Raw genomic sequence first — 205,772 nt, forward strand, 5'->3', positions numbered from 1 at the left:
TCAAGGACAGAGGTTGCCATGGGCTTAAAAGAGACTGCAGGCCACCCTGCTTCAGAACAGGCTGGGGCAGTTCTTCCCTCCCCTGGGTTCCTGCATCAGTCATTCCCGCCCCCTCGGGTGTGAGACGGAGAGAGGCACACGCAGGCCGTGTTGACGCTGTGACGCTGGCGGGCAGAGGAGCCTCGTGGGCAGAGAGGCCCCTGATCTCGGGCAGCCCACTCCTTTCCCCCCTCCAGTGCAGCACCCTTCTGGCGGCCACTGTGGATGGTGGCTTCCCTTCACCTGTCACTGTGGCCTTGTGATCCTTCCTCCTTCTCAGAACTACTCCGCGCTAATCGTTCCTGACGTCAGGACAGACGCGTCGGCTCCATTCTAATGAAGATGCGTAGGTAAGACTGCGCCGGCAGCTGCTGTTTCCCACTTCATTGTCCCTGCGAGGGAGTGTGCTGTCCCCATGACAGAACGTCCCCAGAGTGAACCTCAGATCATTTCGGGAGGCAGACTGCGGGATCGGAGTCACCCTGTTTGGGTGGCCCGGCTTTTAAGAGGCCCTTCCTATACCTCCCAGCCCCTGCTGCTGTTGGACGGAGCTGGCAAAGGGCGGTAGGACTTGAAAACATGCTTAGCTTTCAGGCTCATACCGAGATCCTGCTTTTCCTGCACAGAGTGTGTGTCCCCTCTACTGTCACAGCGGGAGTGTGCTGAAGGCCGCGGCTCCTCAGATGGAGATTCCTGCCCACGGTGTCTCGGGCGAGGTGCAGCGTCACGGGTGATCATTTCATCCTGTTCTGTTGTCCCTGCCAGAGCAGAGCGTTGGAACCAGAGCACGGGCTCTGTAGAAACCGGGAGAGCGAAGCGGGGACTGGGTCTGTCTAGTAGAAGACACAGCCTTGGAAAACGCCCCGCGTAGACCACATGATTCAAACCCAAAGAAGAGAAACCAGGGCCGGAAGGAAACCCTGCTTTAAGCCCTAAAGCGCAGCGCTCCGGCCTTACCAGACACCGGGGGTCTTAGAACTAGACAGTGAGGGGTGAAAACAAAGCTGGCGTGGGTTTCTTTAAACCTGTTTATACCGTCCCGCGTGGTACCCGCTCAACTCTTGAACTGCATGAGGGGGGAAGCTCGTCTGAGGGGTCCTGTTGTGGCTCCGTGTGGACTAGTTGGGGTCACACCATGTGCTCTTGACCGCCTCCTGATAGCCATTGACCTCCAGTGTGTCACCCACCTCGGTGGGGACAAACGGGCGACATGAAATTCAGAGCATCCATTTCCATCTATTTGTGAGTGGGATGCTGATGTGACTAGACCTGATGAGGTGGCCGGCGACCCGTGTGTGTGCACTGCCCCAGCAGCCAGGAGGAGAGACAGCTGGCTCTTCCAGTTCGGGGGCAGGTGGGGAGGGGGCCCAAGCCTCTCTCAGGAACATTCTGGACTGAAAGTCGAGCTCCTAACTAGGATTGGCTCAGGCTCGTCCCGTGCACCTTCTTCATTGTCCACCTCAAAGGTTCTTCCCTTCTCACTGCTTCCTTTCCACCCAAGAGAGAAGCTTCATTTGTCAGAGATGTTTCCCCTGCTTTTCCCTGGGAACTGGCCTGGTCCCACCTCCGTGGGTAACCACAGTGGCTGTGAGCTTGAAGCCAGACGTTTACTTGCTGGGTCGCTTGAGCAAGGTCCTTAACCACTCTGGGCCTGTTTCCTCCTCAGTCAGTGAGAATGGCGACACCAGCTTCCCAGTGAGGGTGAACGAGAATCAAGGTCAGCACACGGAGCCCAGGGAGCAATAGCCACCCTCATCAATACTGTTAGCGTTGGCCTCTCCCCTCTGTCTGAGCGGGGTGTCCAGAGTTTCCGTTAGTGGTGACAGAGGGCAGGTTTATCCATCCTGCTGGCTCTCCTAGGTTGCGGCTAAAACACCGACAGGATGAAGGTCAGCTCTGGTCATCAGAGCTCCAACCACCAGCTTGTTCTGTGTGCTTCCCTCTCAGCTAAATGTTAATTGCTCAGGCACACACGGTTCCTTGGCTCGGATGCCTAGCCGTGGGTATATGGCTCAGCTGTCATCCAAAGCCCCTCCGGAAAAACAAAAAGGAGACCTTTGTGTGATTTCCCAGAGGGCCTCGGGGAAGCAGGGCTCCAGGAAGTCCTGCAGCCCTCGCAGGAGAAGCGAAGGTGTCCCTAAAGGGTATTTCAGCTGACTTTTGGTTGGTACCGAATCAGCAGATGCATTGAAAACTTAAGGTGAAAAAACACAAACTTAGGATAAAGATACCCTTCACTCACTTCCACCCCATAAATAAACACTGGCTCATGAGGTTACCAGGCTCCCGTAGGTAGGAATCTGCCTGGTGCACCGTCCAGGTACATAACAAGCCACCAGTAAGAATTACCTGGGAGAAGGGGTCAAGGTGAGTGACATCCCAGTTTCAGTAGAGGAAGGACAAACTCACCAGCTTGAGCAGAAGACACAGGGTTGAGGGAGGACGTTCGATGCAGTGGGACCAGAGTGGGCTCTGGAGCCTGCCTCTAGCAGATGCGATTAGCCTCTCTGCTTGTTTCCGCGTCTCCGCAGTGGTCATCGACGGGCTGTTGGGAGGGTTCATCAAGGTTATGCCTGTGAAGCACTTGAACGTAGAGCGGGAAAGAGTGCTTAATACCAGTGTCAGTTGGTGCTGGTCCTACACGAGCCTGTGGCGAAGGGGCTGCCTGGAGCCCCTGCGGGCGGGGGTTGGGGGCTTAGGGTAAAGGAGGGAAAGATGTGTCACATGAACGAGGGAGGGAACCGAGAGGGCAGCTGGGGCTTCGGAGACTGGTCTCTTGGCTGGATCATGGAGCTGGGCCTGAGCCCAGAGGGGCACGCGGTAGAGACCAGTGGCTGCTGCCGGCAGGGACGGGAGCGGCCTTGTTAGGCCAGAGAGCCTGCACACACTGCAGACCACGGGGCAGACCCCGGGGTCTGGCAGACCCGGAGGGGAGGCGGGTGGGTGGCAGCGACGGCTGTGTGTGCGTGTGAGGAAGGTCGGAGCACAAGGGACAGAGCGTGGACCCAGAGGAAGAGGGGCGGTGATCAGGTGGTATCGGCTGGGCCAGTGCGTGGGGACGGCAGAGGCCAGAAAACCTACAGTCACCGCTGGGGCCCGTGTATTCCATTCACTCACAAGTACTTACCAGGCACGTGTGTTCACGGTGCCTGGTTCTGTGCCAGTTTAACAGGGCGGTTACTGTTTGTGTGCAACGCGGGTCCCCAAGGGATGGCACCAGCCTCACAGGCTTGCTGGGGGGAGGGGTTTTCACATTCATGTCCCAGCTCGAGAGCCCCCGGGGTCCCAGCTGAGGAAGAAGCTGACATGGATGTCCGAGACCCCTTATTACCCTGAGTATAAAAATAGAACACGGCCACAGCACTGGAAACAGCAGGAATTAGGCGCGGGCTACAACACGGGGCACCAGGGAGAGACACGCTCCTCGCAGACTCCGCAGCTAGTTACGATTGTAAAAATTTTATTCTCTTTAATAACAATAATTATTCCACGAAAATTATACAAAGTACATTCAATGATTAAGAGTGGCGGGGACAGGAGGAGAGGAAGCCAGTTTGGCCTGGAAGCATCGTGAGTCAACTCCAACAAAGGAAGCCCAGCTGGGCTGGAGAACTCGGGGGTGGAGGTCCGATTGTAAAAAAAAACATGTGGATCATTAAAAAAAAAAAAAGCCACCCATAAGGAAGCAGGGTGAGCACACGTGTTCCTGGGGGAGGGTGGGGGCCCGCCGGCATGCTGCTGCGGGGGCGGGCACTCAGGCGGGCTCCGAGTGGGAGGGGGGCAGGCTTTTATGCTTGAAATACTGCACAACTTGTTGGGGCAGCTCCGCCAGCACAGCCTTGGCCAAGGTCTCTTTTGCTGCCTGCAGGGTGGAGGGTGGGGTTTAGAGAGGAGAGAACAGGGGTTACTGAGCAGAAGTTGGGAGGGGCACCATTCCCAGAGAGCTGCTCCTGGAGGTGTCCCTGGAGAACAGTGTCCGTCAGAAACCCATCCCCCCCCACACACACACGCACGCACGCCGTCCCTGTCCAGGTCCGAAAGCCACTGTTAGCAGTGCCCTCCTTTAGGCTAAGTGTAACCATTACCATGAGCACTTGAGGTGCCCGAGAGTAACGTTTTAGGAAGGATTTGCCTGTGGGGGGCTTTCCAGGACAAGAGCCGTTGGGAGGCAAGCTGCAGAGCCCACTCATCTGGCAGACATCCTGAGCACCTTCCCTCGGCTGGTGTAAACGAGCGGTGACTGTCTGGTTTGCTGCCGAACGCACAGGCCAGGCGCAGGGAGATGCTCGGTCAGTGTCAGCGGGAATGAAGGGTGGTCTGTGCCCTGCAGTTGGCCTCAGCTACTGCTCCAGAGGAAGGGACTGAACCATCTCAGGCAAACCAGAGGGGACTGGGCAGAGGTGTGTGGACCACTGGCTACAAAACAGTGGTCAGTTCTTGCTGAGACTTGCTGAGCTAGAGCACCTGGAGGGGCCCTCACGGCTGAGAGAACTGGGGCCCAAAGAGGTCAAGGACTTGTCCAAGGCCACACAGGGTGCCTCTGGTCAAAGAGAAGGCCCCAGGATCACAGTACGGGGTTGGCACCTGAGGCTGTGCTCCCCCCCGGGACTCTTCGTGGGCCACCCGGGGAGCAACTAGGAAGCCAGCCACAGCCTCCTTCAAGCAGACTCGGGGTCCCCTGCACGTAGGAACAGAGTCACCGGCAGGAGCCACTCCTCCCTGCAGAGGCCCTTAGGGAGAGGGCGGTCCTGGCTTTGCACCCGTGGAGTGAGGGGGCTGGGTGACATGTGATTATGAGGAAAGCCTGTCTCACCTCTAGGTTTCTGCTGTCATCCCTCTGCCCCCCAAAACCTGGGCCTGACAGATACCTGACTTCTGGTCAGCTAGAAGGCTGGCCTTCCGGGAACCCCTATCTGGATTGGGCACCACCTCTGTGTCCATCAGCTTGCTGGAGCAAGTGCTCACCCTGTCTCATGGTCTCTGGTCTGGGGCAGGGCCTGGCACGGCCCTGGGCACAGCGAAGGCCCTCGGGCAGTGCTCAGTCAATGCAGCTGAGGGCAGAGGAGCCCAGGACAGCGGACAGTCCCAAGACCTTCGTCCTTGGTTACTATCATGGCTCTCGGGGTCCTGTAAGGTCATGTCCCCGCCTGGGCCACACTCACATTGCGGAACTCTCGAAAGGGCACGAACTGCACGATGTCTCGGGCCGCCTCCTCCCCAGTGTGGGAGCGCAGCACACGGCTGTCCCCGTCCAGGAACTCCATGGCAGCGAAGTCGGCGTTGCCCACGCCCACGATGATGATGGACATGGGCAGCTTGGAAGCCTGCACCACGGCGTGCCGCGTCTCCTCCATGTCACTGATGACGCCGTCCGTGATGATGAGGAGGATGAAGTATTGCTGCAGGGAGGTCAGCGGGCACTCAGCAGGGCCCTGAGGCCCCTGGCCCCACTACCCCCTTCCTCCTCTTGCAAATCCTCCTTAAAGCCCTCTGACCCTGGGAGGAAGGTGACTCCTTCCCCAGCTGTAGCCAAATCCCAACCACCTCCCACAGCACCCTGGCCCCTGGGTGTACCCTGACCCGGCCTCAGCCAGAGCAGAAACTGCCCTGGCCCTCCCGCCCTGTGTGTCGGGAGCCTGGGAAGTAAGACCTGGCTCTGCCAGTCGAGGCACTGTGGGTCTCAGACCTTCATCTGCAAAGTGGCAGCAGCGTGTCCCCCGAGCACCCCAAAGAGAACATGCGTGCCCGGTGGCAGCGGCTCGTTCGCTAATGGATAGCTGCATTCCTAGTAGGCCGCCTGGTGGCCGGTGAGGAAGACCATGCTGGCTGAGAGCCCCTGGACAGAGGAGGCCCTCTGTCCGCCCGCACGCGGGTGCCTGTGCCCCTGCTCATCTCTCAAGCACAGCTGCACTGAGACATGTCTCGGGGACTCAGCAGGTCATCCCGGCCAGTGCTGCTGGGGCTGTGGGACTCGGGGAAGCAGACGCAGGTCACATGGCAGATGACACAGCACCGAGTCACCGTGGAAGGGGGCATTTTGCAGCGGCCTTTATTCTACACAGTGCCTAGGCGGCAGTCTCGGTCTGTGCCGGTGCATGTGAGCCGCCTGGACCGTTCACTGACCTCGTTATTAGCTCAGAGAGAAGATGGGAAGCTCAGGGCTTCGGGGACGACGCTCTGCAGCTGCACCTGAGTACCATCGTGCGGTTTCTTACATGTTTACTTTTATTGTTACTCCCCATGGCAAGGGATAATGATTCACTTACAGTGGGTTATAAAGTTTCTATATCAAATTATTTAAGTAAAAAAAAAATACTGAAAAATTAGCGTGGTTAATAGGTGGCTATAGTCTAGACTTCAAAGGCCGGGGTGAGTGGAGTCCCGGACAGCTCACCAAGCGACCTGTGACCTGTGGGTGGAGGCCCTGGGGCTCCAGGCTGGCTGAGGTGGGGGTCAGCTCTGTCCTTAGTACCCTCTGGCCCCTTTTGGGGGGAACTCGGTTCCCCCCATCCATGATTAGAAAAGCTCTTCTGCCCCCAATATTCCCTGTGTAGAGCTTTCGCCTCTCCCCTGACCCTTCTGGTTTTCAGGAGAGGAAAAGGGGGCCCAGACCAGTCAAGGTCATGGAGGGCAGGCCCAAGGCAGCCCCACACCAGCATTTGGCTACTTTCTCACCCGTTTGCTCCCTGAGGGACCTACAGAGGATACAAATCCAGCCTCTGAGGGAGCCTGGCTCTCCTGCTTGTCCCCCAAGCACAAACTGTGGAAGGAAGGAGGGGGGTGAGTCACATGGAGGCATGGACCCCATGATCCTAACCCCCCTCCTGGCAGCAGCAGGCTGGCTCCTGCGCTGTGCCTTTAAGAGATCAGTCCCTTGGCTGGGGATACCTGTTGCTATGGAGATGGCAGCCTGAATCCCTGCAGTGGAGGGCTGCTGCTGCCAGCCCCCCATCCCTGGGGTTGACCGTGACTCAAGGCCCTCATCCCCGCATCGCTCACCAGCATCCCAGCACCCCTTCCCTAAGCAGGGTGCTTCCATCGCACCACAAATATTCCAGAGCACCCAGGCTGGCAGGAAGGAGGGCACTGAGAGGCCTGGCGACGAGGGAGAGAATGGGTGGGACTGGCCTCCAAGCCCCTCCCAGCCCAGATGGTCTCCCCGCCCCTTGACCACTCCAGGCCCCTTGACTCTCCCCATTCCATCAGCCACATCTCCGCACTGCATTGCTCAGGCCTGAGCCCCCCTTGGAGCCCTGGAGCCTTCTTCTCCAGGGCAGTGGGCACCAACTAACAGGGTGACGACGTCCCTGTTGACACACAGCGACCACACGGGCCCTCCTTGTCACCCTCACCCTGTGATTCTTTTAGAGATGAGATGGGCTGAGCCGGGGTACATGACTTAACTTCAGGCCTCCCAGCCGGGATAGCCGTCTTGATTCTAAACCAAGTTGGCTGACTCCAAAGCTGATGCTCTCTCCACAACATCCTCCTCTGTGGCAGTTGCCTCTCCTGTAGTGGGGCCTGCACCCTCTAGGCCAGCACCCCAGTGTCGGGAGGCCAGAATGTCCAGGATAGCAGCCCAGGGCAAGGTCCAGAGCCACGGCACCAGACCTGAACCCTTGCTCCTGTGTGCCAACCAGCTAGCCGCGATGCCCACACTCATGTGTTTGGCTTCAGCTCGGCGTCATCAGTCTTGGCAATGGAAGTGCAGCTGACAAGTCCTGGGCTCCTCGCCCATTGTGGTACAGAGTCAGGGTTGTCCAGGAGTCCCTGAGGTTCATTACAGCCCCAGAGGTCCACAGCCCCACCCCCAGACAGTTCTGAAGGGACCTGGGAGGGGGCTGTGGAAGGGGAGGATGAAGGGCAGAATCGGGCAGGAGGAGGTGGGACGGGGCCCAGCTGCCCCGAGGACAGTCCTGTACTCTGCCCCAAGACTTCCCGCCTCCACATGAGCCCTTCCTGGTTTACTTCCTTCTGCCCGGCATCCCCCGCCCGGCCACGGCTCCACAACCCACCTGTGCATCTTGCCCCCATCCACCCCAAGCAGACGAGAAGGCTCTCCCCAGTGCTGAGCTCTGCTTCTACCACCAGACTGCCCATGGGGAGGGCTCCTCCTCGGGACAGTCCTCTCCCTGCAGCCCCCGCCCTGAGCACCCCTCAGCGTAGCCCCTTGCACCTGCTTCTCCATCTCCTGGGCCTGGCACCCCGTCTGTGCTCCAGAAACGTAGCGCATCACTATCAGGTCAAACCCCAAACCCAAACTCCTAACACACTTCAAGGATGGCCTTGCACCTTTTGCCTGGACCAGAGCTTCTTCAGCCTTCTGAGACTCTAAATAGCCACTAACCCATTTAATGTTGTGATTTGATTTCCAAGGAACTGACTTGACCGAAACAGTTCCAGGCAGAGTCTGAGGAGGCTGCACTCCCTGGCTCATTTCTGAGAAGTCGGTTGCTGAAGACCCCAGAACCAGGACCCGAAGGCAGGTCCCCAGGGTCCCGGCTGCCTCCCAGCTTCCCCTCCACTGGAACGCCAGACACCTAGGGGGCCAGCCGGGAATGGGCCATGACAAGAAGGCCTGACTTTGAGGGGCCGGAGCAGAGGGGAAGATGAAGGCCCCATGATAGGAACCCCCTGGCCCCCCAAGAACCTCCCAGTGCCCTTCAGTGGTTCCCCTGCCCTCTGAACACCCAGATTCCTCACTAGCTCCCATGGCCCTCTGGGGACTGGCTCACCTTTCAGCCTCGCCTGCCCCCAGCTCAGCCCTCTTACACCACACTCTTTCTTTCACTTAGGCCCACACACCATGCCTCCCTCCAGACCTTTGCAGACGCTGTTTCCTCTGCCTGGGACAGTCCACACACACATGCACACACGCATGTTCACACATGCACATGCACGCACCCAGCCTTTGCAAGCCCGACTCGGAAGCATCCTCCGACGCTCAGCTTGACCATCCCTTTTCCCAGAAGCCCTCCCTGGGCCGTCCGTCTGGGTGAGGTGCCACCTTTATGATGCTGGACTTTTGTCATCACAGTTTTAATCGCACCCCAGCTGCTGCTTCCTGGCCCGGCTCCCCCACTCGACTGCGGGCTCCGGGAGGACAGAGGCCTCATCCTGCACATCACACCCCCATCCCAGTGCCGCACGGAAATATTCTCAGGAAAGATGCGGCATGTGAATGAATGGAGAGTAGAGCCCTGCCTAGAGAGATGCCTCCTACCACCTGCTGTCTGTTTCCTGCCCGTGGGCGTGCATGCATGGGCATATGTCTGGGACCGGGAGGGTGAGGCCATGCCAGAGCGGCTGCATAAAAGCATCATTAATCCACCAGTCTAATCCACTGATCGTTTTCTTTTGCCTTGGGCCTGAACATACTCAACATCACCAAGTGCTGGCCCAAGAGGGGTCCCCAGAAGATGCGGCTGCCCACATTCGGTTGAACCCTCACCATGCTTCTCTTAGGCAAGGTCTTCCATCGCCTGCACTGTTCGGGTGAGGAATCACGTTCAGAGAGTTTAAGCAACCTGCCGTGGGTCACACAGCCATGACGTGGCGGAGCTGGGGTTTGGACCAGGTTTATGGGGTCCGGAGCTTGGGGTTGAACCCCCAGACAGCCCACCTCCTCCACATGTGGTGCAAGGGGAGACGTGGGAGAGAGTACAGGCAGGAGGTGGTACCCGGCAGTATCCGTTCTCGGACATCGTGTAAGTGGGGACCACAGAGACTCCCCGTCCCACTCCTGATACTGGGAGATGGCCCAAGCTGCGGGGGCGGGGGGTGACAGGAGGAAGCTGTCTCCCCAGGTTGGGAGGACCAGGTCTCGACGACGTGGCTGGAGTGTCAAGAGGATTAGGGCTGGTCAGGATTCAGACTTGCTCAGAGACAGGGCCACGGTCAGTCTTCCCTCTGGGGACCCTCAGCAGTCCCCCAGAACACAAAGACTCCTCCTTCCTGGGCTCGCCCAGGGCCCAGGCCCCCTGCACACCAAGGATCCAGTAGGCGGGGCCCGCGTCTCCCCAGGACGGTGTCTCCCTGCCAGGCCAAAGGGCCCCGGAGGGACCCTGGCTTCATTCCCGCTCCTGCCTCCTGTTTTTCGCCCAAGAATGCAGGTCTTTTTTCCATTGCTTTGAAAGCTGGCTCAGGCGATAACAGACTGGGAGGGACACCGGCCTGGCCGGTTGCAGGTGTCCTAACAATTCCAGCCAAACCCCCAGGAATTTTATAAAAAGCCACTCCCTGGCCTTTCGCAGACTGTGTCCCATTCAGGCTGCCCCAGATGCTCACAGCACCCCTGGGGCTTCCTTCTGCCCTTGCATGAAGGAAACAGGCTCCAAGCTGGGAGGGGGTTTGTCCCAGGCCCTCAGCTGCCACCGCAGGGCAGGGACTAGAGCAGATCACGTCCCCGCAGCAGGAAGGACCAGGACCGCCTTTCACCACAGCTGACCCTCACGCACCAACTTCCCTCCTGCCCGTCCCTGGCCTCTGCTGGGCGGGCCTCTTCTGGGAACTTGCTTCTCAGCACCACCCCCTCGAAGTAGATATGTTAATACTGTCTGTACACGTGACACAGCTGAGGCTCAGAGAGGTTAAGTGACTTCCCCACATCACACAGTGAAGAAGGGGTAAGGGCAGGATTCAAACGCTGGGAGCCTGACCCCAGGGTCCCCTTCCCCACAGGCCCTCTGCTGCCTCCCAATGACCAGACCATGTCCTGCTGTCCTGCCCTCCCCTGGTGTCCTTGCTCATAATCTCCCCCTCCCGTCTTTGCTGCCATCTGCCAACTGCCAACATTCACCTCTCTAGGGACCAAGTAGAGGTGCCAGCCTCCTGTGGGTGGTCCCAATGGGACCAGACCCCCTTCCCTTGGGGAGACTCACATTGCAGAGTCAGGGCGGGTGCTGGTGGTTGGTGTGGGGGGCATGGTGGCCCTTCAGTGACCCCCAACACTAGCATCAGGCCTGGGGCTGAAGGGCGGGAGAGGACCAGGGCTGCAGATGCCAAGGATGTGGCTTCGTGCCGAATGTTCCAGATGCACGCAGCAGCCCTGGCCAGTCCAGGCTCCAGCTGCAGCCGCATCACTGAACACCCAGCCAGCCAGACAGTTCCGCAGTCCTCAGCGTGAGGCAAGGGCTGCGCTACTGAAACTAGGGGCTCAGAGGGTCAGCGTTAGAGCTGCGGGGACCTGCCTCCTGGCTTCCACACGCACCCTCTGCCCCGGGGAGGCACCCCCACGGGTCACAGCCCCATTTCCTACCACAAACAAACGGAACTGCTGACTCTCCCTCAGCTCTATGCTCCAACAGGCCAGGACTAATCAGGCTGAGCTTGGTCCAACCCCCTATCATACCTGCAGGTAGACTGAGCCACAGAGAGGCATCTGGGATTTTAGAACAAAGGAAGGCAGAAGAGCCGGCTAGCCAGCCCCATGGGGGTGGGTGGGGGATGCGCTTCTGTCTGGCCCTCCCTCGTGCCAGGCAGGGAGGGCCTGGCCAGTGCCACCCCATCCTGCAGTGGCCGCCTACTCACCGTGGCTGTGGGCTGCTGCGTGGCCTGGGCTGCAAACCGGGCCACGTGGTTGATGATGGGGGAGAAGTTGGTGGGCCCGTAGAAGCGGATGTGGGGCAAGCAAGCCGAGTAAGCCTGGGCGATGCCATCCACGCCTGCCTCGGAGACAAGAGTCGAGATCAGCCTGGTCCTCCCGGACCCGAGCCCGCTGCCAACAAGTGTCATTGCAGGCTCACCCCAAATGCACCTGCCAGAAGCTCCCACAGAGCAGAGCCAGGGTGGTGCAGAGCCCTGAATAGAGTCAGACAGACCTGAGTTCAAATCCTGCCTTTCAACTTCTTAGCAGTGGGACCTGTTCCCTTGTCTGGTCACAGGTCTGACAATCTACTTTGGGGCAGGTGGCTGGAAAGGGTCCAGCAGGCTTGGAAAAGGGCCTTGGGAAGCCACCTGGAGTCCAGTCTGGACACGCTATGGCTTTTGCTCAGGCTTGTTAGGGGGACTGAGACGCTGGCACAGCCCCTGCGCACAGTAGGTGCTCTGTAAACAGCCGCCATTCCGAGCCTAAGAATATCCACCTGCCCCGTGGTCCTCTCCAGAAGGCCTCTGGCCGGAAATGAGATTGACTAATGTGAACTTGGACAAACATCTCTGGAGACCTGCTCCAAACCCGGCATGATTTCCCCAGCAGGTGTGCAGGGTCACATTTCTTGCCAACAGATGGCTTCTGAGTCACAGCATCGTCCCCAGGTCGGTGCCTTCCAAGTACAAACCAGGCCCCGCTTTGAGGGTCCTTGCGGAAGGTGGACGGCTCGCCCAAGCCCAAGCCTCTGCTGAAAGGTCCCATGGTGACAGGGACCACCCTCTTCCACACCCACCTGCAGCCCCTTTTCCTCTTCCAGCACTTTCTTAACCGACTCTGGGGCGCTCGGAAATCTTCTAAGGCTTTTTCAGGGAGGAGGGGGAGCAGAGACCACGCCCACGGCCTGCCCCTTCCGCCCCTCTCCCCCAGGCACCCTCAACCCTTGGATGCCACAGCTCTCAGTCAAAGGCAGAGTGGGCGGGGCGGGGCGGGGCGGGGCCCGGCGGGGCCCTCCCCGCAGAGCAGGCAGAAGTGAAAGGCAGGTGTGCCATTTTCCACCCTGGCCTCCTCCCGGTCTACGCAGGGCTTCCTGGCAGTCCTTCTCTTAATTATCACCTGACCCCAGCGGTGTGAGCTAAACAGGTGTCACATCTCCCCAGGGCAGATGTGAGGCTCAGAGAGGTGCAGTGATCTCTCCAAGGTCACACAGCCAGAAAAGGGCTGCCGCTAGCCCGGGATGCAGGACCACCTGACTCCAACCTCCAACCCTGCCCCTAGCTGTGGTGCTGAGGAAGCATGAGGAGGAGGGGAGAGGAGAAAGGTGCAGAAACCTGCACTCTTCCCTCCCTCCACCCAGGGAGCTGGCCTGGTGCAAACCCAGGGCAGGTGCAGGTACGCTCAACACTCACCTGAGCAGAAGGGGTTGGTGGGGTTGAAGTTGATGGCAAATTCGTGGGAGACCTGAAATGCAGAGAAAATGCTCAGCTGGCAGCCTCCTGGCCCCAAACCTGCTCCCAGGCCACCACCTGCCAAGCCCACGCTCCCTCTGGGGGCACCTGGCTCTTTACTCACATCCCCCCCGCAAGGTCAGGGCTATGGATACCCCACATCCACTTTTACCTCCACTGCTGAGTCTGACCCACACACAGAGGACCAACCGAGAGCCTTCCACATCAGCCCACTCTGTCCTCCAGGATCAGGGCTGCCTGTGGCTCCAAGCCCCACTCCGAGAGTCCCTGAGTGGGACAGAGATGCCCCTTGGTCACCAGCTCTCACTGTGGTCGGGGCTGTAACTGGAGTTCCCTTCATCAAAGGCTGACCTGCACAATCCCGGACACCACTGGACCCACAACAGTCCGGGAACCCACAGGGACCGATAACGAGCCCCCCTTCAAGGCTGCAGGTAGGACTGGGATGGTACAGAACCTGGGGCCTCAGGAGAGGCCGGAACTCAGCTGGGGGACCTCCTCACTCTCCCCCCCGCCCCCACAGCCAAACTCCCCACTCACGCCTCCTGTTCGTGCTTTGCAAGCATGTTCTCACTCCTTCCTCACAACAGCCAATGGGGGAAGGCCTATTATTACCCCATTTTTTAGATGATGAAACTGAGACACAGAACATACTAGAGTGTTCCCACAGTCTCACATTTACCGAAGGGCAGAGCTGGGAGGAGAACCGAGGTCAGACTGCCTCCTGAGCTCACGTTCCGTGAACCCACTACCTTAGAAAGTGTTCCTGCGCCCAAGGGTTTTAAGTCAGGAGGGTGGAGAGGCTCAGGCCACGGGAGAGCTTCAGTCTGGGTGCCAACAGTCCCAGACAGAGCTTTAGGTCTGAGGTGCTGGGAGGCTGGCATCCCCATCCCACAAATAAATAAACGGAGGCCCAGAGAGGGGGGCCCAAGTGCCAAGCCCACGCAGCAGAACAGGCCAGGGGACCAGGTCCCTCATGCATCAAAATAGGGTTGGACCCCAGACCTTGGGGAGCCCTCCTGGGCCAAGAGGGGAGGGACTGGGCTTGGGGAGTTCACCCTAGTGCTGCCCTGTGGGTGGCAGCTGGCCCGAGAAGACGCCCTCCCTGTACTAGGGAATGGGCGGTTCTGTTCTTTGTTCCTTCGGCCCTAAGTGCCTGGCATGGAGCCAGCCCCCTGATGCCTGTCTTGGGCCCTGTCCCTGCCCAGGGGCCCCCTTCACCCTGTCCCCAGTCTGGGTGGGCTCCAGGTGTAGGGGCCGAAGGTCCTCGTTGCCATGGCAACGTCATGAGCCTCTGTAGATTTTTAGAGGGGGCTTGTACGGAGGGGGTTGAGAGAGGAAAATGGTTGTCAGGGAAACAGGACTCCTATGGGCCAATCATTTCCTGCAAAATCAGATTTTAGGAGATTCTGGAGACCAAGGGGGAAAGCCCGCTCCCGATAGGGATGGATTATTATTTCCCCTTCTTGGCCACCCAGCCTCTTCGTTCCCCAATGCTCTCCTCTCTTTGGGGAGGGAGGGTCTGGCCTGGGCTCAAGTGCATGGGTCTGTGGGGGGCCACCCTCCACCCCGTGGCCTCTCTGGTTACCTACTCCAGCAGCCCCATTTCACAGGTGGTAAAACTGAGGTTCAGAGAAGGCTAAGGAATGCCTTGGTCACATGGGTGACCCACAGCAGAGCCAGGAGCAGATCTGGGGGACAGGCAGTGTCCACGCTGTCTGTGGACAGCCCCCTCTCGTGCTTGTGGCCTTGGTCTGCCTGGAAAACGCCACTAAACAGAACAGCTTCCTGGAGGCCACCCCAAGCCAATCAGGGGCCCCTGGGGACTGGCTGGCTGCAGGTCTTTGTGGGGCTCCCTGCGTGGCCTGTGACACTCAGGGGTCCCCATTCACCCGACCTGGCCCTGCCTGGCCCCTGCTCAGTGAGTTACTTAAGGCACTGCTCCCTGTGGTCCCAGCAGGGGCAGGACGCTAGAGGGAGGCTCTGAGGAAGCTGGCCTCAGAGGGACTGTCCCCCATAAGCCTCAGTTTCCTCATCTGTAAAGTGGGGAGAGTCATAAACTGTGTTCGTCTCCACCCCAGACCTTCCTCTGCCTGCTGTCTCTCTCTTCATCTGACTAAATCAGGCTCATTTTGAAGGCCATGCCCTCATGCTGTCCCCTGGGGACACACTATCTGTGTCCCTCGGCCACAGCCCAGGCAGAGCAGGGCTGAACTGAGGCCCCAGGAGCAGGAGGCTGGTTTCAGGGTCCTTCTGGCTCCTTCTAGCTTCCCACCCTCAGAAAACCAACACCTCTGGTTGCTCAGGCCACTGGGCCCCAAATTCACTGTGAACAGACATGCACACCAAGCACATGCCAAGGAACAAGGGACATGGCAAGAAGGAAGCCAGGTGGCCTCCCTCTGCACTGAGTCTCCGAAGAAAACAATAAACAAGTCACCCCCCACACACCGAAGTGACCAGAGTTCTGTGAGGACGGTGCTCCCTCCCTGGGCCCCACAGGGAGGAGGGTCCCCTGTGAGGCCCAGAGGTGGGTTGGAGGGGGGTGATGCTTCCCTGAGAAGCAGTGTGGGAAGTGAGTGAAAGGGAGCAACAGACTGGAGGAAGGCCACGTGCAAAGGCCCTGGGGTGGGAAGGAAGGAAAGACAGCTCCCACGGTGGGAGCGAGGTGAGTTAGAATAAGAGGCCGGGAGGGGCTGGGAGGGGCTGGGAGGGGTGGGGTCAGGCCAGGCATGGGAGGTGGCACCGAGTTATCTATCCTCTCCTAGCCTGGTTTCTGCATCCCTCCAGGCACTGCCGGGCACTCCAGCCTGGCCAAGCCCCAGTCTCCCCAGAGTTGTTGCCCTGTGGCATTTCCAAGGAGGCTTTTGCGCAAGAGAACATCTCGCTGAACCAGAGTTCTTTGAAAGCTGGCTGGTGTCCTAGCAACCGGCCCCTGCTGGGCCTGCCAGCACCAGCCCTCCCTGCCCCCTCTCCCTGTGGCACCGTTTTGGTCCTGCAGGACCACACGATGGCCAGCAGGTCCCACAGCCACTCAGAAATTCTAGGTTGAAACTCATCCTCCCTGGGGAGGCTGCAAGGGAAACGCTCACTTTGGAAACGGCATTCGGCACAGCAACACAGACAAGAGGGGGCGCCAGCTGAGACAGACACGCAGGGTGAGGGGCCCCTGCGCTCACTCCTCCAGGCTTCTCACGGGAGAGGCAGCCAATTCTGAGAATAAACCCCAGAGTCTATATGCGAGCTATAATCAAGGCCCCCATCGTAAACATGACCTTGGGCAGGTTACCTGAACTTCTGTCCTTTCAACTACCCTGACCCCAGCCAGTCCCCACTCGGCAGCCAGGGTGGCCCTTCAAAAATACCAGCTGAATTCTAACTCTCCAAGGGGACTGTGCAGCGGCCTCCATTGCTCCTGAATGTGCCTTTGAGGCCCCGTGTGGCTTGCCCCCTACCCCTCTAGGATCTTCCCGTCCTGCCCATCTTCCACGAGAGTCCATCTCGCCCACCATCCTTCTGCTTCTCCAACTGGCCCTGCTTCCTCTGCCTCCCAGACTTGGCACAAGCTGTTCTCTCTACCATGCTCCCTGCCCCATCGCCACCCCCAGTCACTCTGCGAATTCCTACTTTCCCTTCCCCTCTTGGCTTATACTATGCCTCCTCCAGGAAGCCTTCCCTGATACCCCCAGGCTGGGGTGGGGCCGTCCTCCGGACCGTGCTGCCCCATCTCAGCCCTGATGACCCTGCCTGTTGTGTTTAGGGTCACCAGACAGAATACAGATACCCAGTTAAATTTGAATTTCAGATGAACAATGGGTATTTTAGTATAAGTATATCCCAGGCAATACTTAGGACATACTTATCCTTAAAAATGTGTTCATCTAAGGCCCTGGTTGGTGTAGCTCAGTGGATTGAGCACAGGCCTGCAAACCAACAGATCGCAGTTTGATTCCCAGTCAGGGCACATGCCTGGGTTGCAGGCCAGTTCCCAGCAGGGGATGCACCAGAAGCAACCATGCATTGATATTGTTCTCCTTCCCTTCCCTTCCCTTCCCTTCTAAAGATAAATAAATAAAATAAAATAAATGTGTTTATCTGAAAGTCAGTGGGTGTCCTGTATTTTTATTTGCTAAGCCTGGTATCCTCCTGGTCTTCCCCACCTGACACGGGTACCAGGGGCTGGAACCGGTACCCAAGTCCCGCTCTGTGTGAAAGCTCCGGTGTCAGCGTGGGGTTCGGGTTGAGGAGTGTGTGGGTTTGGGAGAAACTCAGAGGAGGCGGGGCAACTGCGCCCCAGCACCAGACCTTCCCAAAGCAGATCTTGGAGAGAGACACACAGAAAGCCCATCCTGGCCAAGAGGAAACAGTCTGGCTTCACTCACCTTCCAGTCTGGGGGTAACTGGGCCCCGAACCCTAAAGCTGGAAACATCTTATCACTAATAAGAGAGAGGAGAGAAACCATTGTGAGACAACTGGACGGGGGCCTCCAGCCACCCACGCTCACCCTTCCCAAGCTCCCTACCCAGGGCTGGCCCCTCAGCCTCACGCACCCCCAAGGACAGAAAGAAAAAACTCGCCACCTCCAGGAAAGCTCTGTTCAAATGCCCTGCTGTCCCCAAACCCACCTCTAGGCACCCAGTGTGGCTTGAGCCCACCTACACTTGTGGCAGACACAGAGCTTCTGACCAGTGATGACCAGCGGGTCTGGGTCCAGCTTCTAGATCCTTCCCAAACTGGGACCTCATGCAGCCACCAAACCAGTCATGATGGGGGGACATATACTGGCTGGCTCAAGTTTCCTTTTATGGCTGGAAAAAATTCTCCTAAACTGGCTGGCGTTCAAGGCCCTTCATCACCCGGCCCTGGAGCCCAGTCCCATCTGTTTCCACCTGCCCTCCCTCCCACCCTATTCTCCCAGCCCTGGCCACAAGCCACTTGCCGTCCCCAAACACACAGGGCACCTTGACACCCCAGCTTCAATCCCGTACACCCCATCTCGAAATACCTCTCTGTGCCCTGTGGCAAACTCCTACTCATCCTACGAGGCCCAATTCAAACGGCCCCTCTTTCTGTGGGTTTCCCCGATTCCCCAGGGTCCCTCTCTTTGCTGCTGCCTCATACATGAACTGGTCTCTTGAAACTCCAGTGGTCTCTTCCCCATCTTCCCTGCTCACGTAGAAGTGTCCTAAAGCAGACACCACATCGTGGCCGAGTCAACTGGAGCCCGAACTGACCTTCAGAGCCTCTCCCCGGCTCACCTGTCGTAGTCCTGAATGATCTGCCCGACGGCCCAGATGGCCGACAGGTACTCGTTGGTGCCCATGGGGTTGATATAGTGCAAAGAGGAGGGGTCGAGGGGGTTCCCATTGGAGGCTGTGAAGTCTATCCCAACCTGCAGGGGTTGGGGGGAGAAAGACCACCCAGTGTGGTCAGAGACCTCAGCACCCTCCCTCACCTGCAGAGAGCAGCGAGGCTGCTGGGACGGCATCACCCCTCTGGTTCCAATGCCCCCCCAGGGCTCTCGGTGGCCTGAGCAGAAGTCTGTGACCCAGATGTGATACAGAGCCAGCTTACAGCCCCAAATTCCTTTCCCCGCTCACCGTCCCCATTCACACTCTTCTGCTCCCATTGCCAGGCCTCTATTCGTGAGGCCCCGTCTACCTAGGAGCAGACAGGCCATCTGTCTCCCCAGGGGACTCTCCTCCGTCCTTCAGGCCCGGTTCAGATGCTGTCTTCCCAGACACCCAGGCCCCACCCAAGCCACCCCCTCCTCGTCCCTCTGACCACTAAGGGGCCTGTGAGCCTGGGGCTGCCAGGTAGGGCAGTGCCTCCCTCCCCAGTCTGACCGGATGCTCACAGTAGGTAAGATGCAGGCCCCCGAGGGGCCAGGGCTGGGCACAGGGCAGCGGGCAGATGGGCCTTGGGGACTGGGGCTGACGGTGGCCAGGAAGCCAGCTCTTCCCGCTCTCCACCTGGAGAGAACCCCAGCCCACACCCTGGAGGGGTGGCGGAGGGGTGCGCAAAAGGTCCAGCAGGGCAGGGTCAGGAGGCCGGGGGGAGACAGGGCCCCCTCACAACTCAGTGGCTGTGGGGTGGGTCAGCGTCCCGAGGTCCGGGTGGCATGCCATAGTCTTCGAGGGAGCCCTGCAGGACCAGAGGCTAGAGTCCGGCACGCAGGAGGTGATCCTTTTGCTGAGTGAACTCGTGCGTGCAGGGGGACAGGACGACTCAGCCTCTCTGTGGGAGAGGGGGGCAGTGGTGACCCGTGCGTCAGAGGTCAGCAGGGCTAAGCCTCGGCCCTACAGAGTTCTGCAGCTGAGTGCTGGTCCTCGTGGGTCAGAGGTGGCTGGCGCAGGGGAGCCGTGAGGCAAGGTGGGGACGTGGCAGAACGTGGGACCCCAACAGGCTCTCCCCTTGGGCCTGAGGCTTCCCTTGGGGTGAGGAACAGAAGACGAGGTGACTGGGACGGAAGTCTGCCTGGCCCAGGCGCCGGGCCACCAGCAGAGGAACAAGTCCTCCTTCCGGCCGTACTCCCTGAGGTCGGCTCTGTGTGGGCACTGCGGGGCAAGCTGAGGTTGGAGCGCACATAGCAAAGCCCACCCTTAGGGCTCTCACAGCCCGGAGGGGGGGGACACACAAATGGGGTGATTTCAGAGTGGCGACTGCTGCAAAAATAATCAAATCGGAGAGGCGACCAGGAGAACGGGAGGCATTGGGAACGGCCTCCCTGACAAGGCGACCTCCGTGGCCCGGCCCACGGGATGGCAGGGCGGTAGCCGCCAGAGGGTTCCAGAGAAGAGTGTTCTAGGCAGAAGGAAGAGCAAAAGCCAAGGCCTGAGACAGAGCGGAGTTTGGTTTGTGGGGGGTACAGTGCGGATTGGTGTGGCAGGAGACAAGCGAGCAAGAAGTGGGGGAGCAGGTGAGGCAGGAAGACCCGCGGCCAGCGAGGAGGAAGCCGGCTTTTTCCTTCTGAAGGCCTGTAGCCAGCTCACAGGCCCTGTGAGCTGGGCAGCTGAGCCCCACCCACCCCTGCCAGACACACCCTCCCTCTGGCTCCAGCCCCAGCCCAAACCCTCCAAAGGATCCTCACTGGGGTCGGGGAGGGGGGCGCCTTACGGTGAACAGGAGCTGGCAGCCTCCCAGGATGTAGTCCAGGAAGGAGTAGTCCCGGTTTATCTGCAAGGAAGCAAGGAAGCGGGAGTCAGTGGGTCCCTGCCCTGTCCCTGAGGGCCAGCCCCCCACTTGGGCACACTCTCCACGGAGGACCTTTGGGGTGCTGTTGCTCTTTAACCTGAAACCTTAGCAGGGTCAGAGACCAAAAAAGGCAGGTGACAGAATCAGATCTGATAAAAACAAAACGTCAACCTCTCTAAAACAAAACGCTCACAGCATCAGTTCCTGTGGGTGGGACCCCCGTCTCCTGCCCCCCCCCCCGCCCCTGCAGATATAGACAGACAGATGTGTGATGATGGCAGGGGGGTCCCGGGACCCAGGGACCTACCAATTCAATCGACTACACCTACCAATCAACCACAGGAGTCTCAAGTCCTTATTCCGGCTACAAGCCTCTCCAGCTCTTGCCAACGTCCACCTTACAGGGGAAGGCCTTCCCCTATAAATTAATAAAACTGCTAAACCTTGTTTTGCTGCTCTTTGCCTCCTTTTGACAAAGGATGCTGGCCTTCCGCTTCTGGGACAGTTATAAGGGTCCCTTTCAACATAAGTGCGTTTAAGTACAAAATAAGAAACAAAAGTGACGGGGAGGAAGTGGAGCTGGTGACAAAAACGTAAGACGACAGGCGCCAAAAATCATGAAAGGGGCGTGGTGTGAGTGGCAGAAGTTTCAGAAACAGGGACCCCAAACCGTGATGCCTCAAGCTGACAGCCTGACTGTCACACAGCGTTTCTGTGTTGTGACCTTCCCCGTGAACGTTCTCGTAAACCCAGGCTCGACGGCACCGCCCCCAGAGGAGGACAAGGCTCGGGGCAGGGGCCCTCCAGCTGAGGCTCACGCAGAACCGTCGTTGTGGCCCGGGTGTCCTCTTTAACACTCTCCAATTCCAAAAGACACCTGGCTACCGGACAGCCAGAGTGCCTGGCCTCTGACCTCAGCCCAGCCATTGCTGGAGTGAACTTCACTGCCTTTCTGAGCCTCAGGGACCCCAGCGGTACCATGGGAGTCACAGTTACCTGAGCCCTCACTGACGTCACTGCCAGAAGACAAGGTGCCCTGGCCCGACACCCTTTGCCCCTTGGGTGCTAAACATATCACAGGCAAGCTGCCAGTACGGGAAGCAGCAACTCCCTAGTTACCCTCCCACTACCGGGAGCTCCGCAAGGTCATCTTGTGTCCTCCATGACCTCCGCACAGGGCCGTGATAGGAGACGACCCTCACTAACAGCTCCATTTCATTCTACAGACGAGGAAACTGAGGCCCACACAGGTGACGCTCTGAAGCCACAGAGCCAGGACCAGGATTGGCAAAACCAGGAGTGGAAAACAGGCCTTGCTGGCCCCACCTTGTGCCTCACCCACTCCCCACTGGCTCACCTTACAGGATCGTAGGATAATAACACCCGAGTTTTTATAGTTCTTCTTTTTCCTCTGCTTCTTGGGGTTGATGCACTCGAACTCCAGCTGGGCAACATGGGAGGAAGAGAAGCTCACCTCAGGGTCTGCATGAGGACTGGTGCTCCCCTGGACTCCAGAATCCTCTCCATAACATTGACTAGGGGCAGCATGCCTCCTCCAGGAAGCCCTCCTGGATGTCCACACCCAGAAATGGGTCTGAGACAACTCATCCATGTCATATCCACTCATGAACCCAGCACTGTCACCTGGGGCATGGTGTCTCGGGGTGAGTTGCATGGACACTCCTGAGTGCTCACTATGTATCATCTTTACCTGTATCATCTCATTTAATTCCCACTACACTCCTCCACCTACATTCAATAGATGGGGAAACGGAGGCCCAGAGAGACCGGATATCCCACCCAAGTTCACAGATTCAGAGAAATGAAATTTGAGCTCCAATCTGCCTCATTCAAAAACCTGTGTCCCTTCCCTGTCCCCTGCTGAGGTCTTGGGGTCACACACACGCACCCATCTTACCGGGACACCATCCCGAGCCTCACACATCTGTGACACCGAGGTCTGGAACTCGCCGATGAAGTCATGGCCCCCATCATTGTCATAGTCGTAGCACATGACCTGGGGTGGGGCCAGTGAGGTCACCCTAGAGCTGCCCCCCAAAGAGGAGCTCTCCAGCCCCTCAGCTCTCTGAGCAAACCCCCCACCTGCTTCTGGTGGTGCTGCCTCTGTCTCCCCCCAGCACCTGCCTCACTGGCCCGGGATAATGCTGTTAGCTCCTGAACCACCTCCTGTAAGAAGCCTTCCATGATTGCTGGAAAGTGTGCCACCCAGCAATGGAGGCTGTACCCTCGGGTGCAGGAAGCTCAACTACTCTCACAAGGTCACTCGGCTCCTTATCTGTCCTGGGTAGTGGCCCACCGGGCTTCATGGGCCATGGCCTGGAGCCTCCCCTAGACTTCCTTCCCTAAGATGGGTACAAAAAAATCCCAGCTTCATGTGCTCTCTAACTTAGCTGCTGACACTCACAGGAGGAAGGCAGGGATTCCCGGATCCAGTCTGCTGACAGGTAGACCGGAGCCCTAAGAGGGAAGCACCTGCCCAAAGTCTCACAGTGGCAGTAGGGGACACAGAACTGTCCCCAGGTTTCCTGGCACCCTGTCTGGGGGTCCTGGCCTGGCCTAGCTGCCTTGTCCCACCCCACCTGCTCCCAGACACACCCCTGAGGACTGAGGGCATCTGGAGGAGAGTGATCTTCATCTCCAGCACAGCGACACTCAGTCTTTCCCAGGGTTTCCACGTCCATCATCCTGCCCAGCAGCACCGCGGGCCTCGAGGAGACCGGACAGCCACTCTGCTTTACCGAAGGGGCTCTCGAAGCTGGCCTCCCTGCCCGGGCTACTCAGGCGGTCAGGCAGACCAGGGACAAGGCTCCTACACTCCCCCAGATGGGGTCCCTTTCTGCCTTAATTAAAATTAAGAGCTTTGCTAGGACTATTCCCATTGGAAGCCTAGGGTGGACGGGAAGGCTGAACTGGCAGGGTGGGGAGCAGGGCCCCCAGGGCCCCCTCACCTGGATGGGCTTCTCCATGTCCCCATCACACAGGGACACCAATGGCACAGTGAACGGTTTCCACACAGGGTCCAGCGTGTATTTGATCACCTGCAGGACAGTGAGGGGCATGGGACAGCTCATGCCATCACGATTTCACTCCGTGGCTGTGACCGCACAGCCCCATCCTGAGCCACTGGGGGCGGCTCGACTGCCAAACAACTGGCTTACAGACCCCCAGGCCCCCTGCACACCCACCTCAGTCCTGTGCACCAGCATCCACTTGCCATCATGTCCTGGCTTATAAAACTCGAGAAACGGGTCTGACTTCCCGAAGAGGTCCTGGGGGAGCGGGCAGGAGGGTGGAGGTGAGGGAGGCACGACACCAGACTCAGACGGGCTGGAGGTGTGGTCCACGGCCTCCCCAACCCCATGTCGGGGCGGGAGTGGTGGGCAGAGCCAGCCTCGCCCCTCTCCCTCAGCTGATGCGGGCTCAGTGAGCAGCCTGGAGCAGCTGTGCCCCCTGGGACCAGCTGCCCCCTGCCCCCCGAGAAACCTCCCCCGCCTGGGGTTACTGCAGCTTGTACCCTGAGAGCCTGAGGCCTGGAGCCTGCAGGAGCACAGTGTCAGCACCTTAGACCAGGCAGGACTTCAAAAGGGTGACTGTGCCCAGGGTGGGGGGAAGTCTCCAGCAGGACAGGGGAGCCCTAACTTATTTTGGTGGAAATCTGAAAAAATGGCAATTCTCCTGAGCACCTTATGAAAGGGATATGATGTCCTTTAAAAATCTGTTTCTTTGAGTTTGAAAACCGTGACACTCTAACTAAAGAGTCTTTAATTAACTGGGGAGACAGAGAATAAGTAAGTAAATAAGTAATGTATACAGGGCAGTAATTAGTATTAAGGGAACAAGTAAAGCAGGAGGGGCAGGAAATCAGGGAAAAGAACATTGCAGGCTGAGGGAACAGCATGTGCAAAGGTCCTGAGGCAGGAGGGTACCTGGTGCAATCCTGGGATGAGGAGGAGGCTGATTTGCCTGAGGCAGAATCAAGGGTGGGGACAGCGAAAGGGGTGAGGTCAGGGGCCTTGGGGCTGTCGCATAGCCCACAGGTTGCTGCATTTACACAAAGTGAGACAGGGAGTCCCAAGGAGTGGGTCTTGACAAGGAGCCATGTCTTGAATACTTCTAAATGATGGGAAACTCACTACCTCAATGATGAAAAGATCCTACATTGGGGTGGCCAGGACAGCCCTGTGCTATGGGCTTGTCCTTGGTGTGGGGTGAGGACAGTGGTGGCCAGAAGTTCCAAGGTTGGGCCACACAACCCTGAGTCGGGGAGGGACAGTGCTTCCTGGAGGAGAACCCCCTCTTGTGCCCACTTACCTTCTTGTCCAACTTCCTGCCCGCCAGACTCAGCGTGATGACCCGGTTGTCGGACAGCTCCTGGGCAGCAACCTGCAGGGCAGAGGAATGGGAGGGGTTGGGTCTGCCCTTTAGATTCCCCTGGCCCCTGCTAGGCCGAGTGGGCACAGGGGGCCTGGGAGTCCATTCTCCAGGGCTGGGAGGGACTAGGGGTGGGAGGGGGATAGTGCCAGGTGACCTTGAAGAAGTTTCTCCTCTTCCCCAAACTTCAGTTTCCATCTTCTGAAAAATGGGGTAACCCATCTGGATATGAGCAATCAAAAAGTGACGCCACGTGGATCAAGAGAAGGGGGGAGAGGAAATAAAGCAGGGACTAGACGTGAGGGGCGGTCTTGAGCCCTGGGGAGAGGTTCTGGGCCAGGGAACAGCCTCACAGGCCCCGCAGGCCCCCACTGCAGACCCGGAGAGCACAGTCACCTCCAAACACCAAGGTACCAGGAATTCCAGCAACTTCACTGTGCAGCTCAGGGAAACCGAGGCCCAGGGCAGGGGCAGAAGCCACCTGAGCTTCCTCTGCTGTCTCATCAGCTCACACTGTCCTCCATGTCTTCCCCATTGGCCACACAGCCCCCTGGCTCCAGCCAGCCAGTGACAGACCAGCTCGGTCTTCCTGGGACCGCCATCTGCCCGCTTCTGGTCTTTCTCTCTCCCTGTCCCCAAAGAGTGGCGGGGAAGGAAGGCCTTCTGGCCCACAGCAACACAGTGGGCTGGGCCCCCTCTTGGCTAGGGCTTCCCCTCCCCCACGCCTCTAGGCTGGCCTCACTGAACACACTGTTGGACCCCCAGAACCACAGACATGCTGGACGCCTGTCTCCTGTCCTCTCTACCAGTTGAGACGTGTGCACCACCCCTGTGGGTGGGACCTACTGTTGTACCCATTTCATGGAGGAAAGAACTGAGGCCCAGAGCGGGACAGGTGGAAATGATAGGAGTGACGGCCTGTCAGGCTGGGTGAGGTCTGTCTGCGTTGGCTTCCAAGTGGAGGAGAGCTGGCTTATGAAGGCCAGGTGATGGAGAGGTTCCAAACCCCAAGAGGTGGGGGCAGGTTGGGAGAGGACATTCCAGGGGGCCGAACGGTGGCTAAGGGCCTAGGGTATGTGCAAGGTGTGCTAAGAATTCAGTTGGCCTTGAACCCAGGGCGTGTGCATGAAGGGATAAAACAGCTGGGGCAGGAAAGCCAGGTGGGGACTGCCGGCTCCCTCACAGCCTTGAGGAAAGTTCTGGGTCAGGGGAAAGGCACCGTTTGAACACACACAGGTTGGGCCTTCCTCCCTCCAGTGAGGCCAGTGCCCCGAAGCACCCAGGCTGTCAAGGAGGAGGATGGAACAGAGTCTCACTAGCTGACCTGCCCTGGGGCACCTGCTCCCTGGGCTTCCGTGCCCTCGTCTGAAAAACTGGGTTTCTCAGCCTTCCTGGAACCTGAGGACCGAGGAGCTCACCCGTGCAAAGGGGCGTTCTGTGCATCTCAAGAATCACGGAGCCCCGCCAAGAATCACTGCGCAGCTCAGCAATCAGTGTGCATCGCAGCGGCGGCCTGCTCTGATGGGCAAGCGCTCCTGAGAGACCCCCCACAGAGGACAGGCAGGGTCCAGCACTCAGAGGACAGACTGGGAGGGCTCTGGCCTCCAGAGACAAGTAGGAACGCACCTGCCCCAGGAGTAAGAGGCGCTGGGGCTCACTAACCACCCCGTACCCCCAGCTTGGCGGCCCCCAAAGCATCCTAGTTTGGAGCCAGGCGCCGGTTGCTAAGAGACCTGTTGCTAAGTTGTAAGTTGGGTCTTTTTACTCCAAACAAAGCTGATGATTATCTGCCAGGGAAGGGCCCATTGATGGGGGAGAGCAGCGGGCAGAAGTGGAGGGGGTGCAGAGGGGGGCAGTACCGTAATCAAACCCTTCCCTGCGGGCTTGTCATTCATCAGCAGCAGAGGCCGAGTGATCTTCTTGCTGGAGACGATCTGAGGGAAGAGCAGCTCCGTGAGGGTGGGCGTGGAGGAAAAAGGCTCCAGAGACACCACCCACAGCACGCTGCTCCACGCCAGGCGCGGGCTAAGCCTCCCCCTGCCTGATCCTCATGGGAGGCAGATGGCCCCACTGGGCCCTGCTGAAACACAGAGAGGTCCGCCACTGGGACACAGCCCCGGCAGTCCCGCTCCCACTGACCTGGGTGCCCCACCCCCCCGGGAAAGGCCCTTGCAGGGCTCACATCCTGGAGACAGCTGTAGGGAGTCTGGCCCCTCACAGCCTCCCCCAAAGCCACCCGAAGACCCCGGCCTCCTCTGAGGGAGAGGCTCAGACCCTGAGTTCCCTGCGTACTTTCACTGATCTGCATAGGAAATACATTCACGCAGGCTTCAGTGAGCAATACGACACAGAAAGGAAGAGTGGGCCCCCCTTCAAAGTCACCTTCCCACCACGTCTGTACCCCCCATTCCCACAGCCGTCATGGGCCAGCCCGTCCTCTGTTTCTTGGGGGAAATGTCAGTGCTTCTTTGTGCCCATCGGAGCATGTTCCCACTCTCCCTATTCTGGTTTTTCTCGCCGGTCCTCTCCCTGCCCTTCCCCTCCTTCTCCGTCCCACTGGGGACGCAGCACCCGGCTCCCCGTCCTCTTGCGTGTGGGAACTCAACCAGTGAGCATGCCAGCAGGAGCTGGGAGAGCAGGGGGGAAAGAGGCCAGGCTGTGGTTTGGCAGAAGCTTTGTTCCTGGTCACTGGCCGCAGAGGCAGTCCAGAGGCCTCGTCAGCAGGGCCACAGCTCTGGCCAGGCCCTGCCAAAGCCACTTCCTGCCCTGCCCCTCCCTCCGGGGAAGGGGTGGCCAGCTCCAGGCTGGCGGCTGGCTGGCGTCAGATCCTGCTAGGTTTCCTTCCCTTGTCAGCTCCCTGTCCCTGGCCACTCAACCTCCTTAGGCTCTCTACTCAGTCACCCTTGGAAGGGGTGGCCAGGCGGGCCAGCGGGGACCCTGGACATATGCCATTTCTCACACAACTGTTGGACCCTTGCTTTTTTCATTGAACATCATCTCTCGGCAGGCCCCACTAGGACCTCGAAAAGCATTTCTCATTTTACTCCCTCACCATCCCTTACAGGGTGGGCAGTCATCAATATCCCCCAGTGAAATATGGGGAAACTGAGGCCCAGAAGGGGCTTGGGCTTGTCCAAGGGCCCACAGCCATACAGGATGATTGCGACCAGTGTCAGGGGCTTCTAACCCTGCCACCTCCCAACTCCCATACGCTCACCAAGGAAGGAGCTAGATGGGGAGATGTGGCCCAGAGAGGGAAAGGAAGTTGCCCAAGGTCACACACAGTGAGCCAGCCACGAAGTAGGACCACCACCGGCGTCTTGGTTGCAGGCAGGATCCTCCCACCCCAGGAAGTCAAGGCCACACTTGATTACTTCTCACAGCCAGCAGCTCTGACCACGTGACGCCCCCATTGCTGTGAGGCCGCCTTTGGCAGGCTCTGCCCGCTGGCGCCTGGGGTTGCCTGTCTTTGGGATGTCTCCTCGGGGGCAGCCAGGATCCCTGGGCCTGGGGAAAGCTGGCGGTAGCTTTCTCCAAGGGACTGCCCAGTCCTTGGGAGCAGGGTGATGCCCGGGGGCGGGGTCCTGCCTTGCCCCGCCCACCTGTAGGGGTCCTGGCTCACCACGCCCAGGCTGCAGGAGAACTGGCCCAGAAAATCGTGCTCGTCCAGCTGTGTGCTGGACTTGTCCTGGTCGAACAGGGCGAACTTGAGCTTCTGCACTTCCTCAAAGTGGTAGTCGAGGACAAACTTCTTGGAGAATGCCGGATTGAGGTTGTTGACGGCAGTTTCTGTCCGGTCGTACTAGCGAAGAGGCAGGGAAACCGCAGTCAGAGTCGGGCTGGCGCCCCCCTTCTCTGGCGGCCAGAAATCGCTCCGCCAGTTCGCTGAACACCGACTCTGAACCAGCCACTTAGCCGGTTACCTGGATGGCTGTCACAGTCACTGTCCTCCGCTCACAGAGGAGGGCACTGAAGCACAGAGAGGTTAAGTGACTCTCCCAAGGTGGAACAGCTGGAGGGGTAGGGCCAAGATCTGAACCCAGCTCTGACTCCAGCACCCACACTTTTAACCCTCTGACCCTGGCTTCATACACGGGGGTCAGGATGAGAGTTCGGGCCCTGTCCCTGCCTCGCTGACAGAGGACAAGTCCCTTTTTCCACCAGGGCCTCAGTTGCCACTTCTGTACAATGAAGGCATTTGCTCTGTGTGGTTTTTATTCTTTTTATTTTGGGAGAATCCTTTTTTAAAACATTTTACGTGGCAGCTGAGAGAGGAAACAGAAAGGAGGGGGGAGGAGCAGGTGAGGGCTTCCCGCCCTCCGGAGGTGGACGTTTGTACCTTGTACAGAATTCTGGAATGTCAGACCTGCACAGACCCGGAACTCTGCAGCCCCTGGAGCCCCACCCACTGTGGAAACCCACCGCTGTGGGTCAGTGGTGGGCTGGGACAGGATCCCCGCCTCCTGGCCTCTCCACACGGGGGCCCCAAACCACAGAGTCAGGGTGACTGTCTATTTTGGGGCCCAGGCTGTGTTGATTTTCCCTCCCACCCAAGTCCATTTCCAAGGCCTGGAGCCGCAGGGACAGGTCTCCCTCCAGGGCTATTTTCAGCCAGGGTGGCCTGCCTTGGTGGGAGGGAGGTGGTCAGGGAGCAGGGGGGCAGTGCCCAGAGTAGGGATGGGGGGCAGTGGAAGGGGGCTCCCTTCCCTGAAGGGCAGGCAGGGGTTCCAGAAACCTGGCAGAGGGCACGGGGTGCTCCAGACATGCCAGCCTCCGGCCTGGAGCACCTCCCCAGGAGTCCTTGACTGCCCCCACGTCCCACTCTCACTTTTGGTGGAATCACCAAAGCCCTAGGTGACACACAGAAGTCCCTCCCTGCCCTGGGCCCCAGGTGCCTCTCTGTAAAATGGGTCAACAATCTCAGCACCATTTCCTTGGCGTCATTGTAAGGAGCCAACGCCTGTGAGAAATCTTTGTAAACCACAGTCTGTTCAGTGGGATGTCCACTGTGGCCCACTGGATTACGATGACAGGCAGATACATACTTTGGGAAATCTACAAGCGTACAGAACTCCCTGGAAGGCCGGATGCCAAACTGCTGACAGCAGGTGCCCAAACATTCCAGTTTTTTGGAGGGTCTATCTGGCTTTTCTAAATTCACCCCAATGAATATAGACCCTTTGGGGGATAGGAACGAAGCAATTTTAAAACTGGAAAGTCTTAACCCCCTGGACTTTTCGATGTCCCCCCTCAAGCTCATCGCCCCCCAGTTCTCAGGCCAAAGTTTTCTAGTTCACAAGTCCGTGGCTACGGCCCCACCGAAACCCCCAGCTCTGGGCTCTCCAAGGTAGGTGGGGGGAGGGGAATCTTGATTGTACAGGTGAGACTGTCTCAGAGAGGGACAGCCACTTGCCCAAGGCCACACAGCAGGGAGGGACAGAACTGGGCCTTGGTCCAGCACCGAGACCGAAGCCTGGGCTCCCAGGTCCCTGTCTGTCCCCCTCTGACTGCGTCTGCTTAGGAGTGAGTAGGGACAGTTATTTAACAGCGGAAGCAACCATTTTGTAAAACTCTGAGGTTTTAACTGTATGTTATAATAATTTAAAATATGATATAAAGTGATAAATATAAAATTGCATATTTATATATCTAAATCTATGGGTTAGGATTATAAAATTTTAAACACAAATATATCATTCGTTTCAGTAATTGTAAGAGTAACAATTTTCTCTGTAGTCCCCAGCCCACGCTCCAGTTACCTCCAAGGGCCTGAAGGGGAGGCCCCGGGCCCCAGCGCTGCCCCTCACCGGCACCCAGCCACCCCACCCCCCGGAACCAGACACCCATGGAGGGACCTCACCTCAATCCACCTGCCATTGTTCTCTGTGAAGAGGACACAGAAGGGATCGGACTTGGAGGTGACATCCCGATCCAGCAGGTTCTGGCCACTCACGGACAGCTCCACCTTGCACACGCAGTACTGGGAGCCCACGGGGGCCGGCCCCCCTGCTGGGGCACCCCCGCCTGGTATGTAGGCCATGGGGGTTGGCGGTGGAGGCGGCAACAGTTCCTGGCAGTCTGTGGGGATAAGCATGGAGGTCAGAGAGAGGGGGCAGTCATATGCCGCACCATCTCACCTTCGGGATGTGGGTAGAGGGAGGAAAGATGGGACGGAGGGGGCTGGGGGAGCGGGGAATTACAAGGGCAAAAAGACTGGAGAAAGGAGAAGGCAGGAAATGCAGACACGAGGAGGCTCTGGTCCATGTGTTTAGTTTGTCTTTGAAGTGATTCTCTGCTTTGGTCCATCTTTACCTGTGAGCTACACACAGGTCAAAGTTGCCCCAGTCAGACCAGCAACAAATCACAGTGGACATGGGTGTCCCTGACCTTCATTTTGCCGGGAAAACCTGGGCTTCTCCTCAGCAGTTAACATGCTAGCGTCTTATGGCCACACTGGAGCTTATAATTATTCAAGTTTCCCTCATTGCTTTGGCCACTAGGAAGCTCACTGCTGGCAACTTATCCAAAACTTCACCTTTTTCATTGTCTGTCTTGTTCATCCTGTATCCCTGCCCTAAGCATGTAACTGGTACATAGGAGGCACTCAGGATATAGTTGAATAAAAAGAAGCATGACTGTAAAAATCAGTGAATGATAAACCCTCTATTTTGCTCAGACCCTGCCTGAATTTGGTCCTTATCCTCAACATAGAGTTTTCCCTTTCATGGGTACATAGCCTCCCCAAATTCCCTGTACCGGACCCTGTCAAGGCTAATCACCGGCATCGCTTACTTTAAGCAGCTCTGGTTTCCTCCAAGTGTTCATTTGGACCAAGTGCGGAGAAACCCATCTTGCTGCACAGGGCGGCGGCGCCGGCTCTCTCCGCCTTAGTTTGCTCATCTGCCCGTGAGCCATCTGCCCATCTGAGAGACTCCTGTGACCAGATCTTCTTATTTCCACCGGCCCATGTTGAGTGAGCCCATCACCAGGTGGACGAGTCCATCCCCAAACAGTTACAAAGGCCAGGTCCCACCTCCTCGACTAATATATTGTCCCCTCACCGTTGAGTGGGTAACTGAGGGAAGGGTGTTCTCTTTGGACGGTGGTGAATCCAAGTTACTGTGCTCCCGAGAGCCCTGACTGCGAACTGAGCATGTCACCTGCGCGGTCTCCAATCCTTATCCGCCACTATCATGGCCCCATTCTGCACCGGGGGACACCCCGGCACATTCATTACTATGGAGAGTGTACTGAGCATCTCTAGGTCCTGAGCACCGTGCCAGGGCTGGGCTCCTACAGCAAAAGGACTGTCCAGGCTTAGCTCAGACTGTCCCGTCTGGCCGAGAGAGTGGGTTGTCAGGCTAAACAGAAGCAGCAGGGAGGCCAGTAGGAAGGCGGCTGGCATCCAGGCCAGGAGGACTAAGCCACCGTGGCCGTGCTGTGCCGGGCCCCCTCTCCCTCCCTCCAAGCCTGGCCACTGGCCACTCCCTGAGTGCCAGCCTCTCCCAGAGAAGTCACGACCCCAGTCTGCAAGTAAGTGTGGGGCTGGCACCAGAGGCCCCTCGCCCCTCCAGACAGCAGCTCAGGGCATGCCTGGCGAGGAGGGGATCTGGACAGTGATGAAGCTGGTGCTCAGCCCCTCCCTCCTGCCGTCTGTCCCTAAAACCTCATTATAATCACAGGAGCCCAGAGCAGCAGGGCAGCAGGGCAGCACTGCAATTTGCCTGCAGAATTTATTATTGTCACGTAAAAATGAGTTTCCATGGAAGGGCTTGAGAGCGGCCTCCGTCTCACTGAGAGCAGCTGGGTGGCTGTGCCAAGTTGGGGCAGAGTGAATGTGACCCTCAGGAGGGTTGGGGACAGCAGTGTCCGAAATGGACATCTTGCCGTGTGGCTGAGAGAATGCCTGCTTATGCTCACAGCCACCCAGAGGTGGGGTGGGGCATGACAGTCGCCCCCATTTTGCAAATGAGGAAACTGAGGCCGAGGGAGTAGAAGTCACCTGTCCCAGGTGCCACGGCCAGGAAACAGCAGAGGCAGGGTGTGAATGGCGTCTCTGGACTCCCAGGGTGATTGATGCACAGCTTTCTGCCAGGCTGGGGGCGGGCAGGGGGTTGCTGCTGAGCATAGTGGGGACAGCTGGGGAGCCAGCCGGGCCAAAGGGAGCCTAGGCAAAGGGGGCCTCAGAGCCCCCAAGGTTACCAGTTTTTCTTGGTTCACCCTGTCTACACTCCTGCATCTCCCGTCATCACTGATAGGGTGGATGCAGCTCACCCACCTCCTCTCCACCTCACGGCCCCCTCATGCCACCTGGGATGTGCCCCCTGCTGCCAAGCAGGATGGGTCTGCTTTCATGGTCAGGTACACACACTCAGGTTCATATACTTCCTTATGCATGTACACAAGTATGGTCACTTGCACCCATACACACGTCCCCAGACCACAGATGCAAAGGCGTGCTCTCATGTGAACACTCCAGGCCACTTCTCCCTGCCCCCCACTCTCCCCTGGTCCAAGTTGCCATCAGCACTTGCCTGGGTCCCTGCGCTGTCCCCCCACCCATCCCTGGCTGGGGCCTGGCGGAGGGTGTGGGCCGGAGGGCCAGGGAGGTCGGGCTGCGCTGGGCTGCTCACAGCAGACTGCCACTCCACCTGGGCCGGCTCACAGGCCCCAACTACAGTGAGCGGTGGGTGGGCAGGGAAGGGGCGCTCCTCCCAGCTCAGGGCAGGTCCCCCAGCCCCAACTCACCCTCGGGCCGGAAGCCTCTGGATCCCCGAAATGGGGAGCACATGGTGTCCAGAGTTGGGGCGGGCCTGGTCGGAATGGGCCCCTCTGTGCCGGCCCAGCACCGAGCGGGTGGGCGGGCCGGACCCTGCGGCCTGACGCAATGGAAAAAGAAACCACAGCTCCGGCTGGGCCGGGCCCCCTCCCCTCCGACTCCAGCAAACAGGGCAGGCTGGCAAGGTGTCATTAAGGGAGGGATGGGCCTGCCATGGCATCTGGGCAAGATGAGAAGGCTCCTGGGTGCAGCGCCCACCCCGCAGCTAATTTGAGGTTTCGGGCTGGAGACGGGCACGGGAGCCGGGGCCCGCTTGCAGATGGTCCGGATGCACACAGGCCTTCTGGGGAGACCAGACCCACAGGGAAGGGGCTGGAGGGGAGGGAAGCGAAACTTGTAGCCTCTTTTACAGCTGGGTTAACTGAGGCAAGGAGAAGGGTGGAGCTTGGGGATTCTCTTCATTCACTGTTCATTCATTCAACAAACACTCCCGGGCACCCAGCAATGAATGGCAGTGAACAAGACACAGGGGCTTCGGCCTTGCCAGGGTCCAGGGTCCCAGCTTATAAGATATCTTGTCACTTAGGCAGGGCAGGTTCAGAGATGCTGGCCCTGAACCCCAGGTCTAGGATATTCTGATTTAGCCAGAAACCTAAGAACCCATCAGCCTTGACTTCTCTTTCCTCCCCCCCCCCCCCCCCCGCCAATATCCCACTACTGCTGCCTATCCCACCTCCAGGTTGCAGCCGGCAGTGTCCTCAGCTGTGTGCCCAGCCAGGCACCAGCCCAGGGCCCTGCCTGGCCTGACCCCACCTCAGGCCACCTTCCCCCTCGCTCCCTCTGTTCCGGCTGCACAGGCCAAATCCTCGGAGATGTGCAAAGTTTTACGGTTTGTGTAAAGGGGACAAAGAGTTTAAGCTGGTTGAAATCGGTGGCTCCAGGCTCCCCTTCTCAGGGAGATGGAGGTGCTGGACAGGGGGCCAGGGAGGGAGTGACAGACCCAGACCCACGACCACACTCCAAGGCGCTACATTCCTGGGCCACGGCCTCCAGGATGCTTCGGGCCTCTGGGTCCTCTTCTGCAAACCCTGCTCTGTGGGGCTCATCACCCACAGCAGGGGCTCCGGGGTGACCCTAGGCTCCCCCGGCTCCAGAGGTGGCTCCCAGATGGGCAGCCTCAGCCTCTCCTGGGAGCTTGTTAGAAATGTGGCCACCCCCGCCCCGGCCCCCCACCAGACCTGCTCAGCCAGAGTCCCCGGAGCGGCACATGCCAGCCTGTGTGTGGACAAGCCTCCCGGCGACCCTGCCATGGGCTCCAAAGTACACACAGACCTGCAGGCTCCATGCGCAACTTTGGCCCTAGACAGCGGCTGTCTGCTAACCCAAACCCTCGGCTAAGCAGACGCTGGGCCCCTGGCCCCAAGGCTGTTTCCTGGGCCTGCGGGGTTGGAACGCCCTGAATGAGCCCAGACCTGAGTCATCTCCCCCACCATTTCCCAGAGGAGATCATCCCGGAAGACAAATGGCAACTGTACTAGCCAGGGCCTTCCAGGGTAAACAGCAGCCACGGACTGTCTGCAAGTGCTCAGAGAGAGGTTTTTTTAAGGAACTGGTTCTCGTGACTGGGGGCCCGGCAAGTTCCACGTCTCTGGGGCAAAGCAGAAGGCTGGAAATGCAGGTGACAGTCAATATCTCGGTCTTGACCCTGAAATCTTCAGGGCAGGCCGGGCCGCCTGGACACTGGGCGAGGTTTCTGTGTTGAATCCCTTCTTCTTGGAGACACCTTCGTCTTTGCTTGTAAGGCCTTCAAATGACAGGATGGGACCCACCCACATAATGGAGGGTAATCTGTTTTAATAAAAGCCTACTGCTTTTTTTTTTATTGATTTGAGAGAGAGAAACATTGATGTGTTGTTCCACTTATTTACACCCTCACTGGTTGCTTCTTGCATGTGCCCTGATCAGGGATCGAACACGCAGTCTCAGCTTATCAGGTCAGGGCCAAAAGTCTACTGATTTAAACGTTAATCTCATCTAAAAGATACCTGCACAGCAACACCAGACTGGTGTTTAACCAAACAACTGGTTACCATCACCTAGCCCAGCTGACGCACGAAATCAGCCATCACAGCGACCGTCAGCTCCTAGAAGACCCGCTGGGGGCACGGCTCTGCTTCTCGGCCTGGGTGCTGCTAACACGGACGTGCTTGTTCTGTGAAGCGTCAGTGAGCTGCACCTGTGGGGAACCTGCTCCGTGTGGTAAGTCCTGCTTTGATGAAATCTTAAAAACAAACGCAGGGACTACAAAGCCCCTCCGGAGCCCCAGTTGTTTACACGGTCACCAAACTGTAACAGCTGGCTTAGGGAAAGTCACCCACCCTTGAGCTTGAAGAGGGGACTGACAAGCCCTGACCCCTGACCCGTGTGGCTCAGCTGGTTGGGGGTTGTCCTGAAAAACGAAAGGTCACCAGTTCAATTCCCAGTCAGGGCACACGCCTGGGTTGCAGGCTCAGTCCCCGGTCAGGGTGCATATGAGAGGCAAACGATTAAAGTTCTCGCCCTCTCTAAAAAAAAAATTTTAAAAAATATTTTTTTACAAAAAGATGAGACCAAATCTTACTTTCATCTCCCTTGTTCCCAGCACAGAGAGGCAGAGAACGGGACCCCTGTTTTTGGAAAGGGAGGGAGTGTGAAGGGAAAAGGCCCAAGGAGAGAAAAACCCCAGCGTTTGGGAATTCGGAGACTTTGGAATAATCACAGGTTCTTGGAATCTCTTGAGCTGAAAGGTTTTAACATTTATCTGGCCCCGCCTTCCAGCCAGGGACCAACTCCGACCACAGCCCATCACCAAGGCCCCCCACAGCCCTGGTTCTTTGCAGCCTGGGGCAGGGGGTGGAGCCCGAGATGCTCCAGCTCCCTGGGCCCTCCCTGGCCCTCCCTGCACACTTGCTGCTGCCGGCTCCTGCCAGGCAGTGCGCGGCCAACAGGCTGAGGCTCTCATCCAGGTAGGGGGTGGCATCTCAACACAAATCACTTCTCCACCTTAGTCGAGGCTCGGAAGACACTGCACTCCCGACAGGCAGCCAGGCCATTATGGGGATAAATATAGATGCAGACAGCAGGGCGAGGAGGCTACAGCAGGGGTGGACCCAGATGCCCCCAAGCCCCGCCACCCGCTTCCATCAGACCACACCCAGAGGGAGGCTCTTCCCCATGGCCCCCTTCTGGTCACCAGGCCCCCCTGGGGGAGGGGGCTCCCTGGGTTCTATCCTGCTTCTGCCAGGGCCTCACTTCTGGCCTCGGCTCCCACTGGCAAAGCGGCACACTGGCCATGCCCTGCCCTCTGGCTTCCCAAGAAGCACCATGGGGCTGGGTGTGGAGGTACTCTGGGAGCCGGTAGGTACTTCGGGGACCCTGGGGTGGGTCTGGCCAGGCTCAGAGGGCGGACCAGAGTAATGGAGGGTGCACAGCATGGCGACAATGACCACGGGCTGAAGTTGTTCCAACCTGGCTTCATCCAAAGGAGGGCTATGGGGCAGCCTTAGGGGCTGGGACACAGCCCTGGGGCCCTACCCTGTGGTGCCCACACCTGCCCAGGGGACTTGCATGGGGAAGACTAGGGCACAGGGGCTCCCAGCTCTGTGTGAGCCCCCGTAAGCCCCTTCTCCTCTCTGCTCCCCAGTTTCCCTGCCAATCAAGGGCTTGGGCCCTTCCAGCCTTGGGGACTTTACAGATGTCCCTCAGTCTTCCCTTGGCTGCTCTGGCTCCCAGCCCCAGGCTCCTGCCCAATATCTCTGGGCTAATAAGTCCTGAAAGTCCTCTGGACCCTCCCAGTGCCTAAGTGCCCCCTGGGTTCCCGCCATGGTCCCCTAAGCTCACACCCCCCTGCAGATGGGGTCTCCCCACCTTTTGTTAATGGCCCCGGGCCGTGAGCTGGCCACCTCCCACCCTGCTCCCCTGAGGAGGCACCCACCACCCCCTCTCATCCAGGCAGAGGCCCACACCCAGGAATGCAGGTTCTGCAGGGCAAGTCCTTCCAGCCGAGGACGTCACCATGCGATCTTCAGCTCCTGGCCGCGGCGCCCAGGATGCCTCCCGTGTGCCTGGCCCTGCCTGGAGGTTTGTGTCCCTCGCTCCATTTCCGTCTCCCTGCAACCCGGCACGCGGGCCCCTTTTGTATGGCCCCCAGTCACAGCTTGGGGAACTGAGGCACAGAGAGGTGATGTCCTCTGCCTGTTAGGGGCTCAGTTGTGTCCCCCAAAAAAGATACATTGAAGCCCTAGCCCCCAGGGCCTCAGAACGGGATGCTATTTGGAAACACGGGAGCTGCAGATGTAACCGGTGAAGATGCAGTCACCTGGAGTAGGGTGGCCCTCAATCCAGCACGACTGGTGTCCTTATGGAAGGACAGTGTGAAGACAGAGAGGGCCGACAGCCACCGGAAGGAGGCAGGGACTGGAGTGACGCTGCCACAGGGTAAGGGACGTCTGTGGTGACCAGAAGACGCAGGCAAGAGCCTTTCCCTCAAGGCTTTAGAGGGAATGTGGCCCTGCCAGCACCCTGAACCTGGACTTCTGGCCTCTGGATCTGCTGTTTTAAACCAAAGGTTGGTGACACTTGGTCTCAGCAGCCCTGGGAAACTGACACACTGCTCCCGCCCCCCTCGGCCACAGGGAGGTGACTCAGAAAGATCACTGAGGCCCAGCGGGAGGGGGCGTTGAACGACATTGTCTTTTGTGTGATTGGGACGGAAGGCCAGGGCACAGGGACAGGCCAGATGCCCCCAGATCCTCACGAGACACACGAGCCTCTGAAGGAGACAGAGATGGGTTGTGGGGAGAACGGGGTCCTGGGATCACTAGGCATGTTCCCACCTCAGGGCCTTTGCACGGGCTGTGTCCTTACCCGAGTCTCTCCTCCCTCACTCATCATCTGTTCCTACCCGCTGCCGGGCACCGGGCGGGCTGACATGCAGCTGTGGAGGAGACGGCAAGGCCACAGAGGAGCATCGCGGCGTGAACGTCACCGTCTCCTCCTCAGGAGGCTGTCCCATCAGAGCCACTTCACCTGCTTTGTTCTCTTCGTGGCATCCACCCCCACCTGAAGTTTTCCTGCCTCTTGGTCATTTGGTTGTCTCTCCTTGTCCCCCACTCCACTCAGGGCTCCTCGGCTTCACCCTCCATGCAGTCCCGAGCCCAGAGAAGCTGCTCGACTATTCGATGAGTGATAACCGGGGACTGCACCGTGAGGGAAGCCTTCCTGGAAGGCGGGGACCCAGAGCCGCAGATGGAAGGGGAGCCATGACGGCCTGGTACGGCCCTCTTCCCTGTACGAGCCCTCTCATAGCCCCCGAGCTCAGAGCCCCACGAGAACAGCGGCGGCGGCGGTGGCGGGGGGAGCCCCTGGCCCAGAGAGCCCCGCTTTCTAGTTGAAGAATCTATGCTCTGAGGAGTTAAGAGACTGGATCACATGGTGAATGGGCGATTCTCTGCAGGACACCTCCGTCCGCTGGGTAGGCAGGCAATGACAGTGGGGGACACCCCACCCAGGGCAGCAGCCACCACCTCCGCCACCCCCAGCCCTGAGTCCTTTAGTGCCAGGCGGATCCCACCTTCTTCCAGACACGCGCCTTTCCCGGTCCCCCAGGCCACACTTGTCCTTCTCCACTGGCGAATCCCCTGCCCTCTGATGCTCCCCTAGCACCAGAGACCCAAAAGGACGAATCCATGATTCTGCCACCATCCATCACACAACCTCCCGGACCCATTTAACGGGAGGGGCGGAGCCAGTCCCTGAGCTTACATTTGCTGAGCGCCTGCCTCGGAGCAGGACAGAGCCAGGGACCAGACGGACACTGTCCCCGCCCACTCGTGCAGCTGACGCTCCTCGGGCAGGAGGACAGAAGACACGCTGACGCCCAGAAGAACAAATAAGATGACTGCAGCGGGTGGCTAATGCGCCAGCAAAAATTAAGCACGTCGACGGGTGGGGACTGAGGGTTGGGCGGCGAGTCTCATCTGGGACCCTGGAGGAGGAGGGTGTGGACAGGCCGACACACTCGACTCCACCAGGGCGTGGAGGCTGGGCGGCCCAGGGAGGGGGCAGGACATCGGGCGGAGGGCCAGGAGGCACCTCGACCCCTGACTCCATCTTCCGGCTTGGTGGAGCAGCAGGAAGAAGCCACCACACCCGTCGGGACCCTGTACTCTCCCTTCTGGGCTGGGATGGGGCCGGTAGGATTGGGACAAGGTCACTGCCTTCTGTACTTACTGCCCACCAGGATCCCAGGGTGCAGGGGCTTCCCACCCAGTGTCCTGCAGGGGGCCGGGCACCCTGCAGGGGACCCCTCCCTTTGTCTGAGGCCATCTTCTCCAAAGGGGAGGCGGCTGGACCCTTGAAATGAGTGTCCCAACTCAGCGGCCCGTCAAGGTGGGAGGTGAAGTCTCCCCTATCGTCTGGTAGGGAGACCTCCAGCAGGCAGAGGGGACCCTGGGGGCTTCCCAGTAGGGGACCCTTCCTGTGGCACATGTCCCTGTTCTGACGGGAGTGAGGGAATTCTTGGAGAATGCTCTTCTGTTGTCCGTCACTGCTTGGAGCCCTGAGAGGCCAGCCCAAGGAGGGGACAGGGGGGCCACCCACCGGAACTGCCATCCCCCCAGATCTCCTGGGTGGGCAGCATCTTCCCACTCTGGACTCTGCCCCTGGAACAGCCCACACGTCCCATATGGGGATCCCCAGGGAGGAGGCGGGAGAGGGAGGGGCGGGCCGGCCTGAAGAAATCCCAGATGGGATCCTGATGCAGTCACCCCAGGGACACGGATGTTCCCATGAATGCCGGCACCAGAGGTTACGGGTCGCTGAGCCCTTATCACGGACCGGTCACGGCATTGGCTCGCCCTCAGATTGAATCCTCACGACCACCTAGAACGTGATAGAGGCTGAGAGTATCGTTCTTACCACTTTATGGGCAAAGAACCAGGCTCTGCCCCCACCCTTTTATGGCCCTGAGATTTTAACTCTCATGGCTCCGGGGAGGAAGGTCCCGTGAAACACCACCAGACATCCCATTTGCTGTTCATGACCTGCACCCCACTTTGCAGGACATCGGGCCCGCGTGCCCCCTGTTCCGCCCCCCGGCAGCCCTGTAAACTGCACTGTGCCAGGCTTTGCTTCGCTGCAAAGATGGAGAAGCGCCCGAGCCCCAGGGGCGACAGGGACACGGACAGGAAGTGGCAGAGGTCGAGGAGAACCCATGTGACAACACTCTTTGCCGCGTGTTCTTTCTGTGCAGAAGCTGCCTCGGTGACACCCCCCCCCCTGACTCTGCCAGCTCTGTCGCCTGCCTACCTGGGGCCGAGCCAGCGCTCACCGGGTCACCGGGCTCTGTGCCAGTGGGATTGCAGCAAAGTCTCTCCTCTCTGTTTGCTCCCAGCCACCCAGCACGAGCCTGGGACCATGAGCCCATTTTATAGATGCTGCAATATAGATGAGCTCAGAGGGGAGGAGGCCCTGGGTGGGGGGCAGGCACTGCTGGGTGGGTGCTCAGACCCGGGACTCCCAGAGCTCCCCAACAGGGCTGGCCTGGAAGGTGACAACTGGGCCCCTCCCCCCATTACTGAAGCTGTAGGTGCTCCAAGAAACAGAAAAAGCCCCCCCTCCCCCTGGTGACAGCCCACATCCCTAGGCGAGCAAACAAAGGGCCACTCAGATTCTCCCAGATCCCTCACCCTTGTCACTACCCCCAATACAAAACAGGGCTGGGGCACAGGCAACAGGAACCCCCAACTGGCTACCACAGCCCTGGGCTCCGGTGCCACCTGTGACCAGGGCAAAGCACAACCTGCTTTGAAGGCGACCCTTCCCCAACGGATGGCTGGTGGAAGGGGGTGGGAGGTGCAGGCCGCAGGGTGGAATGGGAAGAGAAGAAAAGAGGCGAGACCCCTCTCAACGCAAAGAAGCAGCGCTGTGAGAAAAGGGGGGAGGGGGGACAGGAAGGAAGAAAGAGCGTTGCTCTCTCTCTCTCTCTCCCTGTACCCCTTCCCCGCCCCCAAACAGACAGGTGCCAGACAGCTTTGGCGAAAAAACTAGTTTGCAAACACACTCCGACTTCTGGTAAGCTGCAAGCTCCGCTCCCTCTTTTGGCTCCACCTTCCGGGGCTAGGAGCTGGCTCGCGGGCAGTTCCCTGGGGCTGGGCATTTGGGAACCGGGTATGGGACGAGGAGAGGGGCCCGCGCGCGTCAGAAGCCAGCCCGACCTCGAGTCTTCAGCAGCTGCAACGGTAGGGGGGACCCCACCCTCCGGACGCCCGCAGGTCCCCCGGGAAGGTAAGGGGACCCCTAAAATAGCTGGGCTGAGATCCCCCGAGGGCGCAACCCAGCTCCCGCCCCCTGCCCCTCCCTACCCCTCCCTACCCCTCGGCAGTCCGGGTGAAGCCGGAGCGCCCCCGAGTGGCTGGGTCGGAGCTGAGTCACCCAAGCGCTGGAGTCAGGGTGAGCGCGGGTGGCGGGGGCTTGGGGCGCCGCAGCCCCGCGAGGCGGAACCAAGCTTCCTCCCAAACCGCCAGAAGGTAAGCCCCAAGGCTGAACTTGAGCACTCGCCCCAGGGCGCCCCGCCCGCCCCTGGCCCTCCCGGGCCCCACTCACCGCGGGTCCCGGGGGCGCCGCCGCCTTCACCGCGCGGCTGCGGCTGCGGCTGCCGGCGCTCCGGGCCGCCGGGGCATCCCCGGGCGCTCCCCTCCTCGGCCGGGCCCGCGGGCTCGGGACGGGCTCAGGGCGCTGTCCGCGCGGCCAGGGCCAGCTCGCGGGCGCTCCGAGCCGCTCAGGGTCCGGTCCTCCTCCGGGGCCAGGCAGGCGGGCGACGGCGGCGGCTCGGGCTCCTCCCCCCGACCGAGGAGGGGCGGGTGCGGGGAGGGAAGTGGGGAGGCGAGGCGCGCGCTTCCTGGAGGGGCGAGCGCTCCCAACGGGCGTGGCGGGGGCGCTGTCCCGCCCGCTGCCCGCCTTTCCCCGCCCGCGGCGGGCGCGCCCTGGCACTCAGTGCTCTCGGCACCGCGGGGTCCGAATGTTCGAGGCCGGAATCCGAGGGTCGGGTCGTACCGGGCTGGGACTCCGAGAATCGGAGCGTCGCTGGTTCGCACCCTGCCCAGGCCGGCGTCGCCGGAGCCACCGGCACCTCCGAGGGCCGAGGGCTGAGCGCCGTGAGCTCGGGGCCGCCGACGCGGGAACCGAGGGGTGGCCTCAGCCCAGGCCTGCGGGGTTCCCAGAGCGTAGCCTGCGGCCTTGACCCAAGGGCCTGTGGGCTCCGCGCCGCGCCCTCGGGGGGACTCACCACCCGGCTCGGTTCTGGGCGGCACTGGGCAGCGCTAGAACCGCGGTGCTCTCTTTTCTTTTCTCTCTCCCTTTTTATCTATCGTAAAAGAGCTCGTCATTTTCTTGCCACCAGAGGCTGGGAAGATGACACATATTTCTCTGACAAATAAGATAAAGACAGTTTGAACAGCACCTGGAGCTTGTCACCCAGAGGGCAATTAGGCTGGTCCTTGAGGCCCGGGCGCTGAAAACCCCTCCTTCGAAGGCCTCCTTACCCTAGAAAAGGCATCAGTTTAACAATGCGGCTGTAGCCGTAGCTGTAGCCGGGCGTTCATGATGTAGGCCCCTCGAGGGTATGTGGTCTACCCTCCCCCCTCTCCCCGAATTCAGTGTCCCAGGCAACGGAGCCTCATTTGACCAGATTGTGGGGGAGGAAGCTGTCCCAAGACCACAAGGCCACGTCCAAAGCCCTTGGCTCTGCGCTCGGAGGGCAAACTCACAGTGCTTGGGTTGTGGGTTTTGCACTTCAGGCAGTTGTGGGTTAACCTGGAGACTCACACTGCAGACTCTCTTCACATCTGAGTCACAGGCACTTTGCTGCCTTAGAGGGGCGGCCACTGAAGAGCCCCAGGGCTCTGAGCTTTGTTCTCCGCCTGCCTGTCCCCCCTCTACCCTGCCTTTCTACAAGCTCTCCTGTCTTTCCTCCACCCAAAGCCCTCAAAGCCCTCCGCCCAGTTATGAGGCGAGCCAGTCTGTAGGTGTTCTTAGGCCCGCACCAGCCCATTCCCTCCAGGGCCTTGCCTGGCCCCCAGAACCTTTCTCCTCTCCTTGTGCTGAAGCAGGAGGACCAGGCACTGAGATGCACAATAGTGAGCCCAAGCAGGCTCCCTCCCCTCAAGTTGCTCACCTTCCCCGACCCCTCCCACTCCTCCTACAGTGCCGGGAGGGGTAAGACCATGACCCAGGCGGTCATCGGACTGTATGAAAACTGCAAAGGTGGGAGGTGGGGTGGCCCAGAAGGCCCAGCTCAGGGAGCCTTCCTCTAAGAGACCCAGGGATAAGCGAGTCGGGCCTGCCCAGGGGCAAGAAGAGCCCTGGCCAAGGGGACCGAGTATAAAGGCCAGGGCTCACAGCAGTTCCACTCCTGGGGGTCTACCCAAGAGAGATGGAAACATGTCTACACAAAGACTTGGACCTGAAGGTCCACTGCAGCGTGAGTTAGAATAGCCAAAAAGTGGAAGCAACTCAAGGGTCCCTTGGCTGACGAACAGGCAGACACACCTCGGGCGGGCCGTACAGTGGGTAGACTTGGAAGACCTCATGCTGAGTGAAAGGCAGCAGCCGGTCACAAAAGCCCACATAGCGTGTGATTCCACTTCTGTGAGATGTCCACACCAGACAAATTCACAGAGACAGAAGGCAGATGACTGGTTGTCTGGGGCTGGAGGGGAGAATGGGGAATGAGTGCTGTTGGTCCCGGGTTTCTTGGGGGATGATTTAAAATGTTCTAAAATGGACTTGTATCCTCTGGAGGGGTGAACGCTGTAGTATGTGAATCACATCTCTGCAAAGCCAAGAAAAAGTCAGGGACTGGGAGAGCCCAGGGGTCTGTGGCTTTGGTCCGAGTGCCCACCATGAGCTGGTTCTGCACTCTGCCCTCAACATGAGGTTGCTCCTGCAGGACATTGGGGGAAGTCTTTCCTCACCCTGGCAGAGATCTCCCTGCACCCGCGGGCGGCCTGAACTTCCCTAAATAGGCCCCTGTGTGTGCGCTCAAGTACAGCACCTGCCGCCTGGATATTTATTGCCACAGCCCCGGCTGTCTGGACAAACAGATCAGAATAACCCGCGCTGCCTGCACACTTCAGTGTGCCCGTGAATGAAAGACACTGGAAGGAGTGCCGCCCATGTACTGGGTGCCAACTGGCCTCCGGGGTGTGGGTGGGGTGGTGATGGAGGGCCATCTAGTTATTGCTCACACACCACCCCAAACCTTAACTGTCCTGGTGCCGGGGGCCAGCTCGGCCCTTGCTCAGGGATGTCGCAAACAGTTGCAGCCAGGCGATGACAGGGGCTGGGGGTGCCTGGAAGGTTTTCTCACACGTGTCTGGCTCTCAGTGCCTGCCGGCAGCCAGAACGCCTACCTGCGACTGCTCCCTTGGCCCAGGCCTCCTCGAAGCCCGGCAGCTGGGTCCCCGCTGTGAGAGTTCCAGGAGAGCCAGGTGGAAGCCCAAGGACCTAGCTTCGCAAGTCACAGATGGTCACTGCTGCTGTCATCACCACTCCAGAGACTCTGCCGCTGCTCGGTGACAGGAGTGTCCCTGTCACACTGTGGGAAGGGAGATACTGCCTTCCTTCCCACTGGCCATTTTGGAAGATGCCACAAGGGTTAATATGGAGTCGGATCAGTGATGGCAACATCCCCTTAAGGACCCCCTGTTAGAGCCGGCTCTGCTGACTCCAGTGCCCAGCCTCAGGCGCTGCTGACTCACAGCCCAGGGTTTGAATCTTAGCCCTTCCAGTTCCTGCCTGGGTGAGACCACACACAGTCCTCTGGGCCGCAGCTTCCTCCTCCGTAACAGGAAAGGATAGCTTTAGTGCCTCCTTCATGGACAACTGTGGGAATCCAGTGGGGTCCCAACTGGTGTGGCCAGCCCGGCACCAGGTGTGGCAGGGCACTAGGCTCCCGCGTCATCACCGCTGTTTTTTGAGTTCCAGGGTGGCAAGTCTCTCCAGTGCCAGCAGCCCCTCTTCCAGGGTCAAGGTGCCCAGGCCACCCCGGCCCCTCCAGTCAGCCCCAGACACCTCCATCAAGCCCGCACCTTGCTCTGGACATCCATGGGTGGGGGTGGGGTCGGGGACCCCACTTGGCCTGTGCTGTGGTCTTGAAGGCTCCTCCTCGGGGCAGAGGCCGGCTTCTTGGCGGCCAGGCAGGGCTGGGGCTTGTGCGGGAGGAGCAATAAGGGGCAGCGCCCGGGGGCTGAGGGTGAGGAAGGGCTACGGCTCTGAGGGCTGGGAGACATGGGTGGGAGCGGGGTGCTGCATGGCCTGGCTGGGGTGGGGGAGGGATTTGAGGAAGACCAGCTTTGGGAGGGGGCACTTTTTGAGCTTGACTCTGGGAGGATCTGGACCAAATCAGCTGCTGCAAGGTCTTTTCCAGGAAGCTCTGTTGTGTCCCAAGGGTGTGTCTGGCTTTATCTTAAGGCCACCACCCTCAGTCCTGGCCTTACCCATTTAGGGGTGAAGCTGGGGGCAGAAGCAGGGCCAGGAAGGTCACACTTTGCTCCCACCTTCCCCAGCACCTTGCTCTCAGGAGCACGCCGACCCACAAACTGGTTGGGTCCCCAGCCTGGACCACCCTGACATCCCCCTGTCCTCCTTGCTCCGGGGGTGGAATCTTTGTAACCAACCGGAAGGCCATCTTTGAGCTGGAAAAAGTAGGGCCTTGTGCCTTGCCCCATTTTGCTCACCCCCTTAGCATACAGGGGAGGGACCTGGGAGGATTACGAGTCTCAAAACTTTGAAAGGGAAGAGAGTAGATCCTAAGACTTCTCATCTCCTGGAAGAAATGTTCTCCTTTTTTGTGTGTGCCCGTATGAGACGATGTTAACTGATTGTGACGGTCATTTCACAGTATGGAAGTCAGATCCTGCTGTACCCCTGAAACTCACACAGTGACCCACGTCAATCATATCTCAGTAAAAACGGGCAGGGGGAGCTGGGGGGCATTGGGGGTAAAGGTCACAAAGACCCAGATTTGATTCCTGGCGCTACCACGTACTAGCTGGGCGCCTTTGGGCAGGTTAGGGATGGTCTCTGGGTGGTCGTCCTCGTCTGGGGAGGGAGGGTGGCCAGGCCTTGCCTCTTCCAGCCAGCAGGAGGCGCCTCCCCCTGGAGGCGGCAAATCTCCATCCTTGGCTGCACATCAGCATTGCCCAGGAAGCTTTCTAAACACTCTATTTTTAAAAAGGTTATTTTCAAAAGCTCTGCAAGTCAGGGTTGAGATCCGCTCACTGGTCTCCAGTCTCACTAGGTTAAGTGTGGTCCAGCAGCAGAGACATGGCTGGGAGCTTCTTAGAAATGCAGAGTCCCAGGGCCCCACCCCAGCGCCTGCCCTGCTGGGCCAGAATCTGCATGTTAACAAGAACCCTAGAAGAGTCCACACTGCACCTCGTAGTTTCTGTAAGTACTCTCTGATAGCGTGAGAAGTACGTGTGTTTGGTGGAGGGCAGAGGACGCCATTCGGGAGGACATGAGGCCTGTGTGGACGGGAGCAGAGGTTCTGTGACCCCCTCCAGAAAGGTGGGCACTCCATCTGCAAAACCACAGGGCGTAGGCCAAGCGACAAAGTAGCCAAAGGAGCTCATCCCAGCCTTGCAGATAGGCATGGCTACTTCCCGGGCCGACCCCATTCCTGGGGAGAGGACTTGAACAGCCCACTTTGCGGAGGAAGGGAGCAGGGAGCTCCCTGATGGGACTGGACCCTGTCGGTGTTGTGTAGAAAAACTGTCCAGACCTCCAAGCGGGCAGGTGGCAGGAGTGGCAGTTTCTTTGTGACGTGGACAAGATGACCGCACACCAACCTGTGGCGGCCCAGCCAGCCCTGCAGCGCGGCCAGTACTGTGGTTTTTCCAGGGCAGCTGCTGAAAGTTTCCTGGGGCTTGGAATGCAGGCAGAGAGGAGGGGACAGAAGGAGACGGGAAAAGGAAAATGAATAAGCAGCAGATTCAAAGAACGACCCTGACCTCTGTGGACTGTGCGCGTCCCCTGGCCTAGGGCTTCTGGTTGGTGCTGTGTTCCTTCCTTGGCTGGGACTGCCCGGACACAGCACTGTCAGGCTTTGAGGGACTCACTCTCCAGTCTTGGGCAAGAACAGGGGGAGGGGGCGCAACCCCCCTTGGCATGAAGGTGCACACTGAGGGCCCACGGTCACCTGGGCATCATTTCTCATCTCCCTGGGAAGGGGAGAGAGAATTTTGGGCTCTAGGTAAACTTTACGGAGCTTCTATCTGCTCATTTCGTTTCCCTCGACTAGGCTGATGGTCTCACTTGGTACCAGGTGTGCCTTGCCCCTGACCCTGTAAGGGTGGCCCGGCACTGGTGTGGGTGCTTGGCACTTGGCCAGAGGACTTTGTCCTCACGCATCACAGGGAATCAGGGACAACGTGTGGGCTGGCAAAGGTCAAGGCTGAGCCTTCCAGGTGAGCCATTAGCAGGCTGGGACAGCCCAGGGTCCTAGGCCAGGTGGGAATGCTGGCATCATTACCACCTAACTTCCAGCTGTGTCCAAAGGCAAAAGAAATGATCTCAGGAATTGCCAGTGGGCCAGCCTGCACTCTAGTGGTGCTCGGCTGTAGCTGCACTTTTTTTTGCCCACTTTTCACAATGCCCCAGAGCTTTGGAGGAAGGTGTCCCTGAGATCCACAGGCAGGTGTCCAGGAGAGGGTGCTGTTCTCCCGTCATTTCAAGCATCTCTCCATCTCACCTGATATTGAACCCTAGGGGGGGAGAGACTAGTGGGTAGCTTGTAAGCTACCTCTTCATACCAGGGACTTTGCATACCTTGCTTCCATGACCCCTCTAAAAGTCCTGAGGGCTGAGGACTATTACTAACTCATGTACAGAAGTAACCCCTGGCTTCGAAAACAGGCAGCAAGGGGTCATGTCATAGTCCATTCTGTGCCCATCTGACTTTTCAAACTCATGTTTCTAATGCCCCACCTGCTGGTTGAAACCTGAGCCAGAGGTCTCTAGTCTTTAGCAAGGGCAAGGCAAGCAGCAAATGGGGATATATTGGGGAGTGGTGGGGACTACAGAAAACTGAGGGATCTCTGCCACATCTAAAAGGCACGGTCGTATTAGTCCAGCAGGTTACCCTTAGGTGGAAATGCTGGACTAGCCCCTAAGAGGCTAGTCCTGAAAGATCCTGAAAATCTGGATTTTTATGTAAAAGTCCTCAATTTTAAATATAGCAATTCAGAAAAAGAGTTTAAATATAATGGGGCCAAACAAAGACGTCTTCTAACACGGTGAGCTTCTAGAACATCCTTACAGGGCAGGTGAGGTCCAGAGGAGAGGACTTGCTCATGATCACATGACCACACAGGGACAGAGCACAGCCTTGACCCCCATCTCTGGACTCCTGCTCCCTGCTCCACTGCTCTGCCCCCTGGGCCCCGGGGCAGGGAGCGAATATTGGTGATTCAGTGGGACACGCCAGACTCAGACCAGAGGCTGGGAAACCACATGTTTATTGGTCGCACTTGACTTACAGTGTACATGGCAGGGACACCCCTGTGCCCTCCTGGAAGTAAAAACAACGCCGCGAGCCCCGGGAGCTCTCCCGGGTCCCCTGAGGTAGTGGCTGTGCCCCATGGTCTCACCTGGCTATCTTGGCGGTGCCCACCCCTTGCCCCTTACACCAGCTTTGTCTCGTATACAGGGCGGCCTGGGCCCATCCATTCCCCAGGCCGAGCTGGCTCCCCCTGGACCTGGACCCATATCATACATAGTCCTTATAGGCCAGCATGTAAGGGGAGGGGGTCACCAGTTTACAGATGGGCAAACTGAGGCTTGAGGCAGGAGGGGACTCATCCACAAGCCTCACAGCTGAGTCCCCAGCTTGGCCCACTGGGCTGGTCCGGGTGCAGACATTTCCCCATCCCACTTCTGGCCGGAAGACATTCTATGGCTTAGCTGCTCTGGAGAGGCAATCTGTACACACACACTTGGTTTAAAAAAAGTAATAAATTAGATCTTGGACCAGCCTCTGGCCAGCCACATGTCACACGACATGGACATTGGTCCGGTACGTCCTGCCATGTATGGTGCTAGGACTTGTGACACTGACCTGCAGGCCACACTGCAAGCTCCATGTAATGTCACATGGGACTCTGCCACATGTGACCTTCTGTGCCATGCGTCACGTCACGCACACCCTCCTCGTGCCCCATGTCTGTATTGGCCACGCCTGTCCCCCGGGATGCAGGATGGTCTATTGGCCGTACTAGGCTCCTGTGTCCCAGAAAGGTCCTCCCTGAATACTGTAACCGGACAGACGTGTCCCTCCCTCCTGGGGCTGGGTGCAGGGACACCCAGCTGAGGTTCCTTCCGAGCCCTCCGTCCCGAGGGGCGGGGGGAGTTGGCATCACTTGGCCGGATTCTAAGTGTCTTGAGATGTGGCCACGTCAAGAGCCCCGAGGAGCCTGCGGCTGGTTGGGGAAGAAAGCAAAGTCCAGCCTGGGCTCGTGGCTCTGCAGACGCTGGGCTGCGTCAGGTGGGATGTGGTTATTCCAGAGCCTGCAGGACGGAGACACGGACACTCAGCGCTCATCCTCTCCTCTCTGCCATGAGCCTCGTCTACAGACGGGAAGGCCTCGGCCCCAGGGGAGGAGCTGTGCCCGGAGGTACCAGCAGGGCCGCCCTACGGAGGCGGTGTTCCCCACGCCCACCTGACTTCTTCCACTCCCTCTCCTTCCCTGACAGCCAGTGACCCAGCCGGTCCCACTCACATGACACAGTGCCAGACAGGGAAAAGCTCCCCTTCCTACAGATGCTTGACTTCCATCGCCTGACATTGTCACAGAACAAACACAGCACTGCTATCTACTGGAAGCCTCGCCCGCCCACCGTGTGAACGTGCGCCTCAGCCGCAAAGCCCCGTGCAGTGTGCAGCCGCCTGGGCGCCTCTGGGGGAGGCTGCCATGGCAGGGGCTGCCCGCGTGCCGGGGACCGCACGCAGCGCTTTACACAACCATCTAGTCCTCACAGCAGCTCTCGGAGGGAAAGTCTCTCCTTATCCCCATTTCATAGATGAGGACGTCGAGGCTCAGTGAAGTTCAGGTACTGATGCAGCGTCACACAATTGGCAGACGGCAGAGCTGGGGTGTGACCCGGGTCTGCCTGCGGCCACATTCTTGGTGGGGGCGTCCAAGTCCCATTGATAATCCCCAGCCCTGGTCCTGCTTCTGTCTACAGGGTGTCCCCTCACCCTTTGTAAGGGTCGGTGAGGTCTCCCATCCCCCCATTCCTGTCCCTGCAAGCCCATTACCGGATGACTTGGATGCCAGAGCCCTGCGCCAGCCCTTCAGCCAGGAGCCCGGCTCCGTACGCCGTGATCCGATTCTTCTCCAGGCTTGCCGATGCACCGCAGAGGAGGGAACAGACAGAGACCGGCATGAGACATGTGCTGGGGGGAGGCTTCCCGAGGTCCCTTCCCTTGGCCAAGACGCTCAGAGAACCCAACACTTAGTATAACAGGAAAGCAGAAGGCTGGGACCCAGGGGGAGCTAAGCTGGGCAGCAGCTTGGAGAGAACGGTGGGTGGCACTCTGGTCAAGGACGGCTTCCTGCAAGGCAGGGGCCCGATCCAGCGGCCTCTGGGCTTTCCCCAGGATGCAGGCCCCCCTGCGGCCCTCCCCGCCCTCTCCCAGCCTCCCACAAGGTGCCCCTCATACTCCACTCTCTTCAGCCGGTCCATCCGAGGCAGGACCCGGGCCAGTTCGGCAGCTGCCTCATCCCCAAGCAGATTCCAGGACAGCCTGCGGGGCAGGGGCAGGAGGTCAGCCTGAGGGGGGCAGGGAGGTGGACGGGTGAAGACAAGGCAGCAGGTGGAAAGGACTGGGGCCAACGGTGGGGGGTGGCACCCACAGGTACGAGAGAGGTACCCGATGGGGTGTGTGTGTGCCCTGAAGACTCAGGGGGACAGGGGGCTCCCAAGCTGTTGCCGAGCTGGTCACCCCTAAAGAACCCTGACAGTGTAGGGCCTGGGTCCCCGGGGAGCTCGGAACACTCGGTTTGCAGAAACAACGTCATCACGCGTCAGGCGTGTGCCTCCACTGTGACTTTTGTCATCTCCACACACCTCTCATATCATTATTTGTTTCACATTTTTCCTTAAATCGGTTCTCCCTTCCCTCCTGTTTAACTTTAAGAAATGAATCTTAGGGAACATTTAGCACTACTATCAACAGAAAACCCATGTTGAGGACCTGAAATAGAGGGTGATTACATGGAAAAGCACAGGGCAAACTACAGCATTATTCTCGCTGGAACCTGCGTCCTCCCTAAACTGCCGAGCCTGTGGCTGCCCCCTGCTGGCTAAAAAGGGAGACTCACTGGTGTTTGGTGTTCAAGAAGAGTTAGCACTGATGGGAGACTTCCTCTTTGATTGATGTAAAGTCATGAGAAGCATTAAAATCTTTAGGGTGCAAACCTAAAATTCTATAATCACTGTGCCCTGTGCTTTAGGAAATAATGTTTTCCTCGTATATAGTAGTCAGGGTCCCAGGCTAGTTTACCCATGAGGCCATGCAGCAAGGCCCCAAGGTTGAACGGAACACCTTTCACTGCCAAGGGCAGGGGCTGGGGGCAAGGCCACTGGGCAGGTCGGGGCCTGCTGGCTTCAGCCATCCTTCACAACTTACAGGTGCTGTGTAAATCAAAGCTCCACAAACCAGGCGAGGTAGTCTATCCAGCCACCTCCCAAAGGGAATGTCAGGGGCAAAGGGCTTTTTAGAGACTGTCTGGTCCATGTCCCTCCTGCCACTCCACAGGTGGGGACACAGGTGAGATGCTGTGTGGCTTGGCCCAGCTTCTCTCTTAGCCCAAGTGTTCAAACTTCCTTGAGAGGAGACTTCTGCAAGAACGACCTTCCCCACTTAGAAAGAGGAGGCGCCCTGGGGCCAGGGACAGGTTCCAGGCCGAGCAGCAGGCTATGGCCCAGCCGCAGACGCCAGCAGCTTGCAGAACTCACAGGATCTCTTCCAGTGCTGGGCAGACCATGAAACCAGCGGCGAGGGGCTTGGCAGCCTGGTTGTCGATCTCACAGGAAACCAGGCTGGGGAAAGGGTAGGAGGGAGGTGTCTGAGGCCGGGGCTCCTCCCGAGTCCCCCTGTCCCCACACTGTGAGTGTCGAGGAGGGCTGGCCCTCCACCCTCAGCACCAGCTCCCCGGGTGGACGTGAGGCTGCTTACTCGATCTGCCTGAGCAGCGGGAGCCCCCGATGGAGGTGCGGCACCTGTCCGGCCAGGCTGTTCTCTGCCAGGCTGCAGGGCAGAGAGATGCCTGTGAGCAGAGCCCCCGCCAACGATCTTGGGCCCCCCGCCCCAGGCTCCACCGCTCCTACTCACCTGATCTCTTCCAAGTGTGGGCACCCATCCAGGGCCTGGCCCAGGCTTAGCGCCCCCTCGGGGCCCAGACGGCTGGACTGCAGGCTGGGGAGAGGGGAGAGGGTGAGAGGAGTGTTGGGGAATCAGATGTGGGGGTTGGGGGCTGGCTCCCCCACTCACAGCCTTGTCTCAGGCTGTACTGCCAGGGCTTAGATGGTCTCTGGGTAATGGCCAAGCCTCCTCCCCACCCACCAGGGGCCTGATCCACCCTTGGGGAACAAGAGCCCTGGCTTGGGAGTCAGATCCCAAGTTCACAGCCTGGCTCTTCCATGTGTTAGTAAGGTAAGCCTTCTGCACCTCTCCAGCCTTCAGTTCTGCTGCCTGGAAATGCAGCAGCTAGAAACCCCGGCCCCACAGGGCTGCTGTGAGGGCTCCAATGAGACCAGAGACGCCAACTGTTAAAGTGCTGCGGCCATGCTGCTTGGTGCCTTCCTCCTGCCTCGCCCTTTGCTCACTTGCTCCCTCTCAGAGATGGGATCATCGTAATGTTGCAGATGCAGAAACTGCAACTCCTCTGAGGGCAGGACCTTGGCCATGGGCACACAGGGGCTGGTGGCCGAGCCGGGACTAGGCTGTGGCTCCTGATCTCCCTGCCCCAGACTCCAGAGGCAGGGCAGGAGCAGCAGGCGGGAGAGGGGGCAGCTAGCCCCAGAACACGCTTGTTTGCCCAAAGCCAGGGCAGCTCAACTGACAGGCCCCTTGACCCCTAAGTGCTCAGGAGAAACCCTGCCCAGCTGCCCCTGCACACACCACAGGGAGGGGACACTCACTGTAGGACTCTCAGGTGCTGGGGCAGCCGCCGGGCCAGCCGCAGGGCTGTGAGGTCCCCCAGGGGGTTGCAGCCAAGCCTGGAGGGAAATAGGGGAAGAGGTTGAGCACCGGGGGGGCCCACTCCAGACCCTTGCCCTGTGCCAGCTGGGCTGTGGGGACACTCACATCAGCTCCTCCAGGTGCTCGCAAAGGGCGAGGGACTCTGCCAACTGCACTCCCCCTGTCGGGCCAATGCCATTCGCTGAGAGGCTGAGAAAGGGGTAGACGTTGGGCCCTTGGCCCCCATTTTCCCCACCCTTCACAGCTGCTGGGGCCCTAGGACACAGCATCCCCACCACCCACCCTCCCAGCCTGATGGGGCAGAACAGCCTGGAGGGGGTCAGAGGCTGGGTACTGAAGTCAAGGGAGGAATGGCAGCCTGAGGCAAAAGCCAGGGTCTCCCCAGACCAGGGGTGTCCACAGAGGGCCCCTGTCCATAGAGCTGGCCACTCACTCTATCTTCCGGAGCTCAGGCAGCGTGGGCAGGAGGGCAGCTATATGCTGGGCACCCGTGTCTCCGATCTGGTTGTGGCTCAAGCTTGGAGAGAAGACAGCAGGACTGGAACCATCAGCCTGCCACCTGTCTAGTCTGGTCCACATCCCCTTCCCAGACCAGGGAGAGGCTGAAGTCTAGGGAAAGGCGTTGGCTCATGCTGATAAAGTCCCCTCACACTGTGCTGGGTGTTGCCTCCAAACTCTTAAGCTGTTCTGCCTGATGTCTGCCCTTAGTCCCTCTTGCTGCAACCAACACTCTCACATTCTGTCTTTGGGTCTCCAAGGTTCTACGTCTGGGGTTACAGTGTAGGAGTGGGGGAAGGGGACGAGTGTCACTAATACGTGAAGAGTGTCTTTAAGAAGCCCCTTGCTCTGGTCATCGCCCCCTACCAAAGTTGTCCTGGGTCTGGGGGAGGGACAGGCAACTCACCCCAGTTCCTCCAAGCTGGTGGCAGCTCTGAGAGCCCTGGAAAGGCGGTAGCAGCCGATGTCATCGATGTCATTCCTACTCAGGCTGGAGAAGCCGGGAAGAGGCGAGAGGCCCCCGTCAGGAGTAAAGGGCTTTGTGGGTGCTGTGCTAAGAATGCTACAGCTTGCAAAGCCTTTACATATGCCCGTCATAGAACTTTGGGGGAAGAAGGACAGGCAAGGTATGCACGACTATACCCAATGTCCAGGTGAGAAAACAGAGGCCTGGGAAGGAGCTGTGATGGGTTCAAAGAGTCTCAGTGATTCCGGGCCTGGGGAAAGTGCACACCCAGGGCCTCTGGCCCGGGAGCCAAGGCCACATGTTTTGGTCAGGGGTCGCCAGGCCAGCCAGGCTGAATGCCGGCTGCACGTGGGCCCCACGGTTCAGGTAAAGGGTGTCTGGTCCCCAGGCATCTTTTTCTAATCTGTCCAAATGGGGGGCTTTCCCTGAAACCCAGTGATTGTCCCTTGTGAGCCTGCCTCCGTGAGTGGGGAAAAATAAAGCCGACGCAAGCCTAGCCCACGTTAAATATTTATCGGAGGGTTGTTTCCTTTTGCAAATTAAACTTTCGCCAACTGCCTTCTGCTCAGTTGAATTATGGGTGAAATGACCTGCTCCCCCATGCTATGCTCCCCCAAAGCCTCTGACGTCATTTCCTGAGCACTCCGCCCTGCTGTGGGGGGAGGGGCGGGGCCCGGATGAAAACAAAGCAACGCCTTGTGTTTCCTGGCTTTGTTTTTAGTTATCATATTTTATTGTTTGAAAAGTCACATGAAAAGAGTGCGTGATATTTGTTTATCAAAGTGGCCAGGGGCACAGGGGAGACTATCGAGGTCGCCAGATACAAGTCTAGACCATCTGGTGTGCCACAAACAAAAATTAAAAAAGATTTTTTTTATTGCCCTGGTTGGTGTGGCTCAGTGGACTGAGTGGCAGCCTGCAAACCAAAGTATTGCTGGTTTGATTCCCAGTCAGGGCACATGCCCGGGTTGCAGGTCAGGTCCCCAGTGTGGGGCGCACAAGAGGCAACCACACATTGATGTTTCTCTCCCTCTCTTTCTCTCTCTCTTCCCCTCTCTCTAAAAATAAAAAAACAACAAATAAAAAACAAAGAATTTATTTATTTTTAGAGAGAGGGAGCAAGGGTGAAAGAGAGGGAGAGAAACCTGGACTGGTTGCCTCTTGCATGCTCCCAACTGGGGACCTAGCCCACAACCCAGGTAAGTGCCCTGATGGGGAATCGAACCAGCAGGCTTTCAGCTCATAGGCTGACACTCAGTCCATTGAGCCACACTAGCCAGGGCTGCAAGAATTTTTAAAACATGCACAACCTGACTATATAGGCAGGGGCAGTGACCTATGTTCCCTTAGACTGTCAAATTAAAAAATGACAACAGCTAATACAATGACTGGCTGTTCAGTATAAATGAATAAAAATTGTACCTTTTTTCCCCCCAGATTGGGAACTTTTTTTTTTTGCATGGAAACACGTTAGAGACGCAGGATCTAGGCAGCCCTGACCCACGGAATCAGGAGTGTGAACCGGAGCCAGGGCGAACTCTAATATGAAGCATTGCTCTAGGACTTGGCCCCAACCCCCCAGGTCACTTTTGTAGCCAGGAGCAAGCTAGTGGCACTCGGGGGCAAGAGTTGTGGCACCCACCTGGCAGGACATGGGGATGTCCCGAAGACAGGAGCACAGGGGGTCCTCAGGGAGGTGCCCCCAGTGCTTCCTCGGGCGGGGGTGCCAACAGAGCTGGGTCCTCCCACCTACTCCCAGCGGCTCACACAGTCACTCACCTGAGGCTCCGCAGGAGGGTCATGTGGCTCAGCGCTTCAGTGAGCACAGCCAGTGTGGAGACGTCCAGCGGGAAGTGGCTGAGGCTGCAGGAGGAGAGGCCAGAGGAGACTCGGCATCACTGGGGTTGGGCCCCAGTACAGATCGAGGCCTCAGTGCTTAGCAATGCCCAGATGGCCGAGACGGCTACTGCTATCTACCCAGCGGGAGAGACTCGGGTGCAGCACAACTGCCCTTGGAAACCCAAACGCCCTTCTTCCATGTGGACTGTTCCGAAAGCCATCCAACCATCAGTTCTATTTCTGGATCACACTGATCGGGAATCACAGTGATCACACATCCAGGTACCCTAGGGGCCAAGCCCTGCGCTCGCGGCAGTTGAGAGGTGGGCCTGTTATCGCTCCCATTTTACAGGTGAGGAACACTGAGGTTCAGGCAGTTACAAAGCTCCTTCGGGGTCACACACACAAAGTGTCAGCATCAGAAACAAAACCCGAGGTTGCAGGATTCCCAATCCTGGGCCCCAACATTGCATTACTCATAGGGCCCCTCTCCTCCATTCCCCCAGCCTGGGCAGGAGAAGAAAGTCCTAACAGTAACAGCCAATACTTGTCTGGTGTGAACTCTGCACCAGGCCCTGCTTCATAACATGTATTTATTGCACTTAATCCTTATGACCACCCTAAGAGAGAGGTGCAGCCATTATCCCCTAAGTTAAAATATGGAAAAAAGCACAGAGAGGTTAAGTGACTTGCCTAAGCTCCCAACAGTAAGAGGTAGAACTGAAAGCTGACAACTGTCCTGGTTTGCCCAGAATCGAAGGTGCTTTAGAATGTGGGACTTTCAGCACCGGGCAAACTGGGACAGTCGGTCATCCTATCAAGTACTGAACCTGAAGGGTCGGGCGGGTTTTCCGATCCACCAGACTCTTCATGACTCAGGTGTCCCACCTCGCTTCATAGCTCACGACTTAATGGGAACTCTCTGCCATCGTACACAATGGACACCAGGCACCAGCCTCAGTGGCCGGTGGTCAGACTGACCTTCCTGCACCTGGGAACAGCTGGCCCTTTACCTACCCCATGTTCCTGACTCCCATCCCGAAAGCCTGAGGCAACCTCCCAGAATAACAAGAGACCGACCCCTCCCTCATTCCCCCAGGACTCCTGTACTTTGCCCACCCAGACTCAGCTGCCTGCACCTGCAGCTTCAAATAAAGGCACTTGGAGCTGATCACCAGGCCCCTCCCATCTCTCTCTCATGGGCATTTCTAACAGAACCCAGGTGGGGTGGCCCCTAACCAGGTCCATGCCCTTAACCATTTCACTTAGGAGGGACAGGTGGCAGGGTGTGAGGGGAGCTGCTTGTCAGGGCGTAGACACCAGAAACGGCAGGTCTGAAGCTGGAAGAGGCCTCTGCGCAGGTCTGTCCTGTTCGCCGAAGCCCCTCTAGCTTGGGCCCGGCTCAGGGGCCCAGCCGAATGCACATTTGTCACACTCATGAGTGAACCAATGAATGACCTCACTGGGCCTCCAACCCTCCAGATGAAAGCTTCCAGAAGGCGGAGAGGCTGAGCAGAGGGGCAGGCACAGAGTGCGGAAGCGAAAGGAACAGTTCAGTGGGAAGGCAAGGGAGGCTTGAGGTCAAAGTTCTCCCTCATACCACCCCCTATCCCCGGACAAAGAGGGCCAAAGTGGCGGAATCTCACTGGTAATTGGCCAAAAGACAGAAGGCTACTTTTAAACTGTATTCAAATCAAGTAAAACTTTCCGGAGGAAAGTTCACCAACTGCTCTTTCACAGAAGTTCCCCCAGGGGCGTTGCTCTCAGGGGATTCCACGCCCTTTGTTTCCCATTTCTGTGATGAAGGAACTTTTTATAACTTGTGTATATTTTTGGTCATCGGAAGACCTTAGAGATTAAAAGCAGAAGATGCCCCGTTAAATGTTCCATCTAGATGCTCTTAAGTCTGTGTGAGGCGGGGACCTGTCCTCTAGACCGAGGCTGTTTCCGGTGTTTCTAAGAATCTGGTGACTCCAAATAATAGATGACAGTTAACCTAGAAAAACGATGATGGGCAAATGGCAGCGGACATCTGTGGATGTTTTTTCCGCCCAGATTCTGTTTCCTTGGGTTAACAGCAGCCTGAAATACCACTCCCTCCTAAGCCCAGATCGCTGAGTGAGCCCGTGGCCAATCAGAACGCGGTGCGCTCAGCGCCACTGTGATTGACTTAGAAACGGGCACGTGACCCAGGCTCGTCCAATGAAACTCAACCTGGGGCCTTCGTTGTGGGTTCTGGGAGAAAGGGGCTCCCTCTCCACTGAGTGAAAAGAAAGCAGGCCTGTGGCGGCAGGACAGCCAGCCTGAGGCTGAAGTCAAGATGGAGAGCTGGATCCAGCCAAATATGAAGTCAGCTGCCTTGTCATTTTCGGTGACGTGAGCCAATACATGTCTGGCTTGGGTGGGTTGGAGTGAGTATTCTGTTTGCTGGGACCAAGCGTTTTCATAGCGGCCAGAGCCAGGTGAGGAAGTAAAAAGGAGGGCATTCAGCTCACCGGGGTCCATTCAGGGATTGGACAGTTATTATTAGTATTATTTTCAATCCTCACCCAAGGACACTTTTGTTCATTGCTTCCAGAGAGAAAGGGAGAGAGGGAGGGAGAGAGAGAAGCATCGCTTGGTTGCCTCCAGCAGGCATCTGGACTGGGGATTGCATGTGCTCATAATGGGGACCGTACACGCCAGGACCCAGGATTGCACCCACAACCCAGGCGTGTGCCCTGACTGGGAATCAAACCGGCAACTTTTTGGTTATGGGATGACGCTCCGACCAACGGAGCCACACTGGCCAGGGCAGACACTGCGCAGTTTGTATTCACAAAAGATGCAAAAGTTCCTAGGCTTTCTCCCAACAGCGCTCCACCCCTTTCCGCCCCCATATTAACCACACCGCTTACTCCAGCTTCTGCAGCCAGTACTTGTCTTCCAGGGCTTTCTTCAGCACCAAGGAGCCCTTCTCCTCGCCCAGCTGACTGTTAGACAAGCTGTCGGGGACCCAGCATGAAGTGAGGATTAGACAGGCCTGCCCAGCCCCTGAAGCTGATCCTAGACCACCCCTCCTGTCCAGGCTCCCGGGGGGCACTCCTGTTTCCACCAGTGGGGCTCTGGGGTCCTTGAGGAGGGGGACATGGCAGTTACAATGGACCCAGCTAAGAAATGATGCTTTGGATGAGGGCTGCAAAAGAGGAAGGCGGGGACAGGGGCACACGGACACACACCCACAGTGATCTTTTTCTCCTGAACTCTCCCTGCACCCCGACGACCACAGCCGCCCTGGGCAGAGAAGGGTGAGGGCCTGGGGGGGCACAGCTGTCTGCCCAGGGTCACTCTGAAGGACCGGTAAAGCTGGGGCCAAGGACACAACACTCAGCCTTCCCCAGGCCACACCCAGAGCTGATGGGCTCCGCCGTTAGGGAGAAAAGTGATCTGTTGACCTCCACCCGCCATCCTCCCAAAGCACCGCCCCCCCACCCCTGGCCCTTCCCAGCCCCCCCCACTCCAAGACTCACTCCAGCTCCTCCAGTTGGTGACAGTGGCTCAGACCAGATGCCAGGTGGGCCTGGCCCTCAGGGCTCACACGGCTGGAGGCCAGCCTGGTGGGGATCAAAGGACAGCAGGTCAGGCAGGAGCTCTGAGTGTCATGGCAGAGGGCAGGGAAGTGGGTGGGAAGCAGTTCTGGGGGGGGGGCAGTGGGAGGGACCTTCCTTTCCTTCATAAATCTCTCCCACCATGGGGGCCATTAAATCAAGATATAGTTTGGAGACAGGAGCATGGGCTAGCCAAGCATTTCCCTGCACTTGGGTCATTCCGGTAGCAACATGACCACTGATGCCGCCATAATTGGGCATCACTGTAAAGTCTGGCTGGCTACTATCATGTTCCAGGAGCTCTGTGCCTTTATGTGAACAACAAAAAAGTAGCAAGTCCTGGAGAGCTGTTCCAGATATACTGGCAGCCAATCGGATTAACACGGAACTCAGAGCTGAGGAAACTCCATTCTGCAGCCATCGTTACTGTATCTGATTTCAGGCAAGAGCTTCCCAACGGATGCCAACATTCCGTGGGTGAAAGTTTGAGGAAGAACAGGATGTTTACACAGTCTTAAAGTATCTGATGTGTTAATTAGAAAGGGAAAAGAAAGCAGCAGCTTGGCAAGTGAAGAAACCCGGCAGAAGCCGCCTTCTCCAGGTGACCACAGTTCACATCCCCAGGAAGGGGACACACAGACGCCCATGTGCCTCCAGACGTGACACGCCAGGTGCATGGGATCGGAAGGACGGTCTACACCATAACTGACATGTAGATGTCATGCAAATATCGTGAAAGGCAGAGAAGGACGGAGGACCTGTTCCAAAGCGAGGGAGGCTAGAGAGAGATGACAGCAAAGTGCAGTGTGTGACCCTGGATGGAGTCCAGGACTGGGGGGGAAATGCCAGGAACCACACTGTTGCGACCATTGGCAACACTGGGCTATCAACTGTAGCCCAGTTGGACAACAGAAGTGTAACAGTGTTAAGTTTCCTCAATTTTATGCTTTCACTGGAATACGGGAGGGAGTGTCTGCTTTTAGGAAATCCACTGCAATACTAAGGGGTGAAGGGCATGACCATGCAACCTACTTTCCAATGGTTGGAAAGAAGAAAGAGGGAGAGGGAGAGAAAGGAAGGGAGGGCTGAGGGAGGTGGGGGGGGCGGGGAGGGAAAAAAGGGTTGACAAAGGATAAATTTGGGGAAATGGTATATGGAAGTTCTCAGTCTTCTTGCAACTTGTCTATTAGGTTGCAATTCTTTCCAAAAAATAAAGAAAAAGAAAAGAACAAAAGGGTGTTACTTTCTCGCCGTGTGACCAGGTCTATGAGCACACACCTGGATGCCTCTCCAGGGCTGAGTGCCAGCCCCAGCCCACAGGGTTTGGATACCCAGTTCCTGAGCTCAGGCGGGAGAACTGGTTTGTGGGGGCAGGGCGGGGCAGGGCAGGCCCAAGTGACAGTCTTGTCTGCATACCTGAATTGCCTCAGCTCCGAGTGGGACAGCAAGCTTTGTAGCAGCTGGGAGCCAGCTGTGCAGATGTTTACCTGGGACAAGCTGGAAAGAGCCAAACACATTCCAGAGGATCAGGGTGGATGACCTCAGGGGATCATCAATCGCATGGGGGGGCAAGAAAGGGCAAAAGACCACCTAAGAGCTGCCGGAGGGGCAGGGCTCCCCTGTGCTACCCGGGGGCTGTCCCCACTGGCCAAGTGCGATTCTCCCCTGCAGAGGGAAGAATGCCAGGGTCTGGCACTGCCCCCGGCTCTGCTCACCCCCATGCCGGCCTGGCCAACCTCTCACATGTGGCCTGGAGTGGGCACTGGAGCGGCTCTGAGAACACAGGGCCCCAGTAGTTTCAGGGCGCTGACCTGAGCCGCCGCAGCCAAGTGCACCTGTCCATCAGCCGTCTGACGTGAAGACTGTGGTGGATGCCGAGGTCACAGTAAGCCAGCCTGGAGGGGGATGGGGAGGCAGCATTCTGCACAGCTGGGTCAGCATTAGGGACTCAGGCCCTGCTTGCAGAGACCTTACCTTCACGGGGTATGTGAATGCTCATCAAACACAGCCTCACAATGTTCTATTTGATTACGGGAGTGCTGTGCAGCAGCAGGGGTGCAGATGGGGAGCTGGCCTGGCCATGCAGGTTGCTCACTGCACACAGGGACCTGGCCCCAGAGGTGAGCTGGGGCTGAGATCCACTGTGGGCCCTTCCCCAGACGGCATACTGCAGGGCTGCATTCCTCCCAAAGGGAGGACTTGATTAAGCCTTGGGGTTCAGAGGGGCCTCCCTGAGGTGGTAGTATCTAACCTAGACCTGAAGGATGAGGGGGAGTTAGCCAATTGAAGAAGGCGCAAGAGGGGAAGAGAGGAGAGAACATTCTGGGCAGGGAACAGCCTGTGCAAAGGCCCTGAGGTCTGCAGGAGCAAGGTGGTCTTCGAGAAACTACATGCTAGTAGCGAGGATGGGGGCTGAGTCTGGGGCTCGGGGTGGGGATGGACTGCGTGGAGAGGTGGGTGAAACCAGACCTCACGGGCCTTTGTAGGGACTTGGGACATCAAGGGACTCTCTGAGCAGGGGCATGGTGCTCAGAAGCAGCAGTCCCCACCCCATCACCGAGCACACCCTTGGAGCCCCAGGTACTGGGTCTCACCTGAGGGCCACGGCCTCTGGGTTCTCCTGCCGAGGAAATCTCAGCTGGATGCACAGCTGCTGCTGGGTCTCGGAGATGCTGCGGAGGGAAGGGGTAGCCGGTGTGAGGCTCCCAGCAGCTCCTGGAGTTGGCTGAGCTGGAATCCAAGGTGCTCGGCCGGCTGGGCCTGAGCTCCCAGATCCTGTCACCCCCGGTCACTGAGCCACGATGTGTGTTGCTGTAACCCAGGGGCCACTTCTAGGCAACTCGTGTGGAGGCCCAGGCACGTCACCGGGATCCAGCAGCCCTTTGCCGGCATCTGGGGCTGCTTTCCTCTTTCTGGCCCCGCAGCCTGACTACCGCACGAGTCTCAACACACGTGTGTCGCTGTCACACGTGCCCCTGGAGCGCCTGCCATCTCGGGGACCCAGAGATCTCACAGGACAAGAGACTGGTGTCTAGAGGAGGGCAGGTCCCAATGGTCAGGAGAAGGTGAAGAACTCAGCGGGGCCTCCTCTCCGGACTCACCTGATCTCGGTGACGTTGCCCGAGACCTGGGCGCAGACTTGGCGCAGGGCGAGCAGCCCGGCTCTGCCCATCCACCGCTCCTCCACCCTGTCACGAGAGCGGACACAGATAAAAGCCCCCTCGCAGAAGCAGCGGGGGGGAGGAGAGAGCCGAGGGAGTCCTAGGGGCTTTTGGGGGGGGGCGGGTTGCTTATCTTAAAACTATAAAATTATACAACCAGGCGTAACATGAAACGAACATTCCCATTCCAATAGTTATTGCAACAACCCAAACAGCAAACGTCATTTCTTTAATAACACTTTTTAGATTAAACAAAAGGTCTACACCATGTTACATTGCAAAGAGAAGGAAATAAAACTGTATAAAAGATGACCCTAATTACCTATTTGAAAAAGGGGACACTTTTAAAATATATATGGAAAAAAAGAGAAGAGAGGGAAATATATTAAGTGTTAATGGCAGCTGTTTAGATGGCAGCATTCTCATGACGATTTTTACTTTATTTCCTCTTCAATTTTCAGTATTTTCGGGACTTTCTAAATGTGTATGTTAACTCGGATGCAGGAAAAGAGCTGTTTAAAATATTCCTACTTCTGAAGTGATATTGTATTTGTTTTCAAAGTTTTAGTTTCTTCTTAGGCTCTTAATGGACTTTTCCACAAATGTTTACAATTAATATATATTACTTTTATTTTTAAAAAATATTTTATTTCTTTTTTTATTTTTAGAGAGCGGGGAAGGGAAGGAGAAAGAGTGGGAGAGAAGCATCCATGTATGGTTGCCTCTCACGTGGCCCCCACTGGGAACTGGCCTGCAACCCAGGCATGTGCCCTGACTGGGAATCGAACCGCGACCCTTTGGTTCACAGCCCGTGCTCAATCCACCGAGCTACACCAGCCAGGGCTGTATACTACTTTTAGAGTTAGAAAAGTGTTATTGTAACATGTCATGTTGGGTCCACACCCGAAAGAACTGAAAGCAGAGACACAAAGAGGTATTGGTGCATCTATGTCCACAGCAGCCTTGTTTACAAAAGCCCCAGTGTGGAAGCCACCCAAGGGTCCCTCACGGCTGAGTGGAGAAACAAAATATGGTTGCCCACACATGTGCACCGTTAGCCAGCCCTAAATAGGAAGAAACCAACACCGGCTAGCACACGGCTGAGCCATACGCCCATCCTGCCGAGTGGGAAAAGCCGGTCACGAAGAGACCAATGCTGCACAACTGTACATCCGAGAGGTTCCCAGAGTCGTCACAGCCACGGGGGCTGGGGGAGGGGACGGGAGCTGTTCAATGGGGGCGGAGTTGCAGCTTTGCAGCTTCAGTTCTGGGGACTGGTCTGCACAACAATGTGAGTGTCCTGAACGTTACTGAATTGCACGCACACTTCAAAGTGGCTACGGGGGTCGTATCACACCACGACTTAAAAAATGTTATTTGGGAAGCAAGCAGGCTTGGTGTGCCTCATCTCGGCTGCACTGAGAAGTGACCAGCACTGGACCCGACGTTTCTGGTTTTGACACAAATACGTAACTGAGGCACAGCCCCCGTCTCCCTCCCGGTTCCAGGAGAGCCAGGGGTTAGAGGAGCAGACTCAGTGACCTCGAAAGGGAGCGATGAGACGGGGCCACGGAGAGAGCCAGGGAGGGGGCCGGTCTACGGCACCGCGGGCTGGTTTGGTCAGCAGGCCGCTGACGTGGAAGAGGAACTCGGCAGGAGGTGGGGACACAGACCAAGAATCCTCCGAGCCGGTCCCCTCCCCACCCCACGAGAACCTTGACTGGATCCTGGATCCAACTGGCCGGCTGTCCGCTATGAGGACCATGGGATGTTTATGATTGGACCGGGGAGTACACGACAGTGAGGAATCACTACTGAGTTTTGTGGGGGCCCTCGTCCAACTGTGCTTATGTAGAAAATGTCCTTATTTTTTTTAAAGATTCCTGGTGAAATATTTGACGGGAAAAGGAACTTTCAGAACGACTCTACTTTTTGGTTCTCTTCTCTCTTTTCCTGGAAGTTTTAGATAAAATGACCACAGTGAATACTCCAACGCGGGGTTTGCTGGGTGTTACTCTGGACCTCAGCTGGGCGTCCTCTGGGGTTCTTTCCTTCCTAGTCCCCAAGCCCAGGCCCCGCCTCGAAGAGGGCGGCTTCTCTGAGTGCCTGCGGGGGTCTCTGGGATGAAGGGGCAGGGTCAGCCCTGTGACCAGGTGGCAGGGCTCTGGCTGCACAAAATGGCCAGGGCCTCAAACTGGGGGGGGAACCCACACTCCAGAGCCTACCCCTGCCCCTCCGTCACGCCACGCGCCACGCCCCCCCCCCAGAGGACCAGAGGAAGACGCTACCTGAGACTGAGCAGCCCCCCTGGCCTCCTCACCAGACTCAGGAGGACAGCGAGGTCTTCCAGGCTCAGGCAGCACCGCATCAGCCTGGGGACAGAGGCAGGTTATGGCGGCAGCTCTGCTCCAGGACGGAGCCCCCACCCCTCAGCTGCCCCGTGGGCTGGGCCCGCTCACTCACGAGAGCTCCGTCAGCTGCCAGGCCTGGCTCAGGCCAGCGGCCAGTCTGGTCATGTGCTCGGGTCTGAAGATGCACTCGGTCAGCCTGAGGGCAGAGGGCAGAGCCTGGGTGAGGCCTGTCAAGGCTGCAGTCCTGCTCCCTCCCAGTCCCCCTGCCCAGGACATATGGGGGCCCCAGCTGAGTGCAAAGGCCGGGACGGGGGCCTGAGAACCTCACTGAGTTCCAACAGTTTCATCCACCGGCAGAGTGACGGGCTCACCCGGGGCACAGAGCTGGTCAGAGGAAAGGCAGAGCTGGGTTTCAGTCCAGCTCGGCCGGACCCCAGACCCCAAACCCATGACCACCCCCTACTCTCGCTCCATTCCAGGCTCCCATGGAGGGAGGAGAGCCTGGGATTCTCTCTGCAGCCGGGCCCCCAGGTGCTGGCCTCACAGCGTGGCCCGTAGACAGGCCCTGGATGCTGTCTGTGGAGGGTTCATTCCGACAGAGAGGGGCCCCTGGAGCTCTGCAGGAGGAGCTGACACTTGGGCCTTAAAGGACTGGGGGGCATCTCATCCCAGAAAAGGCAGGAGCGAGCCTGTCAAGCCGAGCACCCGGGGCAGGGGAGCTGCATGCGGCTGCGAGTGAGGAGCAACGCCACTTGTGGCTGAATGTGTGCCGTGTGTATGGCGTGTATGGTGTGTGTGTGGTATGTGCTGTGTGTGGTGCATGTATGGTGTGCGCTGTGTGTGGGTGTGTGGTATGTGCATGATGTGTGTGTGCTGTGTGCATGGTATGGGAATTGTACCTGTGTGGTGTGCAAATTGTGTGTGGTGTGGGTGTGTACCACATGTGTGTGTAGGTGTGGGGGTATATGGATGCCTGTGTGAGCAGTGAGAGACAGAGCCCAAGGCTACTGAGGGGTGGTAATAATAATAATAATAATAATAATAATAACAGCTGATATAGTGCCCAGATGAACCAGGCCCTCTGCATGAACGCTATACATTTTAACTCATTCCATCCGCACAGTAACCCTAAGGCGGATGGTCCTACTACTATCCCCATTTTACAGATAAGGACCTGAAACACAGAGAGGTTAAGCCACTCGTCTAAAGTCACACAGCGGGTAAGCGGTGGAGCTGGGATTTACGCTCAGGTGACTCAGCGTCCAGGCTTGTAACCACCGTACGCAGGAGCCTCCAGAGTTAGAATTAGGATGTGGTGAAGAGGCACAAATACAGTGTGAAGGCCCCGCCTTGGGGCTGGAAGTGCAGGGGTGCAGGGGAGCAGAGGAGGGGCAGTGGGCCTGGAGCAGGGTGCGTGGAGGAAGCACGGAGCCTCCACAGGGTCAGCCTCCTGTGTCCCCGTCCCTCCGCTTCCCCCTCACCCCAGATCAGCATTTACCTCAGTGTCTTCTCAGTCTCCTCCTGTCGGGAGAAGTGAATCCAGAAGCTCTGCTCCGAGCCCAGGCTGCAGAGACACGGGTGTGAGGGAGCCAGGGGCCTGCCAGCATTCTCAGGCTCCGGGGGGCCCGGGGGCGCCCGAGAGAAAGGCGCTGGGCGCAGGGGCAAGAAAGGGGGAAGCAAGCCACAGCAAGGCCTTGCCGACCAGCGGAGACCCCGGATCCATCCTGTGAGCACACTAAAAGCTGGCCTTTTCACATGTGGCCTTCCCAGTCCCCGTGGTGCGAGGGTCTCAAAGCGAGGGTCTCAAAGTGAACCGTGAGACTCCGAGGCTGGCCCAAGTCACAAGGACGGAGGCTACCAAGAATGGGGGTCTTGCTTCCCCACCAACAGCAAGTGGTGCCACTGTTAGCTTACTTCATGGTGGCCTCCCGGACACGCGGGCAGGAAGGGAGGGTCTCCACCAGGCACAGGGCGCTTTCCTGAGACATGCTGTTGCCACTCAGACTGGAAGGGAGACAAGGTTCAGGGTGAGGTGTAGGGGCAGCAACTCCGTGGAGCCTTTCCCGGCCCCCATTATCCCCCCCCAGCTGTCATCTCCACGTCCAAGTGTTCAATCTGCAGGTGGTGACACGGAGGTCCAGAGAGAAGGGCCAGCGGGGCCCAGTCTCCATACGTGCAAGAGAGACACCCGGCCCCGAGCCCTGGGGAGCTTCACCCTCTGTGCCTGCTGTCCCTTTGGTCTGGGACAGGACACTGACTGGCCAGGCCGGCAGCTCAGCCCACCCAGAGCACCAAGCGCAGCTGCCTAGCAGCGGGTTGTACCCTGGCTCTGGCTGCCTGCCTCCCAGGTCCTGGGGCATCGGGTGAGAGTGTGGATGACTTCTGGAGGCCCCTCCTGTCACGGGAACATCTCCAAATCCGTGTCCCATGGATTTGATCAGACTTAGATTCAGGGTGGAGCAGGAGCTGCGGCAGCTAAGGTCCTGCATCAGCCGCTTAGGGCGTTCTCCCTGCTGGAGTCAGCAGCCTCTCCTGTTTGCCTGCGTGGGACTCTTCCCAACACAGGCCACAGAGGAGGAGGAATGGGCTGAAGGTGGGGAGGTGTCAAGGTAAGAATCACCCCTTTGGCCCCCTGGCTGATGTGGCTCAGTGGACTGAGTGCCAGCCTGTAGACTGAAAGGTCACCAGTTCCATTCCCAGTCAGGGCACACGCCTGGGTTGTGGGCATGCGAGAGGCAACCAATTGCACACCGATGTTTTTCTCCCCCTTCTTCTCTCTCCTCCCTCTAGAAAACAAATCCCCCCTTTCACCTCCCCTTTGTCCTCTGGAGTTCTCTAGGGATCCCTTGGAAAATCCCTCACAGCTTGCTCTTAGCCCCAGGGAGTCCTCCTCCTTGCTGTCCCCTGCTGTCCCTGAGACTCGGCGTCACTTACTTGAGCGACGCGGAGATGGGCAACTGAGGCAGCCCCTTCAGGAGGCACCTGAGTCCGTCATCACCCAGCTGGTTGGCAGAGAGGCTGCAAGAGGTAAGAGGAGGCGGTTGGCGGTCAGCTGTGTCTCCTCCATGGGGGGTCTTCCCTTCAGCGACGTCACTCTGCCCACACGGCCCTCTCGTCCTCACCTTTGCATCCCTGCCACCAGTCAGCGCCGCCTGTGCCCCAGCGCCACCCATTGCCACCAGCTTTCATTGCATCCTCACTGCTTGCATCACCGCCCACCAGTGCCACCCCCACCCCATCACATGACAGCTCTGGTGTCCCCAGCACCCCCGTTAACCAGTCTTCATCTTCCCCTTCAATACCAGTACCTGCCGGCCACGCCCAGGGCCCCGGCAGGCTTGCAGGCCTTAGAGAAAACCCACTCAGCTCTCACTATGCCCTTGGCCTGCGTCAGCTGGGAGCGGCCGTTGAGGATCAAGAGTCAGTTTAAGAAGAAGAGGTTTGGGCATGTGTTTGCCCAGCAGAGTTCCTCCTTCGGTTTGGGAATACGGTGTCGGAAATTGCACTTAAGTACTTTCTCACTTCCCTTCGCTGTAATGTTGCGGTTTTTGCCACTTCAGAAACAATATGGTCAGTGGGCTCTGAACTATCTGATTTTTGTCCCGCATCTTTGAACTTGTCTTGTTTCTGATGATGATGCTTTGGAGGCTTGTTTATTTTGCCTTTTCCTGAGGAACTGTACAAATTAGTTTGCCTCCTGAAGCCCCTTAATAATCTTTAATGTAAGAAAAAGTACCCTCTACAATGAAAAAACAACAATCACAAAAACACACAGGCCCTGGCTGGTGTAGCTCAGTGGATTGAACGCCGGCCTGTGAACCAAAGGGTCGTCAGTTAAATACCCAGTCAGGGCACAGGCCTGGGTTGCAGGCCAGGTCCCCAGTAGGGGGCGTGCAAGACACAACCACACGTTGATGTTTCTCTTCCTCTTTCTTCCTCCCTTTCCCTCTGTCTAAAAATAAATAAATAAAATCTTAAAACACACACACACAAAAACTCAAAGACACATTGCTTATTCCTCTTTCTTTAAAATACATGATTTTTATCAGCCCTGTTCTCTTCTTGGCCACATCACGGCAGGAACTTAATTTATCTTTTTCCCCTCTGCATAGAACTCTTTTGAACTCCTACAGGTCCTAAGCTGAACTCCTAGCAGTTGTGAAAAGACTGCGTTGTACTAGCTGTGTGACCTTGGACAAGTCCTTAAACTCTCTGCACCTCGTGTATAAAACTCTCCCAGGTATAAAACGGGAGTGATAGTACTGAGGTCCATTGGAAGGATAAAAAGAATCTCTAAGGCACTCAGAACAGTGGAGGTTCCGGGCAGGACAGGAACAGCTGTTAGCCATTACTAATATTTTTCTGCCCATGCGTGGGCCACACTGGGTGGGCACCCAAGACTGGCCACACTTCTCAATGGTGCGGAAGCTCACAGGTCCCCACCCAGCTGGTTCCAGAACCCTCCACGGGCTGAGGGATTTGGTATTCTTTACCCCCTGCCAGGCAAACTGGTGGATCCTTCCTGTAAGTGCCCATGAGCCAGCAGAGCTCCAAGGCCTTGACCAACACGAGACCAAGGAGCTCCTGGGGCCCCTGTTGAAGGGTCGAGGGCACGGTCTACCAAGGCAGCGGTGAGGGGGGTGGGAGGGACAAAATGGGTATAGGGGAACCTTAAGGACGTGACCCAGAGTCCTGGGCACCCTGATAGCTGGTCCCCAGAGGTGCTGAGTGCACGTACACACCCCCCCCTCCTGAACCCCCCAGGTGCATGCTCCCAGACTTCTGTCTCTGCTCCTTTTCCCCCCACTTACTCCAGCTGGCTGAGGTCCTCACACGTCCTCAGCGACCTGCACAGTGTCTCCACGTGGTCCTGGCTGAGGCCACAGCCTGTGAACCTGCTGGAGGAGAGGAACGGGCTGGGACGTCGAGCCTCCCAGACCTACCAACCCCGGTGAGGCCTCCCTCACCCACGCTTGGACTCTCTGGAATATCCCACATCCACCACTTCCACCTCCCCCACAAGAGATCCCACCGGCTCCCCCACCCGCCCACACGCCCTCTGGGGAGGTGCCTCTCAAAGGAGGAACTTGTTAAGGCGTAAAGCCTGGGAACTTGTTAAGACGTAAAGCCTGGGGACTCCGCCCAGACGCCCTGAGTCAGGGACTCTAGGGGCAATGCTCTCCAGGTGGCGGATTCGGCTCCAGTGGCAGAACACAGCTCTCGGGGGTCCTTTTAATGAGCAGACATGGGTGGGGTGGGGGAAAAGGGCGAGGTCTGCTCTCACAGAGAGCCACTGATTTCAGAATTCAAAGAAGGGTAAATCCGCCCTTGAAAGGCCTAAAATGAGACCATACGATAAGGTAAAGGGAGAGGCCGTGACCAACCAGCGACTAAAAAAAAAAATCTTAAAATCAGGATGTTCCTAAAATTAGTATTTCAGGTTTTGATCCGTTACTTTCCTTCACTGTTTTTCCCACAGCCTCAAGTTCCCCTTTATGCTATTTTTAATTCCTAATTTTAAATGAGCTCATTCTTTCTATTTGATTCATTTATTGCAAATGGAAACCCTGTGTCACTTCAATGGGAAACCGGCATCGCATGCCAGGAACAGACCTCAGCGGCAAAGCAAAATGACATCATTAAATCCCAGCCAGGTGCGGACCCCTGCTGAGGGCTCTCTCTCTCTCTCTCTCTCTCTCTCTCTCTCACGAAGGGAGCTTAGTGTTGGGTGTTAAAGACCCACCAACCCTACCGGGAACCTCTTCTCGGTCTTAGTCAGACAGAGGGAGCAGTGACCTCACCAAGGACCCTGTGAAGCTGGCCTCTGCCCTACCCTTTGGAAACCGCTGACCTACAAATGGTCATGACGTTCTAGAGGTCGGGGTAGTGTCAGGCAAGGACAGGGGTCCCAAAGCTGCAGCTAAGGCCACCTGTTTTGATATGGCTTGCAAACTAAGGACGATTTTTCCATTTTCAAAAGGTTAAGGAAAAAAATCAAAAGAATGGTAGTTCATGACACAAACATTATGTGACGTTCAAGTCCCAGTGTCCTATACACAGCGAGGCCGGCATGCAGCCACCCCACTGCCGACGGACTGACTGTGCCGCTTTTAGGTCACAGCCGTCGGGTAGCTGTATGGCTTGCAACCCCCCAAATATGTATAATCTGACCCTTTACTAAAAAAGTCTGTCTGCCCTGGGCCAGGAGTGCTGCAGGATGGTCTGGGCTCCAGTCCCCAGCTGCACCCCTAACTACACGTGATGGGCACAGTGGTCACAGCTGTGAGGTGATGAGCATAAAGCTCTCACAACAGCGCCTTGCAGCCCTGGCTGGGTAGCTCAGTTGGTTAGAACATCGTTTCGATTCACCAGGATTACAGGTTTGATCCCCAGTCAGGACACAAACAATGAATGCATAAATAAGTACAACAACAAATTGATGTTTCTTTCTCTATCTCTCTTTTCAATCAATAATATTTTAAAAAACAAGAATGGTGCTTTGCAGGTGCTTAGCAAATATTAGCTCCACTGTTTATTATTTCACGGCTCAGGATGCTCTGGTCCAAGGCCTCTTGGGGAGCTGCTAGCATCAAATAGTTACCCCAAAAGTCGCCTCTGCATTCAGAGGTCACCCTTCTGCCCCGTCATCCTGCCTCAAGCTACAATACCTGCCCCTTCTCACTGGGACAGCCACAGAGCACTGGCTGGTCCAGGAGTCAGCGGGGGAGGGGCACTCAGACCGGCGACACTTGCCTCACAGGTTGGCTCGTTTAGTCCTTGCGGAGGCCCTGTGGCACGGGGCCTCCCCGCTCCCGCCACAGACTCTGAGGACCAGAGAGGTTAAGGAAACGCCCAAAGTGCCAGGTCCTTGTGGAGTTGTTTTTTTTTAATTCTTTAGTTGTACTTATATATTGATTTGAGAGAGAGAGATTTGTTGTTCCACTTACTGACGTATTCATTGGTTGCCGTATATGCCCTGCCCTGGGATCAAACCTGCAACCTTGGTGCATTGGGACGATGCTCTGTCCAACTGAGCTGCCCGGCCAGGGCTCTGGAGCTGGGACTTAAAGCCCCGTGGGCAGGTCGTGAAGTCCTTTTCCTTGAGTTCTCGGTTCTGGTCCAGTCTGATGTGTCCCTCGACAAAGGCCAGCCCTCTCTGGACCCCTGCTTCTTCATGTGGGAGAAATCGAGTCCCCTTGCAGGTCCTTCTGGGGGAACACTCTGCACGTCCTCTGCTGTCTGTCCTACTGGGCAGGTTGACTGGTCCCCACTCCCCGCTGGCTGCCAGGGCATGGCCCCGGGGGACTTACCCACAGCACCCGCCTTTCTGCTCCTTGCTGGACCTGAAGTTCACAGTCACCTCATGCAAGGACCTGCAGCACACAGTGCCTGGGTCAGCCACTCTTGGCCACAGCCTCAGGAGGCACCCCTCCTCCAGAAGCTGAGCCTCCGACTTGGGTCCTGCTGCCTCCATCCCACCCTTACACCTCCTGGCTTTAGGCACAACCCTCCAAGGCTAGCCCAGCTGTCCCAGGGCAGTGCCCACCTGAGGTCCACCTTCTGAACTCGTGGGCACAGGCTGAAGAGGCGAGCCAGCAGCACGGGGCTCCGTGCGGACAGTGGCGTCTGGCTCAACCTGAGAAGGAAAGGGGCAGGGCCCTAAGTCAGCAAGTGGGAGTCAAGCAAGATCAGTGGGCAAGGAACTGGGCTAGGCTGGTGGGGAAGGAACCAGAGGGTGGGTGAGCATGGCAATAGGAAGAAGGCAGGGACTCAGGAGGGACAAACGGGGACTTGGGGTCACACAGTCTTGGGTTTGAGAGCCGATTCTGCTTACTGACTGTGTGTCCTTGCGGGAGTCATTGAAGCTCTGAGCCTCAGTTTCCCTACCTGGCCAACAGGACCCTACTCAGAGCATCCCTTCCTCTACAGGTGTCCTGAGGATTTAATGACATCGAGTGTATGCACTGCCTAGCCAGGGGTGTCCAACCTGTGGTCCATGAACCACTTTCGGCCCAGGGTAGTTATGAATGCAGCCCAACACAAAGCCATAAATTTACTTAAAACATGATGAGATTTTTTTGTTATTATGTGTCACAGTGTATTGAATGTGTGACCCCAGACAACTCTTCTTCCAGTGTGGCCCAGAGACACCAGAAGATTGGACACCACCCCCCCCCCCCCGGCCTGGCTGATACCCAAACGTGCTAATACACCATTTCTCCCTCTGGCCCAGACTTGACAGGCAGGTCTTGATGGCAGGTAGGATGCTTCAGCGTTCAGAGTGGTTTCCTGGCTTCAGCGCTGCTGAGACTGGGGGCTGGATAATTCGATGCTGTTGGGGGCTGTCCTGCAGGTGTTTAGCAGCACCCCAGACCTCTCCTCACTAGATGCAGGTAGGAGCACTAATCCCCCTGCCCCCCACTGTGTCTCCAGCCCCCCCCCCAACAAAACCTGGCTCGCAGCAGTGCACACGCACTCTGGACTAAGTAATACAAAGTGTACGTCCGCGCGGCAAGCAGGCTGACCACACCATTCCAGACGAGACGCTGTGTGACTGGGGCGTTGAGAAGTCCCTCTCTGGCCTGAGGTTTTGCTCCTGTTCATTTTAAGCTGCCACCTTCTGTGTCCAAAGCAGCCCTTCCTGACCGGTTCTCTCCTGGCAGGGTGGGACGGGAGTGGGTGCCCTGGGGCTTGGCATGAGCTCTGCGGCAGGTGCCCACCTCTGAAATGTCCCTGTCTCCCACCCCTCTCCACACGGGACTCAGGGATGGTGGGGACCCTGGCTGGGAACGGAGCCACCTCAGGAGTCCTGGAGATCCTTAGCATCAGAACCGGTGTGGCTGTGCTCAGTGGTACGATTTAATTTCCTCCTGTACTTTTCCATCTCACCTGCAGCCTTCCCTGCTGCTAGAGGAAGATTTAAAGCAAATCCTTTCTAAATTCTAACCAGCCTGAGCTGAAATTAGAAAGTAGAATTTTAAATACTTTAGGGATGCTGCTAAATCCCCCTTTAACCATGTTGGATGGTGACCTTTTAAAAATGGTGCGTGGCTACACAGGACCCACAGGCGTGAAGTCCCTTTCTAGGAGCAGGTGCCTTCTCCGTGGGCGGGGAGAAGTATGACAGCCCACCTATCTGGTTTGAGTCTCCTCCTCTGGTTTTGAGGGAGGGGTTGGGGAGTACTAACCCCATTTATCAGATGAGGAAACTGAAGCTCAGAGGGGTCAAATTACTCCCCCTAAAGGTTGATAAAGGATGGGAAAAGAGCTGGAAGCAGTCTCAGGCTCCCAGTTGAGACAGATAAAGAGGAGGAGGGATGGGAGGGGAGGGGATGGCTTTGCAATGCACAGAAAAATGGGAAAACAGTCTTACTGCAGGAGGCTCAGCTGGGGGATACTCGGCAAGTGCCACAGCAGGGTGTCAAGGCTCTGGTCGCTCAGGGCCACGCAAGACAATCTGTGAAACACAACATCTGAGTGAGGTGCGGAGCTTGGGAGCTTGGCCGCACAGCTGCCCAGAAATGAACCCTCTGCCAGGGTGTGGCCTAAACATCCCCTCGGAACACTGGGAATTGGAGTTACCACAGAGGCTGGAGGAAAAGGAAGACCCCACCCTGCACGTTCGGGAAGTGCTGTGTTATGACAAGTCAGTTTTTCCTGACTTCTCAGGAGAGCCTTTTTAGAAGCATCAGCTGTAGTGCAAAACAAAACAAAACAAAAAGCCCAAAAATCAAGAAAACAAACCAAAACCAAAACAGAAACCAAAACCAAAAGTACTGGAAGCAGCCTAGATGTCTACCTAGATTCTGGGGCTGATGTTGGGGCGTGCGGGGAGGAGGGGTGGCTGAATAATTTGTGGCTTGTGCACACTGTGGAGGGTTAGTGTTAAAAAGCAAACATGGCATAAGAAACACACAATCGGGGCAATGAGACGTTGACAGGGTATCTGATGGTTTTAGTTCGGCATACAATGATGTGACTGCTATAGGGTCCTTAGGACTTTGACTAAGTTTAGATTGAGTCCTAGCTCTAGAAACCATCTCTCCCTCTGCCTCTAAGAGCCCTAACCTTTTCCCCAGGTAACCAGCAGCCCTTGAGGCAGCGGAACACAGTGGCAGGGACCTGGGAAATAATCGGGCTAAAGATAGCATCTCGACTAAGTTATATCCCAGCTCCTGAACCCTCAGGTGGAACAGACCCCCAGCTACCCTCCCAGGAGATCAGACAGAAGGACACTGGAAAAGACCTCCAAGCTGCCCTCAAGGCCCAAAGAGAGGATTCATCACCTCCACTGACCAATCACCTTCCAGCACAACCACAAACCCCTAACCTTCTGTGTCTTATGATTTCGTCTTATAGACTCTGTAACCTGCATGGCACCAAAAGCCATTCTGCTCCTGAGTCCAGCTTCCCATGCTCCCAGATGGCACCACTCATAACAAGATGGCACCATTCAGAAGAAGAGAGCCAATATTTCACCCTGCAGTTCTGGGTGTCGACTGCGGCTCTACAAGCACAGGCTGGATGAACTCCCGCTGTTCTGCAATGACACTGGCTTTGTGGGAGGTTAAAAACCAGAGTACTGGTCTTTTAGCTGGGCACACGGAACATCTACGGAGGAAGTTATAAGGCGCCTTGGAATTGCTTCAAAATCACGTGTGTGTGCATGCATCTGTGCTCATGTGTACGGGCGTGTGCACAGGTGTGTGTTGGGGCCTTGGAGAGAGAAATTATTGAGGCAGGTCGGGGGGAAACTGTAGCTAAGGGTTTCGTTCTTGCCTGTGACACATGTGCCGTGTTAATGGGCAGTGTTAACAAGCAGGGGCGGCTGGGCGAGGGAGCTCCGGACTAGCTTTGCCGCTTCTCTGCAAACCAAGTCCGGAACTATTCAAACCTGAACGTGGGGGAAATCCACTGGGTCCTCCCATCTGGATGTTCCAAGAAAGCCCAGGGCAGAGATCTTATGTGATAAGATCCTGTGTCTGTTTACAACGTGGGCGGCCCCTCCCCCTGGGTCCCACGGGTTTGAACTTGTAGGAAGGCGTGGAAGGACGTACACAGCTGGTCACCACGGATAAGCCTGTTACAAGGCCTGGGGGCGTTTGAGATAGGAGCTGGAAATCCCGGGGTGGAGAGCGCAGGGGAGGGACTGGCAAAATGGAAAAACCCTTGAGGTGCAATGGGAGGTAACACTGTAGCATTCGGCTAGTCTGTGAGCACAGAGAGGTAAAAGCTGGGCTCGCCAACCGACAAGGAGCAGAAAGTCACAAACACAATGGCAACTTTGATGAGCCGAAGGGGTCGTGTAGGTGAGGCAGGTTTGTCTTTATTTTAAGGTAATTACGGTAATAAAACTACAGCAAAGACAACAAAAGGAAAGGCCGACTGTCCTGTTTACACAGGACAAAGCTAGGCCCAGTGAGTTCAAGTCCAAACTTCCCAGCTTGAGGGTGACTCAGCCAAGACCCCTAGTTTCGAGTCCTGGCTTTGGTCACAGCCCCAGGGGTTCTGGGTGGGGGCACTGTTCACCCAAAGGGGGATGCCCTGAGGTGGGGCCTTCAGAAGTGATAGGCCCAGGTGGGTGCGAGACAGGGTGGGTTGGCCCTGTCCAGCCCTGGGCCCAGCACAGCCTCTCTGAGCCGAAGCAGCGAGGAGCTGGGCTACCAGGAGCAACAGGGCTTCTCAGTGGTCAGGGAGCGCCCACGGGGCTGGCGGGAAGGAACCAGAAAGGACTCACCTGGGTTCTAGTGGGGACACCCAGCCCCACTCCCCCCAGGTGGCTGGGCAGATGCCTGCGTTGCGCCCTCTGGGGCTGCGTCCTCCTCACTTACTTGACCTCCAGGGGTCCTGGGCACTTCTCCAGGGTCTTACAGAGGCTGGTGAGGCTCAGGGGTTCCAGCTGACACTCTCTGAGGCTGCAAAGAGTCAGGGGGCAGAGCAGGGGCTCAGAGAGGGCTCAGGGCCCCTGTCCAGCCCCAGGGGCCCTCCCCTCCTCCCAAGAACGCTGGTCCCCGGGCTGCAGGCAGCAGGCTACTCCCCAACCAACCACACTCTCCACCCCCAAGTCTCCCAGAGCCCCCACTCCCTCCAGTCTGAGCCTCAGAGTGTCCAGCTACCCTCCCCCTCCCCTAAGGGCTCCCCGCCGAGTCCGGCCAGAGTCTGGGCCACCCCTGCCCCTCCCCCGGCCACATCAACACCCTCTGGCTTTCCCCACTTGCCTCCCTGCCGTCTTCCTCCACCCTGCCAGGGTCTTCTCTTTCAACAGTGCAAACCCGGCCAGGCCTCTCTGGGGCCAAAAGCCCTCAGTGGCCCCTACTCTCTGAGGCTGACAGTAGAACACCTTTTCCACAGCCCTTCGTGCCCCATGCTCCCTGAATAGGCTCCGGCCCCAAGAGCCAAGTTTTCACTCCTCCGGGCCTCTGTGAGACCTGGCCAACCTGCCCGGACACCCACACCCCCTTGGGACAACCCCAGCTCAGTGAGGAAATCAGGGCCAGGAGCAGGGAGGGGCCCAGCCAGGGTTTCACAGCCCCTCACGGCAAAGCCGGAGTTCTTCAGGGAAATCTGTATGGCCTCGGAACTCTGGCAGCCAGCTCTGTGGTGTCTGGAGCCGTGGTGCTCACACTCAGCCTCCTTCTCTCCCCTTCTTTCAGATTCTCTTCCCCTCTCTCCCAGTCCCCAGCCTACCCCTCCCCCAGGCTCTCCTCACTCCCTGAGCCCCCACCCCATTGTGGTTACCCCCAAACAAGAAGTGGGTAAGACGGTACCAGAAGCTCCTGGGGGTGCAGGGCCGACCGAACCCTGAGGACTGGGCTCCAGCTGGGAACTCTGGCAAAGGCTCGCCAGCCGACAGGTCCCTTGGAGTGGGGGAAACATTTTGAGAAGCAAGTTCAAATCATCCACACTGGAAGATGAGACCCATCAGTCAGGGCTGGAAGGGACCCTCATGACAATCAAACCCCTCACTGTACAGATGGGGAAACTGAGGCCCAGGGCAGGGAAGCCACAGTGAGAAAGACAGCAGCTTACACCTGTCCAGGGGGCGGCACCTGACCAGGTTCAGGGGAGCCAGGACAGCCCCTCCGGGATCTGATCACCGATGTGGCCTTCACATGACTTCTGTCTCCCTGAGCCTCCATTCTTTTGGCCTCAAAAACCCAGAGGGTCCCCAGAAACAGAGAACCCTAGACCAGGAAGCAAGATCACCCCAGCCATGGGCCCTCCCTGGTTTCAGATGGCCACCTGGCATGGCAATGCTGTCCCCTGTCACATCAGCCCAGCCAGCCCCACATTAGGCAGCTCCTATGCCCGCCAACCTTGCAAAGGAGATGGGGTGCCCCGCTAGGGGGCAGCTGGGAGCACCTGCGGAGAACTAGCCATTGCTCATTGTTTACAACACAGACATGGAAATTTGCAGAGCATCAACGGTTTTTGCAACTCGAGCCTCAGAGTGTGAAAGTCAGTGAGTCACATGAAAGCCTGAGGTCTGCAAAAGTCCCCGAGGGACAGAAATAGTGTTTCTCTTCCCTCTCACGTGGCCGCCCTCTGCTAGCACCTGCTCTGCTGTGGCATCACACACCCGTCCCTCCCCTCCATCCGCACTGGCTCCTTCCAAGAGAGATTTAAGGCAGCTGATCACTGCAAATTTATATGAGCGGGTGCAGTTTACTCTAGAGCTGGCAGTGGGTCTGGGGTGGGGGGCTCTTGCAGGAAATGGGGACCACAGGGAGAGGGTAGCCCACCTCACCCTCGGAGCTCTCTGTCCTCACCTGGCTCTTCTGTCACCTCTCAGGATGACACGTTGGCTCTTGAAGCTGCAGGCAGAGAGGAGGCAGCAATTAAGAGAAGAGGCAAAGAGCCCACTTCCCAGGAAGGGGCCAGAGAGCAGACTGACCAGGGCAAGGGGGCCCTGGAGGGCGGCCTGTGTTCCCAGCAAACGCCACGAGAACTCTACTGACAACCACCACGTGTACCAGGGCATGTACACAGCACGCCAGCGACATGATCTCCTTTGCTTCTCACGCTAACACTGAGAGATAAGGAAGTATTCATATCCCCATTTTACTGATGAGGAAACTGAGGTGGGAGAGGCTCAATGAGCAACTCAAAGCCACAGTGCACGGAAGGGGTGAGCCTGGACTTGAACCTGATCTGTCTGCTATCACACCTCCCACTTTTGGGAGGGGAGGGCAAGGAATGGTGGCTTCCTGTGAAAGCGTGGATGATCTGCACTGCATGTCCCGGGGCTGGGGGGCTCGGGGGCTGGGGGGCTGGGGGCCTTTTCCCTGCTACAGTCTTGTCAGCTCCAGAGACCCCACAATGAAAGCAGGTTCCTGAGCATTCAATGGGCACAAGGGAGCTCCCAGCTTTCTTCAGAGTCACCCAGAACAATCCAGATAGTGAGTTAGAGAGTCAATGGGCTGTGTCCCATGGAGGAATCTGAGTGTCTCTGGGGCTCCACCCATCCATCCATCCATCCATCCATCCATCCATCCATCCATCCATCCATTTGTCCATTCAGCAGACACCCATCACACTCACTGACTGGGTCTCCCGCACGTCTTGAGGATGCTCCACCGCGAATGCTGCAGACGGGCCCGGGTGGGGGCGGGGGTGGCGGGAACTAGGTGGGGGCCCAGAGGCACACTCACCTGACATCCAGGTGGAGAACCCACCGCACAGTAGAGAAGCACTGGACCAAGCTGAACACGGTGTCCAGGGACAAGCCATTCTCGCTGAGACTGTAGAACCGCAGGAGTGGTGTTACAGGGGCGCCCAGGACTTAGAAACGCCCTGTCTGTGGTCAGAGCACCGGGGTGTGGACAGGGCTACCCCTGACTGCAGACGGTGAAACTCACTGAATTCTGGATGGTCGGGGCGCCTCTTCCCACTCCCCCTGTACGGACTGGGAAACTGAGGCCCATGCAGCAGCAAGGTCGTGCCCGCAGTCCCCTCTGTTTGGGATGAACCTGGGGAGCACTTTTAGGAGGGGTGGTGTCCAGTGACAAATGAAAATGGAGGAACTCCTCTTGCTTAAAAAGCAGGAACAAAGGTGTCCCTTCCCTTCCTCATCTGTCAGTCTGTCGAGTGGTTTTGATTTGCCAATGACACAGACCTCAGGACGGGGTCCTGGGCGGTGACTGCAGATGCTCCCAGGCCCTGAGTCAAACCAGGAGTTCACAATACTGAGAAGATCAATACGAGGGTTCGCACCAATCAGCATATAATTTGCCTGTAGGGGTGAGGACCTCCCTGCAACCCAGGTCCAGGTCCCCTGACCTGAGGCAACCTCCCCTCCTTCCCAGGACACCAGTGAGGCTGTCTAGCAGGAAGGACCCTCGGGCCACAGCTCTCATTCTAAAGCTGCAGACAAAATCCACCCCCTGTACAGTTCACGGTGTCAACTTGACTGGCAGGGGCTCGGAGAGCTGCTGTAACTTGCCCGAGGCCACAGAGGAAACACAGGGCCTGTGGCCTCTCCCCAGCTCCTCTCACTCTGTCCCAGAAGAGCTAGGGGGGGAGGAGGGGATGTGGGAACCAAAACCACAGGGCCCAGGAATTCCAGTCTGCCTGCTCAGGCAGAGTCTGGGGGTTCCTACCAGAGCCCCCCTCCCATACTGAAGGTCTCCCCTGTCTCCGCCAGGTGCTCAGAAGCCCTGCTTGCCAGTCCTGTGCCATCTGAACCGGCCCTGCCTGCCCGGCTTGCTCGGTATCAAACAGCCCCACCCTGCACCCGAGGGCGGCAATGGCTGCCAGCCATCTGGCTAATCAGCTCCTGCTCCCCACCAGGCCCGCCTCACCCCAGGCGACCTGGGCCTCCTAGAGGCAGGTTCCGGAAGGGAGACCTTCCATCAGAAGCTGGATCTTTGAGTCTCTATTTTAATGAGAATCACGCCCTTTCCTGAGCACATGTCAGGGACTAGGCTAGGCCACGGACAGGCATTTTCTCATTTAATCTCGTGCACAACCTCAGGAGAGAGTGAGATGGGAAGACACAGGAGAAAGGCCCCCACCGCCACCCCTCCCACATCCCTTCACTCTGATGAGGAGGAGCCTCAGAGGCTGTGCCCAGCCAGCTACTCACTTCAAGGACTGCAGAGTCCCCAGCCCTGGGAGCCACTGCACCAGCTGGGCCGCACCTTGGTCCCCCAGAGCATTCCCTGATAAGCTGGGAGGGGCAAGGGGAGAACAGGTTAGTGGAGGGGGGGATGGGCAAGAGCTTGGTCTCTCCACCCCACTCAATCTCTCCTCTTCTCCTAAAACTGGGCCGGCAGGCCAGATCTTAGCATGTTGCTCTGGGTCAGCTGGGGTCTCCCCCAGGGCCTTTATCCTGAACTTTGTGACCCTGAGGGGGCCAGGAATGGGCTTCAGATGGAGTCAAAGGAGAAGGACCTTTATCTAGGGGTTAAAGGCACAACTTTTACCATGTCTTGAAGGGGTTCCGGACTGCAGCAGGAAAAGAACCGCTGATCTAAATCTTAAAAAACCAAACCCAACACTCACAAACCCACTAGTCCAATAGCAGCCACTCACTCGAGGTGGCCCAGGCAGCAGCTTCCTCTCAGTGCGGCACAGAGCTCCTCTAGATGCTCAGCTCGCAAACCGCAGTGCACCAGCCTGCAGAGGACAGAACCGCAGCCCTGCAGCCCTGCCCCGCCCTGCCCAGCGGAGGCCAGGGCGGCAGCCACCCCAGACACACAGGCAGAGAGGACAAGGCTTGCAGGAGTGGGCTGGGACACATCTGACACTCACACAGACAGACAGACAAAGAGAGGCAAACACACAACACACTGAAGGCCGCAACACATGGGCAGAGAAGAACCAGAGACTGAGACATAGACAGAGAGAGACCAAGGTGGACAGACCCGAGGTTGTGGGGCGGGGGGGAGAACGAGAGAAAAGACCGGTGCACATTCAAATGCGCACATACATGGTGCCAGAGGAAGGCAGACAGTCAGTGAGAAAGAGCCATGGGTAATGAGACAGATGAGGACTGAGAGAGACGGACAGAGAGGGAGGGAGCTACAGATGGACAGAGAATAAGAGAGAGGGCCAGTACCGATGGGTGCCCTGGGGGACTGAGCTGAACCTCCAAGCCCAGGACCCAGGATCTGAAAAGAAGGAGCTGCAAGCTCCCAATTCTCTCTGTCCAGAGTTCCCACAACCCCTCAGCTGCTGGAGGCTGGGGGCGCTAAGGGGATGGGGTCAATGGGTGAGGAAGGTGACCACGGGGGCTGCCTCATGAGCCTCATCTGCAATGGGCTGAGCAGAAGAGGTGGGAGGCTGGGAAGCCAGGCTCTAGCTGATGGATGCAGCAGGTGGGGTCCTCCAGGAAGCACCGAGGGCTGGGGGCTGGGGACAGGCTTTGTGCAGAGGAAGGAGGGAGGCTGGATCCACACTCGGGACCTGCAGGTCATCACTGTACCTGACCCTTGGGGAGCACCGGGGCAGCTCAGAGGGCATCTGGAGCATAAGGCTGTCAGGAAACACAGCCCTGGGGAGACACACAGCAAGGCCGGGCTGAGCAAACGCCTCATCACTGTCTCCAAAGTCCGTCCTCAGCTTCACTTCCCACCATCCAATCTGTACATGGGCCTGGGGACGGTCAGACCTTGGTTCCAACCGGGCTTCTCTGCTTGCTGGCTGTGTAACCTGGGGCAGATCGCCCAGGCGTTTACTGGGAGCATGTATGCAAATGCTCTTAGTCTGGTGCTTGGTGCTCAATTAACCTTGGCTGTAAGTATCATTAATCCCATCCTCCTCCTCCTCCTCCTCCTCCTCCTCCTCCTCCTCCTCCTCCTCCTCCTCAGTGCCTTCAGAGACATCAGCCTTGGCTTCAAGCGAGTCTCCGAAAGCTCAGACCCTACAGAAGATATTGCAGGCGGACACTGAGGAGCAAGGAGCTGAGTCTCTACCCATGTGCTGGGCTGGGGTAATGCAGGAAGGCACCTTGGAGGAGGCCAAGACTCTCTAAAGGGTCCTTGTGACTAAGGGAGCCAGAAGTTCTGACCAAAATCAGTGCTACAGGCCAGAAGGCCCTGGGAGTTCAGGTCGAAGGCCCTTGGCCTCTCTGGCTGCTCCACCCTGCCCCAGAGTCCCCCTCCACCCTGAATCACAGGGCTCACTCAGCCCCCACTAGGGACATGGGGCAGCGGTTTGTCCTATGACCCTCCCCTGTAGGGCTGCACCCCCCTCTAAGCCTGCTGGCTGGCGGAGCCTTTGTGAATTTGCCAAGGTCCCCTGGCAGTTGCGTGGCACTGTCCAGCTTGGGGAGCCAGGGAGGAGGTGGCGCTCGCTGGCCCAGGGTGGGGCGGGATGCTATTGAGGCCCTACCTCTCCTGGGTCACCTCCTGCGCCTCCGGCTCCGGGGCAAACGTGAGGACCACAGTTTTGTGCTTGAGGCTGCGGCGAGAAAAGAAGGAGGAAGCAAGAGGCTTATGGAGTCCCTTCTGCTCTGTGTCATGTTTCAGCCCAGCCTGGAGGGACCTCCTAGGTGCCACCCCCAAGCCTTTAGCTGCAGCCCTTCCCCCAGACCCTCCCCTGACTCCCTCCGAGCTTCCTGGGGGCCTGAAGTCTTCCCTCCACAGAGATTTCACCCATTTATCTGCCCGCATTTCCTAACAAGTCCTTGAAAGAAGACTTTAGTTCTTTAGTCGCTCTGCTTTGGGCCTCAGGCTGATACCCCTGCCTGTGCCCACTGGTGGCGCCCTCGGCAGAAGGTGCTCACCCGGCAGGGCGAGGTCACTGCCAGGTCAGGAGAACCCACACGAGGCTGTAGCTTACAGCCGTGCATCCCTAACCTCGCCTTGCAAACCGAACGTATGTATATATTTTTCTCATCACAAAAGTCATACTACATTGCCGTGGGGAACTTAGAAAGTACAGAAAAGTAAAAGGAACATGAAGGAAAATCACCCACAATCTCTCCCAATATCAAGACCACCGATAACATTTGGGAGTGGGTCCTTCACGTCTTTCGTTCATTTAAAAAAAATATTTCTCTTTACTATTAAAGATTTTATTTATTTATTTTTAGAGGATGGGGAAGGGAGGGAGAAAGGGAGAGAAATATCAGTGTGTGGTTGCCTCTTGCATGCCCCCTACTGGGGACCTTGCCTGTAACCCAGGCATGCACCCTGACTGGGAATCAAACCAGGACCCTTTGGTTCACAGGCCCGAGCTCAATTCACTGAGCTATACCAGCCAGGGTACGTCTTTTGTTTTTTAATGCAGTAAATATTCTTTCTTTCTTTTTTCTTAAAAACTGGGGTTAAAATGGCAAACTCTCTTCTAAAAGTTAGGTTTGCGAGGGACAGATGCAGCAAGAGCAACAAAATGTTGATGACTGTTGGTGGGAACAGGGTGTTCTGTCAGACCGTCCTCCCCAGCCTTGAGCACGTTTGAAAGGCTTTATTATGAAATGACGAGTTAAAGCATTTATGTCCCCTTCATACAGCGTTGCACGCTAACACCGCAGCTGTACCATGACTTCATTCTGTTCTGCTCTCTGGGGGCAACCAGGACTGAGAAGGGTGGGAGAGCCGGGTGCTCGGGGCTGGAGGAGGGACTGGGTGACGGGTGTCCACTGCGAGCTCACCTGACGTGCAGGTCCGCCAGGGTCCGGCATGTGCTCAGGGCACTCAGCACTTCGTGAATCCCAGCCACCGAGAGCCCGTTGTCGCTGAGGCTGTGGAGAGCGGGAGAGGGGCAGCCATCAACAGGCGGCTGAAGTCTCCAGCCCCAGCAGCTCCAGCCCCGCCCCCCTCCTGGCTCAGCAGCTGGTGGCTTCACTCCTGACATGTCCTGGCTGCTCAACCAGGGAGTCTCAAAGGATTCTGGCCCACATGGGTGAGTCAAGAGATGCCCTGGAGCGACAAGAACCTGCTCACTGTTTTTTGCCTCTCTGAACCTCAGTTCCCTGGTGTGTAAGATAACCACCATTCAAAGCGAATTTAACCAAAGGGGAGACTGAAGCTCAGAGACATCACATTGCTTCCCCTAGGTCACAAAGCCCCTCAGGGACAGAGCCAGGATTTCGACACAGAGCCAAGCCTCCAAACCAGCTGCCGCACCCCAACACTCCCCCACCCCAGCCCCCACCTGGTGCTGAGACCCCAACACACCCACCCAAGCAGCGCCCCACTCCACACCACGCAACCCCACAGCACATCCAAGAGCTCGCCTCACCACCCACCCTTTCACCCCAACACTGTGCCCCCCCCACCACAATGCTCCCCACCCCAACATCCCAATCCAACACCCCAATGTTGCCTCAATGCCACACGCCACCCCCGCCTCCCATGCCCCCTCCCCACCGGGGGCAGTTGTAAGGACCAGCTGCAACACAAGCCACGGGGGTTAGAACGGGGACTAAGTGGCTCATGTCAGAGACAAAAGCAGGGCGTGACTGAGTCACCCCCACTTTGCTGCAGTTGGGGGAAAGGAGGGGGTGGGGGCAGCTCTCTGAGCGACCGTGGGCACAGGGCTCAGGGGTGGCGGGGCCAGCCCGGACTCTCCAGGGCCCCCCTGTTCCCCGACAGGGTGGGCGACACTCACTCCAGCTTCCTGGCGATGTGCCGCTGGGAGGCGGCCTCCGCCACGCACAGACAGCCTTCGCTCTCCAGCCGGTTCCCTGAGAGGCTGAGACAGAGGGGCCGCTTTCCTGGGCTGCTGGGGTGGGTCCCCCCAACCCTTGGCATGGGTGCAGCCCCTCACTGACTTTAGCAAAGCATCACTCCGGTTAGCGAACCCCCTAACAACAAACGCTGGGAGACAGCGTCCTGGGAACTTTTACAATTAGATTTTTCATCCCCGCGACAACCCTAGGAGGCAGGCGCTAGTATCCTCCTCATCTCACGGATGAGTAAACCGAAGCACAGACTGGTGAGGGCACTCACTCAAAGGCGGACCTGGGATTTGAACCTAGGCAGCCTGAGGTCAAGGCCCCGCCCACAACCATTTACTTATGGTACAACCTGCATGGTTACTGCCTGGGATGAACTCCATGGTGATAGGGGCGGGTGACCTAGTCTGGGATCAGGGAGGCTCCCCTGATGTTGGAGCTGCTTGCTAGAAAAACTAGGAGTGCAACAGGCAAGGGGTGGGTCACAGGGTGGGGTTTGGGGGTTGGGAGCAGGTTCTGGATCCCACGAGATTTTAGGATTGGGGCTTTATCCCGAGCAGTGGGAGGGAGTGAAGGGGACAGGTAGGGGTGAAATGCAGTTTACACTGTGCCAGGTGGAGGTGGCCAGGGTGGCAGCAGGGAGCCCAGGGCGGGGGCTGGTGGGGTCATCCAGGTGACAGAGGAGAGCGCAGGGGGGGTGGAGGGGAAAAGTTCGGTTTGGAGAGCTGTGTAGGGCACAGGTCAGCTGAGGATGGACTGGATGTGGGCAGGGGGGAGCTGAGAGGGGACTGGCCCACGTAACCAGGTGGTTGATGGGGCCCTGGCTGTAAGGCAGAGCAGGGGGGCAGAGGCAGGCTGGCGGCGGCGATGTGGGTAGAAGCATGCAAGCTGGGTAAACCCACCTTTTCTAATCTTGCCTTGGCTCTCCTTGTGGGATAGGCCAGGGTGTGTAACTAAGCTTTAGTCAGTGAAGCCGCCTGCATCCACCCATGGTACCTTGGTGGGGGGCCACTCCCCTCAAAACACATGCTGGCAGCCCATCACTCCACCCTCACACCCATTTGATGCCTGGGATGGTTCTGGCAGGGGTTCCCCCGCTGACATTACAGGACCTCCACCCTCCCCCAAGCCCCTCTCTCAAAGGCTCTGCCCAGGAGCGGGGCATCATGGAAATTTCTCCAGCCAGAAAAGAGGTCCTCTCACTGTAGTCTGGGAGGAGGACAGGGAGAGGGGACCCCGGAGGCTATGGTTGGGAAGACAGATGCAGGTGTGGTGAGGTTGCTGCTTTGCCAATCTCAGTGACAGTAGTCGTGAGGATGAGTGGTCATGAGCAGAGTAAGACTGAACTTGAACCCTGGCCTGAACTTGCCCTAGGTGTGTGACTTTGAGCAAACTTCCCTTTCTGTGGCTAGATTTCCTCCTCGATGGAAGGAATGTGCACGGTAGTGATACTTAGGTCCTAGAGGTAGGAGGATTACAGCGGAGGGTATATGTAAATGCCCTTGGCACAGGGCAAGTGCTAAAATGCAGTGCCTGTTATGATGGTCTGATTCCCTCAGGTTCTTGGTGAGGCACCTTCCCCACGCCATGCACCCCAAGCTGAGGCCCTTTCTATACCCACCCCACCGCCCTCCCCTCCCATCTCCTGCCCCAGAGCCTCCCAAGATACTCACTCTACTTCGTCCAGGCAGGGGCCTTCCCGGAGCTGGGCTATGAGCATCTCCACATCATAAATGGTTAGCTGACACTCCTGCAGCCTGGGGTGGGGTGGGGGCCAGAGGGGTTCAGGGCAAGACCTACACAATGCCTCCTCCATCTCCCAGGTCCACTGCTAGGCATGGGAGCCGAGGGAGCCCGGAGGCTGACGGACCTGCTGGCTAATGCGGGCCTGCTTCTCAGTAACTGGGTGACCTTGGACGGGGCACTTCGCCTACTTGAGACTCAATCCCCTCCTCCGTCAAGTAGGAATAACACTGTTTACTTTGCAGAATTTTTCAGAGTGACCAGGAGGTAATGGGTGTAAAACACCACGGTGCCCAGCACATAGCAGGGGCCCATTAAGTTACGGTTATTATGTTGTTGTTTTGCTAGATGCTCCCTGTTGAGGCCAGGGTGGGCAATCTGTGTCCTCTCCCTGCCCCTGGTCTGCTTGTCCCTTTACCCTCCCTGTCCCTGCTATGCGTCCCCTGAGAAGGGAGCCTCTGCCCCATCGTATCCCTCCCCTTAAGGCAATAGATTCCGCTGAGGTACCTGAGGGTCAGGCTTCTTCTCTGAGCCTCTCTGCTCTGGCTGGCATTTCCCTGAGGACCTGGGGATCTGGCAAGAACAAATCCATCATTGGTCTGGGCTCAGGAGTCCAAGTTCTGCTCTTGGCTTCCAGGGCCTGAGGACTCTTTAGCATGTCCCACAGAGAATGAATAACGAAGATGGTTGCTTGAAGGTGCTGAAGGCGTTATTCAACAAAGCAGCAGGAGCAAAAGGTTTGAAGTCAGATGGAACCTTTATTCCAATTCTGGCTTGGCCATCTATAGCTGTGTGGCCTTAGGCAAGTCACATCACCCCTGAGCCTCCGTTTTCTCTTTTCTAGAATGAAATGGCAATATCTAATGCGTAGAGTGCCGTGTGGATTGTATGGGGTGACATGTGATCAAGCGCCCACCACAGGCACAGAGCTGAAGCTTAGGGAGAAGCCACTGCTGTTGGTGAAGGTGTGGTGGTCTCTGCAGACGCACCACCTGGGGTTCAGGAGGCAGGGAGCAGGGACTGTACATGGGTCAGGCTGTGAAAAGCCACCGCACCTCAGACTCTCTTTCACTGGGCCAGGGGCATGCTGGGGTCTGTAGAGAGGCTGGGACATTGTGACCCAGGTTTTCACAGACCTGGAGATCAGTGCCATCCTGCAGAACTTCCAGCAATGGTGCAAATTCTATATACTGAGTTATAAGTTATGTAAGTTATAAGTTTCTACAATGGTGCCATCCATTCCAGCAGCCATTAGCCTTCTCTGGCCACTGAGCATGTGAAATGTGGCTAATGTGACTGATGAACTGAAATGTCCATTTTACTTAATTTTAAGTCATATCAATTTAGATGGCCACAGGTAGCTAAGGGCTACTGGGTGGATATCATGTCACTAGACACAGGGGAAAAGCACAGTGGTCCTACTGAATCACTGTATGGGTGAGGAAACTGAGGCTCGGAGCAGGGAAAGGACATGCTCAAGGACACATGACTTTATCTGCCTCTGAGTCTGAGCTGGGGGGTGGTGTGGGCGGGCATGGATGGAATGGTCTTTCATGGAAAGCCAGCTTCCCTTTCTTTGCCCATCCAGGACTGGCCGAGCTGGGATCCATGCACTGCTGGAATAGCCAGGGTAGAGTGCTGGCTGGGTGCCATTAGTGTTCTAAGAACTTTGAACATATTATTTCATTTAATTCTCAGAACAGCTCTAAGATAGAAGTATCATAATTGCCTTCCCCCCTTGTTTCCAGTTATAAGACCCTTCACTTCTGGGGATGCTCCCTCAGCACAGGAGCCAGATGTGGTCCAGAGATGCTGGAGGAAGCTAAAGTCCTTTGCCAACTCTGAGAAGTCAGTCACTTCTCCGGGCAGCGGTAGTAAGGAGAATCCCCACTCTGAGGCTCTCCTAAGCTTCCTTCCTTCGCCACCTTTCCCCACAACTGCCTGAAGCAAGATCACATCTCAGGAGCCCAGACCCATGCCCTCCCTCACTTCTTACCCACGTAGCTCTGCAGCTGCCTCTGCGGGTGGGGAGAGAAGGATGATGAGGTCCGTCTTCCTGCAGGGTCAAACACCAAGCCGTGAAACCCGTGGACTGGAAACCAGCACTGCACCCCTGGCCCACGCACCCGTTGCTGCCCCCCAACAGCCAGAGAAAGCTGATCTTGTGATTGACAGCGGAACAACAGACCTGGGAAAAGTGCTCCAAATCAGACACATAAAATAGTGGCCATGTGCTTGTGGGATGAATCCCGAGTGTCTCAAAAGTCAGGAAAACAACTTTTACAAGATAGGAACAATTAGCAATGCTGAGAGATTTTTATGAGTTACTGTGTTTAGGACTGAGAGGCATAGCACTTAAACCCAGGACCCAGACAGGCAATGCTAGTTCAGCACCACGGAGAGCGACACGTGGCCTCATTGCTTGGGCTGTTGCTTCCTAGATTTGTTGATTCATTCTTTCCTCCATCGGTCCTCTGTCAGTCAGTCTGTCTGTCCGTCTGTCCTTTCACTCACAACTTATTGAGTACCAGGTGCCAGGCCTGAGTGGGTGAGGCTCTGGATACACTGAAGCGAGTAAAACAGACTCAAGCAGGTCCATCTTGCAGACTAGGGGGCTCCTCTTTTTCCTCCCCCCTCTACTCTTCTCAAGACCCTGAACATCAGGCTCCCAACCCCTCTGCTCACCTGACTTGCAGCATCCTGATAGTCGGGCACGTGACCGCCACTTTTGTCAAGCACAGTAGTGTTGATACGGAGATGTTGTTCTGGCTCAGGCTGCATGATTGAGGCAAAGGCACCAGAAGTGAATGCTCTATCCCACGGGGCCCAGAGCTTTGCTCTCTCTTCAAGGGCGGAGGGTGACTCAGGCAGGGGCTCAGGTGGAAGGACTGCTTACTCAAGCTTCTGGAGCCACGGCAGGGAAGGGAGGACCTCCACGATTTTCAGCACCTCCTGGTCCTTGAGCTGATTGTCCTGAAAACTGCAGGGAGACCAAGTCCCTCAGTCCTGGGGAAGGGGCACTTAGAAGCTTCAAGTTGGTGGGTGACAGGCATGGCCACCCTCACGGGGGGAGACAGAAGGTGGGGCCCAGCATGAGCTGGTGACCAGTTTCATGGTGTCCAATGTGTCCAGCTAGGAGGAGAGGCCCTCTGCTGGCCTTACTTCTGTTCTTGTTCGGTCCCTATGGGGGGGGGGGTTCTGGCTGGTGGCTCAAGGGATGCAGGTGTGGGCTCTGAAGGCTCACGAGGTGGGATGGGGAGACCCAGCAGACCCTGCTCTCAGGGACTAGTCTGGGATGTGCCTGAGGCCAAGTTCATCGGCAGGGCTTTTTGGCTCCCAGGTGATGAGCTGTCTAGACTGGAGTGCAGCAGAGGCCACTTTCAGCCTCAGCTCTGGCCCTGACTCCCCAGAGCTCTAGGCCAAGTGCATTCCTTCCTGACCTCATTTTCCTCACCAGCCAGGTGGGGTCCACAGCCCCACCCCGCCTGGGTTCTTAAGCTGGAGGGACAGAAGAACTGAAGAGTTCAAGGGCACCTTTGTATGTGATCATTCTGGCCAGAAAAAGGGTTTGGAGAAATGGAACTTGTTGACCTTCACTTTTCTAATTATTGAGTGCAACCTTAATCTTCTCTTCCACCATGCGGAGTAATCACACGTGAAGATGCTCAGCAGAGGGGACAGAGCAGAATTGTGGTCCAGCTAACGCCCACTCAGCAAGAGGTGCACCCTAATGCAGGGCTGCGTCTGCCGGGATGAAGGGGTGCCCTTTCTAAATCTCTCAAAGGTGCCAGCTTGCCATGGTTCCGCCGGTGAACTGCTAGGGAGGTGCCTCGGCCCCACCCACCCTTGGGCCACTCATCACAGACACAGGGCACGAGTATAGTTGTGCCCATGCACTTAGATGTACATGTGAATCTAAGTGTGTGTACATGCATGTGCTGCACATATGCACACCTAACGTGCATGCACGTGGGGCAGGCATATACTTAGGTGAGCAGACAAGTGCAACCGTGAACACATATGCGATGAATGTGGAAGTATGTGTATGTCTCACGCATTTATGTGTCCCACAGTGCCAATACCTGCCTGCACACTGCCATCCCTCCTGTCGGGGTCACAGGGCAGAGGGGGCCTCACAGCTCAAGCTCCTTCAAAATGGCCCAAAATACTGGATGACACAGGTACTTCTTTGGGGTCTTTGGGAGCCTTGCACTTCGGTCCAGCCCCAGCCTGTTTTGGGCTGATGCTTCCTGTCTCTCTGAACTGCTCTGAAGAACTATTGTCCAGACCCCACAGGACATGCAAGACCTGGGCAATGACCTCTTCCTGCAGCCAGTGAGCCCTGATGGAGATCACTCACCTGACCTCTTCCAGGTACGGACAACGGGGCAAAGCCTGAACCAGGTGCTGGATGCCTCTGGCAGTGATCTTACTTCTTGCTAACCTACAGAGTAAGCAAAAATAGAGGGGAGAAATTGGAATGGAAAAGGAGATAGGCCCCGAATCTGCCCTGTGTAGCACCGAGGGAGGGAAAGAGAGTTCCAGCAACCCTGGACGAGGATGTCTCTTGTCTCTTGGTTCCAAGTCCTGGCTCACCCCAGCTTCTTCAGGCTGCTCATTGTTGGCAAGCTCCTGGAGAGGGCTTCGGCAAAGGCGTCCCCACACCTCCTGCTCTTAAAGCTGCCACAGGAAGAGACAAGGCAGCACGTGATCAGTGCTGGGCAGGGCTAGAGGTCATGACCCACCGATCTCTGACAGAAGGAACTGAACACAGTCACGTTAATAGTGGTAATTGTTGTTGCTGTTGAAATGGTGGCAGCTGTAACACTTACACATTATGGCAGAGTCTGCTAACTGTTCGCCGAAATCCACCCTCCACACATGGAGCTACAACTGGGAACGTGGTTTCCCAGCCATCGTTTGCGGCCGAGTGTGGCCAAATGACAGTGCCGTCACCACTGGAATGCGAGTGGACAGATGCGCCCTATTTCTGGGACTGGGCTTGTCTAATTCATGCTTTCTCTTTTCCTCCCCCCAAGCCAGAGCACAGATGTGCCCATGAGTCAGCTCTGACCGTGCACATCAACACACCCACGAAGGTGACTGAGCAACGAGGGGAGGAGCCAGGTCCTTGCATGATCACGTGGAGCTGAGCCATCCCCTCTGACCTGGACTCTGAGTCTTCCCTGAGAGTGAAAGCAAACACTCCCTTGTTTAATCCATTGTGTCTTGGGAGAGGGGGTAGAAGGTCCTCTGTTCCTGCAGCTTAGCCTCTCCTCCAGCCCCTACACATACTGAGCCTTTGTCGTGTGCCAGGAGTGTGCTGAGAAGTGTTTTTTCATGCCTCATTTCATAGCAGCCCTGGGAAGTAGGCATGACGACTGACTCATTTTTAGGGTGGAAAAACTCAGACGGAGAGGTCGAATCACCTGCCCAGAGTCACCCGGCCTCCGGCAGCACAGCCCACGACTGAGGGAGGAACACTGGCAGGCCAGACGCCAGGATGAGAGGAGAGCCAGCTGGACCCCAGGGGTCATGGCGAGGCACTGTGTCCCAGGCCAAGGGACAGGAAAGGCCTATCTGCTCTGATCCTCAAGATTCTTATTCAGCCTCCAATCAGGGGTCTGCCAGACTGGTTGGCCCCACGTGCCCACAAGTCCAGTTCCCGCCGTGGTCCTGCCCTGCCCCTCCTCTTACCTGAGATTCTCCACCTGCCCACAGCCTGCCAGGGCCTCAGGGCAGCAGGGCTCCAGGGGGCAGCCCTCGAAAGCCAGGTGGATGGGTGCATCCCTGTGCTCCAGGATGCTGGTCAGGGCAGCCAGGTCGGTGTAGGTCAGCAGGAAATTGTGGAAGGGCAGGTGGTAGGGGAGGCTGCGGGCCGTGAGGCTGGCCAGCTCAGGCTCCTGTGTCTCACCCACACAGTGACACAGCTCTATAACCTTTGGCCCCGTGAGCCGGCGGGTGGCCAGCTTCTTCAACGCCCGTATGACTTCGGCCTGCCTGGAGCCCACCCACGCCTCGCCCCGCTGTGTCAGGTGGTTGAGGAAGGGTCGGCAGGCACAGGATGCCAGACCTGCCAGGAAGGCGGGGACGTGGTCTAAGAGACCCAGTGTAGCTTTGGTCCTCAGCACCCAGCGAGAGTTGAGGGTGACGTGGCGGGTGAGTGCATCTTTGTCCACGCTGGGGCTGACCATCAGATGCAGGGCAGCAAAGAACTGCTGCAGGCTGAGGTGGGTGAAGGCGTAGCCTATCTGCTGCTGCCTGGGGCCCGTGCAGACGCAGAAGGAGGTCAGCAGGCCCAGGGCAGCCCCGAAGGCCATCACGGATGGAGGAATGTCTGTGGCAAAGAAGATAACCTTCCCTGCCTCCAGGGCTTCCAGGGCCACCTCCCCAAGGCCCATCAGGGAGCTGGTAGCCCGGTGCCCTTGGGGACTGAGGGCGAGCACCATCTGTACGTAGTTCTGAGTCACGGTGGGCAGGAGGGCCTCAGACTGGCCCGGAGAGAGGCCTGGGAGAAGATGGCGGAGGCAGAGGCAGGCGACTCGGCACAGGGCAGGCACCGCACACATGCTCCGGAGACGCCTGTTCACCCGCAGCTCCTCAAGGGCCGCCTCCTGCAGAGGCTGGGTGCTGAAGAAGCGGCCCACGTACTCCTCCACCCGCGGCCCGTCGAAGCCCCACATGTGGATCGTCGCGGCCTCGGTGGGCAGGCAGGCTGGCAGCTTCCCTGGACGGGAGGTGGCCATGATCCTGCAGCCGGGCAGCAGGGTCCCTCGGCACAGGCCAGAGAAAAGGGCAAGGGCTGGACCTGGGGCTTCAGGGCCGGCACCGTCCCTGCCGGAGCAGGGATGCAGAGCCTCCTCCAGCCCGTCAAAGATGAGCAGGACCCCGCTGGAGTTCTCCTCCAGGTACTGGAAGACGGCCTCGGAGTCTGCCTCGGGGCTTAGGTACACGTCGAAAAGGAGCTGAGGCAGCGTCAGGCCGCTCTTAATCAGGTTGAGCTGGCGAAATTCGAAAAGGAACAGGGCCTGGAAGCGGTCCAGCTGGCCGTCGGCCCACCTCTGGCAGAGCCAGCGGGTCAGCGTGGTCTTGCCCATGCCGGCCTTCCCCAGGAGCACCGTCACCCTCGGGCCTTTGTCAGTCCTGGCATTGAACAGGTCCTGGAGGCTCACATCTGTGCCATCTTCTGCCCTGGGGCTCCCCATGGAGGCCCCCTCCGGAGTGTTGAAGGGTGCGGTGGCCCGGCCCCACTGCAGGATGGTGGGGATGTAGGCCTGGTGGAAGGCGAGGGGCTGCCCTGGCCCGGGGAGCTTGCCGCCATAGCGCTGCTGGGCAGAAGTCCTCAGCAGCTGTAGGTACCTCCTGGCCAACTCTGCTGGGGGTAGGAAGATGGCATGAGGGCAGGAGACCTTCCCAGCCACCAGCCTCTTCACCCCAGTACTGGCTGTTGGGAGCCTCTGGCCTCAACAGCTGTGTATATACGAAGGGGGCTGGTGAGAGCACACAGGGACTCTTATGCCACCCAAATCCCAGGGAGGAATTGTCTCTGAAGAAGCGGAGTCTCGGGCAGCCATTTAAACAGGATGTCTAGCAGGGAAGCGTGGGTCACGGCTCTCTTTGCTTTTGCAAAGACATAGGTGGCGTGAAGTTTTCAACAAGATGGGGGGAGGGAAAAGGGGTACTTCCGATCAGAACAACCTCTCCAGTGACATCTGAGTCATATGTGTCCCCCCCCAATGTTTCAGTTCTGCAATGTCCAGGGATGAGGGCTAATGACGTATAGGTGCAGGCACTGACCAATCAGAACTGTGGGAGCTGTGATGGTTCTCCTGGGAACTGGGCCCCTACTGTTCCAGGTAATGACTTCTGAAATGCTGAGTCATTGGGAGATCCAAGGTGGCCCAGGGAAAGGACTGGGGACACTGTTGGGGAACACGGGAGCCCTGGCGGGGGACCCGAGGGGGTAGTCTGCTTTGTATCGGTGTGAATTCTCTGACTGCCTGTGAACCCTCTGGCTATCCCCACGGGTGTTGGGTTTCCCCGCTGGTGGGACAACTGGTCGAGAACCAAGACAGCTGGTGGGAAATGAGAGAAGTTCTGTCTCTTCTACTTCCTCTGGCCTGGCCAGTGCTCAGCAGCCTCAGTGTCTCTCCACGGGCCCCAAGGGCTTCTGCTTTGTGTGTGTGTGTGTGGGGTCTCCCTGGTTCCTGTTTACCCCTAAAGTGGCCAACGAGGGCCCAGGCCTAAGGTTATGACGGTCACCTCCCTTGGGCCCACTCAACCCTAAGGATATGGGGGGAGGTCCCTGGAAGAGGCTAAATAATAAAGCTGTGACTTGCTGAGGTGCTTCCAGCTCCTTCAGCTGAACTATCTCTAGCGAAGCCCCCTCGTGGCCTGTTGGAGTGGCCCTCCCTGCCAGACTCAGCCCTGTCCTCTGCCTACCCTCTCCTTTGCATACCCAGGACGTTCAATCCTTCATGCACGATAGCTTGGACTATGAGAGTCACTAGGCCACTGGAGGCTTGTCATCAGGGAACAGTGTCCGGGGTCTGTGTCTTGGCCCCAAGGTGAGCCAAACCCTACATTCAGTTCAAGTCCCTCCCCACCTCGGTACACACCTAGGTACTGCTTCCTGGACTGCTTCAGTCGGGGAGAGGATCCGCAGCTCTGGTGAGGCCGCTTGAGGCCTAGAAGAAATAAAGGAAAGAGTAAGGGGTGAGGTTTGGGGCTGGAGAGGTACTCAATACCTTTGAGGACCTCCCTTCCACAAACAGGCAGGCAGACAGGTATATCCCTACTCAGGGACCAAGTAAAGGCAGCTCAGTGATAAGTGCCAGAGGCACCAGGGACCAGGACAAACAGTTTTGACTTGTTGGGGAGCTGGGATTATGGGGTGGGTATTTTCTGTTAAAGCCTGACGTTACTACCGTGCACACCTGTAAGTAAAAAGTTGATGCGTCTATAGAAACGAAGGTTCTAAACGCATAGCTAACATCATACTCTATGGTGAAAGGCTGAAAGCTTTGCTTCCTCTCAGAACAGGAACAAGACAAAGATGCCCACTTTCACCACTTCTAGTCAACACAGAACTGGAAGTTCTAGCAATTAGGCAAGAAAAGGAGCGAAAGGAATGGGAGAAGTAAAATCGTCTGCTTACAGGTGATAGGATCTTACATTTAGAAAACCCTAGAGACTCCACCAAAAGAAATTCGTTTAGAGCTAATAATGAATTCAGCAAAGTAGCAGAATACAACATGCAAAAAAAACAGTTGCATTTCTATACACAAACAATGGACAATCTGTAAAGGAAATAACAAGAATAATTCCACTTACAATAGCATCAAAAAGAATAAAACACTAGGAATCAACTTAACCAAGGAAGTGAAAGATTCGTGTAATAAAGATAACAAAACATTACTTATAAGAAATTTAAAAAGATATAAGTAAATGGAAACACGACTCACGTTCATGAGTCAGAAGACTTAATATTGTTAATATATCAATGCCCCCCAAAGCGAACTACAGACTCCCTGCACATGCGACCCCTACCACAATCCCAATGACTTTCTTTCCCAGAAATAGAAAACCCCATATGGAATCTCAAGGGACGCCAAATAGCCAAAACACTCTTGAGAAAGAAGAACAAAGCTGGAGAACTCACACTTTCTGATTTAAAAACTTATTACAAAGCTACAGTAGTCAAAACAGTGTGTGTTGACATAAAGATAGTCATACAGACTGATAAAACAGAGCACCCAGAAACTAACTTTTATATGTAAATACATACTTTTTTGACAAGGGTGCCAAGGCCATTTCAATGGGAAAATGACAGTCTTTTTGATAAATGGAAAACTGGATATCCACATGCAAAAGAATGAAATTGAATTCTTACCTGACACGATATGGAAAAAAGTCACTCAAAAAGAGCCAAGGACTTAAATGGAATACCTAAAACAATAAAACTCTTAGAAGAAAATGTAGAACAAAAACTTCGCTATGTTGGAATTGGACAATGATTTCTTGGATAGGACACTAAAGGCACAGGTAAGTAAAGAAAAAAATAGACAATTTGGCTTTCATGAAAATTAAAAAATTTTGCCCATTAGCCCTGGCTGGTGTGGCTCAGTGGATTGAGCGCCAGCCTGTGAACCATAAGGTTGCTGGTTCTATTCCTGAGTCAGGGCACATGCCTGGGTTGTAGGCTAGGTCCCCAGTTGGGGGCATGTGAGAGGCAACCCATAGATGTTTCTTTCACGCATCGTTATTTCCCTCTTTCTCCTTCTCCCTCTCTTCCCCTCTCTTTAAAAAATAAATAAAATAAAAAAAATAAAACAAAATAAAAATTTGGTGCCTTGAAAGCCACAATCAACAGAGTAAAGAGGCAACCCACAGAATGGGAGAAAATATTTTGCAAAATGTATATCTGATAAGGGATTAATATCTGGAATATATAGAGAACTTCTAAAACTCAGCAACAAAACTAATCAAGCTGATTAAAAAAATGGGCAAAGGATTTGAACAGACATTTCTCCAAAGAAAACATACAAATGGCCAATAAGCCCATGAAAACATGCTCAGCATCACCAATTACTAGGGAAAGGCAAATCAAAAGTACAGTAGAGGCCACCTCGCACCCATTGAGACGGTTACCATTATTAAAAACAGAAAGTAGTAAGTGTTGGCGAGGATGTGGAGAACTTGGGGCCCTTGTGCGCTGTTGCAGGAACGTAAAACGGGGCAGCTGCCATGGAAAGCAGTATGGAGGTGTCTCCAAAAATTAAAAATGGGACTGCCACAAGACCCTGGGTTCTAGATACATACACGAAAGACTTGAAAGCAGGGTCTTGAAGAAATAGCTGTTCACCCATGTTCACAGCAGCATTATTCATAACAGTTAAAACACGGGAGCAAACCAAGTGTCTGCCCAACAATGGCTAAATAAGTAAACTGTGGTCTCTCCACACGATACAGCATCAGCTTTGAAAAGGAAGAGAATCCTGACACACTTTCATCAAGGGATGAACCCTGAGTACCAGTTGAGTGAAATAAAGCAGTCGCAAAATGACTCCACTTACACAAGATACTTAAGAGTCGTCAAAACCAGAGATGCAAAGCAAGGTGGCAGTTACCAGGGGCGAGGGGAGGGAGGAGTGGGGAGTTAGACGGGGACGGAGTTTCAGTTTTACAAGAAGAAAAGAGCTCTGGAGGCGGGTGGTGGTGATTGGCCGCACAGAGGTGGGAGAGTGAACTGTGCACCACTGAACTGTGCACTTAAAAATGGGTCAGGTGGCAAATTTTCTGTTACATGTATTTGGCTGCAGTAAAAAGAATGACACATTCTGAGAACGGGGCGTGGCCCAAGATTCAGTGAGGTGGTCCACATTTGATCGTGGGCCCCTCTGTGCTCCAGCAGAAAATCGCCGGAGGCTCCCTGGACGTGGGCAGCAGGGCTGGAGCCTGAGGCCCTGAGGCTTGGGGACAGGAAAGCGAGAACCGGCTTTTCCAAGTGAGGCCAGATAGAGGATTCTGGTAGAGCCAAGGAACCGACACTTTAAGAGAGTCTCCTGGACTCTCCCAGGAGGCTCCGGGCTAGAGCCCTGGGGCAGGCCCCGGCCTTGAGGGACAGAGAAGGGAGGAGGTGGGAGCCATGGTGAGGGGCAGCGGACCAGTGCAAATGGATCGGGGGATGAGGAGGATGGTTTATGGGGCATGGCCGTGACCGGTCCCCATCAGCCTCCTCCAGGTCTGACGTGGGAACTTGCTCACCACCCGCCTCCTGCTCCCCAACCCAGGGCCTCACCGTGGCCGAGCTGAGGTTCAGGTTCACTTTCTTCGCCAGTTTCCAAAGGACTGGGAAACTCTGAATGAAAGAGGGGAGGATATCATACACTGCTGGGATGAGCCGGGACCAGCTCATCCGGTCTCTGATGTCTGGCTCAGGGCTCACCCCAAAGCGTGGGTCCGCCAGCAAGGGAGAAGTAAAGTTTACCCTCAGTGGCCTGTGGAGGGTGCAGCTGGAGGCGGGCCAAGAAAGCAGCCGGGCACACAAATGCATACATGCATGCGTACATGTAGATTTGTGTACGGACAGGTATGTGTGTACATGCCATGTGTTTATGCGTGTGTGCACACATGTTCACGTGTTTGTGCACTGGCCAGCCCCTTGCATTTCCTGCCCGCTGCCTTGTAGTGCAGTTGTGGGGTGAGTTCTCAGTTCCCCCATGGTGCTGTATAAACAGAAGGGGCCAAGAAACACCACTGTTCTGAACAGATTCAATCTGCCTGCCCATCAGTACAGGCCAGAGGTTTCTACCCGGGACTGCTTCTTCTGACCACGGTGCAAGAAGAAACCTCTTGGGTATTATGGGCTGTTTGGAATTTCCTGGCTGGAAGGAGTTGCCCATTCTTTTTCTTCTTGCATCCTGCCTCCCTGGGCAATTGGGGGGGTACAGGTGGAAGGAGTTCCCCTGGTCTCCCACTGACATGGTAGTTTTAGAAAATTTGCTCTGGGAAGCATCCAGAAACATGGCATTTTGATCCTGGCTTGGCCATGCCTTCTCAGTGTGACTCGGGTGGGCCCCCGTGTTCCCAGGGCCTGTCTGCACCTCTCACGCACTCCCTTACCGCCTCCTTCGTGGCCCCAAGTGCTCAGCAGCAGCACCTCCAGCTCTAGGGGCACCTCCAGCTCCATGCACACACAGTGGATGAACGCCTGCCAGGTGGCCGGACCTTGGGCGTGCAGCTCCCTGAGTTGTAGGAAGACCCTCTTTGTGGGGTCTGGAGTCTCATTCCTGGAGCCCAGGTCCGTATTGGGGAGGAAGAACTTCACCTTGGCACTCAGCCATTCAGGGTCATTGCTGAGCAGCCTTACGAGACAAACCCACCGGTTCTTGGTGTCCAGCTGGAAGCTAATGGGGTCCATGAGGAGCTGGTCCTGCAGGGACAAGGTGGGCAGGTGAGCTGGGGAACAGGTGAGCTGGAAGGAACAGATGAGCTGGGAGCAGATGAATTGGGGAGCACGCAAGCTGGGGGCAGGTGAGCTTGGGGACAGGTGAACAGTGGGATAACTAAGCTGGGGGGAAACCAAAGGGGACAGTTGAAAACTCCTCCCACACACATCTGAGGGGCGGAGACTAGGCAGACAAGTGGCCTCTCTGTGGAGTCCCAAAGCCTTTGCCCAGGGATCAGTCCCAGAGATTAACTTCCTTCTTCAGCATCCGTCCCCCTCTCCCAACTGCACCTGTGTACTGGCTCTGAAACGGTCTAGTTCATTCCCTGTAGACAGTGCCCAAGAATGCTTTACTTGTTATGTTTCCATGGACCCTCTTGTGATGCTCTTTGTCTGAGCTAATCTATCTGTCCCCCTAACTTTGTTCACCCTTTCTTCCTTAGTCCTAGAACCCCTGAATATTCCTTGCCTATCTAGAATCGACTGTTTCCCAGTCTCCCTTGCAGTTACTTGTCATTAAATTTTGGCCAATGGAATGTAGGTGGAAGTGTTGTATATCCTTCTTTACTTCTTCCTGTCGGCTGGAATGTCGATGTGATGGCTGAACTTTGGGCAGCCACATTGGATCATGAGGTGGAAGCCAGGGCTTAGGAGGGTGGAGGGTAACGCTTTCTACCTGTCCTGGACTCTCTGACGTTGAACTTGTATTACATGACAAGAAAATATATTTCTATTCTGTTCAGAGCACTGTTATTTAGGGCTTTCTGCTATTCACAGTAAAATCTAATCCTAGCCAATGCAAACCCTCTTCTCTCCCTGGGCAAATTCTCCCCTTCTAAACCGGAACTCTCACACAGCCTGCTGGTAGGAGTTCCGAAATAAGGCAAAGACACTCACACGGGAGACGCCTAAACGTGTGCAGTCCCTTTGAGTCAACGGCTCCATTTCTCGCATTTCAGCCTTAGGAAGCAATCATGGATGGACATCAAATTTTTACTACAATGCTGCGGACTTCGAGAATATTTATACTACTTAAAAACTGGCAACTGCCCAAACGTCCAAGAAGCAGGGATTAGCTGACTAACTGGTTGGTTGTCATGTGAGGGAATATGCTAACATTTTTTCCGAATGCGCCTTCTGGTACTATTTCTTTAGTAACTGCAGCAAACACTGAGAAAGCACTGACTATGTGCTTGGCACGGTTCTAAGTGCTTTATGTGTCTCATCGAATCCTTACCCCAGAGACCTCCACTTCTGACTCTGAAAAGACTGAGAGGAGCCAACCTTACTGACCCCCAGAGGCAGGGGCACGGACAATGTGTCTTGGGGTTCAGACCCTGGCTGTTCCCTTGACCCCAGCAGAGGCCTGCTGGGCATGTGTCCCCCACCCCCACCCCCCTGGCCATCCCTCCCCAACCAGACTAATAAAAATAACTCCTCACTTAGGCACAGAACTTTAGAATTCATGAAACCCACTCACATCCATGGGGTAGATGGGGATCGCCCCTCCCCACTGAGCATGTGGCAACACCAAGGCCACCAAAGAGTAAAGGATGTGCCCAAGGTCCCACTGTGTGTCCATGGCAGAGCCAGGCTCAGAGCTGAGACTTCTCAGTCTGAATCAACCAATTTCCAAGGCCCTGGAGTCCTTGATGGTAGCAGACTGAGTCCCTGAACTTTGTATGATCTAGAAAACGGGGTGTGGCCATGGCCCAGGGCTTCTTTCCCGGGATATCAGGGCCAAAGTCCATGTTGAAACCATAAAGAAACCACTCAGGATAGCAAGTGCCAGGCAGAGCAAGGGGTGCCTTGGAGGATATAATTTCTGGGGTTCTTTATCCTCAAGTTTTCCCTCCTGACAGCCTAACACAATGCCTTTCTTTCCCCCACTGGGGCTTGAGCCCCTTGTAGTGAACACATCGAGCCCTTTAAGGGTGAGCTTCCTGGGAGAAAAAGCATGTTGGTCATTGAGACTTCAGTGGGAAAGAGCCTTGGAGATGGGACTACAGTAGGCAGATCCAAGGCCCCAGACTTAGGAGGCTGGACTCTGCCCCCTGCTCTGGAACTAATTCTCATTCTCTTCCTCCTCTCTAGACGCTTGGTAGAATTCCATCTCCCTGCCCCCTTGCAATTGGAAACGTCAATGGAACATGCTTTGGCTAAGACAACTGGGGCCTCAGTTATACCATCTATGAAATGGGTAGATTAGATGCCATCTCAGGCCCTTGCTGACCTTTTGTGTCCAATGACTTCCACCCTAATGCTGAATGGCAGCCAAGGGCAGGTTTGTCATGCTGGGGACACCCCAGTGGGGTTTCATCTGCATAGGGAGTAGGCGGGGCATGATGGGAGAAATAGGAGAGGCAAAGGGGAAAGGTCACCTACTTGGCTTCCTGGTTCATCATAGATGTTCTAGGGCGTCCACGGAGAGGGTCTCATCGGCGGCTGGGCCAGTCCCGTTTTTGCACATTGAGCTGAATTTGCACATTGTTTCCATAGGGCAGGCCCCTGAGGAGAGAGGAGGCAGGGTGCTCGGTCCCGGGTTCCAGGATCCGAGAGGAATGCTGTAAGGAGGCACCAGCCTGTCCCTGCCTGGGCAGACACCTCGCAGGACAGGTGGCCCCGCAATAGTCCCCTTGCCTTCACCCACAGATCCGTTTCTCCCAACCACAGCTCCTCGCGTCCCTGGACGGGGCACTACTTGCCCTGCCTGGGGTCCCCACCTGCCTGCCACGCCTGGCCCAGGGGAGGTCCCTCTTCCTCCTCCAGCTCAGACATGCACCTTACAGGGACTCGTGGTGCCCCATGTGCCCTTCGAATATGGCGACTCACTACATACAGCTCCTCTGCCAGGAGGAAATGGCATAACCCTCGCCTCAGCTGCCAAGCGCCCTTAAAACTGGGATAAAAGTGGGATAAAACTAGGAATTTTAGGGTTTGCGAGTCTCTGTGTAATTACACCAGGAAGTAGTTTTTACACAATGGAGCCTCCACGCTGTTTGGGAAGAGAAGACCCAGAGGCGCCCATCACTGCCGGCCCCCAGCAAATCAGTGCTGCGGCTCACACGTGCAGGGTACAGCCTTAGGGACCGTCGCCTGACACCTCGGGATGCACAAGAAAAAACGATGGCCAGACAGTACGGAAGGAAAAGAAAGGCTGAAGGCTGGGAGGTGAGCCGGCTGTGTATCTGAGACAGACGGGGAAGCTAACTGCAAAGTTCCAGAACTTTAGATAAGTCTGCTTAAACTGGGCACATCTGACCGTAACAGAGACCAGTACTGCAGTTAGAGATGAAAAAGAGAAACAAGTTCTGTTGGAGAGGCACTGAGGGCACTGATGACCTTTCTTTAAACAAAGGTGGCAAACGCTAAGGGAAGAAGTGAAGAGAGGCCCAAGGACCTCGAGATAAAGCCTCACTCGCTGGCCTGCCCACCGTGGGGGTCTGCGAGCCCCGCCCTCGAGGCTCCCGGGGGCCCCACCCCTGGACTCTCGCTGACTCTGCCCAGTTGAGGTCTGGGCCGAATCCAGGACAGACTGAGTTGTGTGGCTGTAGGACCAGGGCCATTTTTCCATAGCACACCTGACCGGACGGGTGCAGAGCCTTCCCTTCACACAGACAAACCTGGGTCTCTTACGGCCCGACAACCCCTGCTGATGGCCGAGACCCCGCCCCACCACAAAGGTGTGCAAGCACCTAGCAGGTAGCAGCTAGACTTGGCATGACCTGGGACATTGCCAAGTCGTCCCACCTCATGCCACTGTTTCAGTGACTGAGACTAACAGGCAGCGGCAGGTGGAGGCAGGTAGAGGCAGGTGGAGGCGGATGGCAGGGTTCCTGGAAACTTTTGCTTGCCCTGCCCCTGGTGTCGGTGAAAGCCAGCGTGGGCACGCAGCTCAATCCTCCCCGTGCACACCCAGGCCCAGCAGACACAGCCACACACTGTAGATCTCTTTGCAGCTCCACACGCGTTGTCCAGGGCCAGCGTCTGACATCAGGCTGCACCGCAGTCCCACCTGAGAGGCTCCGGAACCAACACAGCCGGTGGCCAGCTTCAGACGGCATCAGAGCAGGCCCCAGTTAGCCTCACCAGCGGCATATAAAGGGGGCAACTCAGCAGGTGCCAGACCCTGCAGAGGCGAATAGTGCCCTTTGTGGTCTTTCCCAGTGCCCCTCAGGGGATCCTTCCACCTTAGGCTGGGATTCGAACTCAGTTTCATCAACATCACGAGGACGTCCGTTTCCGTGGCTCTGCACCGTGAAATATCACTCAGGGACAGGTGTGAACCACGAAAACACTGTGCTCAGTGAAAAACTTCCAGTGTGTTCTAGTAAGTCAATTCAAATGTTAATGACTGCAGCACGTGTTTAAGTGTGCATGCGTGTGTCTGTGTGAGTGTGTCCTTGCACACATAAAGACTGACTCTAGGGCTACCTGAGAAATTGGTGACAGGATTGTCTGGGGAGGGGACCTGGGGACACAGGCAAAGGACAGCCCTTTACACTGCCCTTTTGGACCACCTTGTACCATTCAAATTTTTCGCGGGTGTGTTTAGATTTAAAATAAAAAACCATGAGAACATTTACATTAATACAGAACATTCCCCAACACGTCCTTACGAGATGTGCATGGTGATGAGTAAGCACAAGAAAGCACCAGCGGTGCCTCGCAGAGAGGGAAGTCCCGTGGGCAGTGGGACCAATGACATTAGCACGGACTCGGGACGGCAAGGAGGGAGGTGAGCGTGACAGTCAGATGCTGATTTTCCCAGCTCACAGTTCATACATCTGGAGGCCATATTTCATTCTGCGTTTCAGTTGAACGTTTTTATGTGTGTTGTGGGGACAAAACTCCATTTTCACTGGCGCTGAGGAGGTTGAAAAAGTTGAACAGAGAATGCAGTGAATATTTGCTAAAGGGCAGGCACGAGCCTTTAGACTTTATCTGTTTTAATTCTCACAACTCCTCTTGGATGCCTGGTGTGCATTTAAAATTTCCAAGTCCAGCCCTGGCTGGGCCTGGGTGCCTGGTCTCCCCTTCAGAAAGCCAGTTCCTGTCCCCACCTACCTCACTTCAGAGCAGGGTGGCCTCGTGCTCCTGGAGCTCAGGCCAAAGGTGGCGTAATTTTTCCGAGGGCATCACAGGACCTCACTTTCTGTACCGCTGCCGCCTACACCTGGCACCGGCGTCTCTCACCCAGATTCCCGCACCGGGAGAACTGGTCCCCCTTCTTCTGCCCTGGCCCAACATCCTCCATGGGGGGTGGGGGTCAGATCATCAAGTTCAAATGTGGACCTTGCCACATACCTTTGTCTCTCAGAACCTTCTCGTCTCACCTTGCTTGAGAACCAAAGATTTTCCCCACACTAGCAAGATGTTTGAACAGGTTTTTTTTTTTAAGTCAAACTTGATGACTTTCAAATTCTCTCATTGTGGAGGTTGTTTTGCACTTATTTTTAACTTGACCAATTGACGTTTTTCTGAGAAAATTGCCCATTTTGTCAAGAATGTTCTTAGCACACGGTCCCTTGCCTTCCATCCGAAGTGTTACCTTTACCAATCGTCATCACCAGTGTGTCTGCGGGTGACTCGGAGGGAGGCGGTGAACGGCCTAGGGCCACACAGTCGGCGCCCAAAGGGAGCCTGGGTTTGCAATTCTGTGGTCTTGCCACTCCAGGTCCAGCCTGCAAGGGGAGAAGGGCAGGGGCGTAGCTGCCGGCCCTGTCTGGGCGCTGGTCTCACTGAGGGTCTGCATGGGAGCTCCCTTCCACCCTGTGCTCTGGGGGACTCTTTCCTGCCGCCCTGGAGGTGCTTACTGGCTGGAGATCAGAGGGGAGTGGAGCACTCAGGCCACTCCCTCACTGCGGCCCCAGGCCTTGGCTCTGGCTATTCCCTTTGTCTGGGGAGCCTCCGCCTCCAACCCACACACCTGCACACGTGCACACACGCAGGTATGTAAGCACAAGACTCCGCTCTGGTCTCACCTCATTTCTCTCTATACGTCCTCTCTGCTTCCCACCACCTCCAAAGGAAGTCACGCCATGTTCATAGGACTTCCACAAAGCAGGTGTCTGAGAAAGGTTGAAGGATGCATGCAAAAAATGATCCTTGCCACCTGGCTCCTGGCCCCCCTGGCCCTCACACCCCCATAGCCGTGGCCGTGACCGCACTCCCAGCCCTGTCCCCAGTCCTCCGGTCCTTTCACAACACCCTGCCTTGCACAAGGACCTTTCTTTGCCTCAAATGCCCTTCCTTTTTTGCCCCACCTTGCACACTCCTCCTCCCCCTGCCAGACCCGGCTCCACCTCCCTTCTCAGGGAAGCCTTCCAGGCTGCCTCCCCAACCCAGCCAGGCCCACGGTGGGGCGTCACTTGGTAGCGCTCTCTCCTTTCTCTTCTCCAGGGTAGAGAGGCCTTTCCACTTTGCACTGTCACTTCCGCTGTGCAGACCACCACCCCTCAGCAGGCTGGGGACACCAGGAGGGCATGAGCAGCGTCTGACTCTGGATGAGAGCAGACCCCCTGGCCCTGGGCCCTGGGTCTGCGTCTGTCCTAGTTGTCAGCTGCGGAACTTCCACCAGGCTACTTTACCCCTTGGTACCCCGGCATCCTCATCTAGAGGCTGGGGGTGTCCTAGGTCAGGCTTCTGGAAGCAGAGCCCAGGATGGGTGTGTCTATAAAAGCTATTCATTGAGGGGTGAGGGAGGCAGGATAGGGTGGAAGAAGAAGCTAAGCAAGGATGTGGTTTCTGGAACAATCTAGCTTCAGCCTGACCCGTGGGGAGCTCTGGAGTGTGAACCAAAGGGCTTTCTACCCAGGGACCCCCTGGGGTTTCCAGATGTAGCTTCCTCAGGGTCCAGGGTTCCCCAGAGCCAGTCCTGGCCTGGCTAGGACAGCAGGTGGCCAGGTAATGGCCTTATCTGTCTCGCTTAAGAGTTTGTCCTGCCAAGCAGGGAGAGGACTGGGAGGTTACGCCTCATATCTGCCAGTCACTGGCTACGGTGTCGCCCAGTGGGTGGAGGAGGAAAGGGTGTCAGAGGCGACTGCTGTCAGCCAAGATTAACCCTTTGGGGAAGGAGCAGACATTACTGTCTACTCCCACGGCGGATGGGGGATCTAGCAGACACAAGAGGGAGTACGCACAGTGAAAGTAACCTCTAGGTGGCAAGGATGTTGGCAGATGGGAGATGAGATTCTGTGATGCCCTCGGAAAAATTAAAAGTCAAAGCCCCAGTGGGGCCAGCACATGGGGCAAGCTCAGGACCTGTCCACCGTCATCACCGGTGGCGCTTTTGTTTTCAAAGGAGGCCCCGCCCCTGGTGCGGGGCACAGGGAAAGAAGGGACGGGCTTGTCGGGACCTGTTTCCTCCTTTCTCCAAGGGGGCACCACCGGCCTTACCTGTTCTCGGTAAGGGCCTGGGGGTGTCAGGTGGAAGAGGGAGCCTGTGAAAGGCCAGAAGCCCCATTCCCATGGCAGACCGCGAGTTCTGCCGTGGGTTCCCGGGCCAGGACAACAGAAGCAACTGAGGACAGGCATTGGGAAAGAGGGACAGAAATAAGAAGGCGCTAACCCCAGGGCCGGAAAGGATGTGGTTGCTGGTGGGGACGATAAGAAAGGCACTCCACAGCCACAACAGACACATGAACAGAAATATCTCTGAAAGCAGAAAAAGTGCCACTGAAGTTGCTTTCTAAGGGCCAAGGCAGCAGGCCAGGCCTGGAAACCTGGGGTGGACCAGTGCCTGACAAGCCCTCAGGTCCTGGCAGAATCCTCCAGGCCGAGCCCCCCTGGGCCTGGCCACAGAGAGGCCAGGGCCCTCCGCCTTCCCCAGGAGTCACTGATCGCAGTCTGAGGCTCTGAGGGGCGCCTGAGGCTTTGCCTAGAGGCAAAGGGGGACAGAACTGGGAGGGTCCTGACTGTGGGGTCCATGCCAGGTCCATTTTACAGGTAGGGAGACTGAGGCCATGTGAGGGGAAGGCCTTTCTGGCATTCTCAGTGAATAGGAAGCAAAGGCAGGGCCAGACGACCCCCAGACTCTCCCTGGGAGGTCGCTGCAGCCCACCTCGGAAACCGCCTCCTTTCATAGGGCCCCATGGGTGCCCCTTCAGGGAGTCATCAGCAGCTATCTCTCCCCTCACCCGCCAAAGCTGACAGAGCAGGCAGGAGGGGTTCTGGACACCACACACGTCCACGGGGGATGATGGCGTGAGGGGCGACTGTCACCCACAATGGCAGGGTCCTGCAGGACTTGAAATGCATGGTCACAGTGCTTCACTGACGCAGACACCGAGTCTCCCAGCATTTGGGGGACCCACTGATGTCACCAGCCTGAGAATGGCAGAGCTGGGAGCCAAACAAACATCTCCTCACCTCGAAGCCATCTAGGGGCGGAAAGTGCTCCGGAGAGGGAGCTCTGGGCCTCGGGCCTGGGCCTGGGTGGCCGGCGTTCCGGACCCACCAAGGCGCCTTCTCTCTCTCCTTGTCCCTGGAAACTGGGAATCAGGGTCCTAGCCCTCATCACGAAATCACCTCCTTTCGCACAACCACCTCCCCACCGGAAAAGTCTGGACTCGCCACCCAAGGACCCTCCAGGGTTTCCAGAAACACTCTCCTCTGGGGCAGGGCCCTGGAGCCAGCCATGGCCTGGCTGGCTAGGACAGCAGGTGGACAGCTAGTGGCCTTGCCTCTCCCACGCGACCCTTCCAATTTGGGCCCAGCACCCACAGGAAGACACTGGCGAGGCCTCCGTGACAAGGCTCCCGCCCGGCACAGCCCTGAGCCTCTAGAGGTTGCTGCCCAGAGGATCCGCACCTCGGAACCAGGCCCAGAACCATGGGGGTGTCTTTAAAATATCCCCATGGGCCACCCCTGGCCCAATCACAGCGCAGCCCCTGAGTACAGAACACAGGCAGCAGTACTTCCGGAAGCTCCCCAGGCCGTTGGGAGGCCGAGACACCTGCCTCTCCACTCCTGGCGGGGAGAAGCTGGCTCCCTGCACGCTTGCACAGCCGGACCTCTGACTCCCCAGCAAACAGGAGCCAGGCGATTCTTTTCCTCTGAGAGGCCATGGATGGGAAGGCCACCGGGAAGGCCCTGTGTAGACGACACCTTGAAGGTGCTTCCCCATGACTAACGCTCATCGGCCCCCCTTGCTGAGTTTCAAGGCCACCTCCACCTCTGGCCTCTTTCTCGGCACCTGTGCCTCATCTCCCCGGGTCTGCCAACTCCCCATACAAAGGCCCTGGCTCAGCATAGCCACGCCTGCAGAAAACCGAAAATGAAGCTAAGGGCTGGAAAACCCCTCTCTCTCTCCCACATGCCGCTGAGGAAACCCGGGGGATTCCTGTGCTGCTTTTGAAGTTCAGGGGGACACATGGGTGGGCAGGTGGTGGGAGAAGTTGGACCCTGAAATTCAGGCTCATGGCCTGGCACTTGGTCGGCCCACTTTGAAGGGCCAATTAGCCGTGAGTTCCACACTTACAGCGCACCTCCTCTTTGGCTCCGCAAACATAGTCCTGGACAGAAAGCCACATGGAGAGCCACACAGAGCGCTGGATGAGGACATCCTGTTGCTGTGTTTGGATAATCCCTATCCCCATAAAGTCTGGTGCAGCCGCGCCACTGGGTTATGGGCACCAGGCCATTGATTGTGTTGGGACACCTGGCCCTTCACTGAGTAAACAACATGCGTTGCATAATGACACACCGACTATATCACTGGTCTTAAAAACACACATAAACAAAAAACCACTCCCTATTTCTTCTCACAGATCCATCACAAACTGTTTTTAACGGCTCAGAGGTTAAGGGCGTGAATTGCAGAGCTAGGCTGTCTGGGTTCGGGACTAACCTTTTCCCATACGCAGGCTGTGTGGCATCAGGCAAGTCATGCAGCCTGTCGGGGCCTCAGTGGTCTCATCTGTAAAATGGGGATGGTAATAGCCTCCACCTCGCAAGGTTGTCACAGGGCTAAAATGGGTTACTACCTGTAAAGTGCGTACGCAGGGCCGGGCAGTGAGCAAGCCCAATGTAAGTATCATTTTTATTATACGAAAGCCTAAAGTTCTGAAAGGCAATACACCAAACCGGTTACTCAGACTGAGAAAGGAACCTGAGGCGGGGAGCAGTGAGGGAGAATTTAGCCTTACGTATACAGTGGTTCGCTTTTTGCAAGGGGATTTACCGTCTTTTGCTGTGTATAACGTATTTTTTTTGCCCCAATTTTGGAGGGAAAAATAAGGATGCGCATTTTGCATAGGTAGTACTAATTCTGTATCTATGTAAATGTTTTATCTATGCTTATGCATTAAAATGTAACTCTAGAAAGCAATAACACTATCCACTGCAAAATAATACCCTGGAAACAATCATCGGTTTTGTTTCTAAATATGAAGAAATAGTATTTGAATTAAAAAATTAAGATGAAAGACTTTATTTCCTGGCAGTTTGAGCCAAAAACATGGGTATGCATTATACACAGAGTCTGTTACACACAGCAAAATACAGTAGTCATATATGACTCGGGTGGTTTCAACTGGATGCTTTTTTTTTAAGTGAAAGTAGACAGAAGATTGATGACCAGAAGGCTAGGCCCTCTGAAATTTAAAAGAGGGGTTTTGCTTCTGGGGCAGGTCACCTGAAGCACTCCTTCCATGGCAGACAGAAGTGCCCAGACATCGAACATGGCCGGGACAAAGGCTTGGGGGAGAGGAGGTTCAGGGGGTCTGTTGGTAGGTTGGAGCCTGGGCTCTGAACCCCGCTGTCCCAAACTGACTTGCTGGGTGACACCGGGTGAGTCCCTGCCCTCTCTGAGCCACCGTTTACTTGTATGTCAAGCAAGCCTATCTCATGGGCATCTGGGGAGCTGGTAAAAGAGCCCCTGGCATCAGGAGGCTGGGGTTCAAATCCTGATTCGACAGTTAATGCTGTGCAACCTAGGGTAAGTTTATGAACCTGTCTGTACCACAGTCTCCTCGGTTCCAAATGGGGGTGATGATTCTGCAGTTACTTCACCGGGTCCCGATGAGAACTGCAGACATTAATGGGGGGACATGGAGCTATTAGCGTGGGCTGGGCGCCCTGCCACAGCACTGCACTCGCCTTTCCTCAGTGGGCCCTCGAGAACCTTTCAGGGCAGGTACTTACTCCTTTTCACAGAGGGATCAATGGACCCTGAGAAGCCAAGAAGCAAAGCATGGGATTCACACCGAGGCTGAGCCCAGAGGCCCCTTCCCCCACCTGAAGCACCCCACCGCCATCAACAAGCAGTCTTTCCAAAGTAAATGATCATCTGCATCGATGCTCGTTATTTTTCTGCTCATAAAATATAATCTTGACTTGTTGGAAAAGCCTGAAAGTGTGCGACATGAAGTTTTCACACCATCTCACCCTTTAGGGCGAGGTGGATCATTTCCAAGGCTTCTTACCCATGTCTGAGAATGTTTTTGCCTTCTCCGAGAATCAGAATATCACTTGCTTAAACTTTTTCTATCAGTCCTCTCACTTTTAATGGTGTTTTCTAAAGTATCATCCACCAGGAACAAAAGGTAATTCCGAAAAGGAACCCGAGGAAAAGAGAATGAAGTGGAAGCCGTTGAGCTGGAATTGGGTAGAGCCCCCTTCCTGGGGCTCTGACTGCGAGTCTGGGCCCCCCGAGGTCGAAACGAGAATGTGAGAGGCGTTAGAGACATCAGCGCTTTCTCCTTGACTAACCAGGAAGGATTAAACAGAACTGAAAAGAGACAACGGACTATCTCTATGATTCAACTTCAGCGAACACTGTCCACGGGACTCCCAAGAAACAACGCAACAGCAAGCTATTTCTCTCACCAGATAAGACACTGTGATGCGGTCTGAATGCCTCGGAGTACCGGTTCCCGAGGTCTGAATGTTCCCTCCGCCTCCCCATGAGGGGCAGACCGACTCACCAAGGCCAGGAGTGTGTAGGGGTTGGGGGTACAGGGCTGGTAGAGGCTCCATATCCACCCCACCCCCAGGAGATGGATAATGATAGGGAATCAGGATGCTTTCCAGCTGCCTGCAGCCTCTGCACCTGGACAATCTTGGAAGAGATTAATTTAACAACATGGTCTCGAACACTTGAAACAAAAACGTCCGGGAGGGGATTTGGGGAAGATGGAGGAGTGGAAATGACTAGGAATCTACCTCCCCACTTCGATGGTGGTGTCATGGGCAGAATCTCTCTCTGGTATAACTGCATTGGAGCTGTCTGTTGAAGGCTTGCAGTTTCTGGGAGAAGGTTTAGACTGTGATCCATTCCGGTCACTTCGGTTCTTAGTCCAGTGGCGGTTACCCAGGCCCCACCCCCCCGCCACGGGGCAGGCAGCTGGGCATGTGTTCTGTAGCAGCTCACACACAGCTTTGAGGAGCGAGGGTGGGTAAAAAGGACCCCGACTTCCTAATATTGGAGACGTGTGCTCAAAGTTCTTATGGCTGCTTGTGTTCTCAGAGGAGCTGACAGAGAGGCAGGATGTCCTTGTCCCACCTACCGCCATGGTTGCAGGCCCCGCCCCCTCCAGGTAAAGTGACTTCCAGGAAACTAAAAGGGCTGGTGACTGTCCCACTCCTTCCTTCTTTCTTCACTTCTTCCCTTTTGGGGGCCAGACATTAAAGACTGGGACACTCAAAAACAACCGCACAGATGGCGGAGATTAGAAAGCAACGGCACCCCCCCCCCCAAAACGGCTCAGAAAAGGTACAAGAAGACAGTAACTCTACACCTCAGGCTGAGCCGTGACACGGGTACAATCTACAACAGTAAAAAAAAAACCCAAAACAATTTTTTTAAAGCTGCAATTTTGAGGAAGGGAGAGAATCTAATTTCCAGAGTCACCATATTATTGAGTTCACATGTCCTGGGTCCAACAAAAAAATCACAAGACATACAAAGAAATGGATAAGTGTGGCCCATTCAAAGGGAAAAAAATAACTCAATAGAACCTTCTCTGAAAAAGACTTAGCGGCCAACATAGTAGACAAATACTTTAAAATAACTGTCTTATTAAAATAACTGTCTTAAAATGCTCAAAAAACTAAAGGAAGATGTAGAGAAAGTCAAGAAAATGATGTGTGAACAAAATGAACATATCAGCAAAGAGAGAGAAAACCTAAAAGAAAAACCTAATAAAAATCCCAAAAGCCAAAAAAAAAAAAAACCACCCCAAACCCAAAAAGAAATTCTGGAGCTGCAAAGTACAATGGTTGAAATGAAAAATTTACTAGAGAAATTCAAATACAGATCTAGCGGGTGGAAGAAAGAATCAAGGACACTTGAGAGAGGACAATGGAAGTCACTGAGGCTGAAGAACAGAAAGGAAAAGACTGAAGGAAAGTGCACAGGACCAGAGGGGCCCATGGAACGCGATTAAACAGATCAGCATTTGCATTGCGGCAGCCACAGGAGGGCAGAGAGAAAGGGGAAGAGGGAATATTTGACAGAATAATGACTGAAAACTTCTCCAACTTGTTGAAAGAGATGAATACAAACATCTAAGAAGCTCAACAACCCCCAAGCATGGTGAACTCAAGGGACCCACATTGAGACACATTTTGAGCGAAGTTCAAAGGACAAAGACAAAGAGCAGGTCTTGAGAGCAGTGGGAGAGAGCAAACCATCGAATAATGGGGCCTCAATAAGATTATCTGTGAATGTCTCCGCAGAGACTTCGCAGGCCAGGAGGCAATGGGCCAATAAAGGCAAAGAGCTAAAAGAAAAAAGTTATCAACGAAGAATCATATGCTGGCAAAACTGTCCTTCAAAAGTGAGGGAGAAATCATAACCCCCCCAGACAGATAAAAACCGAGGGAGTCTGGGACCACTACACCTGCCCTGCAAGAAATACTTGAGGTAGGCAGGGTGAAATGAAAGGGGGTTAGACCATACCTCGAAGCCATACAGAAAAATAAAGATCTCTGTAAAGGCAAGTACCTAGGCAATTATAAAAGCTAGTATTATTGTAACAATGGTTTGTAACTGCGCTTTTTGTTGTCTATAGGATTTAAGAGGTTGATACATGTAAAGAAAAACAATTATTAGCATAGAAGCTAGTATTCCTGTAAGCTTGGCTTGTAATTAGAAATCTTGTTTTTACATCACTTAGGAGCGATTATTGCATTTAAAGCAATTGCTAGTTTATGTTTTGAGCACTTGCTATATAAAGACATAATTCTGTAACATTGACCCCTGAAAAGGGTGGACATGGAGCTGTAAAAAAGCAGCTTTTGAATGTTATTGAAGTTAAACTGCTATAAATTCAAATTAGAATGTCATAAATTCAGGATGTTAAGTGTAATCCCCATGGTAACCACAAAGAAAATAGCTATAGAGTATGCACGAAAGAAAATTAAGAAACTTAAACACTTCACTATAAAAAGTTAACTAAGCACAAAAGAAGACAGAAATGCAAAAAAATGAGCTATAGAGCATATAGAAAACAAATGGCAAAATGGCAGAATCCCCTTCTTAGCAGTAATTACTTTGAATTTAAATGGACTAAACTCTCAGGTTGGCAGAATACACAAAAACACATAACCCAACTCTATGCTGTCTACCAGAGACTCACTTGAGATTTAAAGCCCAAAACAGATTGTAAAGAAAAGGGCAGGAAATGATATTCCGTGCAAATGACATCCAAAGGAGAGCAGGAGTGGCCACACCACTATCAGACAGAATACCTTCTAAATAAAAACAAAAGTTTAAAAGAGACACAAGATGGTATGCATTAATAAAAGGTTCGAGATAGCAAGAAGATATGCCAATTATAAACATTGACACACCTAACGACAGACGAAAAAATGACAAGATTGAAGGGAGAAAGAGTTTTACGATAGTAAAGAGTTGTACAGTAGTTGGAGACTTCAATACTGGCCCACAGTAGTGGACGAACAACAAAACAGAAGACAGTGAGGGAATAGAGGACAGAACACAGTACATCAATTAGATCCAACAGACTTAGACAGAATATTTCACCCAGTATCAACAGTGTGCACATTCTTCACAAGTGCCCATGGGGCATTTCCTAAGATAGACCACGTGTTAGGCTCCAAATGAAGTCTCGGTAGACTGTGAAACATAGATAACCTACAAAGTATCTTCTCTGACTACAATGGGATAAAGTTAGAAATCAATAACAAAAAGAACTGGAAAATGCACAAAATTGTAGGGATTAAAGAACACGCTTTTACATAAGCAATAGAGCAAAGATGAAATCACAAGGAAAATGAGAAAATACTTAGAGAAGGACGAAAACAAAAACACAACACACCAAAACTTATGGGACACAATGAGAACAATGCCAAAGGGAAAAGGGATAGCTATAAATGGTTACATTAAAAGACAAGGGAATTTAGCCCTGACTGGTGTGGCTCAGTGGATTGAGTACCAGCCTGTGAACTGAAAAGTTACGAGTTCAATTCCCAGTCAGGGCACATGCGTGGGTTTCAGGCCAGGTCCCCTGTTGGGGGCGTGCAAGAGGCAACTGATCAATGTATCTCTTGCACATTGATGTTTCTCTACCTCTCTTTCTCCCTTTCTCCCCCTCTCTCTAAAAAGTCAATAAATAAAATCTTAAAAAGACCCAGCAAAACTAATTTATAAGAAAAACAAAAAGACAAGAAAATTTATAGCTATAAATACTTACACTAAAGAACAAATCAACCACCTAACTTTACAATGTAAGGAACTAAAAAAGAAGAACAAACTAAAAAGAAGAACAAACTTAATCCAAAGATAACAGAAGGAAGGAAATTAAGATTAGAGATAAATGAAATGGAAAATATAAAATTAGAAAAAAATTCATGAAACCCAAAGTTGGTTCTTCAAAACATTGACAAAAATTGACAAACCTTTAGCTAGATGAACTAAGAGTAAAGAGAGAAAACTCAAATTGCTAAAATCAGAAACAAAAGTGGGGGCAGTACTATCAACTATGGAAATAAAAAGGATTACAAGAAACTGAATAACCTAGATGAAATGGACAAAATCCTAGAAACACAAAATCTACCCACACCATATGACAAAGAAGAAGAAAATAGACCTATTACTAATAAGCAGATGAATCATCAACCAAAAAGCTCTCAACAACAACAATAAAAAAAGTCCCACACTTGATAGCTTTGCAGGTAAATTCCAGCAAACATTTAAAACAGGACTAATACCAATACTTCTTAAATTTTTCCTAAATTGAAGAGGAAGCACACTTCCTAACTCATTCTGGAAGGCCGACAGTACCCCAATACCAAAGCCAGACAAAGACACTACAGGAAAACTACAGACCAATATCCTTTATGATCACTGATGAAACAATCCTCAACAAAATACTCATCAAGTGAAATCATCAGTGAAAAAAAATGATATACCATGACCAACTGGGATTTATTTCTGGAATGCAAAGAGAAATCGACATATGAAAACTGATCAATGAGATACATCGCATCAACAACATGAAGGGAAAAGTCTACATGATCATCTCAGTTGATGCAGGAAAAGCATTTGACAAAAGTCAACACGCTTTCACAATAAAAACATGCAACCAGCTAGAAATAGAAACTATTTCTGCACAAGAAAAGCCGTATGTGGAAAACCCATAGCACGCTAGTCAGTGGTAAGAAAGACTGGAAGCTTTTCCTTTAACATCAGTAATAAGGCAGGGATGCCTACTTTCCCCACTTGTATTAAACACAGTACTGGAAGTCCCAGCCAAAGCAGTTAGACAAGTAAATGAAATAAAAGGCCTGCAAATTGGAAAGAGAGAAGTAAAATGATCTGTTTGCAGATAATATGATTTTATACATAGAAAACCCTAAAGACTAAACACACACACAAATAACCTTTTAGAACTAATAAATGAATTCATCAAAGTAACAGAATACATATACAAAACAGTGTGGTATTGACATAAAGACAGACATAAAAACCAATGGAACAGAACAGAGAGCTCAGAAATAAACTCTCCCATATACAGTCAAATGAGTTTTGAAAGGGCGTTAAGACCTTTAGATGGAGAAAGAACACTTTTTTCAATGAACAGTGCTGGGAAAACTGGATATCCACATGCAAAACAGTGAAGGTGGATCCTAGTACCACACAAAAAAACAAACTCAAAAAGCGGATCAAGAATCTTAATCTAGACCTAAAACAATCGAACTCTGAGAAGCAAACACGGAAGGAAAGCCCACGGCATTGGATCTGGATGTGATTTCTTAGCAATGACACCAAAGGCACAGACGACAAACATAAATAAACAGAAGAATTAGACTTCGTGGAAACTTAAAAATGCGTACATCAAAAGACACTATTTACAGAGTAAAAAGGCAACCCACAGAATGGGAGAGAATAGTTGCAAAACAAATATCTGATAAGAGATTAACATCCAGAATATACAGGGGACTCCTCAAAGTCACCAACGAAACAGCAAGCAGGCCAACTCAGAAATGGGCAAAGGACTTGAACAGACATTTCTCCAAAGAAGGTATATGAATGATCAATAAATATATACAAAGATGCTCAATATCACAAATCATTAGGGAAATGTGAATCAAAAACTATAGTAAGATACCACCTCATATCCATTAGCAAATCTATTATCAACCCCCCCCCCCCCCCCCCCCCCGAACTGAAAAGAACTGTTGGTGCAAGTGTGGAGAAACTGGAGCCTTTGTGCACGGCTGATGGGAAAGTAAGACAGTGCAGCCACTATGAAAAACGGTATGGAGTCTCCTCAAAACATTAAAAATAGGGTTAGGATAGGATCCAGCAATTCCACTGCTTCAGTCTTCAGACCCCAAAGACTGGAAGCAGGGTCGTAGAGAGATATTTACCCACTCGTGGCATAGCATCGTTATCCACAATACGTAAAACATGGGAGGATCGCAAGTGTCCATGGAGGAGTGAATAGGTGCGTGAAACACAGGATCCGCACACCACGGACATTTACTCAGCCTTCGGATGGAAGGAAATCCTGGCCCCTGCTACAAGACCGATGCACGTTGAGGACATTGTGCTGAGTGAAATAAGCCAGTCAAAAGAAGACAGATCCTGCATGATTGCACTTCTAATGAGGAACTTACAGCAGCTGAATTCATAGACAGAAGGTAGAATAGTGGTTACCAGGGGCCAAGGTGGGGAAAGAACGGGGAATAATTGCACAATGGGCGTCGAGTTTCGGTTTTACAAGATGAAAAGGGCTACTACAGGGGTGGGTGACGGGCATGGCTGCACCCCAGTGTGAATGCATAAGATACCACTGCCTTGTACACTTAGCAGTGGTGAGGATGGGAAATTTTGTTGTGTGTGTTATACAACAACAGAGGAATAAAAATAACACCCACCTATCCCTTTAGAAGTCCACATTGAGAAGGAAATATTTAGAAGTCCACACTGAGAACCGAAGGAAACCACCCAGAATGTGCACAAAGCGGAGCTACGAGGACATTCCCCGTGTTGGCGGTCTGAAGGGCGGCCCCACCTTCCCTGACACAGATAAACGGACTCAGATGCCTGGTCACCTGAAACACCGTGGCCCTGGGGACAGACCTCCCCGCAGGGGAGGGGTGGGGGGTTGCAAAGGTGCAGTCTCCTCCAGCCTTTTGTTGAATTACATGCAAACTATTCACTCACAGGAAGTAACCGGTCCTCACCTTCTTCCTCCCACCACCCCATCCCCTGCTCCTCCCCTTTTTTTCATTCCTTCCTCCCCTCCTCGTTTTTCCCCATTGCCTCTGCCTGGCTCCCTCTTTCTCCAGTCACCATTAGGATTCATGGCTCTCTTTTCCTACAGCCCCCCATTTTCCCAGCAGAAGGCCAAGCCTGGCCTCTCCCTCCACCTGTCCTCTCCCCCGCTTCCTGCTTGGCCTTTCTTCATGGCAGCCCCCGCCACCTGATGTTTACCACACATCTCACTGTGCTTGTGCTTGTTTTTTGTCTGCTGCTATTGGCACATCAGCTCCAGGGGTGGGGACTTTGTCATGCTGTCAGCTATTGCCAGCGCCCGTCACTGGGCTTGTCATGTTGAAAGAACTGAGCATCTGGGAGCAGGTACATGACTGCAGGGCAGTGCCCAAGCGGGGGTCTGTGTCGCCGGGACCCGCTTCACATGGAGCAGGGGCCTTGCTGAACTGAAGCTGCCCGTTGGCCATCTACCACCGAGAAGCTCGAAGGGGTCTTCTCCCCGTGTGGCCTAGCCTCTCTCCCCTTCTCCCCTCCCCCTTCCTTTTAGGAGCAAATATAGCCCCCCATCCCGCACATTTGCTCAATGAAGAGGCGTCCCTCCCCCCAAAAATCCTGGTCCCTGCTGACCACTTTGCACACAGGCCACACCTACCCCAATCCTATCAAGATCTTTTCCCCAAAATAATTCTTTCCCTGAGAGGAATTGCCAAGAGAGGAAATAAAATGTCACACCTTGTTTTCTATATAAAACAGGAAAACCAAGAATCCATCTACATGTTTAACAAAGATGAAGGTGGTCCAGCCATTCTATGGACAACGAAGCAGCCACTAAAAATGACGGTACACTTACATTACAGACAAAGAGCTAATTTCTTAATATATAAAGTGCTTTCACAGCTCAATAGGAAAAAGACCAACAACCCAATGGAAAGGTGGACAAAGGATATAAATAGTTTATGGAAAAGGAACTATGAGCAACCCTGAAATATTTTAAAAGATGCCCAACATCATTCATGAGAAGAGAAAGGGGGAAAAACAGATACCATTATTCATCTCCCAGACTGCAAATGTGGAAAAGTTTGATAAGGGAAAAGGTTTGTTGGGAAGGGTGTGGAGTAAAAATTAGTTCCACACCTTAGGAGGCTAATTTGCTATATTTACCAAAGTTCAAACTGTGTATTTCCCTTGACCTTGCAAATCTACTCCTTTATTCCTTAAAGACATATGTAAATATCATATGCAAATTTTTATCCTCACCCAAGGGCACTTTTCCCCATTGCTTCTTAGGGAGAGAGAGAGGGTAAGAAACATCCATATGTCGTTTTCTTGTACATGCCCCGACCAGGGATCGAACCTACAAGTTGGGTGTGTGCCCTGACTGGGAATTGAACTCCAGACCTTTGGTCTATGGGAGGAGACTCCAACCAACCAAGTCACACCTACCAGGACTTTGTACTGTGTATATTAACTAGCCTGCACCCACCAATGTCAAAGAGGCATTTGTCTCTCCGTTTTACTTTTTATTCAATCCCAGAGGGTTCCTCCTTGGCTTTCTCCCACCTCCTTAATCTCCCACCAGTGGAATTCACATCACCCTCCTTCCATCTGCTCCTTTGATTCCAGGGCATAAAATAAGCCACAAAATGCCACGCTTTGGAGAATTTTCTCAGTTCGTTGAGCTTTTGCTTCCAGCAATTGTTGCTGGTTTGGCTAAAAAAAAATTCTCTACAGGTCTAGATATTTCTTACATCGACATCTTGCAGACTGAGTTGCAGCCAAGGTAAAGTTTGGGTCACCAGCCAGCCAGCCAGCCAACATTCAAAAAATAAATGCAGCAAAGAAAACCAGCAGTTCACATGCTCAGAACACCTACAAGAAGTTTTTGCAAAGTACTAGCACTGGTATTCACTTGCTTAGTCAGTAGGACAGCTCTGTGCGGAAGGCGGAGGTGAGTCCAGGATGGTCAGTCCGTGTGGCCTAGCTTTGTTCTGGCTCTAACAAAGGACCATAGACTCGGATGCAGTGAAATGACAGAAACTTATTGCTTCCGGAGGCTGGCCGGAAGTCCGAAATCCAGGTGCTGGCAGGGCCCTGGTCCCTCTGAGGCTCTAGGGAAGGACCCTCCCTTGCCTCTACGGGCTTCTCGTGGTTGTCAGCAATTCTTGCAGCTCTTGGCTTGCGGACACGTTATTTCCATCGCTGCCTCCGGAGCCACGTGGCATCCTTCCTGCCTGCCTGTCTTTCTAGTCATCTCTTCCCTTGTGCAGACACGAGCCGTATGGAATTAAGGGCCCTGCTCCAGGAGGACCTCACCTTAACTAATCACATCTGCTCTGACCCTATTTCCACATAAAGCCACATTCTGAGGTTCCGGGGGGGCTGGGACTTCAATGTGTCTTTTTCAGGGACACAAATTTAATCCACAACCGATGGGAAGAGACCTACTGAGCAGTTCTGCTGACCTTTCCTCAGAGGGGCGGGGCAGAGTGTGTGTGTTGGGGTGCGAGGAGACTGACTTGGCCCTGCCTACACCCAGTCACCTCTGTATATGACCGAGAGGCAGGCTGAGCAGAGTGTGAGATTCACCAAGAGCTTGCCCTTCTGCTCCCTTGCCCCCATCAAGGACCCACAGTGCTCACGGGGCACTTAGGGTTGTCGTGCGCTCGGCGCATCTCGCACTCACCTCATCCAACCCACAAAACGCGCTTTGAAGGATGGACTATCAACCCCCATTCCACAGACAGAAAGTGAGGCTCTGAGTGATGAAATACAGGCACATCTCGTCTCCCACGCTTTGTTTTTCATCCCAAGGGTTCATTGTCTTCCACATCAAAGCAAGCCCCTCCCCCAGCAAAAAGGTCACTGCTCACCAAGGGCTCATAGCATTTTTAGCAGTCAAGTTTTCTGTTTATTCTTTTAAAATTCTCACTTGAGGACCTGCTCACTGATTTTAGAGAGAGGGGAAGGGAGGGAGAAAGTGAAGGAGAGAAACATCAACGCAAGAACTGGATCAATTGCCTCTCAACTACGCTCTGAGCCCCCTCGACCCAGACTGAACTTGCAACCTAAGCAAGCACCCTGACTGGGAATCAAACCTGCCACTGTTTGGTTTAAGAGATGATGCTCCAACCAGCTGAGCCGTACCAGCCAGGACTCAAGTGCTTTTTTAAAAAAGATTTTTATTTATTTTTAGAGAGAGGGGAAGAGAGGAAGAAAGAGAGGGAGAGAAACATTGATGCACCAGAGAAACACGGATCAGCCGCCTCCCAGGGGCGGAACCCACAACCCTGACATGCTCCCCAACTGGAAATCCAACCGGTGATGCCCCCACCCTGCGGGACGATGCCCAACCAACTGAGCCACAGCTGTCAGGGCGCAAGTATTGTTTACTTAAGGTATGTACATCATTTTTTAAGACATAATACTATTGTCCGTGTCATAGACTATGGTATAGCATAAACATAACTTTTATATGCACTGAGAAACCAAAAGTTGTGTGTGACTTGCTTCATGGAGACATTTGCTTTATTGCGGTGGTCTGGAACCAGACCGAACTATCGCTGAGGTGTACGGTAGTGAGTCCACCGTCACCCAGTAAATACAAGGCACTGAGAGAGACCCCTCTGTCTGCCTACCATGCAGGTGCCAGTCAAGTTGGTGCCATGTCTGGAGACGAGGCATAATCACTGGCCAGGAGGTGAGTAGAGTTTGGGAAATCCACGTTGGTTGGGGAACCGAGGTGGACCTGGATGTCATCAGCTTTATCTCCCCCTCTGCTCTCCAGCGGGAACCAAGCCTAGTGCTTTTCTGGGCGCTGCTTCTTAGAATGATAAGGCTGCAGGTCCTACTGTGGAGCACAGCCCACCTCCTGCCACACCCGGGTTTGTGAGACGGGGAGGGCTGATCTTCCAGCAGGTTTTTAAGACTGCGGAACCCCCAGCCCTTCAAAGAGGAAACATAAGAACCCCCAACTTATCAATGCATGCAGAGGGTGCTGTAGGTTGGGGACCCTCTCCCAAACCTCCGCAAATGGCCATCCCAGCAAATCCCAGGTCCTGGCCTCCCAAGAGAGAAAAATGGCTTCAAAAAATAACAAGCGTGTGCCTGGAAATGCAAAACACAAGTAACAAAATGATGACCACAAATTCACCTATTGCTTAAGAGGTTCGAACATTCATTTGAAATAGGCTGGACAGTTTGACATTAAGGAATTACTGTTGAAATGTTTAAAGCGTGCTGATGGTTTTGTTTTTTAAAAGGACTAGTCTTATAGCACATTCTGAAATATTTCAGTTGAGATGCTCTGATGTTTGTTTTCCATTTGGTTAAAAATGAGGTGTGGTGGAGAGGAGACTGGGGTGGCCCAGTGGGGTGACTGACTGCTGAAGTGTGGCCGTTGCTCCATAGTGTTTCAATTACATCAAACTCAGCAAATACATACAGCTCTTCCTACTTTTGCATACATTGAGAATTGTCCATACATTTTTTTTTAAGCTTTTTAGGCTAAAAAAAAGTCTGCATTGTGCATGATGAGCAGTGTTACTTCTCTAACTCTTTAGAAAGCAATTAAAAACTGATGCTCCAGCGGGTGACCGGAGCGTTTGAGGGCGAGAAGGCAGGGAGGGCGAAGGGGGCGCAGCGGTGGATGGATTGCGCCTTGGGTCACCTCAACCGCTTTCATCTGCGGCTCGAAACTCATTCCCCAAACTCCGCCGGGCAGCAAGCAGCGAGCGCGCTGCCCCGGCCATGGGATCCCCCTCTGGCCAAAAACGGAGATCGGTCCTGTCCCGTTAGTGTGCGTATCCTTCAGTCCAGTCAATCCCCGGTCCCGTGTCTCTCTGGTGAGTTCTGTCTGTCCCGTCAGTTTTGTCGGTGTCTACCTGGTCATCCCACCCGATGGCCACCGGGACCTCCCTCCCACTCCAAAGCCCCCTGGCAGGCCCTCCTCCTCACTCCGTTGGGTATTCGCGCCCTCACTGCGCAACCACGCGCACCCTCCCGCCCCCGGGACCCGCAGCGCCCCGGGCCTCTGCCCGCACTCACCAGCCGCGCTCCTCACCACACTGCGCTCCACACGAAACTGAAAGTAGGCGCCTTCAGCCGGACTAGCCTCGCGCCGGGAGCCGGCTGCTGCTGCCGGGAAATCACGTGGATTCGAGGTGCCAGTCCGATCATGGGGGTGGGGATTCGGGCACCAGCCAGAGCCTCTGTGCCTCCTGAAGTTTGGTGACTTTTGTGGCATCCGGAGACAGCTCCAAGGGACAAGGCTGGGCGCAGGCCCTTTTCATACACGCCAAACCGAGGCAGGGGTTCCAAGGGTTGGCTCACACGGGGCGCGCATGTGGGATGGGGTCAGGGTGACCCAGGCTGAATTTAGCTCTCCTTCCTCCTTACAGAGGAAGGAGAGGTGGGACAGGATAGGGTCAGAGGACATGCTGGCTGTGCAGGGGGGCGACACTGAGTGCCCAGGAGTCCTGTGTCCTGTGCCACTTTCTACAATGGAGGGAGGGGACAGTAATAGGTCTTATTAACTGAGCTCTGGGCCCTCTGACTGGTTCCAAACCCTATCTACTGATTCATCTAATTTGATCCTCATACTAACCCTACAAATACAGGTACAAGTATTACCCCATTTTGCAGATGAGCAAACTGAGGCCCAGAGAGGAAAAAGGTGCAGGAACTTGCCCAAGACAGACAAGGGAAACAGGCAGAGATGAGGAAGTGATGGAACAAAGGGGATCAGAGGGACAAAAAGAAAGGTGAGATGGCACCCCCTGGAGGGGGTCAATGGCAGTCCTGAATGGCCAGTAGTTCAGCTGCCCTTCTGAAGCCTTCCTACAGCCTCCCTCCCTGGCCTGTGGCATCTGAGAGAGGACAGGGAGCTCCCCTCCCCCTGCAGAGGGCGTGTGCACCCTGTGGACAAGTTTGCCTGCTGGGAAGCTCTTCGGGGCACCTCCAGGTGACGCTCCCCAAAGTGAAGCAGCTTTCATGCCATCATCAAGGGAGAAGGGACCATGACAGCCTTGTCCTGACAGGAGATTGTAGGCATCTTGAGGCCATGGACAGGTACTCGGGCCTGGCTGGGGAGGAAGCCAAGGAAGAGCTGTGGGAGACCCGGCAGGAGAGGAGGCGGTCCCACGGCCAGGACAGCGACCCCTCTGAGCAGCTGTGGCCATTGCCAGTGGAGGAGCGAGGTCAACTCGGGGTTCCCAGAGCTAGGAAAAGAGGAAGCGGCTCTGAGGCTCAAGGCCTAGGTGCCACCCTGCCCCTGATTTCCCTGTGACCTGGGTTTGACCCGTGCCCTCTCTGGCCCTTGTTTTTGTTTTTTCTTTTTTCCCTTAAAAAAAAAAAAAGATTTTATTTATTTATTTTTAGAGGAAGGGGAAGGGAAGGAGAAAGAAACCTCAATGTGTGGTTGCCTCTCGTGTGCCCCCTACTGGGGACCTGGTCCTCAACGCAGGCATGTGCCCCGAATGGGAATCAAACCGGCGACCCTTTGAGGGGTTCACAGGCTGGCACTCAATCCAGGGCAGTGGCCCTTGGCTTTCTCATCGGTGTGACAGAGAAGCAATCCCTTACCCTGCCCACCACTCGGGTTATGGTAAGGATGCCCCTACTGAGCTTTCTGGGCCTCGCCCTCTTTGTCTGCACCATGGAGATATTAACAGTACCTGCCTTGTAGCTTACGGTGAAGACTGAATGGGATAAAGAGCTTAGATCAGGACCAAGCTCCAAAGATGCTGCTGTTTCTTGGACATACTGATGGTCACGGAATATTGACAGGCCTCAGCCCTGGACGAGGAGAAGGATAGAGCTGAGAGCCAGACAGGTGCTCTCTACCCTTAGGAAGCTCAGTGTTTATCAGATAATCCCAGAACTCGATGTGAAGTGGCAGCCGAGGAGGACCTTACTGATTTATTTATTTTGTTGAAGATTTATTTATGTATTTTTAGAGAGAGGAGAAGGGAGGGAGAAAGAGAGGGAGATTAACATTGATAGGTTACCTCTTGCTCTCCCCCAACTGAGGATCTGGCCTGCAACCCAGGCATGTGCCGTGACCGGGAATTGAACTGGCAAACCCTTACTTCAGGCCTGCGCTCAGTCCACTGAGCCATGCCAGCCAGGGCACCTGAGAAGCACTTAAAGGAGAGATGCACCAGGCTATGGTTTGGGAACCCTTGAGAGGGGACCTAAGGTAGCTAGGGGGAAGGGGAGGAAAGCTTGCCCTGAGCATAAGGAGGGATCAGACACGGGGAAAGGAGAGGGAAAGCATTCTGGGCCTGTGCCACGGCCCCGTGGAGGGAGCAGGGACAGGACAGGAGAGGAGCAGGCAGCTAGGGGGTGAGCAGTGCAGCCGGAGGTGGCCCGGGCTGCTCAGCGGGACCTCCAACGTGCAGCGTGTTGGGAAGACCTTTCCCCATCAAATGATTGACCCATGGCTGCTTTAAAACGCAAGGCTTGATTTAATGCACAGCGGAGCTCTAACAAAAGAAAGGGACCATCCCAGATACTGGAGACGAGAGGGAACTGAGAGCCCGAGCTGTGAGCACAGTGGCCCAGAGAGACGAGGCCCAGGATGTGGGATCCAACCACGCTGGCCCGGGGTTATCGCGTCCTCGGAGAGGAAGACTGAGAGCAGGAGAAAGGGTTCAAATATCTCCCCTCCGTTCAAGAGAGACTAAGCTTTACCCACCAAAGGAAGTCACAAGAACTGTTGCCGGGGAGGCTGCATCTGCCCTGGCACGTGCAGCTCTGAAATATATGCCCACACCTCCGGCGCCGTGCAAGGCTTCCTGAGCTGAGACTCTGCCACCTAAACATGTGGGTTCCGGGGAGCAGGGGGTGCAACCGCTGGGGCTCCTGGTGAGGGTACATGCAAACCCATATTCTCGGGAAACAGACGGGACCTAGAAACCAGGGTCTGTTCACAGAAAAACCAAATGCCCCCAAAGACAAGCTCTCAAGTAACCAAAAACGACAAACCATGCATGGAAACCGTCCACCATGCGAGGGATCTCGCACACACAACCAGTGAGAGAACAAAGCACCCCAAGGGTCCGATAGAGCAATCTGTCAGAAACAGCAAAGGAACTCGTTTTTTAAAAATATTTTATTTATCGCAGTCAGAGCACATGCCTGGGTTGCAGGCCAGTTCCCAGTAGGGGATGCACGAAAGGCAAGTATACATTGATGTTTCTCCTCCTCTCTCCTTCCCTTCCCCTCTAAAGATAAATAAATTAAAAAATCTTTTTAAAAGTTTTAAAAATATTTTATTTATTTATTTTCAGAGAGAGGGGAAGGGAAAGAGAGAGAGGGAAAGAAACATCAATGTGTGGTTGCCTCTCAAGCGCCCCCTACTGGGGAACCTGGCCTGCAACCAGGTATGTGCTCTGACTGGGAATTGAACCAGAGAACCTTTGGTTGGAAAGCTGGTACTTAATCTTCTGACCCATATCAGCCAGGGCAGGGACTGATTTTTTCAATGATTAAAGAAATAGAGTCATAATGAAATCACTGGACTCCAGGTGGGCCAGGGGAGAATAGTTAAATTTGAAAATAAATAGAATTTCTAGAAAAGTTATTGATATTAAAATGAAAAAAATTCAGTGAATGAGTAAATAGATTAGACACAGCTGTAAGAAGCATGAGTGAATTGAAAGAGACAGTTGAAGAGACTCAGAATTTAGCAGAGATATAAAGAGATAGAAACTATTAATAGGACCAAAATCCCCTTTGAGGCCCTCTTTCAGCTGGCTAGATACCATAAGGCATGACTCACCCCAATTGTTTTATGAGCCTTTATCCTCAGGGCTAGAAAAAAATCACAGGAAGTGCCCCGAAGGCACAGAGGCTCCGAGAACTTACAAAACAGGACACACTAAGCAGACAAGGACCAGGCCTAGACTCTGCTCCCAAAGATAACATCGAAGCAAGTTGCAGCCAATACAAGACCAGCTGCAACATCCTGCTCTAGAACCAGCCAATCACCTAATAAAAGCTCAACATCCCAACCCATCAGGGCAGGTGCTGGTGCATTTCTCGGAACCTAGCCCTTTCCCTCCCTTGGGAAAGTAAAAATGAAAGCTTTAACTCTCTGCAGTTTCTCCTCTTTGTGCATTCTCTCACAGCTCGCGTCCCTGACCACCCTAACATGTTGGTGGCCTGTAAGGGGACCTTCTCCATCCCTCCCTCTCCTCTGGCCTCCTGAGACCTGCAGCTAGGGAAGCAGTGGGCAGCAGAAGCTAGACCCAGGCTAAGCCCCTCACCCTGCCTCTGCGAGGTTCAGAGAGAGGATTCTGACCCCTCTCCACCTCTCCAAACCCTGTGGGCAGCCTCCTTCTCACTCCTGCTCAAGGCCAATCTTGGGAAGGAAACATCCTATCCAAAGTGGTAGCTTATCTGCTCCACTCATTATCCTCGAGTAAAATCCGGGTCCTGAGTCTATTATTTTTGCAGAATTTCCATGCAGCAGGGAGGGACGGATGCCTCCAAGCGTCTCCCTGCTTGTTTGGTCCAGGGACGTTTGGCTCTGGGACGGAACCTGGCGTTCAGCCTGCCCTCAGGCTCTAGGACTCTCAGCTCTGGCCTCTGACCTCTAGGTGATTGGAGTTGGCAATGCCCTTGTCAAACCTTACCCCACCCACCTGGAGTTTGTTCTGGACCCCGAGATAGCCTTCCCTGTTACAAAGGGCAACACTCCATCAGCCCCGCCCAAGGACTTCCCACTGGGATGTCTACTTCAGAACTTGAAGGCTCTGGGACTTACAACCTCAAGCCCAAGTGCTCAGTTTTCTATTGCAACACCTCCTGGCCTCAATACAAACTGGGGGACCGACAAGTCTGGCCCATGAACAGGTCTCTTAACTTTAATGCTATCCTCCATCTTGACCTGTAGTGTCCTCAGCTCAATCTGCCCCTTAGGTTTCATTCTCAGGAGCAGACAAGATGTTAACCTTCAGCAGGCACCCCAGGCCTCTTTCTCCTAACTATGCCTTCTTGTTCAAATGCGCCTCCCTCTGCCGCCACCGCCACCACCCACTAGCGCCCATCTTGTTGCAGAATAAACACTGCATTTGTTTTCCAACTGAGCGGCGCTCCAATCCCTCAAGGCCACACATTTTTCATCAATACGACCCCCAGGGGGGCGGAGGGTGACGCCATTCCTCACCTGCTTAACCCACGCCCTTCATTCAACTCCCACTGGGAATTAGGCTTGTCCCTACAGCACCCACCTTGAGTAAAAACAAGGGTACAAAGAGGGAGAAACTCTCACCACCCCCACCTTGCCCCAGACTGTAAAACGCTCTGCGTTCTCCTCCTGGAGACCCAGGAGCTGCCAAATCCCGGGAACAGTTGGGCCTTCCTCTCAATGCAGAGAAAAAGTGGCATTTCCAACTCAAGCCTCTTTCCCACCCCTTTGCCTAATGAAACCAAAGTCCTTTTCAGAAGAAGCTTGCTTTTCTTTCCCCACATTTTTGAAATGCAAACATCTGGTCTTCTTCTAGATCTCGATCTAGGCCATCTTTTGAAATACAAATCTTGGGGGGGGGGGCTCATTCTTATCGAGAGAGGGAAAACCTTGGCTCTGTCTGAGCTAATCAATTGAATCTGTTTCAGCTATTGCTTTCTAATTCTGATAAGTTATCGCATGTCTAGGCATTTTGAAATAACACGAAATACTGAGACATTGATTCCAAGTGTTCTGTTCACCCGCTTTTGGCTTTTTATTAGCAGGAGGCTGTCCAGTGGGTTTGGAGCTGTAGGTAAATGTCTTTGGCTTTGTTGGAGGCGCGTTTCTTGAACGGGAGTGTGTTTGCCAATGGAGGGATCTGTGTTTCCAAAGGTCATGAAATGTGTCCATACAAGTCAGTCTAGGGAAGGCCAGTTGCTTACTTCTCATTAGAAACTGAGGTTTCTAGAAGCTAAAAGTGCAAATTCAGATGGGAAAAGATTGTTTGGTTTCACAATAGAAGGTTTAAGGCATGAAGATGCAAGTTTGAAGCACAAGGAGGGAAAGTGAATCATGCTACGGACAGTTATTTCTGAATGGATAAAGAGCGCGTGAAAGAGGTTTGTGCCAGTGGTGATAGTTTTACATTTGTGAAGGGAAAAAACCTCAGTGAGGCGCTTGCGCTCCCGCCTCCACCCACCTGCTCTCTGGTGATGTTCTCTGACGCTGGCGGACCTGGAATTGTTTATGTCACTGTAACTCCTGGTCCTCTCTAGCTGGGAAATCAGTCTCTTGTGCCCTGGTTTCCGACCTTTCAGGGGCCAAGCCGCCCCGCCCAGGCTCTTGCCTGCTGCTGATTCCTCGGATTGGAGCCAAGACTATCTCCAATTCCACTGTTCTCAAACAGCCCTGAACGCTCTTACTGAGGGTCCCAGCGGGGCTTCTTGCTGGTATTTAGGACCTTCCATCCCTTTCCCAGTCTTCTTCAAAGTGGTCAAAAGCAAATGAGAGAAGTCTTGTGCTTTCTCTACAAAAATTACGTGTGGCTGTTATGTGTTCAGTCTTCACATGTGTGGTGTTCACTGACATGTGTGTCCGTGCGGTGCGCTTTCTGCTTCCAGATGGCAGGACTGGGGGGTGACATTTGATTGGCCTGAAGACATTAAGTACTTTTATAAATCAAGCAGGATCCTATGTTCTGGACAAGATATTTGACATTAAAACCAGTTCTAAGTTTGATTAATGTCTTTTAGGGATATTATAAAAATTACATATGTGTATTTGTTTTACAACGAGGTTTTGTTATAATCTTTTACTGAAGCTTGTTTGAGAACCTTCCCAATGTTTACATTTTAAAAAGAACTTTTTAAAAAATATTTTTTAAATTTATCTTTAGAGAGGAAAGGAAGGAGAGAAGGAGAGAAACATCACCAGCTGCAACATCCTGCTCTAGAACCAGCCAATCACCTAATAAAAGCTCAACATCCTAACCCATCGGGGCAGGTGCTGGTGCATTTCTCGGAACCTAGCCCTTTCCCTCCCTTGGGAAAGTAAAAATGAAAGCTTTAACTCTCTGCACTTTCTCCTCTTTGTGCATTCTCTCACAGCCCGCGTCACTGACCACCCTAACAACTACGACAGAAAAACTAAGAGATGTAGAAGGTGGGATGAGAAGGCCCAACATATGTCTAATGGAAATTGAAGAAGTTCAGAATAGATAGAGGAGGGGCAATAATTGGAGAGGTCTCGACTGAGCAGTTTGCAGAGCTGATGGAAGATATCAACCCGTAAGCCGCACGATCACGCTGGGTCTGAAACACCTAACACATAGGTTGAGAGGTTGACAAGGACCAGAAAATGCAGGACCCTGGAGCTCGTGCCAGAGGATTTTGCCCTTATTCTGGCTGCCTTTACCCTTGATGAGTTTTAAGCAGACGCACGAACGATCAGATCTGCTTCTTGAGGCTACTGCGAGGAACAGACTGTAGGGGATGTTTGGGTGCAGAGACCCACTAGCAAGCCGTAGATGGGTCCCCAGAAGAGACCATGGTAGGCTGGCCTAGGATGGAAATGGAGAGACAGAAAAGTGTGCCCTACTCAGGAAATATTGAGGACACAAAATGGACAGGACTCCATAACAGGGATGAGGGATAAGAGCACGTTAAGGGTGTGCGTAAGATTCCAAGCTGTGGACCTGGAAGGAGAGAGGCATTGACAGAGCTGGATCCACAGGCATTTAGAAAGGATAGGTCTGCAGTTCATAAGGGAAGAGGGACCATCCTCTGTTAGAACAGGAGACAGACAGCAGGAAGGTGGGTGGGTCGGTAGGACTGGGAGCAGGGAGATGAGGAAGGGGTGCTGCTAATAGAACTGGCCAGTTCTCCGGGAAGTAGTGTGCAAGGCTGTTTGTGGGGAGGGAGCTGGGAGACTGACAGGAGGGGGCAGCTGGAAACTGGAGGATGGGAGAGAAAGACTGAAGACTTCATTGCAGTGAGTGGGGAGGCAAGTTGACCAGAAAGCTGAGGGAGGCTCACCCAGAAAGGGTGAGGCTCTACTGGAAGCGGAGAATCATGAGTCCTTACTGGAACTGTGCACTGAGGAGTGGCTGGTGGATGTCACTGCCACTGGGCAGAGCAGGTGGAGGCTGTGACTACCAAGGAACCTGTCTGTGGCAAGCTGTGTGTCCCCAGGAAGATACTTAGCTTGGCCAGGAATTTTAATCTCCAACTAGTGTGATGCCTGGGGTGCCGGTAGGAATTCCTTTCCTGCCTGTCCTCTCTGTGCCTCAGTTTGCCCAGATGTAACAATGGGGTAATAAGGAAAGCTCCCTCCTAGGGTTGGGTTATGAGGGTTTAATCGTGAATTCACAGAGAGGCCTTGGGCAAGTACTCAGCACATAGCAGGTTCTCAGTGGCTGTTCCTGGTGACTTTTCCCACCATTTAAGGCAAAGCGGTGGGGTCAGTGAAATCATCAACCCCCCAGCCTTGGCTGCCCACAGGCATGTCCTGTTGGGGTCTGACCCTGGAGGGGCAGAGGAGACACCACCTTTTCACACTCCTGGGGCTCAACTAATAGGTTGGGGCACAAGCAGAAAAGGGGGCCACAGCGATGGTGTGTTTACTCACACTGCCCTGGAGATGCAGGAGCAGCTTATGGAAAGGTAGGTGGCAGTTGGGGACATTGGGTCACACACTGCCAGAGTCACAGGCTGCAGAGTACCCCAGCATGACAACAGGGCAGCCTCGGCCTCCAGGCAGTGCCCATGGGCTCCCGGGCAGGCCGGGAGCTCGGCCAGCTCCGGGCTCCCTTCCCCCAACTAACATCCCAGGATGAGCCCCCTTTGGCACAGCCTTCGCCCTCTGCTGACACCAGAGCCTGGAGTCTGGCCTCCCGGCCTCCCTAGAGGGAGCAGGACATGCATTCAGCTGTGTGTTGACCTGAAGGTCACTGGGAGAGTTGACGGCAGTGGGCGGGGGGGTCTGCGAGAGTGGAGCAGGGCCGGTGGCAGCTTGGAGGAGCTCAGTGGGAGAGCTCTTCCACTCAGGAGGGTGGGCTCAGCCAGGCCCTGGATGCAGGTGAGCAATCAGTACTCGGGTCTTGGGGGTGGGCACGATCAGAGGTGAGTCTCAGCAAGGATCCTGGGAACAGGGACCCAAGGGCAGAGACTGGAGGCCGGCAGGCAGGAGACGGGTGGGCCACAGGCGCGCTCCAGGTCCAGCCTCGGACTGCGGAGTGAGACGTGATAAAAGCAGCTGCCATGTGCCCGGCGCTGCAGGGAGAGCTCGTGTGCCTTCCCTAGTCTGGTCCTCACAGCCACCCCGCGAGTGGCCACCATGACTGTACCCACTGAACAGAGGCGGGAATGGCTCTGAGCACCAGCGAGGCTTAAAAGGCCTCCCCAGAGCTGGCATTTGTCCCCTGGCCTGTCCCAACCCAGACCCTGTGTTGTAATAAGCCACTGTGACAGACTGTGCCCAGCGACAGGAATCCAGCTGTGCCTCCCCCTCCCCCCTTTCTGTTCTGCTCAATTCTGTTCCGTTCCTTCTTGAGAGAATTCTGTGAAGAATTCTCATTGTAGCCACTACTCGGCTTCCCTGATTATCAATCACGGCCAGCCAAGTTTTATCCCTACTCCTGCCATGTCTGTTTTGGATAGCAGCTATATGTTAATTAAAAAACTGTTCCAGTTTTCAATAGGCTGGAACTGTTTTTGGATAGGAGCGATATGTTAATTTTCAAACTGTTCCAATAGGCTAAATCTATTCCATGACCATCTGGTCTTAGAGAATTATTGAAAGTTGATTAAGGATATCTCTTTTAACTTATTCAGGCGACTTGCCATCTCTTAACTTCTGTGCCTTAGGTCTAGGATGGCTTTACCTCATTATACAGAGGTGGAACTGAAGCCCAAGGTCACACTGAGAATGAGGGGCTGGGACAGCCCCGCTGAACCTGGGACAGCCCCTCTGAACCTGGGACACCCCCACGGAGACCCTGGTAGCAGGAGTTCCTTCCACTGGAGGGAAAGCAGCATTCTAGTGTCACCAGCGCCCTCTAGTGGTGATAAGACATTACACCCACTCCAGTGCCTGGTTATCTGTGTAGAGCGGGATCCACCTGTGTTGAGCCTGGTTTTGTGGGTGGAGGTTGGGGAGAAGAAGCCTGGTTTTAAAACAAATATAAGGCTCCTAAACAATGTCTTCCAAACCCCTCGGGTCTCAGAAAGATATCCAGACTCCCATGCAGCCTGAGGGGCCCCAAAGGTAGACTTGTTCCAGGAGCCAAGCTCTGAGCTAAGACCTGGGTTTGAACCTGAGCCTTCCTCGCTGTGTGACCTCCAGCCGGCGTAACCTCTCTGAGCTCCTGCTTCCTTGTTTTATGGGCAGGGGTATTAGGGGGTGTGATGAATACAAAATGAGATGTTGTTTATAAAATGCCTGGCCCTTAGCACACCCTCAGCCCGAGTGTAGTCAGGAGACCCATTTTGCCAAGAGGTCTCTGCACCTGCCTACCTTTGCCCCCAGCAAGATGCCCTCTGCCTGGGACAGCGGGAAAGGGCCCTTCCAAAGTCCGACTCTTACTGGGGCTGTTGGAGAGGTTGATATAGTTCAGTAAATGCCCACGGGGGCAGTTCAAGGGAAGGGGCAGTAGATTGAAGCCGCACAGCTGATGGCAGGGTGGGGTGGCAGTATCAGCCTTCTGCCCCTGGTACCAAGTCAGCTGGACAGGCCTGAGTTCTCTGGGCTGCCCTCCCTCTCTGGGGGTTGGGCCAAGTCTCAGGCTATGTCTCCCCAACGCCCAGGTTGTCCACACCCTTGGTTTGACTCACTTGTGCAGAACGTACTGGATTTGTCCAAAGGTCATCACGGCCCTTGAAATCTGGGGAGCTGGTTTGCTGGAAGGCTATCTGGATTACCTTCGTGGTGTCCTGGTTCACCAGGGCAGTGGGGAGGGGCTGCAGGCCTGGGGCCAGCCCCCCTACCCCAGCCTCCGCCATGGCTCAAGCTCTCTGGGCTGAGGGGTTAGAAATCTCACCTCACTAATTGAGATGTTTATGCTCCGGGAACACAGAGAGAGCCCTGACCCCTGACCCCTGACCCCTGACCTCAGTCAGGGTCCTACAGAGAAACAGAACCAATAGGAGATGTTATTTATTGTGTGTTGGTTGGTTTCAGCAGCTGGTCTACCTGACAGCAGAGGCTGACTAGGCAGGTCTGAGGTCGTAGGGCAGGTGGGTGGGCTGGGGGGTCTTGGGACTCCCCAAGACCGTGCTGCAGCCCACGGGCCTGCTGGCTTCTCCCTCAGGGAAAGCCTGCTGTTGCTCTGCAGACCTTTCTTCAGGCCAGGTGAAGTCTACTCGGATTATTGAGCACGAGCCCCTTTACTGAAAGTCCACTGATGGTGGATGAATCACACTTGCAAAGTCCCTTCCCTGCATCACCCCTGTCAGCATAACTGGGCCCAGCCACGTTGATGCATAAACCCCACCTCTGCAGGGCACCCTTTGTCCCCTTGGCTCCCTGCACAGGTTCCTACACCACCCTCCGTCTCCAGGTCCAGACAATCACGCAGTCATGCCCCCCGCTCCCATGAAGCAGCTATTGCTCCCGTGTGTGACCCCGAGCACACTGGCCCTTCTCTCAGGGGAGGACGGTGGCAGCGACTCTGCTCCCTGCTCCTGCAACTTAAATCCTCTGATGTGAAGTTAACCACCACTCCTTCCTCATAGGTTAAGTGCTAAGGAGAGAAGTCAGGAAGGAAAATAAAGACATCGGCTTTAATGTTTGTGTATATAACATACAGGTTTGGGTGCAGACACACGTAACCAACGAGGAAGAAATGTTCACGACCGTGACAGGCCTTGTTCCTGCAGCCGGTCATGTGGCTGTTGTGGGTTTTTATAACTATCTTCTTCCACTGCCCCTCCCGTGCCCTCAGCAAACGTCTCAGCTGGTCACGGCTCTCCACCTGGTGGGGTGACCCAAACCTTCATTCCTGGGAAGTCTGGGCCGAGTCACCTGTCTTAATGGGCTTGTTGTGGTTTGGCACTGACTTTAATCACAGGGTATGGTTGGACTAAGTGGCATCCTGGGGGTTCTCCTGTATTTCAAACATCCTCTTCCTCGTCTTCATTGTATGATGGCAGCCCGATCTCCTCCCGAGAACCACCCCAGCCAACAGAGGAATGCCCTTCTTTGCCTGTTGACAAGTTCAAAGTGGCCAGGTGGCAACCTCAGCCTCCAGTTCAGTGGAATCATGATTCTGTCTCTCGGTGGAATTGTTCCTGCCTCTCGTGGACCGAATTGTGTTTCTCACAATTTATGTCCATCACAGAACCTCAGAATGTGGCCTTATTTGGAAAGGAAATCTTTGCAGATGTCAATAAAATGCCCGGTGTCCTTATAAGGCCCTGTGAGGACACAGGGACACAGAAAGAGAGTGAAGGAGGCCATGGGAAGGTGTGGGGAGTCGTCGGAGCGATGCTGCTGGAAGCCAAGGAAGGCCCAGAATGGCTGGCAAACGCCTGCACCCGGTTAGACTGGTGACCATCCACTGTCGTTCTCCGAGGTCCATCCGTCTTCTGCGTGCGCCAGAAAGGAGCGTTGAGTGGAGATGTGGGCATCACCGCCCCTGCATCTTTCCAGTTCTTGTGGGTGGCATTAATCTCAGCAGACCCTCCAGAGATGCTTGTGATGGACTATTTTCCTACATAGAGGCAATTCCAGTGACTTCCACTGGCCTTTTGGCACCATAATGCCCCTCACTCCACAGGTTAGGAGACCAGTGTGGGGGTCCTGCTCATTGCTGAGTCTGTCTATTTCGATGATGGTTCTGGAACTGGGGACACGCCCACCTATGGGATGTGTTTGGGGACCATTGTGAGGGATGAACCTGAGCTAAAAGGCCATCGATCATGTGACCTCCTTAAGTTTCTGCTCCAACCGGTGGACCACAGTGATGTTCTGGGTCCCCAGAATTGATGTCAGTGTGCAGCCAGCGTTGGGTAACCCCCAGATTACTTCCTTCTCCCAAGGACACAGTGGCCTGGTAAAAAGGTATGGGCTCCTCAGGGGGAAGGCTGGGAGATAAACTACCAGACACATTTTTTTCTAGGGGAGCAGGTAGTTCCTCAAGGGGACCCAGTGCCCTTCATCCAAGGAGTTCTGAGTCTGTGAGCTGGCTCAGAACAGTCTGGGAGTTGATGGAGGAGGCATAATTCTCTGCTTTGGTGATTCAAGTGAGACTGCCATTCACTCGACCAAGGACTTGTCCGCTTATCCAGATCCAATAAGACTTGAGTGGACTGTCTGTTTCTTTCTTTCCAAGGGACAAATACCGTGAGCAGCCAGCCAACACCCAGTTCTCTGCCAGTCAGACCATTCTGATTTCTGTTTTGGTGCTGCTGTCCGTTGTGGTGACCACGGCCACCATGTCTTTGGTGATTAAGTGCCACTTGGTCCCCGCCGCTCTGGGACCTGTTCTCCCATTGCATTTAGGGACACGGTCAAGTGGCACAATTTCCCACCATGCTTTCTGGCCTCCAGAGAGGAGTGACCCAGAGCTCTGCAATGGTGCCAGGCCCCCTCCCTTATTTATTCCTCACGGTCGTGGGGGAGCTGTGACCTCTCGACCCTCCCAGGATGGGCGGGTGATCTTGGGTTACTCATCCCCTCTAACCTCCCTGATACCCGAGCCTTTGACAGTCTCCCTGTGCTGTGTTCCAAGGCCGTTCTGGCAGGTCAGTGTCATTCACTGTAGACCAGCTTTTGGCCCATGTCTCAGCCAATTGCCAACCAAACCCTCACTCCTCGTGCTGAATCCATATTCCACAGCCTCTGTCTACGGGCCTGTGGTAGCACGTTCTGATCCAGCTCTCTGTCCCGTCCATCATGATTCCGCACCCTCACCATCCATTTGCACCCTCCTCCCCAGATACGTGTTTGCATCAGCTGGAGAAGCCACGCCCTTCTTTTGGTGTACGGCGCACCTCCTCGCACGTCACTCCTGGAGGCCTGCTGGGGCTTGAGCCGGGTTACAGGACTAGGAGGCGGACGAGTGGGGACGGAGCCAGTCCTGAGTAGAGTCGGCCGGTGTCCTTCAAGGTAAGTACCTCAGGGGGGCGCCCACAGGCCTTCAGACGAAGGGTTCACTTCCTGAGGAGCAGGTGCAAAGGCTGCTTCTGCGCACCTGGGAGCTCTCCCTCGTCAGCCTGCAGGTGCGTGGCTTCTCATCTCCCTTTTGGCTGTGCAGAGGATATTCACCTCCATCGTTATTATGTACAATGTCACTTCTAACTTGGAGTGCCCAGTGAGGTCCTTGTTCCCCCAGCCCCTTCACGGCAGACCTGGCCACACACCCCCTTTAGGCACATCGCCCTACTGAAGACCCCCGAGGTCCTCCAGTGAAGAAACCTATGAACCTGGCTGAACCCAAACTTGTATGACCATGAACTCATTTGGGGGAGCGTTTCTCCTATAGAAGTAAGACTTTAAAAAGAATCTTGGAGAATGCAGACTTTAATAAGCAGCTATGGCCTGAGCTGAAATTTGTTTGTTGTTGTTGTTCATTCTTAGCTATTTAATTGTTGCTTAATAATGAAGATCCAGCCCTGACTGTGTGGCTCAATGGATTGGGCCCCACAAACCGAAAGGTCACCAGTTTCATTGCCACTCAGGACATATGCCTGGGTTGAGGGTCAGGTGCCTGGTTGGGTGTGTGAGAGGAACAGCTGATCAATCAATGTTTCTCTCTCTTTCTCCCTCCCTTCCTCTCTCTCTAAAATAAGTAAAATCTTGCCCTGGCTGGTGTAGCTCAGTGGATTGAGCGCGGGCCTGCAAACCACACGATCGTGGTTCAGTTCCCAGTCAGGGCACATGCCTGGGTTGCAGGACAGTTCCCAGCAGGGGACGCAGGAGAGGCAACCATACATCGATATTTCTCTCCTTCTCTCCTTCCCTTCCCCTCTAAAGATAAATAAAAATCTTTAAAAAACAATAAAATAATAAAATAAGTAAAATCTTTAAAAAAATTAATGAAGATCCAAACCAATATTTTCCTAAGTGTTAATAGAACGCAGTACATTACTGCATCAGTAACTGTTGTGGAAGCTTCGACATTTCTGCCACGGTCCCTACCCCCCCACCCGTGCCCCCCCCACACCATCAGCATCTTAGGTATTAACCGTTTGCTGTCCAGAGGGCCCCCCTCTGTCCTAGTGGGGCTCAGGCCAATCTTGTCAGCTGTCCTCAGGAGCACCTTCCTGGACCTATTTTGGGCCCATGGAATCTGGAATTTAATCCTCACGCCCTGACATCCTGGGGAGAGAGGCCTCACTCCAGTAGCAATGAGACAGGTGCCGGCAGCCGCCTGGGGTGGCGGGCCCCTCACCAAATGGTGGTGCCCTCCTCTGAAACGAATTAGCCTTTTCCACCCGAGACGGTGAAAGGGCCTAGGCATGGCTGAGATTCGGAGATGTGTTTTTGTGAAGGGAAGGGAAGTGATTTTGTCCTAGTCGTTTGAGTGGGCGAGAGAACGAGAGTGTGTTCTAAATGGGTCACAGAAAGTTGTGGAAAGCCAATGAAAACGGGAAGTTTTACCTGAGGTCAGGCTGAGTGAGGCTGAAGGAAATTTTAAAAGGGAAGCCCAATATCAAAAGCCAGCCGATGCAAACGTGTGGTGTCTCCCGCTGTTAGAGGACTGTTGGCCTGCTACGGACCCTATGAAAAGGTTTTCTGCCCAGAAAGCAAAGATTCTGCGTTTTATCAAACAAATTTTCTGTTTTATATTGTCTTCATCATGTCCTTAACTGCTTAACAATCTCAACGGTAAGAACTGAGTCATGAGAACATTTATGCAAACTTCTGTATTTGTGTATGAAGTCTCTTGCTGCTTTGGTTAAATGATTAAGTATTGCTTCATATTGACTTACGATCTTCTTAGTCAAATGTCCAAACCTTCTGACATATTTGGACAAACTTCTTAAAATTTAGATTATAAATAGAGTCTTAACCTGGAAATAACCTGGAGGTATTTCAGAAGATGGGACATCTCAGGAGATTTGTCTTCTGCCCTCACTAAAGAGAGGTACCAAAATAATTAGGTATACTTAATATGCTAGAATTACACAAGAAGCTTTGTAAAATAATAAAAGATTTTATTTACTATTAGAGAGGGGAAGGGAGGGAGAGAAACATCAATGTGTGGTTGTCTCTTGCACCCCCTCACTGGGGACCTCACTCGCAACCCAGGCATGTGCCCTGATTGGGAATTGAAATGGAGACCCTTTGGTTTGCAGGCCTGGGCTGAATCCACTGAGCCACACCAGCCAGGGCTGTCTTGTACTGATGTGCCAAGTATTCCAGAAATCTATGTGGAATTCCTGAAAATCTGAGATGCCCAGAGGCCCTTCTGAAATACCTCAAGGTTAAGACAACTAGACACTCCAGCCACCTGCCATCAGAACTCAGGAACTGAGGTTACAGTCCACCCCAGTGATTAACCTTCAATTTCCTTGTGTTGCCATAGAGATGCTTCCTAGGAACCACCTGATGGCTGCTCCGCAGGCTTCAGTGTGGGAGCCCATCAGCATCACGGCCTCCAGGAATGAGGCCCCGCTCTCACCAGACCAAACCCTTCTCAAGACTGAGCCTGGTTTAACAAAGAACAGGACAGTCTACCCCCCAAATTCTGGAACGCAAAACTTCCGGGCAAGTTTCCCGGGAGAGCCCCACGGGGGTTCGGTGCTGGCCGCCCCGAGACGTGCCTGTGTAGTCTGCTGGCCGTTCCGAGCCAAAGGCGACTCCAGCTGCAGCTCAAGAGATACTTCCACCCGCCCCACCTTAGATACCGAGAGGAACTTGAGTTGGGGCCCTTGCCCATAATAAGAGGTTATCAGAAAGAACTTTTGACCTTTCTCTAGGGGGCCAAACTTCCATTTATAACACCAAAACTCATCTGTTCTTATCATCCTGCAGTGGCCCTTTGAAGCCCCCATCCCCCCAGGGTGTATGATGACCCCATCTCTAGCTCAGGATGTTTCGTGTGCCTCAGTCCCCGTCTTTGAGCCTCTCCTGCATGTGGGAATGTGAGGTCTCTGTGACCTTTTGGTTTGCAGGCCAGCGCTCAGTCCACTGAGCCATACCAGCCAGGGTAAAGCCAGGGCTATTCAAATCAGGAAATGGGCACAAACATAAGTATTGGGTTAGCCAGAGAGTTCGTTTGGTTTTTCCTGTACAATGGCTCTAGTAGCACTTAGTTGTCTTTCTCTTCACTCAAAACAACTTTGTTAGATTGTATTGTGACAGCTGTCATATCAGTGTGCATTTAAAAACACTTATGAAAGTTGGTGAATTTTTGTGCAACCATTTTAATATTAAGGATGAAGAAAATATGCAACATTTTCAGCCTCATATGCTGAAAATGAACTGAAGTGCAAACAAAGATTTGTGCGGTGTGGGGAGAAGGTGCTGTGACTGATCAAACGTCAAAAGTCATTTGCAGAGTTTCTTGGTACTATCGATATTTTGGCAAATAACTTTGCTGTGGGGCTGTCTTATGCATTAGATGTTTAGCAGCACCCTGGCCTCTACCCACTAGAAGCCAATAGCAGGAGATAGCCGACATTCTCAAAATATCCAAATCAGTAAGGTAATTGCTGAAAATAAAAAGCATGTGTTTTGTTTTACAGAAAAGAACTAAATGGACTGTTTGGCCAACCCAATATATTCCTAGTAAATTAAACCATTCACGGCCTTACCTGGTCGCACTTCGTTAGCACCAACATCCTGTTATAAAAAGCAGCATCTTGGCTGTGGGCACCGAGTGACAACAGGCCCGGAATAAACGCTGAGAGTCTCCGCCAGGATCATTCATAGTAAAACTTTATTGAACAAAAACCCCAGCAGAGGCGTCCACCTCTGCCAAGTCCCCCTTGGTTTAAAGTAAAGCAGTGCATTTTAAAAAGCAGTTATACAGAAGTCTTTCCTAGAAAAGTCCTGCTAAAACATGTCTAGCAATTTCATTGATTATATAAAGTAGTACACTTAGTGTAATTTGAACATTCCAACAGGAATCGAATCGTCCCAGCAGAGCCGCGTCTGCCTCTACGACGTCTACGCACAGACGCACACGCAGACACGCACGTGCGGACAGGCCCTCAGGCACACGCATGCGACACGAACGCCCCCTATGTACAACGCCTACGAAACTACGCACAGTATGTATGAAAGCTCTTCAAAATAAAGACATGAGAAGCCGCGGCACGGTTTTGTTCAGCAATTTGTATCATGGCTTCACGTCTCTCCTGCTTTTGCTCAGCACAAAAGCACAGCGTCCTCCTGTTGACTGTTTTCCCGATCCCACGCCCCTGCCACGTCCAGGTGAGGAAGTCTGGCTGGAGTCCAGCGACCCCGCCCCTGTGTGTCCAAGCCTCCGGTAGCCTGAGAGCAAACAGCATCAGTTTGCTATGGCCGGTGGGCCTTCCGGAAGGAGAGAGGCAAAGAAAGTCTTGAAGACGAGCCATGCTGTGCTCATAAACGACGGGCTGGTCTGCTGGCCACCCGGTACGTCCCTGTCTGGCAGGAGGTGGTTGGGGTCTTCACGTTCAGGATCGGGCCCTTCCTACAGTGAGAAAACAGGCCCGTGATGAACACCAAAGACACGGGGCGATGGCAGAGGAAATGCTGCGTCCCTCTCGCCACCGGCAAAGCAGCCAGGCCAGCAGGACCCCAGGGAACAGTCTGCTGGCTGGCATTTTCTGGGCTCTCCGCAGCGCAGCCGCACTGGCGACATGCTCGGAGCTCTGTTCCCAGCAGCAAGTATCAGAACAAATCAAATGACCAGACCTCCTGCTATTAAATAAGTCGTTAGGTTAACCTCTTCAGTAAATATGGACATTAATTCACATTGCCGGAAGTAGAAGAAACTAAAAACGGAAACCCAGCGTTCTAAAACAGACACTAGGGTGCCAAATTTATATTATAAAAGAATATCTTTTAGGGTTGTGCATTAAAGTGCCTAATAAAAATTCTGTTTCTCTGGGTTGTTATTTTTCAGAAAACCAACTCCGAGGACATGACTGTGCTCTCAATCCTTCATTGGGGTTAACTACCCACCAGCACTCTCTGCGGTGTAACCAACACCTCGGTACAGACCACAGAAACTCCAGATTGGGAGCTTAAAAAGTTTATTTAAATATTCCCAAATGCAAACCACCATATGACAAAACACTTGATAGATGCTATGACCTACTTATTGTTTTAGAAACAGCTACTGTTCTAAGAATAAACGGGAAAACGCCTTGAGACAGACAGCCTCAACCTGGTACTGACAGGGGAAGACCTTGAGGCCCGACACCTCACGCCCCACCACAGCTTCCTACCTGTAAGTTATTGTTGGGGTCCTGGCGGGCAGCTTCCTGAAGGGGCCCCTCATTTGGGAAGTTCTGGGCCAGCCTCTGTCTAAACGGAAACCAGCCGACATGATGCCTACAGGGGAAGCACACAAAGTCCATCTCAGCTAACTCCACAGTGAGATTTACACACGAGTTTAAGGCCTCTCATCAGATAAGGTCCCCCGCCCTCCCCCCTCACCAGAAGCACCCCAGGCAGAAGCTCACTGCAAGGCCCACGGCGGAGACATTCTGTCTACCATCCCCTAGACTCTCCCGCTGGCCCACCAGGGGCTTAAAGGCGGGGCCTGTGATCATTCACCATTGTACACCCAGCAACCTAAACGGCCGGCACATAGCACGTGCTCAGTAAGTGCCAGAGTTACCCCCGGGAAGGGCGATTTGGACTCGGGGGAGAAAAGGAGAGCGAACCCTCTGCTTACAGGTACATAACCACAGTGGCTCCCATGACCATGAGGAATCTGCTCAGGGAGGAGTAGAAGTAGAGGATGCTGAGGAAGACGGAAAACGTGGCTGCTGAGTAGGTCCAGTCCAACCAGTCGCGGTTGATCTCATCATCTTCTTCCACGAGGGGGCCGCCCTGGGCATTCATCCGTAGGTTCTGATTGGCCCCAGGATTAACCACCACTGGAGCAGGATTCTGATTGGCTGGCTGGTTTTCTGCCGGAAACTGGTTGTGAATAGGGGCCGGAGCAGGTGCGGGGACCACGGGTATCTCTTGTGCACTTGGTGAGGGAACAAAAGTCCTCGATGCAGCAGTGGCCGCTAAACTGAAACAGAAATGGCAGAGGCAGACACCGTTGAGAGCAAAGTACAGTGAAGACTGTGGTTCTCACCTCCTTATTGACGCAGGGGTCCTTTACTGTGGAGAACTGTGAGCAGGTACATACACACTGAATCTTTTCTTTCCCATAGTGAAGAGCTTCTTCACTAGCAGTCACACCTAAACACGACTTTCCTGCTTTTAGAAGGAGCAACATGATAGATTTTGTCTGGAATGAAGCATCCAGGTCGCTATGAGAGCATGGTGTCGTAGCAAATTAAAATGTTCTCCAAACATTAAAGACACCCCATACTGAAAAGAATGTGACATATTCCACGTGAAGTCACCAGACCACGCGTTGGACAGTGGCACCGCTGCGTCAACACGCAGACCCACTGGCAGGCAGCACTTACACGCTACTCTGCCCACAGTACCGCAGAGCCGGGGAGCACCCCCTACACTACAGGTCACCGGTGGGGCCTCCCCCCAACCCGGAGCGCCCCCACCGCTCCCCGGCAGGCAGGGAAGCACTCACTACTGCATGTAGTACTGCCGGGCGTACACCTGCTGGAACCAGGAGAGCTGGAGCCACCCGTAGGTCGCGTAGCCCGAGAAACCGGGCCCCAGGCCTTGGAATGCCAGCTGGGCAGCTTCCGGCCTAGGAGAGATGGTTTTAAAGGACACTTTGAGTTGGTTTTAGTACAGGTGAGTGAGAACTGAGTTCTAACAGCTGTGTAACTCGAGCACGGAAAGGGCTGGCTGACTAGCCCTCCTACGTGGTCCCCAGGGAACACGAGGGTCCAGCACTGGGCGGTCACCATCACCGCGCCACCACTGCGACGTACAAACAAGCTGGACCTCCGCGGGCTAAGTGGACTCCCACCCCCTCTGATGACTTGCCGAGTCTCACTGCAGGTCTAAACCCACTGTTCATCCTTTACAAAGCAGCTCCCAAAGGCCCCCTCCTCCCAATATTCTGTACTTCTCCCTGGCCTCTAGACCTGACTCTGCATGGGGGGCAGTGACGTGTGCGTGTGGCCTCGCCTGAGCGTGCTCGCTGACCTCCTGTGCTCTGTACAGGCTGCTGGGCTGACCCCCAACAACCTGGAGGGGAGGGAGCTCTCCTCAGCTTTAGAGAGAAGAGCCCCCAAGTGCAGCTTGGGGAAGACAAGAGACTTATTTGCACAAGGTAGCACTGAGCTAGGAAGGAGCGGGGCTGGATTTGAGAGCTGTTTATTTGACACCAAACCCACTTTTCTATCACGCAACACAGCCTTAAACTGCCCAGGCCAGCACATGGGGGTCACTGGTGGTCTTGTGAGCTGCACACGGTGAGCTCTGCTTCACATAACAGAAACTAGGAGAACTGCAGAAGACCAGGAGGTGGCGAAGTGGTCATCTCTGCTGGGCAACTCATTTCTTCCTTAAAGTCACATCGCTGGCTGCTCAGCACATACTTGCTGAATGGAATCAAGTTTCACTCCAGTGGCTCCCGACAGTCAGATGTGGGCCTCCGTGCTCAAGTGGCACGGTCGGGATAAACAAGCTGTTTCACCTGTTTCTATCCTATTCAGTTTACATGCTGACCGTCTTCTAACCAAATTCCATTCCCGGAGTATTTCCCGTACCAGTAGGTCTTGGTGTGATGCAGTTTTTAATCACTTAAAAAACTACAGTGCATGGAATTGAGGGGAGAGTGAAATGCTTTTGTTGGCTGATGATGATGGCACTGCAGATACATAAGTGACCAAGAGGTTTCCACAATGGCCCTGGCTGGTGTGGCTCAGTGGATTGGGCGCCGGCCTGTGAACCAAAGGCTGCTGGTTTGATCCCTGGCCGGAGCACGCGCCTGGATTATGAGCCAGGTCCTAGGTTGGGGGTATGTGAACCAATATTTGGATGAACTAAAAAACTCCTCCTTCTGCACACACCTGGATTTATTAACAATCCCATATTAGAAAATGAGGGCAAAGGGGTTGGGGAGTCACAAAATTCCAACCCGTTGTGAATACATTATGTTTTCCCATAGGAGCAGTTATAGCAAGGTGTTCTGAGAGCTACGAGATCCTAGTGTTGGGCCTTCATCACTTCTGGCTTTTGCTTTTTGCTTTAAAGGAAAAAACACTAATCACTCTGCAGAAAATGGCCTTTTCCCCTGGTACCTTGGCAGAGCATTGCTTAAAAGAGTCCCCTCCCCGTTTGTCAGCCAGTGTTATGACAAGCCACCCAGCAAGGCAGCCGCACTAATCTCCCACCCCGAGGTCAGCGCGTGCCAAGCACAGCCAGGGAGGAGGGGAAATGCCTCAGCACAAGTCTCCACTTTCTGGTACGTTCCCAAGAGGCTGGGTAGCGAGAAGAGTTAACATAAAAGACCTTTAAAGTGAAACCCCTTGTATATTTTGAAGTTCCGCGACAACACCACATAAACTTAAGAGCTTGTTCTTAAATCGATGCAAATGGTGCGTGTTCATGTGTACAAACCGGTTCTGGACTGTGAGGCTCACCTGGAGATGTTCTCCCATCCGGAGGGAGGAAGGTGCCGAGGAGCCTCCCTCGGCCTTAACCCTTCACCGGAGGCGTCCCCAGGGTGCTGTCCCTGATGAGGACCAGCGGGCTGCTCTGCGGATTCAGCCACCTAAGTAAAGGGACCGTGAACGTGAGAACAAAGGGTCTGATGCAACTCACGGAAACCGAGCTAAGAGGGTGGTTTTGCTGTCAAGGGCTCACGTGCCCCGCCCGGACCTCTGAACGTGCTAAGACTAAACAGACACAATGTCACACAAAAAAATTCCGAAATTTGTTCAGCACGATTTCAATACGCATTTCAATATACATATTTCATTCATAGTTTTTTCTATAGTAACGACACTGTACTTTCATTAAAACTTTCCAATGGAGTTATCACTGCTGAGAAGCGTCTTAATAATTAATGCGCTGTGTATCTTATGGCTACCTTTCCTGAATCAAGAAATTAATTTGACCACCCTGATCTCCAAATGTAGCTCAACCAGCAAGCTTGTCACAGAGGACAGGGTGCCTGGAACTCCACCCGCCTACCCCAACAACGGTGGGATTACTGTCTACTGCTGTCAGTAGAGACAGTAAACCCTCACTTGTGTTGGTAACGGTTTCTAACCCTAACTCTTGCTGGGGAAGAAACAAAACACAGCGCCAAAAAGGCCATCGAACCTCCCCTGAGAGTTCCATCCCACTTCCTTCGTTCCCACCCGGAGAGCCCAAGGCACACGGGCCCTCGCGCTCACGACAAAGCGGACGCACCCCTGCGCTGGTCTCCGGTGTTTTCGAAGGACTCTTCACTTTGCACACCAGATGCAGGACGTGCCGGGCTTCCTGCTGAAGGCAACGCAGAGGTATGTTAGGACCTGAATGCAGCCTGGCGAGAACTTGAAAGGGTTCCAAAGTTGATCCGTACAAGTACAAGACGTACCTTTGGAAGCAGGTCCCTGAGGCACTGGTTATCCAACAGCAGCTTCCCAGAGTAAATTAACCTCTGGTCCTCTGGACGCTGCCCACGGAAAGAAAGGGAAGCAGAGTCGGCACTTCGTCCCAAACACAGAAGACTGTTTCATCCAATTAATTTAAATGTTTTCCCACCCAGCACCACAGGCAAACATTTCTTTGAAGGCCCATATACAAACTTTTATTTAGAAAGTGCTAAAGTTCATACCAGTCTCTAACACATAAATAGACTTAGGATGGCAAATGATCCCCACACCCCCAGACCTGCAGTGACCTACTGACTCTCAGGAAAACTGCCTCCTGCCACTAAAAACACAGATATGATGGGGGGCTCCTAGAGCCCCTAACAGATGTGATGGGGGCTCCTACAGCACCCAACTCTAAAACTTGGGTTTAGGTTCAGAGGAAACGCAAAGCACTCCCAGAGTCAGCCTCCCCCCAAACCACCTACCACTGTCCCAAAATAACATGAAGCAGTTCTAGACGGAGGCCCTGGAAGAGATATCCCACAACCGCCCTGTGAGACGTGGCGTTGCTGAAACGGGCCCGCCCAAGGCCACTACCTGCGCAAGTCCAGATTCCAGCCCCTCTTCCCCATTCCAGTGATTTTAAAGCCACAGGGACTCCATGTACTTTTATACAAATCTCCCTTTTGAAATTCTATTTCTAATTCCTCTTTTAAAATATTTTATTTACTTATTCTTAGAGAGAGAGGAAGGGAAGGAGAAAGAGAGGGAGAGAAACAGCAGTGTGTGATTGCCTCTCATGTGTTCCCTAATGGGGACCTGGCCTGCAACCCTGGCATGTGCCCTCACTGGGAATCGAACCAGCGACCCTTTGCTTCACAGGCCCATGCTCAAGCCACTGAGCGACACCAGCCAGGTCTAATTCCTTTTAAAAACTGTGCTTAAAGACAGTGGCCTCAACTATGGAAGTCAGGACACTGGAGATCCCCCACCGAGTGTGCTGGCCTGCTGTTGCCATGACAACCAATAATGCAAAACTTGGAATCCAGCTGCTCCTGCCAAGTAGCCCAAGATTATAAAGCAAGCAGTTTAAAACAAAACAATAACCACGCATTCACCAGCATAAACCCGATTTTTCCCAACTGCGCAACAAAAACAAACTGCAGAACTAAGTCCGATGCTGTGCTCACCACTGTTGCCAGTGGTCGATTTTATCAGCAAATGTTATCTCTGCACGTGACTTGGGGGGGGTGGGCCCTGCATCATAGGAAAACGTTCTATGGAGAAGGTTTGAAAACCACAGCTGTCTGCCATTTAAATTGTTTTCCCCATTAAAGGCCTAAATTGACACTCTTGCGTTTTCATCCAGGCTGAATTCGATAGAAAATTAAATGTTAAGCAAACTATCATAAAGTAAGGCTTCTCACATTAAAAAAAAAAACACACAAATGAGTACTCTCCTGCCATAATTTTTAAACCCAAATTTGCATATCCCATTATTGACAACCTGTGGGTCTTCACAGGAGTAATGCTCCTCCCCCAAGGAGAGCTCTCCTCCAGAACATGGCCTCTTTTCAAATGATGCAACCGGGGAGGACACAGGCTTCGCCAATTTGTGTGTACCTGACAGCCATTCGCACAGCAACACCTGCTGTTTGGGTAAAACTGCAGAGTTCCCAGGTGAATGCATATTAACAAGCAAATTTCAAAAGAACTCAGAAGGAAAACTCTTCCACACGTGCCACTGAACAAACATGAAACAAACACCCTGACCCCTGAGCCACCACACACGCTGAAATTTCTCAGATAAAACGGAACAAATTCACAGCCCTTTCCCGCCCTGATGCCCTCTCCCGTCTGGTGGAGAATTACACTCGTGGGCAGTGGAGAACACTGCTGACACTTACATAATGTGAGAGTGGAAAGTAAATACAGGAAGGTCCAACTCACAGCCTCGGTCACGTGGGAGGGAGGGCGGTGAGAAGGGTGATATTGACAGATGTGTCAACCAAAACAAAGCGAGGAAGTCTCTGGAGTTGAGGCACCAAAGCCTTAAACCCACAATCAAGGAGACTCCTTCCGCCTGGGTCCCTTCTAACTCCCTCTTTATCAGAAAGTGCGAGGGCTCCTCCCCCGGCCTCAGCAAGGGCTGGTCGAGTCAAGCGTGGCAGGGAGGGGCCGTGGCGGGAGGCGGACAGGGAGAGGAAGAGCCACGTCTGGCTCGGGGTGTGGGACCTTAAGTACACACTGCCTGGGAGAGCACCCTGTTTCTCTACCCAGTGGCCTTGGGGTTGGCACCTGCCCTCTCCTCTCCGCAGCGAGACGCTAGCTGCATTCAAAAAAGTCTTTTTTTTTTTTGCCGCATTTTTCTTAGTTCTATCCAGTAGAGGCAATCTTAATGTGGTACACTTAGCCAGCCGCCCTGTCGTTTGGGGGGAAACGGAGGCTTGAAGGGTGAACTGACTCGCCCAAGGTCAAACTGCTGTTTCAGTGTCTTGGCTAAGGCTGGCCACCAGATCTAGGGGGCGGGAAAGGGGGTCTGGGGAGGTGGGGCAAGAGGGTGACAGCCGTGGGGATTGAGGAAGAGGAGAGGAGGAAGATGGGGGAAGGCAGCCCATCAGGAAGGCGGGGCAATGGTGGCCTAGGACCAGGAAGTGACAGCCACAGGGCTAGGAGAGGGGATGTCTTCGGAGGTCGGGAGGGAAAGGGAGACCACAGCCCTGCGCGAGGTGACCGGGTGTGTACCTAAGACCGGGGGAAGGCGGACGAAGGGAGAGGCTACAGGGAAGGGGGAGGCGGACGTGGCTTCCCTAGGGGCACGCGAGGAGGCCGGGGTTAGGGAGCGCTGGCGTCCAGGCCCCTCTTACCGGGCGCTCGGGGTAGACGCGGCTCAGGTGGGCCTTGAGGTGGCCCACGCTCCAGCTGCGGTCGCCGCTCAGCTCCAAGTCGCGGTGGCGCTGGTTGGGGCTCTTCACCAGCAGCGTGACGGGTTCGGGCTCGACCTCCATGTCGGCTGTGCCGTGGGTTCCGCTGCACTCAGAGATGCCAGGCAGGCGGCGCCGCAGCCGCCCGCAAGCTCAACAACGACAGTTCTCGTCTCTGGGGCGCGCGCCCCCGCCCTGCGCTGCCTTTATAGTCAACCCGCGCCGGGTCCTTGCCGATGGACCCCTGTGTGGCTGCCGCCCGTTGGCTGAGGCAGAAGCCACTGCCCCGACGTGGCCCAATCGGAGGCCGGATCGGTGGGCGGAGGGGCGGGCCGAGCACGTGGGCGCGGCTGATGCAACCCGCGGTGGTTGCGTCACCCACCGTGGCGGCTGCAGCCCTAACTCGGGGTTCGGTGACCCTTCCTTGGTGCGCTGCAGTCCGCTGGACCCTAGGCAGTCCGACTGCCTAGGTCCAGGAGCTCAGGGCGCCTTAGGCTCGGCCGTGCCCGCCGACTCCCAGTCTGGCAGCCTCTGCAAATTGTTCCCTCACAAAGCAGCGCCCTGGCGTCAAGTCCTGCTTCCCCTTTCTGGTCCCCGAGAGGGACAGAGAGGGTCAAGCGGGACCTGCAGCCTGATCTTGCAAGGAGGCTGCCCCACCTCTACCCTGTTTGCGAGCCCACACAGAAGGCTGCGCCCAGGCCCACTGGGCAAGGAAGAAGCTGTGCACTTCTTCCTGGGACTGAGGGGATGGAGGCATCTGATCCAAAGGTGCCAGTTTATCTGTGGTCTTGGATTTGAACGTTACACCCTTGACGTCACCCTATGAATGGCAAACAGGCCACAGTCCAGCTAGCCCACGGAGACACTGGGAAAAGGCCCCATGTTCCAGGCTGCTCAGGGGCGCTTCCTTCAAACTGGGGCTGAGACAAGGAAGGCAGGATTCTCACAACTTAAACAAATGTGACCCCAAAGGCCTCTCTGAAGCAGGCCCTTCCTGTCTCCCTTCGGAAGGAAAAAAGGTCTTGAAAACCAGAACTGACAGTGCGCCAGCCCAATCCGTGTTCCAGTCCCGTTGGGACATCTGTTTTTTAGGGGTGTGTCAGGAGCTTGGCGGGGGCAGGATGGTAACCGGAGGAGTTTGCAAACAGGGTGGCTTTGTTACCAAACAGCATTTGGGGTCCCACAGCCCACCACTACCCTCTAGGCAAACTTCAGAGGCAAAGGTTTGCTGATAAAAGGAGTCTATGCAAAATTGCAGCAATATGGAAGCAGCCCAAGGGTCCATCAATAGATGAGTGAATAAAACAATTATGGGACAATGACATACTGGAATTGTACTCGGCCGTGAAAAAGAAGACAATTTTACCTTTTGTGACAGTACGGATAGACCTGGAGAACATTATGCTAAGTGAAAGAAGCCAGTCAGAGAAAGACAAGACCCATATGGTTTCACTTATATGTGGAATCTAATGAACCAAACTAACAAGCAAAACAGACTCATAGATGGAGAACAGATGACAGCTGGTGTGGGTGGGGGTGGTTAAGGGGAGGAGGGATTGAGCAAAAAGGAAAAAGGACTCATGGACATGGACAGCAGTAGGGTGATTGTGAGGTGAAGGGGGATATAAGGTGACTAAATGGTTGGAAAAACAATAAAGTAAATAAAAATATTTTCTAAAATCTTCCCAAGTTTAGAATAATAGCTTTCCGCTGCATTAGTCACTTAAGCCCATCAATTAAGGCTAAACTACCTCTTTTTTTGGTAAGATTTTATCTATTTCTCTTTAGAGGGGAAGGGAAGGAGAGAGGGAGAGAAATATCAATGTGTGGTTGCCTTTCCTGGGTCCTCTGCTAGGAACTGGCCTGCGATCTAGGCACGGGCCCTGACTGGGAATTGAACTGAAATTCTTTGGTTCGCAGGCCCACGCTCAATCCACTGAGCTACACCAGCCAGGGTAAGGCTAAACTAGCTTTTCAGTTATAGCTTTAATCACTTAAGCCTATCAATTAAGGCTAAACTCTAACACCTGAGTTTTATTGCACCCCTGTTAGTTTTAATTATCTTATTTCTATAGGCTTAGTTTACAAACTAAAACAACATTAAGACACAAAAGCTGCACAGTTTCGGAGGAACGAGAAACTTCTGCCTCGGGGCCCATCCCCTCTGGAACACCCAAAGAATAACTCTGCTGCCCTCGGCCAGGCCTAACCCTGGGCTGCCCCTGACATTCCTTCCCATCCAAAATACTGTCTGTTGGGAAACGCAGGCAGCTGTGCACGATCATCTGGGCATCCTTGGGGAAGAAGAGAGCCACCCTCTTTTTATTTCTGTGCACTTGGGAGGCACTCGGCTTCTCAGTCACCTGGTCCTACCTAGACTGTTCACCATTGTCCCCTGAGGCCCCTCCCTACGTTCCCCCTGTGGTCTGATCAGATCTCTCTGTATCAGCCAGTAGGACCGAAATTTGCTGTTTCACAGTACCAGGGGCTAGAAGTCTGAGATCGAGATTTGGAGCAAGGCCGGGTCCTTCTAAGGGCCACGAGGAAGAGTCTTCAGGCCTCTGTTCCCATTTAGCATCTGGAGGTTTGCTGGCCATCTTTGGGTTGCCCCCCTGTGCCTTTGTGGTCATGGAGCTTTCTCCCTGTGTGTGTCCCTCTGTGCAGTCCGAGTCCCAGTTTCCTCCCTTTTTATTAGGACACTGGTCATATTGGATTAGGGCCCACTGTAATGACCTCATCTTCCTTTATTTTTTGCTTTGACTTTTATTACTATTTATTTTATGCTGCATTTACCCCCAGGCCATCTTCTGGGGTGTCTTTTTCTTTTGTGCAACCTCTTCTGGTTTGAGAACAATCTGCTCTTTTCCAGTAGGATCCTCTCAGTGTGGCAGGGAGAACTCACGTGTGGGTTAATCCGCCGTGAGCTCTGTACCTTTTGTGCTGCATCTCAGGACCTTCGTTCACCTGGATGTGGTCAGTGACCGGGGAATCTACATCTAAACCCTTAAGTTCAACATCGCTCTCTGCATTTTTAAGCCTGGGCAGCAAAAACTCAGCACTTTTTTTGGGAGGGGGCCACCGACCCAACTCCACCATCGTAACAACAAGAACGCCACCTGTTGCTCCTATAAAATGACAGCCCGCAGGTACTTGGTGGCCTTTTGAATATGCATACCCTTAACGATCCAGGCAGTTTCACGAGTCTTCTTAAAGTGAACACGAAGATTTTTGAATCATGCTCTTGGTTTGCATGATTTGGAGGGTTTTCTGGGTCAAGCAACAAGCGAACCATTTTCAGAGGTCACCTCTGGCCACTTTTGGAAAGAGCTCATCTTAATTTGATCACTCCCAAATACCAGCCCATGCATGGGTAGTGGGGTTAGAACTTAAAGCATCCTTTTGGAGGTCATGATTCAAACCATAACAGTTGGCCTCACGATAACACAGAACCTGAGGCGGTTTATTTTTGAGGTGTCCTTACATTAAAAAAGGAGGTAGCGGCTTTGGAGGGCAATCGTCCCTGTGCTTGGCTTTCTGGGACTGCTGTTTTGTCGGTGCAGAAAAGCTGGCTCCAGGGCCACAGCCCCTACCTTGGTTTAACACGCTGCTGCCACCGTGAAAATGCCGAATGACTTCTGAACAAGAAGCCCTGTGCTCTCCCTTCTCACTGGGTCCCGAAAATGACTTTCCTACATCAGGATGACAGAAAATGACTGATTATGATCGGGTAGTCTTGCCACCAGCTAGACACTGACCGACGGGCCAGGCCAGATAAAACAAGCCGGAGGCCTTGGGGGGGAGCAGCCAGGCAGGACACAACAGGTCCATTGGGAAATTAAGGATGGCACATAGCCCCTGTCCTCTAGCCTGAGGTGACAAGCACCAGGGCCCCCTACCCACACCACTTCCACTTGGTATGAAGAACGAGAGGGGAGTTTTCCCCCAAGGGAAGAGGCACTCCACTGTCTGTATCTCCTGTGGGGTTGTGTCCCGGGGAGCCAGCCTCAGGGAAAGGTCTCTGGTGGTTTTGCCTGGAGCATCTTTAGAACAAACACTAAATTCAAGTCAATAAACATGCCAGGAATAGCAGGATACACAGGAGTGACCCCAGTCTCAGTGACCTTACAAAAATAATGGGGATGATAAGACTGCACAGAAATACAGAAAGAAAAGTCAACCCAAAGTCTCCTACATTTCTGAAGGACTCGGCAGTACATGAACGGATTTTACTGAGGGGCAGAGAAGAGGGGAGCTAGAGAAAACTTGGAGGAAGAGGTAGCAAGAAGAGGAAGGATGAAATTTGAATAAAAACAATGGTGACAATCACGGGTAAGCCCCACAGGGAACCTGTATACAGAACTTGCTTGGGCAAATATAGCTCCAGTGGTTAAGTTCATGGGCCCAGGGCCAGGTGGCCTGTTTTCACACTCAGCCTTTGCCACTTCAGAGCTATGTGACCTTAAACAAGTTACTTAACCCCTCTGTACCCAACTTTCTCGTCTTTAAAATAGGAAGGAAGAGAATAGTATCAATTTCAGAAGGCTGTTGTGAGGCTGAAATGGCAGAACATTGTTAAAATTTGGGGGATGGGTCCAGACCCGGAGCAAGGGCTCAGGGAATGTTAATGGTGACTGTTTATCGAACTATGAGTCTGGCCCCGGGAGATCTTGAACCGGCTCTGAAGCCTAATCCCTGAGGAACTCTTTTTTTTTTTTTTTTTTTAAGAGAATTTCTGCAATACCAAGTACTGGCCAAGACTCAGAGACACCCGAACTCTCCTCTGTGGCCAGTAGGAGTGCCAGATGGGACACCCCCGTGGAAGTCATCTTGCGCTGGAGATGTCAAGGGGTGTGGCCGGTCAAGGCTGACCACTGGGCCGGCAATGGTGCACTTTCAGACTCAGCCCTTAAGCGATAATAGAATGTGCCCAGGGATCATTTACTCGGTAAGTTAGACACAGAGTGACCATATGACCCAGCAAGTCCGCTCCCAGGTGTAGATCTGAAAGAATTGAAAATGGGCGTTTGAGCAGACACTTGTCCATAAATATTCACAGCGGCACTATTCACGAGCCAAAAGGTGGAAACGACTCAAACGTCCAGCAGCCAGTGAACGGGTAAACACACGTGGTACCTCTAACGCCATACAGTATCATACAGCCTTGGGAAGGAATGAAGCAGCGATACCTGCTACAACGTGGATGGTCCTTGAAATGATGGCCAGTGAAGGAAGGCAGACCCAGAGGCCACATAGCGCATGATTCTACCTACAGGAAATGTCCAGAACCGGCAAATCCACGGGGACAGAAAGCAGATTAGTGGTTGCCAGGGGCCAGTGGGGAGTGATTGCCTAACACCCTGGGATTTCCTCTGGGGATGACGAACATGTTCTGGAGCTGAATAACGGTGATGGTTGCACACCACCGCGAGTATACTGAATTATATACTTTAAAAGAGGTAAATATTTAAAAAATATATGTTTCAAAACCTACCTGGTTCTTTGTGTTCTATTGAATGTTATTTTCCAGCCTTCCCTCTGATGGAAAGAGGAACCCAAATAAAATAACCACCACCACACAATAAACCCTTCCAAATACCCCAAAAAGGGGCCTGGACCCTGGACGGGGTGGGTGGGCGGTGGCTGCCTGGTTTGAGGAACTCACAGAGGAAATGCCTCACTTGGTCTGGGATTGCAGGGGCAGCCCACTGCAGGTTCAGGACGCTCCCTGGCTGCCTGGGTTTGGCTCCAGGGCAAAAATGACCCTGCTCTCCAGGCCTGCATCCTGGGAAAGGTCATGGCTGGACACTGAGGCCCAGGAAAGCTCAGAAGCCCACATTTCCTGTCCCATCCTAGCTACCTGCACCCCCTTTTCTGATTGCAGCCCAGCATTTTACTCTAAAGAGAAAAGAAAAACAACTCATTTGTTTTAATATTCATAGCATCTCTTCATGAGCGAATACTCTTCCCTGTACTGTAAAGGGAATTTTGATTGTTAGTTTCTTTTCCTTCTTCCCTAGCAAAACCCCCAGTGTCCCCAAGGTGGTTTCCGACTAGACGTGGCACTCGGGCAAAGAGGCAGAAGACTGCAGAAATCATTGACAGGTACAGCCTTGTTAGTGGTGGGACTTGATCTCCTCCGTGACGTTAATTCTGCCTGCTCGGCCCTCCTGTTCAACTCTGGGTGAGTTTTCCTCTCTCCCAGACCACTCCACTGCCCTCTCCAACCCTCCCGTCTTCGGACCTGGCCCAGCCAGCCTTTCCCATGCCAGGTTACCTCAATCCCCACATCTTCAGGAGTCACCCCAGGTCTGGCTCCTGGTGCACAGGCACGTACCCTGCTTCCCAAAACCTCCGCACAATTCACCAACCCCACTTGTCTCCAAGACTGGACCCTTGAGCATCCCCTGTGTCATTCTGTGACTCTGGCATGAAAAACACTGTCTTTCATCCATGCAAGACTCTGCAGGCTGGCCACCCTGCCAGGTGGCTCTTCTCCAGGCTCTGCCCACACGGCATTTTTGGAAACAGAATTTGTCGTGGTTCCTTTTCAAGCAAGACACTCATGTCATGCTTTGGCGTTCAGTCACAGAACTAACTCACGTCGAAGGGGGAGGTAGTTACCCGTGAAGCCTCTGGCTGGGCTTTCCTGGGCCCCGTTTCCATGAACACTATTAAAGCTGGCAGCTTTTTTTTCTTCCTGACACCCTGAGCTGTATACAGCTACAAGTGAAACCTGGCTGTTTTGCATGTGTTTGGGGGCCACCCCGCCAGGTGGTTGTTCTGGAACACTCCAGCTGGTCTCATCTCTGTGAAACGCCCCTCTCCCTGGCCACCAGAGGAAGGTATGTCAAAAAACAAACAAACAAAAAAACCCAGTCCAAATGGGGCTCTGCTCAGGCTAATGCAGCCACAGACAGCTCTCTCTGCCTTGGAGGTAGAGCTCAGAGAGCCTATTGGATGAAAAGTGGGTTGTATTGTGGTTTCCTTAAAGCCAAGATGGGTTGGGGCAGAAACTGAAGGAGAAGAGGAAATAGGAAGGGGAAATTGGATGCTAACCGGGCGGGGGACCCCGGGGGCCGGGTGGGGTGAGATAAGTGAGGAGCCCCTGCTGTGGGGCCTGGGGCGTCTGTGGCCTGGGCCCCCCCCCCCCCCCGCCCCTCCACCCCGATGACCCGCCTCTCTGAGGGTCAGGTTTTCCAAGCACAGATCAATGGGAGAACAACACAGAAAATACTTCCCACCGCTAGGACTTACCAACACGGAGCATTTGATCGTCCAAGGGCACAGACAGCCATGCTGTAGACTGAAATCTCTGAACTTCCCAGTGCCCAAGAGGCCCAACCACGATTTGGAGAGCCTTCAAGAGCCCCCAACCCCCCCACCCCACGTCACTCAGCAGGAAAGAAGGAAGTGGTGAGCCACGGGGTAGCAGGACCGAAGAATGTGGTCTCCATCCCACCCCCCAGCAGCTGCAACACCGATCAACCACAGGTGGGCCCGACCAGCTGGCCAGGGATGCCGGCTCTGGTCCAGCTCTCCCACTGCACGGACTGCGGCCCAGAGAGAGGAAGGGGCGTTATCGAGCTCACACAGTCGTTCGGGGGGGGGAGATGGAAACTCAAATCCAGCTCTGCCGGTGGCCAACCTGTGGCTCTTCCCACTCCACCTCTCCACCCCTTGGTTTGAGGCAAGACTAAAAATCCCCAGAGACCTATAAAAATGTAATAAAATGCAGTGCCCTAGAGTCTGCAGACACGTACAAGAGAAGCAGAGGGAAATAAGTGTCTTCATGAAATCCGCATGTAGCAAGCTGGCCATGTGACCTCTAGGCCCTGTGATAGCTTAGAGAAAAGTTCAGTCTGAGGTTGAAAAAGCAATCCACTTCAGAGTTTTTTTCAAAATGCTTGGCAGAGCTGAAAAACAGCATGTTCCAAAACAAGTAAGTCCTATTGCCTAACGGAATGTATTTTTATTCATTTTATTGTTTTGACCTCTCTGCTCACTCGAGGCTATTCCCCCCCTCCACCAAAGCTATCATCATCGTTACAAACTCAGTTTTCCAACATAGCAAAAGTTTGTTTTTTGTTTTAAGTGCCAGGAGCCAAAGCATTTTCTGGTCCTGGATCAGAGTCTCCCTGAGGTCAGGAGAGGGATCCCCCCTTTGCCAGGACATGGTTTTCCATGAGGCTCTAGAAAGGCAAGCATTCCCTGGTTGAAGCTTCCCCTTACGTGGAGCTGGGGGGCAGGGCTATTGGTCCCAGGCCCACTGAACGGCTCCAAGGCAGGCACCCTTCTGAGGTCCCCAGGTCCTCAAGCAGGAGAGGTGCTGTCCACTGTCCACACAGCAGGGCATCCTGGTGAGCAAAAGGCCTGGGAGACCAGAGCCTTTGTTCTCTGCAGTGACATGACATACTACGTCCTTTTGAGACAGGATAGTGAGAACCTAGGAAAATTTCTTGGCAAGTGAAATAGGGGACAGATGGCTGAATGCAACAGCCTTGAAAATTACAGCCAGATGCAGAAGGTCACCTCCCTAGAGATGGCATCTAGGCCTCACCTGTATTGCAGCTCCAGGCCTAGAAAAGCAGTAAAACCAGGTGAGCAACACCGGGACCAGCTGCAGTGATAACGGCCCCCTGCCTGGGTACTGACCAATCAGAGGAGACCACGGCTCTGAAAGGACGCACCTGGAGAACCGATGGGTATTCTGCTGAGACCCTCCCCTGAGATTCCTGCCTGCAAGAGATAAAAGCCTCAACACAAAGGCCCCAGCACACACGCCATTCCCTCCTTTTTCCTCCACTTCTTTCAACCCAGGCGGGCGTCTCCTAAACTCTCAGGCAATGGGCAGCTGGCAGCTTGTCCCTGGCTACTCCCCTGAACCTGTCCCCAAGGCCGCCTTTTCTCTCTGACTTCCCAGTGAGCTAAGGCAGCCCAGCCTCAGCTCTCCTGGGGCATCCTCTATGCCAGGCCTTTCCTTGTTTCGCTGTCTGCAGCTTTAATAAATCGATCCTCACAGTCACCTGGACTCGTGTTGTGAAATCTTTTCTATGCAAAGTCAAGAACCCACACACAACAGCTGGCCCTGGGCAGACCTGCTCAGGGCCGGGCCCCTGACTGCTAACACTTTGGGTCCAAACACTAAGAAAGAGATTTTTGCCTTCATTGCTATGTAGGTGCTTCAGTGGGCTTGGAGGGCGCCCACGAGACCCCAAGATGCCTCATTCCTTCCCCTGCACCCCCTACTCCATGCTGCTGGAAAAGACGTAGCCCACCAAGTCCACCAAAGCTCACTTTATGCTGTGTACATGCGTCTAGAGCTGAAATGCCCTTTCAGGGAACCTCACCCACCAGTACTGGGCATCTCCCAATGTTCGATCTGCTCTTGTATCCAAGGTCGGCTGGTGCAGGCATTCTGGGGGTGTTCAGTCCTCGGGAACCCGAATACCCTTGCATGAATGAGGTCCATCGTCCCCCAGGTTCTCAACTCCGACCCCCATCCTAAGACCGCCCACACCACCACTTGCTCTTTTACCCGTGGCTCCTCGTCCCCTGCCCTTTCACCGGCCTTGGGCTGAGTGCGCACCTCTCTGATCCTTCGCTCACTCCTGTCGTCTTTACACACACCCAGGCCTCTGCTTCTCCATCCCTGACCTTCACCATGCCTGCACCCCTCACCATGCCTGCACCCCTCACCAAACCTCCATCCCCCGCCCCCAGCCAAACCTGAACTGAACACCTTCCACAAAGACTCCTTAAATCTTGCCCCTCCTTTGAAGCTCTTTCTTGACACACACACTGTCACTGTCGATAACCCTCTGGAGTGCCGTTTGTGAGTTCTCCTCCTTTCCTCGCTGCGGGATGAGGAGGGTGATGTTAGGCCCATCATGACCTTTCTCACGTGTTTTTCACACCATGGGCCACCACCCATTGGTGGGTTTCAAACTCATTTTAGTGGATCACAACCGACGTTCCAAGGAGAAAAAGAATCAGAATAGCGAATGAATCGAAGCGCACCCCCTTATAGGAAGGGTAGGTATTGTTTTGTTTCACCGTGTGCTTCTTCCACGTCTCAATGTAAAATATATTTCTTACTGTGGGCTGCAGCCCCCCAAAGTTTGGAAATCCTTGGTCTACCAGAGAAGCAGTCAAAACACTGAAGACACATTGTTACTGAACGTGGAGAGACTGAGAGGTGGGTAAAGAAATCTGCATTATCAGAGGCTCCAGGGGCCCTCATTCCTCCCGTAAGGGCTACAGGCGTGTGTATGTGGGGCACCCCCTCTCTGAACTTGGCGGGGGCGGGCATGGTCAGGGAGGATTCCCAGGAAATGTTTGGAGAAATGGCCAAGGCGCACACCCAGCGCTCTGACGCAAGCTTGTCTACCAATCAGACTGAGATCTTCATTTGTTATAATCGAAATCAAAAGCACTTAAAAGGGCTATGGATCCATCAGAAAACTTTCCACCCAACCTCCAATGCTGCTTCTCCAGCCCAGAGGACATGTCTGACGGGAGGGGGGTCCAGCCAAAGTTTGGAAATCTGCCGGCTTCTGCAGTTGGGTCATCAGAGGCTACTGCTTAGAATGTGACAGCGCGTGAGTCTCCTCCCCGTGGAGAGGTGGCTGTCCCACGCACCCTCAGCCTTGGGCAGGCCTGGACGAGCTTGGCGTTACTGGCAGTAAAAGGTGAGCACGTTTTCCTGGTTTCCTCGGATCAGGATGACGGGAGGGCTGAGGTCCTGGGACAGCGTCTCCAGCCAGGCCATGTACAGTGAACTTGGGCACTTCCCCTTCCTGCCTATGGGCAAAGTGCTGCAAGACAGGAAGAAAGGCAGATGAGAAATTACCCAGGGGCCCTCTGCATGCAGCCCAGCTCCTGGTTTGCTTTCTGAACAGCAACTCTGCCTAGTGACCCCTTCAGAGCTGCTTCTTCCCAGCCACCCTTAGAGCAACCCCCGACTCTCCTTAAAAGCATGACTCCAAATGGACCTTCAGCCACAGAGCACTTCTGAACACAGCCATGGTCTGCAAGGCTCCCATGATCTGGTCCCCGCCAGCACCCCCCAGCCTTACCTCCCACCACCCTCAGCCTTGCTCACAGCCCTGCAGCCACAGTGGCTTTCTTACTGTCCCTAAGAAAAAAAAAGGCAAGCTTGCTCCTGCCCCAGGGCCTTTGCACCTGATGCTCTCTCCACCCAGAAGGCAGAGTCCCCTGCTCCTGACCTAGTTGGCTCCTTTGAATCATTCAGATCCTGGCTCATGTGCACCTCCCCCTCTGGTCACCCCTCCAGAGCAGGCCCCCACCTCTCCACCGTATCGTCCTGTGCCACTGTCTTCTCACACAGTCCGAACCCTCTTTCCGTCTGTTTGCTGTTTGTCCTCCCCCTGCTAGAATGCTCATATGCTCACTCTCGAGCAGGCTGGGTCCGTCTTACTCATGACCCTTCTTCCTGTTCCTAGAACACGGTCTGACGCAAGTGGGATGTTAAGTGGGTGACCCCACCCATTGGGCTACTTGAATCAAGTCAGCCTTGCTCCTCCAGCCACACAGTTGCCTGTGCCCACCATGTGACAGGCTTAGTTGAGTGTCCTTGTCCGGCCTCCTGCCCTGTCCAGAAGGCCCTGGGAGCAGGTCTCCGCCCTTGCCTTGGGAGGGCCCCTTGTTTGAACTGCAGTGCTGTGCAAACAGCAAGCTGCGCCTCGGAGGCTGTTCGGCCCAATTTTCAGGGCTGTTTCAGGCAGTGGCTTCTTCACAGTCTTGAGATTCTGCAAACGCATCACGGTGACCCCAGCTGGCCCGCTCTTGGCTCTGGAAGAAGCCAGCCTCTCACAGAGCCAGACGGGGTCACAGGAAGTCGGGGCCCCAGCACCTGATGTGGCACTGTGCCATGTCATTTCATGGGTCATATCATTTCATCCAAACCTCAAAACAACTCTGGGGAAAGGGCAGGGCCCGCGGCACCGCCCTCTCCCACGTTGGGCCTTGCGACAGAGAAGGTGTCTGGGTTGTGGCCTCGCCACTTCCTCAGCCACGTGGCTTTTGCAGACGGCTCACTGTCCCTGAGCCCCGCTTTTCCCTTCCTGAGAATGTGGACTCACACGACCCCCTGCCAGGGTGTCGGGCGTTCAGAAGAAAACAAGCACACCCAGGGCCACCGAGCAAGCGTTGAGTCACATCAGCAGCTGTTCTGATCGCTTCTCATTATTTACCAGCGTGAGGTGGCCCAGCCTGTGAGTGGCAGAGCTGGGACCTGATCCAGGTCTTGGGCTTGCCCACGCCAGCTGCCTCTGCTTACTGCAACCCCGTCTTCTGCTGACGAGGCAAATGGAGGTCCCAACACAGCTGCCCCTTATTTCAAACCCCACCCTCAAGCCTTCATTTAGAACAACACTCCCCTCTTTTTAAAAGCAAAGTCCCCAGGATGAGGGGTGGCAGGTGGGAGCAAGGACATTTCGTTAACCGAGTGTCACCTTAGTTAGAATGAATCTGTGTCCAATGACTCTCCAGGGAAAGGGAACTGGCATGTCGAGAATGGTCTTCCTGATTGAACAGGGACACCAAGGGCTGCAAATGCCCTCTGGGAACTATTGCGTCATTCTCAGGTGCTGCTTCCAAGGCCACGAGGGACTGGCAGCTACATCATCAGGGCGGGGGCCACCCATCACTCCTGCTGTGGCCTCTCAGGCAGACCCTGTCCGCCCCAGGGAGGGACAGGCTTCCTCTGGGCTCAGCCCAGTGCCAGGCGCCGACACCGTATTCCTGCTCACCGGGCGTGTGTGCTTTAAGCTGCTTATCTTTAGAAATAAAGCCACTTCGGCACAAGGGACTTTTTGTTCAGAACTGCATCTCTGAGTCACAGAGAGAGGCTGCCTTGGAGCTAACCTAGATGCAAAGCAGTAACCCTGTGTCAAAAACAGAACTGTGCCAGGACTTCAAAACTAACGCCGGCCTCCCCTCAGTGAGGTCCCCGGGCAAGTGGCTGAACGCCTCTAGGGCTCGGTTTCCTCATCTCCAAACTGTGTGTGTGTGTGTGTGTGTGTGTGTGTAGATTTGGAAGTTAATAAGGCCCAATACCTTCAGTGCCAGGTTCAATCAATAAAGTGCAGTGTTGATCGTTACTATTCGGTTTTGAGGAGGAAGTCTTCGTAGAAAAGGGGGGGGGCTCTAGACCCCAGAGTTAGACCAGAGACAAGGTGGTTAACCCAGGCTGCTGAGCTGGTTACAAGCCTGGTTTATCGGCAGTGCTGGTGAAGCTGAACTTAACCAGATAAACTGCTGGTTTGCAGGCCCTAAACAAGCAAATCCTGCCTCAGACCTGCTCCAGAAAATGGTCCCATGTGCTCTGAAAATGCTGGAAAATGTGATTTTGTCCTTCTACCAAGGTGTGGGAAGATTTGGGGTTCCTCAGAATTTCTGGGGAATGTGGGTCTCTGGATTCCACCCCAGACCCTGATCTGGAAGGAATGGAGGAATTTGTCATTTTCGACAGGCTCCTGGCGGCTGTGCCGAAGGTGACCCCCAGAATGAACTTATAGAGGGACATCGGGCTGGAAATTAGTAACACAAAACGCAGCTACACGCCCGCCCAGAAGAGCCGGCCCGACGGCCAACAGCCGGGCCCTTGGAGCAACAGCTGTCAGCTGCCACCTGGGGTGGGACACCGTGTGCCAGCGGCTCTTCTAAGGCGACTGGACTCAATGTTGTCTGTGCCGGCTGACCCACAAAGGCTGGGGGGGCGGGGGACTGGCTTCCCCTATGAGACCTGGAGGTGGGAGGGAGAGGGGCCGGCAGGTGGTTGCCTCCCACCTGCTGAGAGCCTGGGTCATTTTAGTGCCAAATAAACTTAGAACTGTGACACGTTAGAGTGAAAGGGCATCTTGAAAAGCACTTAGTCTAACTGTTGTCTATAACCAGGGAAACTGAGGCTCGAGAAGTAGGGCTGGTGCCCACGGCTGCACAGTGAGCTATGTGCAGAGATGAAAGGCAAGCCGGCCTCCCTGAACAGAGGCGGCGCTCAGGAGGGGGTGGCGTGGCCTCCCCACGCACCCCAGGTGGCACACACGAGGGTCCACCTCAAGCAAAGGCTGGGGAGCATCCCAGGATGAAGCCTGTCCCACCACCTGGCACTGTGACCCCTCTTCACCCAGGCTGACCTTGCTCTAGGGATGTTCTCTGCAGGGGACGGGCCAGAGGCTGGGAGATAAATCCAGCCCTTTTTCTCATCCTGGTCTCCACATCAAAGGGAGCATTTTTAGAAAAAAGATCTCCCCCAGAGCCCCAGGAAGCCTGGTTTCAGGCAGAACCAGTTCCACAGGTGTGCAAACTGCACATTTGTACAACCCCGTAGTTAGAAGGGTCCCGCACGGGGTGGGTCCCACAGTGGCCCTGCTGACCCCATCTTGACAGTCTTCAGGTTTGAACAAAGGGTCCCCGCATTTCGGTTTGTCACCAGGGCCTCACGAATTGTGTCTTTGACCCTGGTTTCAGGGCAAGAAGAAAAGCAGGCTCCACAGGCTCCTTGGCCGAACTGCAGAACTCCCGGGTGGTCAGCCCCAGGAAACATAAGAAAGGCCGACACTTGCCCTGGCAGACACCCCCATTCCCTCCGCGTTGGCAGGGGGGACTCAGGTGCCATCGCTGGCCACTTCTTCCTCCTGGCCTCTGAGAGAGAACAGTCGCTGTGAGACACTTTCTGTGCCATTGTCACTGTCCTCTTATTCAGCCTTGGCCAGTACCCACCGGAGGCCGTGCACTACTGGACACGGGCAGCAGCCACAGAAGGCCCGGCGGGCACGGAGCCTGAACAGTGGGCAGCAGCAGCCTCGGCCCCTGCGGCCAGGCTTGGCGCCGGCATCAACTGGGGGCGGCTGAGGGCCGAAGAGGGCTGGGCGACCCCCACAAGCGGGGATCGATTTTCTTCTGGAACGACCTGGGTCCCCTTTGCCAAGCCAAGTTTGGCAGCAAAAGGCAACGGCAGATAAGAGAAAAGCAGTAGTGAGAGGCATTGGGCAGGCCAGGGACGGGAGGCCCGAGACCCTGGCCAGCCGGCACTAAGCCAGGGGACAATTCTGAGATGTCCTTGATGAAATGGCAGCAGCCAGAGGGGAGGAAGAGGCAGGGAGGGGTCAGTCTGTTAGCACCTGCAGGGCAAAACCAACAAAAGACTGCTCCCCCCCCACACCAGTGTGTGTTTTGGAAGGCGGCCTAACTTCCAGGTGTCCATTTCCACCAGGATCTACCAGAGGGAGTCGCCAGACGCAGCCATCAAAGCCTGGACGCCCCCGCTCACTCACACGTGAACTTTCTAATCCGCTGCCCGCAGCCAGTCCTCGGGTGCAGACCCTTCTTCCTTAGGTACCCCTGTACCCCACTGTGAGTTTCTTTAAAGACAACTCAGCTCTCTCTCCCTCTACTTGGTGTATGAAAACGCTCAACACCTCCAGGAGTCTGGACACGCTGGCCTCCCCCACCAGGCACTGCCGTGGGGGTTTAGACACCCTTCTCCCGGGGCCTGGCCTTCTTTTTCTTCTCTTCCCTTTTTTCCCCTCTTCCCTCTCCCCCCATCCCCCAGCAGTGGTGCAATAATCCCTTTCCCTTAAAAAGACGTTCTGTCCTGGAAGTTAAGACGTTTGTTTAACAGCCCTCAGGGTGAGAACGTCCCCAGCGAGACAGGCCAGGAAGCCAGGACGAGTGGATCAGGGCATGGAGAAAGACGGCTGAACGAACTGGCTGAGGAATTTACAGCCAGATACAGGTGGCCACCTCCCTGGAGATGACATCCAGGCCTCACCTGTACTTCAGCTCCAGGCCCAGAAAAACAGCGAAACCAGGTGGGCAACGCCAGGACCAGCTGCAGTGACTCATGACTCCCTGGCCTTGTGCCGACCAATCAGAGGAGGCCGGGACCCTGAAAGGGTCCACCTGGAGAACTGACGGCTATTCTGCTGGGACCCTCCCCTGAGACCTCCCCTGAGATTCCCACCTGCAAGAGAGACAGAAGCCTCAAGACCAAGGGCCCAGGGTGCTCTGTGCCTTTCCCTTCCCCCTCCCCGCCCCCACAGGCAACTTCTCCTAGACTCGAAAGGTCCCCAGGAGACTCGCCACCGGGGGAGCGATGAGCAATGGCACCTTGTCCCAGGCTAACCCCCTGAACCTGTCCCCAAGGCCCCCTTTTCTCCAATTTCCCAGTGGGCTAAGGCAGCCCCACCTGGGATCTCCTGTTGCTTCTTCTATGCTCAAACCCTTCCTTGTTTCTCTGTCCCCAGCGTTAATAAACGTACCCTCATAGTCACCTGGACTCATGTGGTGAAATCTTCCCCACACAAAGTCAAGAACTCACACACGACAGCTGGCCCTGGGCAGACCGGCTCAGCAGCGGCCACCCCTCCAAAGCTAACACTTGGCCTCTGAAACGGGCTTCACCTCCTGCTACTCACATGACGACCAGAGCAGCGTCTCGGGAGTAATCCAGCAGGATCTCGTTCAGCCTCACCTGCCGCAGGGACTGGGGCGAGGGGCGGAATGCCACTCTGTCACTTCTCCTGTCCTCAGGAGCTGTTCCCACCAAGCCAAGGATGCATGCCTTGTTCCCCCTAACTTATTATCAGTTCCCCTGCCTCCGAGAAGGAGGGGGACCCTCCCAGTCATGGGTGCCAAGCTCCCCTCCAGGGGAAGTCAGCCCCCCAGGGCTTTTCCTCTCCTGACCTATGACCGGCTGCACAGCAGGGGGGAGGGGGATGGAGAGAGCAGGTTACACGGTGTTGGGAGAGCTGATTGTTCAGAACAGAGGGAACTGAGCAAAACACACTGACTCCCCAGCTCCACTGGTGTGGGGAGGGCACTTGGTAGGGGGACTGGAGCCAGGGTGGGGTGGGCAGGGACAGTCCTCCCCAACAGGGTGGGAAGCTCAGGGCAGATGGGCACAGGGTCCTGACCCAGGGGAGCGCCTGCCCGTCCCCCGCCTTCCCCTAGCAAGGCCCTCTCCCCTCTGCACCTTGACCCTGTTCTTGTTAATCTCCTCGTCTGAGATCTTCCAGGGACAGTCCCGCCTCAGCTCGGCAACAGTGGCCTCATCCTTGAAGCCGTCGTTCAGGCGGAAGGGCGCAATCATGTCCTCAAACCGCTTGGTGCTGCGGACAGAGAGAGCAGGTGAGACCAGGTAAGATGGTCCAGGTTCCAGGGAAACCAGGTCCCCAGAGGGCGCCCCAGAGACATCCTTTCCAGGCTGAGCCCCATCCTGACACTGCCGTTGACATCGAGGCAGCTTGCGTGTCGAACTCAGCACTGATGGTTCCATGAGTCGTCCCTGACGACCGATCTGGGACCCGGCTGCACCCCCTGACTGGTGCTGTTCTGGGCCAGGCTTGGTGCTGCTGACACAGTGCACACCGTGAGCAAACCCGACAGCGTCCCCTGTGCTCCCGGATCTCGGGCTCTGCTGGGTGATAAGGAGGACCAGCAGTTTGATGAAGGCACAAACCGGGTACCGGGATGGGACTCCCAGGGGCCCGGAAGGCCTCTGGACCCCAAGGGTGCCTGTCCTTCCAAAGCCAGTGACGCACAGGCCAGGGTGCTGGAGCAAACGGAGTGGAAGGTGCAGAGGCCCTGAGCAGAAGGGTGCTTGGTCGGCCTGAGAAGCGGTGTGGTGAGCAGGGCACATGCAGGGGAGGGTGGGGCGAGGCGAGGGCAGACGGGGGCAAGGGGCCAGGTCCGCAGGCCTTTGGTATTCGCCGAGTGAGACAGGAAGCTGTTGCGGGGTAGGGGTGCCGTATGATCTGACTTCTGTTATTAAGATAGAAATGCAGACTGGCCGGCATTCAGAAGCAGCCGTGGGCAGCCTCCTGGATGGATGAGCTCACCTGGGGACAGAGTAAAGAGAAGAGAAGAGAAGACGGCCCAGGGCTGAACCCCAAGGAGGCCAGCAAGTATCACTCAGCTCAAGAAGGAAGAGGCAGCGAAGGAAACTGAACACCCGCTGAGGTGGGAGGAACCGGAGAGGTGGTATCTCAGAAGCCAGAAGAACTGCTCAGAGAAGGATCACTGCCAAATACAGCCGAGAGGTGTGGAGAGCAGCTCAGTGGCTCTGAGGGCCTGGAGGGGCGGTGTGGTGCTGTGCGGTGTGGTGGTAACACTGGCAAGAGTGATTTCAGCGCGTGGGTGGGGTGGAGGGAGGTGGGGAAGGAGGGGCAGGGAGGACTGGCACCATCTCTTGGGGATGTTTGGCTGTACAAAGAGGGGGAGAAGCGCTCCAAGAGGTGGTGGCAGAGGCTGGGGCAAAGCAAGAGGTTTTAAAGAGCAGAGGTGCTGGGTGGGGCCTGCATGCTCCCTCTTGCTGTCCTCGGCACCAGGTGGATGGTCTCCCTTGTCTCCCTGTGTTCACGGCCTTCCTCCCGCCAGGCTTCGCTCCTCCGCCAGCAGGGGGGACCCTATTCCCTTCTGCATCCCGTGTGTCTCCGTCTCCGCAGTGGATGCTGGTGGCTCTGGAGTCCTCCGGCCTTGCGGAGGGCAGGGCTGGGAATCACTCATCTCCACCCCTGCAGCCCCAAGTATAGCCCTGAGCAAACGGCGGGGGCAGCACATCCATCACCGTTAAACAGTTCCTTGTGGTGGAGACAGAAGGGAGAGGGAAGGGCTAAGAGGTCAGGGTGGCCCTTACTCTGCGGAGGAGATCAAGTCCTCCAAAACCTCGAGTAGACTGAGTTTGACAAAACAAATCCTATTGTAAAAGTCTCATTTGAAGAATATGAAACTTAGTGCTTGGGAAAGTATTTCCGCAATCCCGTCTGACTCCACAGTTGAGCCTTGCTGGAGTTCACACTGGGGTCTGCTCACAGTCTGAGCACTTGACACTGTGTGCAGGGAAGAGGGCAGTTCTTGCCCGGGTCATCCAACATCTCCCCACTCCATCCACTGTAGAGTTAATGCAACAGGGGGCTGCAGCCACTGCCTGCTCCTGCCTCAGGGCCTTTGCATGTCCCTTTCTCCCCAGTGGGGCAGAGCCTGGCCTCTGCTGTGGCCCCTGCAGAAGGAGCTGCCCTCCAGCCATGCATCTTGGAGCACGTGACTCTGCCACCCCTGGCCAAGGCCAACTGGACCAAAAGTGGTCAATAAGTGGGATTTCCAGTAACCTCTACCTTGGCCTGGCAGGAAGGGATGAACTGGGCCGCTCACATTCCTTTTTCAGGAACTTAAACTAGGCAATATCTGGCAAAGGGGCAGTTTGATTGCACAGAAAGGTCAAGTGCAGGTCTCTGAAGCCACAGGAGGAGGCAAAAGCCACACATCCAGCATGTTCTGAGCACCGGCTCTGGGCAGCATGGTAAGGACAGTGCACAGATTGTCGCTAAGACAGCGGTTCTCCAAGTGGGGTGCTTGGGCCAGCACAGAAAGCCCATCGGAAACGCAGGTTCTTGGGCTCTGCCCCAGACCCACCAATCTCGGGGGTGGGGCCCAGCAGGCAAGCTCGGTTCACACAAGGCCTGCAGGTGACTCGGGTGTGTGCCCAAGTTCGAGAACCACTGCTTTGTGAAAACACTCCAGGGCTGGAAGAAATTTCAAAGCCCAGTCCCCGTGGAAGGGAAAAGCAGCCTTCTGTGAATAGCCAGAGCCCCGGGCTCATGAAGTGTGCAGCAGAGACACGCTCGGCCCTCGTGGACGGAGCACTGGCTTCTGCTCAGGTGGCAGAACAGCCATGAGCTGCCACCTGCAAGTGCTTAAAGGACACTTGTGCTAAGAAAAGCATCAATGTCAACTTCTGTTGGTCTCCAGGCCAGGTGTGCTCTTGGCACAGACCGGAGCTCTCATATGCAAAGGAAGGGACCCAAACATGAAAACAAATGGCTGCTGACTCCGACCCTTCTGCTTTCATTCCGTGAGCCCCGTTGGGTGGGGGCGGGAGGGACAACCCCTCTGCCCTCGGCTCACCAGACAGAAGGGGACGGGGGGCAGAGGGGTGTGTGGGGCACAGGCTGGCCCTTCAGCCTGGCACCCCCCCGCAGAGCACTCACTGCTCAGCCCGCGGTTTCTGGTTGATGTCAGGAAGGACGTGCACTTCGTGGAATCCCAGTCGGAACTTGCTCAGCAGGGACACAATCCTGGAATGTGGAGATATTTTTAAATGCATCTGTTCATTCCACGAATTTTCATCGCTTGCCTGGCCAGAGGCCAGTGCCTACCAAGCCCCCAGACAGGCCCACCCTCTCGAACTTAGGTAGGAAATTAGCGCAGGTTCCCAGCAGAGAGCCCCTGTGCAGGGTCAGCCACAAAGTGAACTGTCACTTATTCAGTGGGATTTGCTGCCGCGTCTCCAGGCTACCGGAGTCACCTCTGGCCTCATCAGGGACAGCAGCCTGCACTTGGGGGTGGGGTGGACACTGGCCCTGCAGGGTTCTAAGCGATGCCTCATATCTCAGGAGGAGAGGGCTTCTCCATCCTTCATGTCACACAGGTTTCTCTTTGAGCAGATGTGTGAGTTTAACACATAACACCCTTCCCTGTCCTGGCAAGACTGGGGCGCCTGCATCTTATCAAAGGAGACAGGACACCCAAAACACTTCTGAGACGGACAGAAACCTGCTCCTGCCCAGCACTCCCTCGCTGCTGCTGTGACTTGGACTAGCTGAGCCGCCTGGGGACAGGGGCGGAGAGTGAGGGGTGCTGAGATGGCTCTGGTCCCCCCCTCCACTGCTCCCCACTTACGCCTTCCTCTCCTGGTCCATCCTGTTGATCTGGCCGCCCACAAACACCCGAATCCTGCATTTGCTCCATCTCTTCTTGCGGCTGAGCAGGTAGGGGATGAGGAGGGTGAGGCCTGGTCCCCGGGAATCAAGAGGAAAATGCTCTCAGGGTGGAGCATGCTCTGGGGTCTCAGCCCTTCCCCTCTCTGGGCCTCAGTTTACCCATCTGTATGATGGGCATGTGGCTAAACCAGAGAAGCACACAGTGCTCTGTGCGCATGCGCTTATTTGGCCCACACCATGTTTTCATATAAGTGATCGGGCATTCAATCACGGGCGGGTTTCCCATGCAAATCGGGGTCTCTGGCATTTCTGGATGATTGAAAATTGGACCAGTGGGTGGGAGCCCCCTCACCTCTCCCTAACATCTCTCTACACAAGGCCAAGGACCAGCTATCACTTATGGCTGCGGAACCTTGGACAAATTATTTCACCACTGTGTGCCTCGGTCTCCTTATTTGTAAAGGGGGCTAATAATAGCTCCTGCCTGGGGACTGTGGTAGGTGAACCCACATAAACACTTAGTGTCAAGCGTATAGTAACTGCTCGGTCCTATTCACCACCACCGATAGAACACCTTCTATTGGAGCAGAAACATTTTCTACCTAGAAAGGTCAGAACGATAAAGCTGGGAGTCACATGTCTCAAGAAGAATGGGAGAGATGGCCCTTCTTTGGGAAGTGAAGGAGGCCCCTAAGCGTTCCTGTGCGCCAGCCCATCCTCCCCATTCATGCTCCACACTGCAGCCCATGTGGCTCCTTCCACCTCACACTGACATCAGCTCCTGCCCTTAAGTCCCCATTTTACAGCCGAAAAACTGGAGGCCAAGAGAGGACCCAGCCAAGGTCCTCCAAGCCCTGTGGTGGGTCAGTGACCCCTGCCCCCTGCGAGGGGCTCTGAGGTCCCACTAGAGGCCTTGCTAAGAGCAGCAGGAAGGGCCAGCCGAGAGCCACGGAGGGCAGGCAGCCGGGGCAGGGCAGGCGTGGAGGGTGCTGACCTCCGTCGTCAAAGAGCCAGTAGATGTCGATGGTCTTCTTGCCCTGCTCCGACTGGAAGATGGTGCTGGCCTGCTCCTCCCGCACCAGGGCCTCGGGGTCCACTGCAGGGGTAGAGGGGCTGGTCACCGAGGAGCAGAGCACATTCAAGTGCCCGGGTCAGCCTGCAAAGGGCCAGCTGCCGGGCTGGGGCACTGGCAGTCAGTGAGGATGTGCGCCCCACTGAGGGCCTGCAGGGGGTGGGGGGTAGGGGTGGGGGCGCGGCCCAGAGCACCACCAGTGGCCCCTTTGAAGCTGAGACTAGTTTTCCCCTCAGGGATGCCCAGAGGGTGCCCCCAGCTCCTGCATGGGTGGGGGGAAGGCTGAAGGAGAACCGTGCCCCTCCCCTAACATTTGAGCATGGCCAGAGAGCGTTGGCGGGGGTGGGGCACAGGGGTGGGGCACGGGGGTGGGTTCCCACAAGGCCCAAATATCAAATTCCCAGTCTTTAATACTGCCCCAGCCACCACCCCACCCCCAGAGACCCGATCCCAGAGGCCTCAGGCGCCTCCTGCCCTTGACCGAACTCCTGTGTGGCCCCCACTAGCAGCCACACAGGGTGAGGGTGTCCTGAGCCTCCAAGGCGCGTGGGGACTGACGTGTGCCGGAGACAGATGGCCTGGCCCTGCCGGCGCTGGCGTCCTTGCCGTCCTCCGCTGGGTCAAACACAGGGTTAACTGCAGCAGAGGGACAACAGCTGTGTCCCCAGTCCATCCTCACCTGGGCATCTCTGGTCCTGCCTCTTCCGGGCTCCCCCTTCCATGCGGCGGAAGAAAGTCCCGACCTGGTGCCTTCCACTGACCTGGCTTGGCCTCCTTCTGACCTGACTATTCCTGTTCCAGCCCCACTTGGCTTCCTTCTGCCCCTCAGAGAGGCCGCCCTCCTTCACTGCCGCCCTTGGTAGTGGGTGGGCCGGGAACCAGGAGCAACTTTCCCCAGGACCCCCTACCTAGGGAGGGCATCTTGACCCGGGCCCTGTGTTAGTGACACTGTCTGAAGTGACCTGTGGGTCCACGCATTTCCCAGGAGGACGGCAGCTCCCCAAGGGCGGACTCGGGTTTGTCCCCTTCTGCACCCCCAGTGCCCAGAAGCACGTCCTCAGGAGCTGCCGCTGCTCTGTGAAAGCGGCTTGAAGAAACGCTCACTCAAGTGCACTCCTCCAGAGGGGCCCCGGGCCTCGAGACAAGGCCCGGCCCTGCCTGCGATAAACGGCATGACAAACGGCGCCCACACCTCCGGTCTCCCAGCAGGCCCCCCGGGGTTTTCATGAAGGTTGTTTGTTTCACATGGATCCGGGTGGCCTCTCCCCGTGGGACTTTAAACGGGAAGCCCATCCCTACTCTGTGCCCCGACAATGCTCTCGGAGGGCTTCTGTGGCCCGTCTGTGCGTACTTCATATTCTGATGTGTTTGGGTGGGCCTTCTCCTCTCCCCTCTTTCCTTCCTCCCCCTCTGTTAGGTCCTCCTTAGCCCATCTGGTTTCAAAAAGCCTTGACCGTGACTCCAGGAGCTCTGAGCTCTGGTCTGCCCCCCGCTTGGATGTATGACCTTGAACCGATCACTTCCCCTTTCTGGGCCTCAGTTTCCCCATCCGGAAACCTGATGAGCTCAAAGGGACTGCTGAAAGCTTACTTTCTAAAGGCCTGTGATCTTTATTCCTCACTCCTTTCCCTTTCTCTTCTCTGTACCATTTTAAAAAAATGGGTTCCAGAACTTTCTGGGAGCCCGCCCCGGTTTTGGACAGGGTCCCAAGCAAGTGGGGTGCGCACTCACTGTGTGCCTGCATCACCTCCGAGACGTTGAGCCCCTCACGCATCCTCATGACGCACACGCCGTAGTTGAAATCAAAGGCATCGCTGGAAAGAGAGGAGGCGGGTCTGGCCCCTCCGCCCCAGCGTCCCGCCCCCAGGAGACCAGATGCCTAGAGCTGGCCCTGCCTGCCACCACCCGCTCTCTCCTCCCTGGGCCTCAGTCTCCCCATCTGTGAAACGTGCAGGTGGAACTGGAGAGCCCCCAGGACCCTCTAGCTCTGCAGTTTGTGCACCAAGGATCCTATGGACCCTGCCCTCAGGGGGAAACAGAGTCAGACCCGTCCCCGAGCCAGGCCCCGACCTCCTGACACATTGGAATGCTGCTCACAGTTCTGCCAACAGAGGTGGGGATGGGAGGGCTTACCCTCCTTTCACAGACATAAAAGCCAAGCTCCGGGGAGCAACCCGCCCTTGGTCACCCACTGCGGAGTGGCACTGGGGTGAGAACTGAACAGCTGAGGCTGGAATCCCTGCCTGAGGGCACAAGGTTTTCACCTAAACACCCACATGTTCAGCTTCTCTGTAAGACTGGAAGGTCTGGCGACCCTGGGCCCAGGTTCCCTCCTGGGCACAACTGGCTGGAGCCAAGTGACTCTCCCCAGTTTGCCGCAGTCCCCACCGCCCCCTGTAGTCTTACACCCGGGCCACTTGGCTCTTCATGTCACCTGCCTGATCCCCTTCTCAACTTTGAGCCAGTGACGCAGCATCACATGTCCCAACTGCTTCCCTGACACTTCCCGAGGCCCAGGAACCCCAAAGGCCCAGGAGGACAGACCCCAGTCTCTGCCCCCCGGGGGCCCTCGCTCACTGCAGGATGTCGATGTAATCCTCCACCGTGGCTGGGTGAGCCGACTGCCAGTTCTGCTTGAACCCGACCACCAGAATGTTGGGCTTCATCCTCCCAAGACCTGCGGCCTGTGGGGGCGAAGTGGGGGGGTAAGGTGAGAACTCCAGCCTCACACCCCCGGTTCTGGGGCCAGGGTGGGGCTCTCCCCACCCTGCAGCACCCACCCAGGAAACACACTCCCCTGTCCAGGGTCCTGCCTGCCTGGACTTGTCCGAGGGAAAGGTACAGCTACGGCCAAAGCCACCCCCTGTGGCCCGCCCAAGCCGGGGCTCACAACTGGACTGTCCCACTTGTTCTGAATTTTCCGAGCGCCCATTTCTCTCTCTTGAATTATTTCTCATAATAAATAAGGGATTTGAACTTGGATGTCAAGCTTGGAGGCTTCCTGGGTCATCTAATCCATACATCTTTGACAGTTCTCTCTTTTTTCAAATGCTTAAAAATGCTATTTAATATTTTGAGGTGACATTTACATGACAAAAGTCATCGTTTTCAAGTGTATAACTCAGGGACACTCAGTACGGCCTCTGTGCTGTGTGAACATCACCTCTCTCTACTCCCGACGTGTTTGTATGACCCCAAGGAGACCTGGTGTGTGCTTTCTTTAATTTTGAGGAATACTTAAAACTGTTCAAAGGGATTCTCAGACACTGACTTGGAAGTAACAACTGTTTTGTTATCCATGAACCCCATCTCACGGATGAGAGAACTGAGCAGTAAAATGAACGGCCCCATGGAATATTCTAGAACGTGATCCGAGTGGTGGTTTCATATCATGGAGCAGTGCCTGCGTATGTAAACATTTATCAAACTATACGCTTAACACTTTTTTGCTTTGCAGTTGGTTAATTATATCTCAAAAAAACAAAACAAAAAACCCCACAAGGTGAGCTCCAGGCCACGCGGGCTTCTCCTTGGTCAGTTTTCCTGAGTCAGCGCTCTCAGGGAAGGACCCAGAGGCTGCGCATCTGAAGAGGCAGGAAAGGTGGGGCTTCTGTTGCAGCAAAAGGGGCTTTGACTAGCCCCTCCGGAGGTCCTGCCTGTCAGGTTGTCAGTCCAAGTAAGAAGCCCTTCGGGGAAGCCCCAAGCCAGCGCACCTGCATGAGAATCTGGACCCCGCTGCGGAGGTCCTCGGCGATGACGTCTGAGTAGAAGGCCTTGATCTTCCTCTTGTTTAGCCACTTGGTGTGCCCGTTGGCGATGGCCCGGAGCTCCGGCATCCTCTGTTTGCGGGGTCCCTGTGGGTGGGTCGTGGGCGACATCAGGGGCTGCCTTCACCCTCTGGCCTGAAACTTAGCCCCCCCGTTCCTGTGCTGGAGACTGCCCCTGGGCTCCGCAGCGCCTGGTTTCCAGACATGGGGCGGGGAAAGAAGGCGGGTAGGGGCAGGCATGCAGCCCCACCCCACCTCCAGGGGGCACTCACGATGAGCACATGGCCACAGATCATCAGGCTGAGGTTCCGAGTGAAGGTGCCCACAAAGTCCACCAGGGCTGGGCGGAAGTTGGGGGGCCCCGTGAGCACCAGGCACTGGGGGCTGAGGAGGGGAAGGGCAAAGGGCATGAGCCATCAGGACAGAGCCCATGGGGGTCTGGAGACCAACGCAGGCGCCCAGGATGTCCACCCACTCCTCGGTCTCCTCCCTTCTTAGAGCCGCTGCATGGCCTTCGGCAGGACCCCCACACGATGGGCCTCCTCTTCCCACCTGGGACCCGAGAGTGAACTTCAGGGCCCTTCCAGACCTCATGGCGGCCAGCACACTGGGCCTCCTTTGTCCTCCTTCTGAGGCTACCAAATGCCCCACTTGGGCAAACCACCCTTTTCACTACACCTGCTGCTGCCCAGCACAGCGGGGTGGTGGGAAGAATAAGGACAGCGCGTGAGGATGCCCATCCCCTATGAGCTCACTGTGTCACCTGGGTCAGTGGCTCAGCCTCTGGGTCACCAGCTGACTCAGAGCCAGGCAAAACTGGCCACTCAGCTGTGTGACCTGGGGCCAGCTACTTAACCACTCCGTGCCTCGGTGTTGTCCTCTGTGAATGGGCGAGGCATTTCACACGCCTCAGAGCAGTGCTGAGACTGCGTGAGGCGCTTTGTGCAGCGATGCCACGTGAACAGAACCGATCGTTAGCATTGCGATCTGGCAAAACGGGGGCGCTGGGCACACGACTCGCCTCACTGAGGAGGGGACAGAGCGCCCTGGCAGAGCCCTTGGCATGGCAAGGGGCACATTCCGCTGCGGGAATGGAGGTACAGGGCGGTCGCCCCAGTTGCTCACTTGCTCAGTCCCCTTGGTTGGGCAACACCAACCCCAGTCCCCTCGCTGCCATGTGGTGCTCCTCCACCCTGCACCCTCTCCAGTGGGGGCTGTGCCCACCCTGGGTCTGCCCGCATCAGGGGACGGTCCTGGCCTGGAGCCTTGCAGAGCAAGGCCATGGTGACCCTGGGCCCCGGGGGGCCAAGCTCACCGGTAGTTCTTGATGTGCTCCTCCACCTCGTTGAGGCCCACCGAGTAGCTGAGGGCCAGGTTGTAGGAGCCGGCCTGTACGGAGGAGCCCCAGTTCACCTCTGGGGGTGGGGGAGAGTGAGGTTAGGAACCACAGGAAGAAACCAGACATTCGGAGGGAGGGGATGTCGGCATTTTCTAGGAAGGAGTACCCACGGGAGCAGGGCTGCTTGGCTGGGGAGCAGCCTGCACATGACTTATGGCTACATATTATTTAAAAGTTATTCATTAGCCCTGGCTGGTGTGGCTCAGTGGATTCAGCACAGGCCTGCAAACCAGAGGTTGCTGGTTTGATTCCCAGGCAGGGCACATGCCTGGGTTGCAGGCCAGGTCCCTGGTGGGGGCGCTTGAGAGGCAACCACACACTGATGTTTCTCTCCCTCTATTTCTCCTTCTCTTCCCCTCTTTCTAAAAATAAAATCTTTTCTGAAAACATTATACATTAGGGGGTGGGTAGGGCAAGGGAGAGTAATAGGGGGAAAATAGGGACCACTGTAATTGACAACAATAAAAAAATAAAAACTAAATCAAAGTTATACATCCAGGCATCAAGTCTACAGAACAGCCTCCTCCCTTGACCAACAGACCTGCACAGTGACCTGGAGGGCCAGGTCCAAATCCGGAATCCTGGTTTTCCCGGGGCTCTGCATCCCGCCCCCAGGTTGCTGTAACCCCCCAGCATCCTTGCCTGTGTGGACACCCCTGTCCACGTGTCACGCTTTGTCCCCTGCCCTACAGTCAGTCAGGCCCAGGTTTGTTCACCAGGGGCCAGCTACCCTCTCAGGAGCTGGACCTGGGCGGGCAATTCCAGGGACCCGGGGGCCGGGGGAGGGTCTAGAAGTAGAGGTGTGGGCTCTGAGTGGGCGCATGCCCACAGGCTCCTCCCACCACGGGGAGGAGCCTAATACAGGCCCTGATGGGGGTGGTGGAAAAGACGGCCGCTGGCGCCGGCGCAGCAGCCCGACACCACACACCTGGCTTCTTATAGATGACGTAGAGCAGGAGGAAGAGGACGACGCCGATGGCAATGAGGGCCGCCCACCAGGTCAGCAGGAACATGATGACCACGGAGATGACCGCCCCAAACAGCGCCGCCCATTTGCTGTAGTATTGGAATGAGGGCCTCCACCCTGGGTGGGGGGGACGTGGGTTGGTGGGCACGCTCAGCACCCGGGAGCTTCCTCCTGGGCCAGCACTGGCGGGCAGGGCCTGGGTGCTGACCGTGCCCACAGCCAGGGTCCCAGCCCCCACCCGCCCACCCTCCTGGAGGCGCTGGGAGGCTCCCTCTTGGCCGGCATTCTGCCATGTCAACAGGCTACAAGGAGGAGGCAGTGGTCCAGCTCCGGCCAAATGCTGCCGCAAGACAGCCAATGTTAGCAATAGCCCGGGCCTGAGGCTGGTGCGGAGCCACAAGAGGTGGAGGGGTAGGACGGGACTCTGCCCGGCTCCGCACCGGAGGCCACGCCAGGGCCACCACCAGTGACTCCTCGACACCACGGTCCATTGTCTATGGAACAGGCAGCCCGGCGACCGGCCCATCAGCAATTTGGGACTAACTAGAAAGAATCTTCCTCAAGACCCTCTACTGACACCTGCCAGAAAGTTCTAATAAACACGCAAACCTATGACATCTGTCAGTGGTGCTGCCTAGAGTTATGCATTGTTCAACCTGCAGTGCCCTTGTATGGGCCATTCTCTGCCTTCTCTGGGCACTCAGATGACCCACCCTGGTACAGTGGATCGAGGAAGGCACTGGAAAAATCCGCGCACTGTGAGGAGTACGTGAATCCATGTGCAGTGTGCATGGTAAGCGTTGGACGTGGGGTAGCTACTGTCATTATTACTTAAATGGTGTCTTTCATTGGTCCCGATTGAGAGGTAGCCTTGGTCTGCTCACCCTACCCATGCCTCCCCTCCCCACCAGGCCCCAGCCCCTCCTGCTGCCCCCCGAGGAGGGGTGAGGGGCTGCTTACCGGGTGAGTTGGTGATGGAGGCATGGAAGCAGCTGAAGTTGATGAGGGCGTAGGAGCACAGGAAGAAGTTGGAGATGATGGGGGCGATGGTGTTGAGCTCCGCTTCGGGGATCCGGGGAGAAATTAAACAGTCTGTCGTGCAAGTCTGCCAGGGAGCCACCTGGCACCTCCCTCAAAGGGCGGGGGACCCCAGACAGGACTCTGAGGCTCAGTGAGTCCCAGCCTCCTAATCTGTGAAATGGGCCCATCGTTTTGTGCCGCTCAAAGGGCCGATGTTTTGTAAACTGCGAACAGCCTGCTTTTAAGGAGGCAGAGAGTCATGTGAGAGTAGAAGCCATCAGGTGAGGGGGGGGTGGCCAAGGACAGAGGCTGTCACACATTCTGTGTGACCACAAATTAGAGTAAGAAATAAGTTCACAACCTGACCCAGGACACACGTCCCCTTTGATCTGAAACCCTGAGACCCTATCACTACTCCCCCCACAGCAGAAACCTACTCACGAACTGGCCCTTCCCCTCCCCTGTCCCACTGGCCCCTGTCCACAGGCAGACTTCCACACGTAAACCCCCGTCTCAGGCCCTGCCTCAGGGTTCCCGAAACAAGACATGCACCTCCTGTCTGTATCTGATCCCACTGCGTGGACACAAGAACCCTGCCCCCAAGCTTCCGAGATCAAGCCCTCAGTCTGAGGTCGGGTCAGAACCCCCAGAGGAAGCAACGTCAACTCCAAGTCATGGTGGACTGCGGGCTGAGCAGAGATTGGTCAGGAACACCAGGCCTGACTAGACACCCCCCTTCCGTGGATGTGGCCCTGCGGCCTCCTGACCAGGTTCAGGACCCAGGAGTGGCCCTTGCATCTGGAAAGGTTCCCCAGGGTGGCAGTGACTAGACTGTGAGGGTGAATTTCAAGGGTGGGGGCTGCTGGCCTGGGAAGCAGGGACTCGGCTGTGGCGGGACCCCGGGCACACCAGCAGCCCAGCCTGCCCCACTCCTGCAGAGGGAGCAGCGGCTGGGGCGTCCTCAGGCCACGGCACAGCCCCAGGCCTTGCTCTCAGGCCCCTCTCTCCTAGCAACTTCTGCCTCGTTGGCTAAGTGACCAGGATGTATCGGGGAGTGTGCACATGTGAAACCACACACACATGAATGCATGTGTGCACATGTATGTTTGCATGTGTGCGCTATGGGCTCCTCCTGCCCACCTGAGCACGCCTGCTATGCACTATTGCTCCCATTTTGCAGATGAGGGAACTGAGGCTCAGGGAGGGGAAGTGAGTTGTCCAAGGGCACACAGCTGGCACACGGCAGAGCCAGAGTTGAAGGTCCATCTAACTGATGCACTGGGATCCTTCTCCTCAGCCATCCCTGCCTTGAAGCCTGAGGGGCCTAGCAGCTCAGAGTGTGGGAGATGAGGCTCGTCTAGTTAATGCACCTAGAGATGCTGATCCCGCCATTTGCATCAGCTCCCAAGGAGGGACCCTTCAGCTCGTCCTGTGCCCCACAGGTGTCCTGGGGGCTCATTCAGGCCTGAGGTGAGGTGGGGAGGGGTCCCCGCTGCCAGGACACAGGAATGCAGAACCAGGGAAGGCAGAGAGGGTCCCCCCTAACAAAATAGGGTGGTCTGCCCGCCTGGCATGGTGTGGGAGCTGCCCTGTCTGGTAGTGGGGGGTGGGGGAGAGGCCCCATGACCTCCCAAAGTCTCCTTCTGGGGCACGTCCCCCTTGCTTGAGTTATTCACAGATTGCCCACCACCTGCCAGGCCTGGCTGGGTGCTGGGCACACAGGTGAGCAGCAGGGAAAGGAGCCCTGCCCCCACGGCCCCCACAGCCGGCCAGAGAGGCCAGGTGCCTGCGCAGCCTCTCACCGATGAGGATGAAGGCCACCGCGATGGCGTAGGCCAGCAGGTAGCTGCGCACCGGCTCCTTGTTCTTGCCGTAGCCCTTGCCGAAGAAGCCGATCAGAGGGTACAGCTGGTCCTCACACAGGCACTGTGGGGCCAGATGCAATACTCAGCCCCTGGCCGTCCCTCCTCTGCCCTCCCTCCTGGCCCCTGCTTGCTCCCCCCTCTCCCTCTGGGTCCCTGCCCCAGCTGGGTCCCAGCTCCCCTCTCTGTGAGATGGCAGCCACCTCCCTGCCCCACCAGGAAGACAGTAAACAGGCACCCCATGGGGAGGTGGCCACGTCCTGCAGGAGTTTGCTCTCTGTCCCCTTTGTCCTCCAGTCTGGAACCCCGTCCCATGACCCCTCCAGGCCTCTGTAGCAGTCACCAAAGGGCCCTCGTACTGGGGCCTCCTAGATACTGACCGGTCCCCCTTCCGCAGCCTCACCTGGAAGACTTTGGCGGCAGAGATGAGGCAGGCCAGGGCAGAGGAGAGGGTGGCCCCGAAGATGCCAGCCGTGATCAGGGGTGCGAAGCCTGACACCATGCTCATGGTCTGCGGGGACACGGGGCTCAGGGCTGGCACGGCGGGGGGTGGGCCAGAGCCCCCTGTGCGGGCAAGGGCTGGGTCCTGACACCTCTGTCCGAGTCTTTACCATCACCCGGGGGTCCCAGTGCCCACCGAGGCTGGAGCAGGCCTGGGGGCCCCCACCTGAGCCCAAACCATGTCCACCCTCCGCCTGCCCCCTCCCTGCATCCGGAGCGGAGACCGTGGCACCTGGTAGTAGTTGATGAGGCCGTAGCGGCAGCTGTGCTGCTGGGAGCACTTGGTGAAGTTCCAGCCGTAGCCACAGGCCAGCCCCTCGCAGGCGCCCAAGCCGGGGGTCATGGTGTCGTTCAGGTCCCCGGAGGCGTCTCGAACCACGCAGGAGCCTGGCGAGGAAGGAGGACGTGGGGAGGGCTGTCTCCCGCCCCTCCCCTCCTCTGTCGCAGCCCCAAAGGCCATTTCCGCAGACAGGGAGGTGCCGAGGGGCGGCTCCTCTTTTCTGACGTGATAATAACGGTGCCAATAAAGACAGCGGCAGTGGAACCGCGTGCGGGAGCTCTTCTGCTGTGCCCAGCACCGCGCCAGGTACTTCGCTTGCCCCTGGGAGGCTGGCGCTGCCACCACCCTTGTCGTGTGGCAACAGAGACGCAGTGAGCCCACGTGACCTGAGGTCGCGATGTCCTCAAGACGGAGACCCGGGTCCCAGACCCTGCCTGGCTGTGACCCGGGCCACGTCCCTTGGCTGTCTGTGAGTAGCTTACCTCACAAGGAGCAAGAACACCTGTGAGGCTCTCAGGTAGAGGCGGATGTCGGCAGCTCAGGCCTGGGGTCGAAGCCCGGCTCCACCACTCAGGGGCTGTGTGACCTTGGACAGGTCACCGAACCTCTCTGAGCCCTTATTTTCTCCCCCATAAAACAGTGGAGATGACAGTGCCCAGATTACATGTGGTAATGCAAGTAAAGGACTGGGCAGTCAGCTGCTAGTGTCATCTCCATCATCGTCATCATCATCGATATCATGATTGCTGTAGGATTCTCGCACCCTTGAATCTGTAACGTCACACGTCATATTTGAAGGGCGGAAGAGCCCGGTCCGCCCCCCTCCCCATGGTCTGGTCACCACCAGACTGCCTTCCAAACGAGGTCCAAGGCTCCTCTTCCTGGGGTTGCAAAGTCCTCCCAGCCCAGCTCACCCTGTTAGAGTGCCAAACCCACCTTCCCCCAGCCCCCCACAACCCCTCCAGCCTGTGGGCCAGCTACTTACCGATGGTGGCCGAGATGGCCAGGTAGGAGATGGTGGTCCAGAAAATGGCCATGAGTGTCCCCTTCGGGATGGCTATAGCAGGGTCCTGGGGGAGGGGGAGGGAACGTCAGGCGGCCAGGAAGGCCCTGCCCTTGTCTGAGGCTGGGGGTGGGGCACAGGGAAAAGGGAACTTTGCAACTGGGGACTTGCAGAGGAGGACGGGCCACAGCCAAGGTAGGTCATAAGGACTGGAGCCCAAAGCAGGGAGGGAAACTCTAACCAACTCCACGCCTGGTCCAGTTCACAAGCTTCTGGGGCCACAAGACACTGGTGTGACGCCAGGGCTCACACAGTGTCCCTTGGACGCTAAGATGGCTGTAGTCAAGTGAAGACTCTGTTTTCCAGAAACCCGCAACCTCTGCCCCGCCGTGTGTGTGGCCCTGGGCCGGCCCAGCCCTCTCTGAGTCTGGCTGGCTGCTCCAGGCCTCGGGGGTGAGGCCAGCTTGAGCCCTTACAGCTGCCGGGGGGATGATGTTCATGAAGGAGGAGGCAGCACGTAGCACATGTGGCACAAATGATGATGACCTTGGCAGCTGCTAGTCCTTAGCATGTCCCCTGTGCTGGGCACTGCTCTGCTTTACGCAAGTTAACGCACTGAATTCTCACTTCCTATCCTGGCCCCATTTCACAGAGGGGGAAGCTGAGGCCCAGAGAGGTTTTAAGAAACTTGCATACAGTGTCCGTGATGGGAGGAGACGCCCTTCTGCGGAGGACACACTGTCCCCTGGGATGGTCCGAGGGTGGGATCCAGAAGGGAGGGGCTCCATCCGGGCTTGAGGGCATTTAGGACAGAGTGGAGGTGCCCCTGCCACCCAGCTCCGAGACCACAGCCCGGCTGTGAGTCCAGCTCACTGGGCCAGTTGTAACCTGCGAAGCTTGATGGAACATCTAGATAAATCCCCAGGCTACGAAGAGGAACTGGGAGGGGGGTCCAGCTGAGGCAGCTGACCTCGACAGGCCCGCAGGGCAGGCAGGCCAGGCGGCTGTGGGCCAGTGGGGCTGAGGTTCGGGCTTGTCCCCAGTGCACAGCTACTCGTGCATTACGGACGTGGGTCAGGAGCACCTCCGGAGCAGCTCCCGGCACTGAGCGGGGCCGCCTGCCATCCACCCGCTCACCCGCCACCTCCTGTGACCGGCCTGCCAGCGGATGCTCCTTGGGCTTTCCCCTCGTCCGCAGCCCAGCCCCAGCCCTGCCCCCCGGGAAGTTCTGCTGCAGCCCCTGTGCCTTGTCTCTCCCTCGGCCCCACGACACAGCCCTCTGCATGTCTGCCCCACACTGCGCATCTGCCACGCCTCGCCACTCTTCACTCTGCAAACATGTACCGGGCACCTTCCCTGTGTCCAACTCTTAGCAGGACGCAGAGACCCAGAGGCAGGCCCTGGGTCTCCGGCGACATAAATGGCCTGACATCACTACGACGGGCACCGTGACACTGAGGGAGCACCGGGAGAGGTGTAAGGGTGGGGTGTCATAGAGGAACAGAACTTTGCGAGGTGTGGAAACCAGGTAGGGAGTCCCAGACAGCGGAGGCAAAAGCGAGGGGAGGCACGAGGCAACACGAGGGGGCTTGGGCTGGGTTGAGCGGGACTGGACTGGATGTGAGAGGCTCTGGCCTCCTGGTGTCAGGGCCAAGGTCAGCGCCCAGTGGGAGATCCTGGTAAGCAGGACCTGGAAGAGGGGGGACTGGGTGTGCCGCTCACCCTGAGGTCCCCGGAGATGTTGGCACCTGCCAGGATGCCGGTGGCCGAGGGGAAGAAGATGGAGAACATCCCGAAGAAGGTGCCGTCCGGGCCCCGCCAGTCGGGCACCAGGTTCTGGACAAAAATGTCCCCTGGGAAACCAAGGCCTGAGTCAGGGCCACTTGCAGGACTCTGCCCGCTCCGTGGGCCCAACCGGGCAGGCAGGGACCACCAGCGGCAGGTCCTGGCCATGGAATCGGGGGCCCCATCCTCCCAGCACCCACACAACAGGCCAGATGGGTGAGCAGGTGGTCCCTCTCCCCATAGGCAGGGCCCCCAATCTGTACCTACCCCGGTAGCTGAAGAAGCCTTTGGAGGCCTTGTCATCAGATGGGGGGATCAGGGTCCCCACCAAGTAGTTGGCAAAAGAGACCATGATGACCAGGAAGAAGAGCACCTGGGCCTGGGGACATGGGACTTAGCAGTCAGATGGCCTGGCCCCACCTCTTCAGGGCACCCCAGCAGGAAGAACCTGCCCCAGGGCCTCACTCCCCTGTTCACTCATCCATCCATCCATCCATCCACCCATCATCCATCATCCATTATCCATCCATCCATCCATCCATCCATCCATCCATCCATTCATCCATTCATCCATCATCCATCATCCATTCGTCCATCCATTCCCTCACTTGTCACCCATCAGGCTGCTGGCTCTCCTCCAGGAGCCGATGCCACCACAGGGCTCTTGTCTTGCGGATGGACAGGGGACATGAGCGTAGTGTAAGAACAGGGCTGCCATGGGGACGGGGTTGGGGGCTACTTTAGCAGGGTGGCCTGCACTTGTGTCTTCGGGGGTCCTGAAGGAGGATGAGTGAGCAGAATGATGAGGCAGAAGCTTGGTCCGCTCAAGGGGCAGCGAGGAGGCCGGCGCAGCTGGGGTCGGAGTGGAGGAGGGTGACAGGAGGGGTGGTGGGGGCCGGGTCTGGCCCGGTCTGCCATCTGTAGCTCGACATCTGTCCTTCCCCCATTTCACAGTTCACACGGGGACCTCGGTCCCTCAGCCGCCGGTTGTGGCCGTGGGACCAGGTTGTGGACCATGGGATTTAACCGAAAGGGATAGTTCCCTTCCTGCTGACTGGTGGCGGCCAACACGAACCAGTAGATGAGGGTCACACCCGGGGTTGGAGAGGCCACAGGATGGAAGGAGACTGGGACCTGAGCCCCAGGAACCAGGGACACCTGAACTGTTACAGGAGAGAGAACCGAGGGACTCTCGTTTAAGGCCCCTTCCTTGGGCCTCTTTGTTGTGGGAGCAGGTCCTGAAGCCTTGCTGATACTGATACAGACAGGGAGAGGCGGAACCAGGAGCAGGGCCCATTCTCACTGCCCCCACTTCTCCACTGCCCACTCACGCGCCCCCTCCCCAACCTGGCTCCTCACCTTGGACTCCCACTCCATGCCAGCCAGGGAGATGGCCAGCAGCACAGTGACGGTGACGACGCCGATGATTCGGATGTCGTTGGTGGGGTCCACGATGGGCGAGCCGTACTCCTGGGGGAGGGGAACAGGCCAGGCTGTGAGCTGCGCGCTGCGCCCCGCCCAGACGCCTCCGCCTGGACTCCCTGCTTTTGCGGCAGCTCTCTCCCCAGGAAAGCACAAGTCCAGACGCCTTTCCCGCCTCGTGGGGGTGTCCGACCTGCGGCCCAGGGTGGCTGTGAATGCCACCCCACACAAAATCGTAAATTTACTTAATTGTGATTATGTGTCGTGATGTATTTAGTAGGTGGCCCAGAGCAACTCGTGTTCTTCCAGTGTGCCCGGGAGACGCCAAAAGGTTGGACCCCCCAAAAGGTTGGACCCCCCGGCTACAGCCTCCAAAGCAGCAGCTGCTGGGCCTGGACAGTGGGGCTCCGAAGGCAACACGCACACCTGAAGGGCCTTCGGGGAATGGCCTTCCTTTGATGACACTGTCACCGTCACCCACAGCGATGAGATGGTGGCCTCGGTCCCTGACGGGCACACTGGGCCAAGGAAGGCCCAGCCCGGATGGGGTGAAAGAGGCCAAGGCAGGCTGTGGGCCCCTCCGCCCGGGCTCAGCCCTGCCTCACCTGGAGCAGGTCCCGCACGGTCTCCGAGAAGCCCACAGTGTGCATGGCCACACCCACGGCGTTGGCGAAAGCAAAAATGAGGCCGATGGAGCCCCCTAACTCTGGGCCAAGACTCCGGGAGATGAGGAAGTAGGTGCCACCTATTGGGGACAGAGGAGTCGGCTGGCTGGGCTGGATGAGGGCAGGAGAAGCTGGGTGGCCTCGGGCTCTGTGGGGCCCGTGGCACAGGAGGGAACCTGGATCATCCTGCCCAAAGCCCTCACCTGGAACCAGAAGGAGCAGCCTGGGGTGCCCCAGTGTTGGGGGTGGGTAGGGAGCAGTTCAGAGACCCAGCCCCAGGGTGAAGTCTGGGGGACCTATAAGAGGAGGTGGGTAGGGAAAGGCAGTCGGGGGGGTGGCGGGGGCCCACCTGACTTGACCTTGCCATTGGTGGAGATGGCCGAGATGGAGAGGCCAGTGATGGAAGTCACGGTGACCGAGAGCAGGATGATGATCCAGGTCAGCACTGTGGGCATGGGTGAGGATGTAGTCACCCCAGAACTCAGTGGGGGCCTTTCCCAGGGCAGGAACCTGAGTCAGCTGACTGGTTCGCTCTGCAACTGAACTCACTTCCCTTCTCTGAGCCTCTGTTCACTCATCTGAAAAGTAGACTCTGTCTACCTCCTGGTCTAGCCTGAAGAGTCAGGGGCTGATGAGCCAACAGGTAAAAGGTCATTAGGTATGGAAGCAAAGGTGCCCTTTTTAATAATAAAAAATAAAGCAAGAGGTACCACTTGGTGAGCGCCTCTGGGTGCTAAATCCCATGCCATTTACATGCAACACAGAAACCCAACAGCAGGTCTGTGAAGTGGAGACAATTATCACCCCCCTTTTACTGATGAGGAAACTAAGGCTCAGAGAGGTTAAGAACCTTGTCCGAGGTCACACAGCGTGGTCCAGAGCCAGAGCCATCTGAACACTGGTCTGTCTGGAGTGCAGGTTTCTAACCTGGATGCTCTGTAGTAGAAATTGGCTCTAAGAGATTAAGTGGCTTGCTGAGGGCAACCAGAGGCAGGGAGGGCCCTCAGAGCTGCTGATTCCGTGTCCCATGCTCCTCTGCCACATCTCCCGACCTGTGTCACCGCAGGGGCCCAGGGGCCCTGCAGCCCAAGTTCAAGCACACCTTCCCCAACCCCCCAGGGTGGAACTCACCGATGCCTGCCTGGGCCGTAATCCACGGAAGCCGCAGGTAGAGGATCACACCCCAGATGTTGAGCATGCACCGGATCTGGGAGGAGAGCGGGTTGGGTGTCACGTGCGGGGTGGGGGTCGGATACCCCTCGGGTGAACACACAGGTCCCTGTCCCCAGTCCTGCCGTGTCAGCTGGCACCTAGGCCTTGGAGACGCCTGGGTAATTGCTTTGCTTCACCCAGTTCAGTGGCCCTCTGGTTTTGTGGGGCATCAAGCGGAGGGAAGGAACCCAGACACCCACCTGCCCCTCCCACCCACTTCCCTGCGCTCCCCTGGAGGCCTGAGGATGGGCTTTGAGTACCACCACCCCTGCCCTGCTCCCAGCCCACGATCCTGTGTCTGGCAGCCCCAGCCATGGCCGCCATGGCCTGTTGGCCAAGGGCCTGGCATTTCGGGGCAGCTCAGCAAATGCTAGCTGAGCCAACGCCCCACATCCAGGCAGAAATCCAGTCTCAGGTGCAGAGGCCTTGGCTGAGGCTGATATTCCCCAGGGGAAGGACTGCACCAGCCAGGCCGGGTTGAGACGGGCATGTGGGAGATTTCTAAGGCCTCCCATCTGCTCTGAGATACCAGACGGGCCATGCTGGGCTCTGGCCACCACAGTCCAGGCGGGAGATCCAGCATCTCCATGCGAACCTCTGGGGGTGGAGTGGGGCTCACCGTTCAGATGGAGAAACCGAGGCACAGCCAGGAGGCAGTTTGGCAGAATTAAGGTCAGAACTTGGGCCCACTGCCTCCCAGAGCAAGACTAATGTTTTCTCTTAAATCTCATGCAACCCCCTCTGTAAAGTCCCATAATGTCTTCCAAAGCCAAAGCCAAGTTCACTTGATCCTTCACTGTCTGGAGACTTATTGGTGCTCTGTCTGCACCACAGCAAACCTTCCCCTTCCCATCATGGAAAATGAGAAAAACGCGCTGTGGATTTGTGTGGTTAGTGCTGCCCTCTTATGGCTGCTCTGGGGAAACACAGTTTCTTCTAATAACTCCAAAGCAGGCCTTGCTTCAAGCACTTTACATCTATTAACTCGTGCAATGCTCGTCATTTGCCAGATGAGAAAACTGAGGCACAGGTCAAGTAACTTGTCCAATGTCACAGGACAAGTGAGTAGCCAAAAAGAGATGTGCCTTAGGGCCAGGTCTCAGTGTCTCAGTCTGGGGGTGGTAAACAAAGGTCAGGAAGTACAAAACTAGAGAAAATTTGAGGTCACTATGCAGATGGAGAAACTGAGGTCCAGGATGGGCCTCGGGTCTGCCCTGGCCACTAAGGCCTGCGAGTCAGAGCTGAGGCTGGTTGGAGCTCTGTCTGCCCGCCAGTGTTCCCAAACACCCACCCCACATCCCACTCACCATCACGCCCTTGACCCAGCCAAAGCGCACAGGCTCCCCGGGGCTCTTCTCCACGTTGGTGCCTGCCTCGTCCTCCACGAGCCCATCCGTCATCTCGTGGCTGGGCTGGCCGTCAAAGGCCAGGGCATGCAGGTGGCTGCCTTCCTGTTGGGGGCCGGGAACTGTGGCAGGTGAGGCAGGCAGGGCTCCTGGCCCTCCACCCTCCACAGTCCAGCCTCCCAGGCAGCAAACCCAGAAAGCCTCTTCTCTGATGCAGACCTTGCTTCCTCTCTGCTCCCTGTTGCTTTCAGGGGTGCTCAGCCTCTGTTTGCATGCTTCCAGTGACTGGGAGCTCACTACCTCTCCAGGCAGCCCTAGTTCGCTTGATTAGGTTGCTGGCGACTGGGCAGTAAACATTACAACATGTGCTCAGAGCCCCATAGCTCCCCCGACCACATTTCATCAGGGCCTCTCGACTCACAAGGAAGACACATCTTCATGGCAGAGATGAGAGAGCCGAGGCTTAGAGAGGTTAGGTCACTGAGTCAAGGTCACACAGCAGGGAAGTGGCCAACCTTTTGAGATGATGCTTACCTTAAGGAAGGAGTGCAGGTCAGCTAGTGTGGGCCGGACCTTTCGGGGCTCACCGGGCAGGGCGCTGTTGGCATAGTGCTCGTAGGCTGGCACCACGTCAACAGTGTTATAGCCAAAGGTTCGCATGTATAAGGTGCTGCCGTGGGTCAGGTGGCTAGGGTGGCAGGTGTCATAGGCCGCTGGTGGCGGGGGCTCATCGCCCCCCAACAGTGTGCTAATGGTGAAGCGCCCACTGCACAGAGTGGGGTCCCCAGGCGTCTCAGACACTGGCAGCTCTGCCATTGTGGCTCTGGGTGTCCGGAGAGGGGGCCGGGGTCGGTGGGGACACACAGGGTGACTTTATAGGCTGGGCCTGCAGCAGAGAGGAGGCAGGGGGGTTGGCCTGAACCGCCCACAGCTGGCGAGCAGGGTCCCTGGACAGGGTGGGAGGCAGAGCACGTGTCCACTGCCGTCCTGCCCACCGTGTGATCGCTGAGATAGTGGCCTGCCTGGGACCGGAGGAAGGCGGGGTGCAAGGCCTGGAGCCCCGCCCCAGCTGGGAAGGGCCACCCCAGCTCCTGAGGTCCCCGCTTCCCTCCCGTCCCCTTGGTACATGCCCTGCATGCTGGCTTCTGGCTCTGCTTCCTGGGTGTGGGCAGCCTCTCAGCTCCCTGTCACCCCTGCTGGGCTTGTGTCATCTTTCAGCCATTTCGCCCAATAAATCTTTACTGTGCGTCTTCCATGCCATGGGTGGTGACAGGAGCTGGGACCCCCACAGCACACCCGGTGGCTGTGCTCATGGTGCTGCTGAGTCGGTGGGGAATGGGACAGGGACACAGACCAGGCAGGCTGTGTGGTGAGCGCAGCAACTGGAGAGGGTGCTCTGGAAGGGGCCCGGGTGGGGGCAGACAGGACCAGAGTCTTGGAGGACGAGGCAGGGGATGAATGGAGGCCTCAAGGCCACCAACAGCTCTAGGCATCTGAGCTTGGCTTGTGCTTGGCTCCGGCCACCCTGGGGAGGGAGGACATGGAAGGACACCTTTTCCCCTCTCCCTACTTTGCCTCTCAGACCTGGGTTCTCAGAGCTCACACAGGTCCCCAGACGACCAGCTCCGAGATGCTCGGCACCCTCAGGACTTCACGGTGTCCAACTTGAGTCAGCCCTTGGGGACCGAGAGCTTCTGGAGGGCCCGACTGGCTCATACTGTCCCCCTTCATCCCCGGTTCTGAGGGCCCCGGGACCAGGGTGCGCTGGGCTGTGGGGCTGGGCAGCAGGAGCAGGTGGAAACGCTCAGACTGTGTAAGGTTAGAAAGCTGGGTTGGGGAGTTGCCCTCCAGGTTAGGGGTGCTTAACCGGGAGTCCAGGAGCCCCGCAAAACCGTGGACAAGGTTTTACACCCAAGCGTTCTTTTCCGGAAAGGAGAACGTCCATTCCATCCAACCCGCTGGCCGGTCTGCACAGGCACAGGTCTGAGCCGATCACATTCACCAATTCCAACCAACTGAACAGCATAGAGCGGGTCCCCGATAAATGCATGTTGAGTGAATAACAAAGGGGACCAGGCCAAAGAGGAGCCGTTGTAGGAACGATTGGGGGGCAGAATTACCCCAAGTGGCGTCAGTGCCAGGGACCACTCCCCAGGGCTCTCCCTGCCAGGCCGGGCGTGGAGATGAGCTCAGGATGACAGGGCACAGTGACAAACCGGAAAGGTAGTGACCACTGTGAAACTTGCAAAGTTTGTCTATTTGCCTGACGTGTGGATTTCTGTTTAAAGACCTCTCAGGGGCTCCGTTACCCCCGGGCTTGCCTCCCCCCTTCCCAGGAGCTCCAGCCCCTCCCCAGAGAGGCTTCTGCAGGAGGGAGTCCCCCCACCCCACGACAGCTGCCATTGGGGGGGGACTCCAGGGCAAGGACCCCCGTCCTGGTCAATGTTCCACCTTGGGGCCCCCCCGCCTTGGGCAGGGAGGGGCCTGTGGTTACTCATTCCCTCCCTCTGGCCTCCTGGGGCAGATCTTATCACCCCCTCGCTCTTAAACTGCCACCTGACAGACGAAAATCACAGCTGCCCCACGTCCCCTTACACCATTCCCACACACCCTGCCCCTGGGGAAGCTGTGGAAAGTTCCTGATTAAGATCTCGGGGGAGGGAGGGGCAGGGTGAAGGGGCCACAGATCGGCTGGGTGGCCCTGGGTGACCCCTTCCTCCTCCCTGAGCAATACCCAGGCCGGGTCAGCTCCCAGGTCCCTTCCAGCCCTGGAGGGCACAGTGGCTGCTTCTATGAGCCTTTCCTGCCCTCCTCCCCCGGCCCCCACATCTCTCTGGGGCGGGAAGGCCTGTAAGCAGGACCCCTCCCAGGGCCTGGCAATGGAACAGGCTGAGGGGATCGTAACAAGACCAATGACAAAGCACAAGAAACCCCCTTTAGAAAGGGGGTCCCTGTGTGTGGACGGAGCTGCAGCCATTTGAGAAATGTTCACGGAGGCCCCCTTCTCGACGGGCACACAGTGCAGGGTCAGACGCAGTTCCTGCCTCCCAGGAGCTCAGCTCCCAGGGGGCGCCCAGAGCCCTTCAGGTCTGAGACCCGCACCCAGAATCAGGTGTGCCTGACCAAGCAGAGCCCTGCAAAGGGGCCGCGGTGGGTCTCAGGCTCCAGGTCAGCTCTCAGTTTCTGAACGACTTTGAGCAAGTCACCTGACCCCAAGGGGCCTTGGCCAGGTTGACCCCTGGCTGAGCGGCTGGGGGCCCTCACCCCACTTCCTGATTCTCAGGATAGAGAACTGGGGCGCAAAGGAGCTGAAAAGGCTCAGGGATCAGGAAACTCCTGGAGGGGGAGCTCGAGTGCAGGCACCGGATGTTGAGGACAGCAGGGCCTGGCAGTGACCTCTGAACCTCAGGGCCACAGAGGCACCTAGGCATTCATTGTGCCCCGCCTGTGTACCAGGCACTGAAACTCGCAGCCTTGTTCTGCCTGTGCGGGCAGAGCAAACACAAACCAGCAGAGGAGGGGAGAGGTGAGGAGGGCGTGGGTGTGGTCAGAGGGGGCTCTGGGGCATGGGGTCAGGGAAACACACTGGTCAGTGCAAGGGAAGACAAGGTGGGTGGAGATGGGGGGGAGAAGGGAAGGAAGGGTGGGAGATGAGGCCGAAGGGGGTCCAATGGTTTCTTCATCCATACACATTTATTGAGTGCCTACTGCATACCGCCACACCCTGTGCTGGGCAACACAGACACAAGGAACAAGACAAAGGCCCTGCTCTCCTGGAGCTCACATTCTAGTGCGAGAGACAGTAAACAAGCGATCATAACACACTCGGTGATTGGTGCTGTGAAGACAACACAGCCTTTTTTTTTTTGGAGGGGCATTTAGGTCCTTCTGAGGATGAGCTATTTGAGCTGCACTCCCATAGGGAGAAGAAGCCACCCATCTGTGTGCAGGGGTTCCAGACAGCGGGCAGAGCCTGTGCAAAGGTCCTGGGGTGGGGTGCTTGGGGCTTCAGGACAGCAAGGGAGCAGGTATGGCCAGAGCAGAGGGACCAGGGAGAGGGCCTCTGAGACATGGAGGAGGGACCATCTAAGCATAGAAGTTTCATGTTCTGTCATGTGATGGTCAGATTTCTATTTTTCAAAGATGCCTTTGGCCACTGTGTGGGGAACAGACTGAGGGAGGCAAGGTCAAGGCGAGGCCAGCCGGGGGCCAGGGCATGTGCGCAGTGGTGGTGGTGTCAGGCCAGGGGGGCCGTGGCAGGTGGCAGGATGGTGAGCAGTGCTGGGCGTCGGGAGGCAGAGCCGACAGAACCACCGGCTCCAGAGCAGAGGGGAACAGGGGACTCTGGCGGGGAGATGCGGTCTCCTTGGTGAATAGGGAAAGCTGGAGAGAGGGGACTTGAATGCCAGGGCAAGGAGCCTGGCCCTGGTCCTGGGTGGCAGGGGAAATCTGCAGGGGTCAGCAGTGGTGGGGTGAGCGGGGTGAGTGGGGCGAGGCGGGGCCAGGGAGGACGGGAGGGACCAGGGCAGCAGTCAGCAGGGATGAAGCCCCAGCTGGGAGCCCTGGGCGGATCTGCGCATCACTCAGCCACCGCTGACACAGGCTGATTTTTGGTGCCACGCGGGAGGGGCCAGCACCAGCATTTTTGGGAAAGCTCCCTGGCTGCCCCGAGGAGTACCCTGCTCACTATGAAGAACAATCTCTCCCACAGACTCCCCACCGCCGCCGCCCCACCCCAGGTCCGCGTCCGCCGGGTCCCACGAGGCTCGCCTGGAGAGGATGGGTATGATGCAACCCTGGTGTCGTGAAATAGCCGGGTAAGAGGATGCGCTGCTCGTCGGCCTGATTCACAACACCAGCTGCAGCAACGATACCAGAGCTCCGCCGGCTTCCTCCTCTGGGGTGGCTCCGTGGCTTGGAGACTCCGACTGGAGTCTGGGAGGCCCCGATGGCCACAGTGGAGCCAGGGCACAGGGCTGTGAAGGAAGGAGGCTGGGTCCCTGCCCACGAGGGGCTCACAGACTTGATGGTCTCCAGGGAGAGGGGAGGGGACACGGAATCCTGAGCAGGACGGCGGGGCAGAGCAAGAGCAGAGGGACGGGCCCCTGGGAAGGCCCAGTGGGGCCAGAGGCTGGATTGCAACCCCCCAGCAACCAGGACCAAGACACCGGGGTCCCTCCTGAGCCCTGCTGGCCATGTAAGTGTGTCTGCTGTGTCCCTGGTCCTTCTACCCAGACAGCATCAGAGCAGTCAGACTCTGAAGTCCCTTGAAGCTACTGGCCGCCAAAGCAAAAAGGGGCATGTGCTTGATGAGTTAACATCGTTTTACTGTTAAAGGAAGGACTTTTCTTTTTCCTTCCTCATGGTCAGACTTGCTTTTTTAAAAGCCTATTTCGCCAACATTCATTCCAGAAGTAAGTGTGGGGTTTACAGTCTGGCTGTTTTGGAGGACAGACAGAGGGACAAGGAACGATTACTATCCTCAAGGAGCACACAGTTCATCAGAGGAGCTAAAGCCAGCAGTCGCCTGGTCCTGAGGCACAGATCCCTGGCTAAAATGCTACGTGGGCTCAGAGAAGGGACAACTTCCTCCCACCGGGGCAATGGTAGAGTGTGGTGTATGAAATAGCAGAGGTAGAATCAAGGCAAAAGAAATAAGCTACCATTTAATGAGGGAAATGGCCAGACGTTAGCTTGGAGCTTCCTGGCAGCCAAGGCAAAAAAAAAAAAACAACAAAAAACCAAAACCAGAGAACTGTGATCAGTGGTCCCTTCTCTGATAAAAGTGAGATTTCATTTTTTGGCCCCCCTCCTACTCTTCCGATGGAGGGATCTCCACCAGCCTTTTACCCCTCTGCCCAGGCTTAGCTGAGAAGACTTCTAACACGGGAGTGGCCTGAGTTCAGGCCAGCTGCGTCACCATGCACTGAAGCGGTGATTCCAATAAACGTTCAGTGCTGTAGTAACAGAGATGACCACCTGGAGCTGATGGGGCCTAGCGCTGCATTTTCAAAACACACCTTTAGCTTTTCTGACTTCACCACGAACCTTTTTTATCTTGAAAGCATGACCATTCTGCTTGGTTCTGAGCTCCATGGGTGCATTTCCGGCCGGAATGCACGTTAATGTGCCCTTGGAGAGCCCGGAGTCGCTGACCGGCTCCTGCAGCAGGGGAGGGAGGGCTTAGGATCACCGGGCTGCTTTTCCAGGCTTAGCCAGCCGTCTGCACGCCTCCCCGGAACCGGGCCCAGCCCTAGTCACCGGGAGGGAGTGGGGCGCATGTGAGGCAAAGGAGGCCGGGACCACGGGACTCGGCACCACCTACCTGACTGCTTTGGGCCTGTCCCTCTGAGCTAGTTTTTCCATCTGTCCGATGGAGAACTCCTCCCAGTCAACGGGGCTTTCCAGGGTCAAGAGAGGAAACTTGTGGAAGCAGTGTTTCAGAGGACATGAATGGTGCTCTACAAATATTACATGAATATGGATAAAACGATACACAGGCATATGCAAACATAAGCAAATACATGAAGGATAATATGTTTGGTCCCAGCTCTTTAGCTACCACAAAAGATGGGAGGGAAGCAGCCCCTCCTTGACTGTTCAAGTCAATGCTTTCCTGTTACCAGTGGCTGCTAACATTTGATAGAAACCAGAGTCGGGGGATGGGGAAGGGAGGGGGAGGGGGAAGACCTGCCCAGGAGCAGAAAGCGGAAGCCCAGAGGGAGCGGGCCTGGCCACGTGCAGCCACCATCAGAGCTCAGGCTGTGGTCAGAAATAGCCCTCCAGAGGGTCCCAGAAGCTCCGGGAGCCTTTCCCACTCACCGGGTTGCCACTTTAGCAGATAGACACTTGGAATAAGCTGTGGACCTGCTTCCTACCCCAAAGCAGAATCCCAGAGGGTCTTCTGCTGGGGGTCTCCCAGCACCCCAGGGTTCAGCTGCAAGACGACATTTGCCTTTCAGGCTACATTTGTGCTACAGTGGGTGGGGGCTGGACCCAAGGGGGGTCCCTCCCCCAGATGGGTTGCTCTGCTGAGGTGCAGGTCCCACAGGGCACCCAGCCCCACAGCAGGGAGTTTGAGGGGCTCCTTATGCCCGGGCAGCTCGGTTAGCAGCAGTAGCAGCGGCTCTGAGCACCGAGCACGTGCCCCGCAGGGGATGAGGACCAGCCCGACCAGGCACGTGTCTGCCCAACGGTGGACACAGGAAGGCCGGGCTGCAAGAAAGAACATCCCACATGAGGGGCTGGGAGTCACACCGAGTTGTCAGATGTCACTCACTTGTGATTTCCTGGGAAGCGTGACACTGCCCCCGCCCAACACACACACAGTGACGTTCTTCAACTGATGCCATGTTTACTGGTCAAACACCAACATCAAAGGCGGGCTGACTGACTGGCTTTGACATAAATGGGCAAGCTGACCCAGTAGGCCTGGGTGCAGGGTCTGTTTTCCTTCCCAGTGAGGGTTTTCATCTCCTTACTCAGTGCATCTCAGACATTCGATGGTTCGTTGAAAACCTGTGTTGAGGAGTGGGGAGGGGATTCGTATCCCCAGCTTCCAGGCAGGGCAAGGGGCCTTGACTCTGTTCTTGACCCAGGGCATGAAAGTCACCTGGCGAGCTTTTAAAAACACTAGTCGGTGCCTGGGCCCCTCCCCAGGCCCATTAAGTCAGAGGCTCAGGCTCAGGGGCTTGCAAACCAGCACTTTGGAGGGGCTCCCCAGGCAGTCCTGACGGGAACCAGGGCTGCGTGCGAGCGGGAGTGGGCAGCTAGAGGACAGACGCGCTGACCAGGGCCGTGCACAGCTGAACCCAGCTCTCCTTCACACAGGCTGTGCTGACAGGGAGCTCCTAAGAAATGACCATCCATGTGGTGAGAGGTTTCTAAGAGCTTATTTCGCCTGGGTGGACACATGATTTCACAGTGGCCACTGCCCTTTACGCCGGATTCTCTGCCCAAGGCCAACAGGTGCTTTTGATCATTGGTTTGTACAGACCAGTGTGCCCCCCCCATTTGGACCACCCCTCCTCTCTCCAACCCCACCCCCAGAAGCTCCCCGCCTCCGAGTACTCACCTCCCCGGCAAGGTGGGTTCCCTACGGTCAGGCCAGGAAGGGCTGCAGGTGAAGCCCTTGACCTTGGCAGGTCTCCATCTGGCGCCAGGGCCCCTCAACTCACCTGAGTCCTGCTGCTTCACCTGCTTCAAGGTCGTGGGCATGATTAACAGCTGCTTCACGCCGCTGGGGCCAGGCCAAGGTCGGAGCTGGACTCCCTGTATCCGGGGCTAGTGGGATGGTCACACCCACACCAAGGCCCTGCCTCCGACCCCCGTGGCTGCAGCCAGGAGTCCTGGTCACTTGGCTCCCTCATCCCCGACACGAAGTCCTGGCCCTTCCATTTCCCAAGGCTTCTGGTTTCCTTCCGTTCTGTGTGTGCACTCACGCACTCACACCTGCTTGCCCCTTTCCCCCCAGCACACCTACACTGAGGAACGTGGGGACTGTGTCTGGGCATCCAAAATCAGCCCGCAGTTCTTAGCCCCGCGGCCTGCGGGGGCTGCCGAATGGCGAGGCTCTCGGGTCGGCCTGCGGAGAGAGAGCCGGTTTTGTAGGAAGGGGCCGGTCCCACCAGGAAAATGTGGCTCCTTGAGGGCAGGGAGCTCGATCCATTCACTGCTGTGTCCTGGTGCCTGGGACGACGCCTGGCACAGGGCAGAGGCTCAGACGTTTGTTAACTGCCTTCTCCACTTGGCAGTCACCGAAAAACAGGACTTACACGTTGAACTGGACATGTCGACGTCTGTCCCCCAATAGCAAATTTTTAGCCTGATGGCTTTAATCTCATTTTGTCTCTTGGGGGGAAAAACAGCTACCCCGGGGGCAGGGGAAACTGCTTCCACCCTGCACCCGTGTGAGACCCACTGTGAAGGGAAGAAGCCACGAGGTAGAGGACACACCTGCGGCTCTGGCGGCCTGTCCACACCAGGCGCAGGGCGGCCAAACGAGCCTCCCTGAGGGCTCCCGTGTGACATGTGACAGGGAATAAGGAGGCGATCCCTAGAAATTCACTGACTCTCCCCGAGAGGCTAAGGGAACTGGCACCCCACCGTACTCCTGAGCAGAGAGGACGAAGAAGCTGCCCTCGGTCCCACGGCGCCCAGAGGTGAAGAGGGGATTTCTGCCCAACTTTCGGGCCGCCCCATGGGCTCTGCCTGCCCCTGGGACATGCCGGGCCCTGAATCCTGGCGGGGCTGCTGCCCGCTTATTCCACTTGGGGCTCTGTGCACCGAGAGCCAGCTGGGGGGTCGTCCTCCCCTTCCCTGCCCCCACTGGGGCTGAGCTCCTTCCTTTCAGAACTGAGTTTTCAAGGAAGTCTCTGACTCCTTCTAAGGCCCTGTGTGCTTTCTAATGTGGATGGTCGCTGCTGTCGGCCCCCAGAGAGCTCAGCCAGGAACCTGCCGAGTGCAGGAGGGTCCAGCTGGGCCGTGAGGGGGACGGCGCCTCCAGACTGGTGTATTTGGGACCTAGGCTTCTGTAGCAACTGAGGGAAGGAATTTCCAGCTGACCTCCCCCAGGATGACTTTCCCAGGCTCTGGGCGAGTGGGGGGATGGAGGGTTGCTGCCCACCACCCGTCCTCACACTTCTCTGTGGCTGTTGGCTTCCTAGGGCTTCTGTGGAAACCTGACCTTTCCTAGGGAACCGCCAAGGTTCCTCTTGTGTTGGGGTGACCACCTGGTTGGCATTTTTAAAGGTTCTAACTGAGGCCTGGCTCAGTGGATTGAGCTCTGGCCTGCAAACCGAAGGGTTACCGGTTCGATTCCCAGTCAGGGCATATGCCTGGGTTGTGGGCCAGGTCCCCAGTAGAGGGCACACAAGAGGCAACCACACATTGATGTTTCTCTCCCTCTCTTTTGCCTTCCCTTCCCCTCTATCTAAAAGTAAATGAAATCTGCCTCTGAAGAGGCTGCCAAATCCCCAAAGAGACCGTTAAACCCTAAGATAGGATGCAGAGGCACTTGCACGAGGCCCAGACTCCTAGGTGATTCACCTAGGAGAGGCCAGGAACGGCCTCCCTGGAGCCCCAGGGGCCCCAGCAAGCCCAGGAATCCCCTGCAAAGGGAGTGGGCTGGAACTCTCCCATGCAGCCCCTCGGCCACCAGGCAGCTGGAGCCAAGTCCCTTCAGAGCTTCTGATTGGGCCAGGTCCCCCATGGGTAGAAAAACAAACACCCGCTTCCTTTTCAGCCATTTGCATGTCCCCAAGCAAAATCCCTGGCCCCAGACCATGGACACGCCCTTCCTGGTCAGAGACAGGCAGATGCTGTCCCAGAAAGCGGGGGATGCATCTGTCTTGTGATTAGGTGCAAGTCTCGCCCACCATGTGACCAAAACATAGTCCCCCAGTCCCACCTGCCCCTAACCGGCTCATAACCCCCATCTAAGGTGCTTTCCAATAAGAATGCAAAATAAACGGCCACAGGCAGTTACTCAGCATGCTGGCTTTCTCACCAAGATGCTCCCACTCTGTGGCCCCTCCAGACGAACCCTGACTCTGCGCAGGCCCCTGGGCAGGGCACTGAATTCCAAGGCTGGTGGGGGAGAGCAAGGCTCCGCAGCTGGGGTGGGAGTCTGTACTTACAGAGACCTGTGGGGACTTCGCAGACCCAGGGCCCGGGCAGGGAGTGGAGAAGGGCCTGGCTCGGCGCCCCCGCGGCTGGGAAGAGGCGCTTCTGCTGCCTTTGCAGGAGCCCAGGCTGTGCTAAGGACACTCCCAGGAAAGGAGGCCCGAGAGAGGTTTCTGCTCCACTGACGAACTGAACAAAGGGGCACATGGCACTTTGGGAGAACATTCCAGAAAGGCACTGGCTACAGACAGGGGTGGTGGTCAAGGAACCATCCTAAACAGAGTAAACGCAGAAGTTACTGCACAGGAAGGAACAGGCAAACCGCATACACCGACGCTCGCCCACCCTGTCCCTTCTCCCCACGGACACCACACAGAGTGACAATGTCAGAAAGGCAAAGACAGAAAGAAAATAATCGGTCAACTGAGTAAAACACAACTCTCCCCAGTGTGTTTCTGATGAAAGTTACTGATCAAGCAGAAAAAGGCTGGGCTCTGCCTGCTTCTTTATAAAACGCACGTTTGAAGTTCCCGACCCAAAAACACCCGGCGGCCCCGGCGGCTGAGGCCCAGTCCCCTCTCAACCCGTCCCCTGGCTCCTCTAAACCGGGTCCCAGTGACAGTCCTCTCCCAAGTCACATCACACATCGTGCCGTCACCTCCGTGGCCTACGGAAGCACAAGCAGTGGGACAAGTCGGGGTAAGCCCATGTAGCTGCAGAGCTCTGAGTGGCCCGGGCCGAGCCGCCGGAGAGACCAGCCTGGAGGGGCAGCCGGATACAACTGGTACGTACCCTACTGAGAACTTACTCGTCCTTTACCTGGAATTCGCATTTACTCCCTGTCCTGTGCTTTCATGTGCTAAATCCAGCCCAGATGAAGGGGCCTCAGTTACAGGCCCTCCCCCCACCCCAAGCACCCGTCTGGGCTGGCTCTGCTGGGGCCCCGAAGGGGCTGCATATGTCTGTTTCTCCCCACCGGCTCCCCTATTTCCTGCTCTGAGGCAAACTCCTCCCCCGCCCCTCCAAAGAAACAGGGCAACAGGGAGGACAGAGTGAGTCCATGCAATCCCGGGCTAGCCCTCCCTGTCCCCTCTTTACGTTTTAAATATCTGGTCTTTGCTGTGGTTTACAGCAGAGCACGACTCCCTGCGGACTCAGCAGGCCCGCTTTATCTAACCCCGAGAGACACCCCTCTCCGCAGCCCTTTCACACCGAATGCCTCGTGGGGGCCCCTGTCCAAACAGCGAGATTCCAGGCACTGGGAGGCGGAACAGAGGGTGCAGAGCAGCAGCTGGCCCGGGGGCCAAAGAATCTGCCCAGACATTTGTTGAGCATCCACTGTGGGTGAGACGCCCAGGACAGGGCCCGTAGAAGCGACTTCAAGACTCAAAGTTAGGACAGGATGGAGATCCCCCTTTCATGGGCAGTGACTTAGCACCATCCATGCTTCCGCAAAGACACCTGGAAGAGCGAGCCCACCTTCCCTGGACTCATGAATGACTTTGGAATGGGGACTTTATTACCTGGCTGTGGATGGCTGAATCGAACTTGGGCTGACACTCCAGTACACGGGGCTCGGCCGGCCAGGCCCTGGGTGTCCACCAGTCACAACAGACACATAACCAGGCAAGGAGAAGCGCAGGTCATGTGAAATTTCTTTTCAAAATGTTTTAGTCAGTGGTTTTCAGGTTTTCCCACCCATCTGTGCAGTAAGAACCAAGTGGCAAGCAGAGTCCTTTCGTCCCCACCCCACCCTGTGCAGGGTGCTGTGAGGTTGTCAGAAGGTGGGGTGGGGGCCACTGACTTCTGAGTCCAGCCTAGAAGAATGAAGAGTGGGGGGCATTTGGGACCCTGGAAACAGCCCGACATTGCCAACTTCTTCCTGCTACACCTGAAATGCAGGCGTGAAGGCCACATTGGACTAATGTAAAAATGGGCATTTGGAGGATGCCATAAATCTCACATTTCCATGAGAACACTAACAGGGAACACCTCCCAGTTGGTGGGACACGGGGCTCAGTCAGGCTCCACGGGCAGCTGAGGCCGAGAGCCCGTCAGTGCGGGGCCCACCAGCACCAGCCTGGGGTTCGGGTCAGCACTCAGTGGGCCTGCGTCACTTTCTGAGCAGCGCCATGGAAACCTGGCAGCGACGTGAACTACCTGACACGCCAGGCGAAGGCTGGGATCCCTGACGGAGAAACAAGGGCTGTGGGACCCACCTAAGGCGGCAGGGCATACGGCACATCCATGCGTGATCGCTAATTTCGTATTCAGGGTTTGACCAGGAGTTTACTGAAATAAAGCAGGCAGGAGAGGTGGCTCCTGCGGGGAGGGGTCCAGAGTACGGTTTCAAGTAACCTGAGCCCAGAAGTGCAGGGATGTCTCAAAGAAAGAACCACCGTGGCGGCCGCAGGTGGCCGCACTGCTGCTGCCGTCTCCAGTTGGACGGAGTTCTTGGAGGCCGGGGCAGGGCCCACAGTGAATGGGCACCTCCCGCTCTGTGGACGACAAAACCAAAGGATTCCCTAGGAAAGAGCTCCCTCGATTTCCCTTTAAAGTCAGGCAGGCAGAGTTGTTTCATTAAAAAAAAAAAATCATTTCATATAATAAGGGCTTGGTGATGAAGATGATAAAAAAGATGAACAGTGAAAGGACAGCAAACTCACAGTTATTAACAACCACACCTAAAACAAAAGCAAACTAAGAGGACAGCTAGATCAGGAGTGAACCATAGAAATGAAGATCACGTGCAGGGTTAGCAACAGGGGACTGGGAGGAAGAAGGGGGGAGAAGGTACAGAAAATAAGTAGCAGACAGTAGATAGAAAATAGGGGGAGGGCAAGAATAGTAGGGGAAATATAGAATCTAAAGAACTTGAGACACGTGGTCATAAACTAAAGGGGGGAATGGTGGGGGAGGGGTGTGCAGGGTGGAGGGGAATGAAGGGGGGGAATAGAACAAATGTAATGGCTTAATCAATAAAATTAAAAAAATATATTAAAAAAAAATCAAAGGAACAGATTCCTTGAGATGGAATGCCGAGGCCTCTGCAAGGACCCAGATGGAGCCCGTACGTCCCTTCGGCTCACGGAAAACGCTCTGAGGCCGGCACGAACCTCACCTCCGAGTGCCCCGACTTCACTGAGCAGACTGGACCCGCCCCAATGAAAGACAAAAGACTCTCAGTGCCAATTTCCCCGTTTCTCTGGGCAAAACGTAAACTCATGGACCGATGTCGAGGGGCAAGATTTAGATTCCCAAACAGGTGGGCTGAGGATGACTCCGAGGTGGATGACCGTCACAGGATCCTGACCCCCGAGCACCATGGGCACACAGGAACCTGCTGAGGGTGTGGCCTTGCACACGCAGCCGTCTCTCCCACATCTCCGGACCCAGCAGGCCGCGCCTGACCGCAGGACCAGCTGGCAGCTCAAGCGCCGGGACTTGCTCTGTGAACCCGGCCCGTCTGGCATGAACTGCTGTCTTATTTCCCCTCCAAGTGGGACTTCCCCTCTCCGGGCAAGTCCTCCGACACCAACTGGGCTTTCCCCTCAGCCCCACGTCTCCCCTGTTGGGCTGCTCCAGGGGCGAGGGCTTTCCTGTCCCTGCTGATTTTGGGTCTCGTCTACAGCCAAAGCACGGAGGACCCCAGCAGACCCCCGTGCAGTCCTGCTCTTGGGAGCTGGCTGGACCACAGGATGTGAGGGAAGTCAAATGCACCATGAAGCCTGCTGGTCAGAAAGAGGAGCCGAGAGCGAGCCAGGGAGCATTCTCTCGTCTACGGCATCGTTGTATTTCTATCTACAAGACCTAATATTTAAAACAAAACAAAGAAACAACCCTGTCGCACTTTAGGAAAAGTGCAGAGCACTGTTTTTGTGTTAGAGCACTGTCAAAGCCAGTCGTCTGACTTGCTTACATCAATCAGTACATACAAACAGGGCACCACTGGTCCAATCCGGTCCCCCGCGGGGCTCACCTGTCCGGACTCTTAGCCAAGCTCAGCTGAGGGTGAGCGCTCCAGGGTGATGATGGGACCGGAGGTCAAAGGCAGAAGCAGCAGCCCCTGCTGACCCCGAGGCTCACGCTCGACAGAGATGGAGTCCAACAGATGAAGACCCAAGCCCCATTATCTACACGTTAGCTTTTCCCCAAAAGGAAAGTAAGCACTATTTTAACCATCAGAGGGTGGCAAGGGCCACCGTGCCCTGTGACGAGGGGGAGGGTTCTCCTTAGGAGCAGGGAGCACCTCTGGAGACTCCGGGGAGCTCCACACCCTCCCGGGAGAGCCCACCTCAGGCACAGTCCACGCAACCAGCAGAGCTGATCCCTCGTGGCCCCAGCCGGCCCTTTCAAGGACAAACCCTCGTCCTCACTTCTGCTCCAGTTCAGACCCGGCCTACAGGACCGGTGGTGAGAAACAGAGCCGATGACAAGGGACAGCCTCTGCTCAGGACCACACAGGTGTATCCCACTGTCGATGATGTCCAGAGGTGCCCGACACTCAAGAGCGGGACTTGCGAACTTGCCCAGCCACCCGGCGGCTTCAGGGCCCAAGCAGAGGCGCTGATGGCCAGAGAAGGGAAGGAAGGGCTTCCAACTCCTCTGGGGGGGGGGGGGGCGCACAAGGCCTGTGGTCATCTCTCACTGGGCAGCTCCGGGGGTTGGGGCGAGCGGGAGGCTGCCCTTCTCAGGCCCCGGCGGGGACACCTGGGATGTCTGTCTGTAAGGCTGTCTCTTTCTAAGCCCACCTTTCCCTCTCCAAGGGGACTGCACGAGAGCAGCAAACTACGTAATCCTGAAATCAGAGCAAACGGCCTGGAGGATGGGGCTGGACCACCAGACCCGAAGCACACCTGAGAGAAGAGGGGGGACGTGAAGTGATGGACGTCCGTGCACTGCAGCTCACCCGAGACCCAGGTCGGCTTTCACATCCAAATGAA

The 205,772-nt window shown here is 55.6% G+C and overlaps 5 protein-coding genes and 1 long non-coding RNA gene across 16 annotated transcripts; 1 reads left to right on the forward strand and 5 right to left on the reverse strand.

The window, feature by feature from the left end:
- Positions 1-3,482: 3,482 nt before the first annotated feature.
- On the reverse strand, positions 3,483-42,353 carry CPNE2 (copine 2). 3 transcript variants are annotated; one of them, XM_053663212.1, is made up of 16 exons: positions 42,105-42,353; positions 30,543-30,760; positions 28,305-28,484; positions 26,542-26,616; positions 24,623-24,694; positions 23,497-23,580; positions 23,260-23,349; positions 22,200-22,307; positions 21,648-21,734; positions 20,213-20,272; positions 18,355-18,488; positions 17,478-17,532; positions 13,036-13,087; positions 11,569-11,702; positions 5,202-5,438; positions 3,483-3,901 (listed from the first exon to the last, which is right to left on the reverse strand). In XM_053663212.1, exons 2-16 carry the CDS (start codon positions 30,720-30,722, stop codon positions 3,794-3,796), a joined length of 1,656 nt encoding a protein of 551 aa, XP_053519187.1. In that variant the 5' UTR covers positions 30,723-30,760; positions 42,105-42,353; the 3' UTR covers positions 3,483-3,793. The 3 variants fall into 3 exon arrangements, with proteins under 3 accessions (XP_053519187.1, XP_053519188.1, XP_053519186.1); XM_053663213.1 differs by lacking the exon at positions 42,105-42,353 and adding an exon at positions 32,685-32,763; XM_053663211.1 differs by lacking the exon at positions 42,105-42,353 and having other exon boundaries at positions 22,209-22,307.
- LOC128627078 (uncharacterized) lies at positions 39,084-41,818 on the reverse strand. The gene is made up of 2 exons (XM_053663214.1): positions 40,809-41,818; positions 39,084-40,382 (listed from the first exon to the last, which is right to left on the reverse strand). Exon 2 carries the CDS (start codon positions 40,110-40,112, stop codon positions 39,207-39,209), a length of 906 nt encoding a protein of 301 aa, XP_053519189.1. The 5' UTR covers positions 40,113-40,382; positions 40,809-41,818; the 3' UTR covers positions 39,084-39,206.
- A 6,649-nt stretch (positions 42,354-49,002) lies between the features above and the next one.
- On the reverse strand, positions 49,003-125,020 carry NLRC5 (NLR family CARD domain containing 5). Of its 7 annotated transcripts, none has more exons than XM_053663189.1 (50): positions 124,715-125,014; positions 103,369-103,491; positions 101,881-101,943; positions 100,659-100,968; positions 99,835-99,894; positions 96,653-96,721; positions 93,732-95,409; positions 92,631-92,714; positions 92,395-92,478; positions 90,931-91,014; positions 90,720-90,809; positions 90,031-90,090; positions 88,542-88,607; positions 87,965-88,048; positions 86,225-86,308; positions 85,266-85,355; positions 84,002-84,070; positions 83,094-83,162; positions 82,202-82,285; positions 81,753-81,836; positions 80,320-80,409; positions 79,438-79,482; positions 78,436-78,525; positions 77,500-77,583; positions 75,042-75,125; positions 73,215-73,304; positions 72,979-73,041; positions 70,480-70,563; positions 68,603-68,686; positions 67,583-67,672; positions 67,167-67,232; positions 65,781-65,864; positions 65,606-65,689; positions 63,258-63,344; positions 62,751-62,828; positions 61,968-62,051; positions 61,573-61,653; positions 60,079-60,162; positions 59,467-59,553; positions 56,510-56,593; positions 54,671-54,754; positions 54,200-54,283; positions 53,872-53,955; positions 53,706-53,783; positions 52,897-52,980; positions 52,741-52,812; positions 52,521-52,604; positions 51,223-51,306; positions 50,818-50,901; positions 49,003-50,066 (listed from the first exon to the last, which is right to left on the reverse strand). In XM_053663189.1, the coding sequence occupies exons 3-50, from the start codon at positions 101,935-101,937 to the stop codon at positions 49,955-49,957; spliced, it is 5,679 nt and encodes a 1,892-aa protein (XP_053519164.1). In that variant the 5' UTR covers positions 101,938-101,943; positions 103,369-103,491; positions 124,715-125,014; the 3' UTR covers positions 49,003-49,954. The 7 variants fall into 7 exon arrangements, 6 of the variants coding, with proteins under 6 accessions (XP_053519164.1, XP_053519162.1, XP_053519165.1 ...); XM_053663187.1 differs by having other exon boundaries at positions 70,480-70,566; XM_053663190.1 differs by having other exon boundaries at positions 93,732-95,406; positions 124,715-125,013.
- A 17,466-nt stretch (positions 125,021-142,486) lies between these two features.
- Positions 142,487-151,373, reverse strand: HERPUD1 (homocysteine inducible ER protein with ubiquitin like domain 1). Of its 2 annotated transcripts, none has more exons than XM_037141517.2 (8): positions 151,108-151,373; positions 148,243-148,320; positions 148,074-148,145; positions 147,299-147,429; positions 145,330-145,452; positions 144,454-144,801; positions 144,002-144,107; positions 142,487-143,241 (listed from the first exon to the last, which is right to left on the reverse strand). In XM_037141517.2, the coding sequence occupies exons 1-8, from the start codon at positions 151,246-151,248 to the stop codon at positions 143,077-143,079; spliced, it is 1,164 nt and encodes a 387-aa protein (XP_036997412.2). In that variant the 5' UTR covers positions 151,249-151,373; the 3' UTR covers positions 142,487-143,076. The 2 variants fall into 2 exon arrangements, with proteins under 2 accessions (XP_036997412.2, XP_036997410.2); XM_037141515.2 differs by having other exon boundaries at positions 148,074-148,148.
- Positions 151,374-156,802: 5,429 nt separating this feature from the next.
- LOC128627073 (uncharacterized) lies at positions 156,803-160,174 on the forward strand. Its single transcript, XR_008391170.1, has 3 exons — positions 156,803-158,006; positions 158,371-158,655; positions 159,733-160,174. It is a non-coding gene; the product is annotated as an uncharacterized LOC128627073 (long non-coding RNA).
- A 1,369-nt stretch (positions 160,175-161,543) lies between these two features.
- On the reverse strand, positions 161,544-191,077 carry SLC12A3 (solute carrier family 12 member 3). 2 transcript variants are annotated; one of them, XM_037141518.2, is made up of 26 exons: positions 190,741-191,077; positions 190,168-190,311; positions 188,780-188,855; positions 187,998-188,093; positions 187,589-187,728; positions 186,921-187,031; positions 185,829-185,940; positions 185,499-185,629; positions 183,759-183,843; positions 182,726-182,880; positions 182,396-182,503; positions 181,933-182,056; positions 180,071-180,172; positions 179,072-179,227; positions 178,060-178,159; positions 177,017-177,128; positions 176,691-176,831; positions 175,555-175,661; positions 174,709-174,791; positions 173,536-173,613; positions 172,900-173,001; positions 171,865-171,976; positions 171,174-171,260; positions 168,161-168,296; positions 167,604-167,671; positions 161,544-161,978 (listed from the first exon to the last, which is right to left on the reverse strand). In XM_037141518.2, exons 1-26 carry the CDS (start codon positions 191,020-191,022, stop codon positions 161,837-161,839), a joined length of 3,090 nt encoding a protein of 1,029 aa, XP_036997413.2. In that variant the 5' UTR covers positions 191,023-191,077; the 3' UTR covers positions 161,544-161,836. The 2 variants fall into 2 exon arrangements, with proteins under 2 accessions (XP_036997413.2, XP_036997414.2); XM_037141519.2 differs by lacking the exon at positions 167,604-167,671.
- Between the last annotated feature and the right edge of the window lie 14,695 nt (positions 191,078-205,772).

Source organism: Artibeus jamaicensis, unplaced genomic scaffold (assembly GCF_021234435.1).
Source record: "Artibeus jamaicensis isolate MK-2021 breed Jamaican fruit bat unplaced genomic scaffold, CSHL_Jam_final contig_3152, whole genome shotgun sequence".
In the NCBI taxonomy this organism is placed as follows: Eukaryota; Metazoa; Chordata; class Mammalia; order Chiroptera; family Phyllostomidae; genus Artibeus; species Artibeus jamaicensis.

What these genes read in the sequence shown, in the direction of transcription:
- CPNE2 (XM_053663212.1), bottom strand. Translation starts at nt 30,722, where the DNA reads ATGGCCTACATACCAGGCGGGGGTGCCCCAGCAGGGGGGCCGGCCCCC. An exon ending in TTATCCTACGATCCTGTAAG is followed by an intron (nt 20,273 to 21,647) that starts GTGAGCCAGTGG and finishes GCTTCCTTGCAG; the next exon opens with ATAAACCGGGACTACTCCTT. An exon ending in CCTTTCGAGAGTTCCGCAAT is followed by an intron (nt 3,902 to 5,201) that starts GTGAGTGTGGCC and finishes TCCACCCTGCAG; the next exon opens with GCAGCAAAAGAGACCTTGGC.
- LOC128627078 (XM_053663214.1), bottom strand. Translation starts at nt 40,112, where the DNA reads ATGGCAGTTCCGGTGGGTGGCCCCCCTGTCCCCTCCTTGGGCTGGCCT.
- NLRC5 (XM_053663187.1), bottom strand. Translation starts at nt 101,937, where the DNA reads ATGCGAGAAATGGAGCCGTTGACTCAAAGGGACTGCACACGTTTAGGC. An exon ending in TGCTGCCTGGGCCACCTCGA is followed by an intron (nt 81,837 to 82,201) that starts GTGAGTGGCTGC and finishes TGCCCCTCCCAG; the next exon opens with CTTATCAGGGAATGCTCTGG. An exon ending in CCAGGACCCCTGGAGGTCAA is followed by an intron (nt 75,126 to 77,499) that starts GTAAGTGAGGAG and finishes TGTGTTTCACAG; the next exon opens with ATTGTCTTGCGTGGCCCTGA.
- HERPUD1 (XM_037141515.2), bottom strand. Translation starts at nt 151,248, where the DNA reads ATGGAGGTCGAGCCCGAACCCGTCACGCTGCTGGTGAAGAGCCCCAAC. An exon ending in TCAGGGACCTGCTTCCAAAG is followed by an intron (nt 148,149 to 148,242) that starts GTACGTCTTGTA and finishes CGTTGCCTTCAG; the next exon opens with CAGGAAGCCCGGCACGTCCT. An exon ending in CGGCAGTACTACATGCAGTA is followed by an intron (nt 144,802 to 145,329) that starts GTGAGTGCTTCC and finishes TTTCTGTTTCAG; the next exon opens with TTTAGCGGCCACTGCTGCAT.
- SLC12A3 (XM_037141518.2), bottom strand. Translation starts at nt 191,022, where the DNA reads ATGGCAGAGCTGCCAGTGTCTGAGACGCCTGGGGACCCCACTCTGTGC. An exon ending in GAGCACATCAAGAACTACCG is followed by an intron (nt 177,129 to 178,059) that starts GTGAGCTTGGCC and finishes TCCCCTCCTCAG; the next exon opens with CCCCCAGTGCCTGGTGCTCA. An exon ending in GATTACATCGACATCCTGCA is followed by an intron (nt 174,792 to 175,554) that starts GTGAGCGAGGGC and finishes CTCTCTTTCCAG; the next exon opens with CGATGCCTTTGATTTCAACT.